The following is a 285,045-nucleotide window of genomic DNA, read 5'->3' as shown; positions in this document are numbered from 1 at the left end:
AATTAAGGCGTACTTATGGTCATTACGAAGCTATTGTCAACTGATCTTGTATGTAAGCTGCCCAGGAGACTTACATGCATGGGTGAGCATGATGAAGCCTACTTCATTTGAATGGGAAATATAATCACGTTTGGCAAACTTGAAACTGCTTTTCACATGCATATAAGAGGGAGACGTACGACCTTCATACCAAAACAAGCTGAACCTGAATGCATGAAGCCAATCGTTGAAATAAACGTTTCCACTTTGCGATACACTGACTATACCTAGAAATCATAAACACGAAGCCGGGTTATATTGATAACTTAACCTGTTACATCGTAACATCAGACATTTCGTAAAAATGTTATCTCCGTAAACAAATATTGAAGTTTCTTTTCTTCCTGAAGTTTAACCTTTCGAATTTGTTCATGGAATTCAGGCAGAAAATCAAGGTTGAAAGTCTACTGGTTGGAATGTCAAAACATGTGTCACACTTCCAAGGTTGTAATCGAATACCCAGATGTGAATAATTGGCAATACAGTTTTCCACTGAGCAGTCGGCATTATATTTTATCTACGAGAATATCACTGCACCTGTTGCTCTGGTCGTAAACAACAGGAAAACGAAATCGAAGCGAGGAAATTAATGAATCCAGTGGATACAGTTTTCCTATTAATAATATATTTTATTATTTTGTAGTTATAGTTTTGTTTGTTTGTTGTTTAACGCCGCACACAGCAATACTCCAGCTATGTGACGGCGGTCTGTAAATAATCGTTATTGACTTCATGAGCATCGATCCGCGCAAATTGGATATGATGACATGCATCAACCAAGTCAACGAGCCTGACCACCCGATCCCATTAGTCGCCTCTTACAACAAGCATAGTCGCCATTTACGGCAAGCATGGGTTGCTGAAGACCTATTCTAACCCGGATCTTCACCTGTCTGTAGTTGTAGTAGCAGCAGCAGTAGTTGTAAGGGTAGTACTGATGGACATTTGCGCCATATCCACCCATGAATGCATGCTGAGAACACAAGGTTTGGTGCTCTCAAACGCGTTACAAAAGCAAAAATAGACAATAATGAGTATTGAAGTTTCAGGAGACTGGTTTTCAGGGCTTCATTGGAGACTGTTTGGTAGAAACAGGCTGTTGCAATGGCAAATGTTCTGTGACCATATTCATAATTAGCTAATAAAAGTTCGTGGTAATGGGAATTCTAAAGCAAACTCTCATCTTCCATTTGAATGCCACATGTTAATGAAGAGGAATCACATGTGAGTTTGTAATGTATACTGCTTAAAACAAGTTGAAGAACATCTGCGTTTTTCACATAACTTTAGTAAATATGTCACGACTCATTCATGTGACAATTCGAAAGCGGCAAATTATAGAATAGGACGGCTGATTTGGGTAAAGTGATTTAAGGAAATTGACCAACACGTGAAAATGTATCGTATTTGCGTATTTAGCCCTTGTTTACATTGGTTGTGCTGTCGAAGCCCTATGGAGTAAGTGAGTGAGTTTTGCTTTACGCCGCTTTTAGCAATATTCCAGCAATATCACGGAGGGGGACACCAGAAATGGGTTTCACATATTGTACCCATGTGGAGGATCGAACCCGGGTCTTCGTCGTGACAAACGAACGCTTTAACCACTAGGCTACCCCACCGCCCCGAAGCCCTATGTAAACCTAGCGATACGGTCACTTTGATGAATAAAGACATAACGTCATGTTCATCACTGTCACAGTTGTAGTAGCACACCGACATAATGATACCTAACAATATGTAAATCGCTTGCATGAGGCAAGGCTGCTCTGATTGCAGAATAAGCGCGTTTCTTTACAAACAAAAGACAAGTCCGGGCACGTCATATGCAAATCAGCTTCTGGTAGTGGCAGAATGGTGAGTCATTGTTATTGACGCAGATGATGAGGCCGTATAGTTGATCAATGGGGAAAGAGATGAATGTGAGTGAGTGAGTAAGGTTGGTTTAACGCCGCTCCGAACAGTCTTTCAATTATAGGATGGCGTGTCATCTTTGTGTGGGAGGAAAGACCGGTTGGATGCAGGTCTTAGGCGTTTACCACTCACAATCGGTAATGGGCGTTTCAATTGTCATGATCCATGCCTATAGAAAAAATTTCAGAATGAATATAATTTTACGCCACTTTTAGCTACATCACGTAAAATCAGTAGGTTAGTCATTGTGTCCACCCGATCAACATTTTACGGGATCTTCTCGGTTTTATTGTACCCCGAAATGCGCATATGTTTTATAACATACTTTTGATATTTATCTAACTATAAGCACTGATATTTACTCGATCAGGAATTTTTGGGCATTTCTCATGTCACGTTATATAAACAGCGCGACATATGGCTCATTACTGTGGCCCGCATCCGTGGTCTGAGTAGGGTATTCATGTTAAACTGCGGCATGGTGTATCTCAGTGGGCTAGTACAAGCAGCCACACAAACATACATCTTAACCCATCTAACCCAACACACAAACATTCTTTATACTGACAACAAGCGTATTTACCATCACCCTGAGTATTCTATTTTAGTATCGGTATTATTCAGTAACACATTTCTGTGTTGTTATGTGCATTTCGACATGTGAATTATTTTTATAATATTCATTTCGGCATGTGCTTTGTATTACTATTAAATTCATTTCGGCATGTGCTTTGTATCACTAATTCATTTCGGCATGTGCTTTGTGTTACTAATTCATTTCGGCATGTGCTTTGCGTTACTAATTCATTTCGGCATGTGCTTTGTATTACTAATTCATTCGGCATGTGCTTTGTATTACTAATTCATTCGGCATGTGCTTTGTGTTACTAATTCATTTCGGCATGTGCTTTGTTTTTATCCTTCATTTCGGCATGAGAATTGTTTATATAAAATTTGACCCGTGAAAAATCCGGGGTAGATTAGGTCTTCAGCAACCCATACTTGCCGTAAAAGGCGACTATGCTTGTCGTAAAAGGCGACTAACGGGATCGGGTCGTCAGGCTCGCTGACTTGGTTGATACATGTCATCGATCCCAATTGCGTGGATCGATGCTCATGCTGTCAATCACTGGATTGTCTGGTCCAGACGCCATTATTTACAGACCGCCGTCATATAGCTGGAATATTGCTGAGTGCGGCGTTAAACAACAAACCAACCAACCAACAATTATATGAAATTTAATTCAATTGGGCATGTGATCGAATCGTTGTATGATTCATTCCGGCATGTGACTTGTTTTAACAATTAATTTCGCCATGTGTGTATGTGTGCCCTAGTCGCCGCAATGCGCTATCAAGAGTTGAGTCTCTTTGTCGTACCAGGATTCGATAGTCATAGGTTGGAATCCAAGGCTTCACCTGGATATAATGCTCTGGGTTTTTGTCATCGAAGTGGTAAATGTCAACGGTGTGCATTGGTGGTAAACCTCGAAAATCTCCTGAAAAAATTGGGGAAGAAGGTTGCTGGGGCGACTGGGACGGCGGTTGCCTGAGGATAACACGAGGTGAATTTGTACCTGAGAGCAAACGCTATGGGATTGGATGATCAGCTGACCTCGACGTATCAGAATAATCAGTATCAGATATTACAAGCACAAATAATCCGTCTGAGACAACGCTGAAGATAAAACTGCACAAATTGCTTCAGTCTTCTGGGAAAAAACGGTACTTTCTAATGTAAATTGGGGATTGGGTGGGTTGGGGGAATAGACCCAGTGAGGGGTGAGGCAACCACAATAATGTTCAACAGGTTCCGAGTCAAACGAAAGGCAGTCAGGAGAGTATAGAGAGCATCTTCTGTTTTCTCTTCTAACGTTGTCAGCAGGTTGGGCCAAAGTCTGGACATTCTCTAACGACTGGGAGGGCGATAGAGATAGCAGAGCTCAGTGGCCGGTCGTAGAGGATGGGTAATGTCTTCATTCATGTATGGGAGGCCATAGGCCCATGTACATTCAGTAATATACAGTATATAGTAACACAATACTTAGCAACAATATGGGCATAATATTAGGTCTTTGTACGTAGCAATAGATCGTCCTTATCATACTTAGCTATATTTTTTAGTTTACAGGTATTTTTACTATTTGCGAGATTGCTCAAGGTAATATTAACCAATGGATTGATATAAAATCTAACAGGAATTGATATAAAATCTAACAGGAATATATTTTGTGTCTTGATGATGCGTAGGACGGGCAAACGAACACAATGTGGACTTCATGCTCAATAGAACCATTGTTCCAACCGAGCGTTGTGAATAAACAATAAAAGAAAAGCCCGACATTTGCACCTTACTCTCAAAGTAACAGGAAACTAAGTATTGGGATCGTCTTAAACATTCAGTTCAAGAGAAAACTAAAATCACCGCCATGTTGTTACTGGCACGGTGGTTCAGAAGGTACCGAGGTGCATTGACGTTCGGTGTCGCCATGGCCAGTCTAAGGCATCAATGAGCAACTCGCATGACCCTATAAGGTTCTCTGAGTCTTTAGGCGATGGGACCGGGGACCGTGGCTCCTAGTTTCCTGCATAGACATCCATGTACACACGATTTGATACTCACATGAACTTTACTAAACTTCAGTCCATCTCTGAATACACAACTACCTGGACAGGACAGGCTCGTAACAGAATGGGCAACTGGGACCGCCTAGGTTCAGCGCGATCGACTGACAGCAAATCCCGTACTATTCGCTTAAGCATGTCATTGAGAACATTTTTTTAACGTTCGAGCCCTACTTGCCTGTCACATGACCTGAGACATCGTTTCTGTAGGTGTAAACCCATATCAGACTATGAACACACGTTTGTGCCGTGATCGGAGAATTATTGAAATATACTGACCGGTTCGTCATATTCTGTTGATTCCCTTTATCAATTGCCTTAAAGTGGCCTTTGTGGTAAGACCTACCGCACTCCCCTGGGGTGGAGCTTATACGAGTGATCTCACAGGTATGACGTCATGATAGCAGACAGAGTTCATTGGTTAATGCGTAAACGGGTGACGACGTTACATGGCATGAAAACTCCAACCCACATTGGTCGTTTGACAACAAGGATGTACGTTTGTGAATGTGACACTCAACCTGAACGGCAATAAATATCCATCAAACGAGTCCAAGACGAGTACGTCTTTTGTTTCAAAACCTTCCTGCCATTTCGTCTTCAGCGCACATATTCAGAAATGTTACTGTGGAATGTCCACTATCAATGTTTTCATGCCAGTCCAACACACACAAATTAGTCTTGCGCTTGTATTTTCTGGACGTGAGTGAAATGGGCTTCACACATTGAGAGGGAGTGTGGTTTTACGCCGCATATTCACTCTATCGACTAGACTATACTAAGACGTTCGAATCTTGAATCACGTTCGAAGAGATTTCAGGGCGGGGAACACCAGAAATGGGCTTCACACATTGTACCCATGTGGGGAATCGAACCAGGGCCTTCGGCGTTACGAGCGAACGCTTTAACCACTAGGCTACCCCACCGCCCCCGATAAATAAGAGTAACGTTAATTAAAAATTCAACATAATGTGTATCACGGCACCAAACGTAATCATGTGGTGAACAGTATATTTGCAATTTATGAATTATAGCATTTCACAAAATATCCATGGTGATTTGAACAGTGTTAAAGTCGGGTGATGGGGCTCGTCTTGCCTACAGCTGGAATATGGATGATAACGATCATGAATACCCTGGTAATATTCAATAATATTGTCACGTGATGAAAGTACAGTAAACTACGGTTATAACGAACTCCAAGGGGCCACTTATTTTAGTTCGTAATAACCGTTGTTCGTTATAAGCATATATATACAGCATATATACAACAAATGACCAGGACTCAAAAATAAGTTTGTTATGTCGGTCAGTTTGTTATAAGCGTGTTCGTTATAAACGTAGTGTACTGTAGTTTGTTTGTTTTTTAGGGGTTAAATCACTCGTTTTCATTGCCCAGGAGCAATGTGTTTTTATAGAGGCACACTTGTCCGTAATTTCCTTTTGCCAAGGCACTCCGTGTAACTTAGCGGGTCAGCGTGACAAAGATTTTATTTCCCTGTTGGTTCCTTTTGTGGCATGCCAAATATCATTTGCATTACATACTTGGAAACGATGTTGAGATAAATATTTCTTCACACTAGTATTGCTGTCACGTGCGTGAACATGGATTTCAACATTATTTTCATCAAGATGGTCATACAATTTACGAATACATATACCATGCATTTCATGTCGTTGGATTCCGGGGTAGAATAGGTCTTCAGCAACCCATGCTTGCCGTAAAGGTGACTATGCTTGTCGTAAAAGGCGACCAACGGGATCGGGTGGTCAGGCTAGCTGACTTGGTTGATAAATGTCATCGATCCCAGTTGCGTGGATCGATGCTCATGATATTAATCACTGGATTGTCTGGTCCAGACTCCATTATTTAAAAATTAAATTAGAAGGGGTCATGGGACATGGGGATGGGTAATCGTTGAAAAGATGTCACCAAACTTTTAAAAGAAACTTTATCTTTGTCTCACATCTGTATTAATGATATGCGTACATACGAAATACATAAATAATAATGAAAATATTATTTTAAAACAGTCCTAACTTTAAATTATTACACTTAACATGTTTATGTTATTCGGCAACAATTATAACAGGGAGCCACTTCCTTTCCTAGACTGGTATTTCTACCCAAGGACGCTTGTGCTCCTCGCCTGCAGCCGCTAAGAACCGAAGGGCAGGGTACCAGTCCAGGTCTATCCGACCTATTTCCCTATACAGGATATCGTCACGATATGGCTAAAAAAAATTGCCGATGTGACGTAAAGCATTAACTCACTCACCTATACAGGATTTCGCCCCGGCAAAACGTTGACCCATTTCCGTGAAACAGGTCTGTCCGTCGAGAGGACGGAGACAGGCCTACAGCATATCGAATTACGGGAAACTTTGACCCAGTTTCAGTGTAGCGAGATATTAGCACTTTTGGACAGTGTGAATACTAGTAATTGACGTGTCAGGCTACAGGAGTAAACATATTACCCATAGGGAGATAACTCTTATAGGGAAGTATGGTTCATGGTTACAAATACCAAACGCACTTACAACGGTGTGGGTTTCAATTTTAACAATATCTCCATCTCTCCAATTGAAGATCTACTTCGTTACAAAATAATATCACAACGTTTAAGCTATTACTTTGAAAGATTAATTATGAAAAGATATTAATAACTTTTCCACAGTAGATATATCAATGTCAACAGTGTCGTATATACTACTATGATTGTGTCAACTTAATACTCCATGTTCCTTGAAAACAATAACAAATGTTTCAGGAAGTCATTGTCGTGAAAACATATTACTAGTTTTGTTTTCATAATATGTTTGTTTTCTACCCTTATATTTCAAAAATATTTATACTCAATGTGCCATATTCACATTCCTAATTCGGGGCGGTCGGGTGGCCCAGTGGTTAAAGCGTTCGCTCATCACGCCGAGATCCGGGTTCGTTTTCCCACATGGGTACAGTAGGTGAAGCCCATTTCTGGTGTCCCCCTCCGTGATATTTTCTCCAGGTTAATATTCTGATATAAACTGCCGGACAAAGGAGAGTATGCATATGTTTGATGGTGGCTAAAATTGAAAAGAAGAAACGTTTATTCCATGTGATGTATTTGATACAGGTTTCTAGTATGAGAGGCAGGGCTTTGCTACATTCCTACCCCCCCCCCCCCCCCCCCCCCCCACACACACACACCGCAAACACACACACTCACCCCACTCCTACTAATTATGCCAGAGTGCTTCCCCTAACATCAGAGATGTCCTCATAAATCCAAACCGCATATGAAACAGCGGCACAGCTGTATGTTATCAACGCATCACTACAAGGCATTAATAGCCACCGGTGTGTCCCTGGTCTACGTACTATGTATTGCTCAGAGAATCAATATCAACTCTTGAACCAAGTGTGACTTCAGCCAAATGACATAAAAAATGAACAAAAGGTGACATTGGTCAAGCTGACCACAGCTGGAAATCATATGGTGGTCAATAAATTAAAGTACACGCGGTTGTCATCAAGGGACTGACCGTGACAACTCAGCAGAAGCTGAGGGTATATCAGTGGCCAAGCAGTATACCTGGGAGGTTTTAGTATAGACTCGACTTGTCCTGGACACGCCTGTGCCATAGTCTAAATAAGTTGTGAACCCGCAGCCGGACTTGTGTTGTTTATGCCGTCATCGCTTAGATCACCAACATCTAAGTGTGATACTAGTTGTGTTTTGGACAGTGTTTCGGCGAATGTTATCAGCCTAGTAACGTTTCGATAACGTTTGTAATTGTTTGGTCAAATTCAGTTAACAAGTGTATACAGTAGACTACGGTTAAAACGAACACGCTTATAACGAATTGACGGATATAACGAACTTACTTTTTGGTCCCGACTATTTGCTATAGTTATGCTGTATATATGCTTATAACGAACTACAGTTATAACGAACTAAAATTAGTTGTCAATTTGAGTTCGTTATAACCGTAGTTTACTGTACTTTCTTTTGTCCGGTAGTTTACAACAATTCGGGTCCCATTACCTTCCTTGTGGTTATAGACAACGTTGAATATTCAAAAAATATATACCCAGACAGCCGGAGTGACAACTCATAAAAGTTACCTGCGCAGTTATAGATTGTTGCCAGTCAAGATTTTGTAAAATTGACGGATCAAATCTTCGCAAGATTAATGGTGATAAAATCACAGTGAGTTTAATGGGGTAACATCATCACGTCATTTTGACGGTCTCGCATGGCGATGCCACGCTGTATGTACTGTTGCAGCTTTGTGGGTGTAAACGCCAATGCTACCTGCATTTTTCTAAACGCTATCATTGGATACAGCAAGCTTTCGTGCTGTTGAAAAGTAGTCGCTTTATAAGTTGAAATCGGTGTTCATCACGTTAGCTAATAAGAGTTTTAAGCGATTTTGTATTCATATATTTCACAAATCAACACAACATATCGGGCGTTCATTGATAACGGCCCGATACGAAAACAGCCCGTCTCGCACTGTCGGGCAGGCAGGTATGTTGAACGCTGTTATAGACGCCTTCTGTGGTTGGGGGTCATTATAAAATCACATCTTCACAAGGTGCTTCTGATATCTAAATACAACATACGGGGTAGAATAGGTCTTCAGCAACCTATGCTTGTCGTAAGATGAGACGAACGGGATCGGCTGGTCAGGCTCGCTGACTTGGTTGATGCATGTCATCGTATCCCAACTGCGTGGATCTATGTTCATGATATCAATCACTGGATTTCCTGGTCCAGACTCGATTATTTACAGACCGTCATATAGCTGGAATATTGCTGAGCGTGGCGTTAAACAACAAACAAACAAACAATATACACTCATGATGTGTCAGGTGTTCGTGACTAAACAATTAATGAACACACTACTGAAGTATTAAACCATCAATATGTCGCAGGTGTCCATTGCACAGACTTGCCCTATTCATGTTTCTTGCATGGTTTGTCTGCACCATACCCGTCCTCGTGGGTGGTCGTCGAACACGTCTAAGACTTGCATGACCTCGGTATCTCGATCCTCCCTTGGAGTTGACCCGCCGTGATATACCTGAAATACTGTTGAAAGCGGCGTTAAACCCAACTCACTCACTCCACTGACCAGGAGTGTGTATTATCATTTATATTATGAGAAGCAGAAATACGATACAATTACAGCGATGACTGTAGTCATAAAACTAGCTGCTAATCTGATAAATGTGTGATGTTGAAAGAAATGCGAAGTTTTTAAGAACAACATATACATAGATCTGTCTACACGATATTTTCCTAAGATCTTTAGATAATATATAGGTTTTCAAGATATCTCGTTCACAATGAAAATGAATTCACGAGCAGCCACATAAAACTTCTTTGTCACGTAACACACAATCACGTGTCAAATCCCGCACCTTCACACATTCATAAGCGAGGCGATGTCACATGGTATCGTCCATAGAAGCAGTGACGGATTTTTTCATTTTCTGGCGGTAAGTCTAATTGGGTTCAGCACGAGAGTGGTCTCCCTTCGTCAACAAGCTCAGACTTTGATCATGTTGTCCTCGCGACTGTCCTGTCTCCTGTTAAACTGGTTTCTCGCTTTAACTGTCTTACAAGCTTTTACCAATTTTGTTGTCGCATTTTTGTTGACTGGAGTTGCATTTCTACTCATTCAAGTATACAGGATCCCTGCTATTCCCAGCGAGACCCTGCGGTCGCGATTCCAGCAGACGACGGGTTCAGGGAAGACGAAAGACAAACAGAACATTATACTTCACCGAGCTGGAGTATATGATTCACCCGAAAATACCCTCGAAGGAGTGAAATTGGTAAGTACTTCATGGTTTATCTGAAGTCGTATCAAGAAAATTGGACGTTCCACACTTGAAAAATGCAGTTTAGCGGGCGCAGCACCGGGCTCTACCAGCCACTCAATTACCGCGCTATAGTGCTAACCGCTGTCTCGCTATACCGTTACCGTGCCTCACGCTCCGGTGACTCTCGCTACACGGTCCAACACCCGTTTTTGGTCTTAGTGAAACTTACACGTCTTTACGATCCAACACCCGTTTTCGGTCTTAGGGAAACTTACACGTCTTTACGATCCAACACACGTTTTCGGTCTTAGGGGAAATTACACGTCTTTACGATTCCCCCCCCCCCCCCCTTTTTCGGCATTATAGAAACTTATACGTTTTTACGATTCAACACCCTTTTTCGGTCTTAGGGAAACTTACACGTATGACATGTTGGGAATGTGACATTTGACATATTTGGCACTGATGACATGTGATAGCGCTCATGGTCCAATGGTAGAGCGTGAGCCGAGGGAAGAGTGTTCGAGGCCCCCCAGCCCAAATTGGATCTGAAAAAGTGCGCCCGGTAAAGTGCACTACACCAAAAAGTAGCCAGTCCCCAACTTGTCCAAACGTCATAACGTCTTACAAATTACTGCGTGTAAACACATTTTCCAAACAAAAGTTGAATGACAACATTCTTCCACCAAATTATCAAAAGATAACCGCGGACCTTGTCATCCGAGGTCGGACGCTTTGTCCACATGTCACTAAAGAGGTTAATCCTCTCAGCAAGATAACAATTTTGAGGTAAGGGATGAAGCCACGCCCTGCTTCACATGACCAACCATGAATGAAAATAATTACTAAAAAATTGAATTGCACTCTAAGTGAAATTATTGGAGGTATATCTTCACAGAGCAACAACCTTCATCCAATGAGTTGACCTAAATTACATGTATATGCAGACCCTTATTGTGATAGTGTATGGCGGTATGTTATATAGGAAGGTAAATATACTAAATGAGACTTAAGCGCATTTGTGGATGAAAAGCGGGGTGGGGGGTATCGCCGACAGGACAGTATGCATGCACAGCATAATTGTGACCCTCTGCCGTGGCAAATCAGACGGGTACAGCTATGGGAACTTTGTACTCCCTCCCACAGAAACAGCAGGCAGGAAGATTTGGACTGCCGCTGTAGAAGCAGCATCCAAGAACCCAGTGTTATTTGATATGAATGTGATGGTCTGCCAGCACCATGCCCTCCGCACCCAGTTTATTGGATGTACAGTGATAACTTGTTTGATAGGCATTACTTAGAAGTTGGCGGATGACAAGATAGACAACAATTTTATGGATAACAACTTCTTTAATACTGTAAAAAGCGACGTTTCGGTATAGATCCTTATACCGTTGTCAAGCAAGACTGGATGAGGGACATAGTGCAGAATATATATAGCAAGTGGAGGATTAACAGTAGAGGATTAACAGTAACAACAAGGGCATACATGAGTGGGATAACATAGGTAGGTGTGACAACAAGGATGATGCTATCACAACACGATCCTCTACTGTTAATCCTCCACTTGCTATATATATTCTGCACTATGTCCCTCATCCAGTCTTGCTTGACAACGGTATAAGGATCTATACCGAAACGTCACTTTTTACAGTGTTAAAGAAGTTGTTATCCATAAAATTGTTGTCTATCTTGATGTACAGTGATATTGAGAATCCCATTTTTACAACATACCGCATTTGTTACATGATATATTGCTCCCCCTCGCCCCCTACCCTGTAGACTATGCTATTATAGGGAAAGGGAGGGTGGGAAAATTACTAGCGTTGATAAACATGATGAAAGAATGCCGAGAGTGATATCCAAAGTGAGCCCGTTGCTTTAGTAGAAGGAAGTGACGTGGGCAGAGGAAGTCACATGGATGGATAGAAGTGATGTTGTTACAGGTTGTTGATGAACATGGAACTTTGGAAGTAAAGGGGGTTATGTGTGCGAAGTTACTTTTTGCCTGTTATATGAAACAGAAAGTCGAAGAATTTATAGTACGAGTAATTAGTGGGATGGAAAAAATAAATGCTGCCCATAAACCCATTTAGCAACTTACTGCTAAATGTTACTGTTAAATGTTACTCTGAAAGTTTATACTGTCACTGTCAGTCTATATTAAGGAGATTAACATACTGTGTTTTCAATGTAGAGCTAGGTTACCTGTAGATTTAACCCCGCTAAATTGAATTTGGAACCTAACACGCAGCGTGAGGTTTCAAATGTTAAATTTAGAGGGGTTAAATCTACAGGTAACCTAGCTCTACACTGAAAACACAGTATGTTTATCTCCATTCTACCATGACTAAATAAAACGCAAACTCTTTGGTGTTAGCAAATATACTGAGTGAAGCGGCATGGGTTGAGTTCAGTGTTTTGAGTGTGTTATCGATCTGAATTACGGAATCACCGAACAAAATATGTGTTGTATATACTCAAGCAGTTTGTTTACACAGTAATACTTCAATCGAACATATGACAGGCATTGAAAGCATATAAGCACGGCAACTTGGTAAGTTAACATGAGGTGGGCATCCCTAAAGAAAACAAAGCAAGCTTTGCAAGGCTTCCGCTCTACATCGGGTGTCACCATTATGACGTCATATCGCTCATTGTGACGCAAAAGATATGACGTAACTTTCGTATATATAGAAAAACATAAATACATTCCCTTTGTTGATTTCTGTCTTGTTTTTCGGCACGAAATGTATTGCCACACATCCTTTGAATATTGTAGTAACAGCACCTGTGCATTTTGTAACCTGTAATTGTAGATATCATTATTTAAATATGCCTACCGACAATGACTGAAAATAGTACTATTCTATGAATATTAGCTTCCACGGTGATGCGGCCTTCAAACCAGCTGTTTCAATCAGAGGGGGTTTATTGTGATTTAATAGCCTCTGATTGACCAATCAGAATCAAGTAAATTCCAAATTCATGGTAGAATAGTATATATATCCTGGTTTCACTTATTTGTGAGGTAAAATAATACACGTTCTAATAAGATCATTTCTTTTTCTATTAATGTCAACAAACATCTGTCAAAAGATATTTACTCGCATCATGACTGCACTCATATTTGGGAGATGCGTCCTACGTCACCTGTTTTCAGCGATGATGTTTTACAAGAAGATTGTATGGTGCCCCGTTGATGAAAAACAAAATTATGTTTCATACACAACACTTGTTCTTGGTGAAAATCTAATGGAACTCAACATAGTCCCAACATCAGTTAAGAAATATTTAATGAAATATTGAATGATTCTACCCATAATGAAACAGAATGGATCATTTTTCAACAATTTGGGTCCGTTGACTTGTTTCTGTGTCATCATACCTGGCGTGGATTGGTGCTTATAATATCAATCATTGGTTTGTCTGGTTCAGACTCGATTATTTACAGTCTGCTGTCATACAGCTGGAATATTGCTGAGTGTGGTGTTAAACAACAAGCAATCACAACTTTGACTTATTTTTCAACAGGTTTAGCTAGCCTCCATTAGACTCAATAGTAGGGGATGACCCTTGGACTCGATTGTAGAGGTATGACCCTTGGACTCGATAGTAGAGGTATGACCCTTGGACTCGATAGTAGAGGTATGACCCTTGGACTTGATAGTAGGGGATGACCCTTGGACTCGATAGTAGAGGTATGACCCTTGGACTCAATAGTAGGGGATGAACCTTGGACTCAATAGTAGGGGGATGACCCTTGGACTCAATAGTAGGGGATGACTTTAGACTCAATAGTAGGGGATGACCCTTGGACTCGATAGTAGAGGTATGACCCTTGGACTCGATAGTAGAGGTATGACCCTTGGACTCGATAGTAGAGGTATGACCCTTGGACTTGATAGTAGGGGATGACCCTTGGACTCGATAGTAGAGGTATGACCCTTGGACTCGATAGTAGAGGTATGACCCTTGGACTTGATAGTAGGGGATGACCCTTGGACTCGATAGTAGAGGTATGACCCTTGGACTCGATAGTAGAGGTATGACCCTTGGACTTGATAGTAGGGGATGACCCTTGGACTCGATAGTAGAGGTATGACCCTTGGACTCGATAGTAGAGGTATGACCCTTGGACTCGATAGTAGGGGATGACCCTTGGACTCAATAGTAGGGGATGACCCTTGGACTCAATAGTAGGGGATGACCCTTGGACTGATAGTGCAGGTGGTATGCTAGAACAGTGCTTACCTCTGTGTTAAACAACACTCACTCATGCTTCTCTATTAGACTGTTATGTATTTTAAACAACCATGTGTTAAAAGTCGAGCTTCAACATTGAAGTATTGTCTTGCTGCTCACATGCTCAGCTAACTGTTTAGGTTGTATGAGAGATCCCAAGTCCTATACATGGTATACACAGAGATGGGAACTCCTCACACAGCTTATGGGTGAACCATGGAATTGACATATTTTTTTAAAATTAGTAAGCATGAATTATGCAATGCCATATTTGTTTCAAAGAGTTTGAAATTCGTGCATTAGAGTTCCAAGGACATAGTTAATATAAGTTTCCAGGTGCCTAAATAAACTAGTGTCCAAAAGAAACGATACCACCTGTTTGCAACGACATAAAAGAAAAACTAAACAATGCAGAAGTTTAGGATTGGTGTTATGCTTTTGAGAAATCCTTTCACAACATCTGTACAAAAATTTCATTTCAATAAAATCTGTACAACCAATATGACAAGCCTTTAAAGATGGGTGGGGTCGAAAAATGAACATTTCATTAGAGCACTGATCACAGAAACAAAGGGAAATGTCACACCACACGTCTCAAAGTCAAGTCAGTAGCGGGTATGTCCACCGTGAGCATCAATACATGCCAGAACACGCCTACGGACTGATGACGTCAAACGTCTGATGACGTTGGGAGTGATGCGTTGCCATTCCTCGAGGAGACATCGTTCCAAGTCCTGGACGTTGACTGGAGGCACACGGCGACGTCGGATTTGCCGATCGAGGTGGTCCCATAAGTGCTCGATGGGATTCATGTCCAGTGAACATGCGGGCCATGGCAAAACCTGTACGTTGGCGTTGGCAAGGAAGTTCTGTGTCAATCTTGCTGTATGTGGCCTTGCATTGTCATGTTGGAAAAGGAGTCCACAAGGCTGTTGCTGAATAAAGGGCACCACAACAGGCCGTAGGATGTCATCAAGATAACGCTGTGCATTCAGGTTTCCACGAATTACCACAAGCATCGTTTTGACGTCACCACATATGCCACCCCAAACCATTAACCCTCCACCTCCAAACGGCCGGACCTGTTGGATACAGTTAGGCGCCAAACGTTAACCAAATCGTCGGTATACAAGCTGCCGTCCATCGTTTCTGAAGATGAGGAATCTGCTCTCATCAGAGAACATAACACGTGCCCAGTCCCGCCGTTGCCAACGTTGAACTCGCCTGGCCCAGATCAGTCTGTTGTTCCGGTGTCGAGGCGTCAGGAGCGGTCCGCGGTAGGGATGACGTGGCCGGATACCATACTGCCGTAGTCTCCTGTAGACGGTCTGTCGACTGATCCTGTGTCCCAGTGCTGTAGCTGCCGTGGACGTCGCTGTTACGGTGCGGTTCCTCAGGTGTAATACCCGGATGTAACAATCTTCACGGGGCGTGGTTACTCGTGGTCTTCCACTCCTTGGCCTGTCTGACGTCTGACCTGTCTGACGTAACCGCTGCATCAACCTGGTGATAGTGATGCATGCGCAGCCCAACCTTCTGGCGACGTCGACGTGTGACGCTCCTTGTTGGACCATTCCAACGGCTCTCTCTCTCTCTGTCAAACGTGGCATATCTTGTGTTCTTTTTGTTGCTGTGATATCAACTTGTCTGATCAGCCGTTTTATACAGTTTTTCTGCACGTGCAGAACATGCTAGAGAGGGAAATGTCACTTTCACGAAATTTACGTTTTTCCCGGAAGTGATCACGTGTTCCCGGTATTTTTTATCGACTATGCTGTGTTTGGGATGTGCAATACGAATTGGCATGTTTTCATACTTGACAATTCACTTAGTAAAAAACAAATTTGAAAATAAGTTGGTATCGTTTCTTTTGGACACTAGTTTAGAAATAATATTTTTCTGCAAAAAATATCTTGTGACATTGGTTATTATCATGACATTATGAAACCAGTGTGCATGTGTTTTGGAACATTTACACTGGACAAAGATATAGAAAATTATCGACACTATTAACAAAACTTTAAATGATCGGTATGATTCACAAAATAAACCAGGGGATTCAGAAGTTGGAATGGTATTAATCTCAATGAAACGAAGGGAGCCGACTTTCTAAATAACAAGTAATTATTATCAACTCATAGTGAAATGACATTCAGCAAGTTTGAAGATGGACCTTTTTAACAAAGTAGAAAAACTTCCGCCACCTTTATCAACAAAATGGATACATATTGCCTACACATTTACACTGTACTTTCCCACCATCAATGCTATCTAAAAAGGGACACTAAAAAACAATAAAAACACTAAAAAACATAATAAAATTCACACAAGCTAATAATGATAGCATCCTGGTACGTGATGATCATGTGACAGGATACAATTAATCTATTTTTATCTTTAGTATGTGACTGCAGTCTTCCTGATACGATTAAATTTCTGGGCACACCTGAGCATCTTAATGTTTGCCCTGAGCATGTCGGAGCACACTTCATATACCTTTACAGGGTTCGAAATTCCTTGCATTAGAGTGCCAATGGCATAGATAAATCATAACAGCATGCAAGAGATAAGCCCCTGGTGCCTGATAGAACACTTAGAAATCAAAAATATCCTTGACGATGTTTCCTGAAGTCAGTAATAAATGTACTCTTACACATGCAAACTGAACAGTTACATCATAAAAACGCTTGTGAATTAGCTCATCGTTGTGAAATAATATTAATCAATAATTCCATATTAAAGATAAATCGAAACTGCTCATGTTGGCACTCTTAACTTAAGTTCCAAAGGTCACTTGTTCTGGACATCTTAACGAGTGCCCCATGACACGTTTGAAAACAAAAACATTTCTATCCCTTCCATATTTCTGTGTGCAACCAAGACAACAATCTTAATACAGGATATGACCTGACCCACATTATTCAACGTGCGAGAAAAAGTGATCTGTCATATCGCTGCCCTGAACACGTGTGATGTGACAAGGATCTAGCTATGCATTGTCAGGTGTATGTATGCAGCCTCAAATCTACAGCAACTATCAGGGACAAAATACCCAAATTGGACTGAAAAATAATCCCACCTAAATTATCATGATTGTCGACCAGTGATATCGGGGGGGGGGGGGAGGTCACGAAAAAATGACACAGCGAAGGAGGGGTTCACCAAAATTTATCATGGGGGAGGGTCATGAAAACATGATGCAGTTCTATTTGTTTTCAAATTGTAAACTTAAAACTTTTAACATTATTTGGGGACTTGGGGGGGTGGGGGGTGGGGGGGCATGGGTTCAGTCCAGTGTAAAGGAAAAATGTTAATGTAGCAAGTGTTAGCAAAATACAGTGCTTAAATGTTCCCTATAAAAGTCCAGTTTCCACCCTTGCCGAACTAGACTGAAATTTCCAGGCTCAAATGTAGCGCCACCAGTGGCTATTACGAGTTAGGCCCCTCCTATTGACCAATCAGATTCCATCACTCATATCACTTACATTTGCTTCAAACAAAGTGGCGGCACCCAAGGCAAGGCAATCTGATCAATAATCAAGCTCTATATTGTAATAAAACGGGTCTTACCCCGCAAAGTGCATCAGATGACTTGAACACTTTGATTATAAACATGATAAACATGAAATGATTTGCAAAATATCTGTCAACGCCCAGTAGGCGGTACAGATGCTTTGCAAATCCTTCAGTCGACCAAGATCTGCACGTTGAAATCAATGTTGTTTACGAACAGGATGTCTAGTTCATTATGCGATTTTGATTGGACTATGCCTAGACTCGTTAGTCCAGCCAAATGTAACTCTGGAATTACAGTAACTGGTAACTGGACTTTTTTGTCAGTTAACTCCCTTGCCTGTATGATAAACAAATAGGGACTCAAGTGCCATATGTGTATGGCATCTTGTATATTCTTTATAAACAAAGTCCAAGGCTATACATCTTGTCGCTTCATCATTCACGTTGACCATTGTGTAGAACATGTGTAAAGACTAAGTTAATGTATCTTGCGTGACTACAATACATGAAGATAAACAAATGAGTTATGTATATTTAGCATGTTTAGTGATCCTAGTGATACAAGTATCACAAGCAGGCAGTGTAGTTTAGCCCTAAGATGGCTTGTGAATCAGGGCCAAGGACATTCAGCATGAGTTCCAAGGGCACCATTTGATGAGGATCACCTCCATCATCCAAGTGCTGGAGCATGTCGAGGGAGACACATGATGTGACAGCTTGTAGAGATCTGTGTGCTGTACATGCTGCACTAAACTTATGCTGAACTAGAAGTAACGTAAAACTTACAAAGTTGCATATGGACAGGTGGATCCAGAGATGGGGTGCAGGGGGTGCACACGCCCCTGTTCAGACACTGTCAACCTGTGTCAGGTTCCCAGCCCATCTTCTAAGTCATATATATGTGATTATTTCCAAAATATGTAAGAAGATATTTTTTAATTTCGTAATGATATTCACAAAATCATGAACTGGTCCTGATGCCATTTGTCTTTAGCATGTCCATCACTATCATTAATATGTATTGTTCACATTGTGATGTCGTTTTCGAATTCTGGATCCAATGTCTCGGCATATTAAGGATGGGTATTGGATGTTTAACATGTATCGCAATATTTTACAATGCATAAGGCCGTATTGCGATACGTATCACGATATATTGTATAATTCAAAACTCGAAGGAATTTGAACATCAATGCATGAATTGAAGTTCATAAATGGAACAAAACAAGATGCTTGAACAGCATTATGTTTACTCATTCAATAAATACTCAGGGAGGCATGCTTCAGGATAGTGATGACTTGGTATTACAAAATTGCCAGAGAAGAACTCCAGAATGCGAACCTGCAATTTGGAATTACGGAAACATTTCAAAGGGACATGTATTCGGCAAGTGTATAACATTATTCACATGATAAAAATCACCGATATACCAAGCATTAAAACATGATATTGTGATGCATATGATGGAAGGAATGAACCTCAATTTACCGACATACCGGTAACACCGCGTACTCTTACTGCATATGTAACATTGCTACTTTCTACCGAACTAATAAAGCACAAAAAACTTACGTGACTTGGTTCTGTAACCACGGAAATACTGCAATTACATCATGATAAAGCCATCATCAATCCTGGCTGCTGAAGGAGGTTTCTAACTACACACCTATTGCCGATACCCTTGCATACAACTTTCATCTCTGGTATTGATCACATAAACAAGCAGACAGACCAGACAAGGATGCAATTGAGGAGATAGCCTGCATATTGTCATTTTACATGATGCTTGATTGAATTGAGAACCTGTGCCCATTCTTTCATTACCTGAAATGTAAATCTCTCCTTTGTTTCCATGGTTACAGGCTTATGAGTGTGGTGTTGGTGGTGTGGAGGTTGACCTTGAGTTCACTGCTGATGGGGTCGGTGTTCTGTTCCATGACAGCACCCTGGACAGAACCACTGATGGAAGTGGGCCAATCTGTCACCTGAATTATGAGGAAGTCAGGAAGTTGGATGCAGCTTCAAAACATGCCTGCAGGTGAGTGATGGAGTGTGATCGTTGGTGATTATTGCACTTATATACAGGGATGTGAAATCTCCATGCAAATGCGAAAAATCACGTTTTTTAAAACAGTAGTCCTCGGAAAAAATCGTTTCCTCGGAAAAATATAATCAAAGATTTTTAAAAAATTCCCCGAAAATTATTATCAAGTTCCCGGCCAACGGTGGTGGATTGTTCTGTTTTCGTTCAGAGCTTTGAGCATCATAGATTCCTTTATTATTATTCATGACACATACGTTTTCTATCACGAATACTTGCACTGGCCGTGGGGTGTGGTGTCACACAGATATTGTAAATACTCATATAATATAGCGTTGTGCCTGTTCTTGTGTGTATGGCTGCTTGTACTAGTCCGGACTGATGCTGATTTATAGCCTACTGAGATACCATGCCGCAGTTTAACATGAATACCCACTCAGACACAGTATGACTCCGATCCGACCAGTCCTTGTTTTAGCCTCTTAATGTCAAGCCCCAGGCAAGGTACCATCTTTTAACGTCTTTTGGTATGACGCGATCGGGGCTCAAACCCCTGACCTTCCGCTCTCCGGGCAGACGCTGTACCACTAGACCACAGAGGCGGTTGTGCGTGATTGTAAGCGATACCGAGGGAGTGAGTAGTGGGTGGGTGGTTGGGCGGGTAAGTGATTGAGTGATAAGAAGTGATGTCAAGTGAGTAAGTGATAGTGTGTTATTGGGTGGATGAGAGTGATGGAGTGAGTGATGAAGGGAAGGAGCAGCTGGATCAAGTCTGGACTTGGACAAGATGAACCTGTATTTGATAAGCAGCAATCCTAGCCCTTTGGCACCTATTTTAGATGACTGGAAGTGAAATTCAAGTAAGAAGGGAAAATTTTATGAACATGGTCTCGGCAATAGTGTCTCCAAGATTTGATCACAAAATGCTGGTTCAATTTTAAACATGGCATGTTGAAAATGCTCTCTTTGCTATTGACAAAATATGTGCAAACCATACACTTATTGCATTTCAAACATAAAACAGAGGTCATTGATTGCCCAGTCACTTAAGAGATGCCATTTACTGTGCAGAGTTACATCCCTTGGGCATGCCAGAAACCCATGATCGTGGGTTCGAATCTCTTTTCGCCCCGATTTTGTTTCTAGGTTTGTCAGCACCATACCCGTGCTTGTGCGTTTCACCAAGGTGGTAAATGTCAAAGACCTGCATCCCTCTGGGCTTTCCTCCCACATTAATCTGACATGCAGTGATATGACTGGAATACTGTTCAAAGCAGCTTTAAACCCAGCTCACTCATAATGAACCATGTAGAATTTCATAATATGGGATACCGATTTCTGCATTCTATGCTGGTCGATTGAGGCACCAATTGGGATTGGGTCGTCAGGTTATAAGATTGTCTGGTCCAGATTGTGTTGGAATATTGCTGAGTGTGGCCTTAAACAACAAACAAACGTAGATCTGGAAACCCATATTTTCTACATTTTCTCAGAAAAACTATTATGGTTAATATATAGAATAACCTACTAAAAACATAATCATGTGAAAAATATTTCATTCCAGAAAAAAACTGAAAAAAGTTTGAACCCAGGCTAAAAAACATTTTCACTGGACAGGATAGACAATATTTTAGATGCAATGCCAATTTAAAGACCTCTCTGATACATTGATGTGACTGCATCATAGGGCGACACGAGCCAGTGTGCACGTATTGTTTTAGCTGAAGTACTCTACTCAGCGTTAATAAGCAGTGCTATTTGGTGTGTGATTGGATTAATGTAAGGTTTGATGAGGGTGAGGATTCTCCTGTAAACCTGACGGAGGACATTTCAGGGTTAGAAATTAACATTTTTAGTCCACTAGTCCTTATAATGATAACATATAGCAAAACCCTTTAAAAAGGCAAATTTCTACTAGTCCTTATGATACCTTAACTATTGGGCAGTTTGGCAAGGACTACAGGACTAGTGCCAATTTCTAACGCTGCATTTTGTTAAGATATAAATCCACTGATGCTTGAGAGGAAGGGGTGTTGCATTCATATTGAGTCGCATTTTTGACTATGGGCCAGCGGTCGCATTCTTTTGGAGACGCATTAATTTCACGTTTTACAGTATGTATGAATGTACAAAAAATGTCTAATGTTCATTTTGACTTCATGTCAGTCTTATGAAATAGACAATGCTTCTGACAATTACTGATTACTTTGGTATTATTAATGTCAATAAACATTATACTGTTACAATTTTAGAAATTGCAATTGTTGTAAAGTATTATAATACTTAGATGCACTGAAATATGAACATTTGAAACCTCTGTCTGTCTCTATTTGAATTTCGGGGAATTGAATACCAAAACAAGCTCTATTTATTGCCTAAATATGTTGCTACTTTTGAAGTTAAAGTTAAAGTATGCCCGAGGGCTTTTCATGAGCTCAAAGGTTTTACTTTTTTAACCAAAACTCAGGAGGAGTGTTTTATCCACCTTATGAACCGTCTAAATAAAAGAAATACCAGAAAAAATGAGAAAATATCAAGATGGTGAAACAATACAGTGTGTCAGGGTATGAAAAGAATTCGATGAAATCGTGCGAGAGAAACACCATGTGCAGCATGGACCCACTGGAGTCATGAAATGTAAAATTGAACATCTTTTCAATAGTGAATTATAAACCAAGGTTGTTGGGAACATAATGCAATATAGGGTAATACGGTGATAGGTTTGTTAGGAATCATATGTTCATGAAGGGTGTGTTTGTTGTGGTTTGCAGATCGAAAACAGGTCCAATGCAGATTCCGTGTCTGGAAGAGTGCATCCAGGAGTGTCTGAAGCTGGATCTCACACTGTACATCGACTGTAAAAGCCAGCCAGAGAAGGTGCGTGAACATAATAGCTATGACCATCAAATATCCACTCCCAATAATAATTTATAATGCGGCAAATTCCATGCACAAAGTGAATGCTTATAACACTAAATGCTTCTTACTACCCCACACTGTGGATAAGTGTGAACTCAGCTCCCTTGGGGGTATACAAACAAGCTGCTGTGGAAGATGTGAGAAGGTATACAGACATATTTCAATGTCATCTTATCAGGTACCCATTTACTACTTCCCGAAACAGAGGCAAATGTTGAACAATGTCTCTTGCCTAAGGACACACCAGATGTTACCATGTAACATGTGTTTTAGTATTGGGCAGGACTGACACCCCAGAAACTCAGAAGCCAATCTGCCAAACATGTTACCCATCCACCTACCAATGTTGCTTAAATTGATATGATTTGTGGCCTGTGTCAAGTACAAAGGGCCATGTTCACTGATTTGCCTGATTTTTTAGAAATTTATATGTATTTTCACCAGTCGCAAAAATGATCTGAGACAGAGTTTCCAGTCTACCTGAGTGGTAGTTCACAAGGAAATGTCACATACCTGAGTAATTAACGAACTACTAATTCAGTAGGGCTGTTACGATTCACTTGGGTATTCGGTGAATCGAACCGTAACCATTCATGAATTGAATTTATTATTCATGGCCACTAGAATCAAATATTTATGAATATGCTATCATGTATATTTACATACCCTGTACCTAAAAAAAATCCATAACAACATATTATATGCATAGATTTCTTTCAATGACAACACTCTAATAATATTTAATTTGACAGTATTGTTGGCACTGGTCATTGTCGCATTTGAGACGATACTAGTACCTTTATAAGTGCAGTATATAAATGTATAATTTATTAATAATTAACAAACCATGTCAAATATTTTATGATGTTATTGTTTCACTGAATATAATAAATAATACATAAACTGCTGACTTGTTATTGTATTTGTGAATTAATATTTGTATTCGTTACCCTATATCTGTGATATGAATCGTATTCGCCTCACAGTGTATTTATTGCAGCCCTAGTATTCAGTATATTTTGCTCCCACGGATCCAGTCTATTTGGTAATTTTAAACCAATGAGTAGACATTTTTTAAGTAATTCTGCTTAAAATGCTGTTTCAGGTAACTTCTAATTTCCTTTGTCATGTGCTGCCGCCAATATGTTAGATGTTGCATTCTGGATCAATGCTCATGATATTAATCACTGGATTGTCTGGTCCAGACTCAATTATTTACAGACCGCCATCATTTAGCTGAAATATTGCTGAGTGCGGCGTTAAACAACAAACCAACCAACCAGCTGTAAATCAGGAAAGTTTTGCAAGCAGGAAAGTGATAAGGATAAGGAAGAGAAAATAAGGTGTCAACTTCTTTATTATGAGGAACACAACATTTAGGAGTAGATGCTTACTCCTTCCTCAGGTGATGAAGCATATACTCAAAAACGTTGTGTTCCTCATAATAAAGAAGTTGACATCCATATATTCTCTTCCTTATGTGTATCACTTCTAAATGCCTTTTAAAGACCTTTTTATGGATGTCGATAAAATGTGAAAGCTCTTAAGTATTTACCCTAATTTTAATAATGATGACTCCCTGAATAGAATCTGACCTTAGCAATGTCAGACAAGTCCATTTTATGAACAGGTGGGTTAAGTTTGGTATTACGAGCATATTCTCACAATCCTCTCGTCAATGATCTGTAACTATTCTCCTAATACTGATTGTCATATCTCTCCCACTACATCTATGGGGAACAATTCACTAGACACTTCCCTCTGAAAAATAACGTTGTCCAATTTACGACATCATCAAGTTGACGCATATTTGAATCTCTATATTTGACGTCTTTATAGAACAATAATTTAATTGTTCTTTGAGATTTATTGCATAGCTGTCTTATATAGACCAATCATAAGCAAAAAAAGTAAGGAGTCATATATCTTTTATTCACTTTCACATATTGTCAAACCAGCCCCGAATGGATTAAATGAATAATCCCTTATATTCTGTTTCCTTATTTGCACATCGTTCTACAGTGTTAATCAATAGTCTAATCTTGAAAGTTCTCAAACCTGACACATCACGACAAGTTTCTTAGATAACGCTGAGTAGTCGAGACATGATGGCCTTATTACACTACTGTCAGATAAACATGCTCCTTCAACCTTCCTTGTTCGTTACAGCAACACATGCATCTACAGTTGAAAGAACAATGAGTGACCTTTTCATCATGACACTTCCTACTCATACAAGATAACATACCGTATTCGACGTAATAAGCGCCCCGCTCTAATAAGCGCCCACGGCACCATTTTCTAAGATATTGGCTAGTGAACAATCCCAATTAGCACCCCTTCCGATTGATCAATTTACACAAGACTTATTTATTCGCGAATAATACGCACTCGTGTGCCTTTCAACTCTGTATTTTTCACCAAAATAACATTCTAATAAGAGCCCCCTATTTCTAATTTTGAGTGCGCCCCAGGCGCTTATGACGTCGAATACAGTATGCAAAAGAAGCTTTGATGTTTGGTAATCTAATCAATAGGGTGTCACAGATTTACATCAAAACAGTGGTGCATGTGTCACTTGCAGTAAGCGAGACGTAGAACTTTTGTGCATTATTATTCACTGCAGTAGAGTTTATGTAGGTCTTCCCTGCTGATCAGTAAAATAAAGTTATTCTGCTACCTAAGCTGAAAACGCTGCAGGGGGAATTATGCAGAGCTATTATACTATTGGGTTTATGAAGTATTTTCATGAGGATTTAATTGTGTTATAGTGATGTATTTTGAATATTTTACGCAATTATGCAGCTTACTGGGTGATCTGTGTCTAGAACCTGTGTCAGCCTCAGGCATTATGCATGTTAAGCTGACATGCTGGTTTTACTCGACATGCTGCTACTACTGACATGCTGGTATTACTGATATACTGGTATTACTGACATACTGGTATTACTGACATGCTGGTATTACTGACTTGCTGCTACTACTGACATGCTTGTATTACTGACGTGCTGCTACTACTGACATGCTGGTATTACTGATATACTGATATTACTGACATGCTGCTACTACTGACATGCTGGTATAACTGATATACTGGTATTACTGACATGCTGCTTATGACTACTGACATGCTGGTATTACTGATATACTGGTATTACTGACATGCTGCCTCTACTGACATGCTGGTATTACTGACATGCTGCTACTACTGACATGCTGGTATTACTGATATACTGGTATTACTGACATGCTGCTTATAACTACTGACATGCTGGTATTACTGATATACTGGTATTACTGACATGCTGCAACTACTGACATGCTGGTATTACTGATATTACTGACATGCTGCTACTACTGACATGCTGGTATTACTGACATGCTGCTACTACTGACATGCTGGTATTACTGACACACTGGTATTATTGACATACTGGTATGACTGAAATACTGTTATTACAGAAATACTGGTATTACTGACATACTGGTATATCTGACATACTTGTATTACTGACATACTGGTATTACTGACGCGCTGGTATTACTGACGCGCTGCTACTACTGACATACTGGTATTACTGACATGCTGGTATTACTGACATGCTGGTATTACTGACATGCTGGTATGATTGACATGCTGGTATTGCTGACATACTGGTATTACTGACATACTGCTATTACTGACATACTGCTATTACTGACATACTGCTATTACTGACATGCTGGTATTTCTGACATGCTGGTATGATTGACAGACTGGTATTACTGACATACTGGTATTACTGACATGCTGGTATTACTGACAGACTGGTATGATTGACAGACTGGTATTACTGACATACTCAGCTATTACTGACATGCTGGTATTACTGACAGACTGGTATTACTAACAGACTGTTATTACTTACAGACAAGTATTACTGACATGCTGGTATTTCTGACATGCTGGTATGATTGACAGACTGGTATTACTGACACACTGGTATTACTGACATGCTTGTATTACTGACAGACTGGTATTACTGACATATTGGTATTACTGACATGCTAGTATTACTGACAGACTGGTATTACTAACAGACTGGTATTACTGACATACTGGTATAACTGACATGCTGGTATTACTGACATGCTTGTATTACAGACTGGTATTACTGACATGCTGGTATTACTGACAGACTGGTATTACTAACAGACTGGTATTACTGACAGACTGGTATTACTGACATGCTGGTATTACTGACTTGCTGGTATTACTGACAGACTGATATTACTGACAGACTGATATTACTGACATACATGCTGGTATTACTAAAATACCTTTTTTTCTTTTTTTTGTGTTTAACACCGCACTCAGCAATATTCTAGCTATATGATGGTGGTCTGTAAATAATCCAGTCTGAACCAGACAATCCAGTGATTGGGAGTCATGAACATCAATCTACGCAGTTGGGATCAATGACATGCATCAACAAAGTCAGCGAACCTGACCTACCGATCCCGTTAGTCACCTCTTACGACAAGCATAGTTGCTTCTTACGGCAAGCATGGGTTGCTGAAGACTGGCACTGGTATTACTGACATTTGGCATATTGATATTACTGACACACTGGTCAAAGTACCATTCGATCCAACTCATTACTATGTTTTCTGAACCCTATGTTTAATAGCTCATCTATTGTTGCAGACAGCGGAGCTACTAGGAACACTATTCAAGAAGTATCCAGCATTGTACAACAAGGCTATTGTGTGCTCCTTCTATCCTCAAGTCATCTACAGTGTGAGTTCCACTCTTGTCTAAACTACTACTGAGGCTAGAGTTTTAATTTCTGTGTTTACAGATATTTTTAATGTTTGTTTGTTGTTTTGTCAGCAATATTCCAGCTGTAAGTCAGCGATCTGTAAATAATCAAGTCTGGACAAGACAGTCCTGTGGTTGACATCATGAGCATCAATTCATGCAATTGGGATTCAATGACATGCATCAACTAAGTCAGCAAGCCTGACCTCCCAATCCCTTTAGTCGCCTCTTATGACAAGCATAGTCGCCTTTTACGGCAAGCATGAGTTGCTGAAGACCTGTTCTACCCCGGATCTTCAGAAATGTTCAGTGAGAATTCTGGTCCGTAAGTCGAAACAAAATTCAGAAAAAAAAATTCTCAAAATGTTATAGGTTATGTTTCTGTGAGTGCAGTGTTGTTGACAGTTTAGTGAATTGTATACACTATATTTTTTTGGTGAACAGACACAGACAGATAAGTTATAAAGTCTCACCATTTGTGCAATGTATCAGGAAACAAATATAACAGTCAATTATGCAATGACATGAGATCTGAAAACTACACACACGCCATTACAAAAGGAAATTACGATAGACTTGATTCACACAAAAAATATACAAAGGGAATTTTGTACACACAAGTGGTGTAAGAGTGAACAAGGATAAGAGTAGGAAAAATACCCAAAAATCTATTAAACATAAATCACAATAGCATATATAAAGCCTAAAAGTGGTTATTGGTATAGGATCCATCTGCATCTTCTTAAAATTTCAAAACAGGTCTTGGCACAAAGAAGCGGCAATAGATATTCTTTAAGAATAAAGCGCCAAAAGATAATCCTTAAGAAGCACTGAACATTTATCTTGATTTGACAGCAGAGTAAAATCGGTACAATTTGACTGGGCTCCTTGTTAAAGTTATATCATAAATTGTCCCAAAAATAATATGTATAGGACAGTTAATGCTCTTTGTGTCAGCATATGAGAAAAGAAATAAAAACCAAATTGGTGAATATGCATCAGATGGCTAATGACAAGCTAATGATGAGCTTTCATTAAGTTAATGACAACATGATGTCCTTAAGACATTAGTCCAAATGGATTTAGTGACACATCCGTTATTAGTAAATTAAGGACAGGTTTTTCTGATGCCAGACTTGATTGTTAATTGTGTAAGTTTTGGCCTGCAGGTGAGGCGGAAGGACCCGAGTATTGTGACCGGCTTGACCCATCGCAGGAAGGTCCTGTCCACTGTGTCCGAGGGAGTCCTGAGGAACAAGGAGTTGTGGAAGAAGATTGTCTCCCCTGTCCTGGACGTCCTCCTGGAGTGGTCACTGTACTCCTGGGTCTGGTATCTGTGTGGAAACAGCTACTTCCTCATGCATAAAGACAACCTCTCACGGTCAGCCCCAGTCAGCAGATATTGTATTCAAGTCTTGTGTCTGTCATTGATAGAGTGGAAGCCTGGTCACCCTGACCCCCTGACTTAGGAACCCTGTCAAACAGAATTCTAACTCTGATGACATAATACTTGCAAATGCTTATAAGACAAACCCAGACAAACCAACTGAAACTGATTGGCAGCACGATGCCATGCTTCCAATTGGCTATAGTGGAGCTGTAAAGGCTGTAGTAGTAGGACTGTGAAGGCTGTAGTGGTGAGGTGAGGTGAAATGGGGTTTAACATCGCGTCCAAGATTATTGCACTTATATAGCGACGTGCATGTACGTGTGTGTGTTTGTGTGGCTGCTTGTACTAGTCCAGACTGATGCCGATTTATAGTGCTAGCTCACTGAGATACCATGCCGCAGTTTAACATGAATATCCCACTCAGACACAGTATACTGACTCCGAGCCGACCAGTCCTTGTTTTAGCCCCACAATGCCGAGCGCCAGACAGGGTAACAACAAGTACTGTGAAGCTGTGAAGGCTGAAGTGGGGATTTGTAGGCTGTAGTGAGGATGTGAAGGCTGTAGTGGAGATGTTGAAGGCTGTAGTGGAGATGTTGAAGGCTGTAGTGGGGATGTTGAAGGCTGTAGTGGGGTTGTGAAGGCTGTAGTGGGGATGTTGAAGGCTGTAGTGGGGTTGTGAAGGCTGTAGTGAGGATGTTGAAGGCTGTAGTAGGGATGTTGAAGGCTGTAGTGGAGATGTTGAAGGCTGTAGTGGGGTTGTGAAGGTTGTAGTGGGGATGTTGAAGGCTGTAGTGGGGTTGTGAAGGCTGTAGTCGAGATGTTGAAGGCTGTAGTGGGGTTGTGAAGGCTGTAGTGGGGATGTTGAAGGCTGTAGTGGGGATGTTGAAGGCTGTAGTGGGGTTGGGAAGGCTGTAGTGGGGTTGTGAAGGCTGTAGTGGGGATGTTGAAGGCTGTAGTGGGGTTGTGAAGGCTGTAGTGGGGATGTTGAAGGCTGTAGTGGGGATGTTGAAGGCTGTAGTGGGGTTGTGAGGGCTGTAGTGGGGATGTTGAAGGCCGTAGTGGGGTTGTGAAGGCTGTAGTGGAGATGTTGAAGGCTGTAGTGGGGTTGTGAAGGCTGTAGTGGGGATGTTGAAGGCTGTAGTGGGGATGTTGAAGGCTGTAGTGGGGTTGTGAAGGCTGTAGTGGAGATGTTGAAGGCTGTAGTGGAGATGTTGTAGGCTGTATTGGGACTGAATTTTGATGTAAAGGCTGTGAGGAGTAAATATTTTCATGGGAGTACACTTCACTGAGTCATTGGTGGCGTATATCAAACTTCACTGTTCATAAAATAGTATGTGCTAAATATATATAATGATATGTACTTTCTATTTTTTGCTGAGTATGTGAATATGACGTGTGTTATATGTATGGCATTAACATGATATTATGTTTATTATATGCATGATATGACAACAATAACATTGTTTTTCTTCAGGCATAATCTCAACTTCTGGACCAGCCTAGGAATTCAAGTGATCCCCTGGACCGTCAACGACCCGAGGGAGAAGGAACTCTTCACCCAATCTTTCAACTGTCCCATCATCACTGATGGCATGGAGACAGAATAGATCACCATCACACACTGACACTAGTGTTGGAGACCTAACTACATGGAATGGCTGTGTATTTAGAGTTAACTCCCTTGTACATGCCTTAAACCACTGACAAACTCAATGTTAGAACCTTTGTCAATACTTCACAGGTTTTGTGTCCTGTTCAAAAGAAGTTAAGGACCACCCAATTCTTTCATACATGTATTACTATAGTTAATCTATCATGCCATGACAAATGAACTATAGTAATATGAAAGAATATCCTTATCTTCTTTTGACTGGTATATAGCTACATTCCTCATTCACCTATGAATACGTACAGTTGATTTGCAATGTAAGTGGTAGAAACTAACTGTTTTAATTCACCAGTCCTTATAATGATAACACACAGCAAAACCCTTAATAATGGCAAATTTCTACTAGTCCTTATGATACCTGAACTATTGGTCAGTTTGACAAGGACTATAGGACTAGTGCCAATTTATAGCACTGGGTATAGTTGCTATTTTTGACCAACCTATCAAAACAAGGCCTGGTTCCAGCGATAAGGAAACAGTGTGTCTTCCGACCAATGACAGCTCAGGTTACATCATACAAACAATGTATTCCATGCAACATGCAGACACATTGCTTCAATATCTGACAATTTAGGTGTACACAAAGTTGATGGATGGAGTGCGACCATTTTGCTTCTGTCTAGAGACATACACAGTCTCATTTCACGTACAGATTCAAAATAGACGCGAAATCACAAAACGGTCGTATGAAGCCGATTCATTGGTGATAGAGGAACATAGTTTATACAAAACCCATGAATTATTGATGTTGGGATACAATACACGATAAAGCATGTTCTGTATTGATACAAGTTCACAAAGATCTGAACAGCAGATGGTTTTAAGCTGGTACTGAGTAACATTTTGACATCGTCATGCCGGTTTTAAGTACTTTTACGTCTGATCATGTATGGATGTTGTCTTAAGATCAGGAACATATTTTTGTCTGTTATATCACAATATCACGATTTTACCCTACCTCATAGATGATATGTTATGTATCCTAATATGACTTTCAACATATCTATTACTCCATTATTTTAACGGTCAAGTTTGGATTTTTTTTTTTTCCTTTTCACAAGTCCATGATAATGATCAGCTGAAGGGTTGCAATGTACCGAACAGTAAAAATGATATTCTCCAAACAAAAATCTCTACTACCTGAATCCTTCTAGTTTTGAAACATGCAGATATGCATTGTTTTTTTGTTTACAAATGTACTCTTTTTAACACCAACCAATAAGACATATATGGCATTGTTATGTTTTTGTTCTTTTAAATATATTTTAAGCTGTTTGTAATCATTTTAATAATATTATAATATGACAAATTGATGACCACTATTTTTATTATATTTTTTATCGATTTAGCTCAAACTGATTTTAAGAGACCAATATGCTTTCTACAATGATAAAAATTAGACATTGATGTGATAGATCTATTCTTCTGTGTATGTCTGTCCGATGTACACTGAAAATGCTAGGCATGCTGAAACCAGAATAAGCAATGCCATGTTAAAGTATTTCAGACAGATAGATATATACATCAATCTCATTAAAATCAGACCTTAGTTTTCACTACCGCTAAACAAAGATCTGAAGACATCCCATTAGGGGTCACGTCAGAATTACCTTTTATCTGACCAATCAGAGCATCGCTTACCAGATTATGAAAGTGACAATCGGAATGTGATTTCTAATCATGCAACCTCAAAAACTTTAACATGGGGTATTCCGAACGATAGTTAGGGTTTAACGACTGAATCCTTACAAGCTAGCCCATCTATTAGTCATTCCAGAATGTTTCTTTGTTCAGGTTTCAAATTTGTAATCGAGAATTTGTCAAAATATGTTTAAAAGCGTAGTCGCCAATTTGAAACTAGTGCCATAAAGCATGAGAAAGCTGCCTTCTGATTGGTCATTCCATTGGTCGGTCAAAGTTCGCACAAGGTCGGCTGACGTGACCCGTAATGGGATGTCCTCATGTCCTTAGTTTAGCGGTAGCGAGAACTAAGATCTGATTTTAATGAGATTGATATATACATCTGATCCCATCCATTAGACAAGGGGCGGTGGGGTAGCCTTGTGGTTAAAGTGTTTGCTCGTCATGCCAAAGGTCTGGGTTCGATTCCCCCTCATAGTCGCAATGTGTTAACCCCATTTCTGGTATTCCCTGCTGTGATATTGCTGGAATACTGCTGAACACATCATAAAGCCATACCCACACTCCTATAAACAAGAAATTGCATAGCATTGGGGATAGCTGATTAGCTATTTCAGATTATCTGATATGAGTGGATTGATAATGTTAATCCTGAGCTTTCATTGGCAAGGAGCCGTATTAATCTTGTTATTCCAGATTTTGAGTCAGTTATTCTGTATGTTTCTACCTGTCATAAATGGTGATGGTTATTGTTGTCATGGGTACAGGCTCATCACATGATGTGGAATGCATGACCACTGGTCCTCAAGGAACAGCATCAGCAGCCAGAGACTTGTTCTAGTGGCTTGTGTTTGTCCACAAGTCACTGCATGGTCTGGCTCCTGTGAACCTACAAGAATGTACAAAGGTTTACAAGCCTATAGTTTATTTTTATGGTTGTTTCTCTTGCTCAGTCAGCACAGAGTTGTTTACATAAGTGCCCATGGTCTAATTGCTTCAACAGCAGACATTCATAGAAACAAAGACCAGATCATGCATTTTCTGTCATTTGTACATAATTCCAGAAAACTTCAACTAATTTTGATGTGTTTTGTCAATGCAAAAGATTTTTCACTTTATAGCTCTTCTTTTGTCATGGCCTGATTGTCCAACATCCGGTATGTGTCATTCATCATAAACACCATCTCCTCAGAAAACACTTGACCAATGAAGCTAAAACTTCACATACTTGTTCCCACCAGTGATGACACCTACATTTTTTCAAGAGGTGCAAACCCAATTTTCATATGGAAAAACCTCTTTATAACCCTTACATCACTATTTCTGATCAAATGTAATACAATTTGGTATACTTGTTAGTAGTGATGCTCAACGCATGTCAGTTTTTCACATTAGTTTAAAGTTTGACCTTTTTGTAACCTTTGCACTTTGACTTTGCTCCTAAATTGTCTAAAAATGCATTTCCTTGCACTATTAACATCTTCTCCAACGAAGCTGAAACATCACAGCTTGTTTCCTACAATGATGACTACTGAATCTGTGCAAGAGGTTTAAATCAGATTTTCAAACTGGCCATGACAGAAATCATATTGAAAAATCTAGCCAATTGTTGTTGTTTTTTACAATGGAACTTTTATTTGAACTTTGAAATTTGGCCACTACTTCGCCATTTCTGTTTAGGATTGTAATGAAATTTGGTATGTGTGGTATAATAAAAATTATATATGGTCTTTTTTTTATTTTGTTTTGACCATGATCTTAAATTCTCTCAAAGGCATGTTAGCTCTGTAAACATATTCTACTCTGAAATTGACAGAGGAAGCTGAACTTTTGTTCAAATCATTAGAATTTAGAGTTAGATTTTGGTCCTTAGTAATTATGCTGAAGATAATTGAATGTCAATGCTGATAGCAATTTTTTATTATTGTCTGTTTTTGTTGACATTTTAAAATGTCTACACTATTTTCTGGCACTGTTCTGGTAAAATAATTAAAATGATAACAGTGAAGAAAATATATTTAATCGGACATGAAATATTACAAAACTGGTATTTTGTAGTACAGTCACTGATATTATTCAATAGTAAACAACTTTTGTTGAGTAATTGTGTGTTTGAATAGATGGTAATTGTGAAAAAATGGGCAAAATGATGGTTGACAGACTATGGTTGAACACATGGTCTTATAGAGACATAGCTCACAAGGAAAAATAACTGTTATGTGAATTTATTGATAAATTAAAATTAATAATGGTTTTGAACATACAGACTATATATCTTTACAGATTGATGTTGTAAATGTAGACATTACACTATTTCTCAAGACAGGTCAATGTGGCTCAATGCTTTGTTCAACCGTGAAGATCCAGGGTAGAATAGGTCTTCAGCAACCCATGCTTGCCAAAAAGGCGACTATGCTTGTCGTAAAAAGCGACTAACAGGATCGGGTGGTCAGGCTCGCTGACTTGATTGATTCATGTCATCGATCCCAATTGTGTGGATCGATGCTCATGATATTAATCACTGGATTGTCTGGTCCAGACTCGATTATTTACAGACCGCCGTCATATAGCTGGAATATTGCTGAGTGCAGCGTTAAACAACACACCAACCAACCACCAACAACCAATGCTTTGTTCATGTGTAATAGAGCCAGATGCCAGGCAAATTCAAATTCTTTAGGAAGGCTGTGAGGTCCATCTTCAGTCCGATTAAACACTAGCACACTTTATAATGATTTAGGACAAAGAGTTACATGCTTCTAATGAATGAAAGGGTGATAAATAATAACTTTACCAGTTACTTTTGTCAATGAGTACACACTGTTTGTGACATGATGAATTAGGGCATCAAGAAAACCATGAACCCAGAATGACATTTAGGAAGTGATCAAATCTAACAAATGTTATATTTTGGATAACACTTTCCTCCTATAAAGTACAGATTCTCGTACTTTTTTGGGTTGAGTCCCATCAGGAATTCGAGACCCACACATTTTGCAAGGAACAACTTCATTGTTAGTTTTGTCAGAATATTTAGCCACAGACTATTGTCTTTATCCAGTGTATTAAATATCCATGCTATCTGATGAATACATGGACACATAATTCTTTATAACACTAATAGTCTTTTTTTCTTAACTCTGGAAAGATATGGGTTTTCTGATCGCAAATGGAGACATCAGGGTGCCGTTGTACAAAGCGATTTTAACGCTGAAGTGATCGTAACTCCCATACTTTAACATAGACTTACGACAGTCGTAGTGCTAAGGTTGTTTTGTATAACCGCACCCAGCTCGGGTACTCTATTGTTAGAACTGTCATAGCAATGGACGACATCATCAATCATTTGCGACAATGCGATCATATTACGCCACATTGCTATGTGCCTCTTCACAATTAAAGAAAAAATGGAACAATAATATTAAAATTCTCAGTGAGCATTACTATATCCGTGCGCTAATGGGTAATATTCACTATTATATCGGTATATGAATGTACGTGTATTGTGTATGAATTGAAAGAAGCTGAGGTAAAATCTGACTCTATCCTTTCTCGGTGAGCAAGTTATCCTGTCTCAGTCTCGTCCCTTTGGTTATATATGTCTTTCTCTGAATAAAGGGATATGTGGAAATATATTTCTATTCGCTTTCTTGTTTGTTTTAACGATTTATCTTTCACAGCATGGCAGATGTAATGTGTGTCTCAATAGTCGGAGACGCCACACGCTGTGCAGAACTGCGCCCGTTAGAATCGAATACTGATCTCGGCTCACTTGATCTCTCGGATCATATGGGGAACGGAATTCGAGGGGATGTGAGACGATCAAATGGCGCCCTGATACTGATTCATTCGATAACAGTTTATAACTATGTATCGAACATCTGGCCTTTCGCCCTCCACGGAGGCGCTCTTTCCATGTGTAACATAAGGGGGCACGAGGGGACAGTCAGAGTTGCGTCCCTTAGGCCTACCAGGAACCAATGTACGTGGGTTCTAATCCCAGATTTACACTGATTATGTTTCTAGGTTTATCAGCACCTTACCCGTGCTTTCCTACCACATGAAACTGACACGCTTTGGCATAACATAAATACTATTTAAAGCGGCGTAATTATTGTAAAGTCCGATTTTCCATGTGGGTTCCTATGTTCGGACAATTTATGGCCACAATTTGGACTGTCTGTAGCCCGAGAATAGATATCGCGTGAATGCCCTCTTGTCAAGGTATTCGTTTGATATTGATATCACAAATAACTCAACATATCTCCAAAGGAAGGAAAAACATACAAGTATGACAAAGTATTTAATACAAGTTATCAATGATGAATGAATTAAAACATCATTGTCTAAAACTGCCGGGCAAAAAGAAAGTATACGCCCATATTTGATGGTGGCAACAAAGGAAACAAGCAAGAAATTGTTATTCGATGGTGATGTATTTGACACCCGGAATCATAGTTGTTTCTTTTCAATTTCAACTTCAGTTTACAGTGTTCCGGCGAATGTTTCAGTTTAGTAATGTTTTGACAGTGTTTGTAATTTCGATGTAAAAAAAATAATGTTCAAGTGTATACCTTTATTTGCCCGTCTGTTTTTACTATATTACGGTAGATCATTGTTTCCTTCCGTGTATAAACATCAGTGAGCACGGGTGGACCTGTCAGAGTTGCGTCCCTTAGGCCTGCCAGGAACCAATGCCTGTTGGTTCTACAATCCCAAAATTAATCTGATTATGTTACTGGGTTTGTCAGCACCATACCCGTGTTTGCGGGTTGCACCACAGTGGCAAACTGCATAATTCCCCCCCCCCCCCCCCCCCCCCCCCCACACACACACACGCTTTAAGCAGACACGCCGTGATATAACTGGAATACTGTTGAAAGCAGGCGTACGAACAACTCATTCATGCAGGAACGGGGCCCAGGTTGACTGTTGAGTTATGTAAACAAGCACCAACATTAACATGTGTTGCCATCGTAATGGTCATGCAATAAATGACAAAATATAAAAATGCAGGCATTTCATACCTGTGAAACTGTATACACTATTATTATTTCATTACTAACATATGTTTGTCCTCAAACCATTGTGCCCAGGACGCAATGATACCCGTGCTCCACCTGTAGTCAATTGTTTATTAATTGGTCCGACAGGAAACATCATTTTCTGTACACAATTCCTGCACGAGTGGATGTGTGCAAACTTTCCGACCATCGCATTCAGGGGTAGACACCAAGCATTTAACACACGCAGTCAACCGCTAATTTCAGACTAGCGGATCATGTAGCACACTTAGCATCCTTGAATGCCCAGTGTATTTTATTGCCATTCCATTATTATGTATACACTGGTCCTTGAACCGTCCTATCAAGTTACTCCCCTAAAGGAGATGAATTGTGTGCTCGGTCAGAGATAGCTGTGATGAGGGTGGTGACATCATTCCGAAACGAATGCCGAATTGGTCCAGGGTATTAATAATTAAATGTAGATATAAAACGCTGGATTTTTAAGTATGAATAACTGGATCCTAGAAGAAATAAGTCTTTCCATATGGGTACTAGTATCGGCCTCGGTGGTGATTCCGGGTTAGAATCAGCAGATTTAGTGGATCGGGTGGTCAGGCTCGGTGATTTGGTCGACATTGTCAGCGTACCCAGAAAGCTCATAATATCAATCACGGGTTTTGTCTGGTCCAGACGGATCACTGAAAGCTGAAATATTGTTTATTGCGGCGTTATAACAAACACAACTAGTCAAAACAAAGTTTGTTCTGATGCCTTGAATGATGCAGGGTCATGCTCTTGGTTTGGTAATGGCAATGAACACCACCAGCCCAAGACACCACAGGACCATACCGAGGGACACCGCCATCTGAATCAGGTACCTGGACCGGTATGCTGCTTTTCTTGCTTTGGGCCAGTCCATCTTCTTACTGTGTTCCCTCACCTGAAACAGACACTTTGTTTAGTGGTTACAAATGAGGGAATTTTGGTTCGAACTAAACTAATGGGCAAAAGAACCGCCACCAAACAATTCTCTGCTCTAAAACAAATCAGACGCAAAATTTAGTAACAGTTGATGTTTTATTATAAAAAAACAATAATTCAAAAACGGTATTTGAAAATTCAAAGATAAAAAAACCATGTACTTAAAGTTCTGCAGACACGTTCATCATGCTGGGTGCACTGTCCAGTATTCGATCACACCCGCAGAATCGACGTCGATCTCGTTCAAAGTCTTGTGCTACACACATACATCCGATCAGTATCGGATGTGACCCCCTCCAGCAACGATGCAGGCCCTAGTACATGAGTCTCCTGACATCCTGATTAGGGATCTTACGCCATTCTTCCTGCAGGGCAAATGCCAAGGCATCCCTCCTCAATGGCGGGTGTTGACATTTCCGAATCCTGCGTCCAAGTTGGTCACAGAGGTGATCTATGACCAACAGGTCCGGTGATCTGGCTGGCCACTGTTATACGGCCACGTTAACGTTGTTGGCGTTCAGAAAGTCGCTAGTGACTCGAGCCGTGTGAGGGCCGGCGTTGTCCTGTTGAAACAGCGTTCGTGGGTGTTGTTGCAGGAAAGGAGGTACCACAGGCCGCAAAACCTCATCAATGTAACGACGTGCAGTGAGATTTCCGTCGATGATTCCCAGATCTGTCTTCTGGTCCCCGCAGATGCCATCCAAGACCATGGCACTACCACCTCCATAAGGCTCCACTTATTGGACGCAACAACGTGCCGTTCGTTCACCACGTCGTCGGTAGATTCTAACCCGCCCATCAGACTTGAAGAGCTGGCACCTACTCTCGTCGCTGAAGAGCACTCTTCGCCAATTTCTCTGCTGCCACTGCTGTACAGTCCTGGCCCATCTCATTCTGTGACGTCGGTGTAGAAACGTTAACGTCATGCCCTTGAAAGGTCGATAGGCTCGGATGATGGAATCTGGACCATAGGTGAAGCACCCTTAAATGCCTGTCTTCCTGTGGGGTCGTGACCTTGGGTCTTCCACTCCTCGGCCTGTCTGTAGTACTGCCGGTTTGCCTGTGACGTGTGACAAGTCGTGCACTTGAAGCAGCCCATGATCCTGGCAACGTGCTCCTGCGTCGCTCCCATTTGCAACATGCCGACGGCTCTCTCCCTCGAGGGGTGTTCGTTGTTTTAAACGGTTTCATGTGATGAGAGAGTACAATCCTGCTCATGTTTTGTACCAGTATTTCATACGGGTATTTTGCATTTTTAGTGATTACATTCACTTTTCTCGCAAATCACGTGACGCACGTGCACATGTTCACAGGGTAAAGGTAAGTTACATTCCAGCTATGTGTTCCCAAATGTTTTCGTGCTGTTTGGCAAATTATTTATATGGTGGCGTTTCTTTTGCCCACTAGTTTATATAAAATGAACTTTCAAGAGAATTTTTTTATTTTTTGACCAACACACTATTAAATACTTAATCAAGTCACTCGTGTTACGAATATTTGGGTTAGAAATAGTCTTCAGTAACCCATGCTTGTCGAAAACTCACACACAAATTACAAACAAACAAAAACTCAAGTGACAAGTCGTTGATAACCACAAGATACTTAACTAGACATGAATAATAAAATTATGAACTAAGCAAAACACAAGAAAAGAATCGTTACATAATTACGTTGGAAGTTTTCAAAAATCAGTATCTGAATTGCATATTGACATATTACTGTCATAATTCAAAGTTGTAAACATCGCTGTACAGAGTTGGGTCCCTTTGGGCTCACCAGGAATCTATGACTGTGGGTTCGAATCCCGGTTGGCCCTGATTATGTTTCTTGTTTTTCCGTGCTTGTGGATTGCACCAAATGATAAACGTCTTAGGGCTTTCCTTTCACATTAAGAGCACTCACTCACCCACCCACCCAAAAGACCCACCCACCCATGCCCCCACCCACTCACTCACTCACTCACTCATGGAATTACCTTGAAGGAATAATACACGGCTGGGATTCCGAGAGGGAAACAGCAAAATATGGCTGACAGAATTGCATAGCACATGTAGCTATTTGGACCCTTGGCTAGTTGTACCCTGTTCGGGGCGAGATGCGTCCAGGACTCCTGGAAGTATAACATATACCACGTACACATAATAATTCAAACTTTGACAAAACGCTAACTTTTCTTGAAAGCCCAAGTCATATATTCAAAACTACTGCCGCTTAAACAGAAACCTTTCTATTTCAATGTTTTTAATGTCAATGTTTTATTTCCTGCATTTACAATGCAGACATGACGTCACTCTATTGTTTCAACTGTAATTGTAACGAATTGACAGTTTGACGAATTGACGCATTGCGGATGAACTTTCCACAACGATCAAATTGCACAATATGCACGTGCAGAGAGTCAGAGACCGAGTCATCGTACAAAATGCACCTATCGCATATATGAATATCGTCATTCACCCCCTCCCCCCCCCCCCCCCCCCAAACACCAGCTCCATCCCCACCACGACGACACGCCCTCCTACTCAGTACTGCCTCCCCCCCCCCCCCCCCCCTTCCCCACCATGCATACCTGGGGTAACCCTCTGTGCTCCTGTGCAGGTTCCTCGGCATCCCTTGTTATAGCGCCATATCCCCCCTCCCGTGCGATTTCTTGCGGCTCAATCAGGGGTTCTGAAGCGGACTGCGAACAATCAGTATAAGTGCGTTCGATTATTTAAAGATAAGACAAGATAATATTTTATTTGCGTGTCACGGAGTATAAAAAACATACATTCAAAGTACATGACAAAATATAAAAATATACAACCCGGCCAGTTGACCTATGAGACACGAGCGATAAAAAATAACTCAGTTTTATGTAAAGAGATTATACTAGTATCGTTTAGTGAGATACAAATGCAAAATATATACGAATGTGTGGTAACAGAACTATTTTATAAGTACTTATTTGAAAATGTCCCATTGTATATATCTTTTGTAACTGTTGAGGAATCCTTTAAGAGGGAATACCATTAAAATTGAATATAATTTAAATCTGAGTGACCTGTGTCAACCCACGTGTCCACATTTCTGGAAACCAGTGTTGACGAGATTCATTCCGAGTTAACCAGTGTTATTCCATGATAGTGAATGAGTGCATGAGTTTTAGCCACACCGGGGGACACCAGAAATGGGCTTCATATATTGTACCCATGTGGGGAATAGAACCCGGGCCTTCGACGTGACGAGCGAACGCTTTAACCACCTGGCTACCCCACCACCCATGCTCAGGGATAACTGAGGGCAGTACCCGAAATAAAATAAAATGTCACACAACAACACAACAAGCAATTATATTGCTACATCACACAACTATGAGAGGTTTCATTGCTTGACAAAAGCCACAGTACCCTTTCTTTGTAGTGCATGTAAAACGACAAAAAATGCAAAATCTTCGTCAAAATTGCATCACTGATTCTAAATCATTTATATCAACAATTGAAAGTTAAATTACGTGACGCCTACAGAGAGGAGTACCATCGGCGGGATGGGGTTGACGCCAATTAATATAAAATATTACAATCTTTTTCGATTTCCCAAAATCATATCTATAAATATCAACAATAGCATATTTGTGTCATGAGTCAGCTAGAGACACGTGACCTAAAATGATTTTAAATGTTATTTTCCAGTTTTTACACATATTAACTAAATAAGGCCCAAAATTCATTTTCCTCTTTCGATTTGTACCATCTGTTCCTGTGTTTTCTTCAGGTGAACAATTGACTAGCCTTTGCATGTGTTTGGGACGGGCGAACGCCTGGTATGCTAGTGATTCCGAAACACATGCCCATGATGTGGTAGTAAACTCCACTTTGCTTTAAACAGCTGTTTCTTTTGAATAGTAAAAGGGTTTGGACGCTTGTGTTTCCGTGACTTCTTCAGGCACCTACCATCATCGCAGAGTTCATCCACGGAGATCCCTTAGTCAGCCTTGTCAGACACCATCCGTTAATCAGCAGAACTGAACACAGAGGGACCACCGCCTTCGTCAATGTCAGTCTGTAAAATAAATATCAGTATGCAGGAGCTCTATCAAATATCTCAATCAGACACTTACTACACAGTAGAGGAATAACCTTCACAAATATCATCGAAAGACATTAAAGAAACAACTAAATAGCAGAATCTAGCAGAGTGCTTTATGTGTATTGGAAGGTCCTCAGCAATCTATGCTGGTGGTGAGAGGCAGCCAGTTGGACCGGGTGACTTGGCTGATGCATGTCATTGTACCCCGACAATGTGGATCGTTGTTCACAATACCAATCACAGGATTGTCTGGTCTCGATTATTTACAGACAGTCGTCATGTAGCTGAAATATTGCTGAGTGCGACTTTATACAACAAACAAACAAGAAAAACAAGCAAGAAAAGTATATATATAGAGAGAGAATCCCCTTGGTCCAGAAATCGCGATTCCTTTTGTTATAAAGTTACACTACTTTAAACCCATGATTCGTTAATTCGCACATTCGTTAACCCGCATATTCGTTAATCCGAACGATTAGATTAGAAACCGTATGATCCGGTGTAAAAGGGTTCACTGTAATGTGTAGTCACCAGGTAACAACCGTTACAGTAGATTGCGCTTAACCCGAAGTACGGATAACTCGATGGGTCGCGATCAAATCCTTTATTTATCATTATTTGAATTCCAATAACAAGAATCGTTTTAGCGCAATTTTTTTATGACTAGGTACATTTCTTGCTCTCTGATTGAATTTGTTTAAAAACACTAAAGGAAACGAATGAAAAATACAGTTCTAAGCATTCAGAAAAAAATCAATTTGTCTATCCTTGCCTAATATTATTGAAATAGGAAAAAACTCTTGTTTGTTTTTTAATGTCCAATACAAACACGCTTGTACATACCTTTTTTATCCCACATTGAATGTTTCCCTTCCTTCATTGGGGAAGTTTATATCCATCTGTTCACAAATAACAAAACCTATGGCAGAATATGACAGTATTAGAAAAATTTCTCGGTTGATCTCCCCATGAGTGACAGACATCGTCACCAAGATAATCCATGCGTGATGAACTTTCACCTGACTGCGCCCCCAGCGGTTATGCTATGCACTGTCATATCAAGCTGACACTTAGAATTAAAGTTGCGTTAATTGGTATCTGTCATGTTCTTATAACGACAAACTGTTCCCGTTTTTATCAGGTCATGTTAAGCATGACAGGGATATGTAAAATTGAAAAGTGGCAGTTTAACTAAGTCTTAGAAAACCAAAATGTGCCCATGCTCCCGCTGAGTACGAGTGTCACAAAGAGAGGTAATTACTGTGTTGTCTGTGTAAATCACATAGATTGTATCATAGCATGTACCGGGTGGAGGCTTAAGAATAACTTGTCAGTAAATTCTATATTTCAGTGAAAACATTTTTTTGTAAAACCAAACACAAGGTTGCATATCTATATCAATTTGCAGACCGATATATCATTACACAGCATCACACTATCCACCAAGTATCATACCACCCACCTAACATCACACCACCCACCATACATCATACCACCCACCTAACATCACACCACCCACCATACATCATACCACCCACCCAGCATCGCACCACCCACCTAACATCACACCACCCACCTTACATCACACCACCCACCATACAACACACCACCCACCATACATCATACCACCCACCCATCATCACACCACCCACCATACATCATAACACCCACCCAGCATCACACCACCCACCATACATCACAACACCAACCATACAACACACCATCCACAATACATCATACCACCCACCTAACATCACACAACCCACAATACATCATACCACCCACCCAGCATCACACCACCCACCCAGCATCACACCACCCACCTAACATCACACAACCCACCCAGCATCATACCACCCACCCAGCATCACACCACCCACCATACATCACACCAACCACCATACATCACACCACCCACCATACATCATACCACCCACCTAACATCACACCACCCACCATACATCATACCACCCACCCAGCATCACACCACCCACCCAGCGTCACACCACCCACCCAGGATCACACCACCCACCTAACATCACACCACACGCCCAGCATCACACCACCCACCTAACATCACACCACCCACCCAGCATCACACCACCCACCAAGCATCGCACCACCCACCAAGCATCACACCACCCACCCAACTTCGTACCACCCACCCAGCATGACACAACCCACCCAGCATCACACCACCCACCCAGCATCACACCACCCACCTAACATCACATAACCCACCCAGCATCATACCACCCACCCAGCATCACACCACCCACCATACATCACACCAACCACCATACATCACACCACCCAACCATACATCATGCCACCCACCTAACATCACACCATCCACCATACATCATACCACCCACCCAGCATCGCACCACCCACCCAGCATCACATCACCCACCTAACATCACACAACCCACCAGCATCATACCACCCACCAAGCATCGCACCACCCACCAAGCATCAAACCACCCACCCAGCATCACACCACCCACCCAGTATCGCAACACCCACCCAGCATCACATCACCCACCCAGCATCGCACCACCCACCCAGCATCACACCACCCACCCACTATCACATCACCAACCCAGCATCACACCACCCACCCAGCATCACATCACCCACCCAGCATCACACCACCCACCTAACATCACACCACCCACCTAACATCACACCACCCACCCAGCATCACACCGACCACCCAAAATCGTACCACCCACCCAGCATCACACCTCCCGACTTACATCACACCACCCACCCAGCATCGCACCACCCACCCAGCATCACACCACCCACCTAAAATCGTACCACCCACCCAGCATCACACCATCCACCCAGCTTCATACCACCCACCCAGGATCACACCACCCACCTAACATCACACCACCCACCCAGCATCACACCACCCACCTAACATCACACCACCCACCCATCATCACACCACCCACCCAACATCGTACCACCCACCCAGCGTCACACCACCCACCGTGTGGAGGCTTAAGAATAACAGTAAATTCTATATTTTTGTGAAAACATTTACCAAATACAAGGTTGCTTATCTATATCAATTTGCACACGAATATATCATTACACAGACACGGGTAGATGCACATACAGACACAGATGGATACAGGTAGATTACGTAAAAACACAGGTAGATGCACACACAGACACAGATGGATACAGGTAGATTACGTAAAAACACAGGTAGATGCACACACAGACACAGATGGATACAGGTAGATTACGTAAAAACACAGGTAGATGCACACACAGACACAGATGGGTTTCCCTGTAGATTACGTAAAAACACAGGTATATGCACACACAGACACAGATGGATACAGGTCGATTACGTAAAAACACAGGTAGATGCACACACAGACAGAGGTAGATGCACATACGGACACAGATGGATACAGGTAGATTACGTAAAAACACAGGTAGATGCACACACAGACACTGATGGATACAGGTAGATTACGTAAAAACACAGGAAGATGCCCGCACAGACACAGATGGATACAAGTAGATTACGTAAAAACGCAGGTAGATGCACACACAGACACAGATGGATACAGGTAGATTACGTAAAAACACAGGTAGATGCACACACAGACACAGATGGATACAGGTAGATTACGTACAAACACAGGTAGATGCACACACAGACACAGATGGATACAGGTAGATTACGTAAAAACACAGGTAGATGCACACACAGACAGAGGTAGATGCACATACAGACACAGATGGATACAGGTAGATTACGTAAAAACACAGGAAGATGCCCGCACAGACACAGATGGATACAGGTAGATTACGTAAAAACACAGGTAGATGCACACACAGACACAGATGGATACAGGTAGATTACGTAAAAACACAGGTAGATGCACACACAGACACAGATGGATACAGGTAGATTACGTACAAACACAGGTAGATGCACACACAGACACAGATGGATACAGGGAGATTACCTACAAACACAGGTAGATGCACACACAGACACAGATGGATACAAGTAGATGCACATACAAACACAGCCCGATCATCGTACAAACACAGCCCGATCCATGCACAGATACGGGCAGATCCACGTAAAAAGATGCCTTTTACCTGTTGGTTGTATGTAATGAGCCTTCATCTGAATTATGAATGTTTCACATTGACTGTCACGATCATGACTATCCTTTTATTCACCGCAAGTAAAAATAGCTCCACGAAATATGCTTAGACTATATCCGGTATGAAATATGTGGTTGTCGTGATTCCGGTTTCAGCTGATTGAAAATCGTACGCTTGTACAAGATAATCACATGGAGAACAGTCCGGCTACATGCACGTACCCTGAACACCCCACCCACCGAGCATCACACCACCCACCCAGCATCAAACCACCCATCCACCATCACATCACCCACCCACCCACAATCACACCACCCACCCACTTTCACATCACCCACCCACCATCACACCATCAACCCACCATCACACCACCCACCCAGCATCAAACCACCCATCCACCATCACATCACCCTACCACCCACAATCACACCACCCACCCACTTTCACATCACCCACCCACCATCACACCATCAACCCACCATCATACCACCTACCGAGCATTACACCACCCGCCCAGCATCACACCACCCACCCAGCATCGCGCCATCCACCCACCATCACACCACCCACCTAACATCACACCACCCACCCAGCATCACACAACCCACCCAGCGTCACACCACCCACCCAGCATCACACCACCCACCTAGCATCACATCACCCACCCAACATCACACAACCCACCTAGCATCACATCACCCACCCAGCATCACACCACCCACCTAGCATCACATCACCCACCCAGCATCACACAACCCACCCAGCGTCACACCACCCACCCAGCATCACACCACCCACCCAGCATCACATCACCCACCCACCATCACACCATCAACCCACCATCACACCACCCACCCAGCATCAAACCACCCATCCACCATCACATCACCCACCCACCCACAATCACACCACCCACCCACTTTCACATCACCCACCCACCATCACACCACCAACCCACCATCATACCACCTACCGAGCATTACACCACCCGCCCAGCATCGCGCCATCCACCTAACATCACACCACCCACCTAACATCACACCACCCACCCAGCATCACACAACCCACCCAGCGTCACACCACCCACCCAGCATCACACCACCCACCCAGCATCACATCACCCAGCCAGCATCACACCAGCCACCTAACATCACACCACCCACCCATCATCACACCACCCACCCAGCATCACATCACCCACCTAACATCACACCAACCACCATACATCACACCACCCACCCAGCATCACATCACCCACCTAACATCACACCACCCACCCAGCATCACACCACCCATCCAACATCACACCACCCACCTAGCATCACATCACCCACCCAGCATCACACCACCAACCGAGCGTCACACAACCCACCTAGCATCACACCACCCACCCAGCATCCCACAACCCACCCAGCGTCACACCACCCACCCAGCGTCACACCACCCACCTAACATCACACCACCAACCCAGCATCACACCACTCACCAAGCATCACACCACCCACCTCACATCACACAACCCACCCAGCGTCACACTACCCACCTAACATCACACAACCCACCCAGCGTCACACCACCCACCCAGCATCACACCACCAACCTAACATCACACCACCAACCCAGCATCACACCACTCACCACGCATCACATCACCCACCCAGCATCATACCACCCACCTAGCATCATACCACCCACCTAACATCACACCACCCACCCAGCATCACACCATTCCATCCCGACACACTCCTAGCATATTACAAAATACAAATATGTGGCGATAATGGCGACAGACACTCATACTTACGTGTGTTTAAATGTAGACAGATTCTGATAAACTTAAGACAACGGGTCATGAGTTGCCATGTTTCGGTTTCATGTTCCTGCCTGGCCGGAACACTACACAAGACGGACAAGTGCGGGATGTGTTTGTTGGTTGACGTATAATTCACCTTCCGCCCAAATCAACCAGTTCGCCTTAACACATGTTTCTCGAACTGAAACAAGGGAAAGAAAATACTGAAGCAGTACAACAGTGAGATAGTCTTGGTTTCGAGTCAGAAGCGTAGGAACTTGCATCAGGACATACAAATATCATAATGTACAGATTAATATAAAAAATGCATCAAAGAAGGTTTGGGTGATCCTGGCACATTCAGGCTGGTTAGGTTCATCATCAGCTCAGGGTCTTTGCCCCCTTCTACACGCAGCCCAGACAGCGAATTGGACTTCTCCCAGGAAGCGCTGCCTAGTCGAACCAACCCAGAACTTTTCGGAGAATGTGAAGACTCCCCAGCACTGCAGCCTTCTGCGTTACCCATATTGCCAGAAGGGCTGTATTCCTGACAGCAAACCCGTGTATTCTCCTCATGTCAGTCAACGATTGGGAGGTTCCAAACCTAAGGCATCGAGAACAATGGGGTGTCGGACAACTTGGTACTTGGGATGCAAGCGAGACATTTCGTAAGCGAGGTCTGTATATTTGCCATGTTTTTTCCTGAACCTTGTCAATCACATTAGTGTAAAAAAGTTGGTTGGTTGGTTGGTTTCTGGTTTAACGCCGCACTCAGTTATATTTCAGCTATATGACGGCGGTCTGTAAATAATCGAGTCTGGACCAGACAATCCAGTGATTGATATCATGAGCATCATTCCACGCTATTGGGATCGATAAAATGCATCAACCAAGTCCGCGAGCCTGACCACCCGATCCCGTTAGTCGCCTTTTACGACAAGCATAGCCACCTTTTACGGCAAGCATGGGTTGCTGAAGACCTATTCTACCCCGGAATCTTCACGGGTCTAGTGTAAAAAAAGACAGAGAATCCAATGATATATCTGATTTCAGTGGATTTATCCAAAATATCGATATCAGGTTTGGTAGCCGGATAGGTCTGAGGCTGTATACGGGCTGATTCCAAAGAAGTTTATATTTTAAATTATCATTTTCAATGACGCCCTCTACATATCCTATGTCGTACCATGTATGAACCGCTGTGTCAAAACCACAGGCATGGCGAAGACGGTAATAAACTGATCGAGCCACTCCATCATGTCAGTTAGGATACTATGCTTGTGTCAAAGCTGGGCACAGACTAACAATGTGTTGGACAGTCACATTAAATTCATTGCATAATCTACATTTCTTGTTTACATTTGATGCAAAATCACACATTGACGGTTTCGAGTGGGAAAGCTTCAGATTAGTTTTTCAGGCCAGCCGACTTCATCCAAGCGAAGGATCCTGCAGGTTGGCTAAATTTGTCCATACACTGCACATAAACTCGATGCAGTGGTCGTTAAGATAGCCTCTCTGGCACTTCGCGTGGTTAACACTCATTGCTGTACCGTCCAACAGTACAGAAGCATCAACAAAATCAACTTTGGCATTTAGATTATGTCCCCCAACCTTAGCTCGTTTAAGAAAACTGTGGAATGTCTTGTTATCATGAGTCTTGTCATACTTCACAAGAACATTAACAGACAAATAAATGTGTGTCTCCACGTTGTTTAAACCACGCCCTCCCGTTATAATTTGAAAATCTATGCGACTGAGGGAAGAGCGAGGGTGATGGGATCTACTTTCTGACATGATTCTTCTTGTGAGGGTGTCAAACCCTGAATTTCTTGTTTCGTCTAACAACCCCAAACGTATACGAAAGGGTATTTGTGGCTTTGACTTCATTGCGAGCGTTCAGCTCTGAACCCCACTTTTCCGTAAGTCGACATTTGCACTTTGTCCGAAGTATTTCCTTGATATTGGCATTCTGAAGTTTGTCCCTAGCCTGCATCCCTAAGTACGTGTAGGCCTGACCTTCCATGAGATGGTCAATAACTCCTCCCCCAAATAAACTGACTGATCCTCTCTCTTGTACCGTGTCAAGTCTCAGATGGAGAATGTTTAAACGAGTCCACAGCACATGCCAATATCATTGCAAAAGGACTCGACAAAGAGAATCTGTTTTCTTTAAGTGGCTTCTCCTTTGGCAAGAAGGTCAAGGTCATCAATGTAAAAGAGGCGAGTTAGAGGTGATGGGTATCTGTGCTGAGGGGTCCAGGTTGATAACCTTCCTCTTTGCTGAGCAAAAACCTAAAAGGATTTAGTGACAAACAGAAAAGCAAAGGACTTAAAGAATCGCCCTGAAATGTTCCTCTTCTAATAGAAATGGGTTCCGAAGCCACCACTTGCCCCAGAGAATGGGACAAGTTGAGTTGTCCAGAAATTCATTAACGACTTGAGTAAAACAAGTAGCCGCTCGGAAAGTTCAATACGTTCCAGTGACTTCAAAATCCATTTGTGAGTTACAGAGTCATAGGCTTTTCTGTGGTCTATCCAACACATTGAGAAGTTACGGTGGTAAGTTTTAGCCTCTTCAAGGGTCATTTTCTGAACCAGCTCTCGATCCTTACAACTCCAACATGTCTTTCTGTCTCCTCTCTGCTCCATGTCAATAATGTCATCGGAAGCGCAGTATGATGACATAACATGTGTGAGACACCCTGTAAATATTTTGTATTGTGTATTGAGACAAGTAATAGGGAAGAGGTTTTTAGGGTCAGTGAAATCACTTTTCTTTGGGAGAAGTATTGTTCCACATTTGCACAACCAAGGGAAAACATTCCCTGTATCCACAAGAGAATTTATACAGTGACGTAATGGTGTTTAAACAGTTTTCAAAGCTGGTTTCGAATACCAACAGATTCTGGTGCCGTATTACATTTGTATGGTTAGAAAATATGGTTTCCGAGAAAGAGGAGTTGTTGATGAAAATATCAATTGAAATAGAAATCTTGTCGATATAGCCGAATCATCGAACGTCCAGATCGTCCAGAAACGAGATCTTTATGGACAACAGCAAGGAACTTGTAAAGGTTCATAACACGAACAAGCCACATACCTTAACTATAGGCCTCCCTATCGGGGTTCATAACACTAACAAGACACATACCTTAACAATAGGCCACCCTGTCGGGGTTCATAACACTAACAAGACACATACATGTACCTTAACTATAGGCCTCCCTGTCAGGGTTCATAACACTAACAAGACACATACCTTAACTATAGGCCACCCTATCGGGGTTCATAACACTAACAAGACACATACCTTAACAATAGGCCTCCCTATCGGGGTTCATAACACTAACAAGACACATACCTTAACTATAGGCCACCCTGTCAGGGTTCATAACACTAACAAGACACATACCTTAACAATAGGCCTCCCTGTCAGGGTTTATAACACTAACAAGACACATACCTTAACAATAGGACACCCAGTCAGGGTTCATAACACTAACAAGACACATACCTTAACTATAGGCCTCCCTGTCAGGGTTCATAACACGAACAAGCTTCATACCTTAACAAATGGGCTCCCTGTCAGGGTTTATAACACTAACAAGACACATACCTTAACTATAGGCCGCCCTGTCAGGGTTTATAACACTAACAAGACACATACCTTAACAATAGGACACCCTGTCAGGGTTCATAACACTAACAAGCCACATACCTTAACAATAGGCCACCCTGTCAGGATTCATAACACTAACAAGACACATACCGTAACTATAGGCCACCCTGTCAGGGTTCATAACACTAACAAGACACATACCTTAACTATAGTCCTCCATATCAGGGTTCATAACACGAACAAGCCACATTCCTAAAAACTGAAAACATTTCAGGGAAATTGTTATCGTTAACACAACGAAAGTGTCCGTAACTCCAGCTGAGCTTAGGTCACAATGCACGCCATGATAGCGACCTACCCGATATTCTTGTGGTTTGTTTTCATAGTATCCCTGCTAGCTATGTCCCATCCTGTCACGACAGACCCATGTGTAGTCTAATACCAATCATATGAGTATTACACAGCTGCCACCCAGACTCAGTGACACTCAACACGGTATGGTGTACATGTGTGTACGGGTTTTCTATGTGCTGATTCATTTAGGTAATATTATATAGCGCTATAAAATTCATTTTGAATCTTTCACATTTTTATTTCAAGTGCAATGAATGCTAGACGTATATGAAACCATATTTATTAAAACACGCTCTTGCCAATATCCCGCATGTAATTTGCAGAGCACGAATTAATTAATCACGCTTTTTGTGCGCTGGTTGTGGTCAGATGTTGAACCATTATGATAAAATGATCTTATTGTTGTGGCAGTTGATGCTGAGCCAGGAATTCACTGGCCACACCGAACGTGCATTTTAACAGTTACAAACGAGGCAACCAGAGGTCATTAAGCAACATTATAGAGAAACATAGCTTACGGGAATCTACACTATGTCACACACTGTAATCTATGCGTGTAACAGTGTTTTTGGTATTAACCTCACTATTGTCCCATTGGCCCATGTCCCATCCCATTTGTCAGACAGTTTATCCCAGGACTAGTCAAGGTTGGTTTGTCAAGTACTACACACTGAAATCTCAAAGTCTGAGCGGTAGCTGGTGAGAAGGGTCGGTTAGGGGTCTGCTGTACCTGTGTTTTCAGCAGTGTCTGGTTGTATGTCATCTGTTGTCGGTTGAACAAGAGGGGACAAACTTGACCGGAGTCGGATCCCTAGATGGATGTCAGTGGCATACGAGACATCTCTAAGGAAGTCCCCAACAGTTGATCAGTTCTCTCGTCCGGTCTTGATGATACATCTCCAGTGTGTGGTTTGGTTTCTGGTTCGATTCTTGGAGTAGGTGAACCCATCAAGGAATACTTGTGAGGTTCCTCTCTGAGACTCAATGTACTCAACTCTGCGTTTACCAGCCATGCTGGTGATACCTAACTGTTGTTGTTGTTGTTGTTGTTGTTGTTTTTGTTTTGTTGATTTAGGTGTTTAAGAGGTCGCCTCCTGCCTCAGCAATTTCGGCTGACCTGTCTCTCTTTGGGACTCATGTGTGTGAGTGGGGTACACATATCTATTGTGAGTTTTAGTTTTAATTAAAAATATGTTTTAGTATTGATAAGATTTCTATTTTCATGTATTTATATGATTTATTTTTTTATCTTTGGCTGCTCCGTTTATATACGTTCGAGTAGTTGTCTCTCAGACCCCGGGCTTGGGCATGGTCGTGACATTCCTGTAACAAGAGAACAAGTCTGAGGCGTGAGATGGCTACTTCAACTTTCTTTTCATTTGAGTATGTGAATGGCATTTGGTTGGTCTTGGGTTGCATTTTGTATAACCATCTGCCGATCTTACGTGCGTCCCATTGGGCTTGCCATTTTTGGACTATGGAGGCTTTACGTGTGCTGTTTATCTTTAGTTTATTAAAGGGAATAGCCTGTAACTCCGCTTTCTCTAGAGCTGGCTTCGCCAGTGTGTCTGTGTTTTCATTTGCATGAATATCTATGTGAGACGTGATCCAACCCAGCTCCCCCTATTTCCCCTGGTCTGATAGTCTTGTATATTCATGTAGAATATTATTGTCTGTGTTTGTCTCGAGTTTGAGTATCTGATGGCTTGAAGTGCATCAGCAGTAAATACTGACTGACCATCAGGCAGCAACAGTAGTAGTGGTAGTATAGTGTTTATGCATTACAGTGTCACGTGCACTACTGGTCACAGTAGGGTTGTGTTAGTGACTTCTGATGTGACATCAGTGTCTAGTTTAGGATTTTTAAAGTCCAGGGAGGGTGTAACCATTTGTAGAGACTTTCTATTGGCTGATATCTTACTGACTTAGTCTGACTTAGACTTCATGTAATATAGAACGGTACCTATAGTACATGTGAGATTAGTCTCAGGTGATGGAGAAGTTTAATCAATGTAGTGTGTTCTATTAAACATTGTATTTAATGAAAATAATGCAAAACAAACTCAACGGTTCAAAGGTTTCTATTAATTTTCACTGGGATTAATATATGCAAAATCATTGAACAAAACTACTTTGCTAATAAAACACCCGCAACCCGACACAGATCAAACGCAACTTTAAACACAATCATAATCTGGTTAATCTCTATCATTTAGCGAGTTGGAATAGCTCACTCCGCCCACAGTATGGAGCAGCTTATTTATTTTGGAGGTAAGACCAGGCAGTTACACTGGTCGCACTTGTCTAGGATGTCTGACAATAGGGAGTGTACCGCGGTCAAATATATATATAGTGTCTGCGTGTGTTTACAGCAGTAGCAGCAGCAGCAGCAGCAGCAGTAGCAGTAGCAGTAGCAGTAGTAGTAGTAGTAGTAGTAGTAGTAGTAGTAGTAGTAGTAGTAGTAGTAGTCGTAGTATATTGTTTATTTATTACAATGTCACGTGCACTTGTACATGTAAAATATGCATATACACATGATATACAGTGCATCCAGCCAATAATTGACTCATAAGACACTACCATTGTCATGTAGAATGTATTAAAATAGTAACTTATAACAGCTTTAACAAGAAATACGTTACGACATTGTATGTCGTCTCTTAAACATCTTAAAAAGTGTTGAAGCTCTATGTCATGCATAAGAAATATAAACTTATCTTTACATCTATATGTTTACTTGTTTACTGCACCTGAATGTGTGTGTGTGCGCGCGTGGTGGGTGTGTGGTGTGTGTGTGTGTGTGTGTGTGTGTGTGTGTGTGTGTGTGTGTGTGTGTGTGTGTGTGTGTGTGTGTGTGTGTGTGTGTGTGTGTGTGTGTGTGTGTGTGTGTGTGTGTGTGTGTGTGTGTGTGTGTGTGTGCGCGTGGTGTGTGTGTATGTGCGTGGTGTGTGAGCGAGTGTGCGTGTCTGCCTGTGTCTTTCAGATTTGTTTGTTATAGGAAAACACATGGCTAATGTGTTACTCCTTCTCCTGGCGGTCATTCTTATTATCTCTGAGGTTGTATTTTGATGTTTGATGTGTGTGTGCGTGCATGCGTGTGAGTGTGGTGACAGTGCGATGTATGTGTTTGGTGGGTGGAGGTAGGGTCTGTCTGTTTGCCTGTCTATCTGCGTCTATCTCTGTCTTTCGGATTTGCCTGTTGCAGCAAAACACATGATTTGTTGTGTTTCTCTTTCTCCTGACAGTCATTGTGTATTATATCTAAGGTTGCATTTTGTGCGTTTTGTTCGCGCACCGCCCAAGTTTATCCCTGATTAACGCTGGTCAGCTCAGGCTGAATCTATTCAACCTAGTTGCCAGAAATGAGGTGCCGTCGTTACAGTCGTGTCTCTCACATTTATTTATTTACTCAAAACCACCCACGGTGGTACAAAACTACAATATATAAAATTAACATTAGATAAACATACATAGACCAATTAAAGTCATGGTATACATACGTTTTAAAACTCAGGGAGTTATTACATAGTCAATTTGTAAAATGACTAAACTGTTAAGGCGTTTTGTAAATTGCCTAATATTATATTCAATCATTTTACACATTGACTGTAACATATACACCACTGGACACTTAAATATGAAAAGTTAAATCCTCTTCTCCTCCTATGATTAGTGTACAGCTTTTTTCCTACACAAAGAAACATGGGTGGAACTGAAAGGCTCAGTCCAAGGGATATACTCGTAATTATTGGGGCAAAATTCTTGAATGGCTCACCTCAACTTGGAAAAAAAGTTTAATTAATACCAGGCTCCGTTAATTATCATAAAATTAAAATAATATTTACCAAACATGTACTGTGAGTATTGTTTTCGCGTGAGGGTTATACATATACTATTTACCTACCCTGAACAGAACATTCAAAATTAAATATACTCCTTTGTTAAAACTATTTGCTGTGCAGATGGAACAGCACAGCCTGGCAAGGGGCTACTGGTACTTAATTGTCTTGTAACACCTGGGGGCTAGTGAGACGGAGTCTACAGGGGTGATGCCGATACATATACATGGACATACTCTAGCAGCACGAGGGCTGGTAAAAAGGTTCTAAGCCTGACTGACTTTCAAATATGCCGTAACAAAGTGAACAAGTCAATGTGGTACATTGTTTGGGTAGTTCATTGCCAGTGTATTTTGTCTGTTGGGGCCGTTTGTATATTAGTGACAGCCAGTTGAACGTGATAGGGAACCAAATGGACAAAGAAATGGAAAAGAACGACCGAGCAGTCATCAAGTTTTTTTACTTTAGAGAAAGGTACTCCCCAAGAAATTCATTGCCGCATGTCACACGTGTATGGGGATAAGTGTCCTTGCTATTCCACTGTTAAAGGTTGGGCAGCTATGTTTAAGGCTGGGAGAACAAGCCTTGATGATGACCCTAGGTCTTGACGTCCCTCAACTTCCATCAATGAAGATTCAATTAAGGAGATAGAAAATCTTATACTGTCAGATAGACGTATTACCATTGCTGAACTTGAGGAAGACACAGGTCTAAGTCCATTGAAACTGTTATTGATGATCATTTTCAGATGAATAAGATATCTGGTCGTTTGGTGCCAAAGTTTCTCAATTCTGATTTTAAGTGAAAAAAGAACTGACATTGCCAGAAGGATTTTAGGGCTACTTGGGGAGGATTTCGTCAAATACAAAAAGAGATTAGTATTACAATTAAACATGGGTCTACCACTATGATCCCGAGTCAAAACGTCAATCCATGGAATGGCACCATTCCACTACTCCGGCGCCAAAGAAATTCAAGTCTTCAAGATCAGTGAAGAATGTTATGGCCACTGTATTCTGGGATGCAAAGGGTGTGATCCTTGTTGATTACTTAGAAACTAAATAGACAATTACCGGTGCCTATTTTGCTGATTTGCTTCATCGCCTGAGAGATTCTATTTAAAAAAGCGTCGAGGAATGCTGACTGCTGGAGTTCTACGACTTCATGACAATGCCTCTTCTCACACATCTCGACTGCTGTGCGACAATGTGGGTTCGAAGAGCTCCCTCACCCTCCATACTCGCCAGACATGGCATCAAGTGATTTCCACCTATCTCCTTCACTGAAATAACACCTTCGTGGAAAGCACTGTTACGACAACGATGACATCAAAGCTGCCGTGAATGAGTTTTTCAGGGTGGCTTCAGGAAGCTTCTTCCTGACTGGAATTTGAAAGCTTCACTATCGATATGAGAGGAGTATTGGCAAAGCAGGGAGATTATGTTAAAAAAAACACTTTCACAATTGTTGGTTTGGTTTGTTAGGCTTAGTACTTTTTGACGACATTAGTCTATAGACGGAGACATGCAAGTTCACTTCGTACTCACCTGGGGCATCGGGTCACCGAGTCCGTCTACTACCCATGCGCTCTAAGAAGCATTATGTTCATGTGCCGTACAGTATCCAGAAGAAAACACAACGATTATTTATCTCACCCTGTCTATTTTGTATAACATACAACAGGTGAAACACGTCATGTGTAATGAAGGTCTTAGTACAAATACTATTTCACCTATCAAATATGATATGATCAGTATACAATACACAGGGAACGGCCTCACATATAATAATGCGTAGTTCAGATGTCGCCATATGACCCTTGTATCATGATGAAACACAGTTTAGGATTTCACACTGTTTTACGATTCTGTCTAAACCTCTCCAGAGCAGTGCATATTGAACCGAGTCGATGTTGTGAAATGTCATCCCGGATTTGAACGCACTTCGTGATACCGCCCACATCAACATATCATATATCTACGTGGGAATTAGAAGATGGCGTTTCGATGATGACCGAGTTGACAAGTATTCTAATTGCTTGGAAGCACTTTGGGCATATTTATGCACTGAATATGAATACGTATTGATTTACATACTACACTTACAATATGTAATCTGCCGCGCAAAAGGTGACTAAAAATGAAATAAACAAGAGTTGTTTATGCATTTGATAGAGGTATCATAGTTGTGTTTGAACCTCAGGCTTGCAGTGTTTCGGAGGCTGTGATCAGCCTTGAAATCAAAGTTTTGAAGCCAATGAATCAATCAAAGATCAATGTAATGTTTGGTCAAATCCAATTTTCAAATGTAAATATTTTGTACCCTGCAATTCACGTACCGCGATACAACATACATACCTGATCACCTGATCAGGATGTCTGCCTGTGTGTGTGTGACTTGCCCAGTGTACAAATATATCAACTGTGACAAAACATTAACACAGCGGTAATCATTAAACAACTACACGTGCATGTACATGTTGATGTGTACAAGGCAAGAGACACAATGTTAGTTGATAATGAATCAAATATTTTGCCAGAAAAAGAGTATTTACATATATTATAACCGCGGGATATTTCACAAAGAATGTTTATTCATCAAATATTACCTTAATTCCTTCAGGCGGAAGCATTAAATATTAATTTTAGATTTTAGCCCAATTAGATATATAGGCCGGCCACGTCGGGATTGCCGGCATCAGGAATGGAGAAAGTAGGGATTTGTGAGAGACAGGATATTTTTTCGGTATTTCACAACGTATTATATCAGCACACCCAGTTTGTGTCGCGAACATTTCATTTTGAGGGGTGGAACTCGAGGACAGATTTTCAAGACAATAATTGTGTAAATATTTACCCAATATAGTGTGTGAGGAAGGATAGTTCAACACCGTTTGTAGCAATATTTCAGCCATACCCGGCCAGACTTTACGAACACGGGGAATCAAACTCTGGTCTTCGGCGATACGAGCTAATGCTTTAACCACTGGACTACCCCACCGCCCATGTGCGGTGTATTCACCCGGGAGTTCTATACGTTGGAACTCACTAAAGAGGTTTGGTGTATTTAGGGTGTCACTTGTCTGACTGTGTGACATCATGTCTAGCCCAGACAGGATGATTTGCAGGCTACTGTGATGTATCATGATCACCTCAGTATAAAACACCATTCCTACCCACACTGTATGTGTTGTGTCACAGGTAGAGATGGCTTTGTTAGGGAGCTTTGTAACATCCATATGCATTGTTCCATCCAGACATATGCCACGTCTATAGTATTGTTTCATCATGCCTGTATCGCACAGATGCACACTGTACCCAGGATCGGTGTAGCTTGAGTTGTCTCCCCTGTTTGAAGCAGACGACCGTCAGTCATGGCACACACGACTTCGGTGCAAGTTTGTTTGTTTGTTTGTTTGTTTGTTTGTTTAACGCCGCACTTAGCAATATTCGAGCTATATGATGGCGGTCTGTAAGTATTCGAGTCTTGAAAAGACAAGTCAATGAATGACATCATAGGCATCTCTCCACACAATAGGGATACGAAGACATGCATCACTCAAGTCTGCCAGCCTTACCACCCGATCCCGTTAGTCGCCTCTTACGACAAGCATGGGTTGCTGAAGACCTGTTCTACCCAGGATTTTCACGGGTCACTTCTATACAAGAGCTGCATTGCATCAAACTCTGGACGTTTCGTTCGTTGACAGTAACTATACCGTGAATAAAATATGCTTTGTGTATCGTTAGGCTACCCCAGTATCGATCACTAATTCCGATATGACATAGTGTATGATATAAAAGCTTTCAACATATGCGGGGCACGGGTGGCCCAGTCGTCTAAGGCGCCGCAATTCCTTGTGAAGTGGTGCGTCTTGGACACGCCAGAAACTTATGATCGTGGGTTCGAATCCCGGTTCTCCCCGATTTTAAGTTTCTAGGTTTGTCCGTACCATGCTCGTGCTCGTGGGTTTCACCAAAGTGGTAAACGTCTAAAACGTGCATCACTTAGGGCTTTCCTCCCATATTAAGCTAACTCGCTTTGATATCACAGGAAAACTGTTAAAAGCGATGTTAAACCCAACTCACTCATTCAGAATCTATCAGAACTTATATTACGACAATTATGGCTGAACTTGTGTTCTGATGATAAAACAACACAAAAACTTGTTATGATAATGACGAGATGGACATTACGAAGGTTTTGGTATAAGTTCTGAGCCTCACACAACATGAATTGCGTAAAAGTGAAATCTTTTGTTGTGGACACTACGTGATGTCATCGTGGTGTATCCACAAAAACTTGAGTCAAGCCAGCAAGTCTTTGTGACAAGTCAGTTCAATAAGCAGGGGTCTGTAACCTTTGGAACAATTTGAGGAGTGCAGTGGTCAAGTACTTGCGAAAAAAGGGCTTAACGTCAAACAAAAGTGACAACATCATTTCCATAATAACAAGAAAGTTGTGTCTATTCTACGATTCCGACTGTATCATAAGCATGTCTTTATAAATCACTATCAAATGGTGACGAAACCACCGGTGTTACACGTCACATGCTAAGCCGAGTCAATTGCTCACCAGAAAAAAAACAAGGGAACATATGGGGAATTGCATCGGACATCATTTTGGTCACTTATCAAATTTCGAATTATCCTCCACAAATTATCGAATTATCCTCCTAAAACTGTTTTGAAAGCTTTACCGAGGCCTTGAATATTGTAGCCTTGATCACACAGCGTTTGAACAATAGTCGTATGGCGCTCATTGAAATCTTCGATTGTACTTCCAAAGTTGTGAAATGTAGACACCAAGGGCTGGAGCTCCTGGAATATTGCTTGACATAAAGGTATAGTTGACAATAGAAAGTTGAAGTCATCCCTCTTGTCATACTGTCTTGTGGGGAGAATTTTGTCACTCTGAATCGTTATGCATAGATCTAAATATTTAACAGATGAAGAGGTATCACTGATCTCATTGGATCCACTTTATTCCTGGATGGATCATGGAGTACAGTTCTTCCTTAAGATCACCATGTGGTATAGTGGTGTACAAAGTTGAAAAAACATATTGACAGAACTGAACCTGCTTCTTTCCTGGTATTGTAAAACGTCAAGTAAGTCCTTTGAGTTTTTGAGAAACCATGGCTACATGGTATTAATTACACTTGTCTCAAATACTTTCCGTGAATATATAGAAAGGCATCCCTTGATTGTATTACGGATTATGGTTAATCTATGAGACAGGGATTTGATGATAAATTTGTGGACCAAGTAATATATATCTCTTTGTACCGGACTTTAACATTTGGGAGTTAACTGATTATAAAAGTCCATTTTCCACGCTGGACTTTTACAGAGAGTTAACTCACTTGCCTCGGGAATATGGACTTTTATGGAGCTTTTGAAAAGCCATCCATTAAGGTGTGAGTACAACACAAGCGTAGTATGCCCCTATCTATGCCAAAGTAAAGCGGTGGACAGCAGATGGCTTTGAAGACGACCCTCGTCCTGGATGGCCTGTCAGATCAGCAACACCAGAAATGATCCAGAGAATACGCGACAAAGTGATGACCGACCGGTGAATGACTGAGTGTCATATAGCTAGTTCAGTTGGCATTTGCCAGGAGAGAGTCCACTCCATTATCATCGAAACGTTTGGCAATGAAGATAGTATGAAGAAACTAGTTTGGTTCCATAGCTAATGACATCTGACTAAAAAAACCGCACAAGGTACAACGTCTCGTTATATTAGTCTAGTTCTGTTTGAAGCTGATCCAGAAAGGTTCTTGTCACCATTTTTTACTATTCCTGAGTCCAAACAAAATCGAAACAGCGGAAGCATTTGACATCACCACAACCAAACAAGGCAAATATTGTCCCACCAGCTGGAAAGTATATGTACCCCTTGTTCTAGAATGCGGGGGCTGTCAGCAATGTGGATTGTATTCCGAAAGGCCCGACAATAAATGGAGCATACTACGGGGTGAAATTAAAACCAAGAGACGTTGGAAGCTGAAAAAAGATGAGCTCTTCCATCAGGGCTATGCGCCAGTCCACAGGTCAATCATTGCCATGTCTCCATGACTGTGTTTTAAACTCCAGAACTCATTTCGACTCGAATGATGACCCCAAAGCAGACAAGGAGAACTTTTAGGACAGAAGGACATCGTTCCCAGAAGTGTATCAACGTGGAAGGGGACATCTTTTTAAATTTAATAATTTTAAAGTCTTCAGGTCAAGTCTTTTATTATGAGCTTACCAATCAACTTGATAAGCTGAAGTGATATTGAGAGTATAGATTTGTATGATTGTGATGTTAATATCACAGTCGTTAGATCTTCGTTGTAGCTTAAAATATATGTTTCTGTGCAGTCACTTTGGGATCGATACCAAACGCCGTCACTTCTTAGTCATAATCAATATGTGTCCGGTTGTGACTCTATTATGCATATTCAATTCTGAAAGAACAAAAGGAATTGGCTCCTTTGTGACTGAACCCTCAATACAGCGCTACTGAAACAGAAACCGTAGAAATACGAACACAAAAAAGCTTAATTTCCATTTTTATAGAATCATGTGACACATATGCTGAGCTAGCCTACCGGAAACAGCGCCATGTTGCACCTTCACTTCTGGTTGGCGACGTCAGGAACGACCACAACATCGTTGTTTCTGATTGTCCCATCATTATTGCTCACCAAATTGTCCCAATCATAACAGTAACACAGTGCCTATGAACAACCTAAACTGCCGGGCAAAAGAAAGTATATACTTGAAAAATGCATTTGACCAAAAAGGTATATATGTTATCAAAACGTTAATAGGTTGAAAACAGTCGCCGAAACACTACAAACGTAAGGTCCAAAAATACAACTATGATACCCGTATCAAATATATCACCGTCGAATAACCATTTTTTGTTTGACAAGTTTATTTTATAGCCACCAGCAAACATGGATGTATACTTTCGTTTGCCCGGCAATTTAAATCAATTTATACAATGATGATCTTTGATGAAAACCTCCTCCCTCCCACCCTCCCTCCCTCATCCTTTTCATCATGCCTACTAAACCTTCTCCATCTGTGTAGAATTTGTCCCCCAATGTTTCATTACCGAGACCACACGTTTCCATGAAAGTCGTTGCCTTCCATTGGCTTCTTAAGCTCGTGCATGATGTCCTGAATCAGAGTCTGGTCGAGTGGGTCAAGGCTTGAATGGTATCTACTGACCACCCGACCGTCCCGCCCTATGAGGAACTTCTCCCAGTTCCAGTACACATCACCCACCCTCAGGGGTGTGTAAAAGAGGTCGCTCGCAAACTGCAGGAATGTTGTGGGACAGTATTTCTGAAATTAAAAACAATGAACAGGCTTAACGACGTGTCAGCTTAATATGTGATGAAAGCCAAATTAGGCACGTGTAGTTAGACGTTAACCACTTCACTGAGAAAGCAAGGTTGATCATGTTAGTGTACCCTATGCTATCCACACTTAATTAGAATGGACGACGGAGTTTGGGGTGGAACCTTTATATTATTCACACAGCCAAGATGACAACCATAACAACATAGCTGTAATTAAGGAAGGCCCCTAAGACAAAACAAACATAAATGCATGTTAGATTCATTATACACTTTGGCTCACATCAAGATCATGCATACAACACTACCACTACATCATAATAATAATAATAAGAAGAAGAAGAAGAAGAAGAAGAAGAAGAAGAAGAAATAAATTCACGTCACATTTATCCAATTAAAATTAATTAAATAACACATACCATAAATGAACAGGGATTACAGCAGTGCAGGGCTACTCCAGTCAAGTTAAATGTTTAGGAATTCAATATTACGTTTTACATAATATTGACGTGAAACAATAAATGTTACCCTTACCCTATCGATGAGATAAGTGGAAATGCCAACGACAACCATGAACTATTACATGCATTGTTGCCATGAGTTTCGTGCAATAGTAAAGTAGTAATTGGTCATCAACTTCACTGTTATCGATAACGTTCTACTACTCCTCTATTAGGAAGAGAATTTATGGATGTCAACTTCTTTATTATGGGGAACACAACGGTTCGGAGTATATGCTTACTCCTTCATCAGGCATATACTCCGAAAGGTTGTGTTCCTCATAATAAAGAAGTTGACATCCATAAATTCTTTTCCTTATGTGGATCACTTCTAAATGCCTTTCCAAAACTTACTTCGCTACTAATCGCAAAATAACACAGAATAACCCTTTCGACATATTTTGACCTTTCGCCAACGATTAGCAATGCCGCTTGGACGATGTGTAAATTGGTGTCATTGTAAAATGGTCATAAAGATTTCTTTGGTCATAAATACACCCTAGGTATTGTAGTCCTATTTTCCGAATGTTCCCTGCTCATATATGCCCATTAAAGTTGCCACAATGTAATAAGGCGTGGAAGCTATCAAGACACGTAATGGCAAGACACAATGGGTGAGAAGGTCTAACTGGGTGTACTAGTGGGTGTAAATTATCTATATCGAATTACAAAACTTGTCCATCACTTGTAACTGTAACTATTGACAACCAACAGACTGAACACCAAACAGCACGAACGACACCAGGAAAGGTCAAACGTTGTCGACTATCCAAATATAAGTATGTATGTGAATGCCTACTTCTACCATGGATGTTGGTGACGTAGTTTTGTCTGTTAAAATTTATTCATCAAAATAAATTATTCTCAAGAATCGCCCGCTCCAAAAATGTCCCCCGTCCCTTCTATTATTGTTAAAATACTTAAGCACTGACTGTCAGTGAACGACTTTTTCAAGTGAAATTTCGTTCTTCTAACTTTTTGCAAAGCTCATGCCATTTATGTATGGGCACTTCTTGACACACTTCCACAGCGGGCGTGGCCAGAAGAGGTCACGTGGTGCATTAGAATCAAGCTTGCTTTAGTATTGTTGTAACCTACTAAAAACATCCCCCTTCCTCCACCAAGTCAGTTATAAACGAAGCATGTTAAACAAGAATATTTTTTTATCTGACCTTAGGGTAATTAGTTCCAAGGTATTCTTGTATAAACTCCCTGATATGGGTTTTGTGTCCTTAAACAGACGTTTTATCCCTTAAGTGTATTAAGGATGTACGAACATCTGCACTATCAAATCTTACCTTCAGGTACGTATAGAGAGGGGCCTCCTTGTCTCCATTCACGTCGATCTTCTCCAGGAGAGGAAAGTTAGGCTCGAACCCGCCCCCAGGTCGAACATATCTGACGCCGTTCATGATTTCAGTACCATTGGCTCCAGGCTCCTCCTGAATAATACATAATATAGGAGCATTCAGGACCCAGTTAGTTACTCTGCTCCGATATAAATAACAAATAAGGAAATACCTTTCATTAAATATTAATCTATAAAATGCGTGAGTGAATGATGTTTTACGCCTTGAAGAAGTGAGTGAGTGAATATGGTTTTACGCCTCTTTTAGCAATAATCCAGCAATATCACGGCCGGGAACGCCAGAATGGGCTTCATGCATTTTACCCATGTCGGGAATCGACTCCGGGTATTCGGCGTGATGAGCGAACGTTTTAACCACTAGGCTACCCGACCGCCCCACGAAGTGAAGAAAGAATGAATAATGCACTGTGAAAACATAATAACCCGAGCGCTGGGCATTAAGGGGGTTAAATGAGGACAGGTTAGCTCAGATCGCCAGTACACTGTGTCTGAGCGGGGTGTCCATGTTAAACTGGACGTGGTATCTCAGTGTGCTAGCAGTGTAAACTCGGCATAAATCCAGACAAGAACAAGCAGTCACACACGCGCATGCAAAGTCGCTATGAAAGTACAAGAATCGTGGACGCGACGTCATATTTTCCCATCCAATTTCACCTCATCTCCAGCGGGTGTAGTCTCGCAGTCTACGAGTAGTGAGTAAGAGTTGGGTTTAACGCCGTTTTAACGCTATTCCAGTTATATCACGGCGTGTCAGCTTGATGTGAGAGGAAAGCAACAAGTGATCTAGGACTCAGACGTTCACCTCCTGGGTGCAGCCAACGCGCACGGGTATGGTGCTGACAAACCTTGAAACATTATCGGGGAGAACCGGGATTGAAACTCACAATCATAGGTTCCTGGCGTGCCCAAGGGACTCAACTCTGCACAGCGAATTGCGGCGTCTTTGACGACTGGGCCACCCGTGCTTCCCAGCCATACGAGTACCAGATAGTTAGATATTATCAGACGGACTCTTTTTAATTATGTATCATCAGTCACCATTTATATCGATGTACAGTTTACTTTACAAATAAAGATACATCCTACTATTGTTACGACTACACGCTTAGAGGTTTTCTTGGTGGTTATGTTTAAAAAATTAATGCTTTAACTATTTTTATCCTACTATGCACATTGAATTTTCGAATAACCCTTAGCGAATTAAGTTGTTTTACTGCATTGTCATCTCTCAAAAACAAATCTAAAATGTTTTTTTCTTTCTTTTGTGGTCACGTATGTATTGATTCAATCAATCTCCTTTTCCACAATTTTTGTAATACACAAACATGTCATGTCGGAATAAATGGTAAGGAAAATTAACTTTAATTATGTTAGTCAGGACGGTTAAGTTTATTGATTGAACAGTTATACATTTCCAATACTGTCCCACACACTTCCGTACATTAACGTTATCTGCTTGATTAAGAATGTCATTGTTATTACCAAACTATCAAGTGCTGTATCCGAAATCGGATGTTGACTACGATGACCGTAAGCGCCGGTGTACTTAGTCTGACATATGACAATTACATAGTGATAACAGTAAACTCAAAACACCTGAACATCGATACCCATACTTTCCTCCCCAAAACTTGTTTATTTACACACATCGCATGATTAAATAAACGTCCATAAACACAAGGGTTTGTGATGTTTGCTGTCTGAGGGAGATGGGTAAATATTCCCGATGTCAGTATTGACATTCATAATTTCTCTCATGCGCTGCGTTTCCTATTATCGATCTCATCGTAAATTACCGGGTGGATTACCTGGGCGGTTAGATTACAATGCTTCTGTTATTATGCTCACAGACTGCAGCATTCCTGTATCGTTAGTCTAGCCTCAGGATATACCCGGTCCCATGGGCACCAGAAAACTATGCCGTGCGTGTGTAAAGGTCGTTTTATTTTGTTACTATTGAAAAATTAGCGTTAATAAATAATAACTTAATAAATTCTTAACATTTAAAAAGCATGTAACGCTTGTTGGCTAGTCGTGCTAAAAAACGGATACAGTAAATTACAAACGACAATGCCAGAGAGTTTTTGGTCTCGATTCCAAAGGAGGGAGGGCAAACAAAATTTTGATGAAGGTTTTATGAATATACATGTCACTGACTCCAGGTGACAGAAAGGTACACAACTCCTGCTCTACTGGTAGCATGAAACAGTCAAAAATGAAATGGGTTTAACACATTTAACGGGATGCGAACCAGTGTCCTCGTCTTGGCGAGCGAAGCTTCAACCTCTCTGGAGGCCACTCTGAATTACCATTGTATCACGGGCCTATTGCCTACAATACTGAATGAATAAAGCTCCAGATATGATTGTATAATGTTCATTAATGATTAATGATATCTTAAATATGCATATGAGACATTCCGTGTATCATGATGGTTGACACCGAGATTTGGCTTAACACATTATTCATACAGGGAGTCGAACCAGTGTCCGCTCCATGTCCCTATATGTTAACTACGGTGGCCCATAAGGGACATGGAGTCTGTTTTTCAATATTTTGATATTTCACTTACTGTTATCGTAACCTTTTGCAAATTAACACGATTTGTCATACAAATATGTGATACAAATTTGCAAAAGGTAATGATGAAAGTAAGTGAAATATCAAAATATTGAAAAACAGACTCCATGTCCCTTATGGGCCACCGTAGTTAACACATGCCCAACAGTAATCATCCCGATAACGGAGTTTCCGGAATAACGAGGTTCGAACTAACGAGGTTTCACTGTATCACGAAACGAATTCCCACCTTGCCGAACTGGTTGCATGGAAAACCGATTATACGTAATCCAGGCGAACCGAACTTCTGCTGGAGTGCCTTCATGCCGTGGTACTGTCGGGTCCATAGTCAGTATGTGGCGACGTTGACAATGAGAACGACGTCACCGCTGTAGTGATCAAGTCTCACCATCCTCTGCTGGTACACATCGCGGAATTTGTAGTCATAGATGGTCTCGTTTGACCCCGGGGGCTGTCGGCACGTGACTCGGGATACGCGGTCCGTGGGGTTCAACTGCCCCATGGCCGGGACAGCGCCCCCGAGGACCGTCACAAGCAGAGCGACGAGCGGGTTCATCTCATGCCTGACCAGTGACCGATGACGGGGACGGCGTGGAAGGGTTAATGCATTTATACCAGGATATCATGGGTGGACATTTAGCCCTGGCACGCGTGATTGGCAGTCGTGCAGCATGGGATATTAATGTCGCACGAGGCTAGTGGTATTAACGCTAAAACGTTGGCGTTGATGTCGTTGACGTCATATGTTTGGACAATTTGAGCAATGTTACACGATGCGTCATTCGCTTTGGATATATGAGGCATGATATGTTTTAAACCAACCGACACTAGTAATCCCGGGTTATTACAGTGAGTGAGTGAGGTTTATCACGGCTTATAATTAGCAGCTTAATGTGTGAGGAAAGTTCAAACTTTCCCAAGTCGTAAATATTTACCATTTGTTAGAACTCATTAATTTATTTTTTTTTCACAGTCCATTCGAGATATTGCATACTTTATGCTTTTCATCCGTTTCATGTTTAACAAGTCTACACATTTTCATAAACAAATGTCAAAGAATGGTTACGGTTTATTAAGAAAGTATCCTAATACGTGAAAATCTACTTGTTTTTTTGCGTAGTTATCCTTTGTTTACATTGGTTGTACGGCTCCACGTGCTGTCATCGAAGCCCAACGGAGAGCTAGCGATACGGTCACTTTAATGTATAAATGCAACTAAATGTCGCAGTTGTAGTAGCATATCTATATAGTTATGCAACACAATATGTAAAGCGCCCCCAAATACTTGCATTAGTCCGTTCTATACTGATTTCTGAAAAAGCGCGATTGTTTACAAACAAGAGAAACGTCCGGTCACGTAATATGCAAATTAGCCTATGGCAGTGGTGTTATGCTGAGTCACCACTGAGCCGGAGTGTGGTTTGAAGCGAACAAACGAGGATCACTGATATAACTGAATACTTACTCGAATTGCAACTGATTATAAGGACAATTATAAATGATTGTGTGTCCTATTATTAGGACAATGTTTTAAGGGAGACAAGATTAGAACGGCCAACACGGTGTTCTGCTGGGGCGGGCTTATTCCAAGACAGCAGCTGTATGGGAAGAGTGATACCAAGTTGCCGATAGAACGGGGCGGGCTTATACCAAGAAACCAGCAGTATGAAATGGTCTTTTTCCAAGGTACCGATAGTTAGGGGCGGGCTAAGATCATAACACTATTAATATGGAATGGTCTTAAACCAAGTTACAGATAGTACGGGCGGGCTTATACCCAGGCATTACGGGGCATGCTTATACTAAAACACTGACAGAACGGGGTCGGTATAAAACAAGATACTAGTAGTATGAGGTGGCCTTATAATCGAGGTATCGGCAGAACTGGGTGGTCTTATACAAATACAGTAGGGGGCTATACTAAAACACTGTAAGTACGAGTTGGGAGGGATTTCCTATGATTATTTATTACCAAGTCACCGGTAATGGGTTTACACTGGGACAACGGTAGTTTAGGGCGGGCTTATACCAAGACACTAGCAGATTCAAGTAGTTATACCAATAACCACCGTCCTGTAACCTATAATATGTTATTTCCATGATAAAGTTAAGACCATATACGACATCGACACGTAAACTAAGCTTATTTGGATTTAACCTACTTGTGAGTATTCAAGCGGAGGCATTGTGAGGAAATGGGTTCTTTGTTCACAGCAAAATAGGAGTATATTGATTATCATATATGTTATTCTTACGTCCAACGTAAGTAGGTCTTCAAATCAGTGTCTAGTGAAGTGTGTTGAAGCGTCCCGCATTACTGGGGGTTATTAGGTGGAAGAGATGGATTGCTAAATTAAAGTCACACACAGATACTTTATTGATTGAACGTGACAACTGAAATCTACTGGATATTTAAACCAGCTACGATATTCATCATTTGATGTCAACCATCTTGATAATATTATTAATATTTTCATAATGAAACCAACCCATCCTTAATGTGTTTTCTTGTGGTGAGATATTGACTTGCCTTGGCGTGTGTGTGTGATGGGTGCCACGGGCAGCACAGGCCACGCTCACCTTTCGCGAACACCTGGTATCATCACTGTTTGATAGTGATTCATAAACACATGTTTATGATATAGTCGGAACCGTACAACGGACAGCTTTTAGCAGAAATTTCTTAAGGTTCATGGAAATGGTTTTGTCTCCTGTAGTGCTGTACATAGGGCATTATTGCATAACACTGTAAAATGTAGGGCTACGGTAATATGCTAGAACAATAAAATACGTGATAACAGTGTACGAAGTAGTTAATATATACTGATATTTGAAATTATACTGTTATATGTGATCACGTTGCAATACTGTTATGGATGGTAATACGGGCGTTAAAACAAGGCAATATGACTTGTGAATACGACTGCAGCATGGGATATTATTGTAATATATGTTAGGGATGTAATGTGTGAAACTACACTGAAATAAAGCACTGCCTTCCATTCAGATCTTGTATCTGACTTTTCCATTATCCGAGGGGTTATCTAACCGAAGGATGCCATGGCATTATGTGAAACGTATGTATGAAAATCAAAACGGTAACTTGGTTGGTTTGTTGTTTAACGCCGCACTCAGCAATATTCCAGATATATGACAGCGGTCTATAAATAATCGAGTCTGGACCAGACAATCAAGTGATCAATATCATGAGCATCGATCCACACAACTGGGATCGATGACATGCATCAACCAAGTCAAGGAGTCTGACCACCCGATCCCGTTAGTCGCCTCTTACGACAAGCGTGGTCGCCTTTTGCGGCAAGCATGGGTTGCTGAAGACTAAAAAAACGTAACTACATAAATCATACTTGGAACACGGAAACGTGATGCATAAATTGCTGCTGGGTTTTTTTTCGGTTTGGATGATCACTTCGTTATTTTTCTTATTACTTCGGACATGTCAGTTTTCTCATCAAATAAAGATACAACCTTGCAAACTGATCGTTTTTATCCAGAAATACATCTTTACTCTAATCATCGTCTTGTCGTCAGTGCTTGTAAATTTGTACACATCACAGATATCGATCAGGCGGTAGATAAATATGATAAAGTATTGTTCATAACATGTTCCTAGGTCTATGTAAATAACTCGTGCTCTTAAACTAGTATACAGGATGTCCTGTGAGGCGACGTGGGACTAAAATGGAAGGACTACTGTTTATGGAATGTTTGTCTTATAACGTTATTGTCCCAACATAAAGCATTTAAGACCGCGATTGATCGGCAGTAAGGGAAGCAAGTAGTTGTTGATGTCATCATGTGACCAAGGCAACAGCTTACTGTATTGCTCCAGCTCTTGAAACAGCTATTGTGTTCCTCCAGCATCAACAAGCCGATCAGCATCACTCACAGACGATCAAACCAGCATCGATACAGATTTTCATACCTTAGGTGACACCAAGAATATTATCACAGCTCAAGCATAATCCTTTAAATTGCCAGCATAGCTGGCGCATGCATATTGGGCGCTATGTTTAGACCTGTAAATTGTTGATGTAGAAAGCAGCTTACAAAGGTGACTTCTTGACAACCATCAATGACCAGCGAGATCAAGCGCCGTGGCATGATTGCTGTATTATATCGATCGTTTTGCTCCCTTGGGGATATTTTGTCATTTCGAGCAGTAATGTTGTTGGAAGGAACAAGATTAAAAGAATATAACAGAGGAAAATAAACTCGTTAATCAATTCCGTTTGTTAGGATGACTGCGAACACTGTTCTAATAGGGCTGGTTGTTTTCGTGTAGTCGGGCCGACGGTGCTTTGTGGGATTGAAGTTAGGTCGGTTGTGTTTGTCCCGTGTAGAGTTTGGCTGTTAATGGTGTCAGGGCATTTGCGGTCAATACTCCACACAGCGTGAAGACAAGTTGTTGCAGAACCGCTCCATCAGTTGGCACCGACATTCTTGATTCTTGGCTATTCACAAGTCTGTTTTATAAGTGGAAAATCAATTCATAATCAATACCAAATATTATTTCAGAAATAGACTTTAGTAACTTTATGCCAATCCCATGGAAGTAACAATTAGCGTAATGTCGTACATTGCTTCAATACCTTGCACTCAAGATCTTCGATCCATGCTGTTATCTTTTTTATATAAATGAAACAAACCGTCACTATATTAATAATTCATGTTGTGTCTTTAAGCGAGGAATTGTCAAGCTCTGCTGGCATTGGTAAGGTCACGTGAACCAATCAGATATCAGTCATATCCAGTGACGTCACCAATTCACCTGCCTGTACCCGTCTCGCCCTCAACCCTGCAATACTTACTTGATAATGTGCAAATGGCGGACGGGGCGATGATACTACTTCTTGTATCTTTGGTAAGTACGACTGGAATATTGAAGTTATTATTTTATACGAATAACGTGTGAAGTGATGTGCAGTAATAATACGTACTATTTTTTTGTAGGTACTACAAGCAACTCAAGTCCAATCCGCAAGTAAGTAGAATAGACCGCTGTGCTCCCACGGGACATGTAACTGATGTTTAAATTTTGTCGCGATATAACTGTAGTGCAATGGTTGACATGTGTAAATGTGTTTTGTGGAGCTTCAACAATGTTTTATTACCTAATTTCTACGTTCTTGTTGATATCGTGTGATGTTTTAAATGAACTGTTTACATACATCACGTATTTAAAAAGAAATTACAAATAATAGTAATTCTGACTTGTCATTGAAATATATGAAAAATGAAATATAGCTAGTATATTTAAAATATTGATGTTCCTGTCTATGTCTTATTAATGGCTTAACATGACAGATTAACTATAGTAATAAAAGAATTGACTGTTCTTTAACTTCTTTTGAGTAGAATATATGAATACCAAACTAAAGGACTTACTGAATATACAGAAAAGTGGTAATATTAAAGTAACTTTTAGCATTGAAGTAACGGATAGGACGTATACTTTTCTGTTATGTATACCGTTATATATATACCGAGAAGATATCTATTTTCTGTATCTTTCTTTTAAAAGAGAGACGCGAGAATGATAATCCTTAATGCATTTCTAGGAATATGGGTTTTTTCTAAAATAACTTATGAAAGATTGACTAAATCTTTATGTGATAGTGATAAATCGTTGTTAATTTCCAAATCTTTCATAATTAGATATACAACTAATGATATAATATGCCACCGACAAAACATTAAGGGAACTCTTGATTTGAATGTAGCTATCGTTGGTGCGAACATTTACAATACGGTTTAGCTTTGCATCTGAACACAACATCTAATCATAACATAATTTCCCATCATGCATTGACAGTACCTGCTGCACATTCACAAAGAAGCCAAAGTGCATGCGCCTTTGGGGGAACTCACAATCACTGATACAACTGAGCTAAGCACTCGCTTAAAACTGACTCTGAGGCAGTATTTCAATGAACAGACAAAATTGTGGGTTCGATAGAGGGTGGGGAGTTGGGGGGGGGGGGGGGGGGGCGTCAATATCCCAAGTTGCCCAAATGTTTGGCAAATCAAAAAGTGTGTCATTTCTTGACTGTGGGACAAGAACCGTCAAACGGTTGGGGTTATAATGAGAAGTGGGCGTGGCAGGCCTAAAAAACACTAAGTCAAGATCTTCTCATGACATTAATTGCACAACGCAATGGATTCAGATTTGCTTCTGTTATCAATAGAGAATTCCGTTGATAACAGGAAGGCGAATTTCATCATATGCAACCGTTCCAAAACGGCTCGATGCAGCCCGCCTGAAAGCAAGGCGGTCTGTGAAGGGTGTGACTCTAACAGTTTACCAAAGGCTGTAAAGGTTGTGATGGGAGGGCAACACTAGGGACGGGCTGTGCGCCAATGGTGTTAAACCATGTTTACAGGCGAATCAAGGTTTTGCCTCCGATTCACAGATGGCAGAAAACGTTGTTGGCGACGTAGCGGCGAGCTGTATGCCAGGGCAACAATTATTGATCATGATCGCTGTGGGGCGGTAGTGTCATGGTGTAGAGCCGTACCACACATGTCAGGCTAACTGATTTATTGTGAATGGATATTAGAATGGCCAGCAATATTTTGACGAAATTAATTTTACGGACATTTATCGTCATTACACCTTTATTATGATTTCATCTGATCCTATATTGTTTTGTAGGCATATAATAAAGGCATCACCACTGCAACTGTTTGTAGATGTAGTTTTGTATTTACATAAACCACCTATGTTCTATTACAAAGTCAGCTGAACTGACATATAAGTAAATCTTAAGTTCCAGAGAAAATTGACATATGTTAATACCAGTACTATTCTGCAGCACACTTTACATGTGGAATCGGTTATTCTGTTACATGGTGCGAAATGTAACATAGTGCTGCATTAATGCTAAATGAACATGGGAAAACCACAATTAGTATTTCTGTTGCAATTGTTGTTGTTTGGGTTTTGTATATTTGTGAATTATTAAGTGAATATTAGTATCCCTTCCCTATCATACTATCAATCTCTTCATTATTGTTTTTACCTATTGAGTGTTAGGAAGGCATGTGAATCGCAGTGCTAAATGCATAACTTTTGAAAAGTAGTGCAAGTACTGATCATGATTGCAATTTCCTTTTAATTTAGACAACAAGAACTTATAGGTACTTTTCTTCCGGGATATCTTAAATTTCACAATTCCTCTTCGCCCTATATATAGTTCCATCTTTCCCCTTCACCATATAGTTTCACTATTCCCCATCGCCTTAAAGTTTCACTATTTGTTTTCTCCCACAAGTGTGGCGTAGCCTCGTGGTTAAAGCGTTCGTTCGTCATGCTAAAGACCCGGGTTTCTATTCCCCACATGGGCACAATGTGTGAAACCCATGTCCGATGTCCCCCGCCGTGACATTGCTGGAATATTGCTAAAACCGGCGTAAAACCATACTCACGCACTCACCCTCCAACAAGTTTTACTATGCCCCTTCGCCTTAACGGTTCAGTATTTCTCTTAGCCATTTTGTGTCAAGATTCCTCTTCAGTCTAACGCGCGACTATTCCCCTTTGCCCTGAAGTTTCGCCATTTCTCGTTGCTCTGTTTTCACTTATTCCCTTCGACCTAAGTTTCCCTTTTCCCTTTGCCCTAAAGTTTCATTATTCCTCATCGCCCCTTAGCTTCGTGATTCCTCATCGCCCCTTAGTTTTATGACTCCTCATCGCCCCTAAGTTTCACGACTCCTCATCGCCAATTAGTTTCATGACTCCTCATCGCCCCTTAGTTTCATGACTCCTCGTCGCCCCTTAGTTTCATGACTCCTGATAGCCCCTTAGTTTCATGACTCCTCATCGCCACTTAGTTTCATGACTCCTGATAGCCCCTTAGTTTCATGACTCCTCATCGCCCCTTAGTTTCATGACTTCTCATCGCCCCTTAGTTTCATGACTCCTGATAGCCCCTTATTTTCATGACTCCTCATCGCCACTTAGTTTCATGACTCCTCATCGCCCCTTAGTTTCATGACTCCTTATCGCCCCTTAGTTTCATGACTCCTCATCGCCTCTTAGTTTCATGACTCCTCGTCGCCCCTTAGTTTCATGACTCCTCATCGCCCCTTAGTTTCATGACTCCTCATCGCCTCTTAGTTTCATGACTCCTCATCGCCCCTTAGTTCCATGACTCCTCATCGCCCCTTAGTTCTAATATTTCCCTTCGGCCTAAGGTTTCACCATTCCTCTTTGCTCTGATGTTTCACAATTGCCTTTCGCCCTATTAGTTTCACAATTCCCCTTTCCTCTCAAGTTACACTATTTCCCTACACTCTAATGTTTCACAATTCCTCTTTGCTCTCAAGTCTCACTATTTTCCTAGCATTCGCCCTATCTGGTTTCACTATTCCTCATCGCCCTATATTTCCATTATTTCCCCTTCGCCCTGAAGTTTCACTATTTCCATTTCCCCTTTTTTTGCTCTACCGTTCCTCTTTGTTATCAACCTTCATTATTCCCCTTCGGCCTATTTGGTTTCACCATTCCTCATCGCTCTATATTTTCATTATTCTCCTTCGCCCTGAAGTTTCACAATTCCCCTTCGACGTGAGGTTTCATTATTTCCCTTCGCACTATTAGGTTTCACCATTTCTCTTTGCTCTGAAGTTTCACTATTTCCCATCGTCCTAAGGTTTCACCATTCTTCATCCCCTTCGCCCTTCCCTTCTCCGTCTAATTTGAGTTTCAGTTATGTTTCAAAATGCATGAATTCATACACTTTTAAACAAGGACCAGTCGTTGGGGAGTGAGTCATATAACCGCCTACGCGGTGTAATGGGTACAACGTCTGTCGGGAGAGCGGAAAGTCGGTGGCTCACTCCCTCGGTCGAGTCAGGAGGCGTAAGAAGATGATACTTCTTGTTACCACGCCTAGGGATGAAGGGTTGTAAAATAAGGATGTATCAGCTGTGGTTTCCTTGTTAAACTGCGGCATGGTATCTCAGTGAGCTAGTCCTATAAAACCGTTATTAATCCGGGGCAATAATAAGCGGCCACACACACACACACACACACACACACACACACACACACACACACACACACAATTTAAATGTCCAAGTGAAAGTGCTGAAATCACACGCTCAGTAATCGGCTTCCAAAACAAACTTATTTGCGGGCGTTTCCTAAAGCTACCGACGCAGCGTTGACAACTGTTTTTATTGGCTTGTATGTTTGCAGCGTTTATCTATCTTGTGATTCTTAGTCTTTATACATAATATATACTGTTTTTGCTATATCTGTTAATCCTACAAAATTAACAACATTGCATACATTGTTGAACGTGTGAAACAACCTTTGATCTTGACATTGTGAATAATTAAAATAACAATTAACATCCTGTTTGGATAATAAAACACCAGCTGCCCACGGCACTATTCCACACAATGAATACCCATTCAGGGATTAATCCCCTGAGTAAACAACTGAAGGCAACTTCAGTGTTGTTACTTGGTGATATAGGGGCGGTCGGGTAGCCTACTGGTTAAAGCGTTTGCTCGTCACGCCTAAGACCCGGGTTCCATTCCCATCATGGGTACAATGCGTGAAACCCAATTCTGGTGTCCCCCGCAGTGGTATTGCTAAAATATTGCTATAAGTGATAGAAGTTTTGGACACGGTAAACAAGTGGATGAGCAGACAGAAAAAGGCTTAACGTATGCAATAATTCGAGGCTGAAGCAGGCCGATAGGACGTCTGCCCGATAATTATGATCGTTGAAATTGCGCAGCGCGTCTAACACCGGGAACCTGTTTAATCCAAGTAAGGGGATACCCTCAGTGGTGGAATGTTTCGTTTGGGGGACGATTTCGCCTGTCGTTTTTTACCGTCTGTTTTACGCTAATTCCGTCTTGTTTTTGTTTTAAATTAAAGTTTGGTCAAGCATTTGTGATTAAGTATGCCCTAAAGTATTAAAAGTTGCCTGTTGACTCTATTTGCCCTTTAAGACATCATATTATAAATATGCATTTTGAAAGACATTCGAAACTATCAACATAGTGTTACGCTGTGATATTCGAAGCTTTGTTTGTTGTTTAACGCCGCACTCAGCACTCATATTCCAGCAGTATGACAAAGATCTGTAAATAATCGAGTCTGGACTTCCACCATGACGTTTGTAGGAGGGACAAGTCAATGATTTGCCGCCACAGAGAATAAAATTGCAGCTATATCACGGTGCGATTAAATAGTGAAATCCGAATAGCTGTACAAATAGTGAGTGAGTTGGGTTTAACGCCGCTTTTAACAGTATTCCAGTTATATCACGGCGTGTCAGCTTAATGTAAGAGGAAAGCCCAAGTGAGTGAGTGAGTGAGTATGGTTTTACGCCGCTTTTAGCAATATCCTAGCAATATCACGGCGGGGTACACCAGAAATGGGCTTCACACATTGTACCCATGTTGGGAATCGAACCCGGGTCTTCGGCGTGACGAGTGAACGCTTTAACCACTAGGCTACCCGACCGCCCCGAGGAAAGCCCGAAGTGATGCAGGTCTCAGACGTTTACCATTTCGGTGAAACCCACGAGTACGGGTATGGTGCTGACAAACCTAGAAACATAATCGGGGCGAGCCGGGATTCGAACCTACAATCATAGGGTTCTGGCGTGCCCAAGAGACGCAACTCTGCACAGCGAATCGCGGCACCTTAAACGGCTGTGCCCCCTATACTAATAGTTGGTTGCGTTTGGCTTCTCGTCAGCTATGTATTATTTATGGCAAAGAAAAATATCAAAAGCCCGTATTCGCGAAAAATACGACACGCGTTTTTGTATCTCCATGACATAATACACGGTTCATCACGCAGACCGCAGCAAATAGTTACACGCTGCGTAATTCACTGTGTCAGGGTCCGCTGAAAATGTGCCGGGTTCTTATAATTACGACATGGAAACTTTATGGGGATTGTGTCTTTGTTTGTAACTTGTCTGGTTATTTCTATTTAATGTGTGTACATATTCCAAAGTTTGGCAGCCCTCTGGTAGTCGTCTAGGGTAGGCATGGATATAATGATGTCACAGGAATTATTTATTCATATTTAATGAACTTCTTCTTGAAGGCCTTGAACTTCTTCTTGGATAGGCTTGTGGTTAAAGCGTTCGCTCGTCACACCGAAGACCCGGGTTCGATTCCCGACATGGGAACAGTGTGAGAAGCCAATTTCGCGTGTCCCCCGCCGTGATATCGCTGGAATATTGCTAAAAGCGGAGTAAAACTATACTCACTCACTCTAAGTATTTCGAAACACCCAAACCAAACCACCGTGATTGCGTTCTATTATTAAAACTTGAGTGACCGGGTCAACCGAGGTTACTACATTTCTAGCAACCAGACCTGACTAGTTTTTAACCTGAGTTAACCATTTGTTAGTAGGCGTACCTTAGGGCAGTATCTGAAATAAAACCCATAAAATGCAACCTTATATAAACTACTTAATGGCTCTCGGGAAGAGGAAAAACACAACAGCCATATGCAGTGCTGTATCACACAACTATGAGAAGATAACAAGTGTTTCAGTGCATGACAAACCTGCCATTGTACTTTTTTTTCTCCATTTGATGCATAGGAAACGACAAGAAAGTTCAACCTAACCCTCGGGACATCAAAAATGAAAAAAAAAATCATCTATAAATCATCATTGATTTAAAAGTATTTATATCAAGAATCTAGGGTTACATTAAGCTGACGCATATTAGAATAGATATATACTATCAATAACTTGTTAATTATTGCCATTTAATGTTTGCATTCTTGATTGAATCAATAAATGAAACTACAGTAAAATACGGTTATAACGAACACGCTTATAACGAACTGACCGATATAACGAACTTATATTTTAGCCCCGGTCATTTGTTGTACATATGCTGTATATAGGCTTATAACGAACTACGGTTATAACGAACTAAAATTAGTGTCCCTTTGAGTTCGTTATAACCGTAGTTTACTGTAATAACTTGGAATCTACTAACCAGAGTGCCGCACGCCAGGGTTTTTTAGGGCATAGGAAGCTAAGGTCAACCAAGTATCACGTAATTAAGTTAACATCTGCGAACACTGGTCACCCAAGGTTAACGCGGGCTATATATGGATTCACCTGGGTTCAAATGGGTTCACATGTGTTCACGGGGTGGTCCAGGGTTTTTTAATCAAACGCAAGCGCTATTTAAGAAGTTGGCGAAAAAGTATGTTTGCTGTTTATTTTTGTGTTGTATGATGGCGTAGTGTTGGTTACATATCATCGTTAATTTCAACGACATGTTTGTTTTCAGTGAGGAGAGGTGAAATGGGTTTAACGTTGCGTTCAAGATTATTGCACTTATATAGCGATGTCCATGTGTAATAGGATAATTCATTCCCCCTAGGAAACAATATACAGTGGAAATTTTTGTCAACATATTATTTCCACAGTCAGTATCTTCCTGACACTGGAATATTTTCTCATATGAATATTTTTTCCTTCCGGAAACTTTTTGACCCGAAAATTTAGATCGTTTACACTTATACTAGACCGGACTTATACCGGTCTTGTTATGTTAGTCAACGGAGATACCATGCCGCAGTTTTACATGGATGCCCTACCCACACTCCGAGGCGACCTGTCCCTGTTTTATCCCCTTAATGCCGAGCGCCAGGCAGGGTAACAACATGTACCTGCCTTGAACGTCTTTAGGTATGACACGGCCTGGGTGCGAATTACGATGAGATATCGGTAGAACTGTGGGGTGTGAAATTAGCTGATGACCTATTCGTAGTCGTATAATGTAACGTTTAACAACTGGATGTGTTAACAAAGAATTTCGACAAGATTTGGTTAGCCTAGAATTTGTGTTGGCGACAGAATAGGTTTTTGGGTATTGCTTTAAAACATATCTGAACGGAACCGAACAATAATTGTTTTTTCACAACAGATATTGTTTTATTAAACATGCACAGAGAAACATTGAGTCATGAAACGAGTTGTAAAACCTGAAGCTAATTTATTGTTTTCATTAATATCTGTTATACTATTTTTTAAACTCAGAATATAATAATCCCTCAAAACACGACAGTACTTAGGAAGCTTCTTAGCTCTGGGAACCGCCGTCATATACAGCAAACAACGGTTATAACGAACACGCTTATAACGAACTGACGATATAACGAACTTACTTTTTTGGTCCCGACTATTTGCTGTTGTTATGCTGTATATATGCTTACAACGAACTACGGTTATAACGAACTAAAATTAGTAGTCCCTTTGAGTTCGTTATAACCGTACCTTACTGTAGCTGGAATATTGCTGAGTGCGGCGTTAAACAACCAACCAATCTTAGCTCTGGGCATCGGGAAATGGGTGGCAAAAGGAAACTAATGTAAATACAATATCCTTACTCTATTCTAGCATCCCAAGAACTCAATTAATTTCAACTAAATAATTGACTATCTTACTCATTTACAGATATTCTGCTCACCGCTATATCGTAATGGATAATTAACAACATACCTTTTACTCTAAATAATGACAAAGGATGTCAACTTGTAAACGCCCGAACAAATGAATCTTCACACAATTAATGTTGTTCTAATACTTTGGTATCTTTCCTACACAAAGATCATAATGTCCTTTTTTGCCTAGCTGCGAATAGCTGGAAAATTGCTGATGCGGCGTAAAATACTATTCATTCATTCATTCATTCATTCATTCATTCATTCATTCATTCATTCATTCCATATTTGCCCGCGTATCAGGTTTATACAGCACAAGCAAAATCGGGCTCAGCGATTCGCTGAGCAGAGTTGTGTCCCTTAGCAATTCAGGGATCCGTTTAGGTTCGATTTTCTTCAATCATACTCCTACGTTTGTCAACTTTTACCCGTCACCGTTGGTTTCGTCATTAAAGGTCTATGACCTGCATCCCTTCTTGTTTTCTGAAATTATGTTGACCTTTATCTTAAATACTGTTCGAAGCGGCGTACTTGTACTCACTCACCTATTTATCATATTGATCTTACTGGAAGTGCCCTAGGCACCGCCTTCTGGTTACCTATACCGTAGCGTGACCATATCAAAGAGTGTTGGAGAAGACTTTGACATGGTTTGTTAATTGAATGATGTTCTACCACTTTCGCCATAATTCATAATTCATGAAACAAGAATGAAACCTCTCAAAACATCACGACTTCGTTCTACGATTTCTGAGAACCTCGCGCTGTTCGTGACATCTAGTACGTCATTTCAAAATCGATCTGTCACCTCGCCCTTTATCCGTGATATATTTCACAGCTATTATTTTGTTTACACAAAATATAATATGCCAACAAATCAATACAGTTTTATAAAACGTGGAAAGCTTTGACTTGCATACGAGAGATGTTTTTTTTCTAGATAGAATTATGGATCAATATCGATCACCCTGACTGTGTCGTGTCTCTATGGCAACGTCACACGCCGATTGATCTGTCGTCATCAACACAACACATTCACTCACATTCAACGTTTTACTGACTCTATGGGAATCGATAAAAAATATTTAAAGCATGGAAATTAACTCTCCTTTCCCCTCTGTTAGACACACATATAGATCGTTCTAAAACCTGTTAAACTGGTTGTAGATTTTCAAGGCTCCACAGAGCAACGTGTACGGTGAAGGACAACATCGTTACTTAGTGTTACATCCGTCGACGTTGCTTAAAGCCATACTCTGAAAGGTTGCTGACAGCAACGCGTTCGGGGTAGGAATAAAAGAGGCCTCAGATCTATAACCAGTGTATCGATGTTTGTTGGATCTAAACATGACAGAACATATTATACGATCGGTGCGGTGCTCAGATCGGCTTGAAGAACATACGCGAGGGTCATTCAAACCTTCTGACCCGTTATATTAGTGCAGATCAGGACAATGGATGAACGTATCGGAAACTTAGGGCCTCTAGACAGACTCTTATGTTTACCTTTGTTTCGGGATAGTGTAGGTCTTGAACTTCGGAAAGGTGATGCCTGTGGGGTATTTTGAGTTTAAAATACTGGGCAAGACTAAGGCCGGGAAATGTTTGCTGTACACAGGTACTGTGAGGTTAAAGTATCGCAGTGATTCCGCAAACATACCGCGGTAATTCCGGAAACATACCACCTTATTTCCACAAATATCCCGCGACAATTCCGCTAACATGCCGGGACAACACCGCAGAGATACCGCGGTAAATACACATTCAACCATACCGCGGTAATTCCACAAACATAACACGGTAAATCCTCAAACATACCGCGGTAATCCCGCAAACAAATCCCGGAAATTCCGCAAACATGCCGCGACAACTCCGCAGACATACCGCAGTAAATACACAACTATACCGCGGTAATTCCGCAAACATAACACGGTAATCCCGCAAATATACCGTGATAATCCGGCAAACAAACCGCGGTAATCCGGCAAATAGACCGCGGTAATCCGGCAAACAAACCGCGGTAATCCGGCAAACAGACCGCGGTAATCCGGCAAACATACCGCGGTAATCCCGCAAACATGCCGCGACAATTCCGCAGACATACCGCGGTAAATCCACAACCATACCGTCGTAATTCAGCAAACATACCGCGGTAATCCCGGAAACAAATCAGGGTAATTACTGTAACAAACCGTGGTAATCCCGAAAATATATCACGATAATTCCGCAAACATACCGCGTTAATCCCAATATATATCACGTTTATTCCCCAAATGCAATATAGTTACGTGTACACTGCATCGCTATGAACGATATATCATATTATACGACCGCTTCGAACAACGATACGCTCAGGTATGTAAGTTGTCACCGTTCACAGTTCTACCACATGAGAGAGCCAAAATTGTTTTAGGTCACACAACCCAACGATATCGCGACAGCACGTAAAAAATCAGGTCTGGGTCAGACAAGTGGTTGACAGCATGATCGCAAACCACAAGCAGCCGGACCTCATTAGAGGGCTCTTACTTTGGATATTGGGACCGTGTTTTGATCCGAAATCCCAAACGGGACACGTATCTTTCAACAAAGAGAGTATATATAGTAAATTCGAAATTCAGTATGGATATAGAATAGAGAAATAAGAAGAACTTTGAGAACTACCTATATTGTGTTTTAAAAAATTAAAAAAAGAATACCCAAAGCACTTTCTCTAAAGCCGCGTATCTAACACAATGCAGTTCCATCAGAGGTATCGATTAGATATAAAATTAGATACAAAAGTTTTCGTATTACGCCGATTTAAAGATTATTTAAGTTCCATTAAGGCGAGTCAGTCAGTCGAAAGCCCGACGTGGTGCAGGTGCTAGACGTTTACCACTTTATTTAGGTGAGGTGACGTCACGATTTATTGCACCCATATAGCGACGTGCATGCACGTGTGTTTGTGTGTGTGGCTGCTTGTACTAGCCTGGACTAATGCCGATTTTACAGTGCTAGCTACCTATGATATCATGCCACAGTGTAACATGAATACAGTATACTGACTCCGAGCCGACTAGGCCTTGTTTTAACCCCTTAATGCCGAGCGTCAGGCAGGGTAACAAAAAGTACCATCTTTTAACATCTTTTGGTATACCACGGTCGGGGATCGAACCCACTACCTTCCGCTCTCCGGGTGGACACTCCCTCCACTAAACCACGGGCGGTCACCATTTTAGTAAAATCCACTGACATATCTAGAAATATATACTTAGGTCGGATGTGGGATTCGAACCCATAACCATAGGTTTCTAACACGTCTGAGAGACGCAACTTGCGTGAGACGCCTGCGACACAGGTGCCCTCTGATTGGCCTAAAACCAGATGCCGGACAGAATCAGTATCTACATACTCATTAGTATTTACATATCTACTCGATCCACCCCAGCCATGCTAGGTGTCAGTTTGGGCGTGGAGAAATACATGAAATAATTCCAAATCCCCGTTGGCTATAGAAATATACAATATTCTTCTAATACAAATGCTTTAAGCATTCACAGCAGTTATAACTTCATCTTATTATCGAGGCTGGGCCTTTGAAACCAGTGATTTGAGCAGCGATCTAGGATGTCCCGTTAAGATGAGACGCACTCATCTAAAACCTGCTCAAGACGTTACTTAGCGCTGCGATTGTCCTAAACCTTCGTTACAGCATGAGTTACGACCATCTTAGTGTCCTACATTATAACCACACAATTCCCATTTCAGTCTATTCAAAAAGCATGCGGAGCTATTCTGCCCCAGAATTCCGACGGGGAAACTCCTTGGTATTAGTGTGAATTATAGCTGACAGCACTGTGACATCTAAACCCGATTATTTGCTGTTGTAATATCAACATACACGCTTTCTCCATTGCAGGTAGCCTCCATGGGTGTTACATAGAAGACATCAGGAACCGCCATCTTCCGCTCAGCCCTGGCTACTATGATCCCAACGCCCTCACCGTAGAAATATGTACCAACTTGTGCGGAGCGTATCAAGCAATATATGCAGGCTTGATAGCAGGTCGATTCTGTTTCTGCGGTGACAACGAACCCGACGCTGCCTTCATCACCGGCACCTCCAACTGTTCCACGCCATGTGCCGGGGATGCGGCTCAGATGTGCGGGGGGGAGACGTACCTCAGTGTTTACCAGTCGGCCCAACCCATCAAAAGGGTAGATCTGAGCGTCAGTCCAAGCTTCGCCACGACGGGAGAGGCGGTGACCTTTTCTATTGACGTCGACGCTGGCGGGATCTTGACGTATCAGATGAACTACGATGACGGCAACGGTGACATGAAAAACAACGCTACGGGTATGTTGACGAAGACATATGCGATCCCTGGTCAGCATGACGCAATTGTCACTGCTATGGACACTGCTGGCGCCATTGTGGTAAGTCTGTGTTTGTTTAAGTATCCGGATTGTCATTGATGATAACACATACATGTACAGTGCACACCCTGTAGACCAGACCCCTTTAAGTATCCGGATTATCATTGATGATAGTTGTCCGTCTGTAGCCAGACCCATTTATCCGGAAATCCCGTCTTCCGGAAGATTACTGTTTGAAACGTGTGCATGTATACACATGGAATTGCATGTATAGCCATGAATGCAGGTTTACCGTAATGTATCTTCTCCATGAATGCAGGTTTACCTATGTATCTTCTCCATGAATGCAGGTTTACCTATGTATCTTCTCCATGAATGCAGGTTTACCTATGTATCTTCTCCATGAATGCAGGTTTACCGTATGTATCTTCTCCATGAATGCAGGTTTACCGTATGCATCTTCTCCATGAATGCAGGTTTACCTATGTATCTTCTCCATGAATGCAGGTTTACCGTATGTATCTTCTCCATGAATGCAGGTTTACCGTATGCATCTTCTCCATGAATGGAGGTTAACGGTACATATGTTAGGCATGAATGCAGGTTTACAGTGCATATCTTAGCCATGAATGAAGGTTTACCGTATGTATCTTCTCCATGAATGCAGGTTTACGGTACATATCTTAGCCATGAATGAGGGTTTACGGTACATATCTCAATCATGAATGTAGGTTGACGGTACATATCTTAGCCATGAATGCAGGTATACAGTACACATCTTAGCCATGAACGCAGGTTTACGGTACATATCTTAGCCATGAATGCAGGTTTACAGTACATATCTTAGCCATGAATGCAGGTTTACAGTACATATCTTAGCCATGAATGCAAGTTTACGGTACATATCTTAGCCATGAATGCAGGTTTACAGTACATATCTTAGCAATGAATGCAGGTTTACGGTACATATCGTAGCCATGAATGCAAGTTTACAGTACATATCTTAGCCATGAATGTAGGTTGACGGTACATATCTTAGCCATGAATGCAAGTTTACGGTACATATCTTAGCCATGAACGCAGGTTTACGGTACATATCTTAGCCATGAATGCAGGTATACAGTACACATCTTAGCAATGAATGCAGGTTTACGGTACATATCTTAGCAATGAATGCAGGTTCTATTCCTGAAAACAGTACGTTTTGTAATGTTTTCGCGGATACTTGTGAAACAGTCTGTTATCGAAGTGGGCACAATGGATACTTAGAACGTGACTCAGCTGATTTGTATCCTCGTTGCTAATGGTGTACTGCACCATGCACGATCAGTCATGCAGGCCGCCGTTTAATAAATCATGCGTGACTGCCTGAAGCAAAACACAAATTATTTAAAAATGCGAGTTTACGATATAATCTGATTATTAACTTTGTAAACGACATTTGCAGTCCGGATGTCTTCCAAATTATACACGGAGTATATATGCAACCGTCATGAATATAATTTAATCGTTTCATTTCTCAGTCGCAAATTTGTGGACGTGCAAACGTGGCTTCTACACAACATATGGCGTCATCCGTTGATGCTGTTTACACATTCCACAATGCTGCCATGTATGTCTCACTGCTGTTTGAGAACTCTACGGAAACAAAATCGATGTTTTTAAATTTATCATCCCGATGAACAGTATTTGTTGATATATTTGATTCTTTCATATAGATTCAAATCTTAACTGGCGCCATGGGATTCTAATGACATTTCCGGGTGTCGAATTTCAGGGAAAATCTAATGCTTGTTTCATCAAAAACGTCACTTGTCATTACGTATGAGAAAATGACTCTTCTGGTTTGCAGCCCAAGTCTAACGTAGCAGGGTTGGTGGTGCAGGCGCCCGTCAAGAACATCACTGTGGAGTGTCCCCTGTTCATAACGGACGAAGAAGACAAGTGTGTCGCCATCATCACCCAAGGGACACATCTCCGTCTGACAGACAATGTGGATGGCACGGACAGGACAATTGACGTTGCAGGTAGAAATGTCAAACACAACCCACTGGAAATCAGAGCTCGAGTGAATGATAACAGCAATATATGATCATGACTCTACTCAATGAAAACTTAAATCCCTTTTTGTATCCCTACGCAAACATGTGTAAAAAGATACACGCTATGATATAAGGGGGCGGTCGGGTAGCCTAGTGGTTAAAGCGTTCGCTCGTCACGCCGAAGACCCGGGTACGATTCCCGACATGGGTACAATGTGTGAACCCATTTCTGGTGTCCCCCGCCGTGATATTGCTGGAATATTGCTAAAAGCGGCGTAAAAACCGTACTCGCTCACTCACTCTTATATAAGTTTACATCAAAATTATTATTTACCTATTTTTACCTAATAGATCAATATTATATCAAAGTAACGTAAAATAATGGAGGCTTTTATCTCATTCTTCTGAAATATTTTTAGGGAGGACATTTGTTTTTATTTTAACACTGACTAAACATTTCTTCAACATTTTCGCATCCACAGACCCGATTGTGGATGGTGCTGGTTGTTGCGTGCCTTCGACCAACGACCCGCAAGTGGCCACAACCGAGGACAAGGACTACATGATGTACGCCTCAGAGTTTAAGTACGAGGGCGTGGTCACACACTGGGAGCTCTGGGCAGAGACGACTGGGACACTCATACTCTTGGTAGGTCTCCAGTGATTGATATCATGATCCACGCCGTCTTCGTACGTCGACGTGCAGTCCACCAAGTCACCGAGTATGACAACCCCGTCCATGTAGTCGCCTCGTACGGCCATCACAAGGACAAGTCTGTCACGGGATCCCAATGGGTTCCCAATTTAGTCAGTCAATTTAGGTAGTCATGCAACCGTCTAGGCATAAATTTTATATGATAAACCATTATCAGCGTGGTTGTAACTCGTTTTCTACAGATAAGAACGAAGGTAGCTCAACAAGTACTTCTTCAATGGACTCCTGTGAGTCCTCAGTGCTAGCTGGAAGAGCCGACTATGATGATGATCAATTGAATTTGGTTCATTCGTTACGGCGGTCAGTAAGTAGGTCTAAAATTGCCCCGTGTGTTCTCTGTACCCAACGTTCGTTGTGTAAGGGCGCCTTGATCGGTGGTCTGAACCTGTGACATAGATGATAACATGCTCCCGAGGGTGAGTTTGATAATGTAACATCAATGACCCGAGACCCGGGGCTTAACATTTTGAACCAAACCCGAGAGAAAAAGGATTTTTTCAACATTTATAAAAAAAATTATGTTTCTAGCACACTTTCCATGAACCTTAGGAAACGGACGTAATATATCGCTTTCTGGCAAACATGGACTTGAAAATCATATTCACATTTTAGTGCCTCTGTTCACACTAAGTCACTCTCACTGAGCCACAAATACAAAGGTTGCATGTTCGATCCCACTAAGATATAAGTAATATTTTATATATGACTTAGGGTCAGTCTGCACATATCCTTGAGTTAGCATTGTAATATGTGTTATGTAGATTGTGTTTGACAGCAAAAATATATATTTTATCTAACGAGGGACCTTCTACAGAATATCCTTCGGCCAGGGGACATTCTTAACAGTATCACTAGGACAATGAACTTCCAACTTATATAATAACACTGGGACAGGGGGGCATTCTATAGAATGTCACTCCGACCTGGGCACTTCTACTGAAATATCCCTAGGACAGGGAGACATTCTATACGATATCCTTTGGACAAGAGGAACTTCTACAGAATAGTCTTGGGACAGGGGAACAGTCTAAACAATACCACTGGGACAGGGAACTTCCTATTTATATAATAATACTGGGGCAGGGAACTTTCTGCATACTATACCTGGGACAGGGGGACATTCTATAGAATGTCACTCCGACAGGGACACTTTTTACGGAATGTCCCTGGGACTGTGGAACTTTCAACAGAATATCACTTGGACACTTCCTATAGAATATAACTGGGCAATAGGGACTTTCTAAACAATATCCCTTTCACAGGGGAACTTTCTATAGAATATCCCTTTCACAGGGGAACTTTCTATAGAATATCCCTGGTTCAGGGAGACTTTTTTTGGTATATCCCTTGGACAGGGGGACAGGGGAAATTCCTATATAATATCCATAGGACTATGGAACTTTCTATATAATATCCCTGAGGCAGAGGGTCTTTCTGTAGAGTGTGCCTGGGAGTGGGAACTTTCTATATAATATCCCTGGGATTTAACTATTATTAAACTTCTGATGCTTAACGTTGAACTGTGTTCTATCATAACTGGGTTTTTTTTGTTTTAATTATTGTGTTTATATCTATTTATAGATCCTACAACCCGACTGCACCCCATACTGCTACGAAACAAACGCATGTGGAGCGTGTGCAGGAATGACTTGCACAAGCCCCAACGTTTTCTGCCCCAGAGCTCAGAGCTGCTCCACAGGATGTACCCCTCTCGACAGGCACCCATGTGCCGCACCCCTATCTGACTACACCATCCGCCAGACACTCACGCTGACACTGACGGCCACTGGTTATCAAGTCATTGACTCCCAAGACTACACCCATGTATACCCCGGAGACATCATCGCCTACAGAAAATCAGCAGGATCAGCTGCACTTACAGTGTCCTACAACCAGACAGAGTGTGACAGGAAGTATCCACCTACCACAACCAATTTTGCCAAAACTGGTGGCATCTCGATGCCAAATACCCGCCATCATCTGAAAGCCATTTTCTCAAGTCAGACAAAGGTATACCTCACTTACACCTTCACCACGGCTGGTACCTACCCTCTGACTACCAACGTCAGTAACATCGATATTCCCTTCTCTGAACTGAACGTCACCGAGATCGAGGTTCTGCAAGGCATTAATGCTACTATCATTGACGCCCCCATGTATTGGGTCACAAACGAGGAAGGGACGTTAAACATCCTCCCGCACACAGGTAAGGTATTCTGTAAGTTTCAGCCTGTCGCAGCTTACCACAATTAACGAATTTCAACGTTTAAGACAGTTTGGAAAAATCGGCCATATCCCAAACATTCAACATGTATTCTAATAACGCATTCAGTAAGTTTAACGTGTAACAATCTAACGAGATCAGATAACAGAAAGTGAGTGAGTAACGTTTTACGCCGCCTAATGCAATATTAAAACAATATCATGGTAGGATGAGCTTCACATTGTACCCATGAAGTCTCGTTACGAGCAAATGCTTTTTCCACTAGGCTACTCCATCGCCCCTACGTTACAAAAATATAGTAACAATCTATAATTATGTTTGTATAAGGATTGATTCAATTTTTGTGTGAATGTTTAAACCATCTGCATTGGAAGTGTTTGTTTCCATCAGGAACCAACGTGAAACGCAACTGGGACTTTGGCGATGGGTCATCCATTAATGATACTACCACCGACCACTACAACCACACCTTCACAGCAAAGGGCGAATATAATGTCTCAGCAATATCCTGGAATCAACTGACCAGTAAATCCAACATCACAACAGTCATAGTTGAGGACAGAATTGATGGCTTCACAGTCTTGTACAGCCCTTGTGTGACCCTCAGCAACTGCCCTTTCACCATCCAGTTAACAGGGGGATCGGACTACACCATCGACTGGGACTACGGCGACTCCACGACCAACACCACACTGGAGGCCGACTACGGTCACAACGGCATCGTGAATCATGTCTTCACCGTTGGTGGTAACTATACCGTAACTGCTAACTGCTCAAACCACGTTAGCTCTCTCATCTTCATCTTCACTGTGGTCGTGCAGGAAGAATGTCTTGGGTTGGCATTGGTCAGAACCGGAGCTGAGAAACTAGTTAGCTTCAGAATCGAATGGACATTGACACAAGGATCAGACTGCGTATTTAATTTGGATTTTGATAGCGTCATCATTCCTGTTGAGTCTGGAGATATTGTCACTAAGAAATGGCAGACAGCAATTCTTCCTGGGAAGATGGCGAACAAATATCCTCTTATTCTGACAGTGACCAACATGCTTGGTTCGAGAAACATAACTGAAGACTTCACCATAGAAACTGCAATGAAGAATGTTTCCAGTAACTGTGACCTTGCGAAGACCGGCACCAGTATCCCTGTAACGTGCAGTGTTACAATGGCAGAAGGATCAAACGTTGTATGTACATGGGACTTCGATGACGGAACCCCAGTCGATACCCACGATGAAGGACCAGCTGACTGGGCTATCCGTACCAACCTGGTCGAACAACGTAGCCATTCTTTCGCCACAGGAGAGCTGTTCAATGTCACCATCACGTGTGCTAATAACGATCGCTCTGAAAGTCAACACCACTCAGTCCTCGTTATTCAGAGTGTCGTTGACGTCGAACTTGTCCACCGAGAAACCATATTCTTTGCACCCCCTGGTATTGGAGCTTTCTCCTTTGAAACAACAGGAGGGACGCCAAATGAGGCTACAGCTGAGTTCGACTTTGGTGATAACTTTCGCTCCACAGATCCTCTTCAAATGGATTTCAACTATACCCATGAGTACAGGGACCCTGGGTGCTATCCCATTACAGCTCGTATCTGGAACGAAGTAAGTGGCAAGAACTTCACAGACCGCCAAATGTGTGTCATCGATCCCGTTGAGGATCTGGTCGTCACAGCTGATCCTCCTGGTGCTATTTTAAGTCAGGCTGCAAACATCAAGGTCATGATGTACCGTGGGCCTAGCGGTCTGTTTGCAAATATCTCCTGCGACTTTGGCGATGGCAGTGGAGCACAAACCTGGCAACGAACAGGTAACATCGATTTATTTTTTGTAAACTTATTGATAAAAGTGACATTCTAATTTATTCCTTATGAATTTGTTATACAGTTATAACAAGTCATGTTGCCAAAACATTATTTAGACTCGTTCTCCTTAAGAAAGGTATATCTTTCCTGAACTGTAATGTCCACCTGGCAACGAACAGGTAACATCGATTTATTTTTTGTAAACTTATTGATAAAAGTGACATTCTAATTTATTCCTTATGAATTTGTTATACAGTTATAACAAGTCATGTTGCCAAAACATTATTTAGACTCGTTCTCCTTAAGAAAGGTATATCTTTCCTGAACTGTAATGTCCACCTGGCAACGAACAGGTAACATCGATTTATTTTTTGTGAACTTATTGATAAAAGTGACATTCTAATTTATTCCTCATGAATTTATTATACAGTTATAACAAGTCATGTTGCCAAAACATTATTTAGACTCGTTCTCCTCAAGAAAGGTATATGTTTCCTGAACTGTTATGTTATTTTCCTTTGAAAAAATCAATCCTTCTTGTTTATGTTAGAATCGGGGGCACGGGTGGCCCAGTCGTCCAAGGCGCCGCGATTCGCTGTGCAGAGTTGCGTCCCTTGGGCATGCCAGAAACCTATGATTGTGGGTTCGAATCCCTGTTCGCCCCAATTATGTTTCTAGGTTTGTCAGCACCATACCCGTGCTCGTGGGTTTCACCGAAGTGGTAAACGTCTGAGACCTGCATCACTTCGGGCTTTCCTCCCACATGAAGCTGACACGCCGCGATATAACTGGAATATTGTTAAAAGCGGCGTTAAACCCAACTCACTCACTCACTCACTCATTATGTTAGAATCTTCTTTCAAGATGATCTGAGCATTGCCTGTGTTACATCATGTAGACACGTGTTGTCAAATGATCAATGGCTGCCTCTCCCTGTCAGGATCCGCTGAACATAAGTTCGGACCTACTTTCGCCCTGATTATGATTGTGGGTCTATCTGTGTGCCCTGTGTGGATTCCGGGTTGTGATAGGTACCCAGAAAATTGCACTGGTCGTAAGAGGCGACTAAATGAATCGGGTGGCACGGTGAGACTCGACGGTTTTGTTGCGTGACACTGTAGGCGTCGGCGGTGCTTACAATATCAATCACTGGATTGTCTGGCTCAGGCTTGATTATTTACAGGCCGCCTTCACTGAATACGTTTAGGTTCTTAAACACAAGCCTAACATACATTTACAGGGCAATGTACGAGTATGGATGTTTAGGATGTAGCATATCTTGAATATTCAAATCAAATGAACAAATCCTACCCGTGCAAAACCAAAGTGGCATACGTCCACTACCTGCGTCACCCTTGCGTTACTCACACAACAACCTTACACACAATATTGTTTAAAACTACGTGAAAATCAACCCACTGCATTAATCTCCAGGTTCGGGACAGAACGGTGAAGATGTACAACTGGTAACGTACAGTACACTAGGAACAAAGACCATCACATGCGACATAACGACTCCACTTCAGTTTGAGACGGCGACTTATCAAATAGAAGTGGATAATCCTGTCACAAATGACTGTGTCCTGTCTACGAACTATCCCGTTACCTACAACAGTAAGTACGACTACTGCCTATCGTGAAGGTGGTCGAGGTTAGTTACAGAAGGCTTAATGTTGCACATGAGTGAGAAGTGCCATATCGTAGACTGTAGTTGTGTACATTAGTGCGAAGAGCGCCATGGCTATATCGTAGATTGCAGTGGGGCACATGAGTGAAAAGTGCACCGTGGCCATATCGTAGACTGTAGTTGTGTACATTAGTGCGAAGAGCGCCATGGCTATATCGTAGATTGCAGTGGGGCACATGAGTGAAAAGTGCACCGTGGCCATATCGTAGTGGTGTACATTAGTGCGAAAAGGGCCATGGCTGTATCGTAGATTGCAGTGGGGCACATGAGTGAAAAGTGCACCGTGGCCATATCGTAGACTGCAGTTGTGTACATTAGTGCAAAGAGCGCCATGGCTATATCGTAGATTGTAGTGGGGCATGTCAGTGAGAAGTGCACCGTAGCCATATCGTAGACTGTAGTTGTTTACATTAGTGCGAAGAGCGCCATGGCTATATCGTAGATTGCAGTGGGGCACATGAGTGAAAAGTGCACAGTGGCCATATCGTAGACTGTAGTTGTGTACATTAGTGCGAAGAGCGCCATGGCTATATCGTAGATTGCAGTGGGGCACATGAGTGAAAAGTGCACCGTGGCCATATCGTAGACTGTAGTTGTGTACATTAGTGCGAAGAGCGCCATGGCTATATCGTAGATTGCAGTGGGGCACATGAGTGAAAAGTGCACCGTGGCCATATCGTAGTGGTGTACATTAGTGCGAAGAGCGCCATGGCTATATCGTACATTGCAGTGGGGCACATGAGTGAAAAGTGCACCGTGGCCATATCGTAGTTGTGTACATTAGTGCGAAGAGCGCCATGGCTATATCGTAGATTATAGTGGGGCACATGAGTGAAAAGTGCACCGTGGCCATATCGTAGACTGTAGTTGTGTACATTAGTGCGAAGAGCGCCATGGCTATATCGTAGATTATAGTGGGGCACATGAGTGAAAAGTGCACCGTGGCCATATCGTAGACTGTAGTTGTGTACATTAGTGCGAAGAGTGCCATGGCTTTATCGTAGATTGCAGTGGGGCACATGAGTGAAAAGTGCGCAGTGGCCATATCGCAGACTGTAGTTGTGTACATTAGTGCGAAGAGGGCCATGGCTATATCGTAGATTATAGTGGGGCACATGAGTGAAAAGTGCGCAGTGGCCATATCGCAGACTGTAGTGGTGTACATTAGTGCGAAGAGGGCCATGGCTATATCGTAGATTGTAGTGGGGCATGTCAGTGAGAAGTGCACCGTGGCCATATCGTAGACTGTAGTTGTGTACATTAGTGCGAAGAGGGCCATGGCTATATCGTAGATTATATTGGGGCACATGAGTGAGAAGTGCACCATGGTTATAACATGGACTAAGTATGGCAAGTAGTTTGTCATGGTTATAACAAACTTAATGGGGTACGAACGTAAGTAGCGCGTCATCCCTGTAAGATAGGCGTTGTTGGGCACTACGTATCATAGATTTAGTTGGGCGCAACAGCAAGTAGCGTGTCATTGTCTTAAGATAGACGAAGTATGTAGCGTGTCATGGTTATAAAATAGACATGATAGTATTTAGCGTGTCATGGTTATATCATATATTTAGTTCGGCGCAAACGTATGAAGCGTCCCGTGTGGTTAGTCATGGTTGTAACCGGCTTAATACCGTACAACAGTAAGTGGCGTAACGTGGTTATAACGTATACGTCATAGGACACAGTAGAGTGTCATGGTTATAACATTCTCAGTAGGCACAACAGTAAGTAGGCTGCAATGGTTATACTATCGACACAAGAGGAAGTAGCCTACCATGGCTATTACGTATATTAGTGAAGATCCGGGGTGGACTAGGTCTTCAGCAACCCATGCTTGCCGTAAAAGGTGACTATGCTTGTCGTAAAAGGCGACTAACGGGATTGGGTGGTCAGGCTCACTGACTTGGTTGATGCATGTCATCGATCCCAATTGCGTGGATCGATGCTCATGATTACAATCACTGGACTGTCTGGTCCAGACTCGATTATTTACACAGACCGCCGTCATATAGCTGGAATATTGCTGAGTGCGGCGTAAAACAACAAACAAACCAACCAACGTATATAAGTATACGCATTGTGTCTTAGGACCGACCCTGAGGAGTGTCACAGCTTGTTTACTTCTAGCACACTCTCAATGAATAATTAGAACAAAGATGGAATGTAAGTTAATGTTACAAAGAACGATATCTCGTAATGAAAAAGCCACTATCATTAGTCATCCACGTATTTAATTTCAAGATGAATTATTAAGCTTTGCTTGACCTCTTAGAATTAATTTAGACCTGCATCTTTAGACCATCCAGCATGGGGACGATGGGTTGAGTAACAGGCATGACCGTTAACTAGGAATATTATGTGATCCCCGGGATCCCGGCATAGGGCTCTAACCCAGAGTCCCATGTAATACACCGTTGTGTCGAACAACGTTGTGTCGAACTTTGATGTGTCGAAATTATGGTTGTCAAGAACTGAAAGCTTGGTCCCTGCGTTTTCCTTCTTTATTCATCATTATTTAACCACTGTCGATTCGGATGTGTCGAAGTAGTTACTGTTATCTCGAAGTCATTTTCCACTCCCAAACATGTACTTCCAGAACACGTAGGTAGATCTCGCTGATATTTTTATTATGGGTATGCATTTTGTATTGTTAATGGTACATACATCAACATATTTTTGTATGTTATTGATTCAATTACCTACTTTTTCATTATTGTCAATAATGATAAAAGTAATGTTGGACATTTGTTTAATTTTCTCGTTGTTTGTTTGTCGCATGTTTCGTGTTGTTCATGCTTTATGCAAATCGATAAATGTATGCCATGTTCATAATTCGGCTGTGTCGAACCTCATATTACTCGACTTATTTATATATGTCCCTTCACCTTCGACACAACGGTGTTTGACTGTGGTTTCAGGATACCTGATGTTGTGCTCTGTTCTGTTGTCATAATTGCCGTGGGGATGGAGAGGTAGATTCATCACGACAGCTTCGTCCTCCACGTGGATGAACCGGGTTGGGTTTTTTATATCAGTACCATGCGGGAAGCCCATTTTTTATGTTCATGAACGCGGCGTAAATCCATACTCTCTCATTGATAAAAAAATGATATAGTTTGTATTTTGCATTTCAGATCCAATTAAATTCTTCGTAGAATGCGCTACCAATCCTATGCCGACTAATGCCATAGTGACAATAAACCAGGGCGATGGTTCTCCCCCGGTCACTGTAACTGTTCCTGCCTTGACCGCTGGAACCCCAGTCGAAATCCACAGCTACACTCCCGCCTCGGACGGTCACTTCGTTGCCCAACTCACCATGGCCAATGGTGGTTCCAGTATCAACGCAACTTTGTTTGTAAGTGGATGTTATGATTTGCCATACCCATGCAGATCCGGGTTAAAATAGGTCTTCAGTAACACATGCATGTCGTAAGAAGCAACTATGCTTGTCGTAAGAGGCGACTTACGTGATCTGGTGACCAGGCTCATTGACTTGGTTGATGCATGTCATCGTATCCCAACCGAGGAGACCGATACTCATGATGTCAATCACTGGATTGTTCGGTCCAAACTCGTTTGTTTACAGCCCATCGTCGTGTAGCTGGAATATTGCTGAGTGCGGCGTTAAACAACAAATAATGTGTCCATGATGGCCCATTATACTAATGTAGATTCCGTCACTAGCTTATAGTTACGTCTCCAAATTCAGAGTTTTCGCTGGAGAGCTAACGTAATGGACTGTCTAAAGCTGTAATGGACACTAGCGAGATTATACCGCTATACCTCTCTGTTTCCCAGGCCGGCAGTTACATCCCTCTGACCTCCACGTCCTACATGTGTCAGTACCAGCCTGACGTTCCCGTCGGCGGCCCCTTGTTGGATGGTCTGGACGGGATCAATGTGAAGTTCCCCACAGGATCCGCTATCACCTGTACCACAACTCTAGGACCAGGTACGTATTCTTACTTGAGTGAGTGAGCTGATTAACTGACTGTAAAAATCCAGTTTCCACCCTTGCCGAACTCCGCTGGAATTTCTTGGCTTTCGCGAGTTATGTCCCTTGTATGTCCCCCCAATTGACCAATGAGATTTCACTTCTCATATCACTTACATTTGCTACAAACAAAATGGCGATGCCCATTCTGATCGATAATCAAGATCAACATTGTAATAAAACGTGTCTTACTTCGCAAATGCCCAATGATGCTAAAAAAAAGAACACCCGTGAAGATCTGGGTTAGAATTGGTCTTCAGTAACCCATGCTTATCGTAAGAGGCTACTAAAGGGATCGGGTGGTCAGGCGCGCTGACTTGGTTGATGCACGTCATCGTATCCCAATTGAGTACATCGATACTCATGATGTAAATCACTGGAATGTCTTGTCCAGACTCGATTATTTACAGACCGCTGTCAAACAGCTTGAATATGGCTGAGGTCGGCGTTATAATTAAACAACAAACGTACATAGCATGATAATGGAAGGCTCGCCTGGGGATCAAGAAGTATATCGAATGAGCGCTCAGGGGCTTTATTTAACCATATTAATTGGAATTTCGGTATTCCTTATTTGTCTGATGCATGTTGTCTGTGTGTCCAGGGACTCCCGTGTACTATGTGATGACGGCTGTTCACGTCTCCAGCTCCCCAGTCGTCGTGTGCAACAAGACCACAAGTGTGTTTTCTTGCATGCTGAATGAGGTGAGACAAGTGTCATTGTGTACTCATTTTTTATGAGTTGCCTCCCCTGATCAGACAGGACTCAGTTTTATTTTGTCTTCGTTTGCCTAACTTACATGTTGTATTCAGTTCACGGACAATCACCCAAGTTTAGCTCACTACAAGTGGTGGTCACGGTACATTTAGAATTAAAGTATCGGCGCCCTGGAAGAATGCATTTACTATATATTTTTAGGAAGTATAATATGAAAACACAATGCCTTCTAGAAAGTGGTCAAATGTAATACATGTTGTATTTGGGATTACACTTTCTTAGTAGATTACGAAGTCTAGTACTTTTCGGGGTTAAGTCCGATCCAGGATTCGAACCCCCACTCTCAGAGTGAGTGTTCGAGTTAGATGTGTACTGGCAATTAGGTGCCTCACTCTGAGAGTATGGGTTCGAATCCCGGATGGGACTCAACCCAAAGCGATAGATTTTGTACTTTATTAAGAGTGAGGGAGTTGGGTTTAACGCCGCTTTGAACAGAATTACAGTTATACCATGGCGTGTCAGCTTAATGTTGGGGGAAAGCCCGAAGTGATGCAGGATTCAGACGTATACCACTTTGGTGAAACAAACGAGCAAGGGTATGGTGCTGACAAACCTAGAAACATAATTGGGGCGAACCGGGGTTGGAGCCCATGATCCAAACAGGATCAGGATGTGGACCAGGTATTCGTGGTATCTTAGACATTTAAAAAAAATGAGATCAATGACATTCTTACATATTTTCCAACAATATGAGAGTATGTAAGTGGTGTGTAAACGTATTGTTTAATACCAGGAATACTGGTTCTTTTGGTGTTACTCTGATTTGTTTTAATTTATTCACGTCAGGGGTCACTTACGTATACATACATATATGAAATACATGTAAATATATAAATATGAAATATGTGCCTTAATTTACCATATGACGATGACTAAGAGACACAATTCATTACAACTACTTTGACTAAGTTCGATGGACAATAGGCCTGTGCAAAACTATTTCAAGATCAATAGCCTGTCAAATATATAAATATCAAGGTTAAATGTTAAACAACAATAGCTAAAACTATCCTGCACCGTTTTATTAATAATTGCCTCTTTATGATTAGCGTAAATGTTAACGTCAAAGTTTTAACACTGAAGATTCCCTTTATCAACCAGGTTACGGACCAAAGTTTACCACAAATCCAAAAGGATCTCTCGTATTCATTCACAAGAAGGGTAAATGCAAATATTCACATTGTCGACATAAAGTAATTGAATATCTTCATCTTAGGCGGGACAGTACTCGGTGGAGGTGAAAGCCGTCAACCCACTTGGAGAATCAACGCCAGATACTAAAACCATCATCATGAGACAACCCGTCAACAACATCATCGTCACCGAGCTAACGCCCAACGCCAAAGCTGGACAGGAGAAGAGTTTCAGTTTCCAGTTTGACGAGATGGGCGAAGAGAGTTGCCTAAACGTTAACTTTGACGACGGGTCAGGCACGACATACAACTACGGCGACCCTGCCTACTGTTCTCTAGAAGCGGCCTTCGCAGGAGGACGGGCTGCGGGTTCCTTGCAGAACCCAATGACCGTACGCTTCAAATACGACGCCGTCGGTAACTACCAGATCAACGCCACTATTTTCAACACCTTCTCTGCAACGCATATATATTTATACCATTCTGTAAGTTCCCAGGATTGCAACAAGCCAGATATCACCATTGAAGATGGCGTCACAGATTTTCGAACACCTCTTCAATTCCAGAAAAGCAAAGATATTGTCATCAGAGGCAAGTCAAATATCACCTGCGCTTCTACTCTTAAAAATACCAAGTTATGGCAAGTTGAACGGGCTGACAAAGAGTACGGGAGATATAACGGCTCCACCGGCTTTACGTCTGACAAAGCTGAACTTGTGATCAGAGCGAAACAGTTAGCCTATGGGTTGTACAAGGCGACCTACAGCATTCAAATGGACTTGGCCGACGGAACTACTTTTGTTGGGTATGACTACACATTCTTCGAGGTGATCATGTCTGACCTCGTGGTCGTCATGGAGATAGGGGGCATCAGTGAGGTTGACCGTGGTGAGAATCTTCCGGTGACCTTTAGCCCTGATAAATATTCATTCGATCCGGATGTGGACATCACAGCTCCCCAGGTAAATATGTTGGCGTGTGTATTGGGTAAATGTGATAATTCGTTTTAACGCCGCTTTGAACATTAAATTATTTCTGTTATGTCACGGCGTGTCAGCTTAATTTGGGGGAAAGATCCGAAGTGATGCAGGTCTTAGAAGTTTACCGATTTTGTGAAACCCACCAGCTCGAATATGGTGCTGACAAACCTAGAAACATAATCAGGCTTCGAACCCACCATCATAGGTCCCTGCACGCCTAAGGGACGCAACTCTGCACAACGAAAGACTGGCGTGTGTAACATAAATGTCTTTGTGGTTAATGTTGTTTACCCGATTGCACCAGGCGGTTGCCCATATTATTATTATTATCATTATCATAATTATTATTATTATGATTTATACATTTCATGTGTCTACATTTATGGTATCCTATTTATTTCCGGAATACAAACGACTACATTAAGATTACGGGTTAAGTGAGTACTTCTAAACACACATGCTATTGATTGTTGTAAGCAAATATAGGATGATGAGTAATGAAGATGTTCGACAAGACCATTTCAACAAATTAAAAGTTAAAAGTAACAAGAGCGACGTTTTCTTACAGGGCTTCGATGGATTCACATGGAGCTGTAGAATAATGAAGAACCTGTCCTTGGCAACTGCTTGTGACTCGATCACCGGGCAACCAGGCGGAGAACTCACATTCAACACCAACCTGTTCGTGGTCGGGGAGCAGATCGAACTTTCTTGCAATGGATCTAAAGACACAAGAGCATCTGTCGGCGCCATTCTCGTCAATATCGTCACCGGCGCTCCTCTTAACTTATACATCATGTAAATATATAAATCATAATCAGCTTTATATAACACGAGGAGTATGCTTTGAGCGTCAGTGAATGTATCCCAACTCCTCAGTCAGAATGTTATATATAACACGCCTTTAAACAATCGAGTCTCGACCAGACAAACCTGACACCATTAAGTTTCAGCAATATGTCAGCAAAATTAAAGCAAAATAGCGACGGAGGACACAAAGAATGGGCCTTACATATTTAACAAATTGAAGGATTGTAACTTTTGGCTTACGAGTGAACTCCTTAACAATATTAATCCTAGCGATATAGATGCCAATCCCATTTTGAACCATTTTACTCTGTGGCAAGGGGGTTAGGTTGCCGAGAGGTCAAGCGTTTACTCTTAATACCGACGGGGGCACGGGTGGCCCAGTCGTCTAAGGCGCCGCGATTCGCTGTGCAGAGTTGCGTCCCTTGGGTACGCCAGAAACCTATGATTGTGGGTTCGAATCCCGGTTCGCTCCGATTATGTTTCTAGGTTTGTCAGCACCATACCCGTGCTCGTGGGTAAACGTCTGAGACCTGCATCACTTCGGGCTTTCCTCCCACAATAAGCTGACACGCCGTGATATAACTGGAATACTGTTAAAAGCGGCGTTAAACCCAACTCACTCACTCACTCACTCACTTAATACCGACGACACAGGTTCAATTCACATTTGGGTACATTGTGTCAAACTTACTCGTTCATTGTTGAAGCAGATTGAATTATCTCCGGATATTTCGAACTCAAATAACGAATTGTCGATAACAGACCAATGTAAATACAATGGCGATTTACCCAAATGATATTGAATTATATGATTCCTATTTCACCTATTCAACTTAGTGTGATTCCTAAAGGCTTTTGTGATAGAACAACCAACTCCCGATACAGTAAAATAGTCGGCTGTTACGAACTCACTTCTAATCTCTCAGGCGTGAGTTTGGTTTAACGGCCCTCTGAACAGTATTACAGTTGTATAACGCGTTGTCAGCTTAATATGGGAGAAAAACCGAAGTGAAGAAGGTCGTAGACGTTTACCACTTTGGTGAAACCCAGAAGCACGCGTATAGTGCCTACAAACCTAGAAACAGAACCAGCGCGACCCACGGTCAAAGGTTTCTGGTGCTTTTAAGGGACGCAACTCTGCACAGCCCCATTCGCCTCGTTATGTCCGCAGTATATTTAAGTAACAAATGCCGTCAAAATGTGACCGCTTTTGGTTGTTTTGTTACTGATGTCTTTGACTTCCAGGACGGCTGGCAGCAGCGTGACGACCCAGCTAGCGGACGGTAAGTTGGTGTCGTCGCAGGAACGTCTGGCGTTGGAGGTGAAGTGCAAGGACTGCGCAGCTAATGTTGACCTCAACTGCCAATGGACCGCCTATTCCTATGACTTCCGATGGCCCTGGCGGGCGTACTTCGACTCCGAAGTGGATCCCCATCTTGTTGGTGGGTATTTGTCGGTTGTTGTCGATAGTATTTAAGGAAAGTTTTGGTCGCAAATTGAACATGAAAAATTTAAGGGTTGAAATATGCTTAACGAAACTGGTACTTGAAGCCACGTACCTAAATTGTTGTTATTTTGTAGGGTAGAAAACCGTTCAAATACCAATTATTTATTTATTTATTTATTTTATATATATATTTTTATTTATTTTTTATTTCTATTTTTTAATTTTTATATTTACGTTAGGTTGGATGCATAAATGGTTCTTTATATTTCTTTATGCTAAAGATATTAATTGGTTATACCGAGAACTGCATGATTGTATTTTATCACTTGAAAGTCGTTGTGGATTTTGTTTTTATCCGTATATTTACGGTCCTGACATTTAAGATGCTTGTCCTCATCCATGTCACTTGTAAGTAGTATCACATTCATACATAATTGACCTGATCAATACTTTTGATGTTAACTTCATTGTTTTATTCAAGTGGGAGTGTTTGTATAATTTCAGTCTCTGTATGGGAGAGTGGCTAAGCACTCTGGCATACGGTGTTCAGTGTTAAAATGTTGATCCTTTGTTACTCGCTGAATCAATTAACGTACATTGATGCACCATGAGATGCGATTCATTTGTATATCAATTTGACTAACACATAATGGTTATTTTCTTTGCGTTCAGCAATTGATGGTAAGGGTATCAAATCTCACGGGACACTTTCTATCTCTGCACCGTCACAGACCTTGTCACCAGAAAGACTACAATAGAACTCTCTGTATAGCATTGTCACACAGTTCCTAGACATGTTCATTGTCAACATTTAGAATAAATTATCTTTACCCTTAACATAATATTATACATCATTGATAACACTTTCTTTGTAATGCCATAAGTAGGTAAATACAAGTTTACGTCTTAAACAAGTATGACATACATGTTTTTTATATCTTTATAACTTTTTTTAAAGTTCAACATTAGCTAGTATCGCTTTATATGGCATAAACTTATAGTTTAAGTCCATAATGATTTCACTTGTTCCGATTATATCCACGATGCACAACTTCTGGTTATAAGAGGGGTGAATGATATGTTCTGAGCCTCACACGGGACATTACTATTGTTATAGTCCAACATAATCCCCTTCCACGCTGATAAACTTTGCCGACGACGTTGGAGGGATTGTATCCCAGTATTGCAGAAGTCCACTAGGTTATCCACAGCTCTGACATCATAGTTCGAGTCGAAATAGGTTTCAGCAAGAGCTTGCTTCGTGTTTGGAAACAAGTCGGACGGAGCCAGATGAGGAGGATACGATTGGTGCTGAAGGAGTTCCTCGTGGATTCTAGTCATGGCATTGACTGATTTGTGCACTGGTGCATTGTCCTCGTGTATGAGCACACCTTGTCTCAGCTTCACATGACGCTCACCCATTCACCGCTGGGTTATCACCATATCGTGGATTCTCTGGATCTTGTCTGGTGTTGCTGGCCTTTCTAGGACGGGGAACGTCTTCAAGGCTCTCCCTGCCACGCCCAAACTGTGCTGCCAAACTCTTTAAAGTAGCATAGGAAGGGACATCCTTCCTCAACATTGTGCTCATTTCGTCACCAATGGCATTTTGTGTCAAGCCTTGTGACAGATACTCGATCATTTCGCCTAAAGTTTGTCTTTAAAATGTACTTAACCCTGCATTTTTTACTGACTCGTCACAGCGAACCAACTGATCAATTGACTCAAGTTTTTTTTCTGGATATACCTAAATGACATGTTATGTCCACAACTACAAAAATCCCTTTACGCAATTCCTTCTATGTGAGGTTCAGGACTAAGCAATCAACCCTCGTTTCACTTATTTCATGTTTAATCACGGCCCTGATAGACACTGGACTTAATGTATAGTATAGTTCCGATAGGACATCACCTTGTTGTCATGACACACCTTCTCTAGTACAACGTACAACGTTTCTCTATATCATGATGTCAGGTTGTCTTGTCCATGTCTCATTGTGCCCTGTATAAATCCAGTCTGTTTGTCCTTCCGTCTGTCTGTATGTGTAATCTCTGTGTAATAATTATATCAATAATAATATTCATGTGTACTTATATTGCGCTTGCCTCCATACTCTCGGGACCCGTGAAGATCCGGGGTAGAATAGGTCTTCAGCAACCCATGCTTGCAGTAAAAGGCGACTATGCTTGTCGTGAGAGGCGACAAAAAGGATCGGGTGATCAGGCTCGCTGACTTGGTTGATGCATGTCTTCGTATCCCAATTGCGGGGATCGATGCTCATGATGTCAATCACTGGGTTGTCTGGTCTAGACTCGATTATTTACGGACCGCCGTCATTAAGCTGGAATATTGCTGAGTGTGGCGTTAAACAACAAACACACAACTCCATGCCCTCGGTGCATGCTCAATAAGAAACAATGTATATAGAAACGTGCCACAGAATACTCCATACTGTTCATATGCGTCACGGAAAAGATGTGTTTTATTTGTGCTTTTGAAGATTCAAATGTTTTGGAATGTCTGATATCAATAGGGTAATTATTCCTTTTTGGGTCAGCTGTAACATGTACTATCTTCTCTGACTGCACGTCCATGTAGTACCTCACACATGTGTTGGAAAACTTACGAATGTATACACGTCCACAACCTCGATATTTTTAAACTATTTTACTCTATATGAGACATTCTTGTATCACCATTATGAAAATTTCGCATGTATCACTACTCACTCACTCACTCACTCACTCACTCACTCACTCACTCACTCACTCACTCACTCACTTCACATCACTCAGTGATGAACTGGCGAATTATGAAACCGATCGCATCCATTGACTGGTAACCGTCTTCTAAGATTACATTTGGACATACACTATCTTATACCAGGCCGTGCATATGTCTTGTAACTCCTGCCTATGCGTTCTAATATTGTAGCACGGCATTCGTATACATGATATATACATGCAGACACACACCACGCTTCAACAACGTGCACATGGACCATCCAATACCAACGCGGAAATGCATTATCGCAAAATATAAGAAAGCAACGCGATAAATCGCAAAAGAACAATGGAGAACGAGCCGTGGTTTATTTCACGATAAAACATTATTCTACCACGATGTCATTTCTGGAGATGTGGTGTAATGGTAGAGCGTCCGCTAGGAGAGCGGAAGGTCCGGGATTCGATCCCCAGCCGCGTCATACCAAAAGACGTTAAAAGATGGTACTTGTTGTTACCCTGTCTGGCGCTCAGCATTAAGGGGCTAAAACAAGGACTGGTCGGCTCGGAGTCAGTATACTGTGTCTGAGTGGGGTATTCATGTTAAACTGTGGCATGGTATCTCAGTGTGCTAGCACTATAAATCGGCATCAGTCCGCACTAATACAAACAGCCACACACACACACATACACGTGCATGCACGTCGCTTTATAAGTGCAATAATCTTGGATGCGACGTTAAACCCAATTTCACCTCACCTCACCTCTGGAGATGTGCTCGCAACTTGATGACGTCGTACATTGGACCACGTTATTTTTGAAAGGGAAGTGCCTACTGAGTTGCTCCCCATAAATGTAGCTTGGCAACGTAGATAAACGCAATGGCCGGACGATCGCCGGGAGAGATATGACTCTCGGTATTGGAAGAAAAGGTTCAGGTAATCGAAGTTAACATCGTGAGAATACCTTGGAAATACCAAACGTAACCCCCATGTTCTGTCTAGCAACAACGCAGACACGTTCTATCCAATAACACCGTAGACCTGTTCTATCCAATACCTCGCGGACATGTCCTATCTAGTAACGACGCGGACACGTTTTATCCAATAACACCGTAGACCTGTTCTATCCAATACCTCGCGGACATGTCCTATCTAGTAACGACGCGGACATGTCCTATCCCGTGACAACGCAGACATGCACTGTCCTGTAAAAACTGGAGCTGTCCTGTCCCGTGTCAACGTCACAACACTTACATGTCCTGATACTTTACAACGTGGACATGCACTACAGCATTCACTGCATGACCCTCTTCACAAAGCACATTCTCCTACACGTTAAGTCAGGTTCAAGTCCTTGGAAATGTTTCCTTCCTCTTGGATGTTTCCTCGATTAATGTAAACAGTTAAAAGTTTGTATATGTCTTTGCTTATACTATACAATGATTAACTTTATGAACTATACAAGTATTATTTTAATCGAGCATCCGATATATTCAGGTTTACAAGGGATAATACGTAAGTTCATCTCTTAATTTGAAACGCAGCCAGATCATTTGTTAAAGTACTCGCATGACAACGCGTTTCCAAGCATTCAGTCAGTCAGGCCACCTGGAATAATGTATTGCTCAACATTTCCCGAGGACTTATTAAAACAGTCGTCTATAGTCAAAGGTGTGGTCCTTAGCAAATGATGAGTAGCATAGTATTACTGACATCCAAGTTTAGAACTGTCCTTTCACGTATGTACAGTAAACTACGGTTATAACGAACACGCTTATAACGAACTAACGGATATAACGAACTAACTTTTTAGTCCCGACTATTTGCTGTAGTTATACTGTATATGTGCTTATAACGAATTACGGTTGTAACGAACTAAAATAAGTAGTCCCTTTGAGTTCGTTATAACCGTAGTTTACTGTATTATCAAAACGGGTTCATGAGCGTAACCATTAAAATATGTAAGTGGTATACGTCTATCCGAAATAGCTGCAGCGTGTTAATATGGGAACTTCTCATTTGAGCTGTAGGCTAGAGCATCCCATCAACAAATAAATTATAGATAATACGAAGCTGGTTACTTTATAGGAATGAAGTCAGAAACAATCGCCATCAAGCCAACCTTGTACGACCTTCACCCTAGTGTCACCAAGTACCGGTTCTCGGTCAAGTGTCAAAAACCCGGTGGTGATTTAGGCCAAGCTGCGCTCAACATCCAACTGAACCGACCCCCTCAACCCGGAACTTGTGTCATCACCCCCAAGGCCAGCACCCTCACCTGGGAAGGGACTGGGGCATTCAACGTCAAGTGCTCGGGATGGCAGGATGACAACGGAATTGCTGGGTTTACATTCTACAGTAATACAACTTTGATTTAACCTTTTTTCTTTAAATGAAAGTTTACATCGTTGAATTTAACTTAGGGGCAAGAGAAACTTTAACTCGCAGTTGATTTTATGATATATATTTTATATTTGATTTCGGTTGAAAATATCTTAAGTTACCAAAAAAATTAACTGTACTGGTGTTTTGTCGGCACTGAAAGAATAATTTTACATGGTTTTATCTTTTAAGATATAATTGGATTTAATCATTTTGAAACTTAAAAGAACATTTCGCATATTATACATCTGCGGTTAGTTATCTTGCACATATTATTTTGAAAATCAATCAAATTTGATATTTTTGGCACAAATTTATATTTCAAACATTGTAGGGGTCGTGTGGTTGCAATTCATGTCTTACCCAAGTTTTCATTGAACCATTTTATTTGTACAAACTGTTTCAGAAATGAATGATGGTTAAAAAGACATTATCAAATTCATTAACAGTTCTTTTAATTTTGAAATACATTAAAAAAAACTTGGTATACTTTCTTTTGCCCCTGGTATATAAACACGGATATGTTGTGTAAAGAAGTATTGTGAACAGGGACGCAGGGATATTAATTATCTATTTTCATAGAACTGTCGACGTATATATTTTGTTCTTACATAATCATATTTATGAGTGACTTGGAGAAATTGACATCATCCGTAATTGTATTTTAGGTATTACTAAATTCCATTTTTTTAGGATGTATTAGTGTGTCTCTTAAAAGTCAATAACCAAACTCGGTCAATGAATCTGTGCTACCTCGTCGACATTGTGCCAGCGCTAATCTATGAAAAAATGTCAAATTTGTATCAACAATATAAATATCCTTATTATGAGATTTTAAGAGCTTTTAGTATTGTCTTATAGTATTGTCTCTACCAGCATACTTAGGTGCACACTGATTTTTCAACATAATCGTATCAACATTCATTTACCAGACATTGCACGTTGTACGCCTGGTGGTTACGGCCGCGCTTTTCGTCTACCAACATTATATTGTAACATCGCCTTGGTAGCGTATGACTTGGCGTCTTAAGAGCCTTTAACTACTACATAAAAAAACATCGTCAACGCCAGAAAACAACCAGTCTCGATTATCCGCGGGAACAGATTCTTTTAGGCGTAAGAAATGTAATATACTGAATTACATGCAAATATCAGAGATTGGTGTCCGCTCATAACTAAATGCATGGTGTCTCAATATCCTATGGGCACAATGATTGCTTTAAATGCCACGTTATCAATCACATGTTTGCCTATCACATGTCTTTTCCTCTATCGGTGGCTATATTATGTTGGTGATATGGGATGCATGTATTTAGAGAAAGACATCAAGCGATACCCAAAGGCTAGAGTATCAAAAGTAACACGTGACCAAAATTCTTTAGACTGGAATTCCCTGTCCTCACAAAGCTCGTGTGATTGATACCACGTTGGACTAAAGTGCAGAAAACCGAACAGAATACAGTAATGCTACAATAGCACCATGTACGCCTCGTTAAGGGATTGAGCAGCTCTTGAAATAAACGCTCGATGCCAACCTTTAACTCACTCACTTCCACTCCAGGCAAGCACAAGAACAACGAACTCGCCCAACAGATAACGACGTACCGTGAGGCTAGTGACGTCACAATCGACCCTCCATTGGGGGCGGACTATGACGACTTTAAGGAAGAGGTGTGGGTGGACGTGAAGGACTCCCTTGGCGCCGCATACAGCTTCTTCATCGACAACGTGACGGTTAGTATCGACGTGACCAACGACTTGTACCTTAGAGAAGTACTTTTCAGAAAAGGATACCTAGAATTATTAAGTTCAAACTGAACTGATTTCAGATCGTAGATCTTTTGCAATATATTTCTTTGAACCTCTTTGGAAACTATCTTACTTAGGCCTTGACTTAAACTGGGTGGATAATCTCGCACATGTAAAGGTGACGTAAGGTGAAATTGGAGTTAAAGTCAAGATTATAGCACGAAAATAGCAACGTGCATGCACGTGTGTGTGTGTAACTTCTAGTCCGGAATAATGCCGGTTTTATAGCTCTAGATCACTGAAATATCATGCCGCACTTTGGATACCACACTGAGACAAAGTACTCTCACTGCAAGTCGGCCAGTCCTTGTTTGATCCTCTTAATGCCGAACGCCAGACAGGGTAACAACAAGTACCATCTGTTAACGTCTTTTGGTATGACCCCGCTGGGATCGAACCATCGCCCTTCCGCTCTCCACTCATCCACTAGACCACGGATGCGATCCCAATTGCATTTAACAGAGAGATAGGCCAATGGGCAAGTTTGGTTGGAGTTATGAAATGCCCACTCTGTCTGATAACTCACATATTATGATGCAGATCAAGCTGGCAGTAAATGAGAACCCTGGTTATATACATGCTGTGGACCAGTTTTACACATCTTCCCGAGGCAAGAGAGTTAACTGACTTTAAAAGTCCAGTTTTCACCCTTGCCGAACTAGGCTGGAATTCCTGGGCTCGATCGTAGCGCCACCAGTGGCTATTACGAGTAATGTCCTTTCTATGCCTCTCCTATTGACCAATCAGATTCAACCTCTCGTATCACCTGCATTTGCTTCAAACAAAACGGTGGCGCCCAGTCAAGACGATCTGATCGATAATCAAGATCTATATTGTGATCAAACGAGTCTTACATCGCGAAGTGCATCAAATCACGTGAGCACCTTGATTAAAAACATGAAAAGATATAGAAAATATCTGTTGACAACGAGTTAGCGGTGCACATGCTTTGCAAATCCTGCAGTCGACCGAAATCTGCATGACACTTTACGAACCGGATTTCGATTTCGGTGCGCGATTTTGATTGGACTATGCATAGACTCGTTAGCCCAGCCAAAATGTAACTCCATAATACCAGCCTAGTTCGGCAAGGGTGGAAGGTCGGCTTTTATAGTCAGTTAACTCACTTGCCTCGGGAAGATGGTTTTACAATGCTCAGACATCCTTGGTCGTGAAGCCTCGTCTCTGTTTAACATTGATATTCTCGGTCCATCAGGTCAATCCAGCCAGTGTAGATCAGATACGAGCGTGGACTTCAAACGAGAAGTTGTTTTCTCAGACGGCCATTGACAAACTGGCTGCAAGCGGGGAGCAGAAAGCGGTAACGGAGAAAATGACCCAAATTGCTACACTACTGAACACCGAGAGTAAGAGGAGCGAGATAGGTATGCATGACGCCGCTTTGCTTGGTGTTCGTCGGATGGAGTTTCTTGTCATTTAATAAAAGTTTTTTTCAGCACAGGCGAATTAGGATTGCACAGTTATTCGATGTTCATTATCAGACACCCTCAGGGGTTAAGATCCAAGATAGCACACCACCAGTGTGTGTATAAATGGGCCTATACAATGGTGACTTTTCCCATAGAGGAAAACGAAAGGTGCAGGAGGAATAAGATATATGTGTTATATCTATTCCATTCGAAAATGGGGCGGTCGGGTAGCCTAGTGGTTAAAGCGTTCGCTCGTCACGCCGAAGACCCGGGTTCGATTCCCAACATGGGTACAATGTGTGAAGCCCAGTTCTTGTGTCCCCTGCCGTGATATTGCTGGAATATTGCTAAAAGCGGCGTAAAACCATACTCACTCAATCACTCCATTCGAAAATAGGCTGACATGGTCGAGATTATGGGGGTTTAAATGTTTTCTTTGAAAAACAGTATTAAGCAGTCTCTCAGTAATAACGTGGTTTCCATAAACAATTAAGTGCCATCAAATTGAAGATAATCACTGGTTTATATGAAGTGTAGCGTGTCAAATGTAGGCTCGTGGCATAAAATACGGAAAACCAGTGGTGCACATCCAGAAAAAAGGTTGGTGGTCTGGGCTCAAGATTAGTGTCAATCGTAGACTCGAAACACAGAGGTGTCTGTGGGTCCTTCTCGAATTGAATAGAGGGCGTAGGAGTAAATTCGAAATGTTGTTAGGCTGAATATCTTCAGGGAAACGCTCAAGGTAGATATTAATCTCAGATCACCGAAAGACGTGCATATAAATCAACTGAACACAGCGTCTTTTAAGACCTAAAGCCCAACACAACATCCGTAATCCAAGAAAGCGGGCTGTCGGGTAGCCTAGTGGTTAAAGCTTTCGCTCGTCACGCCGAGGACCCGGGTTCGATTCCCGACATGGGTACAATGTGTGAAGCCCATTTCTGGTGTCCCCCGCCGTGATATTGCTGGAATATTGCTAAAAGCGGCGTAAAACCATACTCACTCACTCCAAGAAAGACAAAGTGTTCCCTGTGTAAAAACCCAGTTGGAGACCTGAATTTTAATGTGATTTTATTCAGTTTCTGTTCATCAACAACACCTGCATCGTGGAATACCGAGCTAAGTGTTCGGTAAGGCTTGGCGTGGATCTATGGCACAGCAGAACATTGCGCGTGTAATTGATGTGTTCCATTCGTGACCACTCGCGTCATACAGGGACATGCTCGCGCCCCTGTCGTGGACATTTTATTGACTGGGTTCCGTCTTACCCCAAACGTGCAAAACTTGCTGAACTTCTATCGGAACTGCTATGTAATCTAATTATCATAATCTCATGGTTGTTGTTCTTAAGTCTTGTGTGGACTTTTGAAATTATTCTGCATTGTCAAATTCTTGTAGGCGACACATGGTGTGGTGTGAGATTGCCAAATGTACCTTAGACTAAATTTACAAAGACGGGTTATTTTATCAAAGAAATATTAATTCTGTTCATTCATACAGTCCGATATATTTGTCGTATTTTCGCACACAATATCTGCAGAGAAAGAAGTATTTTTGCAGGTTACGGAAATTGGCGAGTGGTTACGAATGGGTCTGCTCGTTGTATTAACAAACCTTTCGCTGAGAAAGAAGTGTACACACACATGTCATTGGTTCTCTATACATATGTAACTTGTAGAACACCTCCAAATAGTAAACGGGGGCACGGGTGGCCCAGTCGTCTAAGGCGCCGCGATTCGCTGTGCAGAGTTGCGTCTCTTGGGCACGCCAGAAACCTATGATTGTGTGTTCGAATCCCGGTTCGCCCCGATTATGTTTCTAGGTTTGTCAGCACCATACCCGTGCTCGTGGGTTTCACCGAAGTGGTAAACGTCTGAGACCTGCATCACTTCGGGCTTCCCTCCCAAATTAAGCTGACACGCCGCTATATAACTGGAATACCGTTAAAAGCGGCGTAAAACCCAACTCACATTCACTCTAATAGTAAACATAGAAATGTTCATATATCTGTCAGCTACGACACGTTACAGAGGACGGTCATTTGCATACATTCGTGCAAGCAAATATTGATATTTTATAATATAAGTTTTATCTATTCATCAACGTTGTAGCAGTCGTAATATTTTGGTTATTAATCATTGTACGAAATAAATTTTATCAAATTCCTAACTGTAACCGAAAACGTAAAATATGTCGTAATACATACATGTTTTCAGATGGTTTTTTGGGTTTTCATGGGTGGATGGAAAATGACCGTTTTCTGATAACTAAAGTGATACTTGTGTATGATTTGTATAATATGTTTATATATTCGTTAATATATTGTGTATGTTCATATATCGTTATTATACTTTACTAATATGCATGTTGTGTTAGATGTTAAATATACACTAACAATTGTCATAACCTACCCTTGAACTATATTTAAGGCTGATGTTTAAACACAGTCTAATAACAACAGGTATTTTGTCACAGGCGGTACGATGGGTGAAAATGTTTAAGGTATAAAAGCCTTGCAAACGTGAAACTTCCTATAGGACGTTTCATCTATAGATTTGTGGTTATGGTGGTATTTCTGCTGTGAAGTCTGGATTAAGAAACGCTGTTTATCATCATTAAACACGCCATTCCTAATAGGTTTTATAAAGTCGCAGATGGACAAACTCGAACAAAATGCAGTTCAAAACAGCGTACTGCTTTCCGGTCCTTAAATACGTAATAATATGTACACTTATATACCCCAACATTCACACGGTGATGTATGCTCTGCGCGCTTGTTGGGAGAGATCGAGTTAAGAAACAGTTAAGGGGAAAACCTGTATAAAATGGAGTGTTTTAACTGTCTCTTCAAAGATGATGAGTTTGGGGATTGTTTTATTTCAAGTGGTAGATCATTCCATTATGAAGCTGCTGCATATTCGAAGGATTTTTTCATAAGTCGTTACAGCTTGTGTTGTTGAGATGAGATTTTGTCATTGCGTCGTTGCGAACGTGTTGGTTGCGAAGAGGTATAGCTCATTGTTATAGCATCGGTAGGCAAGGGAGAGTAGCTTGAAGTTTATCTGTGATGAAATGGGCGAGAAACCGGGTCGTTTTAGAACTGGAATATGGTCAAACTTTCTGGTTTGGGTAATTATTCTGGTTGTATTCTGTATCTGATCGTTGTATCTGATCTTTGCTGATGTTGCTAAGGAGGCCGTTACAGTAGTCCAGACTAGATGTAAATACTTCTATCAACTCAGAGGGCGATGGGGTGGCCTAGTGGTTAAAGCCTTCGCTCGTCAGACCGAAGGCCCGGGTTCGATTCCGCTCATGATACAATGTGTGAATAAATAAAAGGGACTCGAACTCTTTCCATAATCTCAGAAATCTCAGCTTAAAGCAGAGTCCATTGCATGATTTGGAGCATATAAGCATGTCCATTGCTGGTGTCCTCACAGTGGGTGTAAAACTATACTCACACTACCTGGTATGTGTGTGTGTATGTGTGTGTCTGTGTATGTGGGTGTGTGCATGCGTGTGTCTGTATTGGTTTGGGACTTATTACTCACCCATGTCAGTGTTTATGTAACCATGTTAACACAACTTAACACTACTAAACACAACTTAACACAACCCCCTGCATGAAGTGAATGCAGTGTCCGCAACCCGCTCCACTAACACGTCACTAACAGAGGAAACACTTAATAAAATATTAGGCATATATTCAAGGAAGTATCAATATTGCAGTTAATAACACTTAAAAGATTTATTGTATCATGCAAAACTGTATAACTTAATCTAGAATTTAATTTTTATCTTGTTAATTTCAGCGAAAGTCTCAGACATGTAAATCAAGAGTATCATATATTGTAGGTCTTCGTCATATAAAGTTTAACATTAATAATAAGAGTATATGGCCAAATTCAAATTTAATTTCTCACTTACAAGGCTGTACAGGTTTATTAGATAGTAAACGGTAATGTGTATTGTATGGTTTTACAGAGTACCAACGTGTACCAGGAATAGGCCCCAACAACGAATACACCTCCTTCCTCGCCCCCGGCGACAACACCGTTGCCAACGGAATGGATGATGCAACAGCTAGCGTAAGCTGTTTCTGCAGATAATATTGTAAATCAACAATGAGTTGTTCATTTTTAATGATTTATTTAAAAAAAATAACAAATGAAGTCTATCATCCGTTTTCACATATATCTTTGATGTATTTTTAGGCCAACTTGGCTGATCAGGAAGCTCGTATAGAGAAATACAACATCGAGAGAGACAACAATGCTGCAGTAAGTGTTGTATCTGACATCGGAGATGATATTTATGTTTACTCTGATACACACTTAAGGAAGGGAGTTGCGTCCCTTCTCGTACCAGGATCCGCTGATTGTGGTTTGAATTCTAAAATCGTTTCAAATAAGGTTCTTAATGAAGCACCACATCCATGCTCGTTTGTTTTTCATTGGCAATTAAATCGTCTGTAGCAACTGCGTCATTTTAAGGGTTCTTCCCACATTAATCGTACATGCCATGATATTACTGAAACACTGCTCAAAGCGCCGTAAAACAACACTTACTCACCCACTTTACATGTAACCCGAGGTCGGGGAGTTTTTCAAATTGCAGTCGCGTAAACAAAAGTTTATTCTTTAAATTGCAGTCGCGTAAACAAAAGTTTATTCGTTATTAATTTGGAAGGGGGGGGGGGGGGGTAATATAAAATAACTATATATCATGACTATATACAGGAACAACTGTTGACTGAACAAACAAACTGATCTTTAAAAATTTGCAAATGTTGATAATCATCACCATAATATTCACTTATTGTTCTGATACTATTAAGCGTCGTAAAATCGAACTCATTTAACACGACACATTGCTTAAGCCGACGGAGTTTCATGATTCCCGCATAAGTGTTATACATTTAAATGATCACGATAGAAAATCCGTCTGCCTCGAGGTCCTGCTAATTCGATATATTAGATAGTCCCCTAAACTTCGTGTTGATGAGGTTTTACAGTATGTGTAACAGTGTATCTGGAGATCGACGTTACTGTGTAACATGTTACAGATCCGAGACCAGATCGCAGACATCTGCGCCAACATGACGACCCCGGATCCGGCGGCCATGCAACAAGTCCTCACGTGTCTTCATACTGTTTCCTCGGAGGCTAATGAGTGTACCAGACACTGTCAGGTAAGTTAAGCCTAGTGGTTAAAGCGTGGGCTGTCGCTCCGAAAATCCAGGTCCGATTCTGTGGGTGCTTAACCCATGCTTGAAGAGTCTGGGTGATGAACCTTAAAAGTAAATTTAAATATAAAACGTCAAGAAACATAATTAGTCTCGATTATCTTCCGAAACATACTCCATTGTTAAAGGCAAAATAAAGTACGCCAAAGCGTTATTTGTCACATACTTAGGTGCTGTGGAGTAGATCAATACAATTGTTCATTTAGAGCCTCCTCGTCATGTCGAAAACCAGGATTCGATTCTTAACATAGGTACAATGCGTGAAGCCACACACATTGCTGGAATACTGTTAAAATCCACGCCAACGTTCAAACCACACGCACTCTTAAATGTCGAGCAGCAATTAAGATGTTCAATTGTAGAAATCATTATGATTAGAATATGTAAAATAAGACACTTTGTCTCAGTTGTATGAATTAAGCTAGCTTATAACCTTTAAGCACCGAAGCTTGATATCAGTTTTTGCGAGTTAAAATTAAAAATTCGATACATGTTATTACAATGGTTGAATGTTCAATAAATACCAGCTCATGTTGGTTTGCCCTCATCCAGCCATTGCGCAGAATAACATATATGATTTTGTTAATCAGAGATGATAAATAATGTTCAAAGATGTTGTGTGCTATTGATCGGAGCGAGAAACTTTATCTCCATGTGATGAGGCTCTTCTGTCTTCATTAACACGCGGGGGCACGGGTGACCCAGTCGTCTAAGGCGCAGCGATTCACCGTGCAGAGTTGCGTCCCTTGGACACGCCAGAAACCTATGATTGTGGGTTCGAATCCCGGTTCGCCCCGATTATGTTTCTAGGTTTGTCGGCACCATGCCCGTGCTCGTGGGTTTCACAGAAGTGGTAAACGTCTGAGATATAACTGGAATACTGTTAAAAGCGGCGTTAAACCCAACTCTTTCACTCACTCATTAACACGCAGAGTGTAAGGTTAAGCATATTTAGATTTTAGTCATGTGCAAGAGTGCGAGGTTATCGCGCAGGTGGGAAGGGAGAGAATCGAGAATCAGATATTTGTGTTACGTTACATATTATTTGTTGGAATTATCGCCCCTGTTCCCTACAGGTGCAACTAATCTATATGTTATTCGCACGGTAGTGAGATGCGCTACCTTCAGTGTCCTTATGAAGTCAATGTAATTTGTATTCTTGTTGAAAACAATGTTTCTAATCCCAGTTCCCACTGATTATGTTTCTAGGTTTGTCAGCACCATACTCGTGAATTTCACAAAAGTGGTAAACGTCTAAAACCCGCATGACTTCTGACGTTTCTCCCACATCAAGTTGGCATGCCGTGGTATGACTGAAATACTGTTCAGATCGGCGTTAAACCAAATTTACTCTCACTGAAAGAATGACATTGTATATGTGTGAAGGTCAAATACAGCAAAGTAGAACTTACTGGGGTAGTGTCCTTTTTATGCATGTCCCTCACCTTTAATGCATTCATATATGGTTGAGTTTTTCTACGTAAATCAACCAGGCCCTGTTTATCGCAGGACGTATTATAGTTCTACGGTGTTTAGAGGTGTGAAGCTTGTGTTGGATTTACCTCTGTTTGAATGTTTTCAACGTTGTGCATTGCTGTTCCCAGCTCGTGACCCTTTCTAAGACGGAAGAGATAGCGAAGGAACTCGAAAGTATGATTGCCTCAGCGGAAGTCATCAAGGCAGTTGGCATTGCACTCCTAACAACGACGTTAGATGCCGTCACGGTAGGCGTAGCAAATAAACATGCTTATTTACGTATTGTTTGACGCTCTCAAAGTATTATCGATTTATTTCCGACGTTGCAAGTGTTACCTAACTATATGAACACAAGTTATTAAAAGAGAGTAAGGCCGGTCGGATCGCAGTTCCAGTTCATTCTTTTCATGAGTTGTGTGATTCAAATCACTGCAGTTAATAAGGATGATGACAGGGAAACAGTAGGTCATGGATCATAGAGACGCCCCATTAAGAGTGCAAATAGTCTCCATATTAAGATTGCAAATAGGCAGTATGCCACGGAGCATAGTCTCCCTATCAAGATTCTAAATAGGCAGTATGCCACGGAGCATAGTCTCCCTATTAAGATTGCAAATAGGCAGTATGCCACGGAGCATAGTCTCCCTATCAAGATTCTAAATAGGCAGTATGCCACGGAGCATAGTCTCCATATCAAGATTCTAAATAGGCAGTATGCCACGGAGCATAGTCTCCCTATCAAGATTCTAAATAGGCAGTATGCCACGGAGCATAGTCTCCATATCAAGATTCTAAATAGGCAGTATGCCACGGAGCATAGTCTCCATATCAAGATTGCAAATAGGCAGTATGCCACGGAGCATAGTCTCCATATCAAGATTGCAAATAGGCAGTATGCCACGGAGCATAGTCTCCCTATTAAGATTGCAAATAGGCAGTATGTCACGGAGCACAGTCTCCATATCAAGATTCTAAATAGGCAGTATGCCACGGAGCATAGTCTCCATATCAAGATTGCAAATAGGCAGTATGCCACGGAGCATAGTCTCCCTATTAAGATTGCAAATAGGCAGTATGTCACGGAGCACAGTCTCCCTACCACGTCTAGGCTACGAGTGAGCATAAGCAGTATGCCATGGAGCAAGTCTTTCTACAACGTCTTGAGTGAGCATATACAGGTCATGGAGCATAGTCTTCCTTTTATCCACTTTTTATTGCCTGTACTCTGCAATAATAAGTAAAGTGTAACTCCATTGTTTTCAGTCCATCGATGTAAACGAGGAATATCCAACACTCACTGATATTTCTAATGCAAAGAAATCTGACAAGTACCCTATCTATGACACGGATCTCGAGTCCTCCGATCCAAGTAAGATTTACAAATTATTTACCATAACTCTTTTCTGTTTATATCACATATTGAATTCACAATTGCACATTAATCGGGATAGTCAGTCTAGTGGTTAAAACGTTCACTCGTCAAACCGAAGACCCTGGTTACAATGTATGAATCTCATTTTTGTATCCCAAACTGTGATATGGCTGGAATATTGCTAAAGGCTGCTTTAAAACCAAAAACACTTACATTCAACAACCACCCGGCGAATCCAGGATTTTTAATAGAGGGTGATGGGTTGGGGTTGATGCACTGTGGCCAAATCCAAATGTGAATAAAACGACACGAGGGCTGACACATGTACAGGCTTACATGAGGCCCGAAAACGGGGCATTGTACCCCTGTAGCCACACCCTGCTAGAGTGCAGATCATTCATATCAATCGGGGTTTTTCATTTAAACCAACGTACGTCAGAAAATGACACAGCATTGATTGTTGTTCCTCTATGCAGGTGTCATTGGTTCTGCCGACCCATTCAAGCAACACGCCAAGAACGTGCACGCAGTGGAACAGGAGGAGGTGGTAAGTGGCACCTTGTCTCACACACATGTATTCACACACAACACACAACACACAACACACACACACACAAACACATATTGATTTCACGTCAACTTACTCCCATCCGTACAAATAGGCATGTGTGCGGATGGCACACAAATACCTTTTTTTTATCTCGTCAGTTCGTAATGTAATAAAAAATATATTTCAAATCACTGCAGCATGCATGTCTATTTTTAATTGATCAGACGTAATATCTAAAAACTGCAGCCTTTAAATAAAACAGTTGTAAGTCTGAAAATGGCCCATTTCTGGTGTCCCCAACCGTGATATTGCTGGGATATTCCTAAAAGCGGCGTAAAACCATACTCACTCACTCACTAACTATAAATAGGTCAAAATGTTTGATGCCATTTATCTCTGTAATAGATATGAATTGAAGCTTATGAATTCTATGTAGTCCTCAGATACTGTAGGTTTAAAATATGAAGAAGTCAAAATTTGATTTTGCACCCATTAGGTCCCTTAACTAATGGCTGGTCACATATGTTGTCCATATGTAACAGGTGAATCTGTATGGAAGAATACTAGTGTAACCAAAGGTATGGAAACAACCTTACGTCATCCAACGTTACGTCATCCAACGTTACGTCATCCAACGTTACGTCTACAGTAAAATGTACCCAACGTGTTGTTTTGGACCTTGCAGCAATCAGGCAACTCTGGCAACGTAAAACAGATCCGCGATGTCGTAATGAAGAAAATGGCGCAGACTCTCACCCCCGGGGAGCGACTCGACTTCAGTACCCCCGCCGTCGTCGGCACCATCAGCCATGTTGACGTTGGCGAAACCGGAGGCGCCATTATCGACATGCCGCTCACAAGAACATCTCTAGCCTTACCAGCTTCCAACATCTTCGGGAACCTTCTCGGAGAGAACGACACTGCTGTCGTATCGGTGAGACATGGAATCTTCAACATAAGGACGACAATCCCCATGCACATGTCTATGAGGGAGGAAGGAGGTCCAAAGTCAGGGATTTTATTGAAAAACATAAATTGTTCCCGAAAAGTCTTGAAAAAATAATTATGCTTCCGACTGTTAAAAAAAGGAAATTGCATGCTACAAAAAATACATTGTTGCAAGGTGATTTTCTTTTTTAAAAAACTCGGACTCAAAGTTTTAATTGAAAAAATATCTGTTTTTTTAGCTGAAGCTTAAAACATATCTAATCTCGATACAAGAACCCAGGCCCCATATGTATTGTTTTTAATTGCGAGCTCAAACATTTTTGTTTCGTCCGGTAAAAAACAAATTTTATCAGTTTAATTGTTACGATTTTCCGAAACTTAACGAAAAAGTTTTCTTTCCTTTCATTAACTATGCTACTTTGGTTCTCTTCTGGCGAAAATAGTTCTGATGGCCTAGCTATTCACACACACACTGCTCTTCAATCTTTATTTCAAGTACTGAAAAGGCCATAGGCCTAAAGTACATATATAGCTATTAAGGAATATATAATTCCAAATGGCCAATCTTATTTTTGTACACATAATGAGTTTGGATGCTACGGTAAAGGCATACTTATAAAAGTTATAGTACAGCTACATTTATTACATCATATTTGCAGGCAATGGCTACCAAGAGAGACATCAACACATACGCCGACTCTACATCCAGTCTTGGACCAGACACACAGTACCTGACCGTGGAGTTTTTGTCACAGAACGGATCCGTGATCCCTGTTCAGAACACTCCCGAACCTATCAAGATCATCATTGCACATTCCTCTAGTGGCCCTATCAACTACACGGAGTCCGAACTACACATTGCAAATTGGAACAACCTCTACTACACGAAGGTGAACCTCACCGGCGACGACTCTTCCATCCACGTGGACGTGCAGGACCTTGCCGATCCCGACATCCAAGTTCTCCTCGTTGTCAAGATGGGGGAGTTATCTAACATAGAAAAAGGAATATGTGATGACGTTGCTTTCATACCAAAGACTCTCGGTAATTTACACATCTGCTTCTGCTTTTTCGTTGTAATGTAGCATATCTATGAAATAACTAGATCTTTTCAAATACATTTGTAACAATTCATCATGGATGGACAAACAGCACGCCGTGTTGACTTGGGAACATGTTATTTGGTCTTTATTGTACAAGTTTTTATGTACGGGGGTGTAGAGAGTTTGGTTTTCCAGTTCACTAACAATTATGGCAACTGGGTCAATCAATGTTAGTACATCGTCACAGAAAATGTTCTGTGGCGTCACGAACAAGGGATGCCATCTTCAATTTCCTGTACTTATGTATATTCGCGTTGCGGTCCGTTCACAAAAGGTCATTTTATGTCACATTTTTCATGCCCCCAAAGACATGTAACATTTTTTTTCATGACATCCCCTCATCTCCCTATAATAAATGACAGGTCTCAAATTACTGTTCAAATACAAAAAAAAATTCATGCCTCATTTTTCGGGCCCCAACTGCTTTGGTCGCCGCCTGGCCTAGATTCCATTATTTACAGGCCGCTGGGCATATTTCTGATGGCGCCATAAAACAACATTCCTTCACTTACGCCTAATTTCTCTTTATCCTGCAGCACCCCCAAGAATCATGTCTTATACAATGGACAATCGAAAGGTCAAGAAGTTCACGGGCACCGTATGGCTAGGTTTCCGACCTGTCCCTAAAGGGTTTGACTCAAGCACCATCACATCCTGCGCTGACCTGAACAAACTAGACCTGAACTCCACCCACCCCGACCTCCAGCTTGGCGTCTACACCTTCACCAGCGGCTGTTACTTCTTCGATGAGACCACCAAGCAGTGGTCATCAGATGGATGTTACGTAAGTGGGAAGACTTGAGCCTCAGATATTGTTTGTTTGTTTGTGTGTGTGTTTGTTTGTTTGTTTGTTTGTTGTTTAACGCCGCACTCAGCGATATTCCAGCTATATGACGGCGGTCTGTAAATAATCGAGTCAGGACCAGATAATCCAGTGATTGATGTCATGAGCATCGTTCCACATAATTGGAATACGATGACATGCATCAACCAAGTCAGCGAGCCTGACCACCCGATCCCGTTAGTAGCCTCTTAGGACAAGTATAGTCGCCTTTTACGGAAAGCATGGGTTGCTGAAGGCCTATTCTACCCCGGATCTGGTTTGCTGAAGGCCTATTCTACCCCGGATCTTCACGGGATTGCATCAGATATTAAAGACATTGAAGCATCGGCGTTAAAAATAGTCTGTTTCTTGAAAGGGGTGGCTAAAAGACAAATGACCAAAGACTCTACAAAATGCAACCATAAGGTAACGTTGTAGTGGCATACACTGGTGGTTAAAGCATTTAGCTGGCTCATGATCACCAAGCTGAAGATTCGGATTCGAATTTGATTCGGATTCGAATTTGATTCCCGCAACGAGTGAGGTCAGTATTCGTGTATGGTCTTGAATATTGCTAAAAGCAGGGAAAGACAAACTCAATGACCCTCGCCGCCTCACACAAACACAAAAAAACCTGTTCCTTTTCAAACATTTAGGTTAAAGGACAAACCAAAACCATCCATCTTAATAAGAACTCGAGCTGGCCATTGGTCTGAAGGACGACAACCCGTTTGCCTTTCGAGGATGCATTGTTGTGTGTCTGAATCAAAGATTCGGCCATTAATATTTAATATGACTATCGGCCCGTTAGTAGTTATTTCCGTTCATTTATGTGCAACGAAGACTTGGAAAATGAAAAATATCATATTGTAGTAAGTACTTCAGTTTTGCTTTGCTAGTCGTCACGGCTTTCGGTGTTTGCACACTACACATGCGATCGATGGCTCCCGTGTAGACAACTGGTAGGTTACATTAAGGTTACCCAATCATACATGTCCTCTGTGACAACACAACGCCTTGTTTTATGACATAATCTTCATCAGGTCGGAGATGAAACCAACTACAACGAAACCGTCTGTTACTGCAACCACTTGACGACATTCGGAGGCGGCTGGGCTGTAGCCCCCAACACCATCGACTGGAACTTCGTCTTCGCCAACGCCGACTTCTACAAGAACCCCACCATCTACATCACAGAGATGGTGATATGCGTGCTCTATCTGCTCGCTGTCGTCTGGGCCAGGAGAAAGGACCGAAAGGATCTCGAAAGGGTAAGCACTGTTCCATTGTGAACCTTTCAATGTTCAAAAATGTAACATGAAAGAAAATAACTATCCCTATTATTTTTGTAAATTGGAACTGTTGGGATCAATACTTAAGTTAACGTGACTGTTCCACTAGTTTATTGAAAAACGTAATTGACACTCGTCATGTACGGGATGCACGAGGTCTTGTTTTCCCGGAATTAAAAAGAGATTAATTCGAAATCTACACGTGCAAGTTGTGCCCTCTGACCTCCGTGGCGCACGTGCTGGGGGCTGCTTGTGACGTCAGAAGCTAAACAAAAAATAACATAGACTATTCATATAAATATGTCGTTGGTTTGGCCGTGGTAAACATCAACGATCGCAACCTTTGTCATTAAAACCACAGGCCGTGATATTACGTCAATGTTATTCCTGCGTGAACATATCTTTGGTACAGCCCTGTACGTACATCCGTTCTATTTCAGCTTGGACTTACGCCTTTGAAAGACAACGATAGTCGTGACAAATACTACTACGAAGTCATTGTCGTGACGGGCATGCGCAGAAATGCTGGAACTGACTCAAAGGTACTCGTTCGTTTTCTCTCAGGAGACTACGTGTATACTACTCAAAGTATGTTAAAGATCACCCGATTATTTCATATAAATTACTAGTTATTCTGAAAGAATCGGATGTTATTTAACTTCTTTTGCGTAGTATATGTCTATGTCTCGTCAAGACAATACTCCACGACTCCCTTATTATCTAGCTATGGACGTTGTAAATAGTGCCTAATATGTAATTGAGACATTACATCAGTGTAATCATGTATTGCTAGACATAAACACATAAACGTTGACCCACAGTTTTGATCACATGATGCAAACTCCCGGGACTGCAATTGTCCCTCTCTTCGAGTGCCAGAGACGGCCTTTCTAGCATATTCTTCAAGTGACTACAACCGCCTCCGTGGTCTTGTGGTAGAGCGTCCGCCCGGAGAGCGGAAGGTCCGGGGTTCGATCCCCGGCCGCGTCATACCAAAAGACGTTAAAAGATGGTACTTGTTGTTACCCTGTCTGGCGCTCGGCATTAAGGGGCTAAAACGAGGAATGGTCGGCTCGGAGTCAGTATACTGAGTGGGGTATTCATGTTAAACTGCGACATGGTATCTCAGTGAGCTAGCACTATAAATCGGCATCAGTCCGGACTAGTACAAGCAGCCACACAAACACACACACGTACATGCACGTCGCTATATAAGTGCAATAGTCTTGGACGCGACGTTAAACCCCATTTCACCTCACCTCAAGTGGCTACAGTGTCCCATGTGGTATATTTCAGGTGTTCCTCATCTTGTCCGGTGAGAATGACGAAACCGATGTGCGCATGCTCGGTGACGACAAACGGAAGGTCTTCCGGCGAGGGAACGTTGATGCCTTCTTGATGACTGTGCCAGAGTTAGTATAGTTAAATTGAAATATACCACTCAAAAGAAGTTAAGGACCACCTTGTTCTTTCATTTTATCATAGTTAAACGTTTAGTTCAGTTAGTCGGGGTTAACTGTGTTTTGAACAATATTTAAAACACATCACCATGTGGGAGGAAAGCTGAATGTGACGCAAGACGTGCACGTGATCACATAACCACTTTGAGTAGAGCCGAATGTGGTCTGTCACGCCATTAGTGTTGACTTACATATAGTTCGCTCGGGTAAATCAACGAGATTTGAACTCTACAGTAAACAGAGACTGTCAGTTGAAGACCTCGTGGTCTGGGAGTCACAATGGCTGCCAAGATGGGTTACCGACTTGCATAATATATATTATGGCGTTTGTCGTGTCTAATACTGTCGACCACTAGATTGTTCGCCTAGGCTTGACTACAGCGCCGTTAAACAATCTTCAATATGCAAACAAGTATATCCATGTTGTTGTGAGATACCCCCGTGAAGATCCGAGTTAGAATTGGTCTTCAGCAACTCATGCCTCGTAACTCAAGACTATTGTGATCGGGTGGTCAGGCTCGGTAACTTGGTTGATGCATGTATTAGCACATATTAACGCATTAGTAACAACGAATTATTTGTTCAATCTTAAAGAAAGTCATCGAGATATGCTCAAAGGCTGGGAGACTTTATGTAACACGTGACCTGAAAGGTTCACAATGGGGTTCCCTTTCTACACCATTTTTATAACTTCCAGTTAAGGATTATGTCCAACAAACGCCAATGGTGCTACAAATAGTATCCTCTTTAAGATCCGGGTTAGAATTGGCCTTCAGTAACCCATGCTTCGTAACACACGACTAATGCGATCGGGTGGTTAGGCTCGCTGACTCGGTTGATGCATGTCATCGTATCCCAATTTCGTAGACCGATGCTCATGATGTCATCACTGGATTGTCAGGTCCAGAGTCGACCATTTATTTATTTGTAGATCTTCATATTAAGTAATGTCTTGTAATGTTCCACTCCCAGGCCCCTCGGTCCTCTGAACTACGCCCGTGTGTGGCACGACAACTCCGGCAAAGGCAAGTTCGGGTCGTGGTACCTCAAGTACCTCATTGTCAGAGACGTGCAGACCGAGCAGAAGTTCGTCTTCATCTGTAACAGATGGTTCGCTGTCGAGGAGGACGATGGACAGGTGTGATTTGTTAAAAGAATTCAGACGTTATGTATTCCTCATTCGGAAATGATTGTATTGATTAAATTGTTGCCTTCAAGAAGTGTACACTCCAGTAGAGTATTAATGTAATAGTTACTGAACCAGTTAAAGATGTTTCTCAAATAACGAATTTACAATAACAAGGTATAATATTCCTTATGATGTATCTGTACCTAAGTAGTAACTGAGTTCCAGTCGGACAAGGATGAGTGATATGAATGCAAAACTTCTAGTTCACAATAGGCAGCGTGGGGTATGTTCTCCCAAACGGAGAAGAGAAAGGAATTTCAATGCACGTTGATTCATTGATCTGAATAATATTGTCCATCTTCCCGAGGCAAGGAAGTTAACTGGCTGTAAACGCCCAGTTTCCACCCACCGGCAAGTTTCCACCCTTGCCGAAGTGGGCTGGTATTTCTGGGCACGATCGTAGCGCCACCAGCGTCTATTACGAGTTATGTCCCTTCTATGTCCCAATGTTCTATGCCAATCAGTTTACACCTCTCATATCACTTGCATTTGCTTCAAACACAATGGCGGTGCCAAGTCAGGACGATCTGATCGATTATCAAGATATAATTGTAATAAAACGGGTCTTACTTCGCAAAGTGCATTAAATCACGAGAGCACAATGATTAAAAACATGAACGATTTGGAACATATCTGTTGACGCCGAATTGACTGTACACATGCTTTGCAAATCCTGCAATCTACACGGTATTTTACGAACTGGATATCGATTTCGTTAGGCGATTTTGACTGGACTATGCATATACTCCATAATTCCAGCCAAGTTCCGCAAGGGTGGAAACTGGACTTTTATAGTCAGATAGTTCGTTAATTCCCTTGCCTCGGGAAGATGAATATTGTCATATATACCTTTGAACATGCCGTTATGTATGTTTATTATCATCAAAGTAGTAGTGATAATACTGTTGTTGTTGTTGTTGTTATTATTATTGATTATATAATGACGGTTTCTTTTCTCGATCACTGTGCAGGTTGACCGCGTGATCCCCGTGGCTGGACTTGCCCAGATGACGGAGTTCGGGCACCTGTTCTCGGAGAGAAGCAAGAAGAACCTTGTTGATGGTCACCTGTGGTTCTCGGTTGTCGCCCGACCCCCTCAGAGTCGCTTCACCCGTGTCCAGAGAGTGTCCTGCTGCCTGTGTCTCCTGTTTGCCACCATGCTGTCCAACGCCATGTTCTACGGCCTGGCCGATGACCAGCCGGGAACAGCCTTCACATTTGGTCCGTTTGCCCTCAGTCCCCAGCAGGTACGTGACAACTGAGTGAACTTTTCATGCATTACAGCAGCGCAACATTCAACTTAGCTGTCACATGTTTCCCTTTCATGCATATTGCTGTCACACATATTCCTGTCATACATATTGATGCAGCACATATTGCTGTCATATATATTGCTGCAGCACATATTGCTGTCATATATATTGCTGTCTTACATATTGCTGTCACACATATTGCTGTCATACATATTCCTGTCATACATATTGCTGTCATACATATTCCTGTCATACATGTTGCTGTCATACATATTGCTGTCATACATATTGCTGTCATACATATTCCTGTCATACATATTGATGCAGCACATATTGCTGTCATATATATTGCTGTCATATATATTGCTGCAGCACATATTGCTGTCATATATATTGCTGTCATACATATTGCTGCAGCACATATTGCTGTCATACATATTCCTGTCATACATATTGCTGCAGCACATATTGCTGTCATACATATTCCTGTCATACATATTGCTGCAGCACATATTGCTGTCATATATATTGCTGCAGCACATATTGCTATCATATATATTGCTGCAGCACATATTGCTGTCACACATAATGCTGTAATAATATTGCTTTCAAACATATTGCTGTCACACATATTGCTGTCATACATATTGCTGTCATATATATTGCTGCCACATATATTACTGTCACACATATTGCTGTCATAATATTGCTTTCACACATATTGCTGTCTCACATATTGCTGTCATATATATTGCTGCCATATATATTACTGTCACACATATTGCTGTCATACATATTGCTGTCACACATATTGCTGTCATACATAGTGCTGTCATATATATTGCTGCCACATATATTACTGTCACACATATTGCTGTCATAATATAATTGCTTTCACACATATTGCTGTCTCACATATTGCTGTCATATATATTGCTGCCATATATATTACTGTCACAAACATTGCTGTCACACATATCGCGCGGTCATACATGTACATATTGCTTTCGCGTATAAACCTCACAGTTGATAACAATATACTCCAGGTGTACATATATACTACCAGATTGACATTCTTCTCATTTCATTATGATTCATGAGACACGATTCCATGCATTATCAATCTTTATCCTTTCAGATCTACATAGGTATCATCAGCAACCTAATCGTGTTCCCGGCCAACTTCATCGTCATCACACTGTTCCGTAAGTCAAAGGCCAGAAAGATGAGGCCATCCCGTCTGGAGGAAGCCCTGAAACAGATGCCAAATAGAACATCTGCTTCAATGACCGATGTGAAGCCCGAGGTAGCTGGAATCTGGTCGATGGGAGGAAGAGCAAGCAGCCAGGCGAAAACTCGGCCGGAGAGCTCCTTCTCACAGTCGGAATTCAGACCTCACAGTGGGATGTCCCAGAGTTCGGAAAAGAAGAAGAAAAAGAAGAAGTTTGAGTTCCCATGGTGGTGTCGTATCGTTGGGTGGATCTTGCTTTGGACTCTCACTGGCGTGTCGGTTGCTTTTGTCACCTTCTATGGCATCATGTTCCAGGACGAGAAATGCAAGAAATGGATTACTTCCATGCTGGTTTCCTTTTTCACATCCATCTTCGTGACTCAACCAATCAAGGTTTGTAAAAGTATAAGTACATGGATGTGAGCGAGTAACACCGATTTTAACAGTATCACAGTTACATCGCGGCTTGTCATTTTGGAAGGAGGGACGGTCGGGTAACCTAGTGGTTAAAGCGTTCGATTCCCGACATGGGTACAATGTGTGAAGCATATTTCGTGTGTCACCCGCCGTGATATTGCTGGAATATTGCTAAAAGCGGCGTAAAACCATACTCATTCACTCATTTGTGGGAGGTCATTTTTGCAGTGGGCGTTCAACACAATCGGGATGGTGGTAACAAACCAAGAATACAAATTTGGGATTCGAATAAGGTGTAAATAATGATTGTTTTATAAATCATTCAGAAAATACATTTCATCAGTTATTCTACAAATGATACAAAATGTTCCATTACCAAATTAACTGACTGCTTTCAAAGTATCTAATCTGTTATATATTTTTTCTCTTCTTTCATAGGTGTTCCTGACCGCCATCATCTTCTCGCTGATCTGGAAGAACCCTGGGGAGGGTGAAGACGACAAGCCTGAGGATGAGGAGGAGCCGAAGCTGGAATATGATGAGGAGTACCTCCATGCAGGCGCTGAAACTGGTGAGTTAAACACCTGGCCCCACTTGCACGAACTGATCTTACTTCTAAAACTATTGTCCGCTCGTCACGCCGAAGACCCGGGTTTGATTCCCGACATGGGTTCAATATGTGAAGCTCATGTGTCCCCCGCCGTGATATTGCTGGAATATTGCTAAAAGCGGCGCAAAACCATACTCACTCAGTCTAAGACTACTGTAACGCCTGTAGGGAATAGACTTGTACATGCAGTTATAGCTATGTGGTCACTGTGCAAAAGGACCAGTGCTCCATTTCACAACGCAATCTTTCGCGCTACGACCATCGTCAGCGTTATAGAACGGGAGTGATCCATTCATATAATGTTAACCCCAATTTACCTTTTACGCCCGATGGAATCTCTTTTAGCGGATAATCGAGACTGGTTATTCTCTTGCGTTGACGTTTTATATTTAGGACATTCCTAGCGCTAAGATCGCTTTGTGGAACGGCATCCTTGTAATTTCGGGACCACGTTTCACAAAGAAACCCTGGTTTTGGTTACAGCATTAACGTTTCGACAGTCGTAGTGATGATATTGCATTTTGAAACTGGGCCCTGGTCTTTTCTTGGAACCTTTGGTCTACTTAACATAAGCTCATAATAGTCCTAGCATTACATTTGAATAGAGAACTAGGTCCGGGAAACTTTAGGCATTAATACGGATCGACTGATGTACGGATGAAATACACTATATACAATTGCAAGATTTCATTTTTCAATCATTGTGCAGGTTGACCCGCGTCCAAATGTAACGGCGTAAGTGAGGCATAGTTTCAGTTTAACAATGATTAAAAAACAAAATTTGACATCAAAAGTACTGAAAGTTACATTTGCACGAAATAACAATTTTATTTATGTTTTCTTTTCTCTGTCCAGGAGGATTCGGAGCAGCTCGCCCACGAAAGATTGGATACAAACCGCCAGATCCGGAGGAACTTGAGAGGGCAAGGAAACAGAGGTTGAATGAGATCAAGATGTGGGAAATCGTCAGAGAGCTTGTCTTCTATTCCTTCTTCCTGTGGATTCTGATGGTCATAAGTTACCGAGGCAGGAACCCCAACAGTTATATCTACAAGGACACCCTGGAGAAGATGATCATCAAGAACAATCACACTTTGCAATGGTTTACCAAGGTATGACCGTAGAGCTCGAAGCAATAAAGTGGGTTTGGTTTCACGCGACGTTTCCCATTATCCCAGTCATTGGGGCTTGGGGCACCACGAATAGGGGGTTCTGGAAACGTGAGCGAGTTGATGTTGTTTTATGCCGCTGTCCACAAGACCATTACCATATCTGCCTGTAATAACCAGGGGTGGTCGGGTAGCCTAGTGGTTAAAGCGTTTGCTCGTCACACCGAAGAACCGGGTTCGATTCCCGACATGGGTACAATGCGTGAAGCCTAATTATGGTGTCCCCCGCCGTGATATTGCTGGAATATTGCTAAAAGCGGCGTCAAACCATACTCACTCACTCACTGTTATACCCAGGCAGACCAGTATTTGATTGCACGAACAGCCGTCAATGTAAGAAGACACACCATGGGCCAGCTCAATTGTGACCAATCGACTCGTGAAGAGTTCTCGGGGCTAGTTTTTTTCGGACCCGGAATACGTTTGGAAAAAAGCATATATTCTGTACTTGTACCCTTCTAGTCCACACACGTTACTCTTGTGATTTTCAATGTTTGTAAAGGAATAATTCTTTGTCAGATACACAACGCTGAGGAGTACTGGAAATGGGCCCGGAGCGGCATGGTGAACGCGGTGCGCGCCAGCAGCTACTACAACAAGGACCCTCCGCTCATGCTGCGAGGATTCATAGGCGACAAGGTGTCGAGGATGATGGGCTTTGCCACCATGAGACAACTCAGAGTTGAACCAGGTCAGACCTTATGACCTAGGTCTTAGACCTAAACGACCTATGAAGATACGGGGTAGAATAGATCTTCAGCAACCAATGCTTGCCGTAAAAGGCGACTATGCTTGTCGTAGGATGCGTGGATCGATGCTCATGATGTCAATCACTGGATTGTCTGGTCCAGAATCGTTTATTAACAGACCGCCGTCATATAGCTGGAATATTTCTGAGTGCGGCGTTAAACAACACAGAAACAAAACTGACGCTTATCCTATAAAACATCCCCTGATATCGCGTTGTGGCCCTATAGATATGGGATTCCAGCGTCTGCCCATCTGGTCTTCCTTATATTATCACAATCCATCTTCACTCATCCGCTATGTGTTTAGGTGCTTCAGTTTATTATTAATAAACCATTAGAGCCGGGATTTTCGGTTTCTATGGAAACAAGATTAACCATACTGATACAAGGTGATTTTTTCACGAACATGAACTCAAGAAAACACTGCTTGAAATGGTGTAACTGAATCAATAACTGTGCTCGTGCTTTGTTTTTATTTCTCGGCCTATTCTCAACCTTCGCACATTTTAAAACAGAAGGTGGCTTTTCAGGGCAAGCATTTTGAGATTTCTTCTTGTTTTGATTTCAATTCCAATAATAAGTGTACATTAGAGGATGATTCTCTGGACTGATGATTTGTTGCATGCAGTTTGCTAGTCAATTGTTTGGTCAAAATCATCGACTTTACTATCAATGTTTGCTCAATGATGCATTCATGTGATCACAGTTGACTTCGCTGTGCAAAGTTGCGTCCCTTGGGCATGCCAGGAACCTATGATTGTGGGTTCGAATCCCGGTTCGATCCTATTATGTTTCTAGCTTTGTCAGCACCATACCCGTGCTCGTGGGTTTCACCGAAGTGGTAAACGTCTGAGACCTGCATCACTTCGGGCTCTCCTCCCAAATTAAGCTGACACGCCGTAATATAACTGGAATAATGTTAAAATCGGCGTTAAACCCCACTCACTCACTCAATTATATACTCGTGAATCTTTCACTCGCCATCACCCATAGCTGCAGCGGTGTATTTGACCATCGTCCAACATCGATATATCTTTCTTAAACAACCAATAAACCACTATTTAAGAAGGTTTCGTGTTTCGTGTTTTAAGGAGTTCTGATAAAATTATCTACAGTTTAACCATTTCGATTGGTTATGAAACACATTTCATACGAAACGTAATCACTATGCAAACACTGCTTTTGAAATATTCAAAATAATTTATTTTTCAATAACATTTCGTACTGACGGGAATATGGGTAATTGTGTCTTGTTAAGTATACCATAACCTATTAACTGAAATGTGTCCACTTTCTATATGAATGGACCCGTGAAGATCCGGGGTAGAATAAGTCATCAGCAACCCATGCTTGCCGTAGAAGGCGACTATGCTTGTCGTAAAAGGCGACCAACGGAATCGGGTGGTCAGGCTCGCTGATTTGGTTGATGCATGTCATAGTATCTCATTTGCGTGGGTCGATGCTCATGATATTAATCAATGGATTGTCTGGTCCAGACTCGATTATTAACAGACCGCCGTCATATAGCTGGAATATTGCTAAGTGCGGCGTTAAACAACAAATCAATCTATGTGAATGAAATGCACTTACCTTCTGTATTTAAGCAAATATGTGCCCGTGTTGCAGGTTTATGCGAGACAATCGACGTGATGCAGACAGTCATTACCGAGTGTAACGAGGCATACTCCCTATTCAGCGAGTCTAAAGGCAGCTTCGCTCCCGACTGGAAACCATTAGGTGTAAACGAAACAGCGAGAATGGAGTACTCGTACAGAACTGCCTCGGACTTGAACGGTTATCCTTACCTGGGCCTACTGGAAGTCTACGGTGGAGGCGGTTATATTGTTGAGCTCAGAGGATCGAAAACCACGCTTGAAAAGAAAATGTTAGAACTTGAGAAGGAAAATTGGATAGATAAATACACCCGCGCTGTATTTGTAGAGTTTACGGTTTACAACCCGCAAGTCAACCTGTTCGCAATCGTTACCATTTTAGCCGAGTTTCAACCAAGTGGTGGTGTCCTGACGTCGTCTCGCTTTGAACCTGCGACGCTGTTGCCGTACATGACGTCGGTGATGCTGTTCCAGATCGTGTGTGAAGTCATCTACTTTATCTTCACGATTGTATTCATTGTCAAGGAGTTCCGTACATTCTTAAAAGAAAGAACAAATTACTTTAAGTCATTTTGGAATCTTGTCGAGATATCGATCATTGTAATGTCGGTTTCGTCTATCGTGGTCTACTTCTACCGGTTGATAGTAACGAATTCCCTCACCAACGAGTTCAAACGTAACCATGGCAACGAATACATGAAGTTCCAATATGCTGGGTACTGGAATGAGATCTTCTCGTACATGATTGGATGGCTGGTCTTCTTTGGCACTCTGAAATTCCTGAAACTGCTGCGCTTTAACAAGAGAATGTCCCTCCTCGCTTCTACCCTCAAGAACGGAGCCCACAGTATCATACACTTCAGTGTGCTCTTCTGGATCATGTTCCTGGCTTTCATGCAGCTGTTCTACCTTACTTTCAAGAACGTCAGCTCTGCCTTCACCACAATGGTCATCGCAGCTGAGTCCGGAATCCTGATGATGATGGGCAAATTTGACATCTACGGAATGCTGATGGTGGAACCAATCCTTACCCAAGTCTACGTCTTCTTCTTTGTCGTGACGTGCACCTTCATCCTCGTCAACATGTTCCTCTCCATCCTCAACGAGACCTTTGCTTCCGTCCGCGTGGACATCAACAAGCAGAACAATGACTACGAGATCGTCACTTTCATGGTGAACCGGTTCAAGAAGTGGACAGGCTTAGGGACCGTAGCAAATGCTCCACCAACCAACGCCACCGACGTAGCCAAGCCGCCCACCGTGGAGGAGTTTCCTGACCGCATCGACCGCCTCCTCAATTCCATTTCCAACGTGTACATGGACGACAACATAGGGGCGCTGCTGGAAAGCAAAGGAGAATCCAAGAAGATGGCAATGAAGAATATGATGAGACCAACTGCCCCTGGCAGCACAAGAGGCGGCCCCAGAATAAATTAACACTAAGTGTGGGCTAAGGCTAGTTCACACACACGCACTCAGTAGTGACTACCGGCCAAACGCTAGTCCAAACAACCACAAGAATGGTCATAGTAATAGCTGCTTTGCCTATACTGTCATACTGACTTGATGTTTAGTTCAGTCCGTGTGTATGCATCGTTTCTTTACGTCCTTCACGTTGAGTTAATAACGATTTGAAATAAGAAGATTCTTGTATAGACTATTACACAAGTACGACGCGGGTATCTCAATAGAAAACAATTCAACATTTATATGATAAACCATTTCGGTGTGATCCAGTATTGCATTTGCCAGTGATTATACAGGCCAGTTCTACACGAGTTCTCTCTCAAGTTTTTGTGTACAATTTACAAGATGACGACTGTTAAAGTCAAAGTTATACCAGTAGCTCACAAACAAAGTCGTTTAATGAAGTTGTAACAGAACATTTTTACACTTCCTATGTGAATCTGATTGTTATTTCAGACTTATTTGAAAATCACCTTTATCTCACGAACATGTCGCAAGTCAAGCCTTATCTCTATTTAATAATTTAAATCGCAATAATTTATCTCTTTTATTAAAGTTACAATGAGATACTCTAGAAACACGTGATGTTTTACTGTTTTATTATGTTGTATTTTCAAGTTTTATTGGTACTTTGTGATAGACTGATGTCACATTAGAACTCCCTGTCATACATCTACACGATAAAATACAATCCCATTGTTCCATGGCCTTCAGAGTCGATGAATTTTTCTCCAAGAAATCTGATTGAATTATTTTATCGATGTTTTCAATTTCGTTTGTAATAACGGTATTTAACAAAACACGGGTTTTGTGAAGTTTTGAAGCTGAAGTATCAGTCACCAGGTTTATATGAAATACGGCTGCTTTCTGACATCCATATTGATTTTTAACCAATTTTTTTATTCATTTACTGTGATTCTGCTGTTTCATCGTCCAGATACTGTGATATTTAAAACTGCTGTTTCATTGATGCAAAACCATTTTCCTTATTGCGTCCGTCCATAGTGATATCTCTGAATAGAGAATTACTCATCTGTTGCATTGTTAAAGGTTATATCGAGTCAATAAAACAGACAGTAGCAGACAGCACGTGTAGTTGTTTTTAATGTGTTTTGTTTGTTTGTTGTTTAACGCCGCACTCAGCAATGTTGAACAATCGAGTCTGGACCCGACAATCCCGTGATTGACATCATGAGAATCGATCTAAGCAGTTGGGATACGATGACATGCATCAACCAAGTCAGCGACAGTGACGACCCGATCCCGTTAGTCTCTATAACGACAAGCATGGGTTGCTGAAACCAATTCTAATCCGGATCTTTCATTGTTTACAGACACATTGGGCGTAAAAGGCAAAATAGCGGTTAAAATAATATGATCCCTGGATCACTGAAAATCAGTCTTGGCACCAGATGTTTGCGAAAAGGGTGGGCATGTTCTGCCCCATCGTTAGCACCCACCAGACTATTGGTTCCTATTACGCCAAGCTCCTACTTTTGGTTCACCTTACGTAAGCCATACTCCGACTTCTGGTTAAAGTTACCCCCAATTCCCACTTCTGGTAAACATTTCGCCAACTTGTTCACAACCCGAAAAATGGACGATTGGGTATCTAGTGGTTACGGCTTTTGCTCATCGCGCCGAAGATCCGCGTTCAATTCCCCACATGGATGCAATGTGTTAAGCTCCTTTGATGTTTCTAAAGTATTGCTAAAAGCACCGTAAAACCAAACTCACTCACTCACTCGTTCACATTACGCCAACCTCCAGATTCCTGTATACATGACACTGTTTCATGGATAGCAACTTCTTATTTGTACGATGTTTCAGGACTACTTCTTGCTCCTTCATCTAAATGCCGACCGCCTCCGTGGTCTTGTGGTAGAGCGTCCGCCCGGAGAGCGGAAGGTCCAGGGTTCGATCCCGGGCCGCGTCATACAAAAAGACGTTAAAAGATTGTACTTGTTGTTACCCTGTCTGGCGCTCGGCATAAAGGGGCTAAAACAAGGACTGGTCGGCTCGGAGTCAGTACACTGTGTCTGAGTGGGGTATTCATGTTAAACTGCGGCATGGTATCTCAGTGAGCTAGCACTATAAATCGGCATCAGTCCAGACTACTACAAGCAGCCACACACACACATACACGTGCATGCACGTCGCTATATAAGTGCAATAATCTTGGACGCGACGTTAAACCCAATTTCACCTCACCTCATCTAAATGCCTATCAAAGACTTCCAGATTCCTGGGTTATCCGACACACAACTACTTGACGCCTGGTTCTCAACACGCCCAATCCCCATAAGTGAAATAATCTTGGACGCGACGTTAAATCCTATTTAACCTCACCTCTTCCCAGATTCCTGGGACACCTGTCGCACAATTTTCAAGACCACTTGTTCACACTACTCCAAATTCCAGACATGAGTTATCTCTGTTCGAGTACAGGGTTAATACAACTGACATTTCAGAATCTGAAGATTATCGACATTAAATGAATAAAACAAAAAGTCATATTATTCATTGCCATTGTTTCCGTGCTATATTATTAATACACGACCCAAAATCGATTCCACCATGCAGGTCTGTACTGTCGACTTTAACATATAATACATTTTGAACAGGTAGATGTATATATATATATAGAGAGAGAGAGAGAGGATATTCCATGTATCCAGAGACAATATCTACTTTCCCCCGTCACGAGATGAGAGAAATATTATATTTCACTCGACACATGGAATATCCTATTAATTATATACTTTTTATGTCGTTGTAACCGGAAGTCTTTTTTTCATTATAAATGTAAAATCTTGAAACATACAAACAAAAGTAATAAAACATATTTGAGGTCACGAAAATTCTGTATCATACATTTGAATATGATCATATACAAAATCAACCTAAAACAATCTCCTTGAAGCTACGAGACCGCTGTTGAAAGCGAAGGAATTCACTCATGTAAGGTAACAAAAATGGCACTTTGAGGAGAAAAAAAGTCTCGATTGACGAGTTAAATGAGAAATTTATAGTTTATAACGAAACATTATAACAAACGGAAGAAAGCGATATTAACTCCATAAATGACCATCTATCATTACTTTGTCTTGTCAATATGGAACTAACGTTAAAAGGAAGTCAATAGTTTGTGTTCTTTATAATATCGTTGATACTTAAGCTATTGCAGACAATAGCAGTGTAAATAAAACATGAATACAATTTTCTACTTTGGGATGCATTGGTGAAGTCCGTTCATTCCGTCGGCGTTCATAGGGCAGGGTCCGCATTAACAAGTTTCCGTATTAGTGAGTGAGTAAGTTGGATTTAACGCCGTTTTGAACTGTATTCGAGTTATAACAAGTATATGCCAGTTTGTTGTAGAAGGAAAACACAAAAGCGATGCAGGCTTTAGACGTTGGCCACTTCGGTAAAGCGATATTAACATAATCGAGGCGAACCGGGATTCCAACCCAAGGTCAAGGACTTCTAGCGTGCCCAAAGGACGCAACTCTCCACTCCAATTTCGGCGCTTTAGACGACTGAGCCACCCGTGCCCCCAGTTTCCATTTCAACAAATCAGTGTTACTTGTAATTGGGCATGCATGTGAGCGTTCCCATAAGAAACTGTGGGATAAAGTATTATTCGGATAAGGTGGTTTCACTCCAGAAATAACGACCGTCTTGTGGTCTGCCCAGAGAACCCAAGGTTGGTGGTTCGATCCGTCATATCAAAAGACGTTAAAATATGGGATTTGTTGTTACCTAGCCTGGAGTTCGGCGATTAAAAACAAGGACTGGCCTCTTCGGAGTCAGTATACTGTGTCCGAGTGAGGTATCCATGTTAAAATGCGGAATGGTGTCTCAGTGGGCACTATGAAATCGGCCAGACTAGTACAAAGTCCAGACTAGTACAAGCACACACTTACATGTACACACACTAAAAATACATACCCACATGCATGTACGCACGCACGCACGCACACACACGCACACGCACACGCACACACACACAAACACACACACACACACACACGTGCACTTAATAAGTGAAATAATCTTTTACGCGACGTTAAACCCAAGTTCACCTCACCTCACCTCGCCTTTCAGAAATCCCACACTAAAACGAAACATAGGAGTTGAGTGATTTGGGTCAGTAATCGTATTTCAGTTAAACCACCCAAAAACAATGTGGCTTCAGGATCGAACAACAAACTTACGTTTACCTGTTGTCGTTTACTGTCGTAGGTTCGTGTGTGTGAACACTGCAAAAACAGTTTGCAAAATGTTTCGTGAAAATTGATAAACAGTTGAAATATAACCGATCTCTATTCTTACTAATATGTTGGCCAACATCTTGTCATCGAACACGATTTTGACGTGTGAATGGTTGCCAAACATGTTGGTCGCTTACAACTAATTAAATTCTACATCGATTTGCTTCATAATGGCGTCGGTATGGCATTAGTTTGCAAACTTACGTTTCCCGTGTGAAGCCGAATGTACAACTTTGATGTGTATTACTTGCAGACCGAGGATACCCCTTTCGGCAGATTGTAAATCGTACAGTTAACGTTTACCATTGGAACGTTAACAATTTCAATTTGATGATAATTATTTCATGGTTCACATACACCCTGAGATAATATGTTGTTGACAGAATATTTGTGACACATACTGGATGCCGAGTGTTTACATGGTCTCAAGAACTTGTGATGGATGATAGTTAATATATTGATACTCATACTTTTGTATCATATGTCTGGTGTTTTTTGTTTATATGAACAATTTGCTTGCCTTTGCATGTGTTTGTGACGTGTGTAACCGGTGCGGCAGAATACGCTCATCTTTTCGCCAACACCTGGTATCATCACCATGATTGATATTGATAGTGATTCATAAACACATGGGGGGCACGGGTGGCCCAGTCGTCTAAAGCGCCGCGATTCGCTGTGCAGAGTTGCGTCCTTTGGGCACGCCAGAAACCTATGATTGTGGGTTCGAATCCCGGTTCGCCCCGATTATGTTTCTAGGTTTGTCAGCACCATACCCGTGCTCGTGGGTTTCACCGAAGTGGTAAACGTCTGAGACCTGCTGACACGCCGCGATATAACTATTGTTAAAAACGGCGTTCAACCCAACTCACTCACTCATAAACACATGCTCGTGATACAGTGGGAATCGTTTAAACGACTCTGCTTTTAGCCGAGATTTCTTATGAATATAGAAAGGGTATTCGCTTTTATTTATTATGTTCCGTTGTATAATTATAATTAACCAGGTGTCGCAGATGACACTATCCACGTACATGTATTATCCATGCACAATATTCACATGCATGCCTGGCGTATGTGAGAGTTGGCTTGTCGCGCCGAATAACCGAGTTCGATTTCCAACATGGACAGAATGTGTGATGTTTATTTTGGGGACAATTCATGTACCATAAGAATATGTTTGTTTTGTTTCTTTCTTGTTTAATGCCGAACTGAACCAATTCAAGCGAAGGTAGCATGTAAATAATCCCGTTTGGATCTGAAAACCCAGTGTTTGATATTGAACACAGCCACCCACGTCGTCGGGGAACAATGACACGCTATAAACCAAGTCCCCGAGATTGACCACCCGATTCCTTACTTTCCTCCTACGACTAGCATAGGTTGCTGGAGACCTATTCTAACTGAACGGAATGCGAGTGACGGGAATATATTCCCTATTAGAATGCAAGAAGCGACATATATTTTTAATATTAGGAACTTAAATCAACACCGCCAGAACCCGTTTCACGGCATGTACTGAAAACCATACGCACCTGTCGGTGCTGCAGGAATGTCAAGGCTGGTTTATCGTTCTACTTGCATTGATTTTTAACGGACATCCTGTCTCGGGTAGACATGATCTGATAGCTGGTGCCTTGGAGTTTGGGCAACATTGTTCTTGGTTCGCGTATAGCGATGTCTATTGCTGAGGCTGTGTTGTTTATGGGCATCACGGTCAGACGGTCATCCTATCTCATTTCCAATAATGGAGAGGACGAGTTGGCGTCAAAAGCAAAACTACAAATGATGCTTATGACGTGATAAAATTTGAACAAAATACATGTCCTTCATATTTTTATCTTTAATAACAAATCTCCAAATTTATTATAGTTGATAGCGATTCATGTTCATGTAACCGTTTAATCTTCATTTTACCTCCACATTATCACCGACCTCAGATTATCGCGCATCACCCCCACCCCAAAAATACACACACACACACACACACACACACACACACACACACACACACAGACAATGCATATTCATTCACGAAGATTGGCACGTTAAAAGGCGTTAAATTGAACAAAAGGACAAGAACAGATCCTATTGGATTCTAGGAATTATTTATACGAATTGTTCGTCTTGCTTGGCTATATGATCTCCTCGTCTCAGAATGGTAACGTGCACCAATCAGAATGCATCTCTGCTGTGACGTCCTATTCCTGCTACTCCTACCCGTGCCTGTGCGACGGGAAGCAGAAAGCGCACAGTGACCGCACTGATGGCTGCCTCCAAGTCCGTGCAGCTTATCATCCTATCTGTGAGTATTCTCCCAAGTGTTTGGTGTCATTTATCAGGTTTTAGACGGATAGATACCTGTCTCAGGTACATATTTAACTACCACATGGTGTATGATATTCTTTCATTTCCAGGTGGCCTTGCTGCATTTGGGTCAAACAGGTATGTACAATATATCGTATCGTTGCTAGGTACAATACAACCTCCTACAGGAATGGTGTTTGTGCTAGAGAAACAGTGTGTACAACGGGTGTCATACGAAGCTGTTTTCACAATGACACCCGTCCTGGTATAGCCGGAATATTGCACAACCCGGCGTTAATCCATGCTTTCTTTTTCATTTTTAATGTGTCTTATGATATATGTGCGTCTTAAAGGCGGGTGTATTGTACCATATGTGATATCTTAAAAGCGGGGGTATCGTAATATAAGTGATTCATACAAGCGGGTGTATTGTAATATATGTGATTTATAAAAGTGGGTGTATCATAATATATGTGATTTCTAAAAGCGGGTGTATCATAATATATGTGATTTATAAAAGCGGATGTATTGTAATATATGTGATTTTTAAAGGCGGGTGTATGGTTATATATGTGCTTTTCAAAAGCGGGTGTATCATAATATATGTGATTTTTAAAGGCGGGTGTATCGTTATATATGTGCTTTTCAAAAGCGGGTGTATCATAATATATGTGATTTTTAAAGGCGGGTGTAATGTAATATATGTAATATTTAAAAGCGAGTGTATTCTAATATACGTGATTTTTAAAAGCGGATGTATCGTTATATATGTGAATTCTAAGAGCGGTGCCTTGTAACATACTAAATATTTCAAAAGCGGGTGTACCATCAAATATGTGATTTATAAAAGCGGGTGTATTGTCATATATGTGATTTTTAAAGGCGGGTGTATCGTTATATATGTGCTTTTCAAAAACGGGTATACATGTATCATAATATATATGATTTTTAAAGGCGGGTGTATTGTCATATATGTTATTGTATAAGGTGGGTGTATTGTAATATATTCAATATATAAAAGCGAGTGTATTGTAATATACGTGATTTTTAAAAGCCGGTGTATCATAAAAAATGTGAATTTCAGAGCGGGTGAATCGTAATATGTGCGATTTTTAAAAGCGAGTGTACTTGATACATGGGTTTCTAAGAAGGGATTGATTGTAATATATGTAATTTTCTAAAGCTGATACGGTGTAATATCATGCGGGATTTGTAAAAAGGGGTGGATTGTATACTGAATCGCAAAAGAAACGTCACAATGGATAGATCTATGAGAAACCTGATTTGTCCAAACACTTTAAACATACTTAGAAAGTATATGAGAAAGATGAAACTTGGCAAAACTGATTATCAAGGTTTGAATTAAAGTCAACTGTGTCAAATGTTCTTAACGTGAAACACAACACTTGTCTTTGAGAAAATGGCATCACAAGTCAGTATCTCGTGTGTCCGCCATGTTTATTGATGACTGCCGTGCAACGTCGATACATGGAATGGATGAAGCGGTTGATGAAGGCCATAGACACTTGAGCCCACACTCTGGGGAACGCCTGACGCAGTTTCGCAGCAGTTGTCGGCCTTGGTCGGACGTCATTCAGCCGTCTTTGAATCTCGTCCCACCGGTACTCAATGGGAATTAAATCGGGACTGAGGGCAGGCAACTGCACGGTTCTGATGCCAGTCTGTTGGAGGAAGTCTCCTGTTGCTCTCGCAGTAGTGGGCACGGGCGTTATTAGGCTGAAACTCCTGGTTGCGGCGACGTGCCAAATGAGGTATGGTGTGTGGTCTCAAGACTTGATCAATGTACCGAGCTGCTGTGACACCATTGCCTCTCCCTGGACCGATATTAATGAAGACCACCGGGCCGACCCTCTATGCAAGACTAATTCCACCCCACACCAGGATGCTCGGACCACCCCAGGAGTTTCTTTCAACACCACAAGCATCCGAATAACGTTCCCAATGGCGTCGCCTGAATGGTGGCGCCATTGCTGGTGCTGTGTTGCCCACTGATGACGTGGTGTCAGAATGGGTCCTCGGTGTGGCCTGTGTAAGTGGAGGTGCAATCGTCAATCGTCGACGCACGGTGTCCGCACTAATGTGTCGCTGGTGTGTGCTGTCATGGTCTGTCGAGCAGTTTCCGCAGCAGTAACAAAGCGATCTTGAAGATGCTGCTGCACAATCTGACGATCCTGACGTCGGGCGGTACCCTTTGTTTTCCACTACGTGGTCGGTCATCTCTAGTGTTGGTTGTCTGGTACCGTTGTTTGAGCCTGTATATGGCCCTTACGTGGACTTGAAATGCATTGGCTACTTGCCGGGCGGTTTGTCCAGCTTGCAATCGTCCAAGGGCTTGGTGTCGCTGATTCCTTGTCAATCTTGGCATGTGGTAGCAATTCAATAACGAATGGATGTTATCCGATCTGGGTGGATTTTTATAGGGCAAGAAATGGGGGAACGCATGTGTATTTCAATTTGCACGGAACTCACGTGCATCGGGTTACCATTGTCGTTGACTTGATACGTTAAGGCGATTGGTTTTATTGTCATCTGCTTTCAATTGTGTTTTTGTTATCAAATTTCATTTTTCCGGACAAGGTAATGTTAAATTTTAGAAGCTTTGACAAAAATTACCCAGATATTTAAATGACAACATTTCATGCAATGTTACTTGGGGTAACGTTTCTTTTGCGGTTCAGTATAATATATGTGATTTTGAAAAGCGGGTGAATTGTAATTTATGTTATTGTGTTTAAAGTGGTAATTTACGTTTTAATTCAAGATCTGGAAAAGGGTTTGTTTATCATATAACATACACAAAAAGGTTTAATTTTGAATCCCGTCTGTTGTTCCACCCGCAAAATGAGTGATGTAAGGGAGAATTGCGAACCGCATATATGTGCATTTTGATAAACCTTTCGCCCGATGTATTGATCCACCATTCATGAAACTGAGGACATGGTAGTCTTCTTTGAACGTTACGTTCCTCCACTGTCAACTAAACTGCCGGATAAAAGAAAGTATACTCCATGTTTGATGCTGACTGAAAATGGAACAAATGGTGATGTATTTTATACGGGTATCATAGTTGCATTTTTTATCTTAATGTGTTCGGCATAGTAACGGTTTGATATAACGTTTGTAATGTGTTTGTCAGATCCAATGTTCAAATGTAAACTTAATTTTGCCCGTCAGTTTCTGAATGAGATATTTAAAACTAAAAGCCTAAACTTTTTTCTTTTTTCTTTATTGACGACCCTGTGTATGGCGGAAATGTATAAATAAAAAAATGTAATATGTATATAATATATAAAAGTTTAATATTGTGACAAAGACACCATCCGAAAAAAAGAAACAAGGTCAGCCCTCATAATATAAATACCATGAACTTGTGGAGAGTATATTGACTCCGAACCCACCAGTCTTTGTTTTATCCGCTTAATGCCGAACACCAGGCAGGGTAACAACAACTTCTCTTAACGTCTGTTGGTATGACGCGGTAAGTTAATCGAATCCAAATAACACATAAAAGACATGAGGATCAAACAAACATAGCATAACTTTTGTATGCGTTGAAATATTGCCACAGTAACAATTATCTGTTTCATATCCACAGCATTTTAGACCTTGCAATAATGCACATAGGTTCATTAGAAACCAAAGTTATTTTTCACGAATAACGAACTTCGAATATACCCCAAAATACCTTGTAGGTCATCACATACGAAGTCGGCTGTACTCAGATAAAGCAAAAGCCTCTAGAGGTTAGTATTATCCATATCACATAATAACTGTGCTGACATACATAGTAACTTGTTTCAGAGCCAGAGTAGGTTTAGACCGGTTTAAGGCATGTAGGTTAAACAACCAGCTCCAACAGTTCCTTTAAAATCCGTGCTACGTTGATCGCTTATGTCTGGTGTTCTGTTTCAGAAAGCTACACTGTTCTGCCATTATGACCTTTATGGAATAAATATTTAAATATGTTGCTATCAGTTTTCCGTAAAACTGTAAAATCAATTTTGGAAGTACCACGTTTGAAATATTGACAAACGAAGTATAAACTTGTCTAGACATACGTTTTGTGCATCAACACGCAGAACATGAAATGTGTTCATACTCATGGCAATGTCACGTGAAAATAAACAACAAAATGGTAACAATAACTTCACAGAAATCAGGAACCGTGAGACCAGGTGTTCGCGAAACGAGTTGGCACGTCCTACCAACTGGAAGCATTGTGAAGACAGAAGGTCACAGTTATGGCTTGGCCACCGGTGGAGATTTGAGATATCAATATATATCTCGAGCAACCTACACGTATGCTTGCTGAGAAGCGACCAAATGTATTGTGTGGTCAGGCTTGGTGTCTTGGTTGATCGCATGTCATTGTATCCAAATTGCAAGTATCGATGCTCATTATGTCACTGTGTTGTCTGGTCTAGATAAGATTATTTTCCGACAACAGTTATTTGCCAGGACAACACACAAACAACAAACAAACAAAACACAACTTGGCCTTTGAAGCATTCAGCGATCGTCAACGATCAGGTCATACTTTCTTCTCGAATAATATAAGCTTCATAAGGTGTCAATCGTTCAGCATGTATAGTCTCACAGATTACATTTTGGTATAGTGTATGACCATCTCGTCATACTTCAGGTCAGGGTATATTAGCGGGAAACATCACAATAAAATGAAATTGCCATGGAGTTTTATAGAATCATGCATGTTAATCACATGTACAAACAGTGCGTCATTATTGCCCATGAGGACCCTGAAACTGCACGTGTACGAAATTCGTCATACATTCAAACTACACGTGGGACAGAGTCAGTTCGAACATAGAGATAATCGTTGAAGACTTTTAACTTGTTTGATAGGCATTTAGAAGTTGGAGTACTAAGTAAGGATAAGAAATTTATGGATGAACAACTTCTTTATTACAATTAAGAGCGACGTTTCGGTGTAGGTTCTAACACCGTTATCAAGCAAGTGATTATACAGAGTGCAGTAAGCAAGTATACATACCAGAGGAGGCAATGTTTATACAGTAGGGTAGATATTGTTATACTGGGGTAGAGAAGCCTGTTGTGTACACACAAGGGCAGTGATGATGACCATCGGTGAAGTCAGTGCCATGAAACAAAGGATGAAGCCAGTAATGTAAAGTACGGGATTATGGCTGATTGGGGTCTTTGGGGTCTTTGATGAGTTGATGGTACGCCAGGGGTCTGTAACTGTTTTGCACATAAGCTTTTTGTTTTTTTGCTAGGGGTTTTCGTGTTCATCGTAACACATATTCACTTTGGGGTCATGATGCACCAACAGCGTTCTCGACATCCACGAGACAACGAGAGCACAAGCGAGAGTTTATTCCTCATCACACGTGAGTCCAGGTTTCACCGTGTTAATCGACGTCAGATGAAAAAAACGTTACGTCTATGCGTGTGTTGTTCAACATTCTGCATTCAGTGTTGAGAGCGTATTGGTGTAGGGACGAATCAGTTCATATCACAGGACCCCTCTAGTGATCATTGATTGCAATTTGACAGGTGTGCGGTAACGTGACGAGGTTCCATCCTCACGTCGTCTCGTTCCTTCAGACCCATTGACGCCACATCACTTAACAGCAGGACAATGCACGCCCTCGCGTTGCATGTGTGGTCACACATGCTACATTGAACAATAGAACATCCCTATACTCTCTTGGCGTGCTGTTTCGCCAGATCTGCCGCCCATCGACTTCCAAACCAACCAGTCAGGTTGCCCCAGCGTCGACAGAACTGGAATGGCATCCCACAATCCGTCCTCAGCCATCTTGTGTCATCAATTAGGCGCCGTTGTCTAGCTTTTGGGTCACTACTCAAGTCGTCACAACAGATACAGACTTGTGAACTAACAATTGACCCGACGCCATTTTCAGTCGGAGATCACTTTTCCAGAGGTGATCTGCTGACACTGTCATGATGAATTCACGTTTCAAGTTGCAAAATCGTTCTTTGTTTTCGTCAAAATATTCCGCTTGTATATTGATGAGGACCTTGTCTCAGTCTGAAATATAAATGATGCAGCACATTCAGACGTGGGCATCCACACCATCGGTTGCGATGATACGTATTCAGCCAGGACTACTAGATCATTATAGTTTGGATATCTGGGGATGTATTATACCTCTTGTCGAGCAAGAAAACTGTGCGCTAGCTTATAGGGCAGAGAGGGAGTGATTTCGGTTAACGCCAAACAGTATTTTAGTTATATCACGGCGTGTCAGCTTGATGTATAAGGAAAGCTCCAAGTGATGCAGGTCTTAGACGTGTATCACTTCAGTGAAACCCAGGAGCGTGTGTATGGTGCTGACAACCAAGAAACACTCAGGGCGAATCGGGATTTGAAACCACGACCATAGGATTCTGGACTGCGAAATACGGCACCTTGCACGACTGGGCCACACACTGGCAATTGTGGAGTTATTAACTTATGTTGAAGTTAAGCAGGTTTCTTGGTTCGATGTAGACTGCGCAAACTATTACAATTTTGTGATATGGATGTTTTCAAAATATACAACCTTTCAACACGACGCGACACCAGTCAAATGATCGCGAAACTGGTGTTTATAGGTGTATGAGAGATACGCCATTGGTGTTCTGAGCGTAGAAACTGTAGGTATCGTGTCATGTTTTAGGATGAGTCCAGATTCAGTATGGACTTTCTGGATAAGCATCGATGTGTGTGGAGGTGTCCTAACTAACGTCATGCGAACGTCAACGTAAGGCAAGACGACAGATTTCGGGGAGGGTCTGTAATGACATAGAGAGAGATATATTGCTGGGTCCAGCAAATGTACCACCACAGATCCCTGCCTCAAAGACTAACCATAATCCTTTAATACAATAAATGAAGAACTTTCTTTATATTCACAGAACGTATTTGAGACAGACAAGTGGAATTAATACCATGTGGAGTCTCAAAAAGATTTGCTTGACTTTTTGCAATCTCAGAAAAGAACAAAATTCCATTTGTCAAAATATTTGATTTTTCAAATTTGTGCACCACTATCCCACATGACAAACTGAAGGAAACACTTCATTCCTTGATTCATTGGGGTTTTATTACAAAAGGTGGTGAACACAGATGCAGTTACGTATCTATATTCAGAGATTCAGGACAATTTGTGAAAAATGAAAGCAAAGCAATTCCATTTAAAGTTTACTGAGAAAACAAAATGTGAAATGCTTGATTTTCTCATTGATAACATCTATGTAAAATTTAGGGGTAAGACATTTAGGCAAGAAGTAGGCATTCCCCATGGGCACCAATTGTGCTCCCCTTCATGCGGATCTGTTTCTTTATGCGTATGAATCGGAATTTCTGTTCGGATTGGCAAAGTCAAAACAGGGTAATTTGGCCAAGAAGTTTAACTTAAACTTCAGGAATATCGATGATCTCATACTGTTCAATAACAGTCAAGTAGCCAATTCCCTTCCACTGATTTACCTACCTGAACTAGAAATAAACGAGACCAGTGAGACCGCCTCATCTGTTTCATATTTAGTTCTATGCATAAAGATTCAGTGAGTGAGTGAGTATGATTTTACGCCGCTTTTAGCAATAATCCAGGAATGTCACGGCGGGGGACACCAGAAATCGGCTTCACACACTGTAGTCATGTCGGGAATCAAACCCGGGTCTTGATGAGCGAACGCTTTAACCACTAGGCTACCCGACCGACCCCTCACAAAGATTCAGAGTGACAAACCACTCTCCCCAAGACTGTATGAAAAGAGGTTTGACTTTCCAATAGTCAACTTTCCCTTCACGTGGAGCAATATTCCAGCAGCTCCGGCCTTTGGTGTTCAAATTTCACAACTTTTGAGATACAATCGAGCATGCTCTTTCTACGAAGATTTCAAAGTGCGTCATACGACTCTTGCTCAGAAGTTGTTTGATCAATGTTACGACATTCAAGGCCTCAGTGAAACTTTTAAAAAGTGTGATGGTCGACATGTCGAGAACATTTCCAAATTTGACGCATCAGTGACAAAAATGATGTCTGACGCAATTCCTTATTTTTACTTGTACCATGTTTTTTTTTAGGTGAACAATTGGCTTGCCTTTGCATGTGTTTTGTGACGGACGCCACATGTCGGACAGGATATGCTTACCGTTTTGCGAACACCTGGTATCATTAGTTTTTAATAGGGATTCATAAATATTTGCTTATGGTATAGTCGGAATCGTACACTCGACTCTGCATAATGCAAAGATTTCTATTGGATATGGAAAGCGTTTCGTCGCTTTATTTAGATTCTATGTAAAAGTCGTTATTCTGTCACATTTAGAAATCGAAATTTGTTATATCAATCATTCATGGTGGTTTACTTTGCCGAGGAACCAATTATTGTGGAATGAGGAATGGTGCGATCGAAGACACTTCACACCAAATTATCCTTCGGACTTTAATTTGAATAATTGATGTAAACTAACGCACATTCGTCTTATCATCGCAATACAATCATTTTTGATGTCACACATTCGACGTTTAGTATTCGTTACATCTTTAGTTTTATTATTTATTATTTTCAGTGTGATCACAAATATTTTAGGTAGATGTTTTGCCATCAATTATCATTATTCTATTGACTTTTAGTGAGATATGAAAATTGAAAAGTAGACGTAAATAGTGTATGGAATTACCATAATACTAGCACAGCAGTAGTAGTCAGCCGTTCTGAGATTCTGTATTGTAGCTCACGAAGCTTAAAGTGAAGCGAGGATATGTCCTGACCTGCTGGTCCGGCTTTCGTCGTCGTTAGTGCCTGTAAACCTCATCTCAGAATCTATTGGACCAGAAAGCTGAAATTTCACATGCTTGTTTTCACCCATGATGCCATTTTTCTAATGTAATTAAATTTGTTATATGGTTAGTAGCCGGTTGGCCCAATACATTATATGTACCGTTTTGGGCGATTTAATCAACCACGACCTCGATTTAACCTTTGCGCGTGATTGCTTCCACCAATGATGACACCTGAATGTGAAAGTGGACTCTTCCGATTTTCATTATGGACGCAAGAAATACTATTTTTGGCACTTTTATCGCCTCTTGGTTTCAGAATGCAATAACATTTAGGCTACCATCATGTAATTGTATATTGTATTTTGTATGTTGCCTTCATGAACACAACTTGTACTGGATAGATATTAACATAAGTCTTCTTGGCTTGTTTACCAATCCAGATTCATTAAGCAAAACTATGTTTAAATCACGTGTGGTATGTGCGCAGTCAGTACACAACACATACTATTCCGATCTTTTAGATTTTGACCATCTGTGGAAGTATGCATGCTTAATATTTGATGACATCCTATAACATTCAAATATTCAAGTATTTATGGAGAAGCTATTTTAAAGTCAAGGAAGGCGGCTGCCCTTTTAACACTTTGACATTTTAACTATTGACTTCAAGTCCGGATGAGGGGATGAGGTAGCTCAGTGGATAAAGCGTTCGTTCGTGACGCCGAAGACCCGGGTTGGATTTCCTCGTGGGTACAATGTGTGAAGTTCATTTCTGGCGTAAGCCGCCTTGATATTGCTGGAATATTGCTAAAAGCGGTGTAAAACCGTACTCACTCACTCACTCATTCACTCACTATGCATCGATCTAAATACGAAACAGACAAGGCAGTCTCACTGGTCTCCTTTATTTCTAGTCTATTTCTATTATCAAGAGTACAAATGTAACCACATGTTTGGACATTACTCAGGTTCCACTTTCAGCTTAGTAGAACCAAACAGATGTACCTGGTAGGGATATCGCATCACAGTAAGGGCTGGGCGCAAGGGAATGTAATATGGTTCAGGGACTGTAAGACAGACTTTCCATGGAAATGACCACAATGCCTTATCCCCCGATGGCGTTGCTCGTGTTTTTTGTTCACCCGAATCAGAGTCGATCATTAACAAGCCGCCGGTTGTTATACAACATTCACTGACTTCAAACTGATTTGTGTAGGTCTACAATAATACTCTCATTTGTTCTTATCATATACAGTCCAATCATTTCATGTTAACACTACATGCGTCTCAGGTGCTTAAATATTTACACAATCTCATTACAGTCAGAACTAAGTTCTCGCTACCGCTCAACAAAGATCTGAAGACATCCCATTAGGGGTCACGTCACAACGACCTTTCATCCGACCAAACAGAGAGTCGCTTACCAGATTATGAAAGTGACAGTCGGAATGGGATTTCTAATCATGCAACCTCCAAAACTTTAACACGGGGTATTCCGAACGATAGTTACGGGTTTAACGACTGATTCCATACAATCTAGACCATCTATTAGCCATTCCAGAATGTTCTTTTGTTCAGGTTTCAAATTTGTAATCGAGAATTTGTCAAAATCAGCATGATTTCAGCAAGCTATGCTTGTCGTAATAACGGGATCGGGTGGTCAGACTCGCTGGCATGGTTGATGCATGTCATCGTATCCCAACTGCGCAGATCGATTGGTTTCAGCAACATATGCTTGTCGTAATAACGGGATCGGGTAGTCAGACTCGCTGGCATAGTTGATGCATGTCATCAACTCCCAACTGCGCAGATCGATTGGTTTCAGCAACATATGCTTGTCGTAATAACGGGATCGAGTGGTCAGACTCGCTGGCATAGTTGATGCATGTATTCGTATCCCAACTGCGCAGATCGATTGATTTCAGCAACCTATGCGTGTCGTAATAACGGGATCGAGTAGTCAGACTCGCTGGCATGGTTGATGCATGTCATCGTATCCCAACTGCGCAGATCGATTGGTTTCAGCAACATATGCTTGTCGTAATAACGGGATCGGGTAGTCAGACTCGCTGGCATAGTTGATGCATGTCATCAACTCCCAACTGCGCAGATCGATTGGTTTCAGCAACATATGCTTGTCGTAATAACGGGATCGAGTGGTCAGACTCGCTGGCATAGTTGATGCATGTATTCGTATCCCAACTGCGCAGATCGATTGATTTCAGCAACCTATGCGTGTCGTAATAACGGGATCGAGTAGTCAGACTCGCTGGCATGGTTGATGCATGTCATCGTATCCCAACTGCGTAGATCGATTCCCATGTCACTCACTGGATTGTCTATACTTGATTATTTTCAGGCCGTGAATTGCTGGAATTTGCCAAGTGCGGCGTGAACATATACAACATATACACAGAGATGAACAAACAAACAATAAAACCACATATACAGATATGAACAAACAAACATCAAATACACAGAGACGAACAGTCACAGCAAAGAACATATACACAGAGATGAACAAACACAACAAACATCATATACACAGTTATGAACAAACATCATATACACAGAGATGAACAAACATCATAAACACAGATATGAACAAACACAACAAACAGCATATACACAGATATGAACAAACAAACAATAAACTACATATACAGAGATGAACAAACAAACATCATATACTCAGAGATGAACAATCACAACAAACGACATATACACAGGGATGAACAAACAAACAATTAAACTACATATACACAGGGATGAACAAACACAACAAACAGCATATACACAGGGATGAACAAACACAACAAACAACATATACACAGAGATGAACAAATAAACAATTAAACTACATATACAGAGATGAACAAACACAACAAACACCATATACACAGGGATGAACAAACAAACAATTAAACTACACATACAGAGATGAACAAACAAACATCATATACACAGAGATGAACAAACACAACAAATCATATACACAGAGATGAACAAACACAACAAACAACATATGCACAGAGATGAACAAACACAACAAACAACATATACACAGAGATGAACAATCACAACAAACAACATATACACAGGGATGAACAAACAAACAATTAAACTACATATACAGAGATGAACAAACACAACAAACAGCATATACACAGGGATGAACAAACACAACAAACAACATATACACAGAGATGAACAAACACAACAAACAACATATACACAGAGATGAACAAACACAACAAACAACATATACACAGAGATGAACAAACACAACAAACATCATATACACAGAGATGAACAAACACAACAAACAACATATACACAGAGATGAACAATCACAACAAACAACATATACACAGATATGAACAAACAAACAATAAACTACATATACAGAGATGAACAAACAAACATCATATACACAGAGATGAACAATCACAACAAACGACATATACACAGATATGAACAAACAAACAATAAACTACATATACAGAGATGAACAAACAAACATCATATACACAGAGATGAACAATCACAACAAATCATATACACAGAGATGAACAAACATCATATACACAGAGATGAACAATCACAACAAACGACATATACACAGGGATGAACAAACAAAGAATAAAACTACACATACAGAGATGAACAAACAAACATCATATACACAGAGATGAACAAACACAACAAATCATATACACAGAGATGAACAAACACAACAAACAACATATGCACAGGGATGAACAAACACAACAAACAACATATGCACAGAGATGAACAAAGACAACAAAGAACATATTCACAGAGATGAACAAACACAACAAATCATATACACAGAGATGAACAAACACAACAAATCATATACACAGAGATGAACAAACACAACAAACAACATATGCACAGAGATGAACAAACACAACAAACAACATGTATACAGAGATGAACAAACACAACAAACAGCATATACACAGAGATGAACAAACACAACAAACATCATATACACAGATATGAACAAACAAACAATAAACTACATATACACAGAGATGAACAATCACAACAAACGACATATACACAGGGATGAACAAACAAACAATAAAACTACATATACAGAGATGAACAAACACAACAAACGACATATACACAGGGATGAACAAACAAACAATAAAACTACACATACAGAGATGAACAAATAAACATCATATACACAGGGATGAACAAATTTTAACAAACAATAAAACTACACATACAGAGATGAACAAACAAACATCATATACACAGAGATGAACAAACACAACAAATCATATACACAGAGATGAACAAACACAACAAACAACATATACACAGAGATGAACAAATACAACAAACAACATATACACAGAGATGAACAAACACAACAAATCATATACACAGAGATGAACAAACACAACAAACAACATATACACAGAGATGAACAAACACAACAAACAACATATGCACAGAGATGAACAAACACAACAAACAACATATACACAGAGATGAACAAACACAACAAACATCATATACACAGAGATGAACAATCACAACAAACAACATATACACAGAGATGAACAAACAAACAACGTATAATACACAGGGATAAAACAAACAAACAACAGAAACACAGAGATGAACAAACAAACAAGCAACAAATATTTTATGTGAGTTTAATTGGAAAAACATATTTACTGTTTATAGATGTAAACTAAAGGATGTAAAACTTTCATATTTTCAATACAGACTTCGACATGGAATTACCTACACAAAGAAGGAACTGTTAACAATGAATCTTGTAAACAACAGTGAATGTAGCTTTTGAAGCTCTGTCAATGAGGACATCAGCACAACAAACAACATGTATACAGGGAAGAACAAATACAACAAACAACATGTACACAGGGAAGAACAAACACAACAAACAACATGTACACAGGGAAGAACAAACACAACAAACAACATGTATACAGGGAAGAACAAACACAACAAACAACATGTACACAGGGAAGAACAAACACAACAAACAACATGTATACAGGGAAGAACAAATACAACAAACAACATGTACACAGGGAAGAACAAACACAACAAACAACATGTATACAGGGAAAAACAAACACAACAAACAACATGTATACAGGGAAGAACAAACACAACAAACAACATGTACACAGGGAAGAACAAACGCAACAAACAACATGTATACAGGGAAGAACAAATACAACAAACAACATGTATACAGGGAAGAACAAACACAACAAACAACATGTACACAGGGAAGAACAAACACAACAAACAACATGTACACAGGGAAGAACAAACACAACAAACAACATGTACACAGGGAAGAACAAACACAACAAACAACGTGTGCGTCCGTGGTCTAGTCGTAGAGCGTCCTCCCGGAAGCGGAAGGTCGGGGTTCGATCCCTGGTCGCGTCATACTTATGATGGTACTTGTTGTTACCCAGTCTGGCACTCGGCATTAAGGGGCTAAAACAAAGACTGGTCGGCTTGGAGTTAGTATACAGTGCTTGGGTGGGGTATTCATGTTAAACTGCAACATGGTATCTCATTGGGCGAGCACTTTAAATCGGCATGAGTCCTGACTAGTACAAAGCACACACACACACACACACACACACACACACACACACACACACACACACACACACACACACACACACACACACACACACACACACACACACACACACACACACCGACGCGACGTTAAACCCCATTTCACCTTACCTCACCTCACCCAACCCATCAGCAAAAGCACCAGCCTGGTGTGCCTGATCCACTTTCTGCTCATAAAGATATGTCCGAATGTCAGTTGACACACACTGCTTAAAATTCTCAACCAAAACCAACTAAACTGTCTAAAAATTTCAAAATCACTATTCACCTCCATAGAAGTACACCACCTATCAAACAAAGTTTCCTTCCTCCCTAGTAAACTCAACAAAAGTAGAATCATCCATTTCCTCAGCAGACCTAAACTCTCTCTATTAATAAACAGTCATATACCAGTGACCTTTATAAATAAGTTAAGGCGCCGGCTTATTCTCTTACTTTATCAAACCATTAAAGAAGGTTAAGGAGAAAATATATTTCTTGAAAGAGTAAGTTTTATAAATAAGTTATAGCGCTGTCATTAATCTCTTATATTTCAAAACCATTAAACACGGTTAAGGAGATAACATAGTTCCAGAGTAGTCTGCATATATGAGTTAAGGCGCCGTCTTTATTCTCTTATCATCTATCTTATTTTCACTGCCGATCAAAATACAACATTTCACAGTGTCGAGCGCTACAGAGATGAAAAATAATATTTCCATATCAATATCAACCGTTGATGTTTGGTGATACCGTGCGCTTATCAGTTCGTATACCTTATTCAAATCAACCTTTGAACACCAAACGTTGTATTGAGCTTCAGGTCAGTCACGGAATTCATAAAAGGCCAACATTATTGTGCCATTTCTTGCACCACATGCTTCTATTTTCAAAAGGAAAACGTTGCTTAAAAACAGTGTCACTGGTTTTTTCTGGTCCATCTATCACTTGATTGTCTGGTTTGTTTCCAGGCCGCTGACTCATAGCAGGAGTACTGCTGCGCGGCGTGAGGCAATGAATGTTACCTTTTTATGCCAATTGTGTGAATTGCGGGTGCTACCGGTACAGCATGGCATGAATACCCTTTCCGCGAACACCAGGGCCCACTTGCACAATGCGATCTTAACTCCAATACTTTAACATAGGCTTACGATAGTTATTAGCACTAAGATCACTTTGTGCAAGTGGGCCCTGGTGTCATCACTGACATTTTCACAAGCTGTTTGCTCTTACTCCTCTTGCATTGACGTTTTTTCTATTTACATAGTTTAAACTCAGTCATAGAACTCATCGTTCATGCACGTGATTGTGTTATTTTCTAGCTTCACGCGTTTCTTTTTTCAAAACACAAATCCGTGAATGGCGATCTATGCATAAACAATGAGTCAAGATGCTCATGCTAGAACGTTGTGGCACCATTATCCTAAACGTACTTTACGATTTTAAGCTTACCATTATTTTAGACCTACAAATTGAGCTCAAAGGCTTGTTCAACTCTGTTTCATATCATAACTCAGGTATTTACATAAGTTCGTAGTGACCTGACATTGTTCGAAGACAGAAGCGTTCTGAGTTTATACATATTCGGATTATAGTAAAGAATTTAGGCAGATAGATGTGTCTTATGTTCTTGTAGGAACTACACGTTAAAGTAAAATTATCTTCATCTTCAGTCCTAGATTACAAAGAGGACATAAACGTTAACTTACATCAATCCCCAACCATCTCCATTCGATAACTTTCAACCTTTACATCCCTGTTTTTATCAACATATAACGTTGTTTCATATAGTGATTATGACGGGTGCCACCGTTTAGACAGGATTGGCTCACCTTTTCGCGAAAACCTGGTATCATCACAACTTGAGAGTGATTAAAACACATGCTTATGATACAGTCGGAATCATACAATTGTGTCTGCTTTAAGCAGAGATTTCTTCTAAAATGGTGAGGAATTTCTCAGGTTCCATTAAGCTATTAAACTCGAGACATATGTTATATCTTGAGCTATTTACTATAATACTAATAATAATAATCTCATGAGTGGTGGTACATGTAAATTTCGATTTTGGATACAATTTAAGAAAAGCAAATGTTTCTCCAACACACTGAGCAATCCATACATATCCAAATCCAGGTGATAACAATTACGTGCGTACAGTGTATGAATAGGTTTGGTGTCCACAATTATCATAGTACAAAAGCATAACATAGGCTTTCTCGGGGATTCTGTCATGGTGCATTTCCGTCAGTTTAAGCTAGTATTTTATACAACGACAGGGTGCATGTATACATAAAGGATATTGGCCACATTCACCATACACAATGACATTAGGTGTCTTTGGGGCCAACGTTTAGAATTTTCTTGCAAGCGGTTAATTGGGCAGTTTTAAATCTGTTAATACCCCACTCCCCCAAGCCATATAAAAGCATGGACTGTGTTTTGGTGTCGAATATCTTAAAAAAAACAGATTGGTCCCATTAACGCTCGTTTACCTCTTGATGACAAAGCTAGAAAACAATTATTCATTTTTACCTGTAGATTAGAAAAGAATTCCAAAATATATGTTTGAGTGAACCATTTAAGCCTTTTCACCTTTACAAAACCGTTTTTCATTTCTCTTCTAAATACCACAATGTTTGTCTAGTCTAGATTTACTGTTAAGCCTTGTACATACTATTCTAAGATATTAAGGTGTTTCTGTAAGCCAGGTACTACATCAGACACAAGTATAACATCATCTGCAGACATCAAGATTCCAAAATACATCTGGGAATAATTGCACCCCACATTCACAATTGCCTAAACTTTCCACAGATAACTCATTGATAGAGAATGAGATTAAAGAGGGCTTAATATACATCCTTGTTGTAAACCAATAGGACAGTCAAGATATTCATTAAACACAAAGTTCACTGCATCTTACACATGCTTTTACCGAGGTATAGTTGGCTTTAAGGGCTCTTAACATTTTCCTGCTTAAACCAGATACGTACAAATAGTTCCAAGGCTTTATATGCTCAACAGAGTCAAATGCCTGAAGTCAACAAAGGCAGCATTGTGTTTCTTTTTCTTCCTTGATAAACATTCCTGTACAACTGCGTTTAAAATGAAACGTGATCCATTGCAGAATATCCATGTCGAAATCCAGCTTGCGTTTCTGTTACTTTATCTCTAACATTTTCATTTTCATAACAGTTAGAAAATCGGGTATTTAACATGGAGGTATACCTTGTACTTACTACACACAAGAGAAAATGTGGATTTTGTTTTTTGTCTTTCTTATGTAAAGGAATTTAAGGTTGCCTTTGTCGAGGGCCCAGGACTTACACCAGAGTCAAATACGTTGTTAAATAAGATTCTGAAGAATGACAAGGGAAATGCTATTCTTTTAATAGTTTATTGCTTCCTGAATTTCTTGATCTGGGAAAATCAATATAAAATGAAAATGTGAATAAAATCTAAAGAAGACTCGTCATGGTTGATAGTGTCGCTATTCTCACTAGTTTCATCAAAATTATTCAACACGTTCTTAAAATGTTCAAACATTCTTTATTTATATCATTACTCCGGTTACACCGTCTTGATAAACTTCTCAATTCTTTTAAAACACCGATGAGTCTTAAATACATGGTTTTTGTTCTGTTCCCTTTATATGCTGATAGGGGCGGTCGGGTAGCCTAGTGGCTAAAGCGTTCGCTCGTCACGCCGAAGACCCGAGGTTCGATTCCCGACATGGGCACAATGTGTGAAATCTATTTCTGGAGTTCCCCTCCTTGATATTGCTGGAATATTGCTAAATGCGGCGTAAAACCAGACCCACTCACATATATGCTGATAGTTATATTTTGATACTTTGCATGTATGTTTGTGTTTATTTCTCATGGGATAATACATTCGTTCATCCATGTTAGAATGATGAGATATCATCTTGATAAAATAGTAAATATCCTGCCTTGAAGGGAAATATATTTCTCAGCGTAATACATCCTTTATACCCCGCTTCGAAGCAAAAAGCCGCACGCTTTTCCGAGTCAAAGCAAATCACGTGACATATAACCTCAGATTAATCGAAAAGCTGTTTACTTTTAATCTTGAATTTGTTTTTATTCTTTTACAATGTCATATTAAGATATGTCGGTAAGATGACTTCGTTGTAGCAGTATCACTCGGGGAACATGTAGTTGCGTCCCTCGTTAGGTTTTATACCACTCACCTTCGTCTCGAGGTATACAACCTAGCGAGGGACGCATACAACCACATGTACCCAAAAATTACTTTTATTTGACCTTTTTGTGGTATCTTCTCAGTTGACGCCAAGTTTCCCAATTCAAATTTCAGTTTCAGTTCAAATTGGAAAATCCATTTTTAGGGGTTTTGTTTCCATTTATTGCACGTTTCTTTATACTATTATGTCATTGATATTTACAATTTTTCTTAACCAAAAGTAATATTTGTTTCTGATATACTTATGACTTCATTACTACCAGGGTAGGGATTATTAACAATTTCTAAAAATAGTGTAGCCTGGTTCACATCCCATCTGTATTTACACGAATTTTCTTAATTATTGGCGTTTAATCAAGGGTGTACATTTTGTTTTGAATAATGGACAGACGGAAATTATCAGAAAGAGTCAATGGTATATGTTTGCAATCAACATGAAATTCATGAAACCTCCGCGTACATATAGTAAATTAGGCATGGTCTTGTGTCACAAATACTATGTATTAAATGAGGGGACGCATACATAAGGTAAATTTTGCATGGTGTTGTTTCACAAGTAGTATGCAGATGTCTGTTCACTGTGTCTTAATCAATACACCATTGAGATGTGTAAGCAAAGCCAGAAATAGATCTTTGCCATACCATATCAAATTAGATTGTTTATTAACAAATTTAGGTTATAGATGTGGCATTCTTATCATTGCAGCCGAAATAGTTGGCTGTTATAAAGAAGACGTGAGAAACCGTCACTTCAAGCTAAGTCCAGGGCACTACGATCCCAAGTCTTTGACTGCTGAGAAATGTTCCAGTGTCTGCGGAGCCTACCTCTCCTCCTTCGCGGGTCTCACAGACGGACGGTTCTGTTTCTGTGGGTCGGAAAAGCCTGCGGACAGGTACATAGAAAAAACGGATGCCAACTGTGACAGTAGCTGCTCGGGAAACAAAGCACAGAAATGCGGCGGGCGGGGTTACATCACAGTGTATCATACCTTTCAGCCAATAAAAAAGCTTGAGATGCAAGTCACTGGCAAAACGGCCTTGGCCAAAACTGGTGATGAAGTGACCTTTGAAGTGAGGTCGGAGGCTGGATACAACCTCTTCTACCAGATGGACTACGGGGATGGCACAGAGGGCATGGACAGAAACGCTACAGGGATGTTCAGCAAGACGTACGCCATCCCCGGCCAACACGACGCCGTGGTGACCGCGTCTGACAGCAGTGGGTCCGTGACGGTGAGTGCATACTCTTTGTAATTTTTCAATTGTAATCATATCTATATATCGCTACGGAGCGATGGATCGAGAACGACAATCAGGTTTTCGAAAACAAGCTACTCAAGTCAATTGTTCACCCGAAAAAACACGGGAACATATGGTACAAAAAGTTAAAATAGGAAATTGCATAGGCTGTCATTTGTGTCAAGGATCTATTTTGGAAAATCTCCACATGTTGAACTCATAATATAGTATGTATTTCTGTGAATATTTAAGGATTTGTAGTCAGATGTAAAGAACAAGCTTTTAACAACAAACAAACAATAAATGAAAGTATATCCACTAAGACAGCGATTCTGTCACAGAAACATGGAAGTGCTGGAGTAATTGTTCAAGCACCAGTGAGCAACGTCTCTGTCGACTGCCCCATCTTCAGCAGCTACGAGAGGAAGGCGTGCACAGTGATTATCACCCACGGCACCAACCTCCTCCTCCACGACAAAGTTGACAACAAGGAAAGGACTATAAAAGTAGCAGGTACTTCTCATGTGCCATCGGCCATTCTCATATTGAAAATAAAAATACTGCGTGGTATCGTTAGGAACTGACCATATAATGTTTTGATGAGAGACGAAAAGAATAATACATTTTGAAAAATATTCCTCCGTTTAGGAATTGATGAAATGATAGGATAGCGAGGAGAATGCGCATCTAGTAATAGGACTGGACGTTTTCCTTCAAGTATCACTCCAAACCAAACCCTTTTCTTTCTGTAGATCCAGTTATCGGTGTTGCTGGCTGTTGCGTTCCCTATGCAGCGAAAGCACAACCAGAGAGCTTCTCAGGAGATGATAATGCCATCTTCATCATGCCTGCTGCTGAGTTCAGATTTCATGGAGTAGTTACACACTGGGAGTTGTGGGCGGACACAGCAGGCAAACTTACAGTCATGGTAACAAAAAAAACAACAATTTTCATAAGCATAATGTTACTGCTTGTTTTTTAAAAGTATAACCGCCTATGTGGTGTAGTAGATAGAGCAGCTGCTCGGAGAACTGTAGGTCGGTGGTTCGACTCCCTGTCCTCGTCATACCAAAACAAAGTTGTAAGATAGTATTTGTGGTTACCCTGCCTGGCGTAAAGAATTAATGGTGTAAAAGACGTTTTGGTCTTTTCGGGGGCGGTATAATGTGTATGAGTGGGTATCCATTTTAAACAACGGCATGGTATCTCATTGAGCTAGTATTTTAAAAAGACCTGGCTAGTACAATAATACACACACATGCACGCACGCACGCTCGCACGCACGCACACATGCACGCACGCACACACACACGTACATGCACGCCATACAGGTGATATTAAACTCCATCGCACTGAAGCGTTAAGTGGCATATCTTAAATGCAGGTAAACATGATGTAAGCATACAATCTTCCAATTCATCTAATGTTCACTCCACAATACATCGATAAGTCAATACTGAGCATACATGATATGAGTTTAGTCTCTCGAATCTTTGTTACAGGTTCTGAAGCCTGATTGTGATGACTACTGCTATGAGACAAACACATGTGGAGGGCAATGTAAAGGAACCACATGTTCCTCAGACAAAGGTTACTGTCATCAAGCTGGAACCTGCTCCAAAGATTGTAAAGAAACAGACCGGTACCCATCAGACACCCCCTTAGTTGACTATGTAGAACGCCAATCCGTAGAGCTGAAGGTTTCCAAAGGCCATCAAGTTGTAGAATGTCCATATATGAAGGTATTTCCTGGCGATATTATCGCCTATAAAAAGTCAACAGGGTCTGCCACCATCACCGTGTCTAAGAAAGAGACAACAAGCGATCGTAAATATGATGGTCCAACGAAAACGTTTTCCAAGAACTCCGGAAATCCAGTGTCCAAGACACGACATCACCTCAAGGCCATCTACTCCAGTCAGACAAAAGTTTCACTGGACTATAATTTCCAAGTAGCTAAGAAATACACCTTGAGTGTAAACGTCAGTAATGTTGACATTGAAGGTTCTGAAACTGCTACGACAGAGATCGACGTTCAGGAGGGCATCAATGCTACAATCCTTGTTGGCCCCAAATACCTTGCCGTCAACACAGAGGGCATCTTTACCATCCTCCCTCACACAGGTAGGTTCAACCATCGTGCAACACAGAACAGACAAGATTTATGATGTTGTAATTCAATCGATTGTCTGTAAGTAAACAATTTATGGTTCATAATGAAAAAATCTGGAAAAAAACACACGCGTCTTGACACACGTCACAGACATAATGACGTTACAACGTCATCATTGTTTACGTTACGTTGCCCTCGCTGGCTTCTAGAAACTTTTTCAGTATAGGAGATACCACTTCGCTAGTAGATGACAAAGAGCTATAAATACTAAAGACATAATACACATTTTACATAATTATGTTTCTGAATTTATCAGTTTCGCTTTGTAAACACACGAACGTTATACTATCTGTATTATACATTTTCTAACCGTATGTTATTCATTTGCATATATATATTGCTTTCAATCCATATGTAACGGTTTGTCTTTGTAGACATCGTTATTTAAATGGCATCGTTGTGAAACCTCTCTGCACGCATGTTGCAGGTACTGATGTCAAGCGTGACTGGGATTTCGGAGATAAGGCTGTCAATGGAACAAACACAGACCAATATAAACACATTTACGCATCCTTGGGAGTATATAACATAACAGTGAGATGCTGGAATACACAGAATACTAAGAAAAACGTTTCAATGGTGACCGTGGAGGACAAGATAGTTGATATCAGCGTCAAATATAGCCCCTGTGTAACACTGACAAACTGTAGCTTTGACGTGACTGTAACAGGTGGATCAGACTTCGTGATTACATGGGACTTCGGCGATTCCTCTATTAATACTACAACTCAAGACGAGTACTTAGAAAGCCATGTGGTGAACCATGTGTATAACATGGGCGGTAATCTGTCTGTCACTGCCAACTGTTCCAATCACGTCAGTTCCAAGTCTTTCACATTCTTCCTACCTGTGCAGGAGGTATGCACTGGGTTGTCACTTATTAGAAATGGCACCGAAAAGAACGTACCTTTCAGAATCGCATGGAAACTTGATCAGGGTTCCGACTGTAAGTTTGAACTCACATTCCGTGAACAAAATGTGTTAGTTGAGAAGGCTAACTTGACCACCAAGAGATGGGAGTCTGTATTGCAGAATGGTCTTCCGGCTAATATTTATCCTCTGACCCTCAAGGTACATAATGATATTGGTCATGACGAAATACATGTGGACTTTACAATAGAAACTGCCATGAAGGGAATGGAGTCTAAATGCAATGTTACCATGATCAGCACCGGGGAGGGGGCATCCTGTACCGTGACTGTCAAAGAAGGATCCAATGTGAGATGCACGTGGGACTTTGATGATGGAAAGGTGGAGACTTTTGACCAAGGAGCAGCAGACTGGTCGCTTAGGGCAAGTACTCCTGAAATTCGTGAACACATATTCACGAAGGGCAAGAATCACAATGTCACGATTACCTGTTCCAATAATGACAGAAGCGAACCTCACTACCACTCAATTCTCGTTATGCAGGGGGTCGATGATGTTCAGATTGAGCATGAGAGCGCCATACTCTCCAGTAGACCTGGTATCGGACACTTTAGCTTCTTGACTTCTGGTGTGGCGCCTAATGAGGCAAAGGCTGAGTTTTCATTTGGGGATCGTCAGCTTGAGACAAAAGAGTTGAGGATGAACTACAACTACACGCACGGGTACCGGGATCCGGGGTGTTATCAGCTGAATGTCAAGATTTCGAACAGAGTGAGCTCTAAGATCTTTAACAACCGTCGGATATGTGTGATTGAGAAGATTGAGGGCCTACAGATTGTCACTGACCCAGTTGCTGCTGTGCTGAACAACTCTGTTGTTGCCAAGGTGATCATGCATCGAGGACCAACTGGTGCTGTTGTGAATATTACCTGTGACTATGGAGATGGAGAAGGGAAGATTTCATTCGCTAGACAAGGTACGTTTTGTGCTGCGTACATACTTCAGTTGTCAGGTAAATTTAACATGGGCAGATGTTACGACAGTGGAAACGTTTAAAGGCAAATCACGACGAAAGTAGTGGCAGGCTAATCGATGTGACATGGGGCATAGGTATCCATGAGGCTGAAATCTGGCGTGGGCTTGGTCGGGTGGATGGTGGCGATGGGGGTAGTATTAATTGATGGTTTCAGTGGAGGTGGTATTGACTGATGGTAGCGATGGGGCTGGTATTGACTGATGGTAGCGGTGGTATTGACTGATGTTGGATGCGGTATCGAAGGTACATGTATGAAGGTAGTTTAAGTGAAGGTACATGTGTGATGGTAGTTTAAGTGAAGGTACATGTATAATGGTAGTTTAAGTGAAGGTACACTGTACGATGGTAGTTTAAGTGAAGGTACATTTATGATGGTAGTTGAAGTAAAGGTACACGTGTGATGGTAGTTTAAGTGAAGGTACATTTATGATGGTAGTTTAAGTGAAGATACATTTATGATGATAGTTGAAGTGAAGGTACATTTATGATTATAGTTGAAGTGAAGGTACACGTGTGATGGTATTTTAAGCGAAGGTACATGTTGGATGGTTGTTTAAGTGAAGGTACACGTATAATGGAAGTTTAAGTGAAGGTACACTGTACGATGGTAGTTTAAGTGAAGGTACATTTATGATGGTAGTTTACGTGAAGGTAAGATGTGCGATGGTAGTTAAAGTGAAGGTACATGTATAATGGTAGTTTAAGTGAAGGTACACTGTACGATGGTAGTTTAAGTGAAGGTACACTGTACGATGGTAGTTTAAGTGAAGGTACATTTATGATGGTAGTTGAAGTAAAGGTACACGTGTGATGGTATTTTAAGCGAAGGTACATGTGGGTTTTGTTTTTCAAGTGAAGGTACATGTATAATGGAAGTTTAAGTGAAGGTACACTGTACGATGGTAGTTTAAGTGAAGGTACATTTATGATGGTAGTTAAAGTGAAGATACATTTATGATGATAGTTGAAGTGAAGATACATTTATGATGATAGTTGTAGTGAAGGTACATTTATGATGGTAGTTTACGTGAAGGTAAGATGTGCGATTGTAGTTTAAGTGAAGGTACATGTATAATGGTAGTTTAAGTGAAGGTACACTGTACGATGGTAGTATAAGTGAAGGTACATTTATGATGGTAGTTTAAGTGAAGGTACATTTATGATGGTAGTTTAAGTGAAAATACATTTATGATGATAGTTGAAGTGAAGGTACATTTATGATGATAGTTGAAGTGAAGGTACATTTATGATGATAGTTGAAGTGAAGATACATTTATGATGATAGTTGAAGTGAAGATACATTTATGATGATAGTTGTAGTGAAGGTACATTTATGATGGTAGTTTACGTGAAGGTAAGATGTGCGATTGTAGTTTAAGTGAAGGTACACTGTACGATGGTAGTTTAAGTGAAGGTACATTTATGATGGTAGTTAAAGTGAAGATACATTTATGATGATAGTTGAAGTGAAGGTACACTTATGATGATAGTTGAAGTGAAGATACATTTATGATGATAGTTGAAGTGAAGATACACTTATGATGATAGTTGAAATGAAGGTACAATGTATGATGGTAGTTGAAGTAAAGATACATTTATGATGGTAGTTGAAGTGAAGATACATTTATGATGATAGTTGAAGTGAAGGTACATTTATGATGATAGTTGAAGTGAAGGTAAATTTATGATGGTGAAACCATCTAATCAAAACCAATATGACTCAAAACGACGTTACACTCAACTCATCACAACAGGTAAGGGGATAGATGGGGAAGATTTGAGGTCCATCACCTACAACGAACTTGGAACGAAGACCATCACATGTGACGTCAGGACCCCCCATGAGAATTTGACAACTTCGCATAGAGTGAATGTGGAGGTGGCCGTGGCGGCGGACAACTGCCGCATCACCACCAACCACCCCGTACAGCACGGACGTAAGTACTTGAATTGATAAACAAATTGAAAAAAAACAACAGATATTCTTTCATTCTTTTGCGTGTACACAGTTAAACCACAATAAAGCAAAGGGTCCCGTTCGCAAGATAATCGTCTCAATTTTCACGTCCGATTTTATACACACACACAAATATGGAGTTATGTACGAGTGTTGACCTGCCAATCATCTATAGTCCGGAAAAAACGGGGTAGGTCTTGAACTGTAGGTCATTTCTAGTATAATAAACTAAACTGGCTGCTTGTCTTGTACACACACCCATGCTTGATGGTGGCTGAAATTGAAACAAGGAAGAATTGGTTTTGTGAAAGCGATTCATTTGATACGGGTATCATAGTTGTGGCTTTGAAATTTAGTAGTTTACAATGTTTCATCGACTGTTTTCAGATTAGTAACGTTCTGATAATGTTTGTAACTTTTTTTATCAAAATCAGTTTTCAAGTGCATACAATTTTTTCCCCGGCAGTCTACGTCTGGCCGTATGAATGTTATCATTGCATTAGATTATATAATGCCTTAAACAGGCGCAAATTGAGTATGAACCCTAAATGCTATGTTTCTCACGTCTCCCTGCTAACTGCTAACCTACACCATGCAATCTGACTTATCAGACATGGCTCAGGATATTATGAGAACTACTAGGACTGTTATCAATGAAACCGACCCGTGAAGATCCGGGGTAGAATAGGTCTTCAGCAACCAATGCTTGCCGTAAAAGGCGACAATGCTTGTCGTAAAAGGCCCCTAACGGGATCGGGTGGTCAGGCTCGCTAACTTGGTTGATGCATGTCATCGATCCAAACCGATGGATGCTCATGATGTTAATCACTGGATTGTCTTGTCCAGACTCGATTATTTACAGACCGCCGTCATATAGCTGGAATATTGCTGAGTGCGGCGTTAAACAACCAGCCAAACAACCAACCCAATGAATTTGAATCATCATATACAAATGTTTTGCATTCATTTCTTCAGAGAAGATCGTCTACTCGGTGCTCTGTAAGAAGGAACCAATGCCGACTAATGCCTTTGTCATGATTGACCATGGGGACGGTACACCCCCTCAAAAAGTGGTGTTCTCCGGAAAACCAGGCGTTCCACAGACCATATCATACGACCCACCAAAGGATGGACATTTCATTGCCAAAATATCATTGAGCAATGGCGGTTCTTCAATAAATGCGACACTTCCGGTAACATATAATATATAACATGTTCCTTACCCACACCGCCTCCATGGTTAAGTGGCAGAGCGTAAGGTCGAGGGTTCGATCCCCGGCCACGTCATATCAAAAGACGTTAAAAGATGGTACTTGTTGTTACACTATCTGGCGCTTGGCATTAAAGGGCTAAAACAAGGGCTTGTCTGCTTATGGCATCAACACGTGCATTCACGTCGCTATATAGTTCAATACTCACGTCTGGAATACACACGTTTTCATGCATGTCGCTATGTAAGTGCAATAATCTTGAACGCGACGTTAAACTCCATTTCACCTCATTTCAAGTAAAAGAATACAAATTTTATTTCTGTTGAGGGCCTTTGACATGTGCTACAACGTATTGCTTTAAAGAAGATCCGGGTTAAAATTGGCCTTCAGCAATGACCATGCTTGTCGTAAGAGGCGACTCACGGGTTCGGTTGGTCAGCCGCGCTAACTAAGTTGATGCATGTTATTGTATCCCAATTACTTAGATCGATGCTCATTCTGGATTATCTTGTCCATTATTTACAGACCGTGGTGATATAGTTGGAATATTGCTGAGTGTTGCGTTAATCAACAAATAAATAGACATGTCATTCACGCATATTTCAGTCAGTGTGTTTCTTTCAATAATCTATTGTTATCAGGCCGGCAGTTACTCGCGTCTTGCGGGCAAGCCCAGAAACTTCAAGTGCATGTACAAACCTGTAGTCCCTGCCAACAGCAACTTGACAGGGGGAATTGAGGGCATCAACGAGAAGTTCCCCACAACATCTCCGCTTATATGCAACTTAAAAATCGACCAGGGTAGGTCAAACACGCATAACCTCAATATAACTAATCACACTCCGACTTCACTTGTATGCGGCCAACAAGTAGGCCAGAGTGAGTTAATGACACTCGACCTTAACCTATATGCGGCCAACAAGTAGGTCAGAGTGAGTTAATGACACTCCACCTCAACCTATATGCGGCCAACAAGATGTCAGAGTGAGTTAATGACGCTCCACCTTCAGTTATATGCGGCGTACAAGATGTCAGAGTGAGTTAATGACACTCCACCTTAACCTATATGCGGCCAACAAGTAGGCCAGAGTGAGTTAATGACACTCCACCTTAACCTATATGCGGCCAACAAGTAGGCCAGAGTGAGTTAATGACACTCCACCTTAACCTATATGCGGCCAACAAGTAGGCCTGAGTGAGTTAATGACACTCCACCTTCTCTTATATGCGGCCTACAAGATGTCAGAGTGAGTTAATATACTCCTACTCCACTTATATGCGGCCTACAAGTAGGTCTGAGTGAGTTAATCACACTCCACCTCAAGGAATCTAGTCTAATCTAAGTGTCTCCAAAATAAGGGCAATGTTATGAAGTTTGAGATGACATTGTGGACCCTTAAAGCAAAGTGCATCCAATGAGTCAACACACGCCTTATACACTGTCCAATATTGTGTTGGCAGGAACACCTGTAAATTACGTGATGACAGCTGCCCACGAGACAGGATCACCTGTGGTAGTGTGTAATCAAAGAACGCTCCCAATTAACTGTAAGATTGCAAAGGTAAGGTTATATACGAATGTACTAATTTGTGAAGGCACTACATAACATTGACGTCATCAAATAAGCAGTAACGTGTGACGTCTTTCCAACAATAGTACAGTTAGTTGTCGGTGTTTGAGATTCGTAAAATATGATATTAAACTTACTTACAAAATACGTATTAGTGATTTGAAGGATGACCCACTGAATCATCTTAGGGATTAACTGTCCCTCATGAAATCTGTCTCTCCCCACGGGTCAGGTTTTAACACATAAACCCTCTTCGTAACTCGTGGTTAATTTCTCAATAATTTACTAAAATACTGTTATGCATTTTTTAAATACGGATATGTATCGGATAGAGAAAGATGAATAAATGTTTGTATTACTTATAACATATACAGATGAATTACTTTATATACCTGAAAATGTAAAACAGTTTACGCCTACTTCTACTACTACAACGTAATTTCAACTGCCTTACTGATACTATAGTTTTCTATATGGATATGTGAGATCAGAGAGAACATGCTAAAAAGGTAGAGCAGTTTGCTTATCCCGTTTACCACATGACCTGAAACCATTTACATTTTCACTCATAAAGATATCACTTTGTCTTGGCACTCGATGAGATAGAAGCCTACTACTCTCTATATATTCTTGCCTGTGTTTCAGCCTGGTTCATATGAAATTGACGTCAAAGTCAGCAACCCACTAGGATCATCATCTCCCATCTCCGCAGACCTGAAAATGAGGGCTCCTGTTAAGGGCCTCCGCGTGACAGATCTCACTCCAAAAGCAAAAGTCAATGAAGAAAAGAAGTTTAAAATAACCTTTGATGCCATCGGTGATGAAACATGCTTAAACATCGATTTTGGTGACAATGGAGAAACATCAAATTATGGCGAGGAGCAGTGGTGTGATGACCCAAAGTCTTCATTTCAAGGTGGGAGCTATATGGATGAGCTGACGACCCCACTTGAGGTAACAAGAACCTACTCTGCCAATAGGAACTATGAGCTGAAAGTAACAGCTGCTAATGCATTTTCAGATGCAATAGCTTCTTTGACATTTTCATTCAGCTCAAAGGGCTGTGCCAAACCTAAAGTTACCATTGAAGACGCTGTCGCAGACATAACGAGTCCAGTGATGTTTGAGAAAGGTGTTCGGGTTATCATGAGGGGTAAGACCAATATAACATGCAGTGCTAGCCTGAAGAATACGAAATCCTGGACTGTTGAAGAAGTGGACTCTGACTCTGGCTCCACTCTCAAAACATTGGATGTCACATCTCAGACTGCAGAGTTAGTAATGAAGGCAAAGACTGTTCCATACGGTCTCTACAAGGCGTCATACAGTGTAAAGATGGACCTTTCTGACGGGAGTGATTTGGTTGAATCCGCTTTCACCTATTTCAAAATAACTAAATCGAAACTTGTGGTTGTGATGGAAACAGGAGGCATCAGTGAAGTTGACCGTGGTAAAAACCAGATGGTAACGTTCAGCCCAGAACAATACTCCTTTGACCCTGACGTTGAGAGATCGGACGATCAGGTGGGTAACGTTTCTGACCTTATTTTCAATCGTTACAAAACTTGTAGCATTTGTTTGACATTTTTGCAAGCGCATCATGCACTAAATGCAGGATCATCAACGTGTCTGAATTTTACTCGCAGGGCTTTGAGAATTTCACATGGGGATGTCTCTTGAAGAAGAAAGTGTCGCCTGAATCAGCGTGTGACGCCTTGAACTCCAGAACGGGCGGCTCCATCTCCTTCAACACAAGCATCTTCGAGGCCGGGGAACAGGTACAGCTCACATGCAACGCGACCAAAGACACACGCTCATCTGTTGGGAAGATCATCATGAACATTGTGGAGGGCAAACCACTCAACCTATACATCGAGTAAGTCTTTATGGATCTTCAATCTATACATCGAGTAAGTCTTTATAGATCTCAACCTGTACATCGAGTAAGTCTTTATAGATCTCAACCTGTACATCGAGTAAGTCTTTATAGATCCCAGCCTATACATCGAGTAAGTCTTTATAGATCTCAACCTGTACATAGAGTAAGTCTTTATAGATCTCAACCTGTACATCGAGTAAGTCTATATAGATCTTCCACCTACATGTATACATCAAGTAAGTCCATATAGATCTCAACCTGTACATCGGGTAAGTCTTTATAGATCCCAACCTATACATCGAGTAGGTCTATAAAGATCTCAACCTGTACATCGGGTAAGTCTTTATAGATCCCAACCTGTACATCGAGTAGGTCTATATAGATCTCAACCTGTACATCGAGTAAGTCTATATAGATCTCAACCTGTACATCGAGTAAGTCTATATAGATCTCAACCTGTACATCGAGTAAGTCTTTATAGATCTCAACCTGTACATCGAGTAAGTCTTTATAGATCTCAACCTGTACATCGGGTAAGTCTTTATAGATCCCAACCAGAACATCGTGTAAGTCTTTATGGATCTCAACCTGTACATCGAGTAAGTCTATATAGATCTCAACCTGTACATCAGGTAAGTCTTTATGGATCTTCTACCTATACATCGAGTAAGTCTATATAGATCTCAACCTGTACATCGAGTAAGTCTATATAGATCTCAACCTGTACATCAGGTAAGTCTTTATAGATCTTCTACCTATACATCGAGTAAGTCTATATAGATCTCAACCTGTACATCGAGTAAGTCTTTACAGATCTCAACCTGTACATCGAGTAAGTCTTTACAGATCTCAACCTGTACATCGAGTAAGTCTATATAGATCTTCCACCTACATGTATACATCAAGTAAGTCCATATAGATCTCAACCTGTACATCGGGTAAGTCTTTATAGATCCCAGCCTATACATCGAGTAAGTCTATATAGATCTCAACCTGTACATCGAGTAAGCCTTTATAGATCTCAACCTGTACATCGAGTAAGTCTTTATAGATCTCAACCAGTACATCGTGTAAGTCTTTACAGATCTCAACCTTTACATCGAGTAAGTCTTTAAAGATCTCAACCTGTACATCGAGTAAATCTTTATAGATCTCAACCTGTACACTAGTGAGTCTTTATATATCTTCAATTTGTAAATCGAGGAATGTTACATTACCTGAAGAGATCATCTATAAGTCACCGTTGCAATTCAACAACCAACTCAGAGGATACCATCAAGTCCTTCGGGCAACCTTATTTGGAACAAAGACGACTCAGACTAGTGAAGATTAGATAATGATGATATCAATTTCTCTACAATACAATCAGTCTGACACACACGTTCTGGTATGCCTTCTTATAAGTGTCAAGCAAGAATCACGTTATCATGAATAGCATGTATGTACATGTAGCATGGGTACAATCCTGGCTGTTGGTTCCAGGCCTGTCGGTGGCAGTATGTCGGTTCAGCTGGCTGACTCTAAGATGGTGTCCTCAAAGGAGAGGTTGGCCCTGAAGATTCGCTGCAAGGACTGTGAAAAGGTCAAGCTGTCCTGCGAGTGGACGGCCTATTCGTATGCGGAAGGGTGGCCCTGGAGAGATTACTACGCGAACGAAGTGGCTGGCCACATCAACGGTGAGCGGACCGTACCTCTTCAACTATTAGAAGTTTAAAGCAGGATGCTAGAACAAATTATAGGGCGGTCGGGTAGCCTAGCGGTTAAAGCGGTCGCTCGTCACGCCGAAGACCCGGGTTCGATTCCCGACATGGGTACAATGCGTGAAGCCCATTTCTGGTGTCCCCCGCCGTGATATTGCTGGAATATTGCTAAAAGCGGCGAAAAAACCATACTCACTCACTAGAACAAATTCTGATCAGGTGAATTTACCAGTAGGAGCCTTTGGGAATGAACGTAGATCGGTAGACAAGTTTGCAATGTCTTTTCTGATGAACAGCCTTACGCCGTACTGTCCGACCGCCTCCGCAGTCTCGTGGATAGAGCTTCTAACCAGAGAGTCAAAGGTCGGTGGTTCGATCCCCGGCCGTGTCACAGCAAACGACGTTAAAAGATGGTATCTGTGGTTGAAAGTTCGGAGTCAGTATAGTGTGACTGAGTTGGGTATCCATGTTAAACTGAGGCTTGGTATCTCAGGGGTCTAGCACTATCAAATCGGAATACGTCCGTGTTAGTACAAGCAGCCACACAGAAACGTGCATGCACGTCACTTTATAAGTGTACTAATCTTGACCTTATACTGTCTTCTGATTTCTCCAATATTGACCTGTGAAGATCCGGGGTAGAATGGATCTTCAGCAACCCATGCTTGCCGTAAAAGGCGACTATGCTTGTCGTAAAAGGCGACTAACGGGATCGGGTGGTCAGGCTCGCTGACTCGGTTGATGCATGTCATCGATCCCAATGGCGTGGATCGATGCTCATGATATTAATCACTGGATTGTCTGGTCCAGACTCGATTTTTTATAGACCGCTGTCATATAGCTGGAGCGGCGTTAAACCACAAACTAACCAACCAACCAACGACTTCAATATTACTGTTTCTACCAGGAGCAATGTGGTAGAACAGACAAAATTCTAAATCCCTTTGACTGAATATCCGCCCTTAAATATCCTTTCTATATAACACGTGTTACGTTAGGCAAACAGCTATGAATTAATTTTATTAACAGCTATTACATGACGCCATTTGATCAAATTTCTTGTTCATGTCCAGCGTGGCCACAGTCAGCAATATCATCCTATGCTAAACATGTTATCTCGCTATCAGGTCTGAAGAAGGAAACCATCACGATCAAACCGTCCCTGTATAACATCCATCCCGATGTCACCAAGTACCGCTTCGCCTGCAAGTGCCGGCAAGGCGAAGGAGACTTCAGTAAAGCCGCCCTAAACATCGAGCTAAACCCCCCTCCCAAGCCCGGCACATGTGTCATTTCTCCCAAGAACGGCACCCTCAGCCTTGAAAACAACAGCCCTTTCAACGTCAAGTGTAGCGGATGGACGGACGAGACGGAGATTGTGGAATATAAGTTCTACTGTGAGTAACTTCATACGGATCAAGTGACACTGACAATTGTTTGTTCCCGATGCTTTGACGAGGCTTGCTTTCTTATTGGTTGTTGTTTTGCAGTGCAGTTGTTGTCCAGTTGTATTACGACAGAGCTTGTTGAAATAAACGCAACGTCATACGTAACATCGAAGTCGTAATATGTGACCTTTACAGATTCCAAAGCGTTCTCCTTTTCATTGCATTATTTCTTATTAAACTGAATTTTCAAAATACATCATATGGTCATACTGAAACCCTTATTGTACTTACAGGCACCCACAAGAGCAATAAACTGCATAACCAGATCAATACATTCAAAGAGGCCGACGACGTCAACATCGAGCCCCCACTGGGAGCTGACAATGATGACTACCGTGAAAACGTCTTCGTGTCCGTCAAGGACTCCATGGATGCATCGTACACTTACGACCTTGGCATCATACAGGTAGAACTTTTGTTTTAAGGCATTTGAGTTGGTAAAAGATATGTAAAAGAATATGAAATGAGAGTATTATATGCATCAACTTGCATCCGATGTGTCTTCCACACAGGTGTTCCCGCCTAAGAAAACTAAGATCGGAGACTGGTCGGCGCAACAGAAACAGTCCACTATGGCTGAGATCGAGAGGCTCAAGGCTGCTGGGGACCAGAAGATGCTCACCGAGAAACTCACTAAGCTTGCTTCAATGCTCAACGTCGACAGTAGGTGTCAGAACTACACCACACCACAATTGTCAGTGTTGTGTCGTGTTTAAATGTTTGTTTGGTTTGTTTGTTGTTGTTTTGTTTTTGTTTTGTTTTGGGTTTTTTGGGGGGGTTAACGCCGGACTCAGCAATATTCCAGCTTTATGACAGAGGTCTGTAAATAATCGAGCTTGGACCAGAAAATCCAGTGACTGATATCATGAGCCTCGATCCACACAATTGGCATTGACCACTCGATCCCGTTAGTCGCCTCTTACGACAAGCATGGGTTGGACCATTCTTACCTGGATCGTCATGGGTGGGTGTTCAAATGACGACCACAGGAGTGATGACACAAAATTGAGACCAGACACATTTATGAAAGTAGATATAATCATCAATGTTATCATCTTAACTCTCTGATTGCACAGTGACGATATCCACTCATCCCGGAGTGAGTGTGGATTTTCATCACTAAAACCCTCAAAATGCGGACTTGGTATAATTGTACTGTGTCCTTGGCCTTCACTCACGAAACTTATTAATCAGAAGACCGATCCATCATGTTCAACCGTTTCGCGAACACCTGGTGTCATCACTGTATTCTGGAGTGTACACTTAGGGTCTTGAATGTAGCACTTTGCTTTTATTTTTCTTGCATAAATACCCAGACGCTGTGTAACATCCTGGATTATTTTAAAACTGTTTCAGGACATACGTTTAATCGAGATACTTACGAGATAAACAAACTGTGTTTTCAATGTAGAGCAAGCTTACATGTACATTTAACTGGTACAGTTAACCGCGCTGAACTTAATTTCGAACCAAACGTGCAGCGTGTGTTTGCAAATGTTAAATTTAGCAGTTGGTCACACCGAAAGTCCAAAACGTGCTTATTGTCAGCCATTTGAGCATTTCTGATAATTTTCCTATCAAGATGTCAGTCATCTGAACATAACTTAAAAATACATCTGACAAGGTTTACATAAAGGTGTACCTTGATTGGCCATTCCGGTGGGTAGCGGGGGCACGGGTGGCCCAGTCGTCTATGGCGCCGCGATTCGCTGTGCAGAGTTGCGTCCCTTGGGCACGCCAGAAACCTATGATTGTGGGTTCGAATCCCGGTTCGCCCCGATTATGTTTCTAGGTTTGTCAGCACCATACCTGTGCTCGTGGGTTTCAGCAAGGTGGTAAACGTCTGAGACCTGCATCACTTCGGGCTTTCCTCCCACATTAAGCCAACACGCCGTGATATAACTGGAATAATGTTAAAAGCGGCGTTAAACCCAACTCAGTCAGTCAGTCAGTCCGCTGGGTAGCAGAGGCCCTTATTCTAACCTGCCCTTTCTACGCATCTGTTTGTTACAGAAGCTCATAACAATCCTGGTGCACCTGTGTCAACAACTTCTGACTTCAATGGAGGTGTGGGTGGGGGCAGTGGCATGGATGGGGTGAGTATTGGCTGTGTTAACAGTATTATGCTTGGACAGAGTCGTTTAAAAATGTTTCTTGGGTAACGGCGCGTCACTTTAACCCTGCGTGTCCGTCATTTGTATTGCCATAAAATACATATCTTTGAAATGTCCTGCGGCATATGAAACATACACCGTTATCTAAATAAAATAAATGCTTGGCAAGTGTACTTAAGGCTCAGGTCAATGCGTGCCCAGTTGTGTATTTAGGTATTTTAGGTTGGGGGGGGGGGGGGGGGGGGGGGGGTATAAATAGTGTTTGTTTTCACTAAAAACTTATATTAATATAAACTTCTACCGCCCTCCTTACTTTGGGAAAAATGTGCCAAAAACATTTTTTTGCAGCCTTATGAGTATCAACTTCTTCTTTTCTTTCAATACATTGTCTTAATTGTTACTGCATATAGGTATCACCTTCAAGCTTGACTAAATTGAGTTCAAACTTACCAGATTTATCCGATTTGTAACATTTGTAGTTTTCGAAAGAGTCCTCAACATCAACGGTCAATCAGATGCGTTATATCTATTTATATTCAGCCATGCTAGCCAATGAATCATTGTACTGAATTAGCAAAGATTTATTTTGTTGTTTCCTATCAGTAAATATAATATAGGTCAGTTGGTATATCCTGCCATACGGACGACACCCGACGACCCTACTATATGCACAACACGTGTTAAAAGTGGACATAATTGAAAGAAATCTCTTAGACCAGACTTAAATCTTTCAATCCCAAAGAGATTATCATATTTTCGGTGTCCCTCCGCTGATTACCTCTGACCCACCACCCCTATAACTATTGACCAGTTCCTCAATTGACTTTGAGCCGACCGTTAATTCGAGCATCATATCACATTATTTATTCTGTAACCTCATCTCCTTCACTTTATTCTAATTACACATTTAAATCAAGCTGACTGTACTTAATATATTTTTTCTCGAAAGGAAAATCCCTTCGGAGGTATGGACATGTCTGGATTCGGTGGAATGGATCTCAACGCCTTCTCAGGAAATATCAACATGACAGGCATACAATCTGGATTTCCAGGAGTTGGTGGTGGATTTCCTGGAGGTGGTGCAGGACTTACAGGAGGTGGTGGTGGATTTCCTGGAAGTGGTGGTGGACGTTCAGGAGGTGGTGGTGGATTTCCAGGAGGTGGTGGTGGATTTCCAGGAGGTGGTGCTGGTGGAGGGGCAGGAGTTGCGGGTGGTAGAGGCGGCAGAGGTGGAGGAGGTGGAATTTCCTTTGGTGGCAGAGCAGGTGGTCGAGGTGGAGGAGGTGGAATTTCCTTCGGTGGCAGAGCAGGTGGTCGAGGTGGAGGGGGTGGAATTTCCTTCGGTGGTGGAGCAGGTGGTCGGGGAGGGGTTAGAGGTGGTGGAGGGGGTCCTTCAGCTGGTGGTCAGGCAGGTCAGGGAGGAATAGGAACAGGAGGCGGCGGAGGTTTGGGGGATTCAGGATTAGGCGGATCTGGATCCTGGGATGGCTTCGGTGTTGATATCAATAACGATTTAACTGGTATAGAACAAGGGACTTCCGGCTTTGGTGGAGAAGGGGGATTTGGACAACAATTTGGTTCTCCAGATGGAGGACTAGGGCAAGCTGGTGGATCAGGCGGAAAATTTGGTGGACGAGGTGGACCAGGGCAATCTGGTGGACAAGGTGGACCAGACGGAAGATTTGGTGGACAAGGAGATGGGCCAGGGCAAGGTGGTGGACAAGGTGGACCAGGCGGAAGATTTGGTGGACAAGGAGGTGGGCCAGGACAAGGAGGTGGATCAGGGCAAGGTCGTGGACAAGGTGGACTAGGCGGAAGATTTGGTGGACCAGGTGGACCAGGGCAAGGTCGTGGACAAGGTGGACCAGGCGGAAGATTTGGTGGACAAGGAGGTGGATCAGGCGGGAGATTTGGTGGACAAGGAGGTGGGCCAGGGCAATCTGGAGGACAAGGTGGACCAGGCGGGAGATTTGGTGGACCAGGTGGACCAGGGCAAGGTGGTGGACAAGGTGGACCAGGCGGGAGATTTGGTGGACAAGGAGGTGGACCAGGGCAAGGTGGTGGACAAGATGGATCAAGCGGAAGATTTGGTGGACAAGGGGGTGGGCCAGGGCAATCTGGTGGACAAGGTGGACCAGGCGGGAGATTTGGTGGACGAGGAGGTGGACCAGGGCAATCGGGTGGACAAGGAGCAGTAGGAGGAAATGCTGGTGCTGGTGCTGGTGCTGGTGCTGGTGCTGGTGCTGGGTCTCCAGAAGAAGATACCGGGATCGATTTGCAAGTGCAAAACTTCAACCTTTCAGCAGTAGACCTGGAGGTTTGATTTGGTTATATCTTATCATAATTCAACATTGACGTTCACATATAACTTGCAATATCACTTGTATAATTTGTTCTGACTGTGTGATTGGCATTCTTGAAGTTGGTGAGTAAATAAGAAAACTACATTTTTGGGATAACAACTTCTGGTCTATTGAGTATAGCGACGTAGGTGAGGTGAGGTGAAATTAGTTTTAACGTCTCGTCCAAGATTATTGCACTTATGCATGCACGTGTGTGTGTGGCTGACTGTACTATTCCGGACTTAAAACGATTCACTGAGATACCATGCCGCAGTTTAACATGAATACCCCACTCAGACACAGTATACTGACTCCGAGCCGACCAGTCCTTGTTTTAGCCTCTTAATGCCGAGCGCCAGACAGGGTAACATGTTTCAATGTAGATTCTGACACCGTAATGGAGCTTGAGAGTAGATTCTTACACCTTGATGAAGCTGATTATCACAAGGAATCTACAAGGAAACGTCGCTATATGCAATAAACCAGAAGTTGTTATCCATAAAGTTGAAGCTTCCTAATTTCATCTGGGTAAAAGCATATATATTTCATTTTGAAATGTGTTTTTTTTATTATTGATGTTCTATTCAGGCTGAAATTCTCAAGGCGGAAGAAGAGAGGGATAACAAGGCGGCTGTAAGTGTTAACTTTTTACTGAGTATAACGCCTATTTCAATAATATCACGGCTTGACAGGACCTTTTCACTTTCGTCTATGTTTTATTTACTTTCAGCTCCGAGATACTATAGCAGGTGCGTGCGCCAATATGTCCACCCCAGACTCTACGTCCATGGAACAGGTTGTCACCTGTCTGCATACCAACGCCAAGGAGTCCGCAGAATGCACCAAGTTCTGTCAGGTAGAACAATGTATGATAGTTTGTAGCAGTTACGCAGATTCCTAACCGTTGAGGATAGTATTATCATTTATGATCAACTGTTTACCAATGAATGTTTTCGTACATAGAAATACATCGAGAACTACATGTCTTGTGCATTAGTCACAGTGATACATTCATAAACAGAGTGTATACATAAGATGTCTCTATTGCATTAATCGCTTTTCAGAAAGCAACTATATCTAAAACCCTAGAAATAACAAAGGAACTGGCAAATATGGACACATCGTCTGAAAACAAAAAGGCACTGGGCACGGCTCTGCTCAACGTCGCCCAAGAAGCTGCTGCGGTTAGTCTGTTTTACCTTCTTTAAAGTTTCTCTGTGTTGTTGAAGCTTGAGTGAGACAATAGCGTGTTTGCATGTTGGATCAAGGCCCAAAGACACGCAGATCGTGGACTTTTAATGCTTTGTTTAAGTCAAAGAACGTGGTTATGACACACCAATGATTATACTCGGGTAAGTATTGAAAAGTGATCAATACTGACCGAGCTGAGGGACATAACCCTACACAGCATGACACTGCTTGATTTTATTGGGTAACATATTGTTACAATCAGGTATTTCGTTCTTTTAAAGACCTGACACATAAAGTTTTTCACACAAATGTGTCAGTTATATTTGGAAGGAAAATCCTTAGTGATGAAGCTCTTAGACGTTTAACGACTTCATTCAAACATGCCGGTCCTAATCTCGCTAACTTATTGTTAATGGATGATTTCAAAATTGAAACGCGGATGTTAACCCAGAAGTACAGATCTAAATTGTGAAATCAGTCAATGGCCACACAAGATCCATGAATTATCAATAAATTACAGTTTTAGGTTTACATTTTGTAAACAAAACGACAATAAAATGGGTGAAATAAGTGGCGGCTGTAACAAGCAACAGGCCTGTAATTAGTCTCGGTAAAATGTCTTGAAACAGTCCTGTCTCCATTCTTGAATCCAGAATAGCGGGAAGGTATCCAAACCGCACTTGGCACGTCGATAACATACAAGAATCTCCTTCGTGTCATGTAGGTACAGCCAGCCTTCTAGAAACTGTCCATCCGGGACGATGAAGACTGTCATGTTTCGTAAATCTTTTGTAACCAATTCGTCCCATATCGAGACAATCCGAATGTTGACTCGTGCCCCTCTCGTAGGCTCTTACATTCGTGACCAACTCGTCCCACACAGGGACAAGCCGAATGTAGACAATGCCAACAAACTTGTGGAAGGTTACGGAAACATGCGCGTGATGACGATTGGTATGTAAACAATAACCAGGGAAAGATAACTCAAATCATTCGCTGCCGCCGACAGTCGCTAAAATCTGGCCAAAACAGCACCAAGCATTTCACAAGCACTTTACAGCGTATGGCTGAGTTGGTGTAGCAAACTTCAAGACATGTCGCATTTGGGAACACAACAAATGTGAGTCACACGTTGTACCAATGTAGGGAATCGAACCCGGGTCTTCAGCAACACAAGTCAACGAGTTAACCAATATACTACCCACGTGTCCCTTATTCACATGTTAGGGAACAGAACCAAATGTCAAAGTCGTAAAACATGGAATAGTTTAAACATAGAAAATTTACCTAACCTGCAAGCACATCAGTTGTAAATCTAATTAGATTCTGGCTTCGTCTATGAACGGCCTGTCTTTTATCCCCGAGGATCTTGTCAATATAGATTAACGAATAACAGCTCTGTTTGCATCTCACTACAAGAACTTAAATATTACTCGTTGGTCGACTAGGGCTCAGTGACACACTCAGGATTTTTACTGCCGTCCTTGATAGGACCATTCCCGATTAAAATTTGTCGAATGTCTGATCAGGATCCTGTGATTCGTTCTGGGAAATTCACAAACAGTCAGATATTGTTCAGGAAGCGTCCCGATTCAGCCGTTTCCAGCCGAATTCGTCCCGATTCCTCCGTTCTCAAACCGAATCTGATCCAATTTGTATCTTCCGCATGTTAAAAAACGACTGAATCTGTCCTGAGAACGTCCCGATTCGCCGAAAACGATCCGACAGAGATCAGATTTGACCGGACAGTGAACCGACAAAGACGGTTTGCATTCGGCAAGAACTGGACGCAATCTGGACTCAATCGACAAGAAACGACAATGAACAATTCATGCCCGTTCATCATGAAGGGTCCCGATCCACAGGACACCGTCCAGACGTCACACGACATTGTTACGATTTTGATCCGATACAGCAGAATCTGTGACGACATAGCCACGATTGTAATCCGACTAGACAAAATCGGCTGAGTTTCCCGAATGTTACGGGACGCACCATACTGTCGGGAGTGCTTGGCCGACCTCTCTGGACCTCTGGACCTCTGGACCTTTACGAAAGTATACGACTGCGTTCAGACAATGATAGAACATTCCAGATCATTGAAGAAAGTTATCCGACTTTTTCAATTTTCGTGTCATGGCGCTTTCTGATCTCAAACGGGAGCCATAATCGTCACTGTGTGAACCTTAGTGATTCCATATTCTATTATTGTATTTTTTCACAAGCACATTCGTCCATGGGTTTCCAAGCAGTCAAACGAATAAAGTATAATAGAAATGTGGTTATTTTCCTAATTCTATTTAGATGCATGTTTTAATAATTGTATTAGTAAGCATGAAACTGATGAAGATAAAGAAAGTCATAGTTTTCCTGCAAAACTTTATCATGTCTGTCTAATATTGTAATTTCCTTGAACAGCGAAAAAGCCTTGAAAACTACTTTTGGCAATCTGCTCACTTGTATGATATCCATATCTGTTGTCTAGGCCGCAATGGTGAACTTCCAGTGGCCGACATTGAGCGACAGGACAACAGTGCTTGACTCCGTGGCATATGAAACTTATGACACAGATATATGGTCCAACCAGAGCAGTGAGTTGTGTCATATTAATGTCATGAAAGCATGTTTTTCATCAAAAACGTCATTTTAGAATAACATTTTAACCAGGCCAGCTGAGGCAAGGATAGATAACTCTTCCGTTAAATTCCGGGCTGACCTAAGATTCATTTATCGTTAAACCGGATTTTGTATCGGACAAAGTCCGAAATTATTGAACGCTCGGCAAACGACTTTATTCTCATGATGATGAGGAGGAACATCTTTTATCTCCATGGTCGTGTGTCAAACGGGCAAGTTAAGAATCGATCATTCAATTATATGTGGTGAATTGTGCACTGATGCTGGGGAAATCACCAAGCAGTCATTAAAGGTTTCTACTGGAGGAGTTTGCCAAATTCTGCGACAGTATATTTTGAATCTGGAACCTTTTTGTTGCAATTATTAGCGAATGAGTATGGTTTTACGCCGCTTTTAGCAATATTCCAGCAATATCACGGCGGGGGACATAATTTGTATCCGTCACATATTTATAGCATCAACTTGACAAGCTATTTGAATTTAAAGTTTACAGCATTCACAGAAACTCTATCTGGTTTAAATACGTAACTTTGCTAAGCGTATTATTTAAAGTGGTCGCTCTTCATGCGAGTTTCATCCCGCGAGTAAGTGAGTATGGTTTTACGCCGCTTTTAGCAATATTCCAGCAATATCACGGCGGGGGACACCATAAATGGGCTTAACACGTTGTACCCATGTCGGGAATCGAACCCAGCTCTTCGGCGTGACGAGCAAACGCTTTAACCACTAGGCTACCCGACCGCCCCGTTGCAATTATTAAAATAGGTCTTCCAGTAATTAGAAAAAAAACGGTATGTAGCAAATAGTAACACGACATACATTGCAATGTCTCTGAAGGGGCACAAATTCAACATAGCCTTGTTTAATAAAAGTTATTTAATTTCGTCTCAGCAGAGTAAGTATACTATCTAATTATAGAAGGGTATTATTATGTTTGACAATCTTATCGACTTTTCCTAAAATTCTGACAAATTGTATCTGTACGAGTGTATTCATTTACGACACATTTTGTTGTATTTCTTCCAAAACAAATACCTTTTCGTAATGATTCTCAATATATATCATTTGTTTTTATACAGGTGTAGCCTCTGCGGACGATCCAAAATCGCAACATCTCCTCAACGCCCATAAAGAAAACCAAGCTAAAATTGTAAGTGATTTAACATCAAGAAACAAATAAAATTGTCAAATCATATATTACTTTATTGATAAAACTTTTTAAAAATTAGATTTCAGTTTATCAAATAATCAAGGGATTGGGGTTTTTCCATTTGTTACATGTACAACTGATATTGATAATTCGAATAGAATTAATCACTAATTCGTCTCAGTGACACTTATCTTTATCAATATGACAATTTCGATAAAATGTTCTTGATTCAAATTCCTTATATCAGTTAAGAATTATTGATATCATGTCAGATTAAATGGTAAAATAATAGCAATATCATATATTTCAAAATATAAAGTGCGATTCACACAGGAGGCGTGTATATTGTGGTATTGTGATACATTAATTGATTATTAGATAGCGGTGAAAACACTACCAAAGGTGTTTTGCCAGCCTGACATATATGTGTGTTGTGTTGACTTTGCAACTTCAATATAAGACCAAGTCGCAGAATATCTTTTGCACTTTTATTTTTCAATATAATCTCCATTTACCTCAATACACATTGTTTCAAACCGTGAAATTGCTGTTACAAAAGTGTTCGACACGGAGTCAGTATATTTTGTCTCAGTGAGGTATCAATGTACAACTGGGGCATGGTATCTCAGTGGGCTAAAACTACAAACCGGCAAAAGTGCAGTCACATATACACAAACTTGCATTTCATATAATAATCTTGAACGCCACATTAAAGCCCATTTCACCCTCCTCGGCTTCTTGTGATTGTTGGATAACAGGCGTCTGAGATTTCCGACATGGCCACACAAGCGGTGCAGCTTGCGACCAAGACCCTCGCGCAGAGTCTCACCCCCGGGGAAACCCTTCAGTTCACGACACCAGCTGCGTCGGGAATCATTGGTAATTTGGAAGCTGGAGACCTGGACTTTGGTATGCAACTAACATTGGCTGATACGACCACATCCTTGTCCATCCCAGACGGCAGCATCTTTGGCAACAGCCTCGGCTCAAGTGACACCGCCATCATATCTGTGAGTTAAAATCAAAGCACTCTTCTTGGAATCAGCGCCGATATTCAAATCAGTCGAAATTTGCATATAGTACAACCTTTCATTTTATTCATGAAATATTGGCAGAAATTCATGAATCTTTATCACCACAGGCGATGGCAACCAAGATGGATGTCAACTCTTTTGTGGACTCTGGAATGAATCTTGGTGATGGAACACAGTTCCTGAATATAGATATGATGGACGGGTTTGGTAACGCCATGGAGATCAAGGACACCCCAGAACCATTGAGGATTACCATTGCCAGAACGCCAAAGTACCCCAAAATGTCGTTCAAGGACACGAAGCTGAAGATCGCAGACTGGAACGATTTGTCCTACTCCCAGCTGAACATCACGAGGGAGCAGTCCTCCATACATCTAGAAATAAAAGATCTGGAGAAAAAGGACATCCAGATCATGGTCATCCTGAAGAAGGGGGAGGTGCCAAAGATCAGTGCTGACAAATGTGATGAAGTTATGTTCCTCCCGAAATCGCTCGATTACTGTGAGATTTCATTTCATGTGCTTCAATAAGAGTCATAGTAGTTTCTTTGTTTATTGTTACCGCTCTCGGCAATATTCAAGCTAAATGACAACGTCCTGTAAATAATCGAGCCTGGACTAGACAAACGACTGTCCAGTGAGTGATATTCTGATGACAGGTGTACGATGACAGACAATGAACTAAGTCTTCGAGTCTGTCCACCGATCTTTTTAATCGCCTCTTACGACAGGCATGGGTTTCTGGGGACATATTCCTCTAACGAGGGTGATGTGGGGAGAGGGCGTAGAGTTATACCAAAACTATTCGGGCAAGTTATAAAAAGGAGTGAGTAAGTTAGTGTCTACTCCACTTTTTGTGATCTTCCAGCAACATCACGTTGGGATATTCGCCTTCAGACATTGTACCCGTAGCGCGGGCAGTCGGGTAGCCTAGTGGTTAAAGCGTTCGCTCGTCACGCCGAAGACCCGGGTTCGATTCCCGACATGGGTACAATGCGTGAAGCCCATTTCTGGTGTCCCCCGCCGTGATATTGCTGGAATATTGCTAAAAGCGGCGTAAAACCATACTCACTTACTCACTGTACCCGTAGCGGGATGAAACTCGCATGAAGAGCGACCACTTTAAGCAATACACTTAGCAAACGTCTTTAAACCAGATAGAGTTTCTGTGAACCCTGTAATAGCTTGTCAAGTTGGTACTTTAAATATGGGACGGATACAAATTAACTTGAATGTTGTATTGAGTGATTTGTCAGTCCTGCAATGGTAACATGGCAGCGCTGAAGTGACGTTTCGATTATAAAAGTGATTACATGGGGAGATAAACAATTTCAATTACATATTTTTGAAATAATGATATGCCTGTTTTGTCCAATTTCAGCTAAGCCGATGACTGGCCGGATGAGATTTTTTATGAACAATGAAAAGGTAAACAATTATAAAGGTCCAGCATGGTTTGGCTTTAGAACTATGCCCAAGGGCTTTGATACGAGCAAGATTAAGACTTGTGCCGATCTGGATAACGTGGACATACCTAAGGGCCCAAAAGACAGCAGCCTGAACCTCGGTATCTACACCTTCACCAGCGGCTGCTATTTCTTTGACCACGACAAGAAAGACTGGGCGTCTGAAGGATGCACGGTAGGTGACCGCATATATTTGAACATCTTAAACGTTTGAAGACAGTGTTATGCCAGTAACGGTTCTTGAATAAGAATCGCAGAGCCCCGAAAGGGCGTGGGGTTCTTATTCCCGAGCCGACTTAAACCGTTCGTTTGTGGAAAGCATTTGAAACCAGGACGCTTTGTAGTCTGCATTTACTCTGTAACTGCACGGGTTGCACGTGAATTGTGTTGATGATCATGATGCGCGTGATGCCCGGAGGAAAACTAAATCGTGGTAGGAGGATAATCCCGTGTTATCAGTGGGGGTGGTCGATCCTCACCATGTTTATTTCATCGTGCGTGTGACCGGTCAAAGTGGACATTTTCATGCTTTTCGAGATACCATATGATCTATACACACATATATATGTATGGAATAGTAGTTAAAGAAAACACAATACTATATAACGTTATATGTTTAATGCCATTAGTCATTTCGGATCATATTAGGAAAGGTTTACCTTCTAACAGTATGTGAGGTGTTTGGTCTACAAGTCACCAAAGGGGGGACAGCGAAACATGTTCAGGGTCAATTTTTCATAAGTGCATAATTTCAGAGGCACGTGTATTAGCAGAACAAGCAAATTAATGAAAGACTGCATGGAAACAATTCTTTGAGCAAAACCTTAGAATGAAACTACCGTATTCGACGTAATAAGCGCCCCGCTTTTATAAACCCCCACGGCGATATTTGCTAATATATTGGCTAGTGAACAATCCCAATTGGCACCCATTCCGATTGATCAATGTACACAAGACTTATTTATCCGTGTATAATACGCACTTGTGTGTTATATGCATCCTTAATTATAGGCAATTACATTCTGGAAAAATATATCTGTCGTATATAAACATTTCAGGCTGTCAGCATAAACCACGAAATTTACGATCTTTCAACTCTTTTTTTTCACCAAAATAATATTCTAAGATCCCACTGTTTCTAATTTTGAGAGCGCCCTGGCCGCTTATTACGTCGAATACGGTATATTATTGTTTTTAAAACTTCCTGTGAAGCGGCACACCTCTTTGTTTAAGGTGAACGCTTTTTCCCCGATGAAGAATAGAGATGTAGAATAGGTCTTCAGCAACCCATGCTTGCTGTAAAAGGCGACTATGCTTGTCGTAAGAGGCGTCGAACGGGACTCGCTGACTTGGTTGATGCAAGTTTATCGTATCCTAATTGCGTGGATCGATGCTCATGATATCAATCACTGGATTGTTCAACATACTATATGACGCCGGTATGTTAATAATCGAGTCTGGGCCAGACAATTCGGTGATTGACATCATGAGCATCCATCAATTTGGATACGATGACATGCATCAACCCAATCATCAAGCGTGAGTTGCTGAACACCGCTTTCAGACCGGAATCTTGACGGGGCGAACGTGAAATAAATACAAACCAAACTACTTAGTTGTAAAATATATATATTGGATTCTGATGGGTTATTTAGGATTTTAGAGTTTAGTTTATAACACATCTTTTCTAAAGGTTGGCGAAGAGACGACTTATACTGAAACCGAATGCTACTGTAACCACTTGACAACATTCGGTGGCGGGTGGTCCGTGGCTCCAAACACCATCGACTGGAACTTCGTTTTCTCGCACGCTGATTTCATGAAGAACCCAACCGTCTACGTCACTGAGATCATCATTACTGCAATATACCTGCTCGCCGTCGTATGGGCCAGAAGAAGGGACAGGAAGGACCTGGAGATGGTGAGCTACCAGGAACTTTAATGTTTCTTTGAACAATATTTCAGTTATGTAATATTCTGGGATTAAAATACGAGGAAATCTCACACTTAGGTAGGTCGTAAACGTTGACCACTGTATTGAAAGCGCTTTGTTGTTATAGCGCTCGCAAAGGATTATGATGAAAAATATATGGTTTTTTTATGTTTGACACTACTTAAATTCTACCACGTGTTTAGCTTGGTGTTACTCCCCTGAAGGACAACGACCCCCAAGACAAATACTATTATGAAATTGTGTCCGTAACAGGCCTCCGTAGGAATGCTGGAACAGATTCTAAGGTAACGTATCTCATTTGCGTCAGACATATACTGTTCAAATAAAGTTAAGGATTCCTTCATATTGCTCTAATTAATTCGTTATGCCATGACAGATCAATTATAGTAATATGAAAGAATGGGGTGGCCCTTCGCCTTTTTCGAGCGGGATACAAGTATAGTAATCATAGTAATATGATATGTAGTTATGTAATACTGTATCGTGTGCCCTTAAACTGTTTTCAAGTGGTTAAAACATTTCGCGTACATTCATCCAACGAAACGGCACACAAACTTTTAAATCCAGTACATGTAATATTTCTATCTTATTTCTATCTTTATTATTAAATTCATAAATGGAATGAAAGAAAAGAAAGTATCAAAACGTACCAGCTCTGTGCATGGCTAATACAATGTGGGGCGGTCGGGTAGCCTAGTGGTTAAAGCGTTCGCTCGTCACGCCGAAGACCCGGGTTCGATGGGTACAATGTGAGTCTCCTCTGCCGTGATATTGCTGGAATATTGCTAAGAGCGGCGTAAAACCATACTCACTCACTCATTCACTCTAACACCATGTCGGAATGACATTTTTTAATTTGTTTTTAGGTATTCATTATTCTGTCAGGTGAAAATGAAGAGACGGATGTACGCCTTCTCAATGATGACAAGCGCAGTGTTTTCCGTCGAGGTGGCGTTGATGCCTTCCTCATGGCCGTTCCCGAGTAAGGTTCCTTTACTTATGCAAATCATCATATTTCTCTCTGATTTTCCCTCGGTGGCCCGTAAGGGGCATGACATGTTACTGATCGGCAAACGGTGCTAGAGATTTGGATTTGCTATCTCTCTGATGTACTGCTTATATTGCTTAATCGTACCGCCTCCGTGGTCTAATGGATCGAGCGTCTGCCCGGGGAGCGGAAGGTCGGGGTTCGATCCCCGGCCGCGTCATACCAAAAGATGGTACTTATTCTTCCCCTGCCTGGCGCTCAGTATTACGGTCTAAAACAAGGACTGGGCGTCTCGGAGTCAGTATTCTGTTTCTGAGTTGGGTATTCATGTTAAACTGCGGCATAGTATCTCAGTGGACTAGCACTATAAAAACGGCATAAGTCCGATCTGATACAAGCAGACACATACACACTTGCATGCACGTAACTATATAAGTGCAATGATCTCGAAAACGACGTGAAACGCCATTTCACCTCACCTTATTCTTATCCGTATGGGACCCGTGAAGACCCGGGGTAGAATAGGTCTTCAGCAACCCATGCTTGCGGTAAAAGGTGACTATGCTTGTCGTAAAAGGCGACTAACGGGATCGGGTGGTCACGCTCGCTTACTTGGTTGATGCATGTCACCGATCCCAAATGCGTTGATCGATGCTCATGATATCAATCACTGGATTGTCTGATCCAGACTTGATTATTTACAGACGGCCATCATATAGCTGGAATATTGCTGAGTGCGGCGTCAGACAACAAACAAACAAAAAAACAAACAAACCAAATTATCCGTATGGTTTGAATAAAAAATATAAACTTGCATTTCAACGATGGTTAGACAAACATCACACACACATGAGTTTCATGTTTTGATTCGTATATTTTGAATAAGTTGTTTCTGTGAAATATTTAGACGAAAATCAATAATAAGAAACTATCCTCTTTTAAGACCACTTGGATCTCTGAACTACGCCCGTGTGTGGCACGACAACTCCGGCAAAGGCAAGTTCGGGTCGTGGTACCTCAAGTACCTCGTTGTCAGAGACGTGCAGACCGATCAGAAGTTTGTCTTCATCTGTAACAGATGGTTCGCTGTCGAGGAGGACGATGGACAGGTGTGTTATTTCGGAGAAAAGCCTGTTCTGTTTGAAATTTTGAGGTGGTTCATCGTAACATTTAGCGGTGTTTAATCAACGGTGTTTAATTTAAAACAGAAAAGGTTTATCTGTATTCTGACATACATAAAAAGCGTTATTTTTTTAAACGGACTCGTCGTCCATTTCTTGGAATCACAATGGTACAGCCCATCGTTAGGTGTGTGTGTGTGGGGGGGGGACTACTAAAGAGACACGATAACTGAACGGTGTTTATGTCTTTCGGTCTATATTGTTGAAATTATATGTACTTGTGGTACAAAATAACCAGGAAATAACAGAACATTGATTTATGCAGGGCCTAGTTTTGCGTGGTGAGATCCTTATCAATCCAACACCCCTTCATTCAAATAGAGTCAGGGGCTGTCGGGTAGCCTAGTGGTTAAAGTGTTCGCTCGTCACGCCGAAGACCCGGCGTGATATTGCTGGAATATTGCTAAAAGCGGCGTTAAACCATACTCACTCACTCAAATAGCGTCAACTATGACCTAGATCAGGCCATGCGCGAAGTTCAAACTTGGTGACCTAACTGATGTTACCAATTTGAAAGAAGCCAAACATTCCAGCCTGAATACTCTCAGAAACATTAAAGACGGGGACAATGACAGCAACAGTGTTACTGGTATTCTGGGTCGTATTTTGATAAACTTTCTGCTGAGTAGCCGCCGAACATCGTGTGTTCAGTTTTCGATCAACAAACAGTGGACGTGGGATGTTTTTTGTTGTTATTTGAGAGGAATTGGTTACTTTGTCGCTCGCAACTATTTTATTTTCTTTATTTTTAAATTATTAACGGCTCTAATGTCTAAAATGTCGTTATTGTCGCTGATTGAAAAAGCGACTTATTTGTCTACATTATGCCGGGGTCATACCTTAAAGTTTAACACCGCACAAAGCAATATTTCAGCCTTTTGCCGGCGGTCTGTAAATAATCGAGTCTAGACCAGACACTCCGGTCGCCTTTTACGGCAAGCCTGGGTTGCTCAAGACCTATTCTACCCCGGATCTTCACGGGTCTAAAGTCAGAAGTGGTTATTGCTCATTAGTAAATTTAACCAATCAGATAAGATCATCCTTCAGTGTCATGGTAAAATGAAGAATAATGTACACCAGCAATAAGACTTAAAGTTCCTAAAGGTACTGGAGTGTTCTTGTCTAGAATTCAGTCTTCTTGTGTGTTGTGTGACTGCAGGTTGACCGTGTGATCCCCGTGGCTGGAATTGCCCAGATGACGGAGTTCGCGCACCTGTTCTCGGAGAGAACGAGAAAGAACCTTGTTGATGGTCACCTGTGGTTCTCAGTTGTCGCCCGACCCCCTCAGAGTCGCTTCACCCGTGTCCAGAGAGTGTCCTGCTGCCTGTGTCTCCTGTACGCAACCATGCTGGCTAACGCCATGTTCTACAAGAAGTCGGAAGATGAGGCAGGGACATCTTTCACGTTTGGCCCCTTTGCTTTGAGTCCTCAACAGGTAACGATATCTTCATTCCAATTGGCTTTACGCCTGATTCACACCCGACACAAAACAATGCCTCCTATCAGAATACTAATTGACAACGGATGTAAAATATTTCCCATTGTGAGTGTCAAAAGTGTAGATTGCATGTTAAGAATAAATTCTAATCTAGAAGGAAGGAATACACATTAAGTTGAAATTGTCAGTCACCTTGGAACATTGGAATCCCCATCTCTATTAATATGCTTACGCCTGCTGAGCATGTGCAGTGAAATTACATGAATTTATTACAATGCTTTGAACAACGTGAGGCGTGATGCATAATTTATGCCTTGGACTAATAGATATACCCAATTGGATACCTTATATTAACATTAACAAGATCAGCATATCTCATTTATACGTGAGCGCCGATTATGTATTTACAAATGTGAATTCTGTTTACAGATCTATATTGGCATTGTATCCAATCTGATCGTATTTCCTGCAAACTTCGTGGTCATCATGCTGTTCCGGAAGTCACGAGCGAGAAGAAAGCGTCCGTCTCGTCTTGAAGAAGCGCTGAAGAAAGTGCCCAGTGGCGGTACGACATCGGTCAGCGACGTTAAGCCGGATGTTGGAGGGATCTGGGCAATCGGTGGGAAATCGAGCGGTCAGATCCAGTCTAGACCCGAGAGTTCCTTCTCTCAGTCTTACGATCGCCCTCAAAGCAACTTGTCCCACAGGGGTGATAGAAGGAGGACAAGGAAACCGAAAAAAGAGCTACCCTGGTTCTGCCGCTACATCGGTTGGCTACTGTTATGGATGGTTACTCTTGGGGCGGCTGCCATGGTAACATTCTATGGAATCAGCTTCCAGGACGACAAATGCAAGAAATGGATCACGTCGATGCTGGTTTCGTTCTTCACGTCCATCTTCGTCACGCAACCCATCAAAGTGAGTGACAGAAACATAGGACTGTCCAATAACATACAGTAAACTACGGTTATAACGAATACGCTTATAACGAACTTACTGATATAACGAACTTACTTTTTTGGTCCCGACTATTTGCTGTAGTTATGCTGTATATATGCTTATAACGAACTACGGTTATAACGAACTTAAATTAGTAGTCCCTTTGAGTTCGTTATAACCGTACTTTACTGTATCTGAATGGACGGGCATTACTCGCAGGCCAGGATTTTTTTAATTTGTTTATTTTTTGAGTGCGGTTGACGTTTTGTATTTCTTGTGTGTCAAACGTCTGTTTCGTTGATGGGGAAATCGTCTGTATATTAGTCTTGCGGGCATCGTTCGTAAGTAATTATTTCTATACATATTTTTCTTTAAAGAAAATAGTGATTATCAGATTTTTTTTCACTTTTCATGACTTAGCGTAGTATATTCCGTCAACCTTTAAAGTGTTGCCTAAAGTCTAACATCAATATCTGAAGTTAAGAAACTATTCGATAGTTTTCGACAAAAGCCCATTTAAATGTATGGATGCAATTCTCCACAATGCTGGTATCCTTGACGTGTTCACAGGTGTTCCTGACGGCCATTTTCTTCTCCCTGATCTGGAAGAACCCTGGGGAGGCTGAGGATGATCAGCCCGAGGACGAGGAGGAACCACGGCTGGAACATGATGAAGAATTGCTTCACAAGCAAAACCAGGGTGACTATTCCTGCAGTGTCCTGAACAGTCATGTATGGTTATATGATCACCACGAACGTCTCTCGAAATGGACGTCCACTTTCCATTTTCTTATACTATTGAAAATGTTATTGTAAGATCGCTTTCGTTACTATTTGGCATGCTGACGTTTCAAAGTTATTGAATTTAAGATACTCATCGCTGTATTTATTTCTTTTAAACTTTTCCAGATAAAAATAACTTGTCCTCGGGTATTATCCAAAACACGTACTTGTTCACGGGACATGCTGGGTGTGCCCAAAACTAAGACAGTATGAGTGAAGTAGTGACCGAAACCACATCTTGTCACGAGTTTCCTTATTCATAAGAAATCTTTGCTAAAGGCACGATTCCGATTATATGACGAGCATGTATTTATAAATCACTGTCATATAGTAATGATACCAGGTGTTTGTGAAATCGTAAGCGTATCCTTCCCCATCAGTACTAGTAGCACCTATCACAAACACATGCAAGGGCAAGTCAACTGTTCACCTGAAAAAATACGAGGACCATATGGTACATGTCAAAATATGAAATTGCATCTGACGTCATTTTTATCATCTGCTTTAACGCCGCTTTTAACAGTATTCCAGTTATATCACGGCGTGTCAGCTTAATGTGGGAGGAAAGCCCGAAGTGGTGCAGGTCTCAGACGTTTACCACTTAGGTGAAACCCACGAGCACGGGTATGGTGCTGACAAACCTAGAAACAGCTCGGGGAGAACCGGGATTCGAACCAACAATCATAGGTTTCTGGCGTGCCAAAGGGACGCATTTCTGCACAGCGAATCGCGGCGCCTTAAACGACTGGACCACCCGTGCCCCCACCAAGGACTTGAATGTTGTAACTTTGATTAAACAACTTTTGAGCAAGAGTCTATGACGCTATTTGAATCGTACCATGACAGATAGAGATAGACATGAATGTCGTTAACTTGGTTAAAATTACATTCAGTGATGGACAGATATCTGTTTTGTTTGTGAATAAGAATTGTTGTTCTTCATTATCATTTCTCCGCAGGGTACGGGCACGCACGTCCTCGAAAAATAGGTTATAAGCCTCCAAATCCTACAGAACTGGAACAGGCAAGAAAGAAAAGATTGAATGAGATCAAGATGTGGGACATCGTCCGAGAGATCATCTTCTACTCCTTCTTCCTGTGGATACTGATGGTCATCAGCTACAGGAACAGGAGCCCGGACAGCTTCTACTACAAGAACAGTCTGGAGAAGATGATCATCAAGAACAATGACACCCTGCAGTGGTTTACACAGGTACGAGTGAACGTTTTGGGTTGGATAAGGCAGTTTCGGTGCTACAGGGGAAAATCATCAGTACTGTGTACGCAAATTTACATTTGATTTAGCATCCATAACGGTTCTTAATGAAAAAACACAGATGAATGAAGTAACCTTGTTCTCAAAGACCTGTATCCTGACTTACAGATTCAGAACACTGACGAGTTCTGGCTGTGGGCAAGAAGCGGTCTTGTGAACGGCCTACGAGCTGACAGCTACTACAACAATGCGCCGCCCCTGCTCCTGCGAGGATTCATTGGCGACAAGGTGTCCAGAATCATGGGATTTGCCACAATGCGACAACTGAGGGTTCAGAAAGGTACATTTTGTATTGTCTTGAAAACCAATGCGTATTTTGAAGATTATATGCAACCCAAGGTATTAATTTGGATTGCATTCAACAGCTTGATATGTTCCATTTTCAATTTATTTCTTATTTCAAGCTTAACAGCAGACAGAAACATTATTATATTCATAATGACATGTGCATGTAGGTTCTGACACACATCTTATCGTTGCAGACCTGTGCACCACCATCGATGTCGTGGCTGCCAAGATTGATGAGTGTAACGAAGACTACAGCATGTTCAACGAAGACAAGGAATCATATGCTCCAGCGTGGAGAACAAACGTCGATAGTTCCCCACGAAGAGAATACACCTACACACCTGCATCTGAGCTGAACGGCTTCCCCTACTGGGGCCTCCTAGGGGTCTATGGCGGAGGAGGATATGTCATTGACTTGAGAGGGTCTAAGCATTCACTGGAGAAACATATGGACATACTAGAGAAAGAACAATGGGTAGATAAATACACACGAGCAGTATTTGTTGAGTTCACTGTCTATAATCCTCAAGTGAACCTGTTTGCTATAGCTACTATCGTAGCCGAGTTTCAGTCAAGTGGAGGTATACTAGCATCATACCGCTTTGAGCCAGCGATGCTTCTACCCTACATGACTTCAGTGATGCTGTTCCAGGTTATCTGTGAAATGATCTACTTCTGTTTTACAATTGCATTCATTGTCAAGGAGGTCCGCAACTTAATCACACAAAGAGTAAAATATTTTAAGTCCTTCTGGAATTTGATAGAGTTGTCCATCATAGCCATGTCTATCTCCGCCATCGTTGTCTACTTCTACCGTCTCATTGTAACTAACTCACTCACGAGCGAATTCAAGCGGAACCATGGCAATGAATACATGAAATTCCAATATGTCGGTTATTGGAATGAACTGTTTACGTACATAATCGGCTGGTTGGTCTTCTTTGGAAGTCTCAAGTTCCTCAAGTTACTGCGCTTCAACAAAAGAATGTCCATGCTCGGATCGACCCTGAAGAACGGTGCCAACAGCATCCTGCATTTCAGTTTGATGTTCTGGGTGGTGTTCCTAGCCTTCATTCAGCTGTTCTATTTGACATTCATGTCAACCAGTCCCAGATTCTCCACCTTCATCAAGGCAGCTGAGTCCGGAATCCTGATGATGATGGGCAAATTTGACGTCCATGGAATGCTGATGGTGGAGCCAATCCTTACCCAGGTCTACGTCTTCTTCTTCGTCCTCACGGTCACCTTCATCCTCGTCAATATGTTCCTCTCCATCCTCAACGAAACCTTCAGCTCAGTCCGCTTGGACATCAAGAAACAGAACAACGACTACGAAATAGTCGACTTCATGGTTAACAGGTTCAAGAAATGGGTTGGTATTGGCAGTGTTCCCGCAACGCTCCCTCCAACAACGGCAGACAGTGAAGCCAGCAGCACCACGTTTCCGAAATGCGACACCGTTGAAGAGTTCCCTGACCGCATCGACCGCCTCCTAAACTCCATCTCCAACGTGTACATGGACGACAACCTAGAGTCCATCATTGAGAGCAACGGGCAGTCAAAGAAGATGGCGATGAAGCATATGATGAAGAGAGCTAACGCTGGCGACTTCGCTGAAGATGGACCCACCAAGGTACACACTCACTAGGTACAGAACAGATTCGTAAAGATGGGCAAGCGTCCTGTGCAAATAGGGCGATATTTCTTTAACATTGTGTTTATGTGGCATATTTTCTGACATAACCTGAAGGTTTAGGTGCATTGTAAAGTTGTTTTAAGCTCACTGTCTCAAGTAAAAAATGTTGTAACTATCCCTAATATGCTTTTTGACCAGTGGTCCAAAGTTGCTAACTAAAGTTCATGAATTCTCTATATGTTGCTCTTATTAGATAATTGATGTTGTAAGTAGGGGCTGTTGCAAAACGGTTTAAATAAAGGAAGTATATGTTTTCATAGTAAACATTAACCTACATACGCACAGAACTATGTATGATTCGACATTTTTTTACATAAACATAATTGTTTTATTTCGAAATACTAAATTACATCATTTCCATTTAGTCGTTTACTTTTCAAAGGGACCTCCATTAGTGTGTATTTAAATTAATCATGACGTAATTGTTTACAAATCAGGCGAAATAAATACATAAACTTACTCTTATCTGTGTTTTTTATTGTCACCTCTCACTGAGAATGAGAGAGATGATTAAACAGGAACGGCACAGACCTGTTTGCCTTATGAATAGAGCATCCACTTAAACATTAACACATATTTGGGATACGTGTGACCCATTCGTGTGCAGTTCGTTGTGCATGGTTGTGCCAGAAGCCTATCAACGTGGATTCGTATCCTGCTTATGTTTCTAGGTTTATCAGCACCATATCCGTGCTCGTGGGTTTCACTAACGTGGTAAGAGTCTTAGATCAGCTAGACTTGCATCACTTCCCTCCTACATCAAACTGACACGCCTTGATAAAACTGAAATATATTCGGCGTTAAATCGCATCAACCCACCCACTAACTTAACTCTGTTAACCCGTCGAGAACAGCAACCTCGTTGACAGCCAATTTTGCTTGTCATCGTGTTCAAGCTCATGGTTTACTGGTCAGGTATTCTCTGCGTATCTTCATTCTGTCGGAGAAATAATGGATGGGCGTTCAAATCGCTCTGATTATGATCCTTCAAGTTTGGAATTTCAGCTTTATCTGTAACAATTAGGGCTTCCTCATTTAAATGACACACGGTGACATAACGGAAATAGTGTTCATATATTCATTCACTCACATATTTTTACATATACAATATGTACAACCCCCTATCGATTTACATCGACAGTCTCACTGTTGTCAAACATAGGAGATATAGATAACTAAATATTTGATCTGTACTAGGCTTCTCAAGTGATCGATGTTAACCTTTTGCAGTATTTCCATCATTACAGCACAAGTTAGCTAAGCATGAGTTGCTTTCATATAGCTGGGGTCCATTTCATCAAATAATGTATCACGTGCATATGAAAGAATGATTATACTGGAGACAATTTTAAGAAAGATTGCACTGACAAAACAGACTAAAAAACTAATTGTCTGGGGCTTTAATATGCATATTAATCATCTATTCAATACACGGCTTCGCTTCCGTACATACATAATCAAATAAGTTTTATTCAATTAATTTTAACATAAAAACACGTATAACATAAATGGAATTTATAATAGTCAACATCACACAAAACGACACTTATGCGGTGGCTGCTGAGGCATTTAGAGAGTGTAATGTGTTAATTGAAAGTTGAAAGGCCAAGGTTAACCAGAAATCAGTACGTTCAGAACTAAATTGGGAAGTCAGTAATTGACCCGCAAGATCAATGAACATTCAACAAATTATAATGAATCACACAGATTAGGTTTACAATCATTAAAGGCAATGCAATGGGTCAAATATACGGCAGCAGCAAAATGCATGATATATAATATGCGCTATTACATGAGTCTACGAACTCACGAATGTCCAGTATTTGCCAATTGAATTGATAGAATGAGGCACGTGCCCGTTCTTGAATCCAGGAAACAGTGTTGGAAGCAGGTAGAAAAGTAGGCGATTTCAGATAAGTATTCCGTCCGCACTGGTCAAGTAGATAAGTAGCAAGTCAGGTCGTAAAAAGCCCCAAACTCGCCTTCTTCTCGCACGTCTATACCTATACGTCTATACAACCAGCCTTCTAGAGGCTTCTAAAACCGTGTATTGGGGCACGGGTGGCCCAGTCGTCGAAGGCGCCGCAATTCGCTGTGCAGAGTTGCGTCCCTTGGGCACGCCAGAAACCTATGATTGTGGGTTCGAATCCCGGTTCTCCCCGATTATGTTTCTAGGTTTGTCATGATCAGCACCATAGTGGTTTCAGCAAAGTGGTAAACGTCTGAGACCTGCATCAATTCGGGCTTTCCTCCCACATTAAGCTGACACGCCGTGATATAACTAGAATACTGTTAAAAGCGGCGTTAAACCCAACTCACTCACTCACTCAAACCGTGTAGGCAAACCCAGTGTCGATAAGTGTAAACAAGCTTCTAAACAAGCTCCTCACAGCGTAGCTCTTCTGTTTCGGGAGGGTAACGTATGTGTCAAAGCGCTGGGTTGGAGTCTGGACCATAAAGACCTGTAACTGAGGGAGGTAACTCTAAATTACTAGTTGTCATAAAGTCGATATTTAAAAAACGCCTCAATCAATTTGCTGCCACTTACAGTCATCGGGAATAAACTTTCAATAGATATACTGCCTCATAATTCAACAAACCAGTATATGGGCCATCGTGTGACTGGAATTTGGTCCATCACTTGATTGTCAGGTGTGTTTACAGGCCATCGTCGCATGGCAGGAGTACTGCAGTGTGGTGTCAGGCAATGAACACTTACTTTTGAATGCAATTTCAGTCTGAAACTAACATTTCAGGTGCTGGGGTTGTGTATTCGTGGTCTGGTAGCTATTTTCTTATCTGTTATGGAAATGGACTGGGCCAAGTAGTTGGAAGAAAAGTGTTGATAGATTAAGATTGTAGAATTTTATAACACAAATTATAGAATAATAACAATCAAGTATTGAATAATCACCAGCATTAGCGGATTATTTATTTATTTTACCTTATTTTGTTTTGTTTTTTTTGGGGGGGGGGGATTTCAAGTCACAGCCAAATATCAGGCAAAGATTGGCCCATGTGAGCTGGTTCTGATCCTGTCGTAGATGTCGCTCTATCTCATCCCGATCATGTTCTTTGGGGAGAGATCTGGAGACACAGCCGCATAGAAACAGATCCAGACCGATGCCGTCCCGGTAGCGTACTCCTTTCAAATTGTCATCAACAATGATGAGTTATGTTCTCCCATGAGTTAGTTTTAGTCACTCATGTGTCGCTAAGACGTTATCCAGGACGCCTATGAACCCTTGCCCGACCACCAGAGCCATCCAGATGAAACCGGGACTCATCTGTGAACAGTATACTGTCGCAGTCTTGTCTTCTGAACCTCAGATGCTTTCTGCACCAAGCTAGTCGTGCCTGAAGGTGACGTGGCAGCAACAATGGGCATATCGCTGCACGTCGGGCCGGATGACTTAGTATCATTATGCATATTTTTTATTGGAGTACATAGTTTTCCTGAGACACCATAGGATATCAATTTAATCCATTGTCCATACATCCACACATTAAATTTGAAAAAATTAAACTCGACAAAGACCCACAATATTTTGGGCATTTCAAAATTTTAGTGATGTTTTTTAGAATAAAAAAAAGTTGTTAATAGTACGAGTAGAGTCTCCCTTCCGGAATCCTGCTTGCGCTTCCGACAAAATAGCTTTGACTTCAACATACCGTGTTAAACATAGACTGATAATACTTATCCACACCGCGTAGACATTGGTTTTCAGCAAGTCGTGACATGCATGTAGCGTACGCGTTATTTGCTGTTAAACAGAATTGTTTTGTGAGCATCTGATAGCAACACAATCACTGTGTGTTGTTCACAATCAAAAACCACGTGCGTGAGTATCATGATCCCAAGAAACACACAAACATCCACATTGTGCGCCTTGTATGAACATGCATTAGGACACATCACAAACGAGACAGAGTACTGCTCCAGGCTGGTTGGAGTCAACAACATCAACGAACAACAAAAGCATGTTCGGTTTGAAGGGCATGTCGCTAACAATTGCATGCTGGGAAAGAGAGAGGATGTGTTTTCATTACGCTCTCATCAAGAGATGTGGAAAACTGATAGAAATGTGATTAAAAACATCGGGACCACAAATAAACTTTGTCAAATTTGATATAACATGTGCAAAGCAATATTTCTGACATTTATTGCCGTGGATGACTATATTATGTGGAGATATGGATGGATTGAGATCACCTCCTAATCTCTCATTCTGACAGGCATGTTTGTTTTTCGGGTGTAAATGTGTTGTGTTACCTTTCACATGGTGAGGTGAGGTGAAATGGGGTTTTACGTTGCGTCGAGGATTATTGCACTGATATAGCGACGTGCAATCACGTGTGTGTGTGTGTTCGCAGGTGTGGGGGGGTGGGGGGGGGGGGGGGGGTGGGGGGGGCTGCTTGTACTAGTCCGGACTGATGCCGATTCATAGTGCTAGCCCACATGCCGCAGTTTATCATGAATACCCCACTCAGACACAGACACTATGTATCGTGATAAGACCGAAGTCACAGAACAGGTGATCCTGCCAAATATTCGTAGGGGAAAGGGAAACACCGTCTTTTCTAGTCATGGTCCTATCCTACATGAAGAAACGTGAGATGGTGCAGATTGTGTCCAAGTCGAAGGGGGGCGGGGGCGCCCTTTACGACGAGCCAAAATCTCTGCCGAAACTCGTACATTCCAAGGGACTTGCTGAAACACGGGTAAGTAACTGTGTTCTATTTGTCAATAACTGGAGGACGCGGTTCCCCCCATCACGAAGCGTTCTCAGTTTAATCGAGTGATAAACTCTCTAAAATTGAAGCTGAAGTTCCGATTGTCTCAGATAATGATTATTGAAGCGCTGTGAGCACGTGTTTAGCTTCACCGATATCCATCTGTAATTTCACTATCACTACCACGTGCTTCTGTTTACACGAACATTGATCTAACAGGTACTAACTGTTGATTGGCTGACATTTCTCATTTGCATACTTATTATCCAATGCGGTCAGAGGAGCTTGACACCCTCATCGATCGATGTCATGTGACAGTTCGTGTGTAGGCCACAGGCACAGTCGACGAGTGGTAAACTTTCCACTGGCCATTGTAGACATACAGTCATCTCTGTGTATTTTGTCAACTAGCTTGAATTTGTTTTGAATACTAAATTTTTATAATATTGACTTTGTGATATGATTTGTAAAATTGTGGGATATCATGTGAGATACCTGATTGTAGGACCCGTGAAGACCCGGGGTAGAATAGGTCTTAGGTCTTAGAATAGTAAAAGGCGACTATGCTTGTCGTAAGAGGCGACAAACGGAATCGGGTGGTAAGGCTCGCTGACTCGGTTGATGTGTATCCTCGTATTCCAATTGCGTGGGTCGATGCTCATGATGTCAACCACTGGATTTTCTGGTACAGACTCAATTATTAACAGAAAACTGTCATATAGCTGGAGTGCGGCGTTAAACAACAAGTAAAGTAAAAAAATATGATTGTGGTGTGGGTTCCTCAAACTTTTTTATACACGTCGCTATTTATAGATCATTTGATTCAACGTTGCTGAATGTGACAATTTATACCGTGAACATTTAACTTAATTTGAACGCACATTATTATTTTTTTATTATTATTATTCATTTATTTATTGGTTTCTTTCTTGTGTTTAGTCCAGGTGCTTATTTGTTTTAGTTGGGTTTTTTAACGTTTGATTTTGGGGAAATTATCTTTGATCATACAGTTATAGTGTTGTCCTGACATTATGTATTTTGATCAGAAGATTATGTTTCTATTGACAGGACTGTCTAACCTGACAGATGATAAACTCATCTATTTCACTCATCTACGTATACTGTACATAATTATTTTGCTTATTCATCTGGAATACCTCATCATACAATCCAATATCATAGTTTTCTTTCTTTTTTTTTAACTTTTCTACTCTATTGGCCCCAATCATACTCTCGTCATGCTCATGCTTGACACGCTTATTGTTTTTATGTTTCTTTTATTTTTTAAATATCAACACACTGTGGTATCAACCAAGACAAAGACTAACTACGAAAAATAATCAGATATCATATCAAATTGTATATTTTATATAAGGTGGTGAGGTGAAAAGGGGTTTAACGTCGCGTCCAAGATTATTGCACTTATATAGCGACGTGCATGTACGTGTGTGTTTGTGTGGCTGCTTGTACTAGTCCGGACTGATGCCGATTTATAGTGCTAGCACACTGAGATACCATGCCGCAGTTTAACACGAATACCCCACTCAGACACAGTATACTGACTCCGAGCCGACCAGTCCTTGTTATAGCCCCTTAATGCCGAGCGCCAGACAGGGTAACAAGTACCATCTTTTAACATCTTTTGGTATGACGCGGCCAGGGATCGAACCCCGGACCTTCCGCTCTCCGGGCGGACGCTCTACCACCAGACCACGGAGGCGGTCATATTTTATATAAAAGGTTATGACATTAAAACCATGTTGTTTGGAAACTCTCTCATCTGAAGCAAATATCATGATCACACGAATAAAATCTGTTCATGCATGTTTCACCCTAGCAAAACGATTTGAAAGCCTTTAAAGCATGTCGGACATTTTTGTACGTTTATATATATTTGATGGTAATACATAATACAAATATTCTTGTATCGGAGAGGGCTTCATATAGGCATTCCGCCTGTTGACCAATCCATTTTTGAAGAAAGGAAAATATTGTTAAAACCACATACATGTATATGTGCAAATTGTCAATCCCGACCTGAAAGTCGAGGAGATGTCTTCATGAATACGTGTTGAAAGATGCATTATTTAATTACAGCATAAATTCATTTTTATTGAACTTTATATGAAGCACATGTACAGTTACTCTTTTCCCTGTTAGTAAATATTGTTCAATAAATCTAGATACATTTTCGCATCAAATTCACGTCCATATTCAAGTTTCAATTTATGTCCCAATTTATGCAATTCATTTCAAATTTAGATTTACGTTTAAATTTACAAACATTTGTGTAAATATATTGTGTAAATTCACCAATAAGTAAATTTTGTAAAGGAGGGTTTTTCTTTCAGTGAGCCCGGGAAGGGATGGGTGTGGATCAAAACTTAAAGCAATATTAAATTACACTAAGACTGGCAGTCATGAAGAGACCTGATTGTTAAATGATTGTCAGGCGTGTGGTATATGAGACGTGGCTTATAACCAAACTGATGATATAAATTAAAGTATAATTTATAAAGATTCTACTTTCAATATGTCAGTAAGCATTTCCTAATTATCATCAGACGTAATTTGAACTCATATGTTAACAGTCTCAGCTACCAATCAGAACGTATTCTTACCCGGACGTCATCAGCTGACAATACCCGCCCTACCCGTGTGCCGGACAGTCAGACGAGGCGCGTATGTCGACTATGCAGTGATGGCACTTCAACATACAGCGCTGTTTTTCTTCATATTGGTATGTATTAAATAATATATTTGTATTTGTTAAGATAAACTATGTAATACTTTACAGCGTTTTACCTTCGTATGATCAAATCTAATTGTTATTACAACATTTTTGTTGTATTTTTTTCAGTTTTACGAAGTGTTTCCAAGTGAAACAGGTAGGTACAATATGACTTGTACTATCTTGAAATTGACATCATGTACATTTCATTCGTTTTTGTTTTAAGAAGATATTTACGTTTGAGAGCGTACCGTGCCTAAACGAATTTTCAAGGGTTTGATTTTGTCGGTAAAACCGTTCCTTTTTATTTCGTGCTTCAAACACTCCATATCCGCGTTGCATGTACGTTTAATATTAAATTGGTTCATGTTTTATATTTCTATGTGATGATGACTCATAACGTCATCATCGTGACAGAAAATAATGATCCGAAAATATTTTTAAGAGTTGGGACAAAGTAAGATTAACATCCATTTTTACGACATGACCATCATTGTAACTAATGTTATATTTGGGATAACACTTTCTTATTAAAGTACAGATTCTCGTACTTTTTTGGGTTGAGTCCCATCCGGGATTCGAACCCACACTGACAGAGTGAGGCATCTAATCGCCAGCACACAAAGTCAGCGAAGTGCTGGCGATTAGGTGCCTTACCAAATATAACATCAGTTACATTTGACCACTTTCTAAATGGCATTGTGTGTTCATGACCATCATTTTCGTAAGTAAACGCGACAAAACCCCTTTCATAATCATAGGGAATCTCAACTAAAAGCTGAGTTCACCGTACGACTCCGACTATATCGTGAGCACGTGTTTATGAATCACTATCAAATGGTGATGATAACCAGATGTCCGCGAAAATATTAGCCATCCGTAACATAGGTCAGAAACACATGCAAAGGCAAGTCAATTGTTCACCTGAAAAAAACAAAGTCAAGTAAAAATAGGAAACTGCATCGGACTTCATAAAAACATTTTGAATGAATGTTGTAACATGGCGCAGTCAACAATATTCCAACTATGTGACAGCAGCCTGCAAATACTCGAGTCTGGGTCAGTGAAACCAGTGAATAATAACGTGAGGCAACGATCCTCGCAGATCGGAGCAGATCAGTACGATAACACAGGCCAGTCATGTGGCTAAAAAAAATTTATTCATTATTTTAACGATTATGGCAGATTGCATTTACCCATTAGAATACACATAAACTGGAATTCAAACACTTTCAGTTTAATGACACGAATAAAACATAATTATATATATCTGCACATTCAATCATTTAACCGTCGAGTGACGGGGTGAGTGAGTGAGTATGGTTTTACGTCGCTTTTAGCAATATTCAAGCAATATCACGGCGGGGACACTAGAAATTGGCTTCCCACATTCCATGTCGGGAATCGAACCCCGGTCTTCGGCGTGACGAGCAAACGCTTTAACCACTAGGCTACCCGACCGCCCCTTTAACAGTCGAGAAATCCAGTAAAACGCTTCACTGTCCTTAAGGCAGTGATAAGTACACTTTTTTTCTTTTTTCACTTTTTATTTATTTGTATCTGATATGATTTAGTCCCTATTAAGCGACACTGTTGTACCAGGGTCGTACTATATTTGTCACCCGTGAAAGCCCGGGTTAGTATTGGTCTTCAGCAACCCATACTTGTCGTAACAGGCGACAGACGGGATCGGGTGGTCAGGCTCGCTGACTTGGTTTGCGTGAGTCGATGCTCATGATATCAATCACTGGATTTCTGGTCCAGATTCGATTATTTACAGACTGCCGTCATATAGCTGGAATATTGCTGAGTGCAGCGTTAAACAACAAACAAACTATATTTTTCTTTCAAAACTCTCTAATACCCACTTTCTAGACTTTCCCCATTCACCACTACCTCGACTCAATACTACCAAGGGAAACGCACAATGTTTATACAATCAGGTCGCTACTTTGACATGTGTCATGCATACCATTGAATAGACGTTAAGGAAACTAATACGACAGGAGTATTTACCAAACATACAGTTGTATCTTAGATATGTAGTTCCAATCAGGTTTAAACTTAGGTGTTTTCATTAAACATTCATGTCTACTGTAAACATTTACACACACTAAAGCAACAGTCACTTAGATACAGAATGTACATATTCAGATTCGCGGTATCAATATGTCTGTAAACGATGAATCTTGATACTTTGTGTATGTCCCAACTTGTGAATAATTGATATGAACATGAATCATTAATAACACACGTGCATCTAATTCGCCGGAAAGTGGCGTGTGTTGAGTTGAATAGTGGTATGAGTTTGGGTGTACTCATACTGTTGTATGTCGGTCGCCATAGCGATCAGTTTCATACGAGTATATCGCTGATATAAGACACAGACAAGATACCTAGTTTCATATCAAACCGCAGCAGAAGATTTTGTTGTTGTAATAGTTATTACTATTTTGTCCTCCACTCCAAAATGAATCTGTTTCGGTGGATAATCTGGACTGGTTATTCTATTGCGTTGATAATTTATATTTGTATAAAGAATTTTGGCTCAAGAAAATAATGTCGGTTGTCGAAATAAAATTGAAATAAAACAGCATATATTTTTTTCTCAGAATGGTATCTGTCATAGAAAAGCTTACCTTGCTATTAGCCCATGCTGAAAGTAGCATCAATTTATAACCAATGAGACTGCAGAGCGCATTTACTCCGAATATAGTTCGAACTTCCGGTATAATTGAATGGCATCATTCGTCAACACTCGCATGTTTCTGTAACCTACAACAAGGTCTACATTCGGTACGTCCCGGAAGTGGACGAGTTGGTCACGAATAAAAAAGGCATGTGCTCTGTTTGACTTGTCCGTGTTCGCCCTTAATACTACAGCAACTAAATAGTTAACTTTGTAGCGTAAAACATATTAAATATTTAATATAGAAACATTCCGGAATCAATAGTCAACTTTTACTTTTATATATATATATATATATATAGAGAGAGAGAGAGAGAGAGAGAGAGAGAGAGAGAGAGAGAGAGAGAGAGAGAGAGAGAGAGAGAGAGAGAGAGAGACCTATATCTATTTTATATCACTTACATTCAGTGAATTATATTAACGGTCTCGACGTGAATACAAAATTATTTCCTCATAATTTTCATTGTATTGCTTATTGTGAAATATAGGATCGGCGGACCTGCAAATCAAGTCATAAAAAAACTTTCACAAAGTATCAGCGTCGAAAATGGGCTTTTGCCCGCGACACTATTAGTTTTCGTGAAATATATTACAGTCTCAGCGTAAAGTTAAAATGACTCCTCATAATTTTAATGTTATTCCTAAATGAATATTCATGTCATTTTGGGGTAATGTTCACGTTACAATACGTACGGGTCACTTCGAACAGAAGCGGTGGTCGTAACTTAGTCTTTGAAGGATACAAATATCGTAACAAGAATAAGCGTACAAACAGTATCTTGACTTGGTCACCATCATGTTGTACTGCCACCATCAACACCAAAGATGACCGTGTCACTAAACTTGGTTCCATCCACAATCCTCCTGCTCAATGCCAATGTCGTTGTTGACCATTTCCTGTCCGAAATGAAGCAGATGGTCAAGGATAACGCCGCACCTGTGTCACAGATTTTCAGAGAAGTTGAAAGAAATTATTTCATGTTATTTGATAAAGAGATTTTAATGAACGGGGCCCAAACCATCCAACCATGACCAAGTTTATTGATATGAAAAAAACAGAACAAATCTCTTTAAAATCCTGGTCATGCAAATTTGTAGGTGTACATAATAAAAAGGAAATATCTCTCTCTGTTATATAAAATATAGCTTCGCAACCATCGCTTCATGAGTTCTTGACACGATTCCCATACTGCGTAACAACGTGGCCAGGTTAAGCTTCCATTACGTGCGGACATAGCGATAGTAAGCCGTTACAATATAAAGGATCGGCGGATCCGTAAACAACGAAATATTGTAGTCGTTTATTTTAGTTTTGTTTCCATACCGACTTTAATGTTGTGTTTTGCTATTTATATTATGTTTTTATATTTCGATCAAATGTTCAGTGCTTTGTAATTCATATTTTTATTTCCATCATGTTTTTTTATTAAAAAGAATCCGTAAGCCAAGTAAGTGAAGAGTGAGCGAGTTGGGTTTAACGCCGCTTTTAACATTATTCCAGTTATACCAGGGCGTGTCAGCTTATCCCGAAGTGATACAGGCCTCAGACGTCTGCCACTTCGGTGAAACCCACGAGCACGGGTATGGTGCTGACAAACCTAGAAACGTAATCGAGGCGAACCGGGATTCGAACCCACAATCATAGGTTTCTGGCGTGCCCAAGGAACGCAACTCTGCACAGCGAATCGCGGCGCTTTAGACAACTGGGCCACCCGTTCCCCCGGGATTGAAGATAAATATAAGTCAGTGAAAATGAACCGCCTCCTCTATTTATTTGGACAGTATGATTAAGGGAGGAGCATGTTGGAGCTATAACTATCTTAGCACAGATAAGCAGTAATCATTTACAAGTGTACTCTTTATTCACGCGTTGAGGTTCTCTTTCCATGCATTTGTACGTTAACAGATAGTATTCATCTCAACACCTCTATAATGTCATGCATGCATGCAAACACATCACAAACACACATGCAAACACATCACAAACACACATGCAAACATGCATTTCGCTGCGGTAAAACGTGGAACCTTTCCGTGTAGCGAGGTATTAGTACTTTTGGACAGCGTGAATAATTGACGTGTCAGGCTACAGGAGTAAACATTAGGATTAGGGAGGTAACTCTCATGAAGAAGCGTGGTGCATGGTTTAAAACATACACACAGCGTTGTGGATTGTCATATCTGCTTGTCATTTATAATATAATTAAATTTTCGTTGTGTTCATTGAAATTCCTGCATTCTGATTAGCTGAATTGGTCACGTGTTATTGCATTCATTTTCCAATTAATGTAAATAAAAATAAGCCACCTCCACCGAGGCGCACTACTTGTATTACTGCGAAATGTCAGGGAATCCCGATATTACAGTCGAGGGAATTCCCTTTCTGCTCACGTGTATCGTCATGCACAGGACATTTAGCGACATTCATGCATATTCATTGTCCAAACTACCCTTTGAAACCGAAGGCTGAGAATGAATGAAACAGCAAACGTGCAGGCTCGCTCGCCTGTTTTTTCCCGCTCGCCTCGGTTCAAATTTTATGTATCCGGGTTTCATTCCTAACTAGCATTTTTTCCACGGTGTTTTCCCGTTTACAGGGAATTAATGTTTGAATCTGGCGGTAACTGACCATGTCATTTGAAACAGCCGCCTTCTCCCGGGCATATTTCTTTCGGTTCGTTACAGTCTGACTGTTGCAGTTCTTCTCGTCTCTTGCCTTATTTGACAGGCCCTATGAACATTGTTTTGACCCTACTCTCCGTTCATTGGCTGCTGACTGTGTAGGCGTGTCAAGTTATGTGCATAAATTAAACGATCACCTGATTCATGTCACGTCACAGTATGTATTCATACACCTGGAATGTTTATCAATCTTGTCATTTTTGTCTGCTTTGTTATATTTTAACTGATTTTGGTTAAACTATTGTAGATAAAACATGTTTTACGTTGTCGAATTTAATTATAAGCATTGACTGTGTATTTTGTTCGGTTCATTGAGGTATGAATCGAAAAACCGATGTGCAAACTTTTGTAAGAATCCGCCTCGCGGATTCATACAGTTTGCACATCGGTTTTACAACGATGCACTTTGAAGATATTATTTATGAAAAGATTATTATAATAATATTACTCACTGTAGACATATCAATGTCAACAGTATCATGTATACCACTATGATTGTGTCAACTTAATTCCTATTGTTTCGGGAAAACAATAACAAATGTTTCAGGAAGTCAATTTTGTGAAAATTCCATATTGTCACAATGTACGATTCCAGCGTATCCCTCCCCTAAAAGCGTCTTAAAGCCATTTATTTATAAAGAATTTCTTTTATGAACGTTATTGCCAATTTATGACCACCCAACAGAGAAAGACTTGCGCCTCTCCGTCCAGACGATATGGCAATGCGGTTAACTTATTCATATATATGAATATGAATATGAATATGAATACATATGAATAGATAGGTCATATTACATCAACATTCCAGATTTCGCCGATTCTGCCCTGTCTGACAGTGATAATCATAACTAGCTCTCAGTTATCTAACGTTCACTAATGATGTTCATATGCAATAAACACATAATATGTGATGCAAACATCGTTTAGTCATTTGGTCAATTGTTATGATGCCTTATATTATATATGATCAAATATGTTTGACATATTTAACATTATTTCCAAAATTAGCATTCACGTACATATTTCAATAAGTCAACCAAGAAAACCTGATGTAACCAAGTACATATTATAATTTATCACGGCGTGACGAACGAACGCTTTAGCCACTACCTTACTGCCACATTTTGAAAACATGTTTACTATAGCATAGAGAACATCAGCTTAAACAGGCTGCAAGAGCGTATACACTTACATACCTCAAACGTGAGATGTTCTATATAAGCACAACAGTGGATTGAACACTATCCATATACTTTCTTGTTATTCCAGCCGAGAAGTTGGGCTGTTTTAAGGAAAACAAAAGAGACCGCCACTTCAAACTAAGCCCGGGACACTATGACCCCCAATCCCTTACCCCTGAGACATGTTCGAGTGTGTGCGGAGCCTACATGGCCCCCTACGCTGGGATGACTGACGGACGGTTCTGCTTCTGTGGGTCCACTAAACCAGAACAGACCTACAAGGCACCGGACGGGGATTGTACCAGCACCTGCTCAGGTGACGGCAAGAAGAAATGCGGGAGCCCTGATCACATTTCAGTGTATCACACCTTTCAGCCTATCAAAAAGGTTGAGCTGAAAGTCACTGGGAAATCCATTGTAGCAACGGGTGATCCGGTGACATTTGGTGTTAACGCGGAGGCAGGATACAACATCTTCTACCAGATGAACTACGGGGATGGCACGGAGGGCATGGACAGAAACGCTACAGGGATGTTCACCAAAACGTACCACATTCCTGGCAAACATGTTGCCAAGGTCACAGCGTCAGATGATAGTGGTTCTGTGAAGGTTAGATGTGCATGTATAAAGTCAAGAATTGTAAGAAAAGTTCCTTTTTGGTTTAAATAAATAGCATGGTCTAGAGAAAACAGGATCTCGGAATGTAACGTAGGTTACTGCAACCGTACTTCACCATTCTCAATTTGATAGATTCTTTCTTTTTTTTACACAAAATTAGAAAGCACGATTTGTGCATTTTAGCCCCTTGCCAAATTAAATGCCATCCATAGGGTACAAAGTTCTATTCTTCTAGGTTAAACGTGTATCCATTTTGGCACCCCAAATCATAAAGTCAGAATGTCTCAATGTCAGAATAAAATGATTATCAAAAAGGAGATTTTGTACCTATTCCTGAGGTAGAACCTTTTTTTAACAAAGTTTTATTAACAACTAGGAAAATAAAATGCACTTTGTGTCGTGAGAACACTTCTTCATAGTGTATTTGTTAGACTTGGTTTGGATACTTTCCAAGTCATAATCATGTAAAAGTATATCTACTCGCCCATTGTTGCAGAAAACTGGCGTTGCGGGAGTAACTGTACAGGCCCCAGTGAACAACGTAACCGTCGTCTGTCCCGACTTCAACAGCTACGAGACGCAGGAGTGTACGGTAACCATCACCCATGGCACAAACCTCCTCCTCCACGACAAAGTCGACAACAAAGACAGGACTATTAAAATAGCAGGTACAAATCTGTAATCGGCAATTTTGGCCATGATCAGTTGATCCCCACTGGTCATATATTTTCCTGTGATGAGGATTAGGTAACCATAAGTTGCTGTTTAAGGGAGGGGGGATAACATATCATAATAATAATTCATCATAATTTTGGAGCTGTTCCCACAAGAAGATAGTAAAATGAGTTCCCAAACATTTATTTGAAATTGGTCAGGAAAAGAAGTTGTCATCAACATGTTTTCGACTTCTGTCTGTTACTATTCAAACATATTTTGTTCTGTAGATCCTGTTATCGGCGTTGCTGGCTGTTGCGTTCCCTATACGGCGAAAGCACAACCAGAGAGCTTGTCAGGAGATGATAATGCCATCTTCATCATGCCTGCTGCAGAGTTCAGATTTCATGGAGTTGTTACACACTGGGAGTTGTGGGCGGACACAGCAGGCAAACTGACAGTCATGGTAATATGAACTTGAATTTCATGGTGAAATGTTAATTTGTTTACTCAGATGTGTAAATACAATGGTTCAGATAAACGTTATTTATGCACACATTTATGTGTGTATTTATGTCCACTTATCGACAATCAAGAGACCTTTCTGAAATCTGTTTCATTATTCTTGCTGTTTTTTCTTAAAGGTTCTGAAGCCTGATTGTGATGACTACTGCTATGAGACAAACACATGTGGAGGGCAATGTAAAGGAACCACATGTTCCTCAGATACAGGTTACTGTCATCAAGCTGGAACCTGCTCCAAAGATTGTAAAGAAACAGACCGGTACCCATCAGACACCCCCTTAGTTGACTATGTAGAACGTCAATCCGTTGAGCTGACAGTTTCCAAGGGCCATCAAGTTGTAGAATGTCCATATATGGATATTTTCCCTGGCGATATCATCGCCTATAAAAAATCAACAGGGTCTGCCACCATTACAGTGTCAAAAAAAGAGACAACAGGTGATCGCAAATACGATGGGACAGAGAAAAAGTTTACTAAGAACTCCGGAAATCCAGTTTCCAAGACCCGTCACCACCTGAGGGCCATCTACTCCAGTCAGACAAAAGTTTCTCTGGACTATAAATTCCAAGTAGCTAAGAAATACACCTTGAGTGTAAACGTCAGTAATGTTGACATTGAAGGCTCTGAAACTGCTACGACAGAGATCGACGTTCAGGAGGGCATCAATGCTACCATCCTTGCTGGCCCCAAATACCTTGCCGTCAACACAGATGGCATCTTTACCATCCTCCCTCATACAGGTAGGTTCAACCATCGTGCAAACATAGCACACTTAGACGATAGAGTCAGTCTTCTGGTCATGAGTATGGCATCAGTCTTGAGTTATTGTTCATTGGTTTGTAGCCGCTCTACGCATTTAACACAAGGACATGCCTATTACGTTAATCATTTTTGTCTTAATGTGGAGTATCTCGTGTCCTAGTTTGGATAATTGGGTTTACCATTTTCGTTCACTGGAAATTTCTTTAAATCGGGTTGCAGGTTCTTCCGTTAAACGAGACTGGGATTTTGGAGACAAGAGTACATTCAACGCCACAAACACTGACCAATACAAACACACTTATACCTCCAAGGGAGTGTACAAGATAAAAATCAGGTGCTGGAATTCGCGGAATACCAAAGAGAACGCTTCCATTGTGACTGTGGAAGAGGTAATAGTTGGCATCAGTGTTAAATACGCTCCATGTATAACGTTGTCTAACTGCAGCTTTGAAGTGACCGTCACAGGAGGCTCCAACTATGAAATTACATGGGACTTTGGTGACTTAACAAGCAACATAACTACGGAAGCAGAGTACTTAGAAAGCCATGTGGTGAACCATGTGTATAACATGGGCGATAATCTGTCTGTCACTGCCAACTGTTCCAATCACGTCAGTTCCAAGTCTTTCACATTCTTCCTACCTGTGCAGGAGGTGTGCGCTGGGTTGTCTCTTATTAGAACAGGTGCAGAAAAGGACGTACCTTTTACAATTGCATGGACACTAGATCATGGTTCCGACTGTAAGTTTGACCTCACATTCCGTGGGCAGCCGATTGCAATTGAGAAAGCTAACGCGACCACTAAGAGATGGGAAAGTGCAAGGCAGAATGGTCTGCCTGCTAACATATATCCGCTGATCCTCAAAGTACACAATGCAATTGGTCATGATGAGAAGCATGTCAATTTTACTGTTGAAACTGCTATGAAAGGAATGAAATCCAACTGTAGTGCTCCTTTGATTAGCACTGGCGAAGAAGCATCATGTTTTGTGACTATCGAAGAGGGATCAAATGTGCGGTGCGTTTGGGACTTTGATGATGGAACAGTCGAACATTTCAACCAAGGCCCACAGGATTGGGCATTGCGAGCCAACACCCCAGAGGTCCGTAAACACGTATTTACAAAGGGCAAGAATTACAATGTCACGATTACCTGTTCCAACAATGACAGAAGCGAACCTCAATACCACTCAATTCTCGTCATGCATGGTGTCAATGATGTCGAGTTCGAGCATGAGAACGCCGTACTCTTCGCTAGACCTGGAATAGGCATATTTACCTTTAAAGCACCAGGTGCTGATCCTAATGATGCAAAAGTTCAATTTTCCTTTGGTGACAATCAATTTGACACAAAAGAACTAAAAATGAACTTTAACTACACCCACCGTTACCGTGATGCAGGATGCTACAGGCTTTATGTCAGAATCTGGAATATTGTCGGGGTAAAGATATTTAACAACAGCCAAATTTGTGTCATTGAGAAGATTGTCGGCCTGAAGGTTCTCACCGAACCTGTTGCTGCTATCATCAACCAACCTCTTGTTGCCAAGGTGATCATGGAGTTTGGACCTGCTGGAAGCCTTACAAACATAACCTGCAACTATGGAGACGGAGAAGGGAGCAAATCATTCCTAAGACAAGGTACAAATTTGTAACATTGATGTTGATATTACTCTGGTCACCTTGATTTATGTAATATCAATAAGGAGTTGCTTATCTATCATTCTTTTTTTATTAATTATATTTAAAACATTTAAAGATATTGCAGTAAATATTATCATGGTTGTTATTAGAAGTAGTTCTTGTTTCAACGTGGCACTAGTATTGTTACTGGCCTAAAGTATGTGTAAGTGAGTTTGGTTTAACCTGGCTTTGAAGAGTATTTCAGTTACATCAGGGCGTGTACCATGTCAACTTTATGTGGGAGGAAAGCCCTTTGACTCCATTTAACGGGTACCACTATGGTGAACCCTGCTGACAAATTTAAAACAATAATCAGGGTAAACTGGGATCACGATCATTGGTTTCTGGCGGGACGCAAACCTGAACTGACGACATCTTCCCCAGGCTAGAGCGTCCTCTAGCCTTTTTATCAAAGTCTTGTTTCCACCTCTGCCACATCAACCCACTTTTCTGTGCTAAATATAATTGGACTATGCACATATCGCTAGCCCAATCAGAGAACGTTTTACAAAATCAACATCCACGACTGGTACACATTCGTATGAAAGTGATAAACCGCTGTCCTTTCTTTGTTGATACGAATATGTCACAGTGTTTTCCATCTTTTGAACCCCCCAACGATTGCCTATGTTTTTGTGTAAGGGATGAAATCGCGAATGTTTTCGTTATGTGATCGACTAGGGCGTCGCCTATGGTAGTCGCCATCTTTGTGAATCTATACGAGATAAGAACAGTGATCTGATTAGATATCACGTTTTCATTACAAGGGGCACAACTCGTGATCTACGCGAGGTGGCGCCAGGGTCGCATGGCCACCCATGACCCGGCCTGTTTAGAGAGAATGGTATCTGCCTCTGTGTATGATCATTGTTGCCATATTCATATGTGCTTTTAACTGACAGCTCGCCATCTTAAACAAAACTGTTTCTGTAATATGTTCAGTCTCAGTGAATATCCTCATTATTTGTTCAAGGCAAACAGATAGATGGCGAGGATGTCAGGTCCATTACCTACAAGGAACTGGGGGAGAAGACTATCACTTGTGACATTATAACGCCCCTCGAAACTCTGACTGCTTCCTATAAAGTCAAGGTGGACCAGGAAGTGTCTACGAATAACTGTCACATCACCACCAATTACCCTGTGGAACACGGAAGTAAGTCGGTGCTCAGATAACTGACATATCACCACCAATTACCCTATTAGAACACGGAAGTAAGTCAGTATTTAGGCAACTGTCTCATCACCACCCATTACCCTATTAGAACACGGAAGTAAGTCGGTGCTCAGATAACTGACACATCACCACCAACTACCCTATTAAAACACGGAAGTAAGTCAGTATTTAGGCAACTGTCTCATCACCACCCATTACCCTATTAGAACACGGAAGTAAGTCGGTGCTCAGATAACTGACACATCACCACCAACTACCCTATTAGAACACGGAAGTAAGTCAGTGCTCAGACAACTGACATATGACCACCCATTACCCTATTAGAACACGGAAGTAAGTCAGTATTTAGGTAACTGTCTCATCACTGCCGATTACCCTGTGGAACACGGAAGTAAGTCGGTGCTCAGATAACTGACACATCACAACCAACTACCCTATTAGAACACGGAAGTAAGTCGATGTTAAGGTTACTGTTGCATCACCACCAACTACCCTATTAGAACACGGAAATAAGTCGGTACTCAGATAACTGAAACGTCACCACCAACTACCCTATTAGAACACGGAAGTAAGTCGGTGTTTAGGTATCTGTCTCATCATCACCAACTACCCTGTGGAACACGGAAGTAAGTCGGTGTATAGGTAACTGTCTCATCACCACCAATTACCCTGTTGAACCCGGAAGTAAGTCGGTACTCAGATAACTGACACATCACCACCAAGTAACCTATGAGGACACGGAAGTAAGTCGGTGTATAGGTAACAGTCTCATCACCACCAATTACCCTGTTGAACCCGGAAGTAAGTCGGTACTCAGATAACTGACACATCACCACCAACTAACCTATCAGAACACAGAAGTAAGTCGGTGTTTAGGTAACTGTCTCATCACCGCCAATTATCCTGTTGAACCCGGAAGTAAGTCGGTACTCAGATAACTGACACATCACCACCAACTACCCTATTAAAACACGGAAGTAAGTCAGTATTTAGGCAACTGTCTCATCACCACCCATTACCCTATTAGAACACGGAAGTAAGTCGGTGCTCAGATAACTGACACATCACCACCAACTACCCTATTAAAACACGGAAGTAAGTCAGTATTTAGGCAACTGTCTCATCACCACCCATTACCCTATTAGAACACGGAAGTAAGTCGGTGCTCAGATAACTGACACATCACCACCAACTACCCTATTAGAACACGGAAGTAAGTCAGTGCTCAGACAACTGACATATGACCACCCATTACCCTATTAGAACACGGAAGTAAGTCAGTATTTAGGTAACTGTCTCATCACTGCCGATTACCCTGTGGAACACGGAAGTAAGTCGGTGCTCAGATAACTGACACATCACAACCAACTACCCTATTAGAACACGGAAGTAAGTCGATGTTAAGGTTACTGTTGCATCACCACCAACTACCCTATTAGAACACGGAAATAAGTCGGTACTCAGATAACTGAAACGTCACCACCAACTACCCTATTAGAACACGGAAGTAAGTCGGTGTTTAGGTATCTGTCTCATCATCACCAACTACCCTGTGGAACACGGAAGTAAGTCGGTGTATAGGTAACTGTCTCATCACCACCAATAACCCTGTTGAACCCGGAAGTAAGTCGGTACTCAGATAACTGACACATCACCACCAAGTAACCTATGAGGACACGGAAGTAAGTCGGTGTATAGGTAACAGTCTCATCACCACCAATTACCCTGTTGAACCCGGAAGTAAGTCGGTACTCAGATAACTGACACATCACCACCAACTAACCTATCAGAACACAGAAGTAAGTCGGTGTTTAGGTAACTGTCTCATCACCGCCAATTATCCTGTTGAACCCGGAAGTAAGTCGGTACTCAGATAACTGACACATCACCACCAACTACCCTATTAGAACACGGAAGTAAGTCGGTGTTTAGGTAACTGACACGTCACCACCAATTACCCTGTGGAACACGGAAGTACATGTAAGTCGGTACTCAGATAACTGTCTCATCACCACCAATTACCCCTGTGGAACACGGAAGTAAGTCGGTGCTCTGATAACTGACACGTCACCACAATTTATCCGGTAAACATGAAGAAAGATTATTTGATTTAAACAAGCTGCTTGTTATAGTAAGTGATATTTTTCTCTGTTATTTTTATTTTTATTATTATTATTAAGTATTACCGTGTAGTGGGGGAGTTTCCATTTCTATTTTGCACTATAACACGTTCTCACCTAATTGGTTTTCACGATGTTGGATTCAGAAAAAAATATCTCTATGCTATTATTCAGAGAAGATCGTCTACTCTGTGGTGTGTGACAAGGACCCTATGCCTACCAACTCGTACATCACGATTGATCACGGTGATGGCACCTCTGAAAAGATCTCGTTCACTGGAACAGCGGGTGTTCCACAGACTATTTCCTACCTGCCCCCGAAGGACGGACATTTTATAGCCAAAATATCATTGGGCAACGGGGGGTCTTCGATGAATGTTTCTCTTCCGGTAAGCAGTGACATTTAAACTTTTTGGAAATCTGATGATGGTACATAGAACATAATGCATAGGTAATATTTTTGTTTAGGGCGTATCATTATTTGACATATACTGATAGGAATATGAACTTCAGTAATAGAACAAGAACTGAATGTAGTAATATTGCCAATAACAAAATGTGCACTAAATTAAACATATTTAAATATGTACATGCATGACTGCAAGAATCTGAATTTTGCCCAAAAATGTTGAATTTAGCCTTTTCGCATTCTTTTATAAGGCATTTTACAATGGTAAGTGCTTGAGGACTTGGAATAACCAAATCCTAAGAAGCTTGGTCTGAAAATCTGTGATTCTCGATGTGCCCATGAGCGTGACGCACCATACGTGACTTTCAATTTGACATCAATCTGGACATATATATGGACTCCAATTGTGCCATCAGTGTCCCCGTCGACAGTATTTGTTTATGTATGATAATACACGACTGCACGACCAGATCACTCCGATACAAATCCTTCGAAAACTCCGTATAAGTGTGCCTGACTTCTGTTTTCGTGGCCCACAACATCACAAATGTGAACAATAACAGTCTCTATAGATCTCTAGCGTAAAGTTCTAGGAGGAGATCACGGTTGTCTTTTCTTATTCCGATGGTGATCTTGTCCTTCGTTCGAAGCTGTCACTAACATGAAAGCAGAATTGAGTTTGTTGATTTTCACGCCTTCAGTAAAGGGTCGTACAGTTAACATAAACGTCTTTGGAGAGCACTCCACTGTTCTTTAACTAGTTTTGGGTAGTATACATTGATGCCAACCCCCATGCGTTTTACACAGGCTGGCAGCTACAAGCGCCTGGTGGGCAACCCTGGATTCAAGTGTCAGTACAAACAAGCCGTTCCAGTCAATAGTGGCTACAAAGACGGTATTGAAGGCATTAACAAGAACTTTCCCACATCCTCACCTCTCACATGCCGTGTACAGGTAGATGAAGGTAGGACACAAGAATCCACTACTTCAATAGATACCGTATAACCGAGGCCACTGGAATGGCTTTTACCAATTATTGTATTTCTTTTACTCGCAAGTTTTAAACTTCATTAAGCCGCCTCTTGTGAGGAGCACAATGTGTGAAGTCAATTTCTGGTCACAAATTTTTTTATATCCGGTTTACAAACGTTCTAATTTACAATTAATACAAATATATTTTACTTTGTTGAAGGCCTATTCTAAACCAATTACCATACCTTCACATCAGAATGAAGAGATCTGATCGGTCCACATGATCTTGATAAAATACTGTGCAGCCCGCCTAGGAGGGTAATAAATCTCTTATACCCCACCACGAGCAATACAGGCTGCACGTGGATTCGGAGAGACAGAATAAATCCCTTGAACCCCGCTTCAAAGCAAAAAGCCGCAAGCTTTTTCCGAGACAATGGAAGTCCCATGACATAGAATTCATGTTAATTCTTTTTTAATTCTTTGTAAAGTCGCACTAAAACATGTCAGTAAGATACATTTGGTGTAACATGATCACTCTCGAGACGCATAAGACCCCAAGTGCCCTTCGTGATCCTGCTACAACTTATAATGAAGTGGTATCCCATTCTATTGACGCTGAACTCTTCCATGCTTATCTTGTCAGGAACACCTGTTTACTACGAGATGACGGCCACACACGAGTCAGGAACACCCGTGGTGGTGTGTAACCAGACATCATCTCCTATCATCTGTTCGATCAAGAAGGTAACAGTATGCATTATGTATCCATGCCTGTGTACTCGATGCTGACAAAATAATAAAGGCATAACCTGTATAAGTGTTTTGGTTTTACAGCAACAATAGCTTAAAATATTAAGATAAGATGATTGTGTGCATACTCCCGTGAACATACTACTGTTATCTGTTTAGCGGAATGTTAATAGCGTTCTGTACTGTTTCAGTCCGGGCTTTATACTGCAACTCTTAAAGTGGGGAACCCTCTTGGAGCCGTCTCTGCAGATCCAAAGGATCTGCAAATGAAGGAGCCTGTGCAAGGCATCCATGTGGTCGATCTCACACCCAAGGCCAAGCCTGACGAAGAAAAAACTTTCAGGATATCTTTTGATTCCATGGGTGATGAGACCTGTATAAACATCGATTTTGGGGATGATGAAGGAGAAACGTACAACTATGGTACGGAAGACTGGTGCGAGAGAGAGTCATCATTCGATGATGGAGAGTTCATGGATGAGATGACAAATCCAATGGAGGTAACCAGAACATACTACGAGAACCAGAACTATGAACTGAAAGCAACAGCAGTTAACCTGTTTTCGGATGCAAGGGTTACATTCTCGTTCTCGGTCAGTGATCAAGACTGTAACAAACCTGAAGTTGACATTGAGGATGCTGTCACCGTATTTACTAGTCCTATGGTGTTCGAGAAGAGCAAAGGTATAGTAATAAGAGGTAAAGCCAATATCACATGCGCAGCGAGTTTGCAAAACACAAAATCCTGGAAAATCGAGGTAATTGACCCAGACTGGGGATCAGTAAAGAAGACATTGGATTTGCAATCTGACAAGGCTGAGTTTGTGGTTAAAGCAAAATCTCTTCCCTATGGCCTCTACAAGGCAACATACAGCATCCAGATGGACCTGTCAGATGGGACTAATTTTGTTGAATCTGCATGTTCATATTTCAAGGTCACAAAGTCGAAATTAGTTGTAGTCATGGAAGCAGGTGGAATAAGTGAAGTTGATCGAGGTGAAAACCGGATGGTGACCTTAAGCCCAGAAAAGTATTCATATGATCCAGATATCGACAGGTCTGTAGACCAGGTAAGATTTTATCAACTTTTTCTCATATTCTAAAAAAAGAAACTAAAATCATCTCATATCCTCCCTTTACTGTATCTCTGTCTTATAATCATGCGATTCCCGGAAATCAGTGATAAGTTATATTGAAAGGCAATTCCCTTTAAATTTCTATTTTCAACACCTTTTGTCAATGATGTATTACTATTCATTAGTTGCCTTCGATTCATAACATGCAAATAGTTTATGGAAAATCTTTCTATACCCTAGGGCTTCGAGAGTTACACATGGAATTGTAAGTTGATGAAGAAAGTGTCCTCCAAGTCGGCGTGCGAGTCCTTGTCCAAAATGACCACTGGCTCCATCTCCTTCAATAGCAGCATCTTCGAGTCCGGGGAACAGATCCAGCTAACATGCAACGTCACGAAAGACTCTCGCTCTGCCGTCGGAAAGATCATGATCAACTTCATTACGGGCCAACCACCTAACCTTTATATCGAGTAAGTCAACTGAGATATATGCAGAGTAGCAACTTCTGTGGAAAATCGACCTAAAGCTAAAGGAACCTCTATTTAAAACTCTGTACCATTTCTACCTACATTCCCAAAGCATTATACTTACCAAAAGCATCCGCAACGTGGTCGAAGGATTTATTTTTCTTGGGTGAACACTGTATGGAGACTGAATTGTTTATCTAAATAGGGATCATGCTCCACAATCTGTTCTCTTTAGACGTACTTTTAGTCGTGAGTGAGTGAGTGAGTTGGAGTGAGTGACCCATTGTGTTGCCTTTTATGATTGTAAACCTATTCTGTGTGATTTATTATAATTTGTTAGGTGATTTACGGACTTCCCAATTTAGTTTTGAACGTACTGATTTCTGGTTAACCTTGGCGTTTCACCTTGTGAATTAACCCATAACACTCTCTAAATGCCAATTAATACCCTCAGCAGCCACCACAGATGTGACGTTTTGTGTGATATTGACTATTATATATTCCATTTATTTGATACGTATTTTTATGTTAACTTTAATTGAATAAAACTTATATAATTATTTATGTACGGCCGCGAAGCCGTGGATTGAATATTGAGTGAGTGAGTTTGGTTTTAGGCCGTTTCGGGCAATATTCATGCATCATGGGGGACACCAAAAATGGGCTTCACACTGGTGAAAGATTGATATACATCACAAAATCTATTAGGACAAATAACCAAAATGGTGCTTCAACGACTTGACTAAAGCGCCAGTTTATCAGCAACATTTTTCCTTTAATATGAACTTTGACCATATAAAGAACAATCTAGAAAAAGTCAACGCTAAATCAATCTCGAATAACCTTTTTTAGATCTTTGCCTTTTCCCTTTCACAAAAACACCTTCGCCAAGTGACAGTATTACATTATGTACCATAATATTTGGGCGAAATCCTTGTGCTGTAAATTGATAGAAATCAGCGGAATAAGGCAGACTGTGTATAGTGTGACCAGTGTAGCCAGTTGTTGCTTTTAGGCCTGTCGGCAGCAGTAGAACGGTTCAGTTGACCGACTCTAAGATGGTGTCCTCTGAGGAGAGGTTGGCCCTGAGGGTTCGCTGCAAGGACTGTGAGAAGGTCAAGCTGTCCTGCGAGTGGACGGCCTATTCGTATGTTGTTGGCTGGCCTTGGAGAGACTACTCCGACAACGAAGTGGCTGGTAGAATTACTGGTGGGTATGATGACGTATAGGACATATTTCTGTTAAATGTTGTGTAGATAAATAGAGTTGACAGAGATCACTGCTGAATCGCAAACTGGGGAATACGCGGGCTGGTCAAAAGGTTATGAGCCTAACAATGAAAACCAACAATTGTGAAAGTGTTTTAAATTATATTTTTCAACATAATCTCCCTGCTTTTCAATACACTTCTCATATAGATAGTGAAGCTTTTCTCCACGAAGGTGTTCATTCACTTAAGGAAACAAGAGGAAATCATTTGATGCAGGTCTGGCAAATATGGAGGGTGGGGAAGCTCTGCTAACCCACAATGTCACATAGCAAGTCGAGAGAAGTGAGAAGAGGCATTGTCATGAAAGTGTAGAACTCCAGCAGTCAGCATTCCTCGCCGTTTTTCTTTGATAGAATGCCTCAGGTGATGGAACAAATCAGCAACGTTGACACCAGTCACTGTCTTTTGACTTTCCAAGAACAAGAACAAGAATCCCACCCTTTGTATCCCAGAATACAGTGGCCATAATTTTATTCCCTGAAGACTTTTCTTTGATATCGGAGAAGTGTAATGGTACCAATCCAAGGATTGACGTTATGACTTGGGATCATAGTGGTAGACCCATGTTTCATCAACCGTTACTGATCTCTTTTTGAATTTGAAGAAATCCTCCTCAATTAGCTCTAACTTTTCTCTGGCAATGTCAGTTCTTTTTCCTTAAGATCAGAGTTTGGAAACTTTGGCACCCAATGAGCAGATATCTTATTCATCTGTTAATGTTCATGAATAATAGTTTCAATGGATTCATTGCTCAGACCTGTGTCTTCCACAAGTTCAGCAATGGTAATACGTCTATCTCCTTCTTTGAATCTTCATTGGTTGAAGATGAGTGACGTCCAGACCTAGGGTCGTCATCATAAAGGCTTATTCTCCAAGCTTTAAACATAACTGCCCAACGTTTAAAAGTGGAATAGCTGAGACATCTATCCCTATACACTTGTGACATGCGGTCATGAATTTCTTGGGGAGTACTTTTCTTTTCTTTAAAGTCAAAGTCAAAAACCTGATGACTGCTCTGTATTCGTCCTTTTACATATCTGTATCCATTTCGGCCCCAATCACGTTCAACTGGCTGTCACTAATATCCAAACGGCCTCAACAGACCAAATGCACTTGCAATGAACTTCTCAAACAATGTACCACATTGACATGGTCACTTTGTTATGGCCTACAGTTGAAAGTTAGTCAGGCTTAGAACTTTTTGACCATCCATCGTATTCTGAATTATTCTGTATTGAGTTACTGTAGTAAACGTAACAGAAGGGGAATTAGTCCAGTGTATTCTGCTTTAAGGAGTAAAAGTAACCGCATTCTGGTTATCGTGTCCAAAGAGTTAAATGCCTCCTTTAGGCCGTATTACTAAGCTGTGTGGTACATAAAGGTTCCAAATTCATTCTGAATATAACGCTTGATGGGGATATTTCACTCCAAATCTATCTTCAATCATCATCTATTCTTAATTGATAACACATCATGTTGTTCACATGTATTATATTTTTAATTCTAATTTAAAGAGAAGGAAGGCACTAAATATGTCACTGTGACGCTCGCCGGTCATACCAGGCGGTCATGTTTCGGTCTCGCGAGGCAACGAAAACGCAAAATCAAATGTCAATGGCGGGAGCCATTGCTTTTCAGCCAATTTCCGTTTTTAAAATGCTCCTGTGTCAAACGTGGAGTTCAATAAGAAATGACCGAGCGACACCAAGATATAGAAAATCATAATTTTAAATCCCTATTGCCTCTCAATAGGAAAGAAAGGTATCGCTGATCGGTGGTATATACATTTAATGCTGGACATAAACAAATTCTTGGTTATTCTTGCTTTACAAAAGGTATGAAAACAGAGACGATTTCAATCAAACCATCCATGTACAAACTCCACCCCGATGTGAAGAAGTACCGCTTCTCCTGCAAGTGCCGACAGGGTGATGGAGACTATGGCAAGGCTTCCCTCAACATTGACCTGAACCCTCCTCCCCAGCCCGGCAGCTGTGTCATATCTCCAAAGAACGGCACCATTGGCTTCGACAACAAAAGCCCCTTCAACGTTAAATGTAGCGGATGGAAGGATGAGACAGAGATTGTGGAATATAAGTTTTTCTGTGAGTAAATTGCACTTATTGTGTATTGCTGAATTGAATTTTGTGCAAATGATAACCATTATTACACATACATTTACATTGTGTTATTTGCTTGACACTCACTCACACCGAACCTGTCACTTTAATTGATATGCGTATTGGCAGGCATCATGCCCAATCCTGTTTTGACGTCCAATCAATCCGATGAATGGGTGGCTTTATTTCAATGCTATGCATAAAACGAAATCACTTTGATGACCAAAATGCAGGGTACCGAATGTGCCTGTTCCTGACAACTGGGGTACACGTTACTATCATCATCAATAATTCAAAGATGTCTTCTATGATCACAAGGCCAGGAACAAACTTTATCGAAAACCACCACTGTTGCTTCGAACAAATGATCTCTAGAACGTGGTTCAACAAAACAAACCGCTTACAAAACCCAAGAGAAGATAATTGTTTCATGTGCAACAAAAAAAATTCGAAGTTAATATCGTATGCACTTGATGTGGTGTCCAGGCGCAATTTGTCCAGTTTATATTGTTCCTAGACTGTGTTCTCGTGTTTATTCGTTGGGTCTGTGTACAGACAAACGTCCCTTCTCTGCAGTATACAGTATGTCAGCCTTAAGGTTACCTTGCTCTATATGTAGGCACTCACAAGAACAGCAAACTGCACCAACAAATTACCACCTTCGAAGAGGCCGAGGACGTCACGATTGACCCGCCACTCGGTGCTGATGATGATCAGTACCGCGAACACGTCTACGTGTCTGTCAAGGACTCCATGGATGCAGCCTACGTCTACGACCTCGGAATCATACAAGTAAAATTAATAGGCTGCTTGATTCTGGCTTCCTGAAAGCATTCTCTAAAAGTATGCTTTTAGATTGTGGTATTGCACACGGAACTCATTAGACTGTGTTCTAGATTCTGGTAACATTCAAGTAATCTTACCACACAATGTGCTGGTGTTACAAGCTGCCCTCTTGGCCTTGTGGGTAGTGTTGTTAAATTCATGTAAGACTCTCTTCAGCTAACTGACTATGTGTCTGGTTGTGGTTATGCACAGCACATGTAACCATTAACACTAAGTACTACAGTGTGTGTGGGGGAGGCGGTCGGGTAGCCTAGTGGTTAAAGCGTTCGCTCATCACGCCGAAGACCCGGGTTCGATTCCCGACATGGGTACAATGTGTGAAGCCCATTTCTGGTGCCCCCCGCAGTGATATTGCTGGAATATTGCTAAAGGCGGCGTAAAACCATACTCACTCACTCCAGTGTGGACCCGTGAAGATTCCGGGTTAGAATAGGTCTTCAGCAACCCATGCTTGCCGTAAAAGGTGACTATGCTTGTCGTAAAAAGCGACTAAGGGGATCGGGTGGTCAGGCTTGCTGACTTGGTTGATGCATGTCATCGATCCCAATTGCGTGGATCGATGTTCATGGTATTAATCACTGGGTTGTCTTGTCCAGACTCGATTATTGTGAGTGTGAGATTTAAGGTCAGGGTTGACTCGGGGTTGAATCCTGTATGATTGACCGTTCACATTGCGGAGAGTCGGAGTTGAATACTGTATGGCTGACACCGACTAACAAGACACAGAGTAAATGTGGAACATAGTATAGTTGACTTCTCCCATGGCGGAGCATCAGGGTTAGTAGTGTATGGCTTATATTTTTGGTCGAGCATTGCATGTTTGATATCTCGACATGACACCTAGTCAGTGCTGAACGTTCTATGGTTGTGTCGCCGTGACAGGTGTTCCCCAACACCGCTAACATGGGAGATTGGTCAGCTCAACAGAAGAACAACGCCTTGAACGAGATCGAAAAGGTTACTGCTTCTGGAGATCAGAAATCAGTCACGGAGAAACTCACCAAGCTGGCCTCCCTTCTCAACGCTGACAGTAAGGGATATAATTAACTATTACCAAACTATTAACCATATCTTCCAGCTTACACTTTTCGAGAACGCTTGGTGTCGACACTGATTTTCAGTGATCCATTCATATAATCTGCACCGCTTTTTGTCTTTTATGCCCATTGGAATCAGTTTCGGTGGATAATCGAAACTTCATATATAGAAAGACGTAGGGGTAACCTTGCTACAAAGCGGCAAAGCAAAGACGTGGTAGACGTGTTAACAGCGACAACACCCTTCCCATAATCATAAGAGTCAATTGTACGATTCCGACTATATGTATCATAAACATATGTTCATGAATCAGGGTTGAATCTTGTACGCTTGACTCCTTACCTGGTGGGGAGTCAGGGTTGAATCTTGTACGCTTGACTCCTTAAATGGCGGAGAATCAGGGTTGAATAGTGTATGTTTGACTCCTTACATGGCGGACAGTCAGGGTTGACTAGTGTATGTTTGACTCCTTACATGGCGGAGAGTCAGGGTTGAATAGTGTATGTTTGACTCCTTACATGTTGTAGTGTCAGGGTTGAATAGTGTATGTTTGACTCCTTACATGCTGTAGAGTCAGGGTTGAATAGTGTATGTTTGACTCCTTACATGTTGTAGTGTCAGGGTTGAATAGTGTATGTCTGACTCCTTACATGGCGGAGAGTCAGGGTTGAATCGTGAATGTTTGACTCCTTACATGTTGTAGTGTCAGGGTTCAATAGTGTATGTCTGACTCCTTACATGGCGGAGAGTCAGGGTTGAATAGTGTATGTCTGACTCCTTACATACTGTAGTCTCAGGGTTGAATAGTGTATGTCTGACTCCTTACATGGCGGAGAGTCAGGGTTGAATCGTGTATGTCTGACTCCTTACATGCTGTAGTCTCAGGGTTGAATAGTGTATGTTTGACTCCTTACATGTTGTAGTGTCAGGGTTCAATAGTGTATGTCTGACTCCTTACATGGCGGAGAGTCAGGGTTGAATCGTGTATGTCTGACTCCTTACATGCTGTAGTCTCAGGGTTGAATAGTGTATGTTTGACTCCTTACATGTTGTAGTGTCAGGGTTCAATAGTGTATGTCTGACTCCTTACATGGCGGAGAGTCAGGGTTGAATCGTGTATGTCTGACTCCTTACATGCTGTAGTCTCAGGGTTCAATAGTGTATGTCTGACTCCTTACATGGCGGAGAGTCAGGGTTGAATCGTGTATGTCTGACTCCTTACATGCTGTAGTCTCAGGGTTGAATAGTGTATGTTTGACTCCTTACATGTTGTAGTGTCAGGGTTCAATAGTGTATGTCTGACTCCTTACATGTTGTAGAGTCAGGGTTGAATAGTGTATGTTTGACTCCTTACATGTTGTAGTGTCAGGGTTCAATAGTGTATGTCTGACTCCTTACATGTTGTACAGTCAGGGTTGAATAGTGTATGTTTGACTCCTTACATGCTGTAGTCTCAGGGTTGAATAGTGTTTGTTTGACTCCTTACATGCTGTAGAGTCAGGGTTGAATAGTGTATGTTTGACTCCTTACATGGCGGAGAGTCAGGGTTGAATCGTGTATGTCTGACTCCTTACATACTGTAGTCTCAGGGTTGAATAGTGTATTTTTGACTCCTTACATGGCGGAGAGTCAGGGTTGAATCGTGTATGGTTAACGTATCCGACTCAACTGGTACGGTACGAGTCATAATTGCATTGGGATTGCATCAGACACCATTTATGTCACTGATGCGTCTAATATGTTAATGTCCCCTGTATGTCTACCCAAAAACTATCAGGCCTTAAGTGTTATAACTTATGACACTTATTGAATTATTCGTAGAAAGAAGTAGTCATGTAGATACCAAAGTCTGGAGTTGCTGGAATATTGCCATCTTGTGGAGAGTTGTTTGTAATGTTCTCAGTCAGTTTGATGATATTTAGTGAGGCATTATACCAGACACGTTGACACGTGAAAATTACGATGTCGAGAATTTATCAGATTTGTGACAACAGTTGAAGGTGCACGACGGCTCTCTGAGGTATGGTTTATGCTTTCAGAGGCACACAATAAACCAGGGGCTCCGGGTCTGGCATTGACAGAGTTCCAGCCCATGGGCGGGGTGAGTATCCCTGGTACCCTGTATTATCGTTCAGATTACAGTATGCCTGTATAAAGGTGCATATGGGTTTTTCTCATCAGCCATGGATTTGCTAGGCAAATGTGCATTTCTGTTGTTGTATACTGAATGAAATGTTATATTAAAAAACTATTGTTCTCTTTCCTTCAGGTGGGTGTTGACATCAGTGGTGTTGCTGGACCATCAAACATGGGCATGGTCAATTTTGGAAACGCTGGGGCGGGTGCCCCAGGGATGGGCAATTTTGGAGCCGGTGGGGCGGGTGCTCCAGGGATGGGCAATTTTGGAGCCGGTGGGGCAGGTGCTCCAGGGATGGGCAATTTTGGGGCTGGTGGAGCGGGTGCTCCAGGGATGGGCAATTTCCAGCCTGGTGGGGCCGGGGCACCCGGATTACCAGGATTTCAAATGGCTGGCGCTGGGCCACCAGGATTACCAGGATTTCAAATGGCTGGCGCTGGGGCACCAGGACTACCAGGACTACCGGGATCTCCAACTGGTGGTGCGGCTGGGTTACCTGGCATGGGCAGTTTTGGAGCTGGTGGTGCAGGGGCTCCTGGGATGGGCAATTTTGGAGCCGGTGGGGCGGGTGCTCCAGGGATGGGCAATTTTGGAGCCGGTGGGGCAGGTGCTCCAGGGATGGGCAATTTTGGAGCTGGTGGAGCGGGTGCTCCAGGGATGGGCAATTTCCAGCCTGGTGGGGCCGGGGCACCCGGATTACCAGGATTTCAAATGGCTGGCGCTGGGCCTCCAGGATTACCAGGATTTCAAATGGCTGGCGCTGGGGCACCAGGACTACCAGGACTACCGGGATCTCCAACTGGTGGCGCGGCTGGGTTACCTGGCATGGGCAGTTTTGGAGCTGGTGGAGCCGGAGCTCCTGGAATGGGCCAGTTTGGAGCAGGCGGGGCCGGCGCTCCTGGGATGGGCCAGTTTGGAGCTGGCGGGGCCGGGGCTCCTGGGATGGGCAATTTCAAGCTTGGCGGGGCTGGGGCACCAGGACTACCAGGATTTCAAATGGCTGGCTCCGGAATACCAGGGCTACCAGGTTTACCAGGTGTTGGTGGTGGTGAAGGAAGTGCACTTGGCAATGGAATGGTTCTTTCAGCTTTCAAGACTGCGTCCGGCGTCGGAGGCCTAGATTTTGTAGTAAGCTGCTTTTGAATCACCATATACATACCCCGACTCTCTGTTGTATGCATCTCTATTTATACTGGCGGATTTGCGGTATATTCTTTTAACGTTCTTCTCAGTAGTACACAACTCTGAATAAGTCAGTGTCTTCACAGCACGTAAACCTGCCAAACCTTACACTCCAGTTTGCCTCTTGATTTGATCCTATTAATATTTTGAGTTATTAATATTCCTGCCAATGTATGTAGGGATCTCCAGCAGAGCGTGAAGCACTCATCCACAAGGCTGAAGAGGAACGGGATAACAAGGCCAAGGTAGATTTTATACTTCAGCCTTTTTAGAATATAGACATATGTTTTTTTACAACATAACGAGTAGACTCTCTAAACCCATCAATCTCTTTAGGGGTACTCTCCTTATGTTCTTGGACACTCGTCACTCGTTATATAGCGTGCTCTCTGTTAACTCCCCACAAACAGGCGTTTCTATATTAGCATGATCTCTTTGAGTGAGTCGGCGTGTCAGCTTAATGCGGGGGGAAAGCCCGAAGTGATGCAGGTCTAAGACGTTTACCACTTTCATGAAACCCACGAGCGCGGTATGGAGCTGACAAACCTAGAAACATAACCGGGGCGAATTGGGATTCGAATCCTTTATCATAAGTTTTAGCGTGCCCAAGGGACGCAACTTATGAATTACCCCGCCTTACACGACTGGGCCATCCGTGACCCCTTATCTATATGTATATGAACCTGCTTCCCAATAAAGCACCATTCTCGATAGACCGGTTACTCTGTAATAGGGCATTCTCTATGAACATGCTTCTCTAAAGTGTGAAACCACAGTGTCTCTATAACGGAACACTAATGACATTGGAACCCAGATGGAACCCTGATATTTTAATTTGTCAGTAAGCCTTTTGAGACTTAGAATTGGTCTTCAGCAACCCATGGTTGTCATAAGCGGCCACTAACGGGATCGGGTGATCTGGCTTACTGACTTGGTCGATGCATGACATTGCATCCCAATTGCGTAGATCGATGTTCATGATGTCAATCACTTGATTGTCTCGTCCAGATACGACTATTTACACACCGCCGTCAAACAGCTGGAATGTTTCTGACTGCAGCGTTAAACAACAAACAAACAATCTTTCTGTATTACTGTAGTTATAGCAAACGGCATCGCAACAGCTCTCAATGAATCTGAGGCCGTGCGAAAAGGCCACATTGTCCCTGCAATCAATCAAAAGGGCGCTATTGTCTCCATATTACTCTCTAAAAACATACCTCTTCATAGTGTGCTCCTTTCTTGTTCTCTGTTAGATTGGTCTATAAACCCCGCTTCTCTTACCAACTCCAGAAATCTGCCTTTCTGTAATGCCTTATTGTCTATAATTAATAAACTAACCTTTCTACCAATTCTCTAAATGACTATACTAATTAATCTACCTCTCTGTAAAGTTACACCCTCAATAAACCGATTTTTTTAAAATACGCTACTTAATTACAATGACTATTTGATAGTGATTCACATGCTTATGATTCAGACGGAATCGTACAATATTAATTACATTGCCTTTAGCGGAAATTATGGAAAGGGTTTTGTGGCTTTTACGTAAATATTCCTCTCTGTAAACCGGCGTCTGTCTATAGCGGTACAGCATAAACCTACCTCTCTGTAAAGTGATCCCTCTATAAACCGATCTCTTTTTATAACAGTATCACATAAACCTATCTTCGCGTAAATTAATACTCTCTGTAAACCGACGTCTCTATGTAGCGGTACTATCATTACGGGGTATTTTCAGATATTTCTTTTTTCATTCAATTATTGTATGTTTCAGCTCCGAGACACTATAGCAGGCGCATGCGCCAACATGACCACGCCAGACCCCACCGCCATGGAGCAGGTCCTCACCTGTCTACATACCAACGCCAAGGAGTCCGCAGAATGCACCAAGTTCTGTCAGGTAACTCCGCACTGTGGTCGTCATGGGTTTCAACTTTACCCACGCGTCATGTTCAATGGTCGGGGGAGCATGTCTTTAGAGATTTTATACATCATATACCCAAATCCGTAACATTACGAATATTACTGCCGTTTATATATATAATTACTTCTTAGAAAGTTGTATTTTTGACAAACCAACAGAATATGAAACTCATTTTCAATCACATTTTTAGAATCACATTGCTCTCAAATGTTCAATTCTTTAGCTACCTTCCTATGTCTGCCTACTTCAATCAGAAGTCAATGGGAGCTGCGTCTAAATATATATTGTGATAGCGCGTTTCTGAATCTTTTAATTTCTATATCAAACATGTAGTATTCCGATGAAATAAGTGTCTTTAAAAGCTTGTAATGATTACATTGTTGTAAACATAAAACTTGTGATGACCATTTTCTAAGAAGATATCCTTAAGGCTTTGGTGTACAGATAATAGGAACGAATCTGGATTACTGGGTACAAATATATAATAGCAAATATATTCATACCCGCATTCATTTAAAAAGGATTTTACATCATATACCTATATACATAATATTACGATTTCCATTTTGTATACATCATAGTATAGCAATTCCTGTAATCTATCAATAGGCATTTTAAGAAACTTGAAACAATACTTAAGGATTCTAATATATCTTAATATGTAAAGTTTCTTTAGTTAAGGATATACTTTACCGATTTTGATCCTAATGCTGTAGGATGGTAAGATGAAAATATACAAATTAAACAAGGTGTTTAAACGTGTTATCGGTAAAAACGCTGTCGACAAGGTGAAGTATTAATGTATTAATTGCAAAAGGATGCTTGCCCTACTGAAGTTACTTTCTTTGAAGTTTTTGTTCATTACTGAATTTTGTTAACTGGTCGTCGGGCAGAAATATACTTCTCAAATGTTTTTTTTTAACTTTGGGTCAGTGTATCCGGAAACGAGGTATTTAATGACTCATGCTGGTCAACTAGCTTATATTCACAATGTATGATTTATAAAGAAAAACATAAATATCAGGAACATTCATATTTGGTTGTTTCCTATTTATGCATTATCTGATGATCGCAAAATGACATATATACATAAAAAGCAGATATACATGTATTAACAATATGCATTATGCTTACCATGCCATATCGAATATGAGCATCACGAAGAATGTTTCAATGAATTGTCTTAAATGAATATAGGTAACAGTTAAGTACAGAGCGGAAAATCATCATTATCCTTTTTTGGGGAATCTAATGAGTTTTTAATGATTCTAGAAAGCAACAATGATGAAAACACTGGAGATAACAAAGGAACTGTCACATTTGAACACATCGTCTGAAAACACAAAGGCACTGGGCACGGCTCTGCTCAACGTTGCCCAAGAAGCTGCTGCGGTTAGTCTGTTTTACCTTCTTTAGAGTTTCTCTCCTGTACATTATGTGGTATCTCTCCTTTAGACAGCCAATATACTATGTTTATATGATAAAGTGTTGCTACTTAAATACCTCACACAGCATGCACACATAATGTAGTGTCTCTCCTTTAGATACCTCACCTCACACAGCATGCACACATAATGTACTGTCTCCTTTAGACAGCTCACACAGCATGCACACATAATGTAGAGTCTCTCCTTGAGACAACTCACACAGCATGCACGTATAATGTACTGTCTCCTTTAGACAGCTCACACAGCATGCACACATAATGTAGTGTTTCTCCTTGAGACAACTCACATAGTATGCACACATAATGTAGTGTCTCTCCTTTAGACACCTCACACGTCATGCACACATAATGTAGTGTCTCTCCTTTAGACACCTCACATATCATGCACACATAATGTAGTGTCTCTCCTTAAGACACCTCATAGAGCATGCGCACATAATGTAGTGTCTCTCCTTTAGATACATTACACAGCATGCACACATAATGTAGTGTCTCTCCTTTAGATACATTACACAGCATGCACACATAATGTAGTGTCTCTCCTTTTGATACCTTACACAGCATGCACACATAATGTAGTGCCTCTCCTTTAGACAACTCACAGAGGATATGCTTATATAATGTATAATATAACATAATGATATATGATTATTGCTTTCCTTAAAATAATCTACATGCTTTGTGCATGCATAATGTGATAGCTTTTCTTCAAATAACCAAGACGCTTTATACATGCATTATGTGATTGTTTTTCTTCAAATAACCAACATACTTTGTGCATGCTAAATGTAATTGCTTTTCTTCAAATAACAAATATGTTTTATGCATGCATAATGTAATTGCTTTTCTTCAAATAACCAACATGTTTTATGCATGCATAATGTAATTGCTTTTTTTCAAATAACCAACATGCTTTGTGCATGCTTAATGTGATTGCTTTTCTTCAAATAACCAACATGTTTTATGCATGCATAATGTGATTGCTTCTCTTCAAATAACCAGCATGCTTTATGCATGCATAATGTGACAGCTACTCTTCAAATAACCAACATGTTTTATGCATGCAAAATGTGATTGCTTCTCTTCAAATAACCAACATGCTTTATGCATGCATAATGTGACTGCTACTCTTCAAATAACCAACATGTTGTATGCATGCATAATGTGACTGATTCTCTTCAAATAACCAACATGCTTAATGCATGCATAATGTGACCGATTCTCTTCAAATAACCAACATGCTTAATGCATGCATAATGTGACTGATTCTCTTCAAATAACCAACATGCTTAATGCATGCATAATGTGACTGATTCTCTTCAAATAACCAACATGCTTAATGCATGAATAATGTGACTGATTCTCTTCAAATAACCAACATGCTTAATGCATGCATAATGTGACTGATTCTCTTCAAATAACCAACATGCTTAATGCATGAATAATGTGACTGCTTCTTTTCAAATAACCAACATGCTTAATGCATGCATAATGTGACCGATTCTCTTCAAATAACCAACATGCTTAATGCATGCATAATGTGACTGATTCTCTTCAAATAACCAACATGCTTAATGCATGCATAATGTGACCGATTCTCTTCAAATAACCAACATGCTTAATACATGCATAATGTGACCGATTCTCTTCAAATAACCAACATGCTTAATGCATGCATAATGTGACCGATTCTCTTCAAATAACCAACATGCTTAATGCATGCATAATGTGACTGATTCTCTTCAAATAACCAACATGCTTAATACATGCATAATGTGACCGATTCTCTTCAAATAACCAACATGCTTAATGCATGCATAATGTGACCGATTCTCTTCAAATAACCAACATGCTTAATACATGCATAATGTGACCGATTCTCTTCAAATAACCAACATGCTTAATGCATGCATAATGTGACCGATTCTCTTCAAATAACCAACATGCTTAATACATGCATAATGTGACCGATTCTCTTCAAATAACCAACATGCTTAATACATGCATAATGTGACCGATTCTCTTCAAATAACCAACATGCTTAATGCATGCATAATGTGACCGATTCTCTTCAAATAACCAACATGCTTAATGCATGCATAATGTGACCGATTCTCTTCAAATAACCAACATGCTTAATGCATGCATAATATGCATTAAACAGGCCGCCGTCGTGAACATACAGTGGCCGGTTCTGAGTGACAAGCTCACCGCTATGGATACCTCGGCATTCGAAGATTACGATACAGATATCGAGTCGAACCAGACAGGTGAGAATAGAGCCAGTGTTAGAGTTGAACAGTATTTCAGTTACTTCACGACGTGTCAGAGCTTGATGTAGGAGGAAAACGCGAAGTGATGCAAATATTGGACGCTTACCACTTCGGTGCACGTGCTGACACACCTGGAAACGTAATCAGGGCATTCGAACCCACGATCATAGGTTTCGGGCACGCCTAAGAAAGAATTTAAAGTCAATTTATATTGATGACATCTTTTTTTATACTGCTTCGGCGTGTGTCAGGCGTTATGGTAGGAGTAGTAGTAGCAGCAGTTATAGAAGTAGCAGCAGTAGTAGTAGTAGTAGCAGCAGCAGCAGTACTAGTAGTAGTAGTAGTAGCAGTAGTAGGAGCAGCAGTACTAGTTGTAGTAGCAGTAGTTGCAGCAGCAGCAGCAGTAGCAGCAGCAGTAGTAGTAGTAGCAGTAGTAGCAGCAGTAGTAGTAGTAGGGACAGCAGCAGTAGTAGTAGCAGCAGTAGTAGTAGTAGCAGTAGTAGCAGCAGCAGTAGTAGTAGCAGCAGTAGCAGCAGTAGAAGTAGGAGTAGCAGCAGCAGTAATAGTAGTAGTAGTAGCAGCAGTAGCAGCAGGAGTAGTAGTAGTAGTAGTAGAAGCAGCAGCAGTAGTAGTAGTAGCAGTAGTAGCAGCAGTAGTAGGAGCAGCAGTACTAGTTGTAGTAGCAGTAGTTGCAGCAGCAGCAGCAGTAGCAGCAGCAGTAGTAGTAGTAGCAGTAGTAGCAGCAGTAGTAGTAGTAGGAGCAGCAGCAGTAGTAGTAGCAGCAGTAGTAGTAGTAGCAGTAGTAGCAGCAGTAGTAGGAGCAGCAGTACTAGTTGTAGTAGCAGTAGTTGCAGCAGCAGTAGCAGCAGCAGTAGTAGTAGTAGCAGTAGTAGCAGCAGTAGTAGTAGTAGGAGCAGCAGCAGTAGTAGTAGCAGCAGTAGTAGTAGTAGCAGTAGTAGCAGCAGTAGTAGTAGTAGGAACAGCAGCAGTAGTAGTAGCAGCAGTAGTAGTAGTAGCAGTAGTAGCAGCAGCAGTAGTAGTAGCAGCAGTAGCAGCAGTAGAAGTAGGAGTAGCAGCAGCAGTAATAGTAGTAGTAGTAGCAGCAGTAGCAGCAGGAGTAGTAGTAGTAGTAGTAGAAGCAGCAGCAGTAGTAGTAGTAGCAGTAGTAGCAGCAGTAGTAGGAGCAGCAGTACTAGTTGTAGTAGCAGTAGTTGCAGCAGCAGCAGCAGTAGCAGCAGCAGTAGTAGTAGTAGCAGTAGTAGCAGCAGTAGTAGTAGTAGGAACAGCAGCAGTAGTAGTAGCAGCAGTAGTAGTAGTAGCAGTAGTAGCAGCAGTAGTAGGAGCAGCAGTACTAGTTGTAGTAGCAGTAGTTGCAGCAGCAGTAGCAGCAGCAGTAGTAGTAGTAGCAGTAGTAGCAGCAGTAGTAGTAGTAGGAGCAGCAGCAGTAGTAGTAGCAGCAGTAGTAGTAGTAGCAGTAGTAGCAGCAGCAGAAGCAGAAGTCGCTTTGTTTACCTCATACACGGGTTGTGTGTTTCAGGCGTGGCCTCCTCTAAGGATCCGACTGGTCAACATCTTCTCAACGCGCACAAAGCCAGCCAGGCCAAGATTGTAAGTGAACAGCCATGTTGCCTGGCAGTATGTGTGTTGCTCGTTATAAATGCACAATGATCTTATGCTGGAAGGATCACACATACGATTATGTCATGGTCATGCGTGCTGTCTGATGTATTCTATATTGAATACTAAATCGGAAAAGGGTGATAACATCATTCACTGCCCAGAACAACAAGAAAATGTTAATGAAAGAGTATTGGCTCATTAAACAAGGAGTTTCTTGTCTGTGCTTTCTGCTCTTTTACATAAAGCAGCCACCGCCTGTCCTCAATAACCATCCCGCTAAAGAAAATGTAAAACAACAGGTTTTATTATATATTCACCCATTCACCGTCTCTGCTGAAATATGAACACATTTCCGTTTCCATAAAATAAATACCCGATATATTGTATCGGAAAGATATTTTTTTTAAAAGGAAATAATTCTTGATATAGCCTCGTCCTGTGAGAAATCACAGGTGTTAAAGCCCTCGACATCGATACAGAAATTTGTTGCGCTATATTAAAACACAGGCTGTTTATGAGCACATGTGGTTTCAAATAATAGTAACCAGCTTTAAACTTTGAGGTAAATACTCAAATTGTAAATAGTTTGGATACATATCTAAATATACAACCAAGAATTTATAACTGATCAAACACAGGTAGTTTGGTTCGGTTTCGTTTCACTTTCACCCACCCACTTCCTAGACGTCCCGTGAAGATTCCAGGTTAGGATTGGTCTTCAGCAACCCATGCTTGTCGTAAGAGGCGATTAACGGGATCGGGTGGTCGGGCTTGCTGACTTGGTGGATGCCTGTCTTCGTATCCCAGTTGCGTAGATCGATGCCCATGATGTCAATCACTGAATTGTCTGGTCCAGATTCGATTATTTCCAGACCACCGTCATGTTACTGGAATATTGTTGAGTGCGGCGTTAAACAACAATCAAAACTTTGGAGATAGGAAGTAACACCAATATAACATTGATGACATAAGGTATCCGGATGAGCTACGTTTTAAGGTCTATAGCCTCCCTCACTCTTTCTTGATTGTCTAGGCGGCTGAGGTCGCCGACATGGCACTTCAGACCCAACAGCTCGCTGTTCAAACGCTGGGTCAGACTCTCACCCCCGGGGAGACGCTGGAGTACACCACCCCCGCTGCATCTGGCATCATCGGTCATCTGGACAGTGAAGACATGATGGCCGGGGTGGAGATTCAGATGCCCGGGACAACCACTTCCATCTCCTTCCCTGAAGGCAACATCTTTGGCGACAGTATCGGTGTCAGCGACAGCGCCATCCTGTCAGTGAGTGAAAACAGTAATCATGGTTTCAGAGCACGTTTTGTTTTCAGAGCAGGTATAAGGCGTATCAAACTTCTATCTTTTCATACGTTGGGACTATGTAATAAATAAACTCCTTGTTAGATTGGTATATTGTATTGGGCCAGGAAACTCGACTGAGTTGGGATTAAGAGTGAGTGAATGAGTGAGTATAGTTTTACGCAGCTTTTAGCAATATTCCAGCAATATCACGGCGGGGGACACCAGAAATGGGCTTCACACATTGTACCCATGTCGGAAATCGAACCCGGGTCTTCTGCGTGACGAGCGAACGCTTTAACCACTAGGCTACCCGACCGCCCCTGGGATTAAGAGTATTCCAGTTATATCACGGTGTGCCAGCTTGATGTTGGCGGACATTGATGCAGTATTACCACTTTGGTGAAACCAACGAGCACGGGTATGGTGCTGACACACATAGAAACATGATCGGGGCGAATCGGGATTCGAACCCTCGATCATACGTTTCTGGGGTTCCAAAGGGACGCAACTCTACATAGCGAGTTGCGGTGCCTTAGACGACTGGGCCATCCGTATCTCCCATGAAAATCGAACGCACAATGACCCATTGACCGGGAGAATGATATTGCGTTTTTTGTTCATTTGGGTGTGGATTTGATGTATTATATTGTAAAAGGTAGGGTTCCAAGTCGTTAAAGGCACCGCCATTCGCTTATCAGAGTTTCTCCCTCAGGCGCGCTACGAACGTATGGCCGTGGGTTCGAATCCAAGTACGACCTGATTATGTTTATAGGTTTGTCAGGACCATGCGCGTGGTCGTTGGTTTCACCAAAGTGGTAACTGAACGTCTGAGACATGAACATATCACTTTCCTCCTACATCAAGCTGACACGCCATGGTATAACTGGAGTACTGTTCAAAGCAGCGTTAAACACCACTCCTTAAAAAATACTTTAAAGATTATCAGAGCGACGAACCGCCTTCGTGGTCTGGTGGTAGAGAGTGCGCCCGGAGAGCGGAAGGTCCGGCTGCGTCATACCAACAGACGTTTAAAGATGGTAATAGTTGTTACCCTGTCTGGCGCTCGGCATTAAGGGGCTAAAACAAGGACTGGTCGGCTCGGAGTCAGTATACTGTGTCTGAGTGGGGTATTCATTAATCTGCAACGTATCTCAGTCTGCTAGCACTATAAATCGGCATCAGTCCGGTCTAGTACAATCAGCCACACAAACACGGACATGCACGTCGCTATATAAGTGCAATAATCTTGGACGCAACGTTAAACCCCATTTGACCTCACCTATTAGAGCCACGGTCAATCTCCTGACTCTACCTCTATGTCGGATGTAATCATTCAGACCAAGCGCTCCGTTACAGAAAAGAATCCCATGCGTACAACATATTTTTAAACATATTGAGACCCGTGAAGATCCAGGATAGATTACGTCTTCAGCAACCCAAGCTTGCCGTAAAAGGCCCCTATGCTTGCCGTAAGAGGCTACTTACGGGATCGGGTGGTCAGGCTCGCTGACTTGGTTGATGCATGTCATCGATCCCAGTTGCGTGGATCGATTCTCATGATGTCAGTCAATGGATTGTCTGGTCCAGACTAGATTATTTACAGACCGCTGTCATATAGCTGGAATATTGCTGAGTGCGGCGTTAAACAACAAACAAACAAACATAAAACACATTGACGTTTTGTGTGTGAAAGTTTGTAATTTGAACACAATGCCTTCACTGAATGAATACAATGTATACTACTCAACCAAGGGATAGGAATACAGAGATATTTTAAATTGTAAGGAAACTTAAAATAGCAGCTAAAGTGACAGTTATATAAATAACTTTCGATTTGTAATGATAATGAAAATGAGTCTGTTCCAAGGCAGTATCGAATGCTACTTGCATGAAAACTTGTCCCAACGATCAGTCGCATTCAGTATCCCTATCAAAAGTCGAGTAGTTCATGTCCAGTTCCTTCTCGGGGGGCACGGGTGGCCCAGTCGTCTAAGGCGCCGCCATTCGCTGTGCAGAGTTGCGTCCCTTGGGCACGCCAGAAACCTATGATTGTGGGTTCGAATCCCGGTTCGCCCTGATTATGTTTCTAGGTTTGTCAGCACCATACCCGTGCTCGTGGGTTTCACCAAAGTGGTAAACGTCTGAGACCTGCATCACTTCGGGCTTTCCTCCCACACGAAGCTGACACGCCGTGATATAACTGGAATACTGTTAAAAACGGCGTTAAACCCAACTCACTCACTCACTCACTCCAGTTCCTTCTCAATTTGCAAGGCGATGACAACGAAGCTTGATGTCAACACGTACGTGGACTCGGGAATCAACTTGGGTGAAGGAACTCAGTTCCTTAACGTCGACTTGATGGACGGGTTCGGCAACGCCATAGAGGTCAAGGACACCCCGGAACCACTCAAGATAACTATTGCCCGAACCCCAAAATATCCAAAGATGTCTTTCAATGAGACCCATCTGAAGATTGCGGACTGGAACGAGTTGTACTACACCCAGCTGAACATCACGAAAACGGCGTCCTCCATACACCTGGAAATAAAAGAACTGGAGGAAAAGGACGTCCAGATCATGGTTATCTTGAGGAAGGGAGGTCTGCCCAAGATCAGGGCTGACAAATGTGACGACGTTGCGTTCATCCCCAAATCGCTGGACTACTGTAAGATTCATTAGTTGTTGTTTTCATTTTTTTAAAAGATGGAATTGTGTGCTGCAATATGATTAGCTGAAAAACGCTTTAGAATGTAATTCGAAGTGCCTGAGAAATAATTGAAATACTTAATTAATTCCAAATTTTAAATAAAAACTGGTTATCAGGCATTCTGGTTTTAATATCGTATTCTTATACAATAAGATTAATTAATCTTCCCCTGTTATGACTCTTAGGAATATTGAGAATGAATCGTCTAGATGGACTTAAGATAGTGTTGTGAAGGACCACGGGGTAGTAGCCTCGTAGGGAAAGCATTCGCTCGCCACGCCTAAGCCCCGGGTTTGATTTCCGGTATTGGTACAATGAGCGAAGCCCATTTTTGGCATGCCCCGCAATGATTTATCTGGAATATTGCTAAAAGCGGCGTAAAACTATTCTCACTCATTATTTCTGCAGCCAAGAAAGTGAAAGCGCGGATGCGTTATCTGATGGACAACAACAAGGTGGACAACTACTTAGGCCCGGTGTGGTTCGGGTTCAGGCCTATGCCCAAAGGCTTCGACTCCAGCAAAGTGGAGTCTTGTGCTGACCTAGACAAAGTGGATGTCACCAACGACAAAAACTACACCCGCATGAATATTGGTATCTACACCTTCACCAGCGGCTGCTACTTCTTCGACCACGACTTGAAAGATTGGGCGTCACAAGGTTGCACAGTAAGTGAGGGCAACAATCGATAGTTGCACAGTAAGTGATGGCTACAATCGATAGTTGCACAGTTAGTGAGAGATACAAGCGATAGTTGCACAGTAAGTGAGGGCTACAAGCGATAGTTGCACAGTAAGTGAGGGCAACAATCGATAGTTGCACAGTAAGTGATGGCTACAATCGATAGTTGCACAGTAAGTGAGGGCTACAAGCGATAGTTGCACAGTTAGTGAGAGATACAAGCGATAGTTGCACAGTAAGTGAGGGCTACAAGCGATAGTTGCACAGTAAGTGAGGGCTACAAGCGATAGTTGCACAGTTAGTGATGGCTACAATCGATAGTTGCACAGCTAGTGAGGGCTACAAGCGATAGTTGCACAGTAAGTGAGAGATACAAGCGATAGTTGCACAGGAAGTGAGGGCTACAATCGATAGTTGCACAGTTAGTGAGGGCTACAAGCGATAGTTGCACAGTAAGTGAGAGATACAAGCGATAGTTGCATAGTAAGTGAGGGCTACAAGCGATAGTTGCACAGTAAGTGAGAGATACAAGCTATAGTTGCATAGTAAGTGAGGGCTATAAGCGATAGTTGCACAGTAATTGAGGGCTACAAGCGATAGTTGCACAGTAAGTGAGGGCTACAATCGATAGTTGCACAGTAAGTGATGGCTACAATCGATAGTTGCACAGGAAGTGAGGGCTACAATCGATAGTTGCACAGTTAGTGAGGGCTACAAGCGATAGTTGCACAGTAAGTGAGAGATACAAGCGATAGTTGCACAGTAAGTGAGGGCTACAAGCGATAGTTGCACAGTAAGTGAGAGATACAAGCGATAGTTGCATAGTTAGTGAGGGCTACAAGCGATAGTTGCACAGTAAGTGAGGGCTACAAGCGATAGTTGCACAGTAAGTGAGGGCTACAATCGATAGTTGCACAGTTAGTGATGGCTACAATCGATAGTTGCACAGTAAGTGATTGGGATCGTTACAGTTGCAAATAGAAATTGAATTAGAAATAGACTCGCATATCACAGGAAAAGAACAAATGTATCCGTTATGTATATTTGGCAAAATGTAGTGTCTATTTCTCGACGTTAAGAAAAAGAACAGTTCAATGTACAGCGTAAGCTGAATTAATATACAGGCTGAGAAAATCGCTTCTCGTCTTCTCATATTTAAATAAACTGGTACGTTTCTGATACGCTGAATAGTGTGTCTACTTGGTATGTCTTATCAGTTGCGTGATCGCGAAACATCATAGATCGTAGATCAATCCTGTGTTTCACAAGGACGGCCGTTTACATAATTACCGCTGTGTTGAAAAAATAACATAGATTATTGGACAATTTTGTAGAATGTAGAGCCAATGATATTGTCATTGGATACGATTCTCTTACTCTTTGCCATTGCTACATATCAAATATTGCGCGATTCGCTGTGCAGAGTTGCGACCCTTGGGCACGCCAGAAACCTATGAATGTTGGTTCGAATCCCGGTTCGCCCCGATTATGTTTCTAGGTTTGTCAGCACCATACCCGTGCTCGTGGGTTTCATCGAAGTGGTAAACGTCTAAGACCTGCATTACTTCGGGCTTTCCTCCCACATTTAGCTGACACGCCGTGATATAACTGGAATACTGTTAAAAGCGGCGTTAAACCCAACTCACTCACTCACTCACTCAAATATTGCGAGAATAACGTACATGAGGCCATATAGGACTTAATCATAACGACAACAGGTTAGTGAGGGAACGAACTACACGCAGACAGTCTGTTACTGCAACCACTTGACGACATTCGGCAGCGGTTGGGCTGTAGCCCCAAACATCATCGACTGGAACTTCGTCTTTTCCAACGCCGACTTCTTCAAGAACCCAACCGTCTACGTCACGGAGATCGCCATTGCCATCTTCTACATGCTCGCCATCGTCTGGGCCAGACGCAAGGACCGGAAGGACGTAGAGGCGGTAAGACAGACAACACGCTGATGTAGTTTCATCTTTAAACTGTTTTTCACATCAACATTAATCTTCACAACATTTAATATTTTTAAAGGAATCAATAAAATATTACTTAATCATGTTTGTTTACAAAATCCAAACACTTATGAAGATTAAGGGTGCGAGTTTTACGCGCATGAAGGGACATCTGGTAACCACATGGTGAGAGCCCGGAACTCGCTGTACAGAGTTATCGGCCCTTAGGTTCCATGATCCGATGGTTGTTGGTTTGAATCCCAGGTTCTGGATGGTTCTTGAATGTTACAACTGTGCAATTGTCTACAAAAAGGAGTATATGCCTTATTAAGCCACCGTTTGTTTGTTTGTTTGTTTGTTTGTTGTTCACAGCACTATTATAGCGTTATGACCATGGCCTATTAATAATCGAGTCTGGATCAGACAATCCAGTGACAGATATGAGCAGCGATCCACGCCGTCGGGTACGATGACACGTCATCACGGACCATGACCACCCGATCCACTAAGTCGCCTCTTACGACCAGCATGTGTTGCTCTTCAAACACTAAATCTCTCAACTTCCATTTCACTCACTCACCCACTCTATTATTCCACAGCTTGGCGTAACGCCGTTGAAGGACAACGATCCAGGAGACACATACTTTTACGAAATTGTGACTGTTACAGGCAGTCGTAAAAACGCCGGAACTGATTCTAAGGTACGGTGACACGTTTATGCTTAAATGTACTTTCTTTTCACGATGAATTTGGTCTTCAAGCACGTCAACTATCGGGGGGTACGGATTGTATGAGCAAAATGGGAAGGTCTCGGCTGCGCACTCCTGACACGGATCTGAGTAACGTGATCACAAGTGTCAAGATTTAATTTCGGTGAAATATTTATGTGTGACAATTAAATCTATGATCTGTCCATCGGACTTACCGCCATCTTCATAGGATCAAGAGACTCAAGTAAGTGACGTCACATCAAACATTATGACGTCATGATATTTGTACAGGCCGATGAGCTGACTTTGCAAGGCGACGACTACCCAATCAGAAAGCTAATTTCTTTAACGATTACACATGCTGTTTCAGGTATTCATCATTCTGTCTGGTGACAACGACGAGACAGATGCGCGCATGCTCAGTGATGACAGACGGAAAGTCTACACCCGAGGCGGCGTGGACTCCTTCCTCATGGCGGTGCACTGGTAGGGTGGACAATGGGTGAAATGATTTGCACAATTTCAGCCATTTGCACGGCGAGATACAACTATAATAAGCATCACAAGTATAATAATCATATACAGGAAACACAACACCGTTTGCTTTTTCACAAAGCATACAATGTCCTAGGTAGGCATGATGAACACAATTTCAGCCATTTGCACGGCGAGATACAACAATAATAAGCATCATAAGTATAATAATCATATACAGGAAACACAACACCGTGTACTTTTTCACAAAGCATACAATGTCCTAGGTAGGCATGGTGTACTTTAACAACGGTAGGACATTATTTATCACGAACACCTGGAGTCCTCACTGATTTTCAATGATCCATTCATATAATGTTTACTGCTATTTTGCCCTTCCTTTTAATGGAATCCGTTTTGCTGATAATCGAGACTGGTTATTCCCTGGCATTGACGTTATATATTTCCTTGACTCGAATGTACCTTAGATGTGGATGTCTTGGGAGATTGTTACCTGAGACTGAATATCCTGGGCAATCTGAGAATAGGTACCTTTGTTAAGGACTAATCATTTCTGAGATACAGTGTCCGGCGGTCTGTGTGACAAGGGACTTCAGCGTGACCAGCCAAAGTTGTAACAACAAGGCTATCCACAAATGGCCGTAAGATTCGTTAACCGAGATAGCGAGTGCCAAGCATCATTTAAAGCATTATTGTATATTCGAGAAAATGTATTCAATTGCTTTTATTTCGTTTCGCATTCAACAACTTGATCCACTTCCTTACCCAGCCCACTGGGATCTCTCAACTACGTCCGTGTTTGGCATGACAACTCCGGCAAAGGCAAGTTCGGGTCATGGTACCTCAAGTACCTCATTGTCAGAGATGTGCAGACCGAGCAGAAGTTTACGTTCATCTGTAACAGATGGTTCGCTGTCGAGGAGGACGATGGGCAGGTGAGTTATTTGAGAACCGGTTATACCAGCAATTAACGGTGGTAACGTGCGTTAAATGAGAATAATTTATACAAGAAATTGACCATGGGCTGGTGCGTTATTTGAGAACCATTTCTACTGGCAATTGACAATTGGCAGGTGTCTTATTTGAGAACCATTTCCACTGGCAATTGACAATTGGTAGGTGTCTTATTTGAGAACCATTTCCACTGGCTATTGATGATTGGCAGGTGTCTTATTTGAGAACCATTTCTACTTCTAGCAATTGACGATTGGCAGGTGTCTTATTGGGAACTATTTATACTTATAGCAATTGACGATGGGCAGGTGTGTTGCCATTTTGGTTTAACTGCTTTGAACAGTATTTCAGTCATACCACGGCAACTCTGCTTGAATGGGAGGAATACCGGAAGTGTATGTCTTAGACGTTTAACACTGGTCAAATACAAACTTGGCGAGTTTAAAAGAGGTCAACGGATGCAAAAGATCTACATTATATGATATTTTTCACTCATGCAAAATGTTTGAGCAGATTCAATTAGTATATAAGTACTAACGAGATCATTATCAGCAGCAGCAGCATAATTATTATTATCATCATCATCATCATTATCATCATTGCAGGTTGACCGTGTGGTCCCTGTGGCTGGACCTTCAGAGATCGCGGAGTTCGGACACCTCTTATCTGAGAAAGGTATGATGGACCTAGCCGATGGTCACCTCTGGTTCTCTGTGGTCACCCGCCCCCCTCAGAGTCGCTTCACCCGTGTCCAGAGAGTGTCCTGCTGCCTGTGTCTCTTGGCTGCCACCATGCTGGTCAACGCCATGTTCTATGAAAAACACGAAGACAAGGCTGGGATAGACTACACATTTGGACCGTTTGTTCTCAGTCCGAAACAGGTACATTCAGCTTGGTACCACCTGAATCTGGGAAATCTGGTTATTGGAGTACTTTCAATCTTGACAGAACAGTTCATTGTGAAGACGTCCGGTTTAGCAAATGTCCGGATTAACGAATCATGGATAATATAAATGAGTCAGTAATGAGTTCAGCGATGTTCCAGACACATGACAATGATGAACACAGAAATGTTCTTAACACAATGTTCCAATGTGGGCAATTGAACAAAGATCTTCGGCGTGACGAGCCAACGCTTTAACCACTATGCGTCCCGGAGTGATGTAGCTCTGTATGTATTCGCTCCAAACAGCAGTCGTCAGTGGTTTCCAGATGAAAGGATTGATACTAATTGACGTTAACTGTGTGCCTAAATTTACTCAGTAACACCCACATCACGGTCGCTCCAAACAGTAACCGCCCTCAAAGACTTAATGTTTCCTAAGTGTTGTAAGTGTTTTAGGCCAAGCTGAAGTACGCCGTACGAGGGGCGTTCAATAAGTTCTGCAACTTCACTTATTCCATTTGTCCTTCAAGCTTTTAATACCACTTTTATAGAAATCCGCAGATTGGCACTCTAACCACGCCTCTGTGGCAGCCTTTATGTCCTCGTCATCCTGGAAGCGTCTTCCACGAAGGGCAGATTTCATTTGCCGGAACCGGAAATAGTCACTGGTGGCTTAGTCTGGGCTGTAGGGTGGTAGATTTAACTGTTCGAACCCAGACTTCATGGTGAATGGAGATTATATTAAAAAATAAAAGTGCAAAAGATATTCTGCGACTTGGTCTTATATTGAAGTTGCGAAACTTATTGAACGCCCCACATTATTGTGTCTTACTGTACGATATGTGTGTATTCAAATGCATCCAAAATGTCATGATTCAAGAAAATATCGTTGTAAACCTCCTACATGAGTATGTGAAATATGTGAATGAAATGAACTAGTCCTTTCACGAAATGCCTGATTTCAGGCTGACTGTAACATATACCTACTTCAATTACAGGTCTACGTCGGCCTGATAGCCAACCTGGTCGTCTTCCCAATCAACTTTGTCATCGTCATGCTGTTCAGGAAATCTCGAGCCAGGAGACTGAGACCTTCCCGTGTTGAAGAAGCACTGAGAAATGCCCCAAGCAGGTGCTCGACGTCACTTTCTGACGTCAAAGCCGAGGTTGGCAGTGAGTCTCTGAAGGGGGTGAAGTTGAGTCAGGTCCAGCCATCAAGGCCTGGCAGTTCTTGTTCCAGTCTGAGAGAGAGATCCCCTAGCAGCATGTCCCAGGGAGGTCATGGACGGAAGAAGATTGAACTGCCCTGGTTCTGTCGCTATCTTGCCTGGGTTCTGCTGTGGGCGGTCACATTCGCCTCGGCAGCCATAGTGACGTTCTACGGAATCAGCTTCCGGGACGAGAAGGTCAAGAAATGGGTTACCTCAATGCTGGTGTCCTTCATTACATCTATCTTCATCACTGAACCTATTAAAGTGAGTAGACGGGTGATCCTTTAAGAGTTGCCTTACAATGAGTGAGTTTAACATAGTAAATGTTACAGATTTTAATACAGTGACATAAAAGGCCACCGTTTATTATAATGTTTTCGGTTTACGGATTCGATCTGTCAAAACTAAAATCGTTAAAAGATGGTACTTGTTGTTACCCTGCCTGGCGCTCGGCATTAAGGGGATATAACAAGACTGGTCGGCTCTACTGTGTCTGAGTTGGGTATCCATGTTGAACCTGGTAACATTTAAGCAATTAAATCGTAAATGTCCGAATTGATCTTGAAGTATGAACTTAGACTATCACTACCAAAGACATTCAGGTGATATTTTATGAGGACGAATAACCAATTCAAACACAACCATGACTTCTAGCTGACGGAGGTTTACAGAATATTCTTTCAGTAACGTCCACGTTGTTGCTGCAGGTGTTTCTGACTGTCGTCATCTTCTCCCTGATCTGTAAGAAGCCTGGGGATGATGAGGACGACCGGCCCGAAGATGAGGAGGGCTCCCGGATGGAGTATGACGAGGAGCTACTCCACAACCAGGTCCACGGTAAGCAGGAGTGCATGGTCGTACAGGGTATGCATTGACGTGAGTGAGTGAAATTGGTTTAACGCCGTTGATGCAGTTCAGTTATATCAGCTTTATGTGAAAGGCAAGACCGAAGTGATGCAGGTTTGAGATATTAACGCTGTGGTGAAACCCACGAGGGTTTGTGCTGACAAACCTAGAAACATAGTCAGGACAAATGTGGGATTCTAACACGCATAAGGGACGCAACCCTGCACAGCTAATTACGGCGCCTTGGACAACTGGCCCTTAAACTTAAGTGTCGGGTATATCGATGATCTGATATCGTTCTACAATGGTCAAATAGCCAATTCCCTTCGACTAATCTACCCACCTGAACTAGAAATTAAGGAGACCACGAAGACACATTTAGAATGACTAAAACTTTCAACAAAGAATGTATGACAAAAGGGATGACTTCAAATTTCCACTAGTCAGATTTCCCTTTCCGTCGAGCAATATCAGCATCTCTGTGGAGTCTATCCTTTACAATGTTTGAGGTACAAACGAGCGAGCTCTTTCTACAAGGATTTCATTGAGCGTCATACGACTCTTGCTCAAAAGTTTTTGACTAGGTTTACATCAAGGCCAAAGTAAATCTTTAAAATGTTTTATGGAAGACTTTTGGGGCACATTACCAAATTTGACGAATCAGTGTCCAAAATAATAGCTGGTTCAATATTCCCTATTTTGTACCATATGTTCTCATGTTCATTCAGGTGAACATATGACGGATGACACCGGTGGGGCGGATGTCCTCACTTATAGAGAAAACCTCTTGTCACTTTTCGAGAGATATTCATAAACGCATGTGTATGTTATAGTCGGAATCGTAAGATTTCGTATGGTTAGGGAAAATCTTTTTTCACTGTTTATTGTAGTGAGTGAGTGAGTCTGGTTTAACGCCGCTTTTAACAGTATTCCAGTCATATCACGGCGTGTCAGCTTAGAATGTGGGAGGAAAGCCCGAAGTGATGCAGGTCTCAGACGTTTACCACTTCGGTGAAACCCACGAGCACGGGTATGGTGCTGACAAACTTAGAAACATAATCGGGGCGAACCGGGATTCGAACCCACAATCATAGGTTTCTGGTGTGACTAAGGGACGCAACTCTGCACAGCGAATGGCGGCGCCTTAGACGACTGGGCCACCTGTGACAGCGCGGCCAAGCGCGGATACAGTTTGAAGGAAACTTGGGAGGAGTGGGTGTATGCATTTAACATACAAATTGCAAGATGAATGCATGTGATTCGCGAAACAATTAGTCGTGATGGTCAGGTTATGTTTGTGGTAAACAAATTGCCAAATGATTTAGACGCACACACGCAAACACGCACGCACTCACGCATGCCATGGCAGATTAACTGTAATAACATGAAAGAATCTGATGGTGCTTAACTTCTTTTGAGTAGTATATAATTTATAGAAGGGACGTAAGTGTACACAAAATGATATCGGTTCGCAATGTGAACTGAGTTTGGAATATTTCTGGCGTAGGCATAGATTATAGGACATTGGTGGAAATGTTAACCTGACCTCTTGGGGGTTCCTGTAATACAACAATATCCACACGCACAGGCGCATTGCTCTTAGCTCGCCTCTTGCACTCAATGTACATGCTTCTATTGCTGATAGCCCTTTCAAATGTGGACACGATTTAACATGCATTTGAGAGGCAGACACTTTAATGCATTTGGGGTGCCACGTGCAACTTACCCACATGCGCCCTGGAAGAAAAACAGAATGCTCTTCGCCAGAGATAAAAGCAAGCATATTGATATATTTGCATTCCAAGCAAAATACATACATGTTTAATGTGACTCACATATTGACGTTATAATCAAACACCTTCCCCTCCTGAATGAAATACATCCTTCCTCCACCAAATGGCCTGTTACAGCAGCGGACATGTTACAAGCATGTTTAGACTACGCTGTTCAACGGTGGTGATCACCATGTGTTTTCAATGTGGTGCTATTGTATGAAGGCTTGCGCCAGGGCTGCGTCCTACAACCGTGTGTTTTGGAGAATGTGTGCCACGTGTTGCCTACTGCTTGTGTGCCATGGGGATGTGTAGAAATAGGTTCTGCTTTTTAATTTGATTCCATGATATTGTGAATCATGTATTTATGACAGTAATTCGTGTGTGAAGAGAACATGCACATGGGTGTACTGGAGCCAGGAAGGTTTGGATGACATTTAATCACTGAATCATGCCATCACGGTATTATTTAAAGAAGCAAGGTAGGGTTTATTTTATATTAGCGTTTAACATCCGGTGAATTCACATCTTGAATATCATTTGTGTATGTATATTATTAATCTCTTTGATAACTGTTCGATGCTCTCGTTGCCATTATCAATATGTTTATATTTGCCTGACATTTTATATGACAGAGACTTTGTATTGTGTTGACATTATCTATATACCCACGTTAAGACGAAATGGGGTGTTTTATGTTCTGGCAGATTTATTTCAAGGTGTATTCACTCACTCGCCTTACCTGCCAACCAACCCAACCAACCCACTCACTTGATCACTGGCAGGACCCAGGCATGAATTGTGTTTGTTTGTTTGTTTGTTTGTTTGTTTGTTTGTTTGTTTGTATGTTGTTTAACTCCGCACTCAGCAACATTACAGCTTTATTACACACCCTGTAAATAATCGAGTCTGGACCAGACAATCCAGTGATTAATATTGTGAACAACTAACACGCCGTCAGGACTGACAAGCTGATCCATTTGGTTCCCTCTTGTGACCAACATAGGATGCGGGGGACCTATTCCAATCCGGAATCCCCATTTGGAGGCATGATTCAAAATGTCAAGAGTCCATACTGGTAGACTGAGTACTGTACCTGGGTACTATCCTTTCATTCCAGTTTTTCTGACTTCTGTGGCCTAATGCATGGACAATACGAATCCCACTACATAGAGCAATGGCCCAAGCACGAGTAGGAGATGCTAAATGCTTTTTAACGTAATATTTACAGTTAAGTCTTTTCCCAGAAAAGCCGAATCTTATCGAGTACCTAGTTCTTTATAAGACCCATTTCTGTACGATTTCACTTCAAAAGTTGAATGTCATAGGGTTAAAGAGTGAGCGAGTGAGTTGGGTTTTAGGGCCGCTTTCAACAGTATTCCAGTGATATCACGTCGTGTTAGCTTAATGTGGGAGGAAAGCCTGAAGTGGTGCAGGTCTCAGGCGTTTACCACTTCGGTGAAACCCACGAGCACGGGTATGGTGCCGACAAACCAAGAAACATAATCAGGGCGAACCGTGATTCGGACCCACAATCATAGGTTTCCAAGGAGTAGTGGCGTGATGCTGACAAAGCTAGAAACATTATCGGGAATTATCTTGATAATCGGTTCCTGGCATGCCAGGCGTGGGGCGTTGCTCATATTATCAATCACTCTTTGTCGAGTTTAGATTCGATTATTATCAGAACGCGTCATATACCTGAAATACTGACAAAGAAAAAGACCTAGGGTCCCTCAAGACAGGTGCCCGACTCTGTGTGTAATATTTGTTTTGTTTTCAACATGAGTTGTTTGGAAGTATATCTCCTTGTCCACAGCCTACGGGGCTGCACGTCCTAAGAAGATCGGGTACAAGCCGCCCGATCCCACAGTGCTGCAGAAGGCGAGGAGACAGAGGCTGAATGAGATCAAGATGTGGGACATCATCAGAGAGATCGTTTTCTACTCCTTCTTCCTGTGGATACTGATGGTCGTCAGCTACCGGAACAGGAGCCCGGACAGCTTCTACTACAAAGACAGCCTGGAGAAGATGATCATCAAGAACAATGACACCCTGCAGTGGTTTTCAGAGGTTAGCCAATGACGATAATCCTAGGTCATCAGTAATGATGCATGGCGTATTCCGAAGTAAAGTACAATCTGATAAATGTATAGCGTATTCCGAGTGAGTGAAGTTGGGTTTAACGCTGCTTTGAACAATATTTCAGTTATATCACGTCGTGTCAGCTTAATGTGGGAGGAAAGCCCGAAGTGATGCAGGTTTTAAGCGTTTACCACTTTGGTGAAACCCACGAGTACTGGTATGGTGTTGACAAATCTAGAAACATGATCGGGGCGAACCGGGATTCGATCCCACGATCATAGGATTCTGGCGAGTCCAAGGGACGCAAATCTGCTCAGCGAATTGCGGCGCCTTAGACGACTAGGCCACCCGTGCCCCCGCGTATTCAGAATTAACGTGCAATCTACGAAATTTATGGCGTATTCAGAGGTTGCCAAAGTCTAATTGTTGCTATAATTGCTTGCTTGGTGGATTATTATTATGGGGTGGGGTGGGGGCTGCAGCAATTTTTCTTGAGGATGAATTACTTTTTCCCAGCATTTTCGGGAACATATTATTTTTCTTCAAACAAAACACAGCCGCCGCCACCACCATCACCATCGACAGCAGTTTCCGCATCCTGAAACAGCATTCGAAATAGAGTTTTAAATAGAGTTTCATTTCATGGAAAAAACATCCACGTTTCGGAACGTGTCTTACATACAAACAGGTATGTTAAATAGCTTCTTAGCGGGTACCAGTTTAACAAACGCGCCACAATAATCCAAGAACGATAATTCGTGTTTTCCTGTTTACTGCAGACTGTTACACATTTAAATCAACTTCCAGATCCACAACACTGAAGAGTTCTGGCTTTGGGCAAAGAGCGGTCTGGTGAGCAGTCTCCGTGCAGGCAACTACTACAACAAAGACCCTGCCCTGCTCCTGCGAGGCTTCATCGGGGACAAGGTGTCCAGAATCATGGGGTATGCCACCATGCGACAGCTGAGGGTTAAAACAGGTTGGTAGCCAAAACCCATACCAGCTACATACAAACTTCCCGCCGTTATCGTATCCCTTCACCACTTCCCCATTTACGATATTTTCAATATAATTTTTTCTATTTCCTGTTTCTGTAAATAATCGAGTCTCGACAAGACAATCCAGTGATTGACATCACGAAAGTCGATGTAGGCATTTGGGATGTGATAACATGCAGCCTGTCAAGACAGCGAGCCTGAAAAGCCCAACCATTTAGCCGCATCTTTCGATAAGCATGGATTGTGGGGACCTATAGTCATACCCAGAATCCCCTCTGGTATTTCTATATGTCGTTACTGTGGGCTACGGATCTGCCCGTTAAAAAACCGATCTGCCAGTGTGCGCTGGAGGATGACTTCTACATAATCCTACCCAGATTGGCTACAAACCACATTATAGTATTTCTTACAATTATATGCCATTCTCTACCTTAACCACTTGCCTTACTATGTGTGTTTATTTAATTGAAAGTAAACTTCGAAATAAGAAACCGGTGGTAATTTCGAAGAGGACGCCATCTTGTTTTCCCAAACCCGTACCGGTTTGGTTTTGGATCTGGAATCCTTATTCAATGTTCACTTTCGATTAAATAAAGTACACGTATTTGGAGGTAAGTGTAAATCCTACCGCGCACATAGGCAGACATTTCTTACGAGACTGTCCGGAGGTCCCAGTAGTCATATAGAGAAATCGTGTGGTCAAACAAACAAACATACAAAAACAAAACCGTGTGTACCATCTTGTGTTGCGCATAGAAACAAACTACTAGTCTACCTGGTCAGGACTTAAAACATACAGCTGGCAAATTGCTGTCCGCGGCGTAAAATAACAATCAATCAATCACTTTCATGTGAACGTTTTTAAGTACACTTACACATAGAAATCAAGGTAATAGCAGCTTCATAGAGTCATATGATCTGTGATCACTCCAGTGATTAACATCATGAGCATCGATCAAAAATATTTTCCTATCTCAGTATCCCTATCAAATGTTGAATAGCATAACAACACCCACATACTACATATACTGATATATATCTTTGCAGGTCAGTGTAGTACGATCAACGTGATGTCCTCCGCCATAGTACAGTGCAACGAAGACTACTCCATGTTCAATGAAGACAAAAAGGCGTATGGTGCCCGATGGAGTCCCTATGACCTGAACACTCTAGCACGAAGAGAATACACCTACACACCTGCATCTGAGCTGAACGGGTACCCCTACTGGGGACTTCTCGGAGTCTATGGTGGAGGGGGGTATGTCGTAGAGCTAAGAGGTTCTAAGGACAAACTTGATAAAGCCATGACAACATTAGAGAAAGAAAACTGGATTGACAAATACACGCGTGCAGTTTTTGTAGAGTTCACTGTCTATAATCCACAAGTGAACTTATTTGCTATATCCACCATCGTAGCCGAGTTCCCTTCAAGCGGAGGGGTACTGGCATCATATCGATTTGAACCAGCGATGCTTCTTCCCTACATGACATCAGTGATGTATTTCCAGGTTGTATGCGAGGTCATATATTTCTGCTTTACCATCGCGTTTATCATCAAGGAGGCTCGCAACTTCACCAAACAAAGATCAAAGTACTTTAGGTCCTTCTGGAACTGGATAGAGCTATCCATTATAACCATGTCTATCGCAGCTATCGTTGTGTATTTCTATCGCCTCTTTGTAACAATCACACTGACAAGTGAGTTCAAGAAAAACCATGGGCATGAATATATGAAATTCCAGTATGTTGGTTATTGGAATGAACTGTTTTCCTACATGATTGGCTGGTTAGTCTTCTTTGGGAGTCTCAAGTTCCTCAAACTGCTCCGCTTCAACAAACGTATGTCCGTGCTCGGGTCAACCCTCGAGAGCTGTGCCCAGAGCATCCTTCACTTCAGTTTGATGTTCTGGGTGGTGTTCCTAGCCTTCATGCAGCTGTTCTACCAGACCTTCATGTCAACCAGTCTCAGCTTTTCCACCTTCATCAAGGCAGCTGAGTCCGGAATCCTGATGATGATGGGTAAGATCGACATCTATGAAATGCTGATGGTGGAGCCCATCCTTACCAAGGTGTACGTCTTCTTCTTCGTCGTAACGGTCACCTTCATCCTCGTCAACATGTTCCTCTCCATCCTCAACGACACCTTCGGCACCGTACGTGTCGACATCAAGAAAAAGAACAACGACTACGAAATAGTTGACTTCATGGTGAACAGGTTCAAGAGATGGGTTGGTGTTAATACCCCACCAACTCCCACCTCCTCATCCAGCAGCAGCAGCAGCAGCAGCACGAAATTCCAAACTTGTCACACCGTTGAGGAATTCCCAGACCGCATCGACCGCCTGCTCAAATCCATCAACAACGTGTACTTGGATGGCAACCTGGAGGCCATGATTGAGAGCAACGGCGAACCGATGAAGATGGCCATGAAACAGATGAAGGGGAAAGGAGATGGCGACTTCAAAGAAGATGGACCTACTACTGTACACACCCACTAGGACCTGAGTCCGATATCCGACTGATATGTCACGACGTTGAAACGTCAAGTTTCCAAAGGACATTTTCCTGTATTTCCTTCTGATTGCTGCACTGTGCTATCATATTGACCGTAGCTGCATAACACAGCTCTAATGGTACTTAACGTTACATTTTCAGTTACAGTTTGTGAAACGTAATCATTTTAATTGAAAATTGTAGTGAATTGTTCTTGTCAACGTTGTTTGAGAGCTTGTATCGAAATAACGTTGTGTCAATTTCTTGCTCCTCTCACTGTAAGCCGAAACTATAAACAATGTGAGAATTACTCAAAATAATACTGTTGCGTGTTGCCTCTATGTATTCCCGTATTTGATAATACTTTAAGAACAGATGCTTAAGGGGAGACATGTAAATCTTGTTCAGTTATTGAAATTCCATGCACAACAGAACAATAAACAAAACTCCCGTTGCAGTCTCTGTGTCTACATGTTAAGTGCTTTATGAACGGTGCCAAGGGCGCACATATATCCAGACAGATTTCAGCATGCAATGTCGCACTCACTAGTTAAGAGAATGCCTCCGTGGTCTAGAGGTGGGGCGTCTGCCCGGAGAGCGGAAGGTCGGGGGTTCGAGCCCCAGCCGCGTCATACCAAAAAAAGATGGTACTTGTTGTTACCCTGCCTGGTGCTCGGCGCGCGTCGCAATAATCTTGAACCACCACCATCTCGACTAGTTAAGCCATGAAAGGTATATTCACATAAGAAATCTATTTTCTAAAGATAATGGCAGATAAACATACGTTTTTTTTATTTTTTCTCATCCTACACCAAACTTCTTCGACCAGGAACCCTGGTGGCATTGTTTTCACAAGGGAACATAACTTTTGGGGGGAAATTTGGACAATCTGGACATCCTTGGAACCAATACAAAACCACGGACGATATGCGGGACAATACCAACAATTCAGTGAAATGAGAACATTAGCATGCGGTGCTTCAGATGCACTTCGGCACGATGAGAAACTTTAATTGTATCTTTTTCATGGACTTCGCGAGTCCATTGCTCAATCTAAAGTTATTTTCAAGTCACGCTTGTCAATCATACAAGATTTGTTTTTGAAAGGATAGTTTCTGGATTGTTAGGTTTTTTTTATTATTTCTAAATAAACCGACAAAACACAGTTTTAAAATATAAATAGCGAAACTTTCGTTAACTTTTCTGAACCAGAGAAATTAGATCGAGTCATCAGTAGTTCGAAATCATATTGTGGAATGTAAAATAGTCTTTAGGGAAATTTAGTATCGAGTTATTGGGGAGATTAACGAGATTTTAATGTTGGTGAACATCTGGCCATTTTAAGATAAATTAGTTTCTGAGCATTGACAAAAATGCATTGTTTGGTTTGACATGTCCGAAAACTCGACCATTGGGTTGCATATAAAGCTGGCACTGACCTGTCGCTGACCTTTCATGTTTAGTTGTCTTGGCCAGGAAGTGTGTTCTGGTCACGAGATTGACATGTACGGGGGACATGTCTAAGGCGCCGATATTCGCTGTGCAGGGTTGCGTCCCTTGGCCACGCCAGGAATCTATGATTGTGGGTCCGAATCCCGGTTCGCCCCGATTGTTTCTGGGTTTCTATGTGCTGACACAACATTCCCGTGCTCGTGGGTTTCACAAAGTGTTAAACGTCTAAGATCTGCATCACTGCAGGGTTTTCCTCCAACATCAAGATGATGCGCCGTAATATAACAGTTACTGCAATACTGTTCAAAGCGGCGTTAAACCAACTCACTCACTCACACTAACTGCATGTACGTATCATATTGGAGTCATCCCTCGGTAAACTGAACGCTTCTGTTTCAAGGGAAAACGTCGGCACAAGCAAATCTCCAGATTAATGAATCATAGTTAGTTGGGTAGTTAGTTCTACACCGCTTTGAACAGTTTAGCAGTTGGATCACTGTGGGTCCAATTAAGAAACCTAACCTACCACACGGAAACCACCATCTTGGTCGTGGGTTTCACCGAAGTGCTAAACGTCCGAGACCTGCATCACTTCGGGCTTTCCTGGGGCGGTCGGGTAGCCTAGTGGTTAAAGCGTTTGCTCGTCACGCCGAAGACCCGGGTTCGATTCCCGACATGGGTACAATGTGTGAAGCCCATTTCTGGTGTCCCCCGCCGTGATATTGCTGGAATATTGCTAAAAGCTGCGTAAAACCATACTCACTCACTCACTCGGGCTTTCCTCCCACATTAAACTGACACGCCGTGATATAACTGGAATAATGTTAAAAGCGGCGTTACACCCATCTCACTCACTCACTCGATGGTGATTTATTTGATACGGGTATCATAGTTGTGTTTTGGAGCTACAGCTTGCAGTGTTCCGGCGACAGTTTTCAGCCAAACTTTGATAACGTATGTTATTATTTGGTGAAAGACAGTTATTAAGTGTATAGTTTCTTTTTGGTAATAATATTGTTTTCAAGATCAGCAGTTTTTTCCAGGAATACTTACACACGAGACCAAAATAAATTCTAATGTAACTCGAGAATATAGAAGTTCTCAGGTGTATCATTGAACAAGTGAATGAAATTGTTTTATAATATCAAGCATGCTGTTTCTACCAAGATTTTAAAAAATTTGCTCAGCAGTTGTGTGATCAATGTTACAACATTCAATGCCTCAGTAAAGCTTTCAAAAAGTTTTATGGTAGACATGTGGAGGACATTTGACGCATCTGTGACGAAAATTATTTCCGATGCAATTCCCTATTTTCATTTTTTTTTGGCCATATATTCCCGTGTTTTTTCAGATGAACAATTGACTTGCCTTTGCATGTGTTTGTGACGGGTGCCACCGGTGGGGCATGATACGCTCATCTTTTCACGGACACCTGGTCTCAACACTATTTGATAGTGATTCATAAACACATGCTCATTGTATACATGTAGTCGGAATCGTACAATCGACCCTGCTTTATGCAGAGATTTCTGTTGGAGGTGGAAAGGGTTTTGTCGCTTATTTACATCGAGGGCAGCAATATACAGGCTATATCACGCCGGTCGGAAACTAATATAATCTCGGACGATAACCCAGTGTTATTTCATACAGACAATATAACGTGCTTCAATTTTTTCTCAGTTACATAAAAAAAACATACAAAAACTATCTTTTAGAATAACGTTTATTAAAACTTTGTATACAAACTATTTAAATAATGTAACTACACAATGACACGTGACAGGAACACATAAAATGAATGGTACTATCACATGTTAGACGTCACCATGCATAGACTGCTCTGTGTCGGGGACATTCAAACCAGGAATACTATTATCAACCAGAGTGAAATATTGCGAAGTTTATTATATTGCGGTTGCTTACTCTGTGCACATTAGGGTATGCCTGACAACTGAACTATTGATAATTTCTCAAAATTGATATTTCTTAATCTAACAGTTATCTCCATTTATATATTTTGCAAAAAGACTATTTTACACTTCCCTGATATTTAGAAAGCTTATAGCAGGTGGTGTATATCAACACAACCCTTTGATAGATATAACGGTGCATGTTCATTGTTGAAGACCATACGTAGCCGTTACTAAAGATCCAACGAAGAGTTGAAACCACACACAGATCGCAGACTTCACATTGTGACGGCAGAGTTTATATGATGGTCGAGTGCTGGGTGGATGGATTAGACCGTCCCCCGGGCACTTACTTCTTGTAGGTCCCCTCGTTTTTGTAGCCTCCTACGTAGCCGGTGTTTGATGCCTCTTCCACCCTCCCGCCCTTGCCCTTGCCCCTGCCTCCTTCATCGAACCGTTCCTTGTGCGCGCCTGTGTATTTGGATGTGTCTGTGAGTCTGCTTGTCACGTCATCCGTCTTCTTTGGGCCCTGGAAAGAAGAGTAAAAACTTGGTCGTATTGATCTCTGTTACCATAGGTTTATTGTTATCCCCGGAGACGTGGCTGTCGTCACCATTCAGTTATTTATCTCTGTCACTGCAGAGTTATTTATATCCGTCGCTGTAGAGTTCTTTGTCTCCGTCATCATAAGAGTGTTTTATATGTCAGCATAGAGTTATTTACCACCGTCACCATAAAGTGTTTTATATACGTTACAATAGAGATATTTATCTCCGTCACCATAGTTATTTATCTCTGTCACCACAGAGTTGTGTATCTCTGTCAACGTAGAGTTATTTATCTCCGTCACCATAGTTATTTATCTCCGTCACCATAGTGTTTAAAATGTCACCGTAGAGTTATTTATCTACGTCACCATAGCGTTATTTATCTCCTTCACCATAGTTATTTATGTCCCTCACTATAGGGTATTTTATATGTCTCACCATAGAGTTATTTATCTACGTCACCATAGAGTTATTTATCTCCGTCACTGTAGAGTTATTTATCTCCGTCACCATAGAGTGTTTTATCTCCGTCACCATAGAGTGTTTTATATGTCAGCATAGAGTTATTTATCTCCGTCACCATAGTTCTTTATCTCCGTCACCATAAAGTGTTTTATATACGTTACAATAGAGATATTTATCTCCGTCACCATAGTTATTTATCTCTGTCACCACAGAGTTGTGTATCTCTGTCAACGTAGAGTTATTTATCTCCGTCACCATAGTTATTTATCTCCGTCACCATAGTGTTTAAAATGTCACCGTAGAGTTATTTATCTACGTCACCATAGCGTTATTTATCTCCTTCACCATAGTTATTTATGTCCCTCACCATAGGGTATTTTATATGTCTCACCATAGAGTTATTTATCTACGTCACCATAGAGTTATTTATCTCCGTCACTGTAGAGTTATTTATCTCCGTCACCATAGAGTGTTTTATCTCCGTCACCATAGAGTGTTTTATATGTCAGCATAGAGTTATTTATCTCCGTCACCATAGTTCTTTATCTCCGTCACCATAAAGTGTTTTATATACGTTACAATAGAGATATTTATCTCCGTCACCATAGTTATTTATCTCTGTCACCACAGAGTTGTGTATCTCTGTCAACGTAGAGTTATTTATATCTGTCAGCATAGAGTTATTTATCTCCGTCACCATAGTTATTTATCTCCGTCACCATAGTGTTTAAAATGTCACCATAGAGTTATTTATCTGCGTCACCATAGAGTTATGTATCTCCGTCACTGTAGAGTTATTTATCTCCGTCACCATAGAGTGTTTTATCTCCGTCACCATAGAGTGTTTTATCCCCGTCACCATAGAGTGTTTTATATGGCACCATACACGAATAATGTACAATACGACAAATAGCACAATGATCAGTTTCTTTCGCCCCTGAGTATAAGTGGTTACTTTGGCTTCCGCATCTTGTTTGGCTTGTTCATCAGCAGCTAGTTTTTTGGCCATCTTCTCTGCCTCTTTCTCGTCACCTTTCGCCATTTTCAGGAAGAAATCTTTGCTGACAAATTTGGCCAATGTCAGTTTGCCCCTGTCAAAAGATCAAAGGTAATTTAATAACGGATCCTCCTTCAAAATAAAGAATCTTGGTCATGTTCTCACACGATACCAGCACTTAGCCAGCACCATTCTAGAAGAGTACTTTGTTGCGATCCAGAATATTGAAAAATGGATTGGTTGGTTGGTTGGTTGTGTAACACCGCACTGCGCAATATTCCAGCTATATGCCGGTGGTCTGTAAATAATCGAGTCTGGACCAGACAATCCAGTGATTAATATCATGAGCATCGATCCAAGCAAATGGGATCGATGACATGCATCAACCGATCCCGTTAGTCGCCTTTTACGGCAAGCATGGGTTGCTGAAGACCAATTCTACCCCGGATCTTCACGGATCCTTGAAAAAAGAGACGTGTGAGATCACGAAAAGAAAAGAACTTCCCCAAAACACCAAGTCCTTAAATGGCATTTAGAAGTGGTCCACACAAGAGAGGTAATTTATGTCAGTTTCTGTATTATAACACAACGTTTCGGAGAATACTCTAACTCCCTTTTGGGTACCTAAAAATATTTTGAAAAATTATAGTACATTAAAAGACTGACAGTTTTCTGATGTTAAATCGGGTTATAACGAAGTACGGTTATAACGAACTCCAAGGGACCACTTATTTTAGTTCGTTATAACCGCAGTTCGTTAGAAGCATATACAGCATATATACAACAAATGGCCGGGGCTAAAAAATAAGTTCGTTATATCAGTCAGTTCGTTATAAGCGTGTTCGTTATAACCGTAGTTTACTGTATTAGATTGACCGATATATTTTGTTCGGGTGTGTATGTGTTTGCTTACCCTGTTGGCTTGGCGGCTGCGGCAAACGCACCGGTCTGGATATTATTGTACGCTGCTGTGGGGATGATTTTTTTTAAAGCTGAGAGTGTTGCTTTATCTCCGTCTCCTCCCGCCGCCGCGCCTGTCTTGACCCCACGCTTGAACGCTGCCTTGACCAGCCCGAGGTCAGCCCAGCATGACACGTCTCCTTCTACTGCAGCCTTCGCCATTGTAAATCTACAACAGTGAATGAGTGGTTTGATATTGTATGGACATCACAGTCACAATACACTGGCGGCAACAAGGAGAATAGAATAACGTCAAGTCCCTGCAATAAAAAATGTTGGGTTTTTTGTTAATATAGAAAGGGGACTAGAAAATTATTAATTTCCAGAAACTAAAACGGACGAAACGTAGAGTATATCTGCATGGGTTTGTAAGACTACACGGCGGTCTGTTATTTATCGATTCTGGATCAGACAAACCAGTGATTGACAGCACCGAGCCTCACCATTTGGGTACTGTGATATGTTATCAGTCAAAAAAAGATCCGTGAATAAAGATCCGGGTTGGGATTGGTCTTCAGTAACCCATGATTGTCGCAATAGGCGATTAATGGGATCAGGTGGTCAGGCTCGCTGGCTTGGTTGATGCATGTCATCGTATCCCAGTCGTGTAAATTGATGCTCATGATGTCAATCACTAGATTGTCTGGCCCAGTCTCGATTATATTATAGTGTTATAGGGCAGTGTATTTTATTGTTAAACAATAAATGTAACTGTATTGCATTGTTTCTGTGGAAATTTGGTAGAAGCTCATTGCGTTGTATTTGGACAATGATTAGTTGTCAGTAATGTTGTACTATTTAATGTAAGCAGTGGTGAGGAAGTTATCATTTTAGATGCGCGTGCCTGTCTTATCCCACATTTTATTTGACATGACATCAAGACCAGCTTTCGTGTGAAGATCATTCATCACCCCGGATTCTTAGCCAAGGCCTATTTCCACTGTCGCTGCCGGGTGAATATATTATTATCACTGACTTTTGCTATCATCACTGGCTTTTGTTATTTGATACTGACCACTGTCATCATATTATATATTGACATTGAACATTGTACTCCCACTCTATTGTGTACCGCCATTGTAATTGCTGTGAGGTACTTCGTATTGATCTGTACACCTAGGCCTTTTGTAATACATTTTTTGATTGAACACCATTTGGTGGTTTCAAACTAAATTCTTTAATTTATTTCGACACGTAACAACAATTACATTACCTTTAAATTATAATGACATCACATTTACCTTTTTATATTGTTTTACACCTCTAATGTGGAAAGAAAGTAATCAGAAACAGCATCACTTGTGTAATTTACACTAGCATTTGAATTTGACATTTTGAATTAGTGTAAAATTTTACTTTTTCAGAAAGCCTATCGGGTCCATGCAACACCGGGAGTTAACGAGCAAGTTTATTTACATAGTTTTTTTATAATTCAACTTATATATGATTCAAATCAATATAAGGGCATTTCATCCAATAAGTTGGATTAATTAATTGGTCAACGCAATTAAGCACCTATTATTTTTACAACGAAAATGAAGTGCGTTAAAGTGCTACGCATATAAACCTATTGAAGCGTTCGTACAATATCCGTGCGTGTCACAGCTAAATCTATTTTGCAGTGTGCACGGTCACCGCAGTAACATTCAACCCACGGTCTATGGTACATTGGTCGGGCTATAATTTTACTCTGCGTGATCAGATAGTTATGTTTCAACCACTATGCTACCCTCTCTCTCTCTCTCTCTCTCTCTCTCTCTCTCTCTCTCTCTCTCTCTCTCTCTCTCTCTCTCTCTCTCTCTCTCACACACACACACACACACACACACACACACACTCACTCACTCACTCACTCACACGCACACATACCACCACCACGCCAAGACTTGTTGTTACCCTGCCTGGCGCTGAGCATTGAAGGGGGCAGACAAGGACTGGTTAAGGACAAGTCAGTATACTGTGTCTGATTGGTGTATCCAGGTTAAACTGGGGCACCGTATCTCAGTGGGTCAGCAAAATAAAACTGAGTAAGTGAATGGGTGTTGGAAACCAGTCGTTGATAGCATGAGCAAGGTCGTTTGGTACGATGACGCAGAATCACACATCAATATCGGATCCTGGGCCCCGTTCCACAAAGCGATCGTAACTACAATCAATCTTAGAGACTTACGTCGATTTTAAAATTGTCTCAGCTAAAGTTTAAAACCGTTCCACAACGCGATCTTAGGGCGATTGTAACTTTACAAGTTCTTAAGTAGCCGATCTTAACAAAGATCGGAATCTTCAGCCATGAAGATATGAAAGTTTACCTTAGAGTGGCCTCCCTTGGTCATGTTTAGCAGACGACGCATTTCCTTAAAAGTCGCCATCTTTGTTGTTATGGTACAATATTTAAGATCGATTTTAGCGATCCTAAGTTGGTCCGGAGCAACGTAGCATTTTGATCGTAACTTACAACTCTCTTAGTTAAGATTGCTTTGTGGAATGGGAGGCTGATCGTAACACAAATTTGAGTGAGTTACAATCAACTTAGCCCTAAGATCGCTTTGTGGAACGGGGCCCTGGTTGTAGTCGACACTTACAACCGAACGACCATGCGATACCTCAGGCCCAGTAACTCAGCATTGTTGTATTCCCACACGGAATGAGAGTGAGTGTTTGTTTTGTTTATTTGTTGTTTAACGCCGCACTCCGCAATATTCCAGCTGTATGACGGCGGTCTGTAAATAATCCAGTGATATACCTCATGAGGATCGATCCGCATCATTGGGATCGATGACATGCATCAACCAAGTCAGCGAGCCTGACCACCCGATCCCATCAGTTGCCTCCTACGACAAGCGTAGAGTGAGTGACTGACTTACAGTCTTACGTTTGGTTTAACGCTGTTTATTTCGTGGTATCGCATGTCATCTTCATGTGGGAGGACAGCGCATCAGTGATACAGCCTCTAAGCGTTTACCACTAAAATGAATATGCCTACAAACCGAAGATTATACAATTTAGCGGATCGTTGTATTTCTCTATAACACGATTGCAACTCCCATGCATTAAGATAGACTTACGACAGTCGTTGCGCTCGGGCCGTTTGTAAGATGGGGCTCAGAGGTCAAAGGCGCCGATATTATCTCTACAGAGATGCTTCCCTTACCTATGTTAGGATATAGATCTCTGATCACGATTAACAAGTTGATCTTACTGAAGTTGTAAAAGTCCACGACATTTGTCGTGAGGATGGGTTTTCCTCGTCGTTTCGTTGACGCGGTAATATCTCCGTTCAAAGCGGCATCAAACTCTACTCATTCACCCACTACAGGAATAGCGTTAGTACGTGCGGTCACGCTAACCTAGCAATACAATAGCCGAATGTATTCACAACTATGTGCCTGTCAAACAGTTGGAATAATCAATAGCATTATGGACAGTATAGCATACAGCAATGAATAACTAACAAGTGTGCGTTGTTTATGGCATACAACCCATTCGTCAAAACTTGTAACAACCAGTTCACAATCACAGCGCTAAAGCGAGTAACAACCCAACTCTATCTTAATGCACTCTTGCTAAGACAGGCCAAAACAGGCCAAGTAGTCTCGACAATACAACTGCTCCATGGTCAGTGAACAAGAAGAGTTTAACGGTTCAGTTATACAGCACGCAATTCGTACACGAGAATCCTTAGTACTTGACGTTAATCGATACTGTTATATACGCCGCTCTTCTTAATAGTCCAAAAGTCCCGTTAGAGAATCATTTATAACAGTAAACATCAATACTAGCCATGTAAACAACATATTCCGTTTATACCAGACAACATATTTACGTTGCTTTCTGTTTAATACGAGATAAGTGTAATGTCTAGGTCGTATTATTATTTACATTCGGCAATAGCTGAAATCGGTTCAAACCAAAATGGTCGTTCAAGGTTTCAGAAATGTCGCCTTCGTTTTTCCGAAGAGACGCCATTTCATTACATCATCTGTGTCAGTTTACCGGCAGCTGTTGCACGCTGCCGACTGTTGATTCGAAGCAGCCATATTGCTCAAATAAATTTAGGTCTCATCTCTGTGATTACATACCTTGTATCTGGAGTAGACCTTCCTCACACAATGAAATCCCGGGAATGAGAGATTGGACGGACAGACACAACCACCCGTCCCTGTAACCAACGTAAACAAGACGCCCCGCGGTTGCTGCTTGTACAGACCACGTGACTCGCGATCAGTCAGCCCCAATAAGATACTTCAGTCAATATCTGAGATATAAAGTCCTTACAAATCACACCCTTCAAAAGACTCGCCGATACATGCAGTCAACCTACATCCGTTAATAAGTTGTCAGGAATGTTTTGTCACCCAAGCTTACCGCTTGACTAGATTAAACCATTGCTTGAATACCGTGTCTGTGACTATCCTCATATTTGACGGTGGAGAGTAGTGTTTGACGAAACAGATATATAGCTCAACACTTTCTTTGATCCGATAAAAGCAGCACGACTGCCTTGTATTTGTACGGATAATCCATGTTTAAGTAACTAAACAAAACAATGCGTGACCTGTTTGTAAATGGCACATGACTCGGGTGTAGGCGAATATAGTGTCTGCTATGACTGGGGTATGAATGCTAGCGCCACTGCACCATCCATTATCAAAGACTTCTATTGGTGTGTCATACAGTTGAACCGTTTATTGATTATTGGTGACGACACGGGCGGGTATGAGTGGGTGAATATTATATCTTGCCCCAGGAACCATATGACAATTCGCGTTGCAGGTGCGACTGATATTCAGACTACCTTCATGTGTTAAAGCCAGTTGACCCATGAAGATCTGGGATAGAATAGGTCTTCAGCAACCCATTCTTGTCGTTAAAAGCGACTATGCTTGTTGTAAGAAAAGACTAACGGGACCCGGTGGTCAGGCTCGCTGACTTGGTTGATGCATGTCCTCGTATCCAAATTGCGTGGAGACCCGTGAAGATTCCGGGTTAGAATTGGTCTTCAGCAACAAATGCTTGCCGTAAAAGGTGACTATGCGTGTCGTAAAAAGCGAGTAACGGGATAGGGTGGTCAGGCTCGCTGACTTGGTTGATGCATGTCATCGATCCCAATTGCGTGGATCGATGCTCATGATGTCAATCACTGGATTGTCTGGTCCAGACTCGATTGATTACAGACCGCTGCTGAGTGCGGCGTTAAACAACAAACAAAACAAAAAAATAAAGCCAGCGATTGCAATTGCTGTATGATTAGCTGGATGAGTGAGTGAACATTGTTCACTGTTGCAGACAGAACCGGTCAGATTACGATCAGCCTGTTGCGTTAGCATATCGTGCTTACACTACTTAACACATGCGCCACGGTGTGTATTGTTCTACCCAGAACACTTTTGTAGCGTTACATTTGCCCGTAAGACTAAATTGACACCACAAAGTTATACAAACTAACCCATGAAGATCCGGGGGAGAATTGGTCTTCAGCAACCCATGCTTGCCGTAAAAGGCGACTATGCTTTTCGTAAGAGTCGACTAACGGGATCGCGTGGTCAGGCTCGTTTACTTGGTTGATGCATTGAATCCCATTTGCGTGGATCGATACTCGTGATGTCATACACTGGGTTGTCTGGTCCAGACTTGATTAAATTCAGACCGCTGTCATATAGTTGGAATATTGCTGAGTGCGGTGCTAAACAACAAACAAATATTGTTCAAAACGGCGATAAACTCAACTCACTCACTCACTCACTCACTGTAAGATTTGAAGCCAACGCGTTGTCAATAGAAAGCTTGTTCATTGTCTTTGATTGGCACATATTAAGGTAGTTCGAAATATTTATTTGTATTTGTTTGTCATTAAAGAAATCGTTCACGATAGAGTCTGTGATTGTTGTCCTGTAACGTTGTACAAAACACGACATAAAATATGGAATTCCAGTGGGTTGCACCCAGAAACCAAAATACATGCCTTTTCTATCAATTACCGTATTTCCTCTGTTACATTGCACAATTTTAGGCACCGCATCTTTCTGTTGAATGCTGGCACAGTGATCACGCACTACTTTACCGAATCCCAAATGCTACAGGTACACAAACTGTACATTTGCAGGAAACCGTCATTAATAATCACCAACATATCACAGTATTAAAGACCCGGCGTCCATTGTGTAACGGAGCGTATGACCCAGCGTCAATGTGTGTATTGGAGATCTGTCGTATAATAGAGGGAATACGGTATTAACCGTCGGATTGACTCCTTGATAAGGTGATATTTGCAACATGTAATTTACAAAAATACACTAGAGTAATAATGTTTTATTTAACAAAACTAAAACAATGCTAAATGATCACAAAGGTGAAATTTGGTTCTCTACGTATATTGTGTAACAACATTATGCGTTGTACGTTGTATATTGATGATGATAATATCTAGGCAATAGATAACTTGAAACGGGTTTCACAGGCACATTAACCTATAACAATATAGTCTAGCACTATCTATTGCTTATAATGTATAAGGGATCGAAGGACGTATACACATATGACACTGGACAATAAAAGACGCATAATTTAGGCACAATATAAGTTAACTTATAAAATAGTTATGTAATAGGAGGTATGTTGTATATCATTAACCATGTAAATAAATAGGCGTTATGACCAAGAGAGATGATTTAAGAAAATATTCTTAACGAGAGTAAGGAATGTTCGACAGGCACTTCTATGGGTCCTCAAGTGAATTGGTCTATGGAAGAGATGGGGGGGTGGGGTGGGGGGGGGGGGGGGGGGTCCTTCTAGAAAGAGACTTGTAATTATCAAATATTTTCTACATACACATGAGCTGGAAAAAGATATTGGTTTTCCAACACAATATGCACGATACGAATGAGACAACAGGCATCAGACCCTTCCTGTAGCCAATTCCAATATATACTACTCAAAACAAGTTAAGGAACACCAACAATTTGAAGGCTGTGTGATACAATACCCGCCAGCCATTACATATTAACTACAGTCATAAGTCCAAATGTGGTTTTCTTTAATTTGGGGGGATTTAATGTACCTCAAGCAAGTAACATGAAAAGAAACATGTTTTACGCATAAGTAACCATGTGCTTTGGACATGATATATCAAACGCTGTTAAGGTGGTTCTTCTGCAACCAGTGCAGCTGCACTTATACGCCAATTGTTCGTCAAATAACCATGAGCCCTATAGCTTTTTGTGATATTAATTGTATGCTAAAATTTACATGAATTGGCTTGATAAGTAGGAACACGATCAGAAAGATGTGTATTAGATCAAATGTTACGTTAGAAAGGTACGGAAATACGAAACGAATTCACTTGCACCTCTCAGATCAGAGCCATTTCTTCTCTTGTATCACGTGATGCTGAAAATACAGCATGTACCCCATGAACCCACAATTCTACGGAAGCCTTTCAAGGCCATTTGGGTTTTTACTTTTTTTCTTGAAATTTTAAGTTGTTATGTTGTTTGTTGAATTTTTAAGATACTACGTTGAAATTTCAAGATGCATACTAAGTTGAAATAATGAACTTGAAATTTTAAGATAATAAGTTGAAATTTTAAGATTATCACTTGAAATGTTAACTTAGTATCTTGATATTTAACTTAGTATTTTGAAATTTCAACTTAGTATCTTGAAATTTCAAGAAAAAAACGAAAAAAACAAACGGCCCGAAAAAGCTTCCGTACAAATCACTCATTCTATAGATATTGAATTCGCCAATAAAAGGAACTCATGAACTTAATAACGAGTGTTGTGACCATATATGGCTATAATCTGTATCTATTATTTAGGCTACGTTGAAATAGCATAGAAAACTGTGGTTTCATGGTGAGCTGCCAAACGTTTGGCACATGAGAGCACTGTTCAATCCTTCCTTCCTCTGAGGCCACATGGAGAAAGGGCTGCATCTACCATGAGAAGTGTCTACGATGAGAGGCCCTACTTCTTGTCGAAGGTCCCCTCTCCCTTGTAGCTGCCTACGTAGCCTGTGTTTTCCACGGTTTCCTTGCGACCCGTTGTTCCTTTTCCTTTCCCGTCCTCGTCGAACCTCTGCTTGTGGGAGGCAGTGTACAGCTTGGTGTCGGTCAGACGCTTTGTGATGTCATCAGCGGCATTACCCGTTCCTTTGTCTTTCTTCTGCGGCATAAATACGGTTACATGAATAATAGGTGAGGTGAAATGGGGTTTAACGTCGCGTCGAAGATTATTGCACTTATAAAGCGACGTGCATTTACGTGTGTGTGTTTGTGTGGCTGCTTGTACTAGTCCGGACTGATGCCGATTTATAGTGCTAGCTGAGATACCATGCCGCAGTTTAACATGAAGACCCCACTCAGACACAGTATACTGACTCCGAGCCGACCAGTCCTTGTTTTAGCCCCTTAATGCCGAGCGCCAGACAGGGTAACAACAAGTACCATCTTTTAATGTCTTTTGGTATGACGCGGTCGGGGATAGAACCCCGGACCTTCCGCTCTCCGGGCGGACGCTCTACCACTAGACCACGGAGGCGGTCTTACATGAATATAACGACACGGGGGGACTATTTGTTTCCCTTACAAAGAATATCAACAAGCACAACTGGGCACACATTAAACTCATCTTCTATAATCCAGGGCTCGCATTCCGGTAAGCTGCACTCACCGCTGGATGCCTGCCGTAGTTTACGCGAACTCAGATTACCTGCCCTTGATTTATAAATGCCAATTTGATTAGCTGCGCTACTCAATCTAACGGACCAATCAGAATACGAATTATTCCCATTGATTACGATAGAGAGAACTTCAAATTGACTGACACGAAAGCCCTCAAAATCTCTTTGACAGAAAGGATGTTCACCATTTCACCTCACCTATTATTCATGTCCATTAAAACTTGCGCTGGCTTTGGTTTCTAGGCAATACGAGTTACCTCCCTTATCCATTTCCTTTTTCCTTATCTCGACTTTTGATTGGTCGGTTTTAGTAAAAGTCAAGGGACGGGTAATTTGAGATCGCGAGAGCCACGACAATGGGTCCAGATGCAGAGGATGAAATTGAAATCGGCCCTTTCGTACAATGTCAGTGGTCAAGCATGATGTGCATGCCATATTATTCACCCTGTCAACGGAATTATGTCCGCGTATTTATTCTCTTTTTTTCTTCACGAAATGTTCAATCATTAATATGCATGTTAAAAACACTGTTTCAATGTGGAATGTAGGAAGAGCGTAACTACTCCTTTCTTCTTAGTAAAAAACGGTTCAGTACCATGACAGCTTCACTCACCCCTCCTTTCTCAAATGACCCCTCTCCTTTGTACTCTCCAACATAGCCGTCGTTCTTGTGTAGGTACTTCCTCCCCGCTATACCCTTGCCCTTGCCCCCGGCGTCGAACCTCTCCTTGTGGGAACCGGTGTATTTGCTGGTGTCGGTCAAACGACTGGTCACGTCGCTGCCCTTCTTCGGACCCTGGTCACATAGATGTCAGATTTGATGAAGGTTAATCAATCAATTTCTAACCATTTTATGACTTAATAATATGTTGTCATCGAACCTGTATTCGGGTGTCACCGGTTACCCAGTCATCTAAGACGCGATAGTTCGCTGTGAAGGGTTGCGTCCCTTGGGCACGCCTGGGACCTATGAGTGTGGGTTTGAATCTCGGTTCGCCCCGATTATGTTTCTAGACCTCACTCACTCACTCACTCACTCACTCACTCACTCACTCACTCACTCACTCATGCGTGTAGGAGATCTGGTCTGTCCGTCTTTGAGTACCACATACACGTCTTCCACCCAGCAGTTTACCCCCGAAATACCCTGTCCATTCTCCTCAACGTCATACGGCAATTCGCTGTGTAGAGTTGCGCCCCTTAGGTTTGTCAGGAACCTATGATCGTGGGTTTGCATCCCAGGCTCGTTATGTTTCTAGGCTTGTCAGCACCATACCATGCTCGTGGTAAACGGGTGAGATACGCATCACGTGGGGCTTCCCTACCACATCAAGATGACACGTCGTGATATAACTTGAATACTGTTGAATACTCACTCACCCACTCACAATTCATGAACACATGCTCATGATCGAAAAATAATGTGTCATCGGGTTTTACAAAAATATAACTAGCCTTCTGAAAGTAAGCTTTTGTTGGTTACTAACACTTTCCAATATCATGGTGACAGGCTGTGAAATAACTGAAATATTGTTCAAAGCGGCGTTAAACCTTTTCACTGAATCTCTCCTCACTTGACACACTGACCCTCTTTTCACTGACTCCCTCCTTACTGACTCTCTCCTCACTGAATCACTCCTTACTGACTCACCACTCTCTGACTCACCGACTCACTGACACCGACTACCCCCTCACTGAATCACTCCTTACTGACTCACCACTCTCTGACTCACCGACTCACTGACACCGACTACCCCCTCACTGAATCACTCCTTACTGACTCACCACTCTCTGACTCACCGACTCACTGACACCGACTACCCCCTCACTGAATCACTCCTTACTGACTCACCACTCTCTGACTCACCGACTCACTGACACCGACTACCCCCTCACTGAATCACTCCTTACTGACTCACCACTCTCTGACTCACCGACTCACTGACACCGACTACCCCCTCACTGAATCACTCCTTACTGACTCACCACTCTGACTCACCGACTCACTGACACCGACTACCCCCTCACTGAATCACTCCTTACTGACTCACCACTCTCTGACTCACCGACTCACTGACACCGACTACCCCCTCACTGAATCACTCCTTACTGACTCACCACTCTCTGACTCACCGACTCACTGACACCGACTACCCCCTCACTGAATCACTCCTTACTGACTCACCACTCTCTGACTCACCGACTCACTGACACCGACTACCCCCTCACTGAATCCCTCCTTACTGACTCACTCCTCGCTGACTCACTCCTCACCGACTGACTGACTCACTCCTCGCTGACTCACTGACTCACTGACTCACTCCTCGCTGCCTCTCTGACTCCTCGCTGACTCACTGACTCACTCCTCCTGACTCACTCCTCACTGACTCACTCCTCACCGACTCACTGACTCACTCCTCGCCGAGTCACTGACTCACTCCTCATCGACTCACTGACTCACTCCTCACCAACTCACTCACTCCTCGCTGACTCACTGACTCACTCCTCACCGACCGAATGACTCACTCCTCGCTGACTCACTGACTCACTCCTCTGACTCACCTCAGCCGCCGCTGCCGCCTCGTCCTCCTGCTTCTTGTGCTCGGACTCCGCCATCTCAACACACCACGCCTTGGCGCAGTCCTCATCCTTCCCCGCCATCCGCCAGAAGAAATCCTTCGTGACGAACGTCGTGATGCTCAGTTTACCCCTGCAATTAGCATTTGAGTTTCATCTACTGTGCTTTTTGTGAAATTAACCCAGGATATTCAATTCTAAAAGATATAAAATAGACCGGCATTTCGTGTTACTAAGTTAAGAGACCAGTTTCAAAAACGTTATCGTCATTCATCTTGCACGAATGCTGTAAGACGCCACAATTCGCTTTACAGGCTTGTTGCCCTTAGCCGTACCAGGATCCGCTGATTATTGGTTAGAACCCCTGATTCGACCTTATTACAACCCCTTCTGCAAACAGTGTTTTAAGACGCCGTATGTAGTGACAATGTAGTGTTGCGCCTCATAGCCGTGCCAGGATCCTGTTTCTCACAACTTACTACCCTTGATCTGTATTTGGAAAACGTCTGCGACGAAAATCACTTCGGGCTTCCCTTGCACATTGAATTGCCACGTCAATATGTAACCAAAATACTGTATAACACGGTGTGAACTCAAGTCACTGACGCCAGTGGGAACAACTTGGACTTGATGATCGGTCTACTCACTTGGCGTCCTTTTTGGCCGCTGCATACACGCCCGTGTTCAGCTTTTCGTAAGCTGCCTTGGGGACAACGGTCTTGAGAGAGGTGAGATTGCCACTGCTTGCTTCTGCGTCTGTCAGCTTCTTACCCCCCGAGCCCTTCCTGACCCCCCTGCGGAACGCCGCCCTCACCATTTTGATGTCTGCCCAGTCGGACACGTCGCCTGTTGGTCCTGACATCGTCGGTTACTGCAACAACAGATATGTGTTCTAATAACGTGTGTCGGTTACTGCAACAACAGATATATGTTCTCATAACACGAATTGATCATTGCAACAACAAATATATGTACTATAAGCCGTGCCGGTTACTACAACAACAGATATATGTTCTATAAACCGTGTTGGTTACTGCAACAACAGATATTTATGTCGGTTACTGCAACAACATATGTATGTCCTCATAACGCGATTTGATTATTGCAACAACAGAAACACGTTCTATAAGCCGTGTCGGTTACTGCAACACTAGATAAATGTTCAATAAACCGTTACTGCAACAACAGATAAATGTTCTATAAGCCGTGCCGGTTACTGCAACAACAGATATATGTTCTATAAACCGTTACTGCAACAACAGATATATTTTCTATAAACCGTTACTGCAACAACAGATAAATGTTCTCTAAGCCGTGCCGGTTACTGCAACAACAGATATATGTTCTATAAACCGTGCCGGTTACTGCAACAACAGATCTTTATCTCGGTTACTGCAACACTAGATATATGTTCTATAAACCGTTACTGCAACAACAGATATATGTTCTATAAACCGTGTCGGTTACTGCAACAACAGATCTTTATCTCGGTTACTGCAACAATACATATGGAGGAGCGCTGATACCTAGCTCCGTGGATTCGCGAGTCACTGGTTCGATCCCAAGTATGGACTTTGGTTCTTCAGTGCCATACCAGTACTTTAAGTTTCGGAAATGGGCTTTGGGCTTTCCTTCCACGTCGTAACATAAGTGAACTATTGGTTACAGTGACATTCTAACATCTCACTCAATGACCCGTCATATGTTTGTTTGTTTGTAGTTTAAGACCGCACTCAGCAATCTTCCAGCTATATGACGGCTGTCTTTGGTGACAAATTTAGCCACTGTCAGTTTGCCCTGTCAAAAGATCAAAGGTAATTTAATAACGGATCCTCCTTCGAAATAAAATATCTTGGCAATGTTCTCACACGGTACCAGCACTTAGCCAGAACCATTCTAGAAGAGTACTTTGTTGTATATGAACACGAAAGAGATTTTAATTATCATTATTTTTGCACAGACGATCCAGGATTTTGAAAAAAAGGGTTGGCCGGTTGGTTGGTCGTTTAACGCCGCACTCAGCAATATTCCAGCTATATGACGGCGGTCTGTAAATAATCAAGTCTGGACCAGACAGTCCAGAGCTTTTGACATCATGACCATTGATCTACGCAATTTGGATACGATTACATGCATCAATCAAGTCAGCGAGCCTGACCACCCGATCCCGTTAGTCGCCTCTTACGGCAAGCATGGGTTGCTGAAGACCTACTCTACCCCGGATCTTCACGAATCCCCATCATATCTTAAGGTAGGACAAGAGAAGATTCCCCATATACATGTGTCAAATACAACACAAGACGGAAGATGTTTCAACGCCGGTCCTGCTGCATCCATAACGCTGCATCGCGAGACCCCAACAAATATAAGTGTTTGTTTGTTTGTTTTCCAGATATATCACGATGGCCAAAAATGAGTCGAGTCTATGCCAGACAAGCCAGTGATTGTCAGCATGCTCCCCGATTCACGCTGTTGATGCTGACTAAGATTCAGGCAAGTCGTGGAGCCTAACCACCTGATCCCCAGTACGTGGTACTTGGAACCCATGGCAACCAACACGGTTACACTGTTCACACTGCAACCGTATCCAAAACTTCGTGAAAAAGATCTGAGAGTTGAGGGTGGCGTCACGTTGCATTTCAAATCCAGAGCTTGGTATATGCGTTTCCAGTAGCTACCCTCACGACACACGCACACTACACTACATGCATACACTACACACATACACTACACTACACTACACACAGGCAACCACACAACAGACCACTTGTTTTGACACGTGAACAACGAAACCATGAAGTGCATTTTACTAAGTCAGGTAACGACCCATGTTAACCCTCGTATACACAACACATTAAGATTAATCACATCTTACAAAGCTTTGTACTCTGATGGTAAATCAATACATGTTGGTTGTATTTATAATTGATTCTAGCGTTCACTGATTGACCGTGCACAATTAACATTAAGTAAAAACACTACGTCCGCGTGATCAGTATTTATAACATGATCACACTACAAACTATTGTTATTGCAATGATAACAATAATTATTCTTACTTGGTTCTATATACTCAAATACTCCCGACGGTACAATGATGCCAATATTAACCCTATAAAATCATCACAGTATAATCATACCAAACTACAACGTTAATCCTATATAACATTGCAGTACAATGATGCCAATGTATTACATTAACCCTATATAACGACACAGTAAAATGATGCCAACATATTACGTTTACCCTATATAGCCACACAGTACAGTGATGACAATATATTACGTTAAATCTATCTAACCACATCGTATCATATACATCATCATTGAATAACTATTTTGTGTTTGTTTCATTAGCCCCCATCAAACACGGGAGTATATTTCCTTTTGCCCGGCCGGCCGCCTCCGTGGTCTAGTGGTAGAGCGTCCGCCCGGAGAGCGGAAGGCCCGGGGTTCGATCCCCGACCGCGTCATACCAAAAGACGTTAAAAGATGGTACTTGTTGTTACCCTGTCTGGCGCTCGGCATTAAGGGGCTGAAACAAGGACTGGTCGGCTCGGAGTCAGTATACTGTGTCTGAGTGGGGTATTAATGTTAAACTGCGGCATGGTATCTCAGTGAGCTAGGACTATAAATTGGCATCAGTCCGGGCTAGTACAAGCAGCCACACTCACATACACGTGCATGCACGTCGCTATATAAGTGCAATAATCTTGGACGCGACATTAAACCCCATTTCACCTCACCTCACCTTTTGCCCGGCAGTTTATTACCTTGCATAATTACAGTGATCCTTCTATACCACCTTATTATCCGACAGACCCGTGGAGATTCCGGGGTAGAATAGGTCTTCAGCAACCCATGCTTGCCGTAAAAGGTGACTATGCTTGTCGTAAAAGGCGACTAACGGGATCGGGTGGTCAGGCTCGTTGACTTGGTTGATGCATGTCATCGATCCCAATTGCGTGGATCGATGCTCATGATATTAATCACTGGATTGTCTGGCCCAGACTCGATTATTTACAGACCGCCGTATATAGCTGGAATATTGCTGAGTGCGGCGTTAAACAACAAACCAACCTACCAACCTTAATCCGATAGAAGCAGGACAATGATGCCAATATGCAACTGTTCCTCTAAGCCAGGCGAAAATCTTCAGTAACAATGATGCCAATCATATATTACCAAATTCGCTTTGAGGAGTTCATAGTAAGTTAACTTATCACAAGGGATTACATCTTTAATAAGCTGCATTATGAAGCAATCTTAACTGCAAATGTCAACAAAGATATTTATGGCCACTTTCAACCACATAGGCAAACAGCGTACCAGTGAGGTCATGAGGTGTGACAGTGTCGCGAGTTTCCTGGGGGTGTTTAGACTAATAGTGGTTATAGCTATGTCCTGTTCAAATATCGGCTCCTTCCCTTTCACTGCCGAGGTCAGGTCCACTGAGATCCAACCTTCACGTCGTAGCATGTACGCCTTGTAGCGGGATTGGGAGCACTCGATACCCTCTGGGACGGCCATTGACGAACACGACCCTGCTCAACCAGCATGCAGTGATGGGGTGTTACACACTACTCAAAAGGAATTAAAGAACGCCCGTCGTATGAAAAAATCGGTGTTGTTTAACTTCTTTTGTGTAGTATATATGCAGTGAGGCCTTTTATATTTTAATATAATATTATATTTTAATATTTTTAATCCTTGGTTTTCGGATTTGTTTACTGCAAAAACAATAAAATTGCATAAAGTGGTCATAAGGTGGCTGTAAACTAGTAGCATTCGTGTTTTGAGGTGAGGTAAAATTGGGTTTAACGTCGCGTCCAAGATTATTGCACTTATATAGCGACGTGCATGCACGTGTATGTGTGTGTGTGTGTGTGTGTGTGTGGCTGCTTGTACTAGTCCGGACTGATGCCGATTTATAGTGCTAGCCCACGGAGATACCATGCCGCAGTTTAACATGAATACCCCCCTCAGACTCAGTATACTGACTCCGAGCCGACCAGTCCTTGTTTTAGCCCCTTAATGCCGAGCGCCAGACAGGGTAACAACAAGTACCATCTTTTATCGTCTTTTGGTATGACGCGGCCGGGGATCAAACCCCGGACCTTCCGCTCTCCGGGCGGACGCTCTACCTCTAGACCACGGAGGCGGTCCATTCGTGTCTTGAACAATCATATCTAACATATCATTCCACAGATGGCTGTGTCCCAAAATGTTGCATAAATCGTCCAGGCAACAGGTACGTGTGTCTCGAACTGCTATATTAGGGGCGGTTGGATAGCCTAGTGGTTAATGCGTTCGTTCGTCGTGCCGAAGATTGAGTTCGATTCAACAGCATACGCTTTCACAACTAGGCTGCCATAACTACTCGTGTCTCAAACTTCATAAACAGCATAATAAGCAGAACAAAGGCTTCAAATACATTATAGGAAGCCCAACTGTATCATAGACTAGCCACATCGATTATAAAGTTTACTGATAGTCTAAAGCAATTCATTTTTTTAATAAAACCAGTATCTAATGACGCGTCTGTCCAATTGATGAAAGTATTTATATTGTCTCAACAATAGTGAACTACGGTTATAACGAACACGCTTATAACAAACTGACCGATATAACGAACATATTTTTAGTCCGGACCATTAGTTGTATATATGCTGTATATATTCATATAACGAACTACGGTTATAAAGAACTAAAATTAGTAGTCCCTTTGAGTTCGTTATAACCGTAGTTTACTGTATTGCGAAATACAAAAAGACTTGATTGCTTCAGACAGATTGACATCTAATTCACATCTAATTCACATCTTGCCTTCAGTCGGCCTTGCATTCAATCTACCGCATCATCCAGACGGAACACTGAAGACATCTTGACAGCACGTTGCGGAAAGATGTTTTAGGTAATTTCAATAAAACGGTATATGAAATTTGTCGAAGCATACATTTTGACTATCGTTTACTTAACAGAATATTACAGTCTGCGTATGTCATAACTAAACAGGGCAGCCTCTGTGGTGTAGTGGTAGAGCGTCCGCCCGGGGAGCGGAAGATTGGTGGTTCGATCCCCGGCGCCATAACAAAAGACCTTAGAATATGGTACTTCTTAACCTGATTGGGCTTTATGTATACTCTGTCTGAGTGGGGTATTCATGATAAAGTGCGGCATGGTATCTCAGTGGCCTAGCACTAAAATTGGCATGAGTCCGGACTAGTACACACATACACTTACACTAACACTTACACTAACACTAAGACACGTCGCTATATAAGTGCAATAATCTTGAACGCGACGGTAAACCCAGTTCCACCTCTCCTCACCCTATAACCAAACCCATGTTATATATACATGTTTAACCGAACTAACCACTTATATTCACAAATTTTCTTCACGCATACACTCTATTCTTCCGTCTTGCCTTGCGCCACAATGACATACTTTCAGAGACTTTTTTATTTTTTACATCAATTTCTTTTTAACAATGCTGCATTCATCCCTCAAACACCAAATTCTTGTTCATTTTCACAACAGGCGTTCGAGCAGCCGTCACTGTATATACCGCCTGTTTGTATAGTTCCCTTTGTTACTACTACAGCCAAAGGCCTAATGCAAACACGTGACATCAAACTGTCATTCAATCGAAGTAGGGATTCCCGTTTTATCCGGTTACCATGGTTACAAAATCTATGACGATTCTATCAGTCATGACCTATTTATAAACCGACGCCATTTCAACCTTTACTTCCTCGTAATGAGACAAAGATAATGTGCACTTATTATGGCGTAATATTCACAGTCAACAGCGTACTGTCGCCTTCTAATCTATCTGCATGTTTCTCCGTATGATGTGATAGCATAGCGTTCTAGGCGATTCCTAGAGACCAAAATAAAAACATGTTGTCTATGTAGACCATTTGAACAATTGAAACGAATTTGACAATAGTTTGTTAGTAATAAGGGCATATAGACTGTTTACACATCATTCCATTAACATCGAATTCTTCAATTGCTATATAGCGTCAGTTTCTATTTTACACTGTGAACGGTGTTTCATACCGCCCGTATTGACTACAGTTATAGGTCATTGAGTAAGCGGACACCATACAATATATACTATTTAATTACCATTAAATACCGAATCTAAGTTCACATATATTCAACACTTAAGCATGACTTTCATCACGGCGCTTTTATAGCTCGTTTCGTCCTAATAACTCAATGAAAATACGATCACCAACTGGCCTAGTTCTGATCAGTGCTGTGTTTTGGTTTGGCGCCGATCAATACGTCCATCGGTTTAGACACAGGGGGGTCGACTCCCTTCTCCCCCAAGGCTTGACTGTAAGTGTCGGGGTCCCGCTAAAGGAGTTGTATCCTACACGTAATACCCTCCCAAGGATTGGTTTGCGCTAAACACACATCGTTAAAACCTCCTTTTTTCCAACACTCAAATGTCATCTTTTTATGTTAATCAACCCGGAATAATTTAACATAGATTTAACCCAGATTACAATTCTTCGTGTAAAAAGCGTTAAAAATTACCAGCGAGTTTGATAAAAGCTGCGTATATATCCCCTCCAGCGTTCCCGTGCGTGGTTCACACAGTATCTCTCCTATTCATGACATACAGCGTCTCCCCATCGCGATACACACTGATAATGTATGCCCGTCTCTATCACAGAACAAGTTGCAGTGCACTTATCGTCGACATACTTCTACAAAGCTTTTCTGATCTATCTATACTAGCACAGTACCTACCTGCTCCAAGGAAGGCGTCTCGAGTATGCTTGCTGTGATTCAGCGACTGTCACACTTCTATATGATGCTCTACTCCCGAGGAACTCGCAACGTCACAAAGTAAACAATGTTTACTGCAGCGTTCAAATAGGCCGGTAAGTGTTTGCACCACGTGACCAGTGGTCAGTGACGTTCCTGGTAATATAATGTATACTTTTATGAATCAGTAGTCATAAAAGTTGTCACAGTGTCGAACAGATATAACTGAAGCAGGAAATACCAAGTATCACTTTCGATTCAGCGCAATGGGCGTAGCGCTGTGAGAGGTCAACGCATTGACACTCTGACACTCACATATATTTGCTCGCTCAGGTTCTTCTCGCTAAGGACAGGGTTTCCATCCCAACCTCTGACTGTGCGGCTCAATCCCCCGACTGTGAAATGCTGCAGGTTCGCGTATATTCCCCGATGGCGAGTAACAGATATCTGAATGGGGATCCTCTGTGGGCTACCAAGGCGGAGAATTGCAGGAATGCACGGAAAATCGGAATACCATTTCATGGGTGCGTCGGATGGCATCGGTGTGATTGAGAGGATATGGTGGGCTAAATATCACAAAGGTTATCATTGCAGTCTCTTTAGCACTTTGAAATAGCATCAACAAACAAGTATCACATTTCACAACATGTATTTA

The 285,045-nt window shown here is 41.6% G+C and overlaps 8 protein-coding genes across 11 annotated transcripts; 4 read left to right on the top strand and 4 right to left on the bottom strand.

Annotated features, from left to right (window-relative positions):
- Window positions 1-10,088: 10,088 nt before the first annotated feature.
- Window positions 10,089-32,603, top strand: LOC124141155 (glycerophosphodiester phosphodiesterase 1-like). The gene is made up of 6 exons (XM_046509071.2): window positions 10,089-10,405; window positions 20,018-20,193; window positions 22,968-23,073; window positions 27,803-27,895; window positions 29,086-29,297; window positions 30,784-32,603. The coding sequence occupies exons 1-6, from the start codon at window positions 10,130-10,132 to the stop codon at window positions 30,914-30,916; spliced, it is 996 nt and encodes a 331-aa protein (XP_046365027.2). The 5' UTR covers window positions 10,089-10,129; the 3' UTR covers window positions 30,917-32,603.
- Window positions 32,604-37,444: 4,841 nt separating this feature from the next.
- On the bottom strand, window positions 37,445-48,815 carry LOC124141156. 3 transcript variants are annotated; one of them, XM_048392245.1, is made up of 6 exons: window positions 46,812-47,072; window positions 43,518-43,573; window positions 42,539-42,647; window positions 41,176-41,286; window positions 40,582-40,716; window positions 37,445-38,565 (listed from the first exon to the last, which is right to left on the bottom strand). In XM_048392245.1, exons 3-6 carry the CDS (start codon window positions 42,554-42,556, stop codon window positions 38,413-38,415), a joined length of 417 nt encoding a protein of 138 aa, XP_048248202.1. In that variant the 5' UTR covers window positions 42,557-42,647; window positions 43,518-43,573; window positions 46,812-47,072; the 3' UTR covers window positions 37,445-38,412. The 3 variants fall into 3 exon arrangements, with proteins under 3 accessions (XP_048248202.1, XP_048248203.1, XP_048248204.1); XM_048392246.1 differs by lacking the exons at window positions 43,518-43,573; window positions 46,812-47,072 and adding an exon at window positions 48,625-48,815; XM_048392247.1 differs by lacking the exon at window positions 43,518-43,573.
- Window positions 48,816-62,974: 14,159 nt separating this feature from the next.
- On the bottom strand, window positions 62,975-68,815 carry LOC124141201 (glutathione peroxidase-like). Its single transcript, XM_046509136.2, has 3 exons — window positions 68,463-68,815; window positions 65,583-65,726; window positions 62,975-63,770 (listed from the first exon to the last, which is right to left on the bottom strand). The coding sequence occupies exons 1-3, from the start codon at window positions 68,787-68,789 to the stop codon at window positions 63,534-63,536; spliced, it is 708 nt and encodes a 235-aa protein (XP_046365092.1). The 5' UTR covers window positions 68,790-68,815; the 3' UTR covers window positions 62,975-63,533.
- A 4,205-nt stretch (window positions 68,816-73,020) lies between these two features.
- Window positions 73,021-137,088, top strand: LOC124141157. Of its 2 annotated transcripts, XM_046509072.2 has the most exons (37): window positions 73,021-73,118; window positions 73,208-73,238; window positions 85,605-86,122; window positions 87,915-88,089; window positions 88,587-88,753; window positions 90,401-91,025; window positions 91,434-92,858; window positions 94,288-94,467; window positions 97,678-97,901; window positions 98,345-98,498; window positions 99,145-99,245; window positions 100,535-101,413; window positions 102,000-102,229; window positions 103,487-103,683; window positions 104,361-104,369; window positions 108,503-108,772; window positions 110,358-110,530; window positions 111,822-111,990; window positions 116,020-116,123; window positions 116,250-116,315; window positions 117,101-117,226; window positions 118,885-119,004; window positions 120,020-120,125; window positions 120,605-120,675; window positions 121,364-121,612; window positions 122,286-122,670; window positions 123,266-123,513; window positions 124,596-124,823; window positions 125,285-125,386; window positions 126,141-126,256; window positions 127,277-127,442; window positions 128,465-128,740; window positions 129,885-130,370; window positions 130,833-130,965; window positions 131,860-132,116; window positions 132,693-132,864; window positions 134,549-137,088. In XM_046509072.2, the coding sequence occupies exons 1-37, from the start codon at window positions 73,080-73,082 to the stop codon at window positions 135,970-135,972; spliced, it is 10,401 nt and encodes a 3,466-aa protein (XP_046365028.2). In that variant the 5' UTR covers window positions 73,021-73,079; the 3' UTR covers window positions 135,973-137,088. The 2 variants fall into 2 exon arrangements, with proteins under 2 accessions (XP_046365028.2, XP_046365029.2); XM_046509073.2 differs by lacking the exon at window positions 104,361-104,369.
- Window positions 137,089-141,950: 4,862 nt separating this feature from the next.
- Window positions 141,951-199,262, top strand: LOC124141187. The gene is made up of 39 exons (XM_048392871.1): window positions 141,951-141,989; window positions 142,431-142,578; window positions 142,691-142,718; window positions 148,311-148,528; window positions 161,967-162,493; window positions 162,841-163,012; window positions 163,252-163,427; window positions 164,002-164,623; window positions 165,100-166,518; window positions 168,333-168,515; window positions 169,511-169,728; window positions 170,388-170,547; window positions 171,208-171,308; window positions 171,963-172,841; window positions 172,964-173,193; window positions 174,679-174,872; window positions 176,024-176,293; window positions 176,578-176,750; window positions 176,857-177,007; window positions 178,358-178,440; window positions 179,408-180,775; window positions 181,389-181,433; window positions 181,531-181,656; window positions 181,865-181,984; window positions 184,477-184,582; window positions 185,708-185,778; window positions 186,537-186,788; window positions 186,920-187,313; window positions 188,193-188,452; window positions 189,971-190,198; window positions 190,414-190,515; window positions 191,098-191,213; window positions 192,163-192,328; window positions 193,560-193,835; window positions 194,268-194,756; window positions 195,348-195,477; window positions 196,520-196,773; window positions 196,945-197,116; window positions 197,319-199,262. The coding sequence occupies exons 1-39, from the start codon at window positions 141,951-141,953 to the stop codon at window positions 198,770-198,772; spliced, it is 12,120 nt and encodes a 4,039-aa protein (XP_048248828.1). The 3' UTR covers window positions 198,773-199,262.
- Window positions 199,263-203,407: 4,145 nt separating this feature from the next.
- On the top strand, window positions 203,408-259,473 carry LOC124141160. Its single transcript, XM_048392869.1, has 37 exons — window positions 203,408-203,542; window positions 206,415-206,442; window positions 212,926-213,446; window positions 213,952-214,123; window positions 214,400-214,575; window positions 214,754-215,375; window positions 215,617-217,038; window positions 218,054-218,236; window positions 220,552-220,766; window positions 221,594-221,750; window positions 222,405-222,505; window positions 222,703-223,581; window positions 223,828-224,057; window positions 225,070-225,263; window positions 227,160-227,429; window positions 228,064-228,236; window positions 229,173-229,320; window positions 231,368-231,429; window positions 231,598-232,593; window positions 232,827-232,892; window positions 234,425-234,550; window positions 235,847-235,966; window positions 238,186-238,291; window positions 239,832-239,902; window positions 240,948-241,199; window positions 243,492-243,885; window positions 244,336-244,595; window positions 246,327-246,554; window positions 247,163-247,264; window positions 247,644-247,759; window positions 248,538-248,703; window positions 249,328-249,603; window positions 250,607-251,083; window positions 251,527-251,656; window positions 255,257-255,510; window positions 256,330-256,501; window positions 257,568-259,473. The coding sequence occupies exons 1-37, from the start codon at window positions 203,408-203,410 to the stop codon at window positions 259,016-259,018; spliced, it is 11,451 nt and encodes a 3,816-aa protein (XP_048248826.1). The 3' UTR covers window positions 259,019-259,473.
- Window positions 259,474-262,170: 2,697 nt separating this feature from the next.
- Window positions 262,171-269,581, bottom strand: LOC124141161 (tubulin polymerization-promoting protein homolog). The gene is made up of 4 exons (XM_046509076.2): window positions 269,425-269,581; window positions 265,299-265,514; window positions 264,344-264,479; window positions 262,171-262,904 (listed from the first exon to the last, which is right to left on the bottom strand). The coding sequence occupies exons 2-4, from the start codon at window positions 265,505-265,507 to the stop codon at window positions 262,725-262,727; spliced, it is 525 nt and encodes a 174-aa protein (XP_046365032.1). The 5' UTR covers window positions 265,508-265,514; window positions 269,425-269,581; the 3' UTR covers window positions 262,171-262,724.
- Window positions 269,582-271,639: 2,058 nt separating this feature from the next.
- On the bottom strand, window positions 271,640-284,789 carry LOC124141162 (tubulin polymerization-promoting protein family member 3-like). Its single transcript, XM_046509078.2, has 5 exons — window positions 284,373-284,789; window positions 277,250-277,473; window positions 276,588-276,735; window positions 274,639-274,821; window positions 271,640-273,508 (listed from the first exon to the last, which is right to left on the bottom strand). Exons 2-5 carry the CDS (start codon window positions 277,462-277,464, stop codon window positions 273,311-273,313), a joined length of 744 nt encoding a protein of 247 aa, XP_046365034.2. The 5' UTR covers window positions 277,465-277,473; window positions 284,373-284,789; the 3' UTR covers window positions 271,640-273,310.
- Between the last annotated feature and the right edge of the window lie 256 nt (window positions 284,790-285,045).

The sequence above is a fragment of the Haliotis rufescens genome, unplaced genomic scaffold, assembly GCF_023055435.1.
Source record: "Haliotis rufescens isolate VD_foot unplaced genomic scaffold, xgHalRufe1.0.p SCAF_11, whole genome shotgun sequence".
NCBI lineage: Eukaryota > Metazoa > Mollusca > Gastropoda > Lepetellida > Haliotidae > Haliotis > Haliotis rufescens.
The sequence above is the reverse complement of the archived record's forward strand: the minus strand, read 5'-3'. Positions and strand labels throughout refer to the sequence as shown.

Coding starts and splice junctions, on each gene's coding strand:
- LOC124141161 (XM_046509076.2), bottom strand. CDS start 265,507: ATGGCGAAGGCTGCAGTAGAAGGAGACGTGTCATGCTGGGCTGACCTC. Junction 264,480..265,298: donor GCAGCCGCCAAGCCAACAGG/GTAAGCAAACAC, acceptor ATCTTTTGACAG/GGGCAAACTGACATTGGCCA. Junction 262,905..264,343: donor AACAAGATGCGGAAGCCAAA/GTAACCACTTAT, acceptor TCTTCTTTCCAG/GGCCCAAAGAAGACGGATGA.
- LOC124141157 (XM_046509072.2), top strand. CDS start 73,080: ATGGCGGACGGGGCGATGATACTACTTCTTGTATCTTTG. Junction 116,316..117,100: donor AGAGAGACAACAATGCTGCA/GTAAGTGTTGTA, acceptor AACATGTTACAG/ATCCGAGACCAGATCGCAGA. Junction 119,005..120,019: donor CGACGTTAGATGCCGTCACG/GTAGGCGTAGCA, acceptor CATTGTTTTCAG/TCCATCGATGTAAACGAGGA.
- LOC124141187 (XM_048392871.1), top strand. CDS start 141,951: ATGTCTATTGCTGAGGCTGTGTTGTTTATGGGCATCACG. Junction 176,751..176,856: donor ACGACCTTGGCATCATACAG/GTAGAACTTTTG, acceptor TCTTCCACACAG/GTGTTCCCGCCTAAGAAAAC. Junction 184,583..185,707: donor TATATGGTCCAACCAGAGCA/GTGAGTTGTGTC, acceptor GTTTTTATACAG/GTGTAGCCTCTGCGGACGAT.
- LOC124141155 (XM_046509071.2), top strand. CDS start 10,130: ATGTTGTCCTCGCGACTGTCCTGTCTCCTGTTAAACTGGTTTCTCGCT. Junction 20,194..22,967: donor GCTTCAAAACATGCCTGCAG/GTGAGTGATGGA, acceptor TGTGGTTTGCAG/ATCGAAAACAGGTCCAATGC. Junction 29,298..30,783: donor CATAAAGACAACCTCTCACG/GTCAGCCCCAGT, acceptor GTTTTTCTTCAG/GCATAATCTCAACTTCTGGA.
- LOC124141162 (XM_046509078.2), bottom strand. CDS start 277,464: ATGTCAGGACCAACAGGCGACGTGTCCGACTGGGCAGACATCAAAATG. Junction 276,736..277,249: donor GCGGCCAAAAAGGACGCCAA/GTGAGTAGACCG, acceptor TGCTAATTGCAG/GGGTAAACTGAGCATCACGA. Junction 274,822..276,587: donor AGGCGGCAGCGGCGGCTGAG/GTGAGTCAGAGG, acceptor CTATGTGACCAG/GGTCCGAAGAAGGGCAGCGA.
- LOC124141160 (XM_048392869.1), top strand. CDS start 203,408: ATGGTCCTATCCTACATGAAGAAACGTGAGATGGTGCAGATTGTGTCC. Junction 214,124..214,399: donor CAGGACTATTAAAATAGCAG/GTACAAATCTGT, acceptor TTTGTTCTGTAG/ATCCTGTTATCGGCGTTGCT. Junction 256,502..257,567: donor ACAGCTGAGGGTTAAAACAG/GTTGGTAGCCAA, acceptor ATATCTTTGCAG/GTCAGTGTAGTACGATCAAC.
- LOC124141156 (XM_048392246.1), bottom strand. Junction 40,717..41,175: donor AGCACAGAGGGTTACCCCAG/GTATGCATGGTG, acceptor TTATACTTCCAG/GAGTCCTGGACGCATCTCGC. Junction 38,566..40,581: donor CCGTGTATTATTCCTTCAAG/GTAATTCCATGA, acceptor TGTCTGTTTCAG/GTGAGGGAACACAGTAAGAA.